Source organism: Dreissena polymorpha, chromosome 7, assembly GCF_020536995.1.
Source record: "Dreissena polymorpha isolate Duluth1 chromosome 7, UMN_Dpol_1.0, whole genome shotgun sequence".
NCBI classification, from domain to species: Eukaryota; Metazoa; Mollusca; class Bivalvia; order Myida; family Dreissenidae; genus Dreissena; species Dreissena polymorpha.
Window position 1 is genome coordinate 81,246,408 of NC_068361.1, and position 288,358 is coordinate 81,534,765.

The 288,358-nt window shown below is 35.2% G+C and overlaps 1 protein-coding gene and 3 long non-coding RNA genes across 5 annotated transcripts; 1 reads left to right on the forward strand and 3 right to left on the reverse strand.

The window, feature by feature from the left end:
* Positions 1-34,849: 34,849 nt before the first annotated feature.
* Positions 34,850-242,027, reverse strand: LOC127836922 (discoidin domain-containing receptor 2-like). The gene is made up of 17 exons (XM_052363567.1): positions 241,486-242,027; positions 163,308-163,343; positions 100,595-100,700; positions 71,448-71,589; positions 69,335-69,424; positions 61,588-61,735; positions 58,554-58,737; positions 56,336-56,679; positions 54,132-54,254; positions 52,510-52,830; positions 48,884-48,988; positions 45,313-45,479; positions 44,639-44,770; positions 43,949-44,076; positions 43,379-43,576; positions 40,237-40,471; positions 34,850-39,571 (listed from the first exon to the last, which is right to left on the reverse strand). The coding sequence occupies exons 1-17, from the start codon at positions 241,601-241,603 to the stop codon at positions 39,239-39,241; spliced, it is 2,910 nt and encodes a 969-aa protein (XP_052219527.1). The 5' UTR covers positions 241,604-242,027; the 3' UTR covers positions 34,850-39,238.
* On the reverse strand, positions 118,820-121,550 carry LOC127836925 (uncharacterized). Its single transcript, XR_008029000.1, has 3 exons — positions 121,164-121,550; positions 120,667-120,847; positions 118,820-120,309 (listed from the first exon to the last, which is right to left on the reverse strand). It is a non-coding gene; the product is annotated as an uncharacterized LOC127836925 (long non-coding RNA).
* LOC127836929 (uncharacterized) lies at positions 142,777-144,966 on the reverse strand. Its single transcript, XR_008029005.1, has 3 exons — positions 144,934-144,966; positions 143,510-143,716; positions 142,777-142,852 (listed from the first exon to the last, which is right to left on the reverse strand). It is a non-coding gene; the product is annotated as an uncharacterized LOC127836929 (long non-coding RNA).
* On the forward strand, positions 217,270-221,975 carry LOC127836926 (uncharacterized). 2 transcript variants are annotated; one of them, XR_008029001.1, is made up of 4 exons: positions 217,270-217,448; positions 217,914-217,995; positions 218,457-218,579; positions 218,962-221,975. It is a non-coding gene; the product is annotated as an uncharacterized LOC127836926 (long non-coding RNA). The 2 variants fall into 2 exon arrangements; XR_008029002.1 differs by lacking the exon at positions 217,270-217,448 and adding an exon at positions 217,480-217,689.
* Positions 242,028-288,358: the final 46,331 nt, after the last annotated feature.

Here is a 288,358-nt window from a genome sequence, read left to right on the forward strand (position 1 = left end):
GGTTTAAACTTCTATCTCTACACCACTTCAGATAACCAATAAAAACAATAAGCTGTCAGTCAATTAATGAACAGTTTTTCATCATTTATTGTTTTATATTTCAGTAATAAAAAATAGCACATGGTTGCAGAATCCAATCAGACAAACGTTTTTTTGGCGCAGAGTCAATTATGAATGCAAGCATAATATTGTGTCACTATTTCATGCACGTTTTTCTGCAGTAATAATCGATATTATGTCAAAATAATAATTTTAGAAACAAAACATTATTTACAAAAGGAATATCTTGCTATGTTATTGCATTGCATGTGCATTTAAGATGTGGAAGAAAAATCACATTTAAAGTCGCCAAAAATATTCTGACTTAAAGGTGAGCTTCATTGAAATTATGCAAGATAAACATACACAATCTGATAATAGACTGATGTATTTGCCGAAATAAAAACAAAGTGATGTGAACAAAACACCTCTTTTCTTATAAAAACAAATTATTTTTATCAGTGAAAAAGCAGGGAATTACTCAGAAACAAGCATTCCCTGCAAAGAAATGCATACACTGTTCGAAACACTTATCACAGAGGAAGAATCAAGCACAGCCATTCTGTGGAGCTTGTTTGATGAACCTCAGATAAATGCAGATACCAGTTTAACAATGTTCCACCTTCATTGAAACAGAATTGATGGAGGGCATATTGAACCAGAAAGATGCAAAAAACATGGAATTTATAACATGTCAGGGTTACAACACTGGCATGATTCATACTAAAACCATTCATTGAAGTCTGGGGGAGTGAAAATAGCTGTAATATTGGCATGTCTGAATTTGGCATCAATGACCCCTTTGTATTGGTTTCATTTGAATGAACTGATTTCACAAGAAAGAAAACATCTGATTAGTCACTATAAGAAACTCTTTGAAACAATGATAGTACGATTCTTTGCCATTAAAGTGTATTTATCTATCGGTAGTTTAGATTCAAATGACATCACCGGTTATTATACCGGACTTTCACATGCTTATTTTCAATTTACCAATACCGGCAAGTTTTATTTGTATTATACCATGGCGTAACGTTGGAACTTTATATATTTCTATCTGACTAAAATGATCAATGATTTAAAAATCATAATTTTCCCTTGCATGTTGGCCTAAAACAAATAAAACAGATCTTCCGAAAATACTGTTAACGCTAACAATCTCCTATTTAAATGCAAATACAACTTAACCCTTTATCATTTAGATATGTATTTTGACGTATTCATAGACCCTTAGAAAGTTAAATCTAATTAAAGACATTTCGTATTAAATTCAAGTTTTAAAGGCTTCATTTCCAACCCATAGATACGGATGAGCAGCTAACTGCATAAAACCTGAACAGACTGCGAGTTACGCAGACTGTTCTGGTTTTATGCTGTTTGCACATAGCCATTTTTACTTTGCTCCTGAGTGGGAACGGTTTAATGTGGATGAGCATTCGATTTTCATATAAAATCTTCATGTCTGACTTTCTTTCTCTTCAACGTGCAACATGTTTGCTTGGTAGAATAGATATCATAAGCAGCAGGGCTTTTTTCCTTCTTTGAGACTTGCCGTGGACGGACATTTTGACATTTTGTCACGGACAATTCACAAGTGTAACACGGCCGCGATTTTTTTACAAAAAAACTGTCAAAAACAAACATTTCACAATTTAAATTAAGTTTCATTACACCGTTTTTCATTTCGATTTCGCAATTTTTGTTTACTTATCGTTTACATGGCGTCGTTGTTTCAATCGATTACAAACGTGAATCGATTAAAATGTTAAAACCGGTGCATATTTGTTACCGCACGGCCGATCAACCTCACCATTATCCAAACAAAATGGCGTCGCGCAACTCGCGGTACTATGCAAAAAAGATAATTAACACACCAAATAATCCAGATTTATTGAAATTCGGGATAGCCATAAAAAGCCGAATACTTCAACAGAAGGGTAAGTGTTTTACAATTTTCTATTAAAACAGACATGGATTAAATTATGAGGAAAGTAATTTGATTTTTGTTATGCAAATGAAAGCATATGATTTATGTATTGATAACTCGGAGTGCGAGACTTGTTATTCTATATCTTATCCGTTTGCAATTATTGTAAATATTGGTTCAAATAAAGTCTAACTGTGATCCTTTCACATGAACATGTTCAACAGTTTCATTATTATAATGTTCTGGGAACAATATAATTAAATCAAGATACCAACTATGTCTTCAATCAAAAGTAGGTCTTTCACGACCCTGCACTATTTGGAATTTTGATCTGACCCCTGGATCAAAAGTTATGGGGGTTGGGGTGGGGCCGGGTCAGAGATTTTCACTCATTTCTTTACGTTATTTTACATTTACTTCTGTATTTCTACACCGATTTACTTCAAATTGATACAGAACCTCTCTTATGACAATACGGTCAATCTCAACTATGCATGGCCCCATTAACAACCCTGGAGAGCCCCGCCAACATAGACCACACCCACCCAAAATAGAATTTTACTATAATTTCTTCATTTCTACACCGGTTCCCTTCAAATTGATACTGAACCTCTTTTATGACAATACGGTAAATCTCAACTATGCATGGCCCCATTTCCAACCCTGGGGCACCCCGCCCACATATACCACACCCACCAAAATTTGCCTTTTACTATAATTTCTTCATGTCTACACCGATTCACTTCAAATTGATACTGAACCTCTCTTATGACAATACGGTCAATCTCAACTATGCATGGCCCTATTACCAACCCTGGGGCGCCCCGCCCACATAGGCCACACTTACCCAAAATTGCCTTTTACTATAATTTCTTCATTTCTACACCGATTAACTTCTAATTGATACTGAACTTCTATTTTGACAATACGGTCAATCTCAACTATGAATGGCCCCATTACCAAACCTGGGGCACCCCGCCCACATAGACCACATCCACCCAAAATTGCCTGTTACTATTACTTCTTCATTTCTCCACCGATTCACTTCTAATTGATACTGATCTTCTCTTGTGACAATACGGTCAATCTCAACTATGCATGGCCCCATTACCAACCCTGGGGCGCCCCTGGGTCAAACATGCGGCGTGGGGATACGCGTCGGCCTCTGCCGCGCCATTTCTAGTTTATAAATAATTCTGAAACATTCATGCAGCATACAGTTACATTATTGTTAACATTATTACATTATGTTGGTAACAGGTTAATCTAGTGGAAAAATTGTTATTTATATAAAAATAAAGCTTATTAAGACTTATGAAGGTACTTATTGTTATTTATGTATTAACATACTTCAAGTAATAAAAATATAGTCAATGCCATTATTTATAAATGTAATAAGGTTCCTTTAATTATTGTTCTTATTAATAAAGTCGGAATAAACGGCGGCTTTCACACCGCGATAAAGTGGTGACAACTTTTTTTGGACCAGTGAAACCCATGAATATAGTATCCATACAAGGAAAATATTATTTTATTTCATTATTTAAGGAAATTTGCATATTATTTAAGTGTTTAACATGCTTTTACTACACTTATGCATCGATTTCTGAATTTCACAATTTGTACAAGTTCGCGAATCGTTTTTCACAATTTTCAGAAGTTCACGTCTTATTTTTTTCACAATTTTGAAAAGTTCGCGACTTATTTTTCACAAAGTGAGGGGGGCCAGGACCGCTTCACAAAATCAGGAAAAAAGCCCTGAGCAGTATATTTTTTTTTTAGAGGTCTATGTCTCTAAAAGTACAGGTATCAGCCAGTGTAAATAAATGAAGAAAGTTTTGATATTATAAATGATGCATGCTTCTGAAGTCAATGAATACGGACAAGAATCAGGGTTCAGCATTCAAAGGGATGCTTTATAACTTTGCAGAATAAATTTGACAAAATATGCATAAATCTTCTTTTCAGATGTCTCTTTTAAACCGTTATCTTACATAAAGTGTAACAAATGCAAGATTAATAAATTCCCTGACATCAAACTTAATCAAAGTTCTTGAAAAAATTTACCAAGAAAATAAACTGTTTTTTATTTATAGACATATATATGTTACGACTCTGGTTGACTTTTGATATGGGGTTTGCTTCAGCGTACAGGTGTGTCAAAACTTATATAAACTGTTCGCTGAAGTTTCTTTAGCTAAGTCTACACAGGCTAATCAGGGACAACACTTTCTGTCTAAATTAGATTTTTCGCTATAAAGAAATTAAAACGGAAAATACCAGTAAAGCATAAAGTGTCGTCCCGTACTAGCCTGTGTGGACTACGCATGCTAATGTGGGAAGACACTTTACGCACATGCATCGAACCTGGTTGCCCCGCCACAGTGAGGCTCTATGTGTTTCTCAATAGCAAAGGAACCGTCACAAGGTTTTTCAAAACCAGGATCCAGGATCCAAGGTTGATTTAACTTTAGCAAATCCATCAAGCCAATTAAAGCCCCTTTCCATTTGTCAGCCAGAATTCATCTATTTGATAAGACAGATATTTTCTTAGATATCAGTCCACCAAACTATGTACGTTTTTTCACATCTTCAGTCAAATTCCTTATACTGACTTGTTACTTTTAATTGCACTTCTGCAGATGTGTTTTATGAAAAATAAAGAAACAATTGAAAATCAGTACCTAAAATGATTGACTTTATCAAAAAATATATGAACTGCATCATGGGGCTTATAATAAACAAGGTTCTTGAAATTGAAATGTTTTGAACTTAATTTTCATAATTCAGCATGCAATATATATATAACCAGGAATTGTATACCATAATTACATACCAAACATTATTCCCAATTTACAGTGTTCAATCTAGGTATAGGTAATTAATTCATAATTTGAATAATTTACACTTCAAGTTCATGAACTTCTTTTAAATGTTGAATTACAAATATGTTAATGAACTGCGGAGTATGCATTTCAATAGATGTACTGTTCTATAAGTATGTGCAGTAACAAACACAGTTGAAGTGACATATTAATTATGGTCATTGACCCAGCCAAATATGTTCCACAGGTAGCACCTAATGCATAGTAATAAGCACCTGTTTGCATAGTTATACCAAGTTAATATGTTCCGCAGCGCAGCTTATAGAAACTGATGGTTTATTTTTACAATATTTAAATGACAAAAGCTTGATTTTCTTCATCACATTTTTTGTGGCAACTATTAGGCCAGAAGAAGTTTACAAATGAGTTTTCATATTACTTCCTTCAGCCATAATTTTTTGGGGGAATATTGCATTATTTTTAAAGAACTATCTATAAGGATTAGGGGCCATATTCAGCCCTGCTAAAAAAACAAATCCCTGCAATAATGCATACCCCGGTATTCAGACTGAATCAATATTACCGTATATATAACAAAAGTGTCTAAATCGTCCTGCTTGTTGTGACGTCTAGGCAATAGTTAAGCCAATAGAATTTAAATATATTTATAAATAATGACAATACTAGATTGATGTAGTTTAAATTATTTGAGTATTACATAAATGATTATTTATCTTACTGGCCTTATTTTCAACAGTTTTTCCAAATAACAATAGGGTACTAAGTTAAATGAGAATTTTTGAAATTGACGCCATGGCAATAATAAATACAATTTGTATTTGACCTTGAAACAATATAATTTCTCTGATCGTAACATACAACATATTAACCGTCATTACAGGTTTAAGTAACCCCTCTAATCAACATAAATATATCGACTGTTTTGGAAAACTCAGATTAATTCAATACTTCCTATAACTTAAGGCTGGGTGAATTTATAATATCATATTAACATGCAGTAAAACTTTTATAAGGCGTAATAAAACAGCAATGAAAAACCAACTAGATTGGACAGAAAGATTAGCCATCTATTAAACATGTTTCTATTATAAATATCTTTACATCCAAATCCCTGATTAACTGTTATGATGAATTGTAAATACAAAATTAATGATATGAACTTATTCAATCATTATAAAGACATAACACATATAGGATCAATTTATTTTATTGCTTTTAGTATTTAAGAGCATTTCGCTCTTCGGAAAGAATATTTAAGTTAGTAAAAAAATGCATAAACACGTAAAAAAGTACACCTGTGGGACATTGGTATGGTTACATTAATAAATTAGAGAGTAATAAAATCCTTTTTTTCAACTTTTGTTTTGTTTAATTACGCTTTATAATACATTTTTATCATTACTGAGTAGGAATTATATTGAGACATTCAGCTCAATATAACTTTCAGACAATATTGAGCACAAAAGTATAGGGTCCAACATTTGTTCCACTAAATGAACCATCAGAGTGCAATTAACCCCAAGAAAAATCAATAGGAAAGTCAGTGGAAGTCAATTAATTGAATTTACACCTGGGGTTTAATAATTTGACATCCCCATATGTGGTCATCACTACCGGTTGGTAAATGAGAGAATAGTATTATTCAGAATGATGAACATTAAGGTCCTCAGATCACCAAATTAAACTTTGTCATTTTACTTGTATCCAACTATATGAACCTTGCTCTGCGAAAACAGTGCTAAATGCATGTGCGTAAAGTGTTCGCCCAGATTAACCTGTGCAATCTGCACAAGCTTATCTGGGACAACGCTTTCCACCTATACTGGATTTTCATTAAGAAAATACTTCCTTTAATGGAAAATAACATAACAGCAGAATGTGCTTTAAGCACATGCATTAAGCTCCATTTTCCCAGAATGAGGCTGCATTGTTTGTTGATTTGTTTATCCTGTCATGCAAAGTAATTGTGAGCTGTTTGATGTATAGGAAAAGAATACTGACAACAAATACAAAGACAATTTCAAACTGTTTTTGGCGAACAATTTGTTTTTATCAACCTGAGTATTACAAACAATTTCATTTGCATTGTTTAACAGCTGCTACACATTTTACTGAGGCTTAAATATAAATATAAGGCTACGCATCATTCATAAGTATAATCTTCATTTCAGGCTGAAGTTTTCTTGATGTCAATTAAAATATTGTCACAATTCACTGCATTCAGCGCCTGCCACCCAAACAATAGTTGACAGCAGAACAGGACATTGATTTTGTAACATTTGTCACAAATGCAAGTGATGCATGATAAATAGGGTGTAAGATATGATCTAAATGCTTTGTTCTTGCAACTTTGATCTGCAAGGTTTGTTGCCAAAGAACGCAAATACAGGATGCTGGTTTCTACACGTGGATCCTGAAGCCATCAAACACTCTCATTTAAATCATATCAAACAACAATATGATACGGGTTATATTTGAACAAAATAGTTATATTGGTTGTCTGGTTATAACAGTAATTAAGATGAAAGGGAAAGACAATTGATCTTGATCGATGGAATAAGAGGCTTCATATTTCAAATAAATGGTCTCACATTTGTATGTTTCGATAACTTTTTAATTACGTTTAATTACTTTATATGCTACTATGATTGTTTGCCGCCTGATATCAGATGACACATTCAAATGTTTGAATTGCTTAGCAAATTCGATAACTTCAGTTTCTACTATCGTTTTGGGAATGCAAAACATGTTTGAATTATAATATTACATGAAAATTCTCAATGATCCATAACATTTTCCAAAAGGTAAAACTTCACAGCAATCACAATTTTGTCATAAGTGATAAATAGTCTTTTCAATTTTTTTCAATATTTTACCTCTATTTTACTTTCACTTTACAACGAAACTAACCCACCCTCTCAAGATCTCTATAAATCCTTCCAAATAAGACAACATTCTGTCTCAAAATGTAATTTTAAAATAAATATACAAGATCTAAACCATATTTGTATCATAAAACCAATAAGCAGTTCTTTACAACAATTAGTTCATTGTCAGAATATTTCATCATCACATAAAGTATTCTATTATACAACAGAAAGTGTCTGTGATATAGTGGAGAAATGCTTCTTTCATCTTTGAAATCCTGAATAAATCAAACAGCTCACAATTCAACTTCGCATGACAAGATAAAAGACACAATGGAAACTAAAAAAGCTACAACAAAACACTGATACTTCAGGGAAAGTCTCTTTATGTTTCTATTGAAAAAGGCTAGAAAATATAATCTCATTTTCTGAAAAGCAGTTAAAAATATATTGATAGGTAGATGTATTTTGTTTCTCTTACTCTCATTGCCTGGTTTAACTTCATTCCCAGAAAGAATCAGCTGAACATTGACCAATTTAATCAGCTGAGAGTGGACTGGTAAACACAAATAAAAATATACAGCAATGAAGAAATCGCAGTAATGAACAACAGTTGTTGATAATATATAAAGTCATTACATCAATAATTCTGTTAAATGTTTGAAAAATGAAGTGAAATTATCATTTCAAAGATGTTTTCAAACAAAAGACACAGTCCACATATTTTTCTTCATGTGACAATTTCAACTGCAATCGTCCATTAAAGAAATAGCATGTACATTTAAATGTAAAAACTAAAACACCATTTTAAACTGTTATTTCAAGCATTGTTTCTACTAACCCAACAGGTTATCTTATATTATTAAAAAAATGTTTGTTAAACAATTAAATCTTTCCACATTTTAATGAAAATTGACAAAATACGAAATGTCATCTTATTGATTATTCTCTGTCTGGTCAGTGGTATATATACATGTAAGAGAACAGTCACAATAAATTGTATCTGGCAGCGAAGGGATGTAGTATTTAAGTGAGAAAATAACTGTCAACATCCACTGAGTCAAGCTTTCATTTGACCAGGGCACACAGTGCATCATAACATGTTGGTATTTAACCTGAGGTATATTTAGTACATTTGTACAACAAACTTAGCTTTCATTTTGGACCATATGCTTACTACGTAAACTTAAATTTATATTATTATGTAACAAAAACTACAGGCAAAAAACACCAGTAACTTATTAACTTAAATGTAAAATAAAGAGAATGAGAATGCTTGCGTTAAAACAAGAGTCAACTGAGGTGTCAATGTTTTTCTGTTGATTTTTAGAAGAAAGTTACTGATTTTGGTTTAGTGTAAAAAAACGCAGCATTTTTCTGTTTTATTTATCAATCGTATTATGGTTATTGCGTTATTAAATGCTTTTTAACCTCTTAAACAATAAAAAGAAAACGACCTTGAATATATGGCTTTACAATTATGAAGCTTATTAAATATTATTTAATATTGATTAATTGACCAATTGTTATGTTTCAGAACCGCTGAATAAACCAATGTATTGATTTGATAGGTATTTGCAGCCATTTCTAATTAACTGACTTGCAGGAAAATAAGTCGCTTAAATAGTAATGTCATCAATTTATTGCTAGTTCAAATGATTTGGGGTAACAGTTTGGTGATTTATGGATATATGGAACATATACAGTTACTGCTTTTATGTTCTAATTAGATTAACCATCAAGAACGAGAAAATGGTACGACATATTTCTTCGGAATAATGCATTTATTAAAATTTATTAATTTAAGTTAATTTATTAAATGTATTCAGTTCCATTAAAAACATACATTGTAACAATATTTAAAATGTGATAAAACATGATAAAGATTTTTTTAGGATTTTTTTATAACGTATATAATCAAAGGACTTTAATGTAAATGTATATATATATATTTACAGTAGGGGACAATTCGTGAGACACACATACTTTTATTACAACATATATTATAATGTCATCATTTGAAATCAATGCATACTATTATAATGTTCTTTTCCAACCATCTGCAAACCCCCATGTTCAAATTAAAACAACTTTGTAACACTAGTATGATAACCACGAGGATACTAACAAAGGTCCAGGGCAGTCATCTGCCATATAAATCCACAGAGTAAAATCCACACACATGCAAAATACGTTGGTTCCATACAGAAGATGTGAATAAATCCCCTCACTTTTCGAAAAACCATCATTAGAATATGTGAATGCACCGACACACAAAACACACATCAATAATGGAACTTACAAAACACATACGTATTATCAGACACAAATGTTAATCGCCTTATCGTTAAGATGTATTTTTCACATTTTTGAACAAACTCATGTATCGAAGAACTTGTAACAGTAGCCCCGGATATGTAATTATCATATTACATATAAAACTCCCAACGTTCCATACAGATGGTTGTGTACTATTGTTCTAATATCACCTAAAAAAACAAACCCATAATTGTCTTAATTAAATGGATTTTCAAGACAAACGCGTCTAATAATCCATTTTATCCTAAGTATCTTTAATAAATCTACATAAAATTTATCGATATATAATTAGTTATAAAACAGTGAAAACCAAACAATATCACTTCCTTAATCGCTTTTCAAAATAACCCCATACTAGTACACTGTAAATATTGTCTTCAAAGTTTGAAGACCTTCTCACTTCAGTAAATTGTGAACGCATTTATTGATGTCGTGTTTGCAAAATACATGTAAAAACAAAAGTATTCCTATCAGCGCACATGGAATGGAATTCAGTACCATATGTACAGTGAGCGTACTACGCTACTGACGGACTAATACACCTCATTGTGGAAGCTACCATTGCTCTCACACTGGGGGTGAGATTATTTGTCAAATCAAATAACACTGTTCACTGCGTATTTGATCTCGCCGACAGATTTTGATAATCCTCGTCGGATAAGCCAACTCACATAGCAACTCGATCAATGGTCTACAACATACGCTCATAAGATCGGGCTTGTGGTTAATACGATGTTTAAAGACATATTTAACAATATCCCGACTGATAATTAAACTGCACGCGAGCCAGATAGGTAGAAAAGACTTAAAGTTAAGTTTAGCCGTTCTAGCCGTTTGTTTGTGTAATATTGACCCAGCTTAGTGCAAGAAATATAGTCTGTTGAAAGTTATTAGTAAATGTTGCATCAAATTGTATGAAAGTTTAAAGACAAATTGAGTGGAGGTGTAAGTAGACTTTGATGACAAAGCTGTGTTGTGCGAACAATGTGAGTTAAAAGGGCCACAGCGCTATGAAAGACAACATAATTTATCATTCGAGGTGAAGGAAAAACATGTAGAGCTGTGCACGATTAAAATAAATTCGCTTTTGGTAGTTTAATATCTCATTTTGAGTGATGAGCAAACAATTAAATGAATTCTAAGTGATTTTTTTTAAAACTTTTTCACCACTAATCTTTGCATGTACTACTGGCCACGGTAAACGGTCAGATATTCCGTGCGAAAGGTCCACTATGAACTCTGCTTCGAAAGCATATTTGGGTTTACCCGCAGTTAGAAAATTGTAATTTTATACTAAATATTTGCCCAAACTAGTTTATAGTCCATGGCCGACATTAAACCCACTGTGACAACATACAATATTAAAACTATAATTGACGGTGGTCAATGATTACAATATTTTGTCATTACCTCTGCTCAGAGATTGAACTTTTTGCGAACTATAAATGTGAGACTTAAAAGCAAGCCACTGTATTTTGTTTTGAGTACATTTAGTCTTTGTTTTTGTTTTTATCGAAATACCTGCAGCATATATAGGTAGGGCAAGAATAATGTAAAATATGAATGCAAAGACTATATACCCGTGCCATACCGTTTGCATGTTTATAGTCTTTGCACTTCTTAGTATTTGCACCAAATATGAGGGATCTATACAAACATATAGGTCCGTGAGTCTACAAAGCACCGGCGGCAAGTAGTTCTTGGGAGGCATTAATCAAATTATATATTAACCGCGTTCTTGGAAAATGTGGCATAATTGGCGGAAAGTGTCGTCCCATATGCATTTGTATATATGTGCAGTCCACACAGGCTAATCTTGGACGACACTCCACTTATAGGGTATTTTTCGGATGTCTCTTCTGGGCAAATTACTGTTTCTAAATACACAAATTTTCTACGCACAATCATTAAGCCCCGTTTCTGTGTCCTATTGCGTTTAGTACTTTCACGCCTAAATAATTAAATTGCATAATTTGAGCACGCAGACATTCGGATCAAACATTCATATTTATTCGTGTTTTTTTAGTGAAATCAGAAATCAGACAAAGGGAGACAACTATTGCAATTTTTAGATCTGATGCATTTTTCAAATATAGTTGCCGTTCAATTTTGTCATCCAACTATCCTCAACCGAGTATGATGTTCTGCTTGTTAAAAATATAGTAAATGATATACGTGGACATAATACTCTATCATGCATCGTTTTTATTACTCTATTAGAGGACATATGTTTAAAAAATCATTATTTATTCTATCGCTTGGCAAAACGAATCAGTAAACAACAACGAAATTAACAAGCACTTGTTAAGACAATTATTTGTTAGCAGTAAGGTAAACTGAAAACTATTTGAGACAGCTTTAATCACAAGTTCGTGGATTTTAATAAAAATAAATATGACTTCATGATGATGATACACTCACCCACGGACTCACTACCTCACTGCATACACCAACCCACAAACTCACCGACACACCCACTCACTAATCCCTTCACTACCTTACTCACCCACTCACACACTCACTACCTCACAGACTCGCTAACTCACTCAATCATCAACTCTATCTCACTCACTCACCAACTAATTCATTTGCTCACTGAGTCACTTACTCACCCATTCATTCACTCACTCACGCAAACACTCACCAACTCACATACTCACGGACACACTCGTTCACGGATCACTCACTCACCCACTAATTACCTCACTTACTCAACACCTCACATACTCGCTAACTCACTCATCAACTCATTACGTCACTCACTAACCAACTCACTAATTCATTCACTAACACAATTACTCACCCGCTCATTCACTCACCCACTCATTCACTCAATCACGCAAACACTCAAAAACTCATGGACTCACTAACTCACAGACTTACTCACTCACGGACTCGCTCATTCACTCACGGACTCACTCACGGACTCATTCACGGACTCATTCACTCACTCAACCATTCAAGCACCCACTTACTCACCCACTCACTACCTTACTCCCCCACTCACTCATTCATGGACTCACTGACTCACGTACTCACACACTTACGAAATCACTCACTCGCTGAATCACTCACTTACTCGTTCACGGACCTCTCACTACCTAACTCACTGAATCACTCATTCATACACCAACCTCACTTATCCACTCACTCACACAACAACCCACGCACTCATCCACTCACTAACTCACTCACGGATATACTTCCTCACTCAATCATACACTAACCAACTTACTCATTCACTTACTACCTCACTCACTACCTCACTTACTCACGGACTTGCTCACTCACTCGTCCACTCACAACCTCACTTACTCACCCATTCACCCACCCACACACTCACTCACTCACCCACTCACTCACTCACTACCTCACTCACCCACTCACCAAAATACTCACTCACTCACCCACACACTCACTCACCTACACACTCACCAACTAACTAACTTACTCACCAACAAACTACCTCACTCACTCACTAACACACTCACTACCTCACTCACCCACTCACGCACCCACTCACTCACTTATGTATTTATTCTCCCATTCATTCACCGACCCACTCACTCATCGACTTACTCAATCACTCACTACCTCACTGACACACTCAATCAATAACTCACTCACTCACTGACTGACTCACTTACGGACTCTCTCACTCACGGACTTATTTACTCACGACTCACTCACTAACGGACTCACCCACTCACGGACGCACTCACGGACAAGTCACTCACGGACCACTCACTTATATTCACTCACCGACACGCTCACTCATGGACTCAATCACGGACGCACTCACCAACGGACTCATTCACGGAGTCACCAACTCACTACCTCCCTCACGGACTCACTCAAATACCACTCACTCACTCTCCCACTCATTCACTAACTCATCACTCACTTCTTCACTCACCAACTCACTGCCTCCATCACAGACTCACTTACTTACGGACTCACTCACTCACGGACTCACTCACTCACGGACTTTCTCATTACCTCACCCACACACCAACCCAGCCACTCACTCTTTCTCCAATTCATACACTCCGTCACTTACTTACTTATCCACTCACTACCTAACTCACAAACTCAATACCTCATTCACTCAATACATCACTCACACACGGACTCACTAACTGACGGACTCACTCAATTATGGGCTCCCTCTGTCATTCTCCTTCCAATTCACTCACTCACTCACTCACTCACTCACTCATGAACTCACTCCCACAAGGACGCACTCACTAACGGGCTCACTTACTAACGGAGTCACCAACTCACTACCTCACTCACTCCATCACTCAATCACCACTCACCCACTCTCCTACTCATTCACTCACTACTTCACTCACCAACTCATTACATCACTCACGGGTTCTCTCACTCACGGACTTACTCACTACCTCAATCGCTTAACTCACTCACTACCATACTCATTCACCTACTCACTCACTACCTAACTCACTAACCTAATCGACTCCTCACTCACTTACTACCTAACTAACTACCTCAGTCATTCACCCACTCACTCATTTACTACCTCACTATCCCACTCACTACCTCACTCACTCACCCACTCACAACCTCTTTCAATACCTCACTCACATAACTCACTCACTACCATACTCATTCACAACTCACTCACTACCTAACCCACAAAACTCAATCACTTCTCACTTACTATCTCACTAGATACCTCAGTCACTCATTCACTCACTCATTTACTGACTAACCCACTCTCTACCTCACTCACTCACCCACTACCTCACTCACCCACTCACTCATCAAGCCACTCACTCACTCTCCCACTCATTCACTCACTCATCCACATACTCATCCTCTCACTGCCTCACTCGACCAATCACTAACTCAATACATTATTCACTCAATACATCACTCACTCACGGACTCACTTACGGTCTCACTCACACACTCACTTATGGACTCACTTACAGACTCACTCACCCACAGACTCACTCGCTCACGGACTCATTCACTCACGGACACACTCACTCGCGGACTCACTCACTCTCGAACTCTCTCACCCAACGACTCACTCACTCACCGACTTACTCACCCACGGACTCACTCACTCACGGACTCATTCACTCACGGACACACTCACTCGCGGACTCACTCACTCTCGAACTCTCTCACCCACCGACTCACTCACTCACCGACTTACTCACCCACGGACTCACTCACTCACTTTCTCACTCACTCACGGACTTAGTCACTCACATCACGCACTCATTACCTCACTCTCAACACAGCCCTCCCCCCACTCACTAACTCATTATATCACTTACTACATCACTAACTCACCAACTGACTCACTAACTCACTCACAACGCTCACTCACTCATTACTCACTCACTTTCCCACACACTACCTCACGCACTCACTCACCTACAAACTACTTCTTTCACTACCTCACTCACTCACCCACTCACGGACTCATTCACCACCTCACTCACTTCCCCACTTCATCACTCACTACCTCACTCACTACATCACGTTTTCACTCCATTACTCACTGACTCACTCACTCACTACTTCAGCCACTCCCTCACCTACTCACTCACGGACTCACTCACTCACAGACATGAATAACAAGTTCCAGAGATTGTCGGTATAGCATGATTGGTTGATTAGACACGAGATTTATTTTGCCGAGGATTCAGGAGCTAGTCGATGTATACATAAGCATATTTGCTAATTCGGGATGCTCGGCGTTTTCCATCGCCAAAAAATTACACATATTCATGACCCGTTGACGTGTTTGAATCGTGGATTAATACCAATTATTATTCAGCGAGCACATCGCATCAAGTAAGTTGTTTCAATTTTAGCATAAATGATACATTTATTATATATTTGTGTTTGTTTAATTCCAGAAATTAGTTTATGTTTATTTAATTTATTTTACCAATTAAATTGCCACCTGGAATCCGGGCGGCACAGTTTCAATGTAAAATATTGATACCAGTTGCCAGCGATATGGAGGGTCAATAGCTGGGATTTGGATAATTCCAACTAGAATACATGGTATCTTTTAGGGGTGGGGAGGGGTCTCTCACAGCGCGGATTGAATCCTTGACCTTCCTCTAGGCGGACTATACCCACTTCGCCACGGCAATCAATTCTATTTATAATGATTTTTTTAGAAAAGATATACCATAGTTCAGAGAGGATGTACTTGCAAAAGGTTGCATTTATGTTCGCTCAAAGTTACTATGTTGACATTGAATAATATATGGAAGCTATATAGTATAAAGTAGACTGAGAAGTTTCTCTCAAAGGAGCATACCTTAATAATTAAGATATGCTTCATTGAGAGAAACTTCTCAGTCTAAAATTGGTCTCACTTTTTGGTTTTGTAAGCTTAAACAAGTATCATCTAGATTTGGTGTTGTTGAAGGAGAAACATAGTAAACCATCCAGTTGATTAATGAGTGTGTAATGAGGCATAATTACTTCAAAAATGTTGCATACTCCAGGGACCTATACAAACTCTTACATATAATAGTTGGAGGATTTTCTAATATTTATCCCGCAAAAACAAACCTTTTAAGACAAAAGTGTTGGTTTTCTTACAGTGAAGAATATTTATCATTTCAAATACATTTACTGCAGTCAGATTCTTCAGCCGCAAATTAGACACAGTCTAGACAAATTGACCAGTCTCCACGCAGAGTTGTCGTTTCCTGCTATCACATACAATCCCTGCAATAGTCTGGATTACCTGCCCCTGACACTTTATATTGGGTCAGGGTTACATGATTTATGTCGGCAGCCAGTGTGTTCTTTAAAATGGACAATTAATTTATTTTCGGAGCAAGGAGTTCACATTGTGATAATCGGTACGTTTTATTATAATTAATATATTGGCGAGATTGATTTTTCTTGCTTTTTACGCCTAACCTCAATAAATAGACACATGATATATGGCTATATTTCAGAGAGAACGGATTTTGGATAAACTTTTATAACGCAATGTTTAAGTTATAACTTACAATCCCTTTGGTTTATTTGGTTTATCTTAGTGACACATGTGTGACAATTATTCCATGAGCCATGAGATATATCCATATTGGGAGTGTAGAATTTTCTACTGTTCGATTAATTTGCATGATGCAAAGTTAACAATACAGAATTTCTTTAAGACCTTAGTTTATGTTAGTACAAAATCTCCAACGTATTGTTAAGCATATAAGTGGACAGAGAAAAGAACAAAATACACATGGAAAGACCACTTAGCCAGCATTTATTGCATCAAAAGTACTGACCTCTTTGTGCAAGCAACTGACTGCTTCCCCACTTGAATTTGTAGCGAAGCACGAAGGACTCTTGGAGCCAAGGATAAAAAATGACAGTTAAAGTTGGCTTGTTTGATGGTTTACCCAACGACACATAGGACTCTAGATCATGGGGCTCGATAAATATTTAAAAACTGACCTTAAACAGTTTTTGCTCTGAAATAATCTAATTTTACATTACATGATTCAAATATACTGAAATGTAGTATCTATACATAATTGATTCTTTAAGTAAATCGCAAAGTCAACATTTTCTATGAATTGTAGACTTTTGTTTCCCTTGGTGTAATTTCATATACTTCAAAGTTGTAAAATAGGATACAACTTATTATTTTTAGAGTCTTTTTTTACATATTAATTGTTTACATGGCTTTGTTTACCTGGAAACGATCAGAAAGAGATATTCTTAAATATTTTTTTTCTTTTTATAGCACGTAATTTAAGAAAAAAGTTTGTACATATTTCCTTGTATATCATAATGAAGCAAAATCTTTAAAGATGCTGGGGATTGTTTCATCAAAGGTCGTACGACAATTCAAATATACAAGTAAAACTGGACAATTGAACATATAAAAGCTGTTAAACAACATCCACTCAAAATTTGGACCATGGGTAAGAACATTATGACATGTATCAATTAACCGAAATTAGCAATACTATGATTTCATGTTTAAAAAAAGGTTTATTTGAAATATGCATCATATTCTAAATCTGTTACATGATGTTTGATGAAACGGCACCCAGGACCGGTAAGTCAAAGTCAATACTTTAGGATAATGATGAAACTATTTAATTCACAATATAAAATGACAGCATCTTTAACAAATAATCATTATTAAGAATTTTTCTGTTTTTTTTATAAAGAAAATATCCTATTGGGCACACTTAAGCGTATCCAGTCAGTAGAGAACTGCAGTATATTGTTCAAACAACTCTTAGATTTCCAAACTGCCATCCCAGTTCCTTCCAGATCAGAATTACAAACGCTGCAACAGACAAGTGGTTTAACCGTTGTGTGGAATCCGAAGAAAGAATTTATTATTACACGTTTGCACATTGAATGGTTTGAACAATATTCTTTCATGTCTTTCCTCATTGCTGTTGACACTAAGTCTCCTTGGTTGAAGTACATGATGGCCTGTGCATCTGTGCCCGTTCTTCCAGCTCGTCCAATTTCTTGGACATGTGCTGAAAAAATAAGACAACTTGTAAAGTCACTAGATAAAGCACATATCATACTTTCAACAATTTATTGTAATGTAATGTAAAACGTACTTTGAAGAAATTGATTAGTTTTCTCTGGTAATTCATTTAACATGCTCAAATCATTTTAAATCACATTTTTGATCAAATATTATGATTTTAATTTAACATAAGATCAGTATTGCTGTTTTTGGGATTAGATCCATTGCAAGGTATGCTGTTATGCATGTTTTGATAACCTGAGATAATCAACATACATGGATTTATTAAAGTATTTACCCTTTCTTGGTAAGATATATATATATATTATTTATTTATATATACATTTTTCATTTGCTATTGTTGACCCATATATACATTACGTACATTGAACAGATATTCTCTTGTGCAAGTGTGTACACATTAACTATCCGAAAGACGCTGTGTCCGAATTGGGTAAACATGACATAATATCATTTTTTAAATAAATCATAAGTGATTCTAAAAAAAACAATAGACGGATCGATACCTATAACTAGACCTTAACAAAAGCTTTAATGATTTTCATTTACTCCAAACTTTAATATTTTTACGATAATTAATACATACGTAGTGCGCTGCCATTGTCCACGGTTGCCTGAAGTACTAAAGTATTAGTACGACGGGAACCAGAATATCCCTGCAATCAAAAGAAAATCAACATCACAAGAGATTTGGTAGGATTTTATGTTTTTGTTTATGTATTATATGATGAAATGTAGAATCATTTATTTTTTAAAATAGTGTTTAAGTTAAGGCTCATGATAAAAAATAAATTACCAAAATCAAAAAAAAGTAAATGAAACAACGGTACAATTATTGTATCGCGTTGCTATCATCACGAGTTTTTTAATGAAGGCACGGATTTGATCAAATCTTTGCACGGAGGTTGCACGTGACGTCAGATGTAACAGACAACAACTCCAACTGATGTGAGTGTTTACTTTTCGCCCTTTTAAGGACTGCCTCGTGACCGCTTAATACATGTGAACAATGTCTTTCGATGCGAAATATACTGGCGGCTTACCCTTATTCTCTAGCGTTGGAAAGACTGATTTTCGTGACTGAAATCAAATTTACGTGAAATCAAGACTGGCCGCAATAGTCAGGGGAACGCGTTACTAAGGTGAGCTATATGTCAGCTTGAACTGTATTTAAATTGGAAAACAACTATATTATGTGTTGTGTTTGATTTGACCTTTTTGTATGAACATTTAGACAAATTAATATTTCGGTAGAACGCACTGATGATTCAAGGGTTCGCTAGCTTCTTAGTGAGGTTTTTCATTACTTACAGATACTTACAGATGTCGTTCTAGCAGGAGATTGGTGTACCCATCCTTTAATGCTAGCTCCTCGTTTTAATCACTGGAATTATCCTGAATACCTCTAGTTAATTTTAGACACTCCGTGTACTAATAGTTTATGGGTTGATCGCTTATGAATTTATCTAATCGTCTTTCAAAAGAGTGTACCGTCTTAGCGGATATTATATGTTCGGGTAATTTGTTCCATATGTCCGCAATCCGGTAACAAAACGAATATTTCCAAACATCCAGTCTTGATCGCCATTTAAAAAGTTTATGCTCATATCCCCTTGTTGATTGACTAGTGTTTTTCTCGAATAAGTTTGAAACGGCTGGGTCGTATTTAATAGTAATTATTGTATATGCTTCAATGAGGTCCCCTCGTAATCTTCTATAAGCAAGAGTAGATAATTTCAGGTCCTTCAATCTCTCCTCATATGACATTTCAAATAAACTAGGTGCTTGTTTCGTTGCACGCCTTTGAACATTTTCTAACATTACAATGTCTTTTTTCAGACATGGATTCCAGACTGGATTCGCATATTCTAAATGAGGTCTTACCAACGATGTGTACAGAGTTTAAAAAACTTTCTTACCTATGTATTCAAACGTTCGCCTAATTACTCCAACGATTGAATTTGCTTCATTAACTTTTTTATTTAAATTTTAATTTGATATCAATAACAACATCTATATCTTTCTCTTCAGTACACTTTGCCATAGGTTTCAAGTTTTTGTCTAAATTGTATTCAATGCCACTAGTTTTATTTTTACCAATTCTCACCACTTTGCATTTGTCTGGGTGAAATTTTAACTTTCATTTATCTGACCATTCTTTCATTTCAAATATATCTGCTTGAAGCAATTCACAATCATTTAAGTTCATTATTTGCTTAAAGATTTTAGTTTCGTCTGCAAATAAAAATATTTTACTTTCATTTGATATACTCGATGGTATGTCATTTATATATAGTACAAAACATTATCCCATTCACTTTCATATGTTTCACCATTTCTTCCCTGACAATAGTCTCCATAACTTTACATATTAAAATACAAGTCAGACTAACAGGCCTATATTTCCCCGCATCTTTGCGATCACCCTTCTTAAACAAAGCAGTTATATTCGCGCATTTCCACTCGATTGGCAATTCACTTTTAGTCCATAAATTATTAAAGATAATTGACAATGGCTTAGCCACAACTGTACGTAAATCATGACATAAACTTGGTGCAATTTATCCGGCCCCGGGGATTTACTAATATTTAATTTTTTCAACCTTTTCTCAACAATTTTAGTAGTAATTGTTAAAAAATCAAAACATGGCACATCTTGAGGAGCACTAATATCTAGTTGTGTAATATCCTCATCTAAAGTTAAAACCGACGTGAAAAAGCCCTGTCTTTTCACTATCGTCTCATGTCGTGTCTATTGTATTCTCATCTTTATATGAGTCTGTAACTGATACTTTAGTTGAAGTTTTCATGCGTGAAAGGGCTACAATATTTATGCTCCCAAACATATTTCGGGGATTAGGGAGCAGAGGGAGTTGGGGCACCTTTCTGTTTCGAACACTTTCTTGCCAAAGCAACTATTGGCTAGATTTGATGACTTTGTTGAAAACTGCATTTCACAGATGAGGTAATACGTAAAAAACATAACAGGCAAGCAACATATCTATGTGGTTCAAATGTTTTTAGTTTTTATTAAAATATATATAAATTAAATTTTGTATCATATACAATGACAAATAGCATACTCATTGTAATCATTCAGACAGAAATACCACATAGAAAAAATGAACTTGTAATAAAATATTGTACTTATTGTATAATTTTTATATTAGTAATTTCTGAACATTACTTGTATCGCGTTTTCTGCATGTATTTGTAATACCAATATACATTAAACAGGTATTACTCACTATCCCATTCATTTTCTCACTACCTAACTCACTACATCACTCATTCATACACCAACCTCACTTATCCACTCACTCACACAACAACCCACGCACTCACTAACTCACTCACGGACATACTTCTTCACTCACTCATACACTAACCAACTCACTCATTCACTCACTACCTCACTCACTCACTGCCTCACTTACTCACGGACTTTCTCACTCACTCATCCACTCACAACCTCACTTAATCACCAATTCACCCACCCACACACTCACTCACTCACCCACTCACTCACTCACTCACTCACTACCTCACTCACCCACTCACCCAAATACTCACTCACTCACCCACACACTCACTCACTCACTTACACACTCACCAACTAACTAACTTGCTCACCAACTAACTACTTCACTCACTCACTAACACACTCACCCACTCACTACCTCACTCACTCACCCACTCACTACCTCACTCACCCCCCCACTCACCCACTCACTCACTCATTTATTTATTCTCCCACTCATTCACTGACCCACTCACTCATCGACTTACTCAATCACTCACTACCTCACTCACACACTCACTCAATAACTCACTCACTCACTGTCTGACTCATTTATGGACTCTCTCACTCACGGACTTACTTACTCACGGACTCACTCACTAACGGACTCACCCACTCTCGGACGCACTCACGGACAAGTCACTCACGGACCACTCACTTATATTCACTCACCGACACGCTCACTCATGGACTCACTCAAGGACGCACTCACCAGCGGACTTCACGGAGTCACCAACTCACTACCACCCTCACGGATTCACTAAAACACCATTCACTCACTATCTCACTCATTCACTCACTCATTCAATCAATTCTTCACTCACCAACTCACTGCCTCCATCACAGACTGACTTACTTACGGACTCACTCACTCAGGGACTCACGCACTCACGGACTTTCTCATTACCTCACCCACTCACTAACCCAGCCACTCACTCTTTCTCCAATTCATACACTCCGTCACTTACTTACTTATCTACTCACTACCTCACTCACAAACTAAATACCTCATTCACTCAATACATCACTCACACACGGACTCACTAACTGACGGACTCACTCAATAATGGGCTCCCTCTGTAATTCTCATTCCAATTCACTCACACCCTCACTCATGAACTCACTCCCTCAAGGACACACTCACTAACGGGCTCACTTACTAACGGAGTCACCAACTCACTCCCTTACTCAATCACCACTCACCCGCTCTCCAACTCATTCACTCACTACTTCACTCACCAACTCATTACATCACTCACGGATTCTCTCACTCATGGACTTACTCACTACCTCAATCGCAAAACTCACACACTACCATATTCATTCACCTACTCACTCACTACCTAACTCACAAACCTAATTCACTCCTCACTCACTTACTACCTAAATAACTACCTCAGTCACTCACCCACTAACTCATTTACTACCTCACTAACCAACTCACTACCTCACTCACTCACCCACTCACTACCTCTTTCACTACCTCACTCACATAACTCACTCTCTATCATACTCATTCACCACTCACTCACTACCTAACTCACAACACTCACTCATCCTCACTCACTCACTATCTCACTAGCTACCTCAGTCACTCATCCACTCACTCATTTACTGACTAACCCACTCTCTACCTCACGCTCTCACTCACTCACCCACTACCTCACTCACCCACTAATTCATCCAGCCACTCACTCACTCTCCCACTCATTCACTCACTCATCCACATACTCATCCTCTCACTGCCTCACTCGACCACTCACTTACTCAATCTATTATTCACTCAATACATAACTCACTCACGGACTCACTTACGGTCTCACTCACACTGTGGCTCACTCACTTATGGACTCACTCACGGACTCACCCACAGACTCACTCGCTCACGGACTCATTCAGTCACAGACACACTAACTCACGGACTCACTCACTCTCGAACTCTCTCACCCACGGACTCACTCACCTACTTACTCACCCACGGACTCACTCATTCACTTTCTCACTCACTCATGGACTCAGTCACTCACTTCACGCACTCATTACCTCACTCTCAACACAGCCCCCCCCCACTCACTAACTCATTATCTCACTTACTACCTCACTCACTCACCAACTGACTCACTAACTCACTCACAGCGCTCACTCACTGACTCACTTCCCCACACACTACCTCACACACTCACTCACCAACAAACTACTTCTTTCGCTATCTCACTCACTCACCCACTCACAGACCCATTCACCACCTCACTCACTTCCCCACTTCATCACTAACTACCTCACTCACTACATCACGTTTTCACTCCATTACTCACTGACTCCCTCACTCACTACTTCAGCCACTCTCTCACCTACTCACTCACGGACTCACTCACTCACATACATGAATACCAATTTCCAGAGATTGTCGGTATAGCATGATTGGTTGATTAGACACGAGATTTATTTTGAAGAGGATTCAGGAGCTAGTCGATGTATACATAACCATATTTTCTAATTCGGGATGCTCGGCGTTTTCCATCGCAAAAAATTACACATATTCGTGACCCGTTGACGTGTTTGAATCGTGGATTAATATCAATCATTATTCAGCGAGCACATCGCATCAAGATAGTTGTTTTAGTTTTAGTATAAATGATACATTTATTATATTTTTGTGTTTGTTTAATTCCAGAAATTAGTTTATGTTATTTAATTAATTTAACCAATTAAATTGCCACCTGGAATCCGGGCGGCACAGTTTCAATGTAAAATATTGGTACCAGTTGCCAGCGATCCGGAGGGTCAATAGCTGGGATTTAGATAATTCCAACTAGAATACACAATATCTTTTAGGGGTGGGGGGTCTCTCACAGCGCGGATTGAATCCTTGACCTTCCTCTAGGCGGACAATACCCACTTCGCCATGGCGATCAATTCTATTTATTATGTTTTTTTTAAGAAAAGATATACCATAGTTCAGACAGGATGTACTTGCAAAAGGTTGCATTTATGTTCGCTTAAAGTTACAATGTTGACATTGAATAATATAAAGAAGCTATATAGTATACAGTAGACTGAGAAGTTTCTCTCAAAGAAGCATACCTTAATGGTTAAGATATGCTTCATTGAGAGAAACTTCTCAGTCTAAAATTGGTCTCACTTTTTGGTTTTGCAAGCTGAAACAAGTATCATCTAGATTTGGTGTTGTTGAAGGAGAAAAACGCTCACATAGTAAACCATCTAGTTGATTAATGATTGTGTAATGAGGCCTAATTACTTCAAAAATGTTACATACTCCAGGGACCAATACAAATTCTTACATATAATAGTTGGAGGATTTTCTAATATTTATCTCGCAAAAACAAACCTTTTAAACACAAAAGTATTGGTTTTCTTACAGTGGAGAATATTTATCATTTCAAAGACATTTACTGCAGTCAGATTCTTCAGCCGCAAATTAGACACAGTCTAGACAAATTGACCAATCTCCACGCAGAGTTGTCGTTTCCTGCTATCACATACAATCCTTGCAATAGTCTGGAGTACCTGCCCCTGACACTTTGTATTGGGTCAGGCATACATGATTCATGTCGGCAGCCAATGTGTTCTTTAAACGGACAATTAATTTATTTTCGGAGCAAGGAGTTCACATTGTGATAATCGGTACGTTTTATTATAATTAATATATTGGCGAGATTGATTTTTCTTGCTTTTTACGCCTAACCTCAACACATAGACATATGATATATGGCTATATTTCGGAGATAACGGATTTCGGATAAAATTTTATAACATACATACACACATACATACATATCCGGTTAGGGCCGCAAGCTGGATCAGCTTCTAATAGCCCCTTCATGTTCGTTAACCCAGGTAGTCTCCGGTATAACTGAGTACATTTTATCTCCCATGTATTTGTCCAATCTGTTTTTAAAGGTATTAAGGGATGGCGCTGTAACTTTACAATAACTTGTTGTTTCCTGTTAGTAAGAAAAGCTTTTACCCAGTTCAAAATTTTGCCATTTATACCATAAGACTCTAATTTCTTCATCAATCGGGTGTGCGGTACTGTATCAAATGCCTTGCTAAAATCATAATAAATACAATCAAAGCTATTAACCTCGTCTATCCATTTAGTCCATTTTTCCATTACGCAATGTTTAAGTTATAACTTACAATCCCTTTGGTTTATCTTAGTGACACATGTGTGACAATTATTCCATGTGCCATGAGATATTTCCATATTGGGAGTATAGAATTTTCTACTCTTCGATTTAGTTTGCATGATGCAAAGTAAACACTACAGAATTTTTTTAAGACCTCAGTTTTTGTAAGTACAAAATCTCCAACGTATTGTTAACCATATAAGTGGACAGAGAAAACAACAAAATACACATGGAAAGACCACTTAGCCAGCATCAAAAGTACTGACCACTTTGTGCAAGCAACTGACTGCTTCCCCACTTGAATTTGTAGCGAAGCACGAAGGACTCTTGGAGCCAAGGATAAAAAATGACAGTTAAAGTTGGCTTGTTTGATGGTTAACCCAACGACACATAGGACTCTAGATCATGGGGCTCGATAAATATTTAAAAACTGACCTTTAACAGTTATTGCTCTGAAATAATATAATTTTACATTACATGATTCACATATACTGAAATGTAGTATCTATACATAATTGATTCTTCAAGTAAATCACAAAGTCAACATTTTCCATGAATTGTAGACTTTTGTTTCCCTTGGTGTAATTTCATGTACGTAAAAGGTGTAAAATAGGATACAACTTATTATTTTTAGAGTCTTTTTTATATATTAATTGCTTACATGGCTATGTTTACCTGGAAACGATCAGAAAGAGATATTGTTAAATCATATTTTTTCTTTTTATAGCACGTAATTTATGAAAAAAGTTCGTACATATTTCCCGTTATATCATAATGAAGCAAACACTTTAAAGATGCTGGGGACTGTTTCATCAAAGGTCGTACGACAATTCAAATATACAATTAAAACTGGACAATTGAACATATAAAAGCTGTTAAACAACATGCACTCAAAATTTGGACCATGGGTAAGAACATTATGGCATGTATCAATTAACCGAAATTAGCAATACTATGATTTCATGTTTAGAAATAATGTTTATATGAAATATGCATCATATTCTAAATCTGTCACATGATGTTTGATGAAACGGCCCCCAGGACCGGTAAGTCAAAGTCAATATTTTAGGATAATGATAAAACTATTTAATTCACAATATAAAATAACAGCATCTTTAACAAATAATCATTATTAAGAATTTTTCTGTTTTTTTTTAAAGAAAATATCCTATTGGGCACACTTAAGCGTATCCAGTCAGTAGAGAACTGCAGTACATTGTTCAAACAACTCTTAGATTTCCAAACTGCCATTCCAGTTCCTTCCAGATCAGAATTACAAACGCTGCAACAGACAAGTGGTTTAATCGTTGTGTGGAATCCGAAGAAAAAATTTATTATTACACGTTTGCACATTGAATTGTTTAAAACAATTGTTTTAAACAATATTCTTTCATGTCTTTCCTCATTGCTGTTGACACCAAGTCTCCTTGGTTGAAGTACAGGATGGCCTGTGCATCTGTGCTCGTTCTTCCAGCTCGTCCAATTTCTTGGACATGTGCTGAAAAAATAAGACAATTTGTAAAGTCACTAGATAAAAACACATATCATACTTTCAACAATTTATTGTAATGTAATGTAAAAAGTACTTTTGAAGAAATTGATTAGTTTTATCTGGTCATTCATTTAACATGCTCAAATCATTTTAAATCATATTTTTGATCAAATATTATGATTTTAATTTAAGATAAGATCAGTATTGCTGTTTTTGTGATTAGATCCATTGCAAGGTATCTGACAGTAATGATAATAATGTATATATATATATATATATATATATATATATATATATATATAATTTATATATACAATTTATATATATAATTTATATATACAATTTGCATTTGCTATTGTTGACCAAAAAAATATCCATCATATACATTACGTAAATTGAACAGATATTCTCTTGTGCAAGTGTGTACACACGAACTATCCGAAAGACGCTGTGTCGAATTGGGTTAACATGACATAATATCATTTTTTAAATAAATCATAAGTGATTCGGAAAAAATAATAGACGGATCGATACCTATAACTAACCTTAACAAAAGCTTTAATGATTTTCACTTACTCCAAACTTTAATATTTTACGATAATTAATACATACGTAGTGCGCTGCCATTTTCCACGGTTGCCTGAAGTATCCTCGAAGGACCAAATTCCGTGGGGGTAAGAATCGATCTTTAAAAAAAGTGAAAGTAAACAAACACAACACAAAATTGTGTACATACCTTGATGGAAAAATCCTTAATTTAGATTTACCAAACCGAATTTGGCAAATATATGCTTAAATAAATACGATTCGGCTTCGTAAAGTAGCCCTGGTCGAAGCTGTCTGCCATTTTTTAGAGAGTACCTAATTACGATGACGTCATTCAAAGGGAAATTACTCAAACCTAATGGTGTATTTAGGCAAAGCAACTGCTATTTGTTAGTTTTTTTTTTAACTTGGAAATATTCTTTTCTTATAACAGTCAAAATATATAAACTTATTTACAATTAGTTTATGCATTTGTATTTTCATTCGTTTTTTCTTCCTTATCACAACACAAACAGAGTAAAGTGTCTCTTTAGAGCTCCAACTTATAAATATTCTTTTAAAATAACTCTTTTAACAGTCAACACATAAATAGGTTAACTTATTTACAATTCATATGTGCCAGCAGTTTATTCTTCATGATCACAACACGGACAGAGAAAACTGTCACCCCTTCTCAGAACTCTTACTGGTGAGCAGATTGCTAAATGGGCCCAGTGGTTGCAAACCTTGTCTCCTATAATTTTATCACATTGGCCCCATTTTACAAATATCATAGACGTGCTCCTGGATACCTCTTCGGGGGTAAACTTTCCACAATGACAGCATAGTTCAGAATCATCGCAGTCACTGTCACTCAGACTTTCAGAGTCAGATCTTAGGTTAACAGGGAATGGACCAGGCTTGGATGATGCACTTTGTGCTGATTTTACTTTTTTTGCTTGTGTTTTCATCATCTTTCCTTTGACCAAAACTTGTTTTGTAGAGCAGGGTTTCTGCTTTTGATTTGTATTATGTTCATTCATTTTACCAATGATTTTAACTGTAATTTCTGTTCCAGCAACAATTTTACTCATAGTCTTTCTTGTTTTTGAAGTGTTTTCACTTTTAATTTTGATTATGTTTTTTTTCCTTTTTTTCAAACATGTTAAGTACCGGTACTGAATCCTCAACAGCCTGAATACTACGAATTTTATCTTTAACAGCCGGCTAATTATCAGGAGATGTGTCACAACAAAAAACTTCAGCTGGAGTTGTTTTTTCACTTGGCACTGCTTTGTAATTCAAGGGATAGATACCTGACCTGCGAAAAGCAGATTGTAGGTTATCTGCAGACAATGCCCTCATATAAACATAACAAGCTATCTGGCAGACATTGTATCTTGTTATGGCTCCTGAAATTTGCCTCATTGGCTTGTGGCATTCAGCATTATACAACCTCTGAAAAGGCCCATAACAGCATACATCCATAGGTTGTAGAATATGACTGCAATGTGGCGGGAGAATGAAAATAATGATCCCATGCTGGAATGCCCACTCGTACAGCCCAACAGAGACATGGGATTTGTGCCCATCCAAAAGCAAAAGAATCTTCTGACAGGTTCGACCAGGCACATATTTTAGAAAATGATTCTCTAGGTACTCCCTGAAAATGAGACCATTTGACCAGCCTGTTTCGCTCACAGTTCCATTTGCACCAGCTGTTGCCCCTTCCATCAGGTCCTGCCTCATACGCTTGCCTGGAAAAACAAAATAAGTTGGAATAGCTTGACCAGCTGTGCTGCCACATCCTAGTATTGTTATAGTTTTGATTTTCCCTGATGTAACTGCAGAGGTACTGTGGCTTGCTGCAACAACAACAAACGGTGCCTTATGCTCTACAGTTATTCCCTTCTCATCCACATTGAAGGTGGGGCTTATCAAGTAAATCGTGATTTGAAAGTGTAAATTTCAAACTCTCAAAGAATTTCTCAACAACAGCTGCAGAATCCATCTTAGCCCTGGCATGTTCTCAATTCTGTGGTATAATAATTTTGAGTTCAGGCCAGCGCTTGATAAACCCACGGAACCATTTGATCGTCAACGGCTTGTCTTTCGATCTTTTCCCTATCTGGATGGCGTAGTCACTGGCAATGTCTACACACTCTTGCCTTGTGTATCCATAGCCGAAGTCTGCCATCTTCTTGAAGTGGTTAACTAATAAAACTTCCTCATCAATCACAAAAAGTTTCTCATACCAGCAGCTACGGTATCAATGTTAACATGTCCTAATGTTCTGTCTCTAAGAGTTGATTCTGGAACATTACAGCAGGCAGCTGCTATTCTAACAGAAAATCCCGCATCATTAACAAGCATGTAGGCATTTATCAGGGCAGTAGGTGAGTAGAGCCTGTTTTTCTGGACCCTCCTCTTCAAATGTTTTGGCTTTGCCTGAATAAGAAATTGTAAAAGCAGAGAAAGTGATAGGGACCATTCAGCAATTAATTGCATATAATTGAAAAATATTAAAAAGTAGTCTAAGGGATATGACCAGCAACCTAATAGAAAAAATAGGTTGGCCTAATTGAAAAAACGAAAACTTCCGGTCTACTTCTACGAGTCAACTCCAGCCGACAATGCAAACGGAATGTCACATGTTTAAAAGTGAGTCTGGGACCAAATAAAGGGTTTTAAAGGGGGCCATGCATTAGGAATAGTAGAAAACATACAAATTAAGGTGTGAGAAACATTATACACGAGTGTTACCTGTTTTGGTCTCATTTCGAGCGTCTTTTCGTAGGTGACAGTTGCGTTGGCATCTGTCAATATTTACCGAACTGCGCGTGCGTGACGTCATCTTAACTCTCGCGATACGAGACAAAAAACAAATGTCACTGGAATTCGGACCCCCACGGAATTGGGGCCTTCGATGATACTAAAGTATAAGTACGACGGGAACAAGAATATCCTTGCAATCAAAAGAAAATCAACATCACAAGAGATTTGTTAGGATTTTATGTTTTTGTTTATGTATTATATGATGAAATGTAAAATCATTTATTTTAAGCTCACCTGATTGCTCAGGTGAGCTTTTGTGACCGTTCTTTGTCCGTCGTCTGTCCGTCCGTCGTCCACATTTGGTTTGTAAACACTCTAGAGGCCACATTTATTGTCCGATCTTCATGAAACTTTGTCAGAAGCTTTGTTCCAATAAAATCTCGGTCGAGTTCGAAACTGGGTCGTGCCGGGTAAAAAACTAGGTCACTAGGTCAAAAAAAAGGAAACACTTGTAAAAACTGTAGAAACTCATGCCCAATCTTCATGTAGCTTTGTCAAAATGTTTGTCTTAATGATATATTGGTTGAGTTCAAAAGTGGTTCCGGTCCGTTGAAAAACATGGCCGCCAGTGGGCGGGGCAGTTTTCCTTATTTGGCTCTAGAGAAATCTTGTAAACACTCTAGAAGTCACACTTTATGCCCAATCATCATGAAAGTTGGTCAAAACATTGGTTTTATTGATATCTCGGACGAGTTCGAAAATGGTCCAGATCGGTGAAAAAACATGGCCGCCAGTGGGCAGGGCGTTGTTCTCTATATGTATATAGTGAAAACATGTGAACACTCTATAAGTCACATTTTTAGCCTAATTTTCATGAAATTTGGTCAACACATTTGTTTCCTTGATATGAGAGTTGAGTTTGAAAATGGTTCCGGGCAGTTGAATAACATGGCTGCCAGGGGGGGGGGGGCAGTTTTCCTTATTTGGCTATAGAGAAACCTTGTAAACACTCTAGAAGTCACAATTTTTGCCCAATCATCATGAAAGTTTATCAAAACATTGGTTTTATTGATATCTCGGACAAGTTCGAAAATGGTCCAGATTGGTGAAAAAACATGGCTGTCAGTGGGCGGGGCATTTTTCTCTATATGTATATAGTGAAAACATGTGAACACTCAAGAAGTCACATTTTTGGCCCAATTTTCATGAAATTTGGTCAAAACATTTGTTTCCTTGATATGAGAGTTGAGTTCGAAAATGGTTCTGGTCAGTTGAATAACATGGCTGTCGGGGGGGGGGGTAATTTTCTTATATTTATATAGTAAAAAAAGCTTGTGAACACTCTAGAAATCCCATTTCTTGCCCAATCATCATGAAACTTGGTACAAAGATTAGTTTTATATATATCACATAATTAATGCCATAATTATTGCCCTTAGATTGTCCAAATTTTCATTATATTATACAAAATCCATGTAAACACTCTAGAGGTCACAATTTTGTTTCAGATTTTATGAATCTTGGTCATAATATTTGTTTTTGTAAGCAAAGTTTGATGTTAGGTAAGGGGGGGGGTCAACTCAAAATATAGGTCACCAGGACAAATCTTACAAAAACAAAAACACTCCATATGCCAGAGTTTTGGTTCAATAATGATAAAACTTGACCAGGATGTTTGTCTGGACAAAATCTAGGTCAAGTTTGACGTTTGGTAAAGATTGAATGAACCGACTCCTCTCAGGTGAGCGAACTAGGGCCATCTTGGCCCTCTTGTTTTAAATAGTGTTGAAGTTAAGGCTCATAATTAAAAAAAAATACCTAAATTAAAAAAGTAAATGAAACAACGGTACAATTATTATATCGCGTTGCTATCATCACGTGTTTTTTAATGAAGGCACGGATTTGATCAAATCTCTGCACGGAGGTTGCGCATGACGTCAGATGTAACAGACAACAACTCCGACTGATGTGTTTACTTTTCGCCCCTTTTAAGGACTGCCACGTGACCGCTTAATACATGTGAACAATGTCTTTCAATGCGAATTATACTGGCGGCTTACCTTTATTCTCTAGCGTTGAAAAGACTGATTTTCGTGACTGAAATCAAATTTACGTGAAATTAAGTCTGGCCGCAATAGTCAGGGGATCGCGTTACTAAAAAAAGCTATACGTCAGCTTGAACTGTATTTAAATTGGGAAACAACTATACTATGTGTTGTATTTAATTTGACCTTTTTGTATGAACATTTAGACAAAGTAATTTTCCGGTAGAATGCACTGATGATTCAAGGGTTCGATGGCTTCTTAGTGAGGTCTTTCATTACTTACAGATACTTACAGATGTCGTTCTAGCAGGCGATTGGTGTACCCATCCTTTACTGCTAGTTCCTCGTTTTCATCACTGGAATTATCCTGAATACCTCTAGTTAATTTTAGACACTCCGAGTACTGATATTTTATGGGTTGATCGCTTATGATTTTATCTAATGGTCTTTCAAAAGAGTGTACCGTCTTAGCGGATATTACATGTTCGGGTAATTTGTTCCATATGTCCGCAGTCCGGTAACAAAACGAATATTTCCAAACATCAAGTCTTGATCGCCATTTAAAAGGTTTATGCTCATATCCCCTAGTTGATTGACTAGTGTTTTCCTCGAATAAGTTTGAAACGGCTTGGTCGTATTTAATAGTTATTATTGTATATGCTTCAATGAGGTCTCCTCGTAATCTTCTATAAGCAAGAGTAGGTAATTTCAGGTCCTTCAATCTCTCCTCATATGACATTTCAGATAAACCAGGTGCTTGTTTCGTTGCACGCCTTTGAACATTTTCTAAGATTTCAATGTCTTTTTTCAGACGTGGATTCCAGACTGGATTCGCATATTCTAAATGAGGTCTTACCAACGATGTGTACAGACTTTTAAAAACTGTCTTACCTATATATTCAAACGTTCGCCTAATTACTCCAACGATTGAATTTGCTTCATTAACTTTTTTATTTAAATTTTAATTTGATATCAATAACAACACCTATATCTTTCTCTTCAGTACACTTTGCCATAGGTTTCAAGTTTTTGTCTAAATTGTATTCAATGCCACTAGTTTTATTTTTACCAATTCTCACCACTTTGCATTTGTCTGGGTGAAATTTTAACTTTCATTTATCTGACCATTCTTTCATTTCAAATATATCTGCTTGACGCAATTCACAATCATTTAAATTCGTTATTTGCTTAAAGATTTTAGGTTCGTCTGCAAATAAAAATATTTTACTTTCATTTGATATACTCGAGGGTATGTCATTTATATATAGTACAAAACATTGTCCCATTCACTTTCATGTGTTTCACCATTTCTTCCCTGACAATAGTCTCCATAACTTTATATATTAAAATACAAGTCAGACTAACAGGCCTATATTTTCCCGCATCTTTGCGATCACACTTCTTAAACAAAGCAGTTATATTCGCACATTTCCACTCGTTTGGCAATTCACCTGTAGTCCATGAATTATTAAAGATAATTGACAATGGCTTAGCCACAACTGTACGTAAATCATGATATAAACTTGGGTGCAATTTATCCGGCCCCGGGGATTTACTTATATTTAATTTTTTCGACCTTTTCTCAACAATTTTAGGAGTAATTGTTAAAAAATCAAAACATGGCACATCTTGAGGAGCACTTATATCTGGCTGTGTAATATCCTCATCTAAAGTTAAAACCGATGTGAAAAAGCCCTGTCTTTTCACTATCGTTTCTTGTCATGTCTATTGTATTCTCATCTTTATATAAGTCTGTAACTGATACTTTAGTTTAAGTTTTCATGCATGAAAGGGCTACGATATTTATGCTCCCAAACATATTTCGGGGATAAGGGAGCAGAGGGAGTTGAGGCACCTTTCTGTTTCGAATACTTTCTTGCCAAAGCAACTATTGGCTAGATTTGATGACTTTGTTGAAAACTTCATTTCACAGATGAGGTAATACCTAAAAAAACATAACAGGCAAGCAACACATCTATGTGGTTCAAATGTTTTTAGTTTTTATTAAAATATATATAAATTAGATTTTGTATCATATACAATGACAAATAGGACAATCATTGCAATCATTCAGACAGAAATACCACATAGAAAAAATGAACTTGTAATAAAATATTGTACTTATTGTATAATTTTTATATAAGTAACCTCTGAACATTATTTGTATCGCGTTTTCTGCATGTATTTGTAATACCAATATACATTAAACAGGTATCATAAAAAAATAAAACAAGTTTATAAAGAATACCCCTATTAAGCAAAATAAATATATATGATTTTTATATGCTTAATTGACCTATGTAAGAATATTTATTCAGATGCTTTTTGCTTTCAATGTGTATTGCATCTACAGTAGAATGAATAGGTATCTGGTACCATAATATATAATACAAAGTTAAATAAGAACAACAACCACGTTTTTATGTTCATAAAACTCACTTGATTATGCACATAATATTTATGTCATTGCAAAATATGCAACTGAGATTGTAAAGACACGTGTAAATAAGTTTGTGTTTGTATTCCTGTTCTAACTCACATATCATTTTCATGTTCACAAAATAACAACAGCATGTACACATAATAATGAGACTATAATAGCAAGTCAGATCATAATTAGAAACAATCTTCATTCAATATGAATGGGTAGATGACAAAAGTGTTCAATTGCTGTAAATCTGCCAAGTGATAACATTAAACTATCACTGGCGTGGAAACAATCAAACACAACAGGGTTAGGCTAGGCGTATATTACACTTTGAACACGAAAATAACTCATACACCTTACATCTGACTAGATATAATTGTTCTATGAACACTTTGCTCCATGTGCCTATGTGCCAAAAGAAACTGTTTACACACCAATTCAGATCTATACAAATTCACACAATCTTGTGAGTTAAACTAAAATGAAAATGCATAAAAATGAATCAAATTAACAACCTAGTAAGTGAACAGTTATTCTCTTTGTGGTTCCATTGTAATGAATGAATAAAAATCTTGCTTCAAACTTTGATAATAACACATGGCTCCACTTGCAAATCTGAAATGCTTTTTTATTTCACATATGTTATATGATTTCTTAGAATATTTCTGATTGGTCTAACAGTAAATCATGAACATACAATGTTTATTCAGACCGATGTCCATATGTGCATACATGCCTTAAACTGCGTATTTTATAGGCTACATATGAAAACCATCAAAGCAATATGGGGGGCAGCATAACTATTGTTCCAGATATTAAATTGCAGGGCGGCTACCACCGTTTGATGATCAACTCTTGACTTGGTACACCAATTATTTGATGGCATTGTTTCAGAGCATAATTGACCATTCAAAACCAACGACAGTTCAACTTGCAAGTTTACTTATTATTATAATTTAAGTAAAGAAAACAACGAGAACAAATTCAGATTATTTGAGTCAATTATTTTACAACTTTACGTATGACGAGTATTAAGCACCAAAATAATAGAAACAAGAGTTCCGCGGTTGGAGACATATGCCCCCCCCCCCAATCAGGGCTTTGAACTAGTGACCCCAATTTCAATAGGGGTTATCTACTGTCAAAGGCCAATGCTCGTGTGAAGTATCAAGACAATCAGTCTATTTGTTGATGAGTTATTTATCGGAAATGATTTCCACACTTGTGACATTGACCTTGACCTTTGATCAAGTGACCCGAATTTCAAAAGAGGCCATCTACTTTCAAGGTCTATGAGCATGGGAAGTATCAAGCCAATCGGTCAATTGATTGAAGAGTTATTAATCAGAAACGATGTTCACACTTATTGCGACAGTGACCTTGACATTTTAACTAGTGACCCAAATTTCAATATGGGTCATCTACTGTCCAAGACCAATGCAAATGTGAAGTATCAAGCCAATCGGTCAATCCGTTGACGAGTTATTCATCAGAAACGATTTTCACACTTATTGAGACAGTGACCTTGTCCTTTAACCTAGTGACCCTTATTTCAATAGGGGTCATCTACTGCCCAAGGCCAATTCACACGTGAAGTACCAAGCCAATTAAACAATTAGTTGACAAGTTATTGATCGGAAACGATTTTCACACTTATTGCAACAGTGACCTTGACTTTTGACCTAGTGACCTCAATTTCAATAGGGGTAATCTACTGACCATGGCAAATCCACATGTGAATTTTCAAGCCAATCGGTCAATCCATTGATGAGTTATTGATCGGAAGCGAACTGGTCTACCGACAGACAGACAGACCAACCGACATCCATTAAACAATATACCCCCTCTTCATCGAAGGGGGGCATAAAAAAGCACATGACTTATTCAAATATATGACTACCAACATATAATATCAGCTGCACTCAGGGCTTAAAGTATTTGCATAAATTCTTGTCTCTGTTTAGTCTGCACAGGCTTATCAGTACCAACAGCTCAGACATAAACAGGAATTTCACTCAAGAGAGATTTCTTCTAAACTAAAATTACCATAAAAGCGGAAAGTGTCTTCCCTGATTATAGCGCATGCTAATCTGGAACATTTTATGCACATGCATTAAGCCCTGATTTTCTCAAGCACAGCTTATATCTATGTACAAAACGTAAATGATATTTACAGCTGACATGTGAAATATGAATGGAATGAAATATTATGCACATGAAATCAGAGATATTTATGGATTAAACGTCTTAGATATCACTGTTATCCTCTAAATGTTTACTGAAGACTATGAAAGTAAAGTACAACACACATTATGTTACAGCACTTTGATAAAAATAAGCTAGCCTACATAAAGCTCCTGACCAGAGTGACCAATAAACAGGCTTTTCTGGCGCACATTAAATAAGACCCATTTTCGCATGACGCAGCTCAAATCATTTTGAGGTCAATATGAAAACATCTAAAGAATAATTATGAACTAAAAAAAAAATAAACAACAACAACAATACAAAAATGGCATTAGAAACCGGTAACGAATAATTACTTGATAGCAATTTGATTAGCATTTTAGACTGGTATAATTGTACACAATTGTTCAATGACAATGTAAAAAAAAAGGAATAATAAAATTAGTGTAATACATGGCTGAACATGAACAATCGTCGTCAGATTTTGAAGTATTCTAAGCATTATGTACCCCGCAAATACTATTCTTACATAAACAGTTGAACATTGCTACTCCAAGACGGTTAATTAATATTTAAAGTCAATTTACATTCCAACTTCACAATTTTACGAACTTCAATAAACACATATAATGTTATATTTAGTCGTGTACGATCGTGTTTTCATAAATTAAGACTTTCAACATCAATGTTAAAGTTTAAACATCAGTTATAAAATCAAGCACAAAAATCTAGCACAGGGTCGTTGTAAACGGAAAGATATTTTGAACTTGCCATTAAATTTTCATTTCTTTATGAATGACATCTACATACATTTAGCTCAAAACATTATTGTGCAGAATGCTATTGATTACTATTCATAAGTGATTTAGCATTGTTAACATGCTTTATATTCGTGAGTGTTATTGCGAGGGTTTCAATACAGCATTCTTTTCTTGAATCTAGGACAGTTGTTCGAGAATTGTTTTTTGGTCAAACTGTCAACAAGTTTCTTAGACTGATTTGATGTAACAAAGTCTGACTGTATACTACAGGGTACACATTGCACTTAAATACGTTTGGAGCAAGAAGGTATACTACTTCCGTTGTGAACAAATTAATTTCAAACTTTTAAAAGAAGAAATCCTTGACACTTTCCTTCTCTTTTAATTATCAACAATGACTTAATTGTAAGACCTGGATGTACTAATGTAGCAAATGCAGCTTTCTAAGATATAAATGTAACAATTCATTATGTATGAAATCGTCATTTTTAAATTGTTTTGCAAATACCGTTATATGTAGACTCTTTTATTATAATTTATTATAACATAAGTATTTGTGGTTTTTATTGCAAACACTGCAGAGTTTTTTAAAACATAGACATGTGAATCTGACGTAAAATAATAAAATGGTAGGCACAAATTCAAAAAGTTACTATTTTCTCAAGTCATGGGCTGTGATGGAGGCTTCAAGCTTTCTTTCAAATAATATATATGCTAAATCACCATACTCTTAATTCTTTCAACTTAATAATTTTTACACTTTATTGCAAACACTGCAGAGTTTTTTTTTAATTTGAAAATTATAAACCGGTCATATATAAATATAACAGAATATAAATATAACAGTTAGCACAAATTAAGAAAGTTATAATATAAGTTATCATTTACTCAAATCGTGGACTGAGACATTTCTTAGTAAATAGCACAATGGGACACTAAAAGAAGTGATGAAGGCTTCAAGCTTTATCTTGCTGACAATTCTTGGCAGAGAACAGAATGAGTCAATAGCTTAGTTGTCCAGTTTAACTTCGATATTTAGTCACTGTAACTAACACACTGGAACTTTTAATTGGTTCATCTTTTCATCTTTTGGATTGTATCCCATGTTCTTTCGTAACAAGAACATGTGAATGTCTTTAAATGTGGGTCGCTCACAGTCGGAGCGGTTCCAACATTCGATCATCATGTCATAAATCTCACGGGGGCAAACAATGGGCTGTGGTAGAAGCATCTGCTGTCCGTCGCTTCTGTAGAAATGCCCCGCATTGGCGATCACTTGATCATCACTTAGATTATGATACGGTTGATCACGGGCAAAAGTCAATATTTCCCATAGCGTCACTCCAAATGACCAGACATCAGACTTTGTCGTAAACTTGCCCTAAACAAATATAGCAAACAAAGTTATACACCTAGTAAATGTTGGTGAATTTTTGCTCAAATACTCTTAATGTTTTGTCCTTTCACTGTCGTTTCCAATGATTGTGATGACGCAAATAAAGTGGGCCTCTATCAGTATTGACTCAAATTTAAATAAAAATAGTTAGTTAAATTTCTACAATCTGGATGAATAAATATAATAATGTTTGTTAAATCCGTAAAACCATTCTACTCCAATATTTAAAAAATAATTTTTTACTAAAAACTAATGTGTTTTAAAGATATTTGTTATGAAAGGATTTGAAATGTCACAGACGAGTCTGCTCCTGCCTTAATCAAATTGTAAAACTAAATCTAAAGCACCGGTATCATTGCCATTTTCTGATTTCAATTTACAAGTTGAATTAACAAAATTTCATTTGCACATAACTTTCTGATTCAATGTTTTCAAACATGTGTTGAGTATTATTCAAGTACCAGTGACATGGAACCTTTTTTTAATTTTTAACAAGGTTCACATTTAAAACTTATGTACCTGCCATAGAAATGGCAAGCACTTACACCAGATTAACCATTTAACGCTGGAAAATATAAATTTATCAATAAGTTCCCCACATGACAGAGGTTAATCATGTGAGTCTCATTCCAGTTTTGACGCCACTTTACCAGTAGTATTGACTCCCATGCCATCCATCGTATCGGAAGCACAGCTCGCCCCTCTATCTTGTAATAGTCAGCACTGTACAAAATCCGACTCATCCCAAAATCAGAAATCTTGATGGTGAAGTTCATGCCAACAAGACAGTTGCGTACAGCGAGGTCACGATGCACCATGTTCAGAGACTCGAGGTACTTCATGCCAGAGGCAATTTGGGACGCCATGTAGATCAGGCACCCGTAGCTAAAATGTGGGATACAAAGTACGTACTCACAATATTTGATACTATACTTTTTGCAACAAAAGCATCTTTTTAATTAACAAGAGGGCCATGATGGCCCTGAAGCGCTCACCTGGAGTCAAAGTACTTCAATTGTTGAAGACTGTCCAGGTGATATAGTTGTAGACCCAATTTGACAAAGATTCCAACATGGCCTTAATATTGTCAAGATAAACATTTAATGCATGATTCATCAAGATTGGGTCTTAAATGTGGTTTCTAAAGTGGTACAATGGGTTTTTAAAGATCAGAGCAGGTGACCTTATTTTCTAAAACACTTGACCCAGATTCAAACTTGGCTTTGATGTTGTAGAAATAAACATTCTGACAAAGTTGCATAGAGATTTATCATAAATGTGGCTACTAGAGTTGTTAGAATTTTTTTAATACAGTCGAAACACGATGGCTCGAACTTGTCGGGACCGGCAACAAAAATTTGAGCCATCCGGAATTCGAGCCATCCAATTTCTAATATACTTGTGTTCACTTCCAGATATAGAGTACACATATTGCTTAAACTCCGTACTACTTTCTTCTTTTCAATTAATAAGACCAAATATATACTTAATACTTTAATCTACCAATATTTTATGTAATATCATCTATTACTCAAATCAATTTCAAATCAATTAACGATTGAGTCAATGTTATGCAACAGGTGTTATATAAATTATTTGCGTGTCTTTAAAGTCAGGTGGTCCTAATCGATTAACAGCTTATGTAACCCGAAGCAAGTTCGAGCCATCCGAACAAAAGAACGTGTGAAAATTATGACCGGGACTGTGAAAACAGTTTGAGCCATCCGATAATTTGAGCCTCGCAAATTCGAGCTATCCAACAAAATTTTATATGAATATATAGCAATAAAAAATTGGTGCTTTGATGAGAGTTTGGGCCAACCGGAAATTCGAGCCATGCGAGTTCCAACCATCGAGTTCAGACTGTATGATTTGACATTGCGACCTATTTTTTGGAGGCATGTGACCCAGATTTTTCAATCATTATAGATATTTCTAAGATAATTATTCTGATTATGTTTAATCAAGATTTAATAAAAGAAATGTAGCCTCTAAAATAATGACTAGCTTAACGTTGCCAACACCATGCGAGACAGACGATGCACAACGCTGGACATAGATTGATTGCAACAGCTCACCATAAGCACCTCATGCTTAGATAAGAAACACATACTCAAAAGTGCATGAGAAGGAGATTTAAGATACTCAGAAGATTTTATGAGGAGTTAATGAGGAATTTTTACAAATTTTCTCATCAGAGTCCAGGGACTCGATAAGCTGCTAATCTATGAGTCCCCGAATGGAAAGAGCGAGTCCAAATATTAAACTACATTATAATTTTTTAGAAATTTTAATGCATTTTTGTGACTCACATAATTAGAAACTTTGCATGCCCAAAGGTTTTTGTGAGTCCAGGACCCGGGACTCCCAGTTAAAATAATCACTGGAGGATAACAAGTGAAATAACTTAAAAAATATGTAATTCAAGACAACACATATTTATAGTAATGCCATGAGTACTGAAGCAGTGGTCAACATTGTGGCACTGTCTAAACCATTCATTTTTCCCTGACTGAGCTGTCGCGACTCCTCACATTAGTTCACAACTCACTAGAGTTTTTGAAGACTGATGGACTGTAGACAGTAATTACTTATACTCTTCACAAGAAACAGAAATGGAGTAAAAGTGCAATAGTAGTGAACAATTCATACTAGTATTTTTTTTTCTGAATGAATCAATCAGACACAGGTCTATTTAAACAAGACCCAAGCAATATATGTCCCCTACCGGCTCCACCATTGTCAGAAATTCCACCATTGTCAGATTTTTTAAATATATATTTGTTGCCATAGCAACCAGAACGTAGGAACACAATGAAATGACGTGCATAATCTCCATAATACCATCTATCCATGTTTCAAGTTTCATTAAAAAATATTAAGAACTTTAAAGTTATCGCAGGATCCAGAAAAGTGTGACAGACTCACAGACAGACGCACAGAGCGCAAACCATAAGTTCCCTCTGGTGAAACCGGTAGGGGACAAAAAGTGGCAAACCGTTTTATTGATAACAGAACAGGATTACTCTTCATCAAAATCTGAACAGTTGAAGATGCAGTGCAGTGCTTTGATTATGAATGGATTATAACTGGATTGCTTGAATTTAAAGTAGATCATAAGCCAATTGCTTTGATTCAAAGTGAATTATAAGTGTATTGCTTTGATTCAAAGTGGATTATAAGTGTATTGTTTGATTCAAAGTGGATTATAAGTGGATTGATATGATGAAAAATGGATTTTAAATGGGTTGCTTAGATTAAAAGTGAATTATAAGGGCATTGCTTTGATTCAAATTGGATTTTAAGTGGATTACTCAGATTAAAAGTGGAATTAAAGTGAATTGCTTAGATTAAAGGTGGATTATAAGTGCATTGCTCAGATTAAAGTGGAATTTAAGTGGGTTACTAAGTTAAATAGTGGCAAAAATAAGTGAATTATAAGTGGATTGCTTTGATTATAAGTGTATTGATTTGTATAGGGTGCATTATAGGGTGCATGTTTATTATACAGAAATTGATTTATTTGAAAGTAGATCGACTTGATATAAATATAAATGTAATCTGTTAAACAATAGCAGTTTGTGAGTCACCTGAGTATTTAGTGTGATATCCTGCACAGAGTGCATCTCAATAACTCACCTGAGTACATGTATTTAGTGTGATATCCTGCACAGAGTTCATCTCAATGACTCACCTGAGTATTAAGTGTGATATCCTGCACAGAGTTCATCTCAATGACTCACCTGAGTATTAAGTGTGATATCCTGCACAGAGTTCATCTCAATGACTCACCTGAGTATTTTAGCGTTGATAGCCTGTGCGGAAGGCGTCTCCAGCACGTGGTCCAGCAGAAACTGGTTGAGGTCTCCATACTTCATGTACTCTACTATCATACACAATGGCTCCTCCCCCGTACACACGCCCAGAACACGCACGATGTTGGGATCCCGTAGCTGGGACATGATCTTAATCTCCTTCAGAAAGTCCTTTCTGGAAGTCATGTAATAAACATTTAAGCCACACACTATAAAAAGAAGGCTAAATGAATTTGCATACTCTATTGTCCCAGATAAGCCACTGTCCCCCCACACTCCAAGACAACTGTGTGTCTACTAACTCCTCTCTCCCCAAGATGACAGTGTGCCTTACAACCTGGCTCTGTCACCTCCCTCCCCAAGAGTACAGCCTGCCTACCAACCTGGCTCTGTTTCCTCCCATCCAAAGACAACTGTTTGTCTACAAACCTTGATATGTCCCCTCCCTCTCCACAATGACTGTATGCCTACCAACCTGGCTTTATCCCCTGCCACCCAAACAGACTGTGTGTCTATCTAATGAACATTTTAAGGTGAGCCTACCAACCTGGCTCTGTCCTCTGCGTTGGTTCTGAGTATTTTGACGGCCACCAGGCACGGTCTGGACAGTGTGCAATTCATTATGAAGTCTTCCTCCACAAAGTGGCTCATGTTCACTGCATCACACAGGTGAACCTACATGAGAATAGATTGATAAGTTATCACACAGGTGAACCTACCAGAGAATGGATGAACAAAGAATAAACAGGAATGTAGGGCAAATTAAAATGTTCATGTTCTCAAGGAAACAACAGTATCCAATTATTGCACATTTTATACATTCACAGAGATTAAAAGAAATGTAATTTAAAATTGATTGCCGGTAACAAGTTTGTTTCTGCTCTTGAACAATATTTTGAGTATACATGTATTTGTTATTTGTTTCTTAAACAATAATATTATGAAATGATTTACTTTGATTGATCTGTTTCAATTAAAATGATAGACCCTTGCATATTAACAAAAAAATTGTCTAACACATTTTCAGAAATTTAAAGGCAGATAACCAAAAATGTATAGGATAGTTTTATACTCCTTAATCCTTGAGTTTAAGTCAGATAACAAAGTAAGAGTGCTCTCCCCTTACAAACACAGTGTGCTCTCTTCTAGCAAACACAGTAAGAGTGCTCTTCCCTTACAAACACAGTAAGAGTGCTCTTCCCTTACAAACACAGTAAGAGTGCTCTCCCCTGCCTACCTCTCCAAACTGCCCCTGTCCCAACACCTCAATGAAGCGTAGGTTCTCGCGTGGGAATTCATTGACAGAAACATCAATGCTGAGAAGCAGCTCTGCATTGGGAACAGCGTACACATTGTTACCACTCACACCCTGTAAAATAATATGAGCCTCGTACTGGAGAAACTGAGCTTTATGAATGTGCGTAAAGTGTTGTCCCTAGTTGGCAAGTGCAATCCTCACAGGCTAATAAGAGATCACACTTTCCGTTTCTAATGAAATTTTTGCTTAAAGTAGGTCTCTTCTAAATGAAAATCCAGTCTAGACAGAAAGAGCCATCCCTAAGTAGTCTGTGTGGAGTTGAATTCACATTGTTGTTTTTTACAAAATGGTTTAATAAACTTCAACCTCAAGCTTTTGTTTAAAAGGTTATACCTATATAGTTTTCTATTTATCACATCATAGTTGATTGGTGTACACATGTATTTTGATGATAAATGAAGAAAAAACACAACCATTTCTTGCCCACAGGGAGGGTTTATACAGGAAATTAAATCATGACCAATAAAAACTCATAATTATTCATGAAAACAAGACAAATTGTGATAACTGCTAATATTTTAAGTCAATGACAAGTTTCAAAGCACGAAACAATCAAAATTATAAGGAACACTATTAATGTCTGCTATACTTGCCTGTAGTGAAGGTATATTGGGGACCTGGGTGCTGACAATGTCGGCTGCAGCGTAGAGGGCGTCATACTGTGGGGGCGGCTTGTCGAGATTGTTCTGCTTGCGCGCCTGTGGAAAGGTCATAAGGGCTGACTTGGTGACATCGGGGACAGCGTAATCCTGGCTTTCTGCTACAGAAGGCAACAGCAATATTGAGATGATTGTAAAACCTGGGCCATTGACTATGATAAAACTTGAGATTAATGTTGGTTTTCATTTTAATTATTGAATCAATTAAAACCAAATCTTAAATGCTTAGACCTAATTACACGCTTTGGCCATTATTTAATTTCAGAGTTTTTTCTGTAGCCACAAAGCTTTTGAACTTAAGTCATAGTGACACTTATAAACTCAATTGTAAATGAATTTTTATGAGTAATTGAAAGTTGCTGGAATATGAAGCATTACTGGGATTTTCAATTTATTTGAAAAACAAAATATACTTCAAATGAAACAGGCTTATAAAGGAATTATATTCTTTATTTTAAGTCCATTGCCTCGGTAAAACTAGATGTATTTTGACAGAGGTCAATCCTACACTCAATGACCTCCCAGCATACAATGCAGACATCAGCCATTCATGACTCAAAATTATTATGATTGATCTGAACTTTATAATTAATAAATAAGAAAACCTTTACATATTTAACTCAATAGTTATCACAGAAATCGTTTTTTAAAGTTCAGTAACAATTTCTCACTTCTAAAAACTATTTATTGAAATGAAACAAACTGTAACAAACATTTAAACCAAACATTGTTGTTAGTAAGGAAAAGAACTATTATATGAAGCAAAACGAAAATGTAAATGCAAACATAAGTTCACATACTTATACCAGTAACTAACAAATCCCCTATTTGAATTAGGGATAGGGGTAAAATTGAAAATCACACATAAGTTATGCATTAGCAGAGGATCGAACCTCCAATCCATGGATTTGTAGTCCAGCACTCTACTAACTCAGCTCTGCGGCCCAGCACACTTTAGTTGAGCAGTGATTTATGTTTGCTTTATATTTTACAGCCTGTGCCATTGGATTGGGAATAATAGCGCTATAAACCATGAAAAAATGGAACATTATTAATATGATTATAACTACCATTATTCCAATTGATTATGAGTGCATGTTTAACTGCATTTTAAAATGTATACAATAAAGTGCTACAAAATTATATGGCTCTGTAATAAACTCCAGAAACCAATTATTGAGTTTATTAGTAAAGGTTGGCTTTTTTGGGGGGAAATTTTGGTCAGCTTTTGGAAAAAAATGTATTCTTTTTGCAATTGGGAAACAGCCTGTAACAGGCTGTAATTTTGACAAAAAATCCCTGTTGAGAAATGAGCCAGTAATGTTATAAATGACTAGATGTGACTGGAGCCAAAGCAGGCTTTCCAAAGTGGGTGGGGTGTTTTAAAGGCTGAAATTAGGTCAAAGGGTTGTTACATAGTGGAGGTAACCTACATAACTTTGTCAACATTATTTTGCATTAGAGCAAAATGAATTTCTAGTAAGCACATTAATTTTTAAAAACAAGAATATCAGTGAAACTGATGGATGCGCCCCGATGATGCACTTTGTCAATCTATGTGTTAATAACCACCTAAAAAAATCTATTATTAGCCTCGGTGACCTTGACCTTGACCCCATTGACCTCAAACCTCATCAAAAGGTATAGGTCCATGCAAGGTACGTACATGCCTTATATGAAAGAGATCGGTTTAAGTATTGAAGGTGCTATTAGAAACTGTCAAAAACGTGTGATGGAAAAATCTATTATTAGCTTCGGTGACCTTGACCTTGACCCCAGTGACCTCAAACCACATCAAAAGGTAGAGGTCCATGCAAGTTACGTACATGCCAAATATGAAAGAGAGCGGTAAAGTATTGAAGGTGCTATGAGAAACTGTCAAAAAAGTGTGAAGGAAAAATCTATTATTAGTCTCCGTGACCTTGGCCTTGAACCAAGTGACCTCAAACCTCATCAAAAGGTAGAGGTCCATGCAAGGTACGTACATGCCAGATATGAAAGAGATCGGTAAAGAAATGAAGGTGCTATGAGAAACTTAAAAAAAGTGTGAAGGAAGGAAGGAAGGAAGGAACTACACACTGGCAACTATATGCTCCATCGAAAATATTTCGGGGAGCATAAAAACTACATATTGTTAACACTTTTCACGACTTTTTTAGAAAGAATTATGGAAGATGTTATGCTCTTTGGACAATAATCAAGCAGGTGTATTGACTTCTTTCTAGCAAAGATGTGAAAGGAAATGAAGCAAGAGGTTGAATAACTGAGCTTGAATAGCTTCCATTGTTATTGCCAGGTCTTTGTGAATATGTCAGGCAAGGAATTAAAAAAAAAGAATGGCAAGGTTCAATTTTAAAGCTGAATGGATTGCCATTTTTGGCTTTTACCAACATTGTTAAACAATTTTATAAAATATTACTTTATACCAAACAATTTTTACATTGATTTTTACACTGTAATACTATAAATTTAATGCGATTAATATTGTGTTATTTTTCAAAAACTTTGAATACATGTTAGATTGGGAAAATAAAATTATGGCTCTTTTTACGTAAATAACCCATTCATGTCTTTTTGAATATAATATTAACATGACAAGCATCTCACTCTAATCCATTAGTTCACATACAAGACTGTGTCCCCTTCACCACCCAAGCACCAAGCAGAATCTGTCTTATACCTCGTGAAGGTAATTCTGGGAGGTCAGTCAGATTAGTATTGAACTCCCATGCACCAAGCAGAACCAGTCTAATACCTGAATAAGGTAATTCTGGGAGGTCAATCAGATTAGTATTGAACCCCCATGCACCAAGCAGAACCAGTCTAATACCTGAATAAGGTAATTCTGGGAGGTCAGTCAGATTAGTATTGAACCCCCATGCACCAAGCAGAACCAGTCTAATACCTGAATAAGGTAATTCTGGGAGGTCAGTCAGATTAGTATTGAACCCCCATGCACCAAGCAGAACCAGTCTAATACCTGGATAAGGTAATTCTGGGGAGGTCAGTCAGATAAGTATTGAACCCCCATGCACCAAGCAGAACCAGTCTAATACCTGGTGAAGGTAATTATGGGAGGTCAGTCAGATTAGTATTAAACTCCCATGCACCAAGCAGAACAAGTCTAATACCTCGTGAAGGTAATTCTGGGGAAGTCAGTCAGATTAGTATTAAACTCCCATGCACCAAGCAGAACCAGTCTAATACCTGGTGAAGGTAATTCTGGGAGGTCAGTCAGATTAGTATTGAACTCCCATGCACCCAGCAGAACCAGTCTTATACCTGGTGAAGGTAATTCTGGGAGGTCAGTCAGATTAGTATTAAACTCCCATGCACCAAGCAGAACCAGTGTTATACCTGGTGAAGTAATTCTGGGAGGTCAGTCAGATTAGTATTGAACTCCCATGCACCAAGCAGAACCAGTCTTATACCTGGTGAAGTAATTCTGTGAGGTCAGTCAGATTAGTATTAAACTCCCATGCACCAAGCAGAACCAGTCTTATACCTGGTGAAGGTAATTCTGGGAGGTCAGTTAAATTAGGGGCCATGCTGCCCCTATTTACGATAACTGAGTCCTTCGTTTCGCGATGACCATTGTGCTTTGGGCGCCCTGTAAATGTGTAAGTCGAAAACATATCTCCATAAGATATTGTTGGATACAACTATTTATACTCACCATAAATTAGTTCTTGTTCTAAACAAGTACTAAGATTGTACTTAGATTAACAAATGTTGGATTCTGAAATAATTAAATGACCTAACTTTAAGTTGAAATAGAAAAAAATGCCATTTTAACAAACGCAAGTCTTAAGATATCGTACAATATTTGCATTAACTGGAAAGCTTTACGCCTGGAACCATGGATTGTACAATGTTTTTTTTCTATGGATATCTGTCTCAATGATTGTATGAGTAAAGTTAAACAATTTGATAGAATGAAGAAACATTGATTTTTAGAAATTCTTTCCATCTTTGCATACAACTCATCAAAGCCTTATAAGGACTCAAGGTAATGTTTAGTTTGGTATAATCATGAGTTACAAAACAGGATAATGTTCAAACATAAATTATTTGTCTTTTTGTGAAACATGATTATTTTTTTATTTAGCAAACTACTACTAGTCAATGTCTACCATGGTCAGTATTCACTAAGCTTCTTGCTTCTACTAGGCAATGTCTACCATGGTCAGTATTCACTAAGCTTCTTGCTACTACTAGGCAATGTCTACCATGGTCAGTATTCATTAAGCTTCTTGCTCCTACTAGTCAATGTCTACCATGGTTGGTATTCACTAAGCTTCTTTGCTCCTACTAGGCAATGTCTACCATGGTCAGTATTCACTAAGCTTCTTGCTACTACTAGTCAATGTCTACCATGGTCAGTATTCACTAAGCTTCATTGCTACTACTAGTCAATGTCTACCATGGTTGGTATTCACAAAGCTTCTTTGCTCCTACTAGGCAATGTCTACCATGGTCAGTATTCACTAAGCTTCTTGCTTCTACTAGGCAATGTCTACCATGGTCAGTATTCACTAAGCTTCTTGCTTCTACTAGGCAATGTCTACCATGGTCAGTATTCACTAAGCTTCATTGCTACTACTAGGCAATGTCTACCATGGTCAGTATTCATTAAGCTTCTTGCTACTACTAGGCAATGTCTACCATGGTCAGTATTCACTAAGCTTCATTGCTACTACTAGGCAATGTCTACCATGGTCAGTATTCATTAAGCTTCTTGCTACTACTAGGCAATGTCTACCATGGTCAGTATTCACTAAGCTTCATTGCTACTACTAGGCAATGTCTACCATGGTCAGTATTCACTAAGCTTCTTGCTCCTACTAGGCAATCAGTATTCACTAAGCTTCATTGCTACTACTAGGCAATGTCTACCATGGTCAGTATTCACTAAGCTTCTTGCTACTACTAGGCAATGTCTACCATGGTCAGTATTCATTAAGCTTCTTGCTTCTACTAGGCAATGTCTACCATGGTCAGTATTCACTAAGCTTCTTGCTACTACTAGGCAATGTCTACCATGGTCAGTATTCACTAAGCTTCATTGCTACTACTAGGCAATGTCTACCATGGTCAGTATTCATTAAGCTTCTTGCTACTACTAGGCAATGTCTACCATGGTCAGTATTCACTAGGCTTCTTGCTTCTACTAGGCAATGTCTACCATGGTCAGTATTCACTAAGCTTCATTGCTACTACTAGGCAATGTCTACCATGGTCAGTATTCATTAAGCTTCTTGCTCCTACTAGGCAATGTCTACCATGGTCAGTATTCACTAAGCTTCTTGCTACTACTAGGCAATGTCTACCATGGTCAGTATTCATTAAGCTTCATTGCTACTACTAGGCAATGTCTACCATGGTCAGTATTCATTAAGCTTCTTGCTACTACTAGGCAATGTCTACCATGGTCAGTATTCACTAAGCTTCATTGCTACTACTAGGCAATGTCTACCATGGTCAGTATTCACTAAGCTTCATTGCTACTACTAGGCAATGTCTACCATGGTCAGTATTCACTAAGCTTCTTGCTACTATAAGCCAATGTCTACCATGGTTGGTATTCACTGAGCTTCTTGCTATTACTAGGCAATTTATCCCATGGTCAGTATTCACTAAGCTTCATTGCTACTACTAGGCAATGTCTACCATGGTCAGTATTCACTAAGCTTCTTGCTACTACTAGGCAATGTCTACCATGGTCAGTATTCACTAAGCTTCATTGCTACTACTAGGCAATGTCTACCATGGTCAGTATTCACTAAGCTTCTTGCTCCTACTAGTCAATGTCTACCATGGTCAGTATTCACTAAGCTTCTTGCTCCTACTAGTCAATGTCTACCATGGTCAGTATTCACTAAGCTTCTTGCTACTACTAGGCAATGTCTACCATGGTCAGTATTCACTAAGCTTCTTGCTCCTACTAGTCAATGTCTACCATGGTCAGTATTCACTAAGCTTCTTGCTACTACTAGGTAATGTCTACCATGGTCAGTATTCATTAAGCTTCTTGCTCCTACTAGTCAATGTCTACCATGGTTGGTATTCACTAAGCTTCTTTGCTCCTACTAGGCAATGTCTACCATGGTTAGTATTCACTAAGCTTCTTGCTACTACTAGTCAATGTCTACCATGGTCAGTATTCACTAAGCTTCTTGCTCCTACTAGGCCATGTCTACCATGGTCAGTATTCACTAAGCTTCTTGCTACTACTAGGCAATGTCTACCATGGTTGATATTCACTGAGCTTCTTGCTACTTTAACTAGGTAATGTCTACCATGGTCAGTATTCACTAAGCTTCTTGCTACTACTAGGCAATGTCTACCATGGTCAGTATTCACTAAGCTTCATTGCTACTACTAGTCAATGTCTACCATGGTCAGTATTCACTAAGCTTCTTGCTACTACTAGGCAATGTCTACCATGGTCAGTATTCATTAAGCTTCTTGCTACTACTAGTCAATGTCTACCATGGTCAGTATTCACTGAGCTTTTTTGCTACAGATAGGCAATGTCTACCATGGTCAGTATTCACTAAGCTTGTTTGCTCCTACTAGGCAATGTCTAACATGGTCAGTATTCACTAATCTTTTTCTGGAATTCTTTACTTAAAATGTAATAAGGGGGACATTTCATATCATATTTTTTGTTATAAGAAAACCATTGTTTTCTAATAACAAAAAAGTTTAACCACTTCAGCAATATTGATTTGTTCTTAGCATATTAATGTAAAAAGAATGAAACATGAACTAGCTGCAGACTTAAGGTATTGTTGAATTTAAAGAATTTCCCAAAGTGTTCCTTAAGAAAATGTGAAACTACTGGCCCAGTGTAGCCAAGATAAGAATCAGGGAAAACTGGGCTTAATGCATGTGCTTTAAAAGTCGTCATAGACTAGCCTGTGTAGTCTGCACAGGCTAATCGAGACAACACTTTCCGCCTAATTTGGATTTCGGTTAACAAGAGGCATCACTTAAAAGAAATTTCATTTAAGCTTAAAGTGTTGTCCCTAATTTATCTGTGGGACTGTACAGACTAAACTGAGATGACACATAATGCACATGCATTAAGCCCTGTTTTCACAGTGCAAGGCTTTGTTTATGTCTTACCGCTGCAGCATTCCCTGTCAGACTCGAGCTCCGTGAGAGGGACCCCGTTGTACATGTGTCCGTTGAGCACCTTGCCGTTGGTGTGTGTCCCCTGCAGGTCAGACATATTTAGGGTGATCTGGTTGTGTGTATCCGCAAGGGCTGTCTTCATGCGCCGGTTGTTATTCTTATTCCGCCGGTGTCGGCACACAATAAAAATCACTATGGCAATGAGAATGGCAATGAGCCCTGCTAGGGAACCGATGATGATACCGATGATGTCACTTCCTGGTGTCTGCTGGTTGGGAGCTTTCTCTGGCTCTACATTGCCTGCATGCGTTCCTATGATGAAGAATGGCAGTAAGTATGAAGTTAATATACTGAGCACTATGTGAACATTTATATCATATTCTCTGGTTCTATTTGCCTGCATGTGTACCTGTTGATGAATAATTACAGTAAGTAGGCATTTTATATACAGAATTTAATATAAGATGTTAATATAGCATTCACATTTGGACACATACAATAAACAAGAGGCACATACTGGCCATGAAGCGCTCACCTGACCAGGTGACCTTTTTTTCCGGACACATGTGACCTAGATTCAAACTTGACCTAGGTATGAACAAGATACATATTCTGACCAAGGCACTTCAAGATTGAGTCATAAATGTGGCCTCTATAATGATAACATGCCATGCCTTTTCTAAGATTTGACCAAGTGACCTAGTTTTTGGAATCATGGGACCCACATTTAAACTTAATTTTTGTAAGATATACATTCTGAGTAAGTTTCATTAAGATTGGAGGAAAAATGAGGTCTTTAGTGTGATAACGACATTTCACACTCAGGTGAGCTCAAACCTCCTTCCTGGAATCCATTACTTACAACACTTAAACGAGTAAAATGGCTGTTTAAAAAGCAAAATAATAAGCTTGCAGAATTGCAAGCGGTATATGAGTTGTAAGTAGATTATACAGAGAGGTTGACTTATAATTATATAATCATCACTTATAACAATTCAAACATGGCAACAGGAAACTGATAGGATCAGACTATCAGCACAAAGCTCTCTTTGAACATCTGTTTAAGTGTTTCTCTGCATAACACATACCAGGAGCTGGACACAATACACATTACCACATCCCTATTGTTTAGTTATCCTTACATCAACACCTCTCAAACTATTGCCTGCATACACTTTAGGAGACAACACTGATTTTGCTTCTTAGAGTAGCCGCTACAACACAGCTTTTCTGTAGACATAAAAAGACTGGACATCACCACTCAAATATGTCCTTGCAATACTTGTTACTGTTCTTTGCCTTATATTAAGCACAGTTTTATATTCCCAAATTTCCATTCAAATAGTTTAAGCGCATTATACATTGATAGAACTGATTGTGCAATATTAAAATGGCGGCAGATTTGACAGTTTTCTTTACTTTAAAACATTTTGCCCCATTGGAGCAAAAAGGTACCATGTGCCTTCAAATTTCAATGTCACATGGTACCGTTTTGCACCAAGGGGGCAGTTCAATTAATTTTTTTCCTCCATTTTGTCATTTGAAAAGTATACGTGTATTATTCATGTTTGTGCGTAATATATGGTTAAGTAAGGTAATGCATCATCACTCACCCTTGCCATCCTTGCCAATGTTCAGCTCATGTTCGTAGTACTTGTCCTCTGGTTTGGGAGGCACCAGCGGGGGTTTCAAGGTTGCGGGGGGAACCTCCTCTGTGAAGTTGCCAGTTGCAGGCTCTGATTGGACAAAAATTGTAGAATATTCTGACTAAATGTATGTACTTTATTCATTTTACATTCATTAGACTCATATTGCAGAATATTCTGACTAAGTGTTATTATATTTACATTCAATAGACTCACATTACAGAATATTCTGACTAAGTGTATGTACTTTATTATATTTACATTTATTAGACTCACATTGCAGAATATTCTGACTAAGTGTATGTACTTTATTCTATTTACATTCAATAGACTCACATTGCAGAATATTCTGACTAAGTGTATGTACTTTATTCTATTTACATTCAATAGACTCACATTGCAGAATATTCTGACTAAGTGTATGTACTTTATTCTATTTACATTAATTTGACTCACATTGCAGAATATTCTGACTAAATGTACATACTTTATTCTATTTACATTCAATAGACTCACATTGCAGAATATTCTGACTAAGTGTATGTACTTTATTCTATTTACATTAATTTGACTCACATTGCAGAATATTCTGACTAACTGTATATACTGTTCTTTTAGCTGTGATCAGTGAAAAGAGGGTTTTATGCATGCTTCTATGTAAAGTGTCATCCCAGATTAAGTCTGCACAGGATATTCTCTGGGACGACAATTTCCGCTTTCACCGTATCTTTTGTTTCAAATAAGTCTCCTCTTAGCACAATTCCAGTTTAGGCAGAAATTGTTGTTCCTGATAAGCATCTGCAGACTGCACAGGCTAATCTGGGATGACATCTGCAGACTGCACAGGCTAATCTGGGATGACATCTGCAGACTGCACAGGCTAATCTGGGATGACATTTTACGCACTTGCATTAAACCCCCTTTCCACCAAGCGAAGCACGAGGCACATGTACATTTACATTATTAATATAAACCTATTTATTTTAGCTCAATTGCATCTAAAGCCTACAGTTTATTGGAACACTCTTAAGTATGTTTCCTGTGTAGAACCAGTACTGTCTTTCTAGCAGATCTAAAGAACACTTCCTCAGTGGGGATTAAATCCATGACCTACTGGTTGCTAGGTTGACACCATATCCATTACACAAAGGTCACCTTATATTACATTTACAGTAGTAAGTATTGATTATTTATTGTTGATGATTTTTCAGTTTGAATATATAATGAAACAATCATCAATAGATTTTAAATTTCTGTTTTATAAATTATTATTTATATCATTTATGTCAAATCAATTTTATTTTTTTGTTTTGCTAAACAGCTGTATTTCAGGTTTAAGAATTTCAAGTTAAGACAAATTTAATAAAAATTATTTGATGAACATGTGTTTTTTTAAATATTGACAGTAAAGAAAAAACATTGGAATAAATTGCTTGTATCAATGGACATGCATTAAAAATTCCACTTCAAAATTCATGAAACATGCACATAACATTTCCAAAGTAAATTCAATTTAATTTGTGGTAAGTATTAAATTACTGATGAGTAAAACAGCTTCAGCAATCAAGAACTCTTTATTGAATAAAAATCCTGAATAGAGGTGAGCACTGGAACCAATGGAAAATGCATGTGCATAAAGCGTAGTCCCAGATTAGCCTGTTGCGTAGTCCCAGATTAGCCTGTTGCGTAGTCCCAGATTAGCCTGTTGCGTAGTCCCAGATTAGCCTGTTGCGTAGTCCCAGATTAGCCTGTTGCATAGTCCCAGATTAGCCTGTTGCGTAGTCCCAGATTAGCCTGTTGCGTAGTCCCAGATTAGCCTGTTGCGTAGTCCCAGATTAGCCTGTTGCGTAGTCCCAGATTAGCCTGTTGCGTAGTCCCAGATTAGCCTGTTGTGTAGTCCCAGATTAGCCACAGGCTAATCTTAGACGACACTTTGCGCCTTGACTGTATTTCTTTTAGAATATACTTCTTTTAATTTAAAATTCCATAAAAGCAAAAAGTGTTGTCCCTGATTAGCCTGTGCAGACAACACAAGCTAATCTCTGACAACACTTTACACACATGCATGTAACCCTGTTTCCCCAGTGCAAGGCTCAAGTATTTCAATAGTTTTGGTTGCTTACCTGATATGAACTGCACCTTATGATATGTCGATATTCCTGGTTGCATACCTGATATGAACTGCACCTCACTGATCATGATCCACTTGGCATCAAAGTACAACTGCAAACGGACGTACTGGCCCACGTTGTTGTTGAGTTTGATCATCACGGGTCTCGAATACTCCACCACGTCGTCCCGAATAAAGTCATACTTCACCGGCGAGTTCTGGTAGAGATTCCCACCCACGCTGAAGTAAACCAGTGCCACCTTGAAAACACGAACTTCCTTGGAGAAAAGGTTGTTGCAGTTGATGAAGACTTTGCTGAAGTTGCGCACTTGGTCAAATTTGAACGTGATGATCAGAGGGCCCTGGAAGTCCTGAGTGTCATTACGCCAGCCCACCCACTCATATCTGCAAGTAGACGGGACATTTTTTCATGTAACAAAATGTTTTCAACAATAAACATTTACCCCTCAGATACACAATTGACACGCTTGTAGTCCCTTAGAAAATCAAATTAATTAAAGACCTTTCTTAATAGATTCTAATTTTTTAAGGGTTCTTTTCAAACCGAAAGTTAATGATAAGCAGCAAACATGCAGTGTAAAACCGGAACAGCCAAATTGTGTGCAGGATGTTCTGGTTTAATGCTGGTTGCATGTTGTCATTTTCACTGTGTTTCTGAGTGGAAAGGATATTAAAATATTTGCTACATAAACTGTGTTAATAGTATGACACTGATTTCATTGTTTGTAATTATAATGTGTAAACATACTGCGGGTATTTTGTGTTGTGAATTTAAAAAAAACACCATGGAAAATTGAGACTATTGGCACAAGGTCAATAACTACTCTATAATTTATTAAACATAACACGTTAAGGTTGTTTCTTTTTCTTTTAAACATCTATCTCACTTCAACAACTGTTTGAAGCATTTGAGCATTTCTCTGTGAAAAGGGGGTTTAATGCATGTACGTAAAGTATCGTCCCAGATTAGCCTGTGTAGTCCCCATATGCTAATCAAGGGCAACACTTTTCGCTGTTATTGTTTGTTTTTTCTTTTAAGGAAGTCTTTCCTCAGCAAAAATCCAGTTTAAGCAAGTGTCATCCCTGAACAGCCTGTGCAGACTGCACAGGCTAATCTGGGGCGACACTTTGTGCACATGCATTTAACCCCCTTTTCACCGAGAGCAGCCCATTTATAAAATGAAAGTTTCAGTGATACCATGACACAATACATGGAACCTGTAGTTACTGTATACTGAAAGCAATTAACAACAACGGATTGATTAATGCAATAAGTTGTGCTATATTAAAGGGCCACATTTATTTTTTAAATGCAAAGGTTTAATAATCCAAGTTAAAAACAAATTTTAATAGATTATTAGAGAACCTTGCGGAGTGATATTTTTTGGTAAATCCCTCCAATTACCAGTTTCAATGGCTATTAATAAAGTTACTTATCTGCCAACATCTCTCTAGCGCATTGAATTTATACAGATATGAATCTCTTAACAGGTATTTTAGTGCAGAACTGCAGTGCAATATATGTTTTCCATAGAATGTGTTGAGAAGGAAATTCGCTTTGTAAATTTGTTTACGTTGCGCTTCTAACATTCAGACAACTTTTAACAAGATGTTGGAATTATGTATGAAAATAAAAGTATCACAGAGATAATGTGCATCTTTGAAGGAATTCTTTTATTCCTGTGCCATTATGAATTCGCTCAGCTCTTTATTACACAAAAGACACTCTCAGTGATGATAAAATTCAGCTGCCAGAACTACAACACATGCATGAATCTGCATTTTTGAATCAGCATTCTTTATTGTTTTGAATTTGGTAGTTGAAAGATGACATGAAAGTTGTAAGCATTATACACACTGCTTCACTTAAAATATTTCTATAAACAATTGAAAATAACATAAATATCTTTTGTCATATATAACATAATTCTTGTGATATGAAATACTCAAGTTGGCTTTTGGCACTAAGAGAGTTTCTACAAAAAAAGAACCTAAGCAGCACTGACATACAGGAGCATTGTTTCAAGTCAATGAAAGATTGCCATGGTGTAGTGGATATGGTGTCCCCCTAGCAACCTAGAGGTCATGGGTTCTATCCCCACTGTGGGATCATTCTTTAGATCTCAACACAAACATTAAGTGCAGGTTTTACCCAGGAGTCAGACTCAAAATAATTTCAATAAGCCTTAGGCTCTTGATGAAAATAAGCGAAAATAAATAGGTTTTAAAAAAGCCTTTGTAAAGCGACAATCTCATACCCTTTTATCCGCAGATCTTCGTTGTCGAGCCTGAAGTTGTAGTCCCCTATCTCCCCATCTGTCAGCTGACCCAGCCCCTCCAACAGGAAGTTCTCCTGGATCATGCCGTCGTACGTGAAGTCCACAAAGTCTAGCTCCGAGCCACGTCGGTCTCCCTGACGTACGCTGTACGACACCACACCATCTGGAATATATAGAACTCATGCTTTATGACACCACACTGTCTGAAATAGAAAACAATGTACATATAAACAAGTTTCCCTGAGGACAGGTAACAATTTGATCCAATGATTTGAAAAAACAAAGTTAAGGACAACAATACCCCAATGCACACCCACCCACCAACAAAATACCTGTTATGCATCCCCCACCCACCAACAAAATACCTGTAATGCATGCACCCACCAACAAAGTACCTGTAATGCACCCTCACCCACCAACAATATACCTGTAATGCACCCCCCCCCACCAACAATATACCTGTAATGCACTCCCCCCACCAACAATATACCTGTAATGCACCCCCCCCCACCAACAATATACCTGTAAAGTACCTGTAATGCATGCCTCACTCACCAACAAAATACTTGTAATGCACACCCCATCCACCAACAAAATACTTGTAATGCACGCCCCATCCACCAACAAAATACCTGTAATGCACGTTCCACCAACCAACAAAATAGCTATAAAGTACCTGAAATGCACGCCTCACTCACCAACAAAATAACTGTAATGCACGTTCCACCCACCAACAAAATACCTGTAAAGTACCTGTAATGCACGCCCCATCCACCAACAACATACCTGTAATGCACGCCCCACTCACCAACAAAATACCTGGAATGCACGCCCCACCCACCAACAAAATACCTGGAAAATCATGCCCCACCCACCAACAAAATACCTGGAAAATCATGCCCCACCCACCAACAAAATGCCAGCAATTTAAACTCCAAACCCACCAACAACAACCTGTGATGATACCCACACCTCATACAAAATACCCACAATGTAAGAGCTGCCCATAAAAGAAGGATTACATTCCTTGAAACATCTCTTTCTGTAAACAAATGCTTTCTTTCATGCATCAATCTGTGTTTACAAATGTGTTTTAAGGCTCGAAACTACTAAGCTAGATGTTATAAAACCATACTCAAAACAGGGCTTTCTTGCAGAAAAACATGATACCAGACACTATTATATAAACAGATCTTGTAAACAATTCTGTAACTTGTACACAATTTGTTCAGTCAGAAAGAATTATTTAGTTTTGAAGAGCATCTTAATCCTATGGCTGCAAGATTTACTACGGCTAATTGTGCAATCTGAAATAAAATTTATTTGGCGTCAGGACCAAGTTCATGATAATAAAGCAGTTACAAGAAATCACATCATTAAAAAGAAAACCTAACAAAGCTGTTCACAGATTGTAATACCATAAATTGTAGATTTCAGGATTATAGTGAAACAGTATATATTGCTAATTTTGTTGCACTTAACATATTTAAGTCAAGAACGTTGTCTGTGCATTGAAATTGTGGATAAGAATTGCGATTAATAAATTATCATAAATCAAAGGTTGTTGAGCAAAGATACACTGCACTTGAGACAAAAAATATTTACTTATTATTGAATTACACTAATTCCATTTCCCATACGTTCTCATTATAAAACTGCCAAATTTCAAAGCATTTTTCTCATGTATTGCCCACGAATCAAATTTTGCAAGACCCGTATCATTGTAACGATATATCTGTCTTCTTTCAATAAATGCAGTCAAAAATATATGCTCTTGCAACTTCTTAGAAAGTAAAATTCGCCACAAAGCTAGCAACCTCGGAAAACAGGGTTTCGGACGTTAAATTATGACAAAAGCGCCGTTCTTCATTAAACGCACCCCAAACATTTATCTTTCAGTTGCAGACACACATAGGATGCAGGAAATAATCACACAATAATTGCTTAATTGCTTTTAAACCCGAAGAGAAAAATAATGAACTCTTTAGAAATAGGAACTACACTTTCCAATGAACCACGGCAGGAAACAAAATGTATGAGTGTAATATAATCTAATGTCTGCAGACGTCTTTAGAATTTGTGTACAAAACTTTTAATAAATAGCTTTTTGAGTGTCTAATTTAAAAAAACAACAGTTATATGGTGCATATGGTGACAGAAATACCGGTAATGCATTATCAGATTTGTTATCAAAAGGCCAATAGCATTGAGAGTAAAAGAAAAAAAACGAAATCAATGGAAATAATCTGCAGGCTTTTTTCAAAAAAGACCACACTTGTTTGAAAAAAATATTTTATATTTTTACATGAGAAAAATAAATACAATCATCATAATACTGACAAGTTTTCATAATATCATATTAGATAAATATGTCCTCATTTATGGCCAAAAATATATACAAAATAGACTGAAGAAAAAAGACCAGCATGCTTCTTACAAAGACATCTCCTATAAACCATGGCATTCCTTCTTTTTCTCAAAACCTATAAATACTTCAGAAAACCTTTTAAGGACATTAAGAAAAATTAGTCTTGCCTTGGGAAAACTGGGCTTTATACATGTGGTAAAGTATCGTCCAAATTAACCCTTTCAGTGCTGGAACCGAATTTTGAAGGCCTGTGCAAACAGTTTGGATCCAGATGAGACGCCACAGAACGTGGCGTCTCATCAGGATCCAAACTGTATGCTATTCTGATAGTATTCTTTGAAAAAAAATCGGAGAAAATGCTAATTTTTGAAATTTAGCAGACAACATTTTAGCAGACGACAAATTTCCCAGCATGCAAAGGGTTAAGCCTGTGCACTCTGAGCTGGATAATCAGGGAAAACACTTTCAGCCTAGACTGTATTTCCATTGAGAAAAGACTTCGAAATAATGAAAAATTCCATACAAGTGAAAAGTATGGTCCCAGATTAGCCCCTGCAGAGTGCGCAGCCTAAATCTGGCTTCATACTTTACGCTCGTGCATTAAGCCTGGTTTTCTCAAAGCATGACACAATATTAAGATTGTACCTTCCCACTTGCAGCCGTATATCTCAACCCGCATGCACACGGTACGGAGAGTCTTGCTATACGGGATGAACCTGACACGGCGGCCTATTATTGGCGGAGTTACCTCCCTCATTTCTGTCAGGTACGTGTTCTCATTGCCCTTGAACAACTGAAACAAACACAGATTATGTGAGGTATTGCTAGTTTATATTAAAATTAATACATTAAAAAATTGGCATTGATATTTATACATCAGTCATAAGCTTTCTCTAGATATCCTGCAGAAACAAAATGGACCACCAACTGACAGACGGACAGTTGCAATGCAAATTACATCACTCCTTCTTCAAAGTATGGCATAATCATTATCAAAACCTACAGAACAACCTTACTGCATTCATACAGTATCACCATTTATAATTGTTATAATCAGCATGTTTCAAATAACTTAAAAAAAGAAAAGACTAATTTCACTTTTCAAAATACAAGTTCCTATAAATCAAATGAATGGAACACTAAATTCTAATTCCTATTTTTTCAAAATAATTTATCATTTTGAAGCATTTTCAAGGGCCACTGTTACCACACAGGTGCATAAAAAATTATTCGATAAGAGAAGATTATTTTTACAAAGTCTGTAAAAATGAGTGGCATTATCTAAAATAAATCTCCTCAAATCTGTGTTGTATAACATCAGATAACTCCAATACAGGGGCCTTTTCCTGAGGAATTTGTCAAGTCTTTACTGATAAGCCCCAGGATTTTCTCAGGTGAATTATCAGCATCTATCATATAAAATAAACAGCTGATTGATGGTATTTAAATTGGGAAAGCGAATTTCTTTATCCTCAGACAGTTTTCAAATATAACATGATGAATTACCAGGACATTTTATATCATCAATTACTATCGGTCCCTCCTCTATAAACATAGACAACATACTAAAAAAATCAACAAAAAAGTGAAGTTTTGTAGTATAATTATGTCATTTATCTGGCCCTGGCCTTTCACACCCCATCACACTTTATAAGGTTATACACCTTTCATGGATGTCTATCAGCAATAAGACACACCTTTTCACAAATTCCTCGTGATTTATATCAGATACATGTGTTGGTTTCCCATGTGATAAGATATTGACATTTAATTCCACTTCTATCCAAATTATTTCAGCTTACATCTAAGACATCTGCATCCAACACACCCTTTGTTTTCTAAGGTATCAGCTTTCAGCAATGATTTAATAATAACAATTGATCTGTCTCTGAGAAAACAGGTTAAATGCATATGGTGATTATTGTTGTCCTAGATTAATCCATGCAGTCTGTTAATCATGGACAACACTTACTGCCTAAACTGGATTTTCGATAAGAAGAAAGTTCCTTAAAAGTGGAAAGTGTTGTCCTTAATAAGAAGAAAGTTCCTTCAAAGTGGAAAGTGTTGTCCCTGATCTTCCTGGGTAGACTGAACAGGTTAAACACTTAACGCACATATTAAAGCCTGTTTACCCAACACAAGGCTTAATTATTATTTTGTATGAAATCTGTTCACCAAGCAATAAATAACAGCGGTTTTACAGCGCAATTGTGGGATACAAGAACCATTAAGTCATTAACTCTGGACAGTTTTTCAGTCACAGATATTTCCCAGAAATAACTTAACAGTATTTTTATTCTCAGTTTTATTTCCCCTGGATGATAAAGGATGCCTAATTATGACAGAGTCTGGTCTCTAAGAATTCCATTCAGGCCAATATCCCTCTACCACTAAACTTTGATGCCTGTGAAGTCCGTAGAAAATCAAATAGAGCCGCGCTCTGGGAAAATGTGGCTTAATGCATGTTCATGCTGGGAAATTTGTCGTCTGCTAAAATGTCTTCTGCTGAATTTCTAAAATTAGCATTTCCTTTGATTTTTTTCAAAGAACACTATCAGAATAGCAAACAGTTTGGATCCTGATGAGACGCCACGTTCTGTGGCGTCTCATCTGGATCCAAACTGTTTGCAAAGGCCTTCAAAATTCGGTTCCAGAACTGAAAGGATTAATGCATGTGCATAAGGTGTTGTCCTAGCAAATTACTGGAAAGCTGCTCAGGTTTTATGCTGATTGCATATGGCCATTCTCACTTTGCTTCTGAGGGGGAAAGGGATAAGGAATATATCCTGGAGCATCCTCAGCAATGCAGGTACAATAACCTGCGCAATTCCGAATGATAAATCTGCTGGTTTTGCTCATTAATAATCACGTTTAGGAATTGGTTGGTATTTATTCTCAAACATACAGCTCCAGATTGAGTCATGACTTACTCGCTTCTTGTTTGTAATACTACAGCAGCATCCATGGCAGAGAAATAATGCTTGAGACTAAGTCGTTATTTACCAGTCCTATCCACCAGTCCACTTGTGCATTTCCATATTATTGCTGCTTTTTTTAAATGAGCATAAAACATGCAAACAATTTAACAGATCATACAAATTAACAAATTAAACCTTCCTTTTTTACATTACAATTTAAATACACATGATTCCGTTGTTGTTTTTCTACCCAATCTTAAATTAAAATATGTAAAAAATAATATACAAACATATTTTAGCTTTTCAACACTTCGCCTGAGTGCTTTTTTCTTAGCAGTACAAACCTCTTATCTCTAAAGTTAATTATTTGCTTTATAAACATGCTTTCACAGATTTCATTCCTATAATAAGATTAATGCATTCCATACATCAATCAAAATACTCTCTTAAAGTGCTGGTTTGTTTATTTGCATTCCAACTAAAACTTTATCAGGGCAAATAGGCCAGAAGTTACTGTTGTTATTTTGTCAATAAGTCTTTATTTGGTTCTTTGTGGATAAGCATTCAAAATAACAGTAATGGGAACTGCACCAGAGATCAGACAATTATTTATAAAAGAAATTCGAAGAGGATTAGAGCATGGTCATTTCTTTATTTAATAGATTATTAATGAAAAAAAGTAACAACCTACATAATAATTATTTATCATTTATCCAATTATCACACCTGCATTAACATTAAATACCAGACCCTCTTTTAAATACGGGTGTATTTCAACATTGTTGAATACAGCAAACATGTTCAGTACCATGACATCATTTTGTTTATTTTAATGTCGTCATTTTGTATTCTTTGTTTATCCATCTTATATTAATGATTTAACAAACAAGATAAATATAGAATAAGCTGTAATACACTTCAACACCGTTATTTCGAAGTCGTCGGGACCGTTAAAAAAACTTTGGATTAACGATAATTCGAAATAAACATTTGACAGAAGACTTCTTTGATTCTGTAAAAATAAAACGTTGTGGAATTCGCATGGTTTTGTTACACGCTTTCTTAAAAGCGCAAACTAGTCAGATAGCAAATAGATTTCCACTTGTAACAAACGGAGGAATAAAACGATTCTTTTTCTTGTTTTTATTTTTGTCTAATTACAGAACATATAAAATATAAAGAATAGCACAAATTATCAGACATACATACATATGAATACATTTTCGGAAATGAAACATGTTTTTTTAACTAATATGCGATGTTTCTGAACAACGGCTTTTGCGCAGACGACAAAGGTGTAATGATCGGCTTTTGACGCGCCACGACAAAGGTGTGAAATTACGCACCGTATTTTGCAGTTTTGACTTCGGATTAAAGATTGATAATTAGGTGCAAATTATTGTGTTGGGACCGACTGAATCACTTCGAATTAACGATTTCTTCGGTTTAACGAAGTTCGGATTAACAATGGAATTTTACATTTAACAAAGGAGAACCAAAATCGGGACCTGAAAAATACTTCGAAATAACGGTGACTTCGGATTATCGGTGTTCGAAATAACGGTGTTGAAGTGTATAATTATTTGAGGTATTTAGAAATATTCGAGGTATTTAGATTCATGTATAATTGTTTTTTTAAACACACATGGTAGGTACTAATATTGGTGGTTTTAAACTCTGCATTTATAACAATCTGAACACATTCAGTGGTAAAACAATTGAAAATAAATATAACTAACAAAACATGTCAATTATTGTAATGATAATGTATAACATATAGACGTTTTACAAACACAAGATTTTACATCTTGGTTGCCGCAATATCAATTACCATCTTGATCAAAGCTGCAACAAAATTTCTGCTTCTATAAAAATGGATAATAGGTGAAAAACACAAAACACAACTTGTTTTTTCCATGTTACATAATATACTTGAAACAAACTGTGCAAGTAAACACATAAAGCGCAGCAATTAATCTGCATTGGTTTGTCAAGACAGACATAGACAGTGGAGGGGGTCAATTGTTTCTCCTCTGCAAACTCTACAAAAACAATTAATCAAATGATTTTACCCTTCCCATGCAGACAGAACGATAACGAAATACATTAGAACCACCCATCTATCTTGCAATGTTTTTGTTAATGTTCTTTGGATGTTCTTATATCAATTTTGATCAGAGCAATAGTCTTTAAACTTGATAATCCTGTCTTGGCATACAAACTGAAAGGAAGGCATTTCTAGTAACAAAAAATTAACAGGCAAAGGGTCCTCCTTCCATTATATAATACCTAGTGGAATTTTATGGAATTTGTTCAATGCATGTCCTACACTTTGGGAAACACAATAAGTTAAACAAAACCTAAGATGCTTACATCGTGACATAAACACAGACTGATTCAAAAATGCTATTGCAGACATTACCTCCTGTCCCTGCTTGTTACATGCTATTGTAGACATTACCTCCTGCCCTTGCTTGTTACAAGCCATTGTAGACATTACTTCCTTCCCTGCTTGTTACATGTTATTGTATACATAACCTCCTTCTCCTGCTTTTTAAAAGGTGTTGTAGCTATTACCTCCTGCCCCTGCTTGTAACATGCTATTGTAGACATTACCTCCTGCCTCTGCTTGTTACACGCTATTGTTAGCATAACTTTCTGGCCAAGCTTGTTACATAATATTGTAGGCATAACTTCCTGGCCCTGCTTGCTACATGCTATTGTAGACATTACCTCCGTGTCCTGCTTGTTACATGCTATTGTAGACATAACCTCCTGCCCCTGCTTGTTACATGCTATTGTAGACATAACTGCCTGTCCCCGTTTGTTACATGCTATTGTAGACATAACCTCCTGCCCCTGCTTGTTACATGCTATTGTAGACATTACTGCCTGTCCCCGTTTGTTACATGCTATTGTAGACATTACCTCCTGCCCCTGCTTGTTACATGCTATTGTAGACATTACTGCCTGTCCCCGTTTGTTACATGCTATTGTAGACATAACCTCCTGCCCCTGCTTGTTACATGCTATTGTAGACATTACTGCCTGTCCCCGTTTGTTACATGCTATTGTAGACATAACCTCCTGCCCCTGCTTGTTACATGCTATTGTAGACATTACTGCCTGTCCCCGTTTGTTACATGCTATTGTAGACATTACCTCTGACCCCCGTTTGTTACATGCTATTGTAGACATTACCTCCTGCCCCTGCTTGTTACATGCTATTGTAGACATTACTGCCTGTCCCCGTTTGTTACATGCTATTGTAGACATTACCTCCTGCCCCTGCTTGTTACATGCTATTGTAGACATTACTGCCTGTCCCCGTTTGTAACATGCTATTGTAGACATAACCTCCTGCCCCTGCTTGTTACATGCTATTGTAGACATTACTGCCTGTCCCCGTTTGTTACATGCTATTGTAGACATTACCTCCTGCCCCTGCTGGTTTCATGCATATTTTATATGTTACCTCCTGCCTTTGCTTGTTACATGCTATTGTAGACATTACCTTTGACCCCTGCTTGTTACATGCTATTGTAGACATTACCTCTGACCCCCGTTTGTTACATGCTATTGTAGACATTACCTCCTGCCTCTGCTTGTTATATGCTATTGTAGACATTACCTCTGACCCCTGCTTGTTACATGCTATTATAGACAAAACCTCCTCCCCTCCCCTACTTGTTTCATGCTATTGTAGATGTTACCTCCTGCCCCTGCTTGTTACACGCTTTTGTAGAAATAACTTCCTGGCCGTGCTTGTTGCATGCTTTTGTAAACATAACTTCCGTCACCTGCATTTTACATGCTATTGTATACATTATCTCCTGCCTGTGCTTGTAACATGCTTCTGTAGACATTATCTCTGTTCCCTGCTTGTAACATGCTATTGCAGACATTACATCCTGCCCCTGCTTGTTACATGTTATTGTAGACACTACCTCCTGCCCCTACTTGTTACATGCTATTGTAGACATTAATTCCTTCCCCTGCTTGATACATGTTATTGTATACATAACCTCCTTCTCCTGCTTTTTACAAGGTATTGTAGATATTACCTCCTGCCCCTGCTTGTAACATGCTATTGTAGACATTACCTCCTGCCTCTGCTTGTTACATGCTATTGTTGGCATAACTTTCTGGCCAAGCTTGTTACATAATATTGTAGGCATAACTTCCTGGCCCTGCTTGCTACATGCTATTGTAGACATTACCTCCGTGTCCTGCTTGTTACATGCTATTGTAGACATAACCTCCTGCCCCTGCTTGTTACATGCTATTGTAGACATAACTGCCTGTCCCCGTTTGTTACATGCTATTGTAGACATAACCTCCTGCCCCTGCTTGTTACATGCTATTGTAGACATTACTGCCTGTCCCCGTTTGTTACATGCTATTGTAGACATTACCTCCTGCCCCTGCTGGTTTCATGCATATTTTATATGTTACCTCCAGCCTTTGCTTGTTACATGCTATTGTAGACATTACCTTTGACCCCTGCTTGTTACATGCTATTGTAGACATTACCTCTGACCCCCGTTTGTTACATGCTATTGTAGACATTACCTCCTGCCTCTGCTTGTTACATGCTATTGTAGACATTACCTCTGACCCCTGCTTGTTACATGCTATTATTGACAAAACCTCCTCCCCTCCCCTACTTGTTTCATGCTATTGTAGATGTTACCTCCTGCCCCTGCTTGTTACACGCTTTTGTAGAAATAACTTCCTGGCCGTGCTTGTTGCGTGCTTTTGTAAACATAACTTCCGTCACCTGCTTTTTACATGCTATTGTATACATTATCTCCTGCCTGTGCTTGTAACATGCTTCTGTAGACATTATCTCTGTTCCCTGCTTGTAACATGCTATTGCAGACATTACATCCTGCCCCTGCTTGTTACATGTTATTGTAGACACTACCTCCTGCCCCTACTTGTTACATGCTATTGTGGAGATTACCCCCTGTCCCTGCTTGTTAAATGATATTGCAGACATAACTTTCATCCCCTGTTTGTTACATGCTATTGTAGACATTACCTCCATTCCCTGCTTGTTACATGCTATAATGGACATTACCTGCTGCCCCTGCTTGTTAAATGCTATAGTAGACATACCTTCCTGCCTCTGCTTGTTACATGCTTTTGTAGACATTACCTCCCTGACCCAGCTTGTTACATGCTATGGAAGACATTACTTCCTTGCCCTGCCTGTTACATGCTATTGTAGACACTACCTCCTGGCCTTGCTTGTTGCATGCTATTGCAGACATAACATCCTCTCCCCCTTGTTGCATGCTATTGTAGACATTACCTCTGTCACCTGCTTGTTACATGCTATTGTAGACATGACCTTCCTTCCCCTGCTTGTTTCATGCTATGGAAGACATTACTTCCTGTCCATGCTTGTTTCATGCTATTGTATACATAGCTTCCTTTACCTGCTTGTTTTATTCTATTGTAGACATTACCTCTGTCCCCTGCTTGTCCCTGAATCTCATCCACTCGCCCATGTCCTCCCTCTGATATTCCAACAGGAACTGCTCTGTGTACTCCTGACCCTGCAAGCACAATGTTGCGTTATTATGAAAACCATTAATTTTTTACATCATTTTCTTTTTCCATATTTGATCTCAAATACATTTTACATTTCAACCAGAAAACATTAGCATAATGTCAATGTTTTACAATCTCCTCCCTAAGAGTATGTGACTGTTTCTTTATTTAATTATTTTTAGCTTGACTTTGACCTCCATCCTCTATGGACACAATGACCTCTGCCTAACCTAGTTATGAAGGTCCCAGGCCTATGAACTCTTTAGAAATCACTCCTACAAGATTTGGTCTTGCCATCGTTCCAAAATATGCAAAACAAAATACCTCTGCCTTGCCTTTTTCCAAGAGATTAAGAATAGAATAATAATTGTGTATTAACATTATTATAAACTTTATATCAATAAAGGTCCCTGATAGTTTAAACTATTTCATGTAATTATGTTTCTCTTTCTAATATTTTTTGGTAAATCTTTTACTTTAACATTTTAAGGTGCCAGAGTATGAGAAATAGTGCTGTTGTAAACAGCTTTTTTTCTGGAATCTATCACCACTAGCTGCTCCCCTCATAAACCAGATAACCAGTTGACAATGAGCTTTAAACCTCAAAGGGGGCGGTTATTATTTTATGGAATCTGGAGCCCTCATGGAAGTCATAAATTACTGGGCTTATCTGGACTATTTGTAAGTAGAGACTCTAATGATAAGTGGAAAATATGTCGCATGATAAGAATGGTGTGAATTATGGGTAGTTTTGTTTATTTCTGTAATTTATCCCAGCAATTGAAATAAAATGATTTTGTTTTTCACAAAAAACATGCATTTCAAAGTTACACATGCTGAAAATGTATTAAAATTATGTTTAAAAATATTGATTTCACAGAAACTAGATATGAATAATAAAATTAAATGTTATTGTTTTATCTTAACTTTCCAATTTATTTGGAGTAATAAAAAAAGCTTGCCCATTCCCAGTATTGTGCCTCTTATCTCTCAGTCTTAGTGCAGGACAGATTTAACTCTTTACCACTTAGATATGTATTTTGACGCATTTGTAGTCCCTTAGAAAGTTCAATTTAATTGAATACCTTTCTTACTAGATTCAAGTTTAAAAGGCTTCATTTCCAACCCTTAGTTACTGATGAGCAGCAAACAGTGTAAAACCTAAACAGACTGCATAAAGTTGCGCACAATTAACAAGTATGGTAATATGAAAACACACAAGAAGTGACTTTCAGGCCAAACCATGAAAGCTGAAAACAATCTTCTTGTTGTGAGCTGAAGACCCAGGAGAATATTTTGGAAGTTCTTCATTATTATTGATTGGTTACAAAGGTGATCAATATATGACAATCTAGTTACAATAAATTATTGCTATCTATGTCTGCATGTTCACAAATACTGTTTCAGACATACACTATTCCCAATGGTCTGGCACTTATTTGATGAGCAGTTATTCAGCAATAACCAAAGAAATTTATCTCATGGAATAATTAGCAACAATAGTTTCTTGATTGTTTTGAAAATGGCTATCACATCCTAGCACATTTGCGTTTTATTGCATTGATAGCATGCAAGATGGTTACAAGGCATTCATACAATAATAAAACCCTAAATAAGATATTGTTCTGCCAAGACCACTGCTGTTTTATCTTGTCTTTTATAACTAATAGCTTGTATCTAGTTATATATCAGCAAACTGGTTATTTTCATACTTGCTGCACCCAATCCTTTTCTGACATTTTTTTTATTATTTATGTTCATAGATTTATCTAAGCATTTTGTTAAACAAGACTGGCAAGCTTTTACTCTAACAGCATGAAATTGAAAACTACTGGAATGTGATTGAACCTCTTACTGAAAAATAAAATGTATCTTTGAATAAAAAATATTTACTATAGTTAAATGCAAATAGACATGGCCACCATGTTTTTTGTTTACACAAATGGTAACTAATTTCATTATTACTAATTGTAATAAACAGTTAGGCACAGACAAATACAAAATTGCCAGCTATGTTACTTGACAAACCTGGCCATTCCCAAAGCGTCCCTGGATCTCCACCATGGTTACCACGGAGAGTTTGCCGAGGTCAATCTGCAGGTACTCATACGAGTTCTGGCTGATCATCGGTTTGGGACACCAGGCTCCTCCCATCGTCTCTGTACGTATCCTAGCAACAAACACACATAGAGGTCAGGGGACAGTATCCTAGCAACAAACACACATAGATGTCAGGGGTCAGTATCATGGCAACAAACAAACATGTAGACGTCAGGGGTCAGTATCCTAGCAACAAACACACATAGAGGTCAGTATCCTAGAAACAAACACACATACAGGTCAGAGATCAGTATCCTTGAAACACACACAGAGGTCAGTCTCCTAGCACCAAACACACAAGTAGAGGTCAGGGGTCAGTATCCTAGGAACTATTAAAGATAAAGGTCAGGTCGGTTTCCTAACCACACCTACAGGTCAAGTTTCAAAGCTAGGTTTAAAATAGCTATGTCTTGGAAAGGATGTTAAGCAAGCAAGCACATCCAAATATGGCTCTACTCATCATGACTATTGTTAACATTAAACAGCCCTGATATAAACTTAGTACCATTTAATAACAGTAACAACAGCCTCAAGTCCTACAGCAAATATCTAATATGTACCCAACTTTATGCCCATTTTATTGACCAACAATAACATTCATCCGACTGTTTATTTCGATAACATCAGTGTTGGCTATTATTTATAATGCTTCAAATATATTGAATATTACCCCAAGCAATCAGCCACACTCAAAAAGCCGTAAAAGCAAAACACAAACATTTGTTGTCGGAATTAATTGCACAACTGAGCTTATATTCGTGTTTCACATATAAAAATCACCATATGTGAGATAGACATCAAAATTCTTTGCTTATGAGCAAAAAATAATTTAACACCCTTTCTATCATAAGAACTGTTTGCAGATATTATGTGCAAAATGAATTTGTTAACATATTAAGAGGTAATTAATCATGTTTCAATTATGTAAGCTATTAAACTCAAGAGCTCTTGAAAGATAAGTTCCAATGTCTTTGAATGTACAGATGTTCACAAATGCAAGCATTAATGAGGATCAAAAACAACATACCGGTAATGCATCACTTTTTAAGCAGTAAAAAATTAAACTTTTTTAACCCTTTCAGTGCGGGAACCGCATTTTGAAGGCCTGTGCAAACAGTTTGGTACCAGATTAGACGCCACAAAACGTGGCGTCTCATCAGGATCCAAACTGTTTGCTATTTTGATAGTATTATTTGAAAAAAATCGAAGAAAATGCTAATTTTAGAAATTTAGCAGACGACATTTTAGCAGATGACAAATTTCCCAGCATGCAAAGGGTTAATTACCTGAGTCTCAATCTGGGAAACAGTGCTTAACGCATGTGTGCTAAGTATCGTCCTAGATTAGCCAACGCAGTCTGCACAGGCTTATCAGGGACAACATTTTCTGCCTGAACTTGATTTCTGTTTAGAAGAGACTTCCTTTATAAACGAACAATTCCATAAAAGTGGCGTCCCTGATTAGCATGTTAAGATTGCAAATGCTTTAAGACCAGTTTTCCCAGAACGCGATTTATTTTAGCAGTATAATATTATATTAAACTGTTAACAGTGTTTAGTATTTTTTCTTCTAACAGCAACAGTTTGAGGCTCATTACAGCTGGCAACAAAAAATGTCCAGAGAAACACTGAAGTGAGATTGATGAAAGCTGCTGTGGGGGTCATTAGCAGTAATCAAAAGGAGGTTTATGTCTGTGATCTCCCAGTGACATAAACACAAATACCAGGGTTAATATTCTGTCAAACTCAGGCACTTCTGTTGTTTTTTGATACTGTAAAATCATTTATATTTGTTAGATTGAAATTTTGTTTAAAAAAAGACTTATGTGGACGCATAAATTTGAAGATTTCTGATTTTGGAAAAAAAGGGGAATTCACAATTCTTCTGATGTGTTTTTGATAATTTTGCGCATTGGATAACCCACCAAATCAAAAAAAATTATTGTCCCACAAATAATAATGATTTTACAGTAATTGAGAATATCTCTGTGAAAAATAGCAAATGTTGCTTTTTGACTTGTAAAAGCCTCCATTTTTCATCAGAATTATGTAATAAACGACTTAGGTCTGACATTATATGCTGAATGTGAAAAAAAAAGTAGATTGTGAACAAAAATATGCCGCCAGAGTTATACCAGACCAGCCTGTGCCTCCCGGTCCAGTAATGAGACCACTCAGTCTTGGGTGATTTTATATTTGAGCAGTGCTCTGTGAAAATGGGGTTTAATGCATGTGCGCAAAGTGTCGTCCCAGATTAGCCAGTGCAGTCTGCACAGGCTAATCAGGGACAACACTTCCGCCTTAACTGGATTTTTTGCTCAGAAGAGACTATCTTTAGACGAAAAATACAATCAAAGTGGAAAGTGTCTTCCCTGATTAGCCTGTGCAAACTGCACAGGCTAATCTGGGACGCCACTTTACACACATGCATTTAATCCCCTTTTCACAGAGCATGGCTCATATATAATTGATTTCCCAATCTGACTTGAATACACAAGTTATTGCAAATTATTTATATTCTACATAATAAATAGTTTTTAATGGAAAAATGAAGCCATTATTATGCCATATCAAATTACATTTGTATTCTTTATTTTACTTTTACAGCTTCAATACATTACCTGCTAAAGGCTGTCAAACAAATTCATTATGACTTAAAATAAATGATGGATAATGTCTATTCAAATGTAAAATACACTTTACAATCGCAAATCACACCCATGAGGTTTGAGATTCTACAAATTCTTCAAAACTGCCATTTGTATAACGTAATCGTAATGACAGTTGACAGAATTCCAATGCAAAGACAAAAGAAAAAGATTATTAATTTATAATGTTGCAATTATCTGCTAAGTAATAGAGAAACATCAGGCTATAACAACATGTGAATAATCAGAATCAGCAATTATGTCCAACCACTGCCAATATTTTGGAGTCCCAGCAGTGTAGTTATATCATAAACACATGAGCCGTGCTCTGTGAAAACCGTGCTTAATGCATGTGCTTAAAGTATCGTTCCAGACTAGCCTGTGAAGTTATCACATGCTAATCAGGGATAACAATTTCTTGCCTTAAATAGATTTTTAATCGAAGAGATTTCTCGTACATAAACAATTCCCCCAATAACAGTGAAAAGTGAGACTACACTGTACACACATGCATTCTGAGACTACACTGTACACACATGCATTCTGAGACTACACTGTACACACATGCATTCTGAGACTACACTGTACACACATGCATTCTGAGACTACACTGTACACACATGCATTCTGAGACTACACTGTACACACATGCATTCTGAGACTACACTGTACACACATGCATTCTGAGACTACACTGTACACACATGCATTCTGAGACTACACTGTACACACATGCATTCTGAGACTACACTGTACACACATGCATTCTGAGACTACACTGTACACACATGCATTCTGAGACTACACTGTACACACATGCATTCTGAGACTACACTGTACACACATGCATTCTGAGACTACACTGTACACACATGCATTCTGAGACTACACTGTACACACATGCATTCTGAGACTACACTGTACACACATGCATTCTGAGACTACACTGTACACACATGCATTCTGAGACTACACTGTACACACATGCATTCTGAGACTACACTGTACACACATGCATTCTGAGACTACACTGTACACACATGCATTCTGAGACTACACTGTACACACATGCATTCTGAGACTACACTGTACACACATGCATTCTGAGACTACACTGTACACACATGCATTCTGAGACTACACTGTACACACATGCATTCTGAGACTACACTGTACACACATGCATTCTGAGACTACACTGTACACACATGCATTCTGAGACTACACTGTACACACATGCATTCTGAGACTACACTGTACACACATGCATTCTGAGACTACACTGTACACACATGCATTCTGAGACTACACTGTACACACATGCATTCTGAGACTACACTGTACACACATGCATTCTGAGACTACACTGTACACACATGCATTCTGAGACTACACTGTACACACATGCATTCTGAGACTACACTGTACACACATGCATTCTGAGACTACACTGTACACACATGCATTTAGCCACGTTTTCCCAGAATGCCACTCACTTTATGACAAAGTGAAAACTGTGTTTAAACAGCTGTTATTTGTCCCCTACCGGTGAAACAGGAGGGGACTTACAGTGTATGGTTGGCGCTCTGTCTGTGACAGTCTGTTAGTCTGTCACACTTTTATGGATCCTGCGATAACTTTAAAAGTTCTTCATATTTTTTCATGAAACTTTAAACATGGAGAGATGGCAATATGGAGATTATGCATGTCATATCATTTTGTTCCTACGTCAAGAATTCTGGTTGCTATGTTTGCAAATAGACTAGAAATATTGCTGAAAATGCTGGAGTTTCACCGGTATACTATGTATAGTAACATTGTCAGCTTAATGTTTCGTTCTTTTGTCTTCAATATTTGAGAAATTGTCTCTAAAAAGTTTCAGTGCACTATATAATTAGCTCCTAAAAATGTACATTGCTGATGAAACATGTCAGTGCAACTTTAACCATGTACATGCAACATGAGTACAACTTTCACCAAATACATGAAAAACTGTGAGTACAACTTTCAATAAATATGTGAAGCATGACTACAACTTTCACGAAATACATGAAACATTAGTACAACTGTCCCCGAGTACTCAGTATAATTGTATATCTGGTTATGACTTGTGCCCGTTGAGGGTTACCAGTGGTAACCCTCAACGGGCACAATAAGTCATAATCAGATATACAATTATAATTAAAGTTTCAACAATTAATTAACCCTTTACCACTTAGATACATATTTTGACACATTTGTGGTCCCTTAGAAAGTTAAATATAATTAAAGATTTTTCTTACTAGATTCAAGTTTTAAAGGCTTCACTTCCAATCCTTAAATACCGATGAGCAGCAAACAGCATAAAACCTGAAGAGACTGCGAGTTACTCGCAGGCTGTTCTTGTTTTATGCTGTTAATGCACATAGCCATTTTCACTCTGCTTCTGATTTGTGGTTGATGGACCCACACACAAATAATCACACGTAATAAAATAACATTTATAAGTTACAGAAATAAAATGTTTCTTTTATTATTGCATAATTGCTATTGTAACCACTGTTTGATTAGATTTCGTTGGAATTTATTGCTAATAAAAGGGCATATGTTAATTTTATGACCTAGCAACCTTTTGAGGTACATATGCCTTTCTGGTATTTTTTCCCATCTGCTATTTAATGCTCACATTGACTAAAATATAGACATACTAAGCTAAACAATTTGATATGGTTTTGTACTAGACAAACATATCTGAATTTACAATAAATTCTTTTTTATATTACTATAAGTAGACTTTTTAATTGCAAAAGAGACAAATATCTTCTTAAAGTGAGACAATTAAGTTAAATACAGATTCAATAAATTGTAATATGAACATAGAACTTGCATAGGGCTGTATAATCCTTGCTCTGTGAAAATGGGGCTTGATGCATTTGCATCCCAGATCAGCCTGTGCAGTCTGCACAGGCATTTCACCCCATTTTCTCAGAGCGCTCAAATTAACAAGAAACCGTCGGAGACAGGTGATGCTCCCCAAACGTTTTTTTGTCATAATATTGCACTATATATTCAGATAAAAGGAAACGTCTTGAGGGAACAGTAGTTAGAGGACAAAAAAAATTGTATAGAAAATTTCAAAGGGCCATAACTCTGTGAAAAATCATCCGACCAAAAACCCCCTGATAATATGCACATCTCCTCTTGGTAGTGAAGCTTCCCATAAAGTTTCATTGAACTCCGGTCATTAGTTGCTGAGAAATAGCCCGGACAAGAATTGCACTATACGTACAGTTAATGGAAAATTTCAAAGGGCCATAACTCTGTGAAAAATCATCCGACCAGAACCCACTGATAATATGCACATCTCCTCTTGGTAGTGAAGCTTCCCATAAAGTTTTATTGACTTCCGGTCTTAAGTTGCCGAGTATTGCCCGGACAAAAATTGTGCACTGACGGACGGACACACAGACGGACAGACGAAGCGGCGACTATATGCTCCCCCAAAACCATAATAAACATAGAACTTGCATGAAATGTGTTGGCTTCCTTATCAGTTTTTGTAAAGCTGGATGAAAAATGCACTGGAACTACAAAAAGCCGAGCAATAACTTCTCTAAACTGCCACATTACTCTACATGCAAGCTTGTAAATCAAGACTTTTATATACTGAGCTTTGAATATTATCTCAGAACATCTCACATTTAACTGTTCCTTGTATGCTGGTCAGGTTTCCAGAGTTTCAAAGAGTTCCTAAGAGCTCTCAAGAATCAAAACTCAAACCTTCAAGTATTATCTTCTTTCACCTGCTGCAACATTTCAGTATGGAGAAAATATTGCTGATTACAGCTCTTGATACTTTTAATAGAAATCATCAAATTATATAAACAATAATTACATAATGGTGCAAAATGTTTGTTTTGGCTGCACATACATCCGCAAAACCCAAATATCCTGTCTTGTATACTTCATTGCTCAATTGTTTATTTGTATTGAAGAGTCGCCAACAATTTCATTGAATTCCTCTAATCTAACATATCTGTTTGTTCACTGCCAACCTACTAATTGTCTTTTGAGCACCCAATTCTGTCTGAAAACCAAACAGTCATCAAAAATACCAAATTGAGTCTTGAAATCTTTTGAAATTCCTGTTAACAAACACTTTACAACAAGCAATTTTAATTGTAATGTGAATGCCTGGAGAAAAGAATCTACTGGTAGAATCTATAATTATGTGTCTTGAAGGGAGTTTGAACATATCTGCCAATTTGTTTATACACCAATACAGACGTTCAAACCCATTGTTGCACAGTTCTTTCTACATTAGCTGCAGCCTACTGAATAAAACAACAACAACAAATATCCATGGCAACACAATCAATTCAATCAAAAAGCTTCTGAAATTCCATTTCAGTTGAAATCCCTTTTAGTCCCTCACCAATATTTCCTCAAACTCATCTGTATCTTTAAAATGATCAGCAATTTACATATTTAACTCCTCAACGTTATCAAAATTGGCGCCCAAGTATAGAAAGCCCTCACTTTACTGTCACCCTAAAATCCTCCCTTAACTGAAAGACCAATTATGTGTGATGAAATATATTTAATATGTCTCGGCTTGCTTTTACACGAGGAATTCATGCAAATTCAGACGATGTAAAGGAAACCTAAAACTCTACTGAAAAATGAGCAAGTGACAATGTGACTATTGTCTTATAAGAATCTACAACAGCGTATATATGACATTAAATTTTTTGACAAATTTTATGATGCTACATTAATGTTATATAATGTGATTATATGAGCTGGTTATAAAATATAATGAAAGTAAGTGAAGTAGGGAACAGGAGTCCAATTTGGCTTTAAGTTTGAATATCAAAAACTTTATTACAATATTGTTTATTTACAGTGGCAGTTTGATACACTTTCCTCAATATAACTATTACTGTTCAACCTTCTACCATAGAACACATTACCGTCTTTTTATTCCCATCCAGGGATCATATTTTCCCGCAACATCAATCGGTCTGGATTTAAATGTGGAAAAAGTGTCCGAAAATTTATATCCGAAATCATGACAAATTACGTTAAAATATATACCATTGATTTTGCCATAAATGAAGGTGGTATAATAAATGTACAAGTTAAATTCCCTTAGGCATTTATTTTAAATGGAACATACGAGTTTTCTCAATTGGTTTTATCATTTGCTATTTCATTGTTGTTTCATGTGCTGTTTTATCTGACTTTTTTTTATCGTTGTCAATTATATTATTAATCTGTGTAAGTCTATACAGATGTTTTAAATTGTTGTCGACTCGATAATAGCTTACAAACATGCACTGAACCAAACAAATGTCTGTGCGTAGGTTGGCTACTGACAATTACAAAACCAAATAGTTAAGAAATAATTCATGTATGTTATAGTTTGTCGTCGAATAACCCACGGCCGATAGTTAAGATTCGTAGGGATTAAATCACAAGTGCGAAGCACGAGTGATTTGAAACCACGCATCTAAACTTCCGGTCGTGGGTTATTCAACAACAAACAATTAAGTACACGAATTATTTTGATTCTAACACGATTTTTACTAAAGATTTATACAATGTATATTATTTTTCTTGAGTACTATTTGATGTGACGTTCCAAACCATAAAAATAACTTTCGGTTGTTCTGTCGATCAGATCCGCGAATTTCATTCATTTATTGCCGGATTATTACGCTGGTGGAAAATGTATCGGCATGCTTTGTTTAGTTTTACCGCGTGCTGTCAGTGTATAAGGTCCGCCCACAATTATTGCAGAATATCCGATTTTCTTCTTTGTTTATATTTTCTGTTTATATGAAAGTTTACTGTTTCATGCATGAAATGCACAATTTCCACGAGGATAACATCAAGGTTTTCATCTCCGAAGTAACTGTCAACGATTTTATCGTGGACGAGCCAGGGGACGAGTACACATTTTGCTAGGTATAAGCCAGGGAAATTATCGATTGATATTGACACGGGGTTATTCACGCATGACTAATACACAGCCGCGCGAATCTTCGCTGCTTGGAGTCATACTCTGATACTAGTCGGCTGACGTGTAATAAACTGGTCCTGACCAGTTTAGAGACTGCAGCGAATGGTTTATCACACCTAATCCAGATAAGAATGTAATTAGGGCGTGTAAGCATGTGCACTGTGTAATCGATTTCATGGGAATTTTAGCAAACAGAATCGGACCGACTGTTTGGGATTTTTAATCGGTCTTTCATGACCCCAATCGGTCTAGGACCGACAAAACCGAAAAAAATATGATCCCTGTTCCCATCATATAACAAAATCTCAATATACCCCACCCACCTACTCTCTCTCAATATAGTCCCTACCCACCCAACCAGTCTCATTATATCTCTCCCACAAATTAACCCAGGTTCAATATAACCCAACCAGTCTCAACATACCCCTCCCACCCAGTTTCAATATTTCTATGATAAGATGTGTTTTTAGTTGGTCGCGTTAGCGGCCGACTAAATTTACAGACCATGTTTTGAAAATCAGTATGTGCTTAGAAGCCTTAGCTACGCTAAGAACCATAACCCACTATGCTAGGAACGATTACTGCTGCCTGTCTGCACTGCAGACGACGAATGCTTAGGAGCGTCTGCTCACTACTCAGTGAGTGTATTTACCAGCTCGTAAGACGCCATTGGCCAGTCTAGTGGTTATCCTTGAAATCCGTACATATTGGCTGCTTTCAGGGAAAATGGGGTTTAATGCATGTCAAATAAGATTAGCCTGCCCCGGCGAAATGTTGTTCATGATTTCATGAACATTTCAAGCCAATCAAGAACTGTTCATGAACGGTTCTGAAAAAGTTCCTGAGCTTGGTTCATGAACTTTTGGACATGAACTGTTCTTAAGACATGTTCATGAACTGTTTATGAATTATTGTTGAACATTTCAAAGTTCATGAACAGTTCTTCATCTAACCATAAATACTTAGTGATGAACATTTCATGCACAAGTATTTCTAAAGACTTTTCTGAGACAGACTTTAAGGATCCATCATGAATAATTCATGAATTCCTTTGTGCTAGATGTTTCATACATATTTTTGAAAGTAATATTGAAATGTCTAGCATACAAATCTTGTAGATTTGTGAAACCTGTGAAGTTAGTATGAAAATGCATAGTACTTTCACCACTGTAAGTTAGAGTTCTTGACCTGTTCTAGAGAATTTTAAGAACATTTGTACAAGAACTGTTCAAGAACTACCTTCAGGAACACTTCAATAACTTTTTAAGGACCTTTCCTGTTCTTGAATTATTCTTAAACTATTCTTGAACACTTTAAGAACTTTTTTGAACAACATGTTTCCTTCTGATGTTCTTAAATAGGTCTACACAATGTTTTTGAACGTATGATGGACTTTTTAAGAATCCAATATGTTCTTAAAAGGATCTGTCATTGTTCTTGGAAGACTTAAAAGACAAGTTTAAGAACGTTTTAAGGACATCTTATTTCAAGAACAGTTTAAGATGATATCAAGAACTCAATGTACATTGCATTGCTGTTTTTACAAAGAAAGAATATTGTGTGCACAGGAAGTTGAAACGGAAGGCACATGGTTTATGTTATATTTGAAAATGTAAGTCTTTAATAAATTACCGGCTGAACTGATCAGCCATTGGTTCCATTTCAAGTTCTTTGGCACTGTAAGTGTAACCATTTCAGGGAAACCATTGATTAGTAAATGATTCTTGAACTGAAAATGAGACTATTCATAATCAATACATGAATTATTCATGAACATATAGTGCAAAGTTGTATTATGAAATTTAAAGAGTATTATCAAACCACTTGTATCTCAGTTATTAGTGTTATATTTAAATTATTGTTATATGTTGCTATCAATATGTTAAGTGCTAATACAAGACTTGTTTCTTCTTACCCTGACCTGTTTGTTGAGCTTTAGTAACACTTATGATAACCTTTGCAAAATTGACAAATTCTTGTTCATGAATAGTTCATGAACACTTCATGCCACCTCAGTTCATGAACTCTTGAAGAACTATGGTTCATGAACTATTCACTTACAGTTCGTGAACAGAAAATGAGCCATTGAAAAATAGAAGGAAAATGTTCATGAACTGTTTGTGAACAGCAAAACCCTGAAGAATTTTTCAAGAATTGTGTTGTTCATGAACTGTTCAAGAACACTTCATGCCATTGATGTTCATGAATAGTTCATGAACATTTCATGCCATAATGGTTCAAGAATAGTTCATGAACACTTCATGCCACACGGGTTCAAGAATAGTTCATGAACACTTCATGCCATAAGGGTTCAAGAATAGTTCATGAACACTTCATGCAATTAGGTTTCAAGAATATTTCATGAACACTTCATGCCATTAGTGTTCATGAACAGTTCATGAACTAAAATTTCAAGAACTTTTCACAGACGTGGCTCATTTTCTGTTCACGAACTATTCGTGAACAGTTCATGAACTCAGTTCATGAACAGTTCATGAACTGTTCACAAATTATTCGTGAACTGCAGAACAACATTTCGCAGGGGTGTGCACAATGATTAGCCTGTGCAATGCGCACAAACTTTAACAAGGACGACAACAGCGAACAACTTCAGTGACTTCAGCACTTTGATTTTTATTTTGTGATTTCTTATCCTTATCCATGGCAGCTAAAATTTATGTGATCTTTTACACCTAAAATTTGTGAACTGTGTGACCAGTTTAAGTCTCATTATACCCAACCCATACAGTATCGATATGTTCTATTGTAAGAAGCTGTTTATTATACTATTTCTTATCTTTATCCATCTCATCTAAAATCTATGTGATCTTTTACATCAAACATTTGTGCACTGTATCACCATCATAGACTTGTCTTGTTGCCTGCCTTTAATAAGCGCAACTCTTGAAATTATAACTGCATGTGCATCCGATATGCCATCACAGATAAACTTGCTGCTCAATTTCCACAAATCAACTCTGCTGTGTCTACTTTCAATTAAAGATGGAAAATATAAAACCCTTTCTAGCTGATAATCAAGTAATGCATACGCATAACTGACACATTTAATTATGGCAGTTGCAGCAAATGTTATGAATATGGAGTGTGAATCAACACAATTTTAGCAAAAAGAATAAACATTGCTTTCCCATATCCTAGTGCAAATATCTTACATAGACTTTGTTTTATTGAAAGTCATAGTATGAACAATTATTGTCTTATATCTACATGGTATAATTATATAAACCATCAATTTTTTTCAACTCCAATTATTTGCTTTTTTCTCAAGCATATTCAAAGAAAAGAGTATACACAGTCAAAAACTCTTTACTACACAATTTTGATTTCAAAGTGTTTTCTAACTATTCTATTGTTTTTAGAATTCTTTTAAAAAAAATGAGGTCTTCTTTGCAAATGATTTTTTTTCCTCAAACATTTCTTATTATTTTCAGTTCACCGTCAAGCTTGTGTTTATTAACTAAAGATCTAAAACAAAATTGACAGCAGCAACTTTCTCTTTCTATGATTGGGGTTTCAAGTACAACAACATAATTTGTAATTACCCCACATATTTTATAGCGCACAAAGAATTCTCATTACGTTTGAAGGAAAATGTTGAATTTCTGTTTACAGCGACTGCCACTGTACTAATTGCTCTTGACAAAGCAAAATATTTTTAATCACTGTGAACCAATTTAACGAAGACCTTGCCCAAATCTTTCTACGCTTTATCTAAATGAGTAGTTTCCCTTGATTATAGTTTTATTTTCAGGTTTATCAATTTCTATGATCATGATCATTAAGATGCTTGTAGAGCCTCCAGATGACACTAGAGCAGAAAACCAATCCATCACAAGCTGTCAACCTGCCGTCAGCTGATAAGCATTTCATGGATTCCAATATGTCATCACTCATATTCTGTGGTTAATTACCTCCCCTAATGGTTTCTACAATTCATCCTTGAAATAAAAGGGAATGGACAACAATCTGCAATTGTTTTTGCCTTGACCATGTGTTTCAATTATCTTTAATTGGTTTCATAGATGAACTTTATTTGAAGAACATATTTTACACACTCAGTGTTCAAAGAAAGGTAAATGGGAAAACAATAGGAGATATAATCAGTTAGGAATCATCAGCTGACATCTATGGCCATACAAAATTATTGTTCAATAATATAAAGTGATGTGAAAACAACAGGAGACAAAAGATCAATCTGAAGTCCAAGTTTACAAAGTGGACATGTTTTTTCTTTACCACAGCATGCCTACATGGCTTATCCTAACATTCTTGTCTTAGTGTTGACTATTGTGTTATGTTATTTGCAACGTGCACAGGCTAATCAGGGACGACATGTTCCGCGGACACTGGATTTTCATTAAGATGAGACCTCCTTTACATGAAACAATCAATAAAAGGGTCTGCACAAGCTAATATGGGATGACACTTTGAGCACATTGCATTAACACTTTCCCGCTTAGATATGTATTTTGACGCATTTGTAGTTCCTTAGAAAGTTAAATTTATTTAAAGACCATTCTAACTAGATTTAAGTTTCTAGGGCTTCATTTTCGACCCTTAGATACTGATGAGCAGCAAACAGCATAAAACCTGAACAGACTGCAGGTTTTATGCTGTTTGCACATAGCCATTTTCACTTTGCTTCTGATTGGGAAAGGGTTACGCCAGAGAACGCCCACATAAATAATCAGACTCAGATTTTGTGGGTATTGGATGGGAGTATGTCTTGTAAGTATGCAAGTCTGGCTATAAGTGATTATATGTGCACATGTCTCCCCCACACTAAGGCCCAGTCAAAGATGGATCCTGATATTCTGGCATAGATCAATCACTGATGGACTGAATCAGGTGAAATATTCATCACATTTGACACCCCAAATCACAAACTACTGTTTTCATTTCACCTTTCAATGCTTGCCATCTATAACATCAAACAATCTGTATCGTAGGCTGCCAAAACAAACTTTCAAACACTTTTCTTGTAGATCGGACAAAAGTGAAAATGATCAATTACCTTTGTTTTTCATTCTTAGCTTAATGACTTTTGCAAATATGGTCATTTTGGTCACTTGAGGTGGAAAAGAATTGTTTAAAAATCTATTTGGAAAGTGATTTACAAATACCATGCATTTTGAGCCATAAATCATCTGCCCGGGATTATCTGTCAGATCTTAATGAGAATGGACACAAATATCTCCCTGTACATACCAAGTGTTGATAGATGGGTCTTCATGAGAGGTTACATGTCACTCAACACCACAGTGATGAGTAGCCGCCAAGGTGGGCTACAATAGATGAGACAGAGACCCCAGATAGGCTACTTCTGATGCAAACTGCAAGAACCAGGTTTCAGTGTTAGAGGGTGCAGAGATTTGGTAGCATCCTTCAACTCCATGTGGGAGGCATAAAGTGATTCTCCTGGTCATGCATCTGCTTTTCATCAAACACCATAACTTCAACATCTTGATACTTAAATAGTTGTTTGCTATTGGCTCTGTCTATTCTTCTTTGTCACTTTATCTTGACCTTCACCTACTCTGGACTGACACACTTAACCCTTTGCATGCTGGGTAATTTGTTGTCTGCTAAAATGTTGTCTGCTGAATTTCTAAAATTAGCATTTTCTTATATTGTTTTTCAAAGAATACTATCAGAATAGCAAACAGTTTGGATCCTGATGAGACCCCACGTTCTGTGGCGTCTCATCTGGATCCAAACTGTTTGCAAAGGCCTTAAAAATTCGGTTCCCGCATTGTAAGGGTTAAATGAGCTTTTTCTTGTTAAGCTAAATATTGAAGTTTCATTTTGTAACTTCAGAGCTTGAAACAACACCTTGATACCTAAACAGTTGTTATTAATATGACCAACTCCAATCCAAACTTATCATCCACCATCAATTTGCTCTAATTTAACATTCAAATAAATAACTATTTGGGCAACCCTGAAAAAAACCCAGTTTAGTTGGAATTACGCATATCACACTTTGTAGCAAGGCAGGTGGTTTGGTAGGTAGGTGATTTTTTTTATAATAGTGTTTTTACATGAATATGATCTATTGATTGATATTTATGAAAATTAAAGGAAATGAATGTGTATTATTTGATTTCATTCATATAACACCTGCCCTCATTATTTCATAAGCAATATATCAATGAGAGTGACCGCTGGTTGAAGAGGTACTTTCTATGAAATATTGTGTTGTGGAAAAGACTGGTCAAGAGTGTGAAGACCAAAATGTCTCCATATGAAATCGGCCAAAACAAATTATTATGTAGACCTAATAAAAAATAGTTACAACTATTTGGTTGGATCTGCATTCTGGTCATATTAAACATACAATTGGTTATGGGTGGCCTTAGTTGTGACAGATTATATTGATATTATTGTTCTGTCTAACAACAAAAATTCTTGTTACAGCCCTGTGATACCATAACCTTTGTTGCAAATGTCTACTCCCTTTAAAGACACATCGTTATTTGGCATGACCTTGTCATAATTATTAAATGGGCAATGCAGTACCAGCAACTTGGGGGTGTTTTTGTCAAACACATATTGTTGTTAGTACTTTAGTTAGGAATACCCACATCAAAAAATGGAGCAATGAACTGCTGCACCTCGCCAAAGAGAAACATACCAAACCACAGGGGTGTAATCCTTCAATGATCATAAAAGATAAAACATAAAAGAGCATAGTGAAATACAGGAATACTTACAAGCAACACTTCTGTTACAATTTATGACTTTATCACTAACAAACAAACGTATGAGGTATACATGTACCACATAAAAGAACACAATAAATGTCTTACAATCCGTTGATTTTTACCTTTGCTCACCTTTTGTACCCACAAACCACCACAATGTTAATGCAAACCATATGCTGACCAAATAAATGCCAATTCAAAAACAAAAATAACACATATTATTTCCAGCACAAATGCCTCAAACATCTTAAAACACAAAAAATCTATAATATAAATGAGTTATTTCAAACAAGTGGTTTAAAGCCATTTTTTTTTTACTTAATACTTACCTTATACCTTAAGGAACCTGCACCATACAGCCTATATACAATATAATATCCGGCCTTTGTGAATAAGTAAATACAGTCGAAACTGACCTAACGGCCACCTGAATTTACCGGTCACCTGCAGACAGCGGTCAGTCTGGAATCCCCCCGACGAAAAACACTCTATATTACACCTGAATTTAACGGCCACCTGTCCATAACGGCCAACGGCCACTATATTCAACTCCGAAATTCATGTTTGAACTGAAATCAACGGTCACGCGTCAATCGTCTCGAGTCGCGAAAATTTAAAACACTGCACATCATTTGTCCGTCTATTTTGCGGTTAAAGCGTTTGATAGCGGTAATTGCCTTTGATATTATAAAAGCGGCCCGCTGCGAGTAAACAAATAATAAGGTGTTGAGAAGGTTTGTTTTGGATAATTGTGGGGGTTTCTTCAACAGAAAATTATGTCAGAGTTTTTGACATGTTTAAAGTAATAATCGCTAATTAAATGACCGCTAATTAGTACATTTTACTTACAATATTGAGTATCGATTTTAAAGTAAAATTTTCGGATCATTCTTTAAAAGAGCTTTCTAGCGTTCACAACAGTTTTAAAAGCAATCGGAATAATAAATCACGGAATAACAATGAGTGGTGAACGTAAGTTCCTCACATTAGAGGAGCGAGTCAAGTGTTTGAAACTGTTTGAATATGGAAAAAGTTCGCGTGTAATAGCAAGTGAGCTCTGTGTTGGACGTACGCAAGTGCAGAGTGTGCTTAAGCATAAGCGAGAAATTATGTAGGAGTATGAATCGAATGCAAATGTGAGTTTGAAGCGTTGTATTTTGTATGAGGTTGTTGAATTAAAATTGCTTTTTGTGTGATGTTGGCGTATGAATAAATTTTAACAAACTGTTTGCGTCTTTTTTTATTAGAACGGTACAATATCACCATGCTATCGATTTATGAATGCGAATTCGCTTTTTAGACTTGTACGGACGTGACGTCAACGGCACGTGACAAGTTTTATTTATTGAATGATCAAGATGCATGAGTAAACAATTATATTAGCGTTGATAAAGTCATTGCTTTAGTTTAATAACAATATGAAATTAAATCAATCTATAATATATTATTCTGTATTTTTCAATGTACGTAAATTCTGTTATTATGCTTAGTTAATGGCAATGAGCATTTGTTTAACACCGTATGCAAACGACTGGGTGGGGTAACGACGTAGCAATACTACCGACTGACAAACCATCTTAAAATTGTGATCCAAATTCAACGGTCACCCGTGGACAACGGTCACTTTGGTCATTTCCCTTGACTGACCACTGAATTCAGGTTTGACTGTACTGTAAAATAATTTATGTTTATCCAAATTTAATCTTGCCGTTTAAAAATAAAAATGACTGTAATGGATATGTTCCTTGATTTCTAATTATGGAAAAAGGGATGATATTTCATAATTTACCGATGTGTTTGTGTAAAAATCGTACATTAGTCACAATATCAATGAAAATTAATGTCCCACCAACAATTATGATTTTTATCATAGGCAAGGAAAACCAGCCGTTATTTTTGTAAGAAATGATGACATTCATTATGTTTGATTACAAACCATGAAATATAGACTGTAAAATGTATCTTCTAAAAGTCATGTTTTCCTTGTATACACCGTAAAAAATTATCATTGAAACGTCACAACTATAGATGCATGTTGTAAAATGTGTGGCCCAATGTTACCCACAATTCTCGCAATATCTACATGAACTAATTCTAAGCAATCAGTTTGATAACTTAAAAGATCTTTTCAAGAGTTCAAACAACCCAAATGTAGACCTCCGATTAACTTAGGACAAATATAATGAATAAAGAAGGGCACAAAGCCTTCCGCCCACCCGTATTGTACCCTAGTTCAAATGGGACAGCAAGATTACCAAGGCAGAATCAATAACATTTGGGACATTATAGTTGGCACACAGGTGCAAATATGCAGATACCATGTCATAGGATTGTTCTTAGCTCTTTTACAAACATCAAAAGCATTGTTTAGGTCAATGAAGAACATTGCAGACATTAAAAGCATTGCTTATGTCACTGAAGGACATGGGTATGTCTATTCGATAAATACAAACATTGATGGCTTTCAATAAAATCAGGATGCCAAATGTTTGTAAACAATGTAAGAATTAAACACAAAACAGAGTATTAAACATATATGAGCCTGTCTCTGGAAAAACCAGGCTTGATGCATGTGTCTATAGTAGCAGAAGCCAGTCTCTGGGAAACCAGGCTTGATGCATGTGCCTTTAGTAGCAGAGGTCAGTCTCTGGGAAAACCAGGCTTCATGCATGTGTCTTTAGTAGCAGAGGTCAGTCTCAGGGAAAACCAGGCTTGATGCATGTGTCTTTAGGAGCAGAGGCAAGTCTCTGGGAAAACCAGGCTTGATGCATGTGCCTTTAGTAGCAGAGGTCAGTCTCTGGGAAAACCAGGCTTGATGCATGTGTCTTTAGTAGCAGAGGTCAGTCTCAGGGAAAACCAGGCTTGATGCATGTGTCTTTAGTAGCAGAGGTCAGTCTCAGGGAAAACCAGGCTTGATGCATGTGTCTTTAGGAGCAGAGGCGAGTCTCTGGGAAAACCAGGCTTGATGCATGTGCCTTTAGGAGCAGAGGTCAGTCTCTGGGAAAACCAGGCTTGATGCATGTGTCTTTAGTAGCAGAGGTCAGTCTCAGGGAAAACCAGGCTTGATGCATGTGTCTTTAGGAGCAGAGGCAAGTCTCTGGGAAAACCAGGCTTGATGCATGTGCCTTTAGGAGCAGAGGTCAGTCTCTGGGAAAACCAGGCTTGATGCATGTGTCTTTAGGAGCAGAGGTCAGTCTCTTGGAAAACGAGGTTTGATTCATGTGTCTTTAGTAGCAGAGGCCGGTCTCTGGGAAAACCAGGCTTGATGCATGTGTCTTTAGTAGCAGAGGTCAGTCTCTGGAAAACCAGGCTTGATGCATGTGCCTTTAGTAGCAGAGGCGAGTCTCTGCAAAAACTAGGCTTGATGCATGTGCCTTTAGAAGAAGAGGCAAGTCTCTGATAAAAACTAGGCTTGATGCATGTGCCTTTAGTAGCAGAGGCCAGTCTCTGGGGAAACCAAGATCATATACATGGGCTTCATACGGTTACTTCTCCCATGAGTCTCATCTACAGACTTCTCAAGTATAATTACTGACCGCATAAATGAGCGGGCAGAGAAAAACACCATCATAGAAGAGTCACAATCCGGGTTTAGATCTGGGTACTCGGTTGTAGATAACCTTTTTTGTCTCCAGAGCATGATTAAAAAATATACGTCTAAACCTGGTGGTCGTTTCTACGTACTATATGTGGACTTCAAAAAGGCATTTGATTCATTGGTTCATTTCAAACTTTTTACCAGTTTATATGCCAAAGGTATGAACGGCAAGATCCTAATTGTCTTGCAATCGATGTACGCAAATTTACGCGCACATGTAAAAGTATCCGGAAGTATCATTACGCAACCGTTCCGCTGTAACATCGGTACCAGGCAGGGTGATTTAAGCTCACCGATAATATTTTCAATATATATAAATAATTTAGTAAGCTATCTAAGGGAACATTGTAGTCATGGAATATTTATAACCAATGACATACCAGATATTTATTGTTTGATGTACGCTGATGACGTAGCTAATTGCGGGGACACAGCATATAACCTTCAGTTACATTTAAACGCTGTTGCAAAATTTTGCGAAGATACTGGTATGCAGATTAACATGAATAAAACCGAAATTATAGTCTTCCGCAATGGTGGTCCTTTACGCAATTATGAAATGTGGTTTCTAAATGGTCAAAAGGTTAAAGTCGTTTCAGTTTATAAATATATGGGTCTGTTATTTACTCCAAAGCTATCGTGGACAGCTGCTAAATCCAAGTTGGTGGCACAAGCACGCAAAGCATTCTTCTCTATCAAACAGTTTCAAGTTCCCTTTGGTTATTTTACCCATAGTGACATTTTTAAACTTTATGACACTATGGTTGTACCCATACTCACATTTGGGGCTGAAATATGGGGTTATGAATACTGTGATAATATAGAAAGATCACAAATAGAATTTTGCAAATATTTCTTAGGCGTCGGTTCGACGGTTAATAACAGCATGGTCTTAGGGGAGTGTGGTAGATTACCACTTTGTTGTGTGTATTATCTGAAATGCATAAAATACTGGTGTCATTTACTTCATATGCCTAATCATAGATATCCAGTTAATTGTTACAAAATGCTGAAGTCATTAGACGATATTGGAAAGAAAAATTGGGCAACATATGTGAAGGAACTCTTATTTAAATATGGTTTTGGTTTTGTTTGGGTTGCCCAGGACGTAGGCGATATGACTATATTTTTACAATATTTTAAACAGCGTATACAAGACTGTAAAACCCAAGACTGGCACAATGAGATAAATGCATCTCCGCGCTGCGACACTTACAAACTTTTAAAATCACTTTTAACTCCGGAGAAATATTTAACTATAGATGTACCCTTTAAGTCACGTCGCGCATATGCTCGTTTTAGGTGTTCCAATCATAAATTGAACATTGAGCTTGGAAGGCATTTTAACGTACAGCGCGAAATCCGAACATGCTTATTTTGTTTAACAAGATTTGACGTACATGTATTGGAGAAAGAATTCCATGCGTTCTTTGAGTGCCCCCCAGTACACAGATATAAGAACAAGTTATTTGTATAATTGGTATAACGGCCAATGAAACGAAACGTCATTTAATATTCTAATGAGCAGCACTGATATCACTGTTATAAAACAATTAACTTTCTATGTTACGAAATTAATGAATGTCATTGGGAATATAAATTTACCTTGATTACAAACTTTTTGTTTTTGTTATATTTTGTGTTGTATAATACTGTGTATATTGTTGAAACACAAGTGTAAAAACACAATGTATACAAGGTGGCATTTATCATTGTATAATGTTATTGTAAATGAATAATGTATTTTGGGCCGGAGGCCTTTATTTACATGTTATCTAATAAATAAATCTTGAAAAATCTTGAAAAAACTCATATAAACATGGGCTTCATTCTGTTACTTCTCCCATTAGTCTCATCCACAGACTCATAAACATGGGCTTCATTCTGTTACTTCTCCCATGAGTCTCATCTAGAGACTCATAAACATGGGCTTCATTCTGTTACTTCTCCCATGTGTCTCATCCACAGACTCATAAACATGTGCTTCATTCTGTTACTTCTCCCATGAGTCTCATCCACAGACTCATATACATGGGCTTCCTTCTGTTACTTCTCCCATGAGTCTCATCCACAGACTCATATACATGGGCTTCATTCTGTTACTTCTCCCATGAGTCTCATCCACAGACTCATATACATGGGCTTCATTCTGTTACTTCTCCCATGAGTCTCATCCACAGACTCATATACATGTGCTTCATTCTGTTACTTCTCCCATGAGTCTCATCCACATAACACATTTAAATGTGACTTTACATTCCAGGAAAAAAAGAACTCAGTTTACACTTGGTACAATTGCATGAACAATGCTTTCATAAACCCTTGTCATAAAACCAACAGTCATGAGGCTTCGATGGTAAACTGAAGTGTGTATCTAAGTAGAATGCACATAAGGATTAGACAAAACAGTTATAAAGCATCTTCAATAATGCAGGCCTATGTCTTATCAATCATCTGCCAATGCATGAAGGTAATAACTGCTATAAAATAAAACCAATTATGTTATAAAAATAACAAAACCAAAGTGAAGTGTATGTTGCAAGCACAACATGTTGACAGATTTAATGATTGTGTATGCTAGAAATGATATGATCCACATCCTGCAAAAATGGGTCTTATGCCATATGTAACAAGAGTAGCTCCAGACCAGCCTGCAGAATTGTGGCAGCACTCTGGTCAGGGGGCTGTCTCCTATGAAGTCACATAAGGTTTTGCACTCTGGTCAGGGGGCTGTCTCCTATGAAGTCACATAAGGTTTTGCACTCTGGTCAGGGGGCTGTCTCCTATGAAGTCACATAAGGTTGTGTACTCTGGTCAAGGGGCTGTCTTCTATGAAGTCACATAAGGTTTTAGGGTCTCATTATTGGACAAGGTAGCTCCTGACCAGACTACGCGGATGCATAAGGCATATGGTATAAGACCCATTTTTGCATGACACGGCCCATAATATTATCTATTATTACTGAAAAAAATAAAGACTAAACGAATTTCCACTCAAAAACATCACACTATTCCACACTTCTGGCATCTTGAGCCTCATTGGAAGTTTATTACCACTGTCAAAGGTGTGAACTGATTTTCAGCAAGAAACAAAACTGAATTGTCTCCAGAGACATGGTGTAGATAATTGTAGATAATGAGAGTCAGTTCTTTCATCTGCCACAGGTTCCAGGTGGCCATATTTCTTTCACCGTTCTGATAAAGGCCACTTGAGCCTTTCTTGAAAACTCCCATTTTTTATTAACTATAAATTAACTGTGACCCATTAGCACATTCCATGCAAAAATGTTTTCATGGGTATTAACAAGCTATTTTGCATGCCCTTGGGTGTTTTGGTGTGGTTAGAGTGACCCTATGGGAATTCAGAAACAAATGGATCAGATTATCTGATGGCAGGGTAATTCTTCAAGTCAGAACTAATGACATCACAGCTCTATAAGCCTCAAAATTTCTGGAAAGGTTCTGTGGACACAGCTGTGGGTACAAATGGTACAAATCAGTTTTATTTCTAACCAGAGAATAAAAATAATGGCTTTGGGCTTAGGTGTGACAAAAAACATTTGTAATTATGATTGATCATTAAGATTAATGAAGTAATTAATAAATCTACCAATCTGTTTGATATTTTAGTACTCCATAAAACAGGCAACAGATGTATTTGTATGCACTTCAGTGTTGCGCAATTAGAAGATAGAAGTTTAAGATTGTATCATTACCAGGTAACAATGTGGCAAAAATTGCAGTATCACTTTAGCTCTTTATCACTATCTTGAATATGATATACATATTATTCTTGAAATAGAATTTTTTTATCAAAATAAATCATCAGTGATCAGTAGAACGTAACCCATTAATCATTTTACTTAGAAGCTGATCCAGCAATCAAGTTATTTGGAAGCTTTAATCACCTTAAAAAAAGCTTCTAAATCACTTTCATTACACAAACCTCTGGAAGATTGCATTGATCTAGGTTATACAGATGGCTGCTCTTTTGAAGTTTGAGATCTCTTAATTATTGATTGTGTCAATCAAGGTGAACACAAAAGGAACAAGGGAATCTTTTCCTGGAAATTCTTAAACTTGATAGACTTTACTTAAAAAATTATTAATTGAGCTTAAACAAGCCTTTTGTGTCCAAAACATGGCAAATGCAATGCTAGGCCAGATTTAGCAGAGGATGTTATAAAATATTATTTGCAAGTGCAAAAGCACCCGAATGTGCATAGTTTTAACAGCATAAAGAGCCTTACAAGTTATCAACATTATTTAAAATTTAAAGAAAGAATAATTGAACATTTGTTTTGTCAATGCTTAGTAAAGTCTTCAAGTGTCACAAGTAATTTATAGTGATCAAGAAAAATTTTATAATGCCAAATTATCTCTCGTCTGAACAATTTTATTCCAAGGCAGCATTAAATTCTCATTAGCTAGCATCTTCATGTCCAGTGACTTCGTGGAAACTATAGCAACAACTTCGGTCTTTAATTATTCATCCATTAGGAACCCCCATGTCTCTGAATAACAAAATGGTTTTTTATTTACTGAAGGAAATTCAAAACAACAATTACAATGACATTCACTTCCTTTATAGAGAATATTTACTGTCTACTAATTTTGTATACATTTTTATTGTTTTATTCCTCGTACATTTTTGTCCTTTCTAACCATGGATGTTTTATTTCTTTCCTCTGTGCAATACTAAAATTTGAACAACCCAATGAGACAATAATGACAATTTCCACAATTGCATTGTGACTCATTTACATATAGTGAAGAAAGTCTGTCACTTTCGGCTGAACCCAATTATGTCTTTCAAAGGCCAAATTGAAGCCCTTTACTCATTCCCAAGTTTTCCTTATTTAGTTTTGTCACTGACAAAAAGCTCTTAATTATCTGCGAAAGAAAAATCTATAGTAACCCCGGCGAAATGTTGTTCATGATTTCATGAACACTTCAAGCCAATCAAGAACTGTTCATGAACGGTTCTGAAAAAGTTCCTGAGCTTGGTTCATGAACTTTTGGACATGAACTGTTCTTAAGACATGTTCATGAACTGTTTATGAATTATTGTTGAACATTTCAAAGTTCATGAACAGTTCTTCATCTAACCATAAATACTTAGTGATGAACATTTCATGCACAAGTATTTCTAATGACTTTTCTGAGACAGACTTTAAGGATCCATCATGAATAATTCTTTGTGCTAGATGTTTCATACATATTTTTGAAAGTAATATTGAAATGTCTAGCATACAAATCTTGTAGATTTGTGAAACCTGTGAAGTTAGTATGACCTGTGAAGTTAGTATGAATATGCATAGTACTTTCACCACTGTAAGTTAGAGTTCTTGACCTGTTCTATAGAATTTTTAGAACATTTGTACAAGAACTGTTCAAGAACTGCCTTCAGGAACACTTCAATAACTTTTTAAGGGCCTTTCCTGTTCTTGAATTATTCTTAAACTATTCTTGAACACTTTAAGAACTTTTTTGAACAACATGTTTCCTTCTGATGTTCTTAAACAGGTCTACACAATGTTTTTGAACGTATGATGGACTTTTTAAGAATCCAATATGTTCTTAAAAGGATCTGTCATTGTTCTTGGAAGACTTAAAAGACAAGTTTAAGAACGTTTAAAGGACATCTTATTTCAAGAACAGTTAAAGATGATATCAAGAACTCAATGTACATTGTATTGCTGTTTTTACAAAGAAAGAATATTATGTGCACAGGAAGTTGAAACGGAAGGCACATGGTTTATGTTATATTTGAAAATGTAAGTCTTTAATAAATTACCGGCTGAACTGATCAGCCATTGGTTCCATTTCAAGTTCTTTGGCACTGTAAGTGTAACCATTTCAGAGAAACCATTGATTAGTAAATGATTATTGAACTGAAAATGAGACTATTCATAATCTTTTCAATACATGAATTATTCATGAACATATAGTGCAAAGTTGTATTATGAAATTTAAAGAGTATTATCAAACCACTTGTATCTCAGTTATTAGTGTTATATTTAAATTATTGTTATATGTTGCTATCAATATGTTAAGTGCTAATACAAGACTTGTTTCTTCTTACCCTGACCTGTTTGTTGAGCTTTAGTAACACTTATGATAACCTTTGCAAAATTGACAAATTCTTGTTCATGAATAGTTCATGAACACTTCATGCCACCTCAGTTCATGAACTCTTGAAGAACTATGGTTCATGAACTATTCACTTACAGTTCATGAACAGAAAATGAGCCATTGAAAAATAGAAGGAAAATGTTCATGAACTGTTCGTGAACAGCAAAACCCTGAATAATTTTTCAAGAATTGTGTTGTTCATGAACTGTTCAAGAACACTTCATGCCATTGATGTTCATGAATAGTTCATGAACATTTCATGCCATAATGGTTCAAGAATAGTTCATGAACACTTCATGCCACACGGGTTCAAGAATAGTTCATGAACACTTCATGCCATAAGGGTTCAAGAATAGTTCATGAACACTTCATGCCATTAGGTTTCAAGAATATTTCATGAACACTTCATGCCATTAGTGTTCATGAACAGTTCATGAACTAAAATTTCAAGAACTTTTCACAGACGTGGCTCATTTTCTGTTCATGAACTATTCGTGAACAGTTCATGAACTCAGTTCACGAACAGTTCATGAACTGTTCACGAATTATTCGTGAACTGCAGAACAACATTTCGCAGGGGAATGCACCCAACATCAAAACAAGGAAAAATAATAAGGGTAAAGAAATCTAGATTGTACTAAAATGCAACTGTCACATAATAATTATTATACTGACATTATTTTGTATAATTATCTGACTCAAATTATTGAATCAAAATTTTGCGTTAGAAAAAAGTTTAATGAATTCGCAAATTGTGGATACTGTGGCTCAAAAATTAGGGAATTCACAGGCTAGTCGGGAGCTACACTGGTGCCATATGGCATAAGACACATTTTTGCAAGATATGGCTAAGTTTTTTTGTTTTTGTAATAATAGCCACCCTTGGCCAGATTGAGCGAAATCGCAGACTGGTATAGAGTTACGCTGGCTGCATATCTCATAAGACTCATTTTTGCAAAACACATCTCAATCTTGGTTGGTTTTGTAATAAAGGCCATCCTTAACGCAATTTATCACCATCATTTGATGGATAAAATTGACAATAACGTAATCAAGATAACATGAGAGCACCTAGCTCGCAATAAAACACAAACAGTCCTTTGAGACTGACACATAACCATCAATTCCAAATGAAAACACATTTTACCGCTGTTTTTATTCCCACCTCCTTCCTACTAAATCATTTTATACCATTTTATTACAAGAATAAAAACTATCCTTAACTTCGAAACACAGACGTGATAGCTCTAAAGCTAGGAGATATATGAAGACGAATTTATTATATTTTATTAAAATAATGAGTACGCCAACTTCCATTTGTATCCTCGTGCATGAAATGTATCAAAGTCGGGTGATAGGGCAATGCTTATCATGACTACCATTAACATCAATGATGCACATTTCAGATGGTTTACAACTTCAGCAGTCATAAATCATTTTACAATCAGATGCCCTAAATCAATCAATCTGCATGGGTCAGCATCCAACTGTCCCTGTCCCGACAGTGAACCATAGATCAAAATCAAACCATCTTATATTATCATGAGTGGCAAAATATAAAATGCCACTTTTCAAAGTTTAATATCCAGCCCACAGAAATAAAATCACTGAATATAGCTCTAGAATTTAAGGGGCTACTCAAATGAAAGACCAAACAACATAAAGGGGGAGAGAGAGCTTTATTTTATATACTACTGCTCCAAGTGGGAAAATTTATAATAAAGAATACAAAGATGCACTCATATGAAACTTTTACAATGGTTAAACAATAAAGGAGCACGCTCAAAAATCATCCAGAAAATAAATATAAAGAATAACTATACCAGTGGAGTAAGCGCAATAGCGATGAACAGAAGAAGCGAGAAAACTGCAAAAATTTAGTCTGTGTAAATGTGTGTGTACTGAAAGTAATACTAATGTATCAACTGACTTCTGTTTACACAACATCTTAACTATAAAACAATTAAATACCAGCAATTTAGTAATTAATATACATTGTTTGAACACTGACATTGCCCCTGGTATTCCAAAAATATTGATCCTTAGGAACAGATCTCAGTTTGAAAAAAACTAAATAACAGGAAGGTAGAAAACTGCATGCTTCTTAAATTAAGCAGTGCCAACAGACTGACAGATAGGGCAGTCAGCAACTACTAACATCTGATCTCCTACAGGAACCATTAGCAGGATAAATAAGCTGTACATGTCATCAAAAAACATAAATAGCAGAATCTTAAATACACAATACCACCATTCATCATTTTTTGACAGAAGGAATTTCATAAAAAATTCACTATCAAAAGAAATTGATAAGTTAAGAAGTGATAAGTGTGTCCTGAAGTGAACACCCTGACTGGACTTGTGTGAACAGTGCTCTGCTTGAATAAAACTGTCATAAATTACTCTTCAAATGTTTTGTACAACAACAGTGTGCTAAAATCTGTTGGTTTTATTACCCAAGTACAGTATTCTACACAATAAATAATGAGCCTGTGTTTATGAAGACTTGTGCTTGAATGTTAAGAAATTCACTCATGGGGATTTCAGAAAATGAATAACCTCTTCTTAAGTTTTATCTGGTTTGTATATCTTGAAGTGAGATTAATGCAATTACTGGGAAACTTTATAACATGTTTAGTTTCAGTAACACCTGATAGGAGACATAGGCAACTTTCATTTTCTTTGCTGTTCATGCTTATATCAAATACAGTCGAAACCTGACGGCTCGAATTCGCTTGGCTCGATTTTGCGGTTGGCTTGAACTCTCCCATACGCAACGATTTTTTATTGCTATATATACATTTAATTTTATGTCCGCTGGATCGAACTCGCGAGGGTCGAATTCTTGGATGGCTCAAACTATTTTCGAAGTCTCGGTCACAGTTTTCACATGTGCTTTTGTTCGTTTGGCTTGAACTCCCTTTGGGTCGCATAAAGCTGTTAATCGATTATGAGCACCTGATTAAAGGTTCGCTATAATTGCAAACATGTCGTCGACTCAATCGTTAATTGATTTGAGTAAAAGATGACATTTTGTACACAATCTGGCGTTTGTGTAGATACTGTATTAGTATGGCTGGAACGGCTGCATCATAAAATGTGCTATGTCAACTTGATGGAATATAAAACTTTGTATCTATACATCATGTAATTCTTAAATAACAAGATGTGTTTGTGAAACACTATGTCCCCCCATATATTTTACCTTTGAACTTTGACCTTGAAGGATGACCTTGACCTTTCACCACTCTAAATGTGCAGCTCCAAGAGATACACATGCATGCCAAATATCAAGTTGCTATCGTCAATATTGCAAAATTTGACCTTTTACTTTGACCTTGAAGGATGACCTTGACCTTTCACCACTCAAATGTGCAGCTCCAAGAGATACACATGCATGCCAAATATCAAGTTGCTATCTCCAATATTGCAAAAGTTATGGCCCAATGTTAAAGTTTGACGCACACAAACCAACAAAGCAACAAACCAAAAGAGAGGGCAAAAACATTATGCCCCCCAGTATTGACTGGGAGACATAAAAAATAAAAGCGAATAAAAAATACATGTTGTGCTGTTTAATATTTCAGCGATGGGCATAATGCTTATGAATGCTTTGTTATTAAATAGCGTTGTTCCATACATGTACCCGTAAATGTGCTACGTTAATAACAAGCTGATATAATATACATTTATAATATAAAATTTGTTTGATTGTATGTGTAACTTTTTTAAAACATTGATACTAAAACATATTAAGAATATATTTTGTTCTTTTTAATTCAAAAGCAGAAAGTCGTATGAAGTTTAGGCAGTATGAATACTCTTCAACTAGAGACGTTAATCTATTTCAGATTCATGTTAGTAAACATAAGTATACATGTATTAGAAAACATTTTGGGAAACAATTGAAAGTTGCTAACTCCATTTGCACGTACAAAATATTCTCACTTAATAGTTAAATCTCACCTTGCAAACTTCGGTCCGACAGTGTCATCATCGAAAGAAGAGCTGGCTGTGATCGCTGAGTCAGGAATGGCGCCGGACTGCATGCCCAGAGAGTCACGACACTGAGCTGAAAATAGATGAGAAACATGTTATATGGTGCCATTTATAACTATACTATTATATACTGTGCTACACTACACTATTACATATATATATCATGTGATGGAAGGGTCAAGAATGGCGCCGGACTGCATGCCCAGAGAGTCATGACATTGAGCTGGAAATAGACCAGAAACATGTAATACAGCGCCATGTATAACTATACTATTATATACTGCGCTACACTTCACTATTACATATATATAGTGTGAAGGTAGGGTCAGGAACAGCGCCGGACTGCTTGCCCAGAGAGTCATGACATTAAGCTGGAAATAGCAACAGACACATCCAAGCATTATACAGCACTTGCATAATATTGAAGACATAATTCAACAGCCAGAACATGAGCCGGCGGTACTCTGAACAAATGCGGTTACTTGCATGTGTGGTAATAGATAACGCTGTAAAGTCAACACAGGCTAATCAGAAAAGACATTTAACTGGACTTTCTTTTTCCTTTAAACGAAAAATACAATAAAAGCCGAAAGAGTTGTCCCTGATTATAGCCTGTGCAGACTTTACTGGATAATCTGGGACGACACTTTACACACATGTATTAGACACCTTTTTCACAGAGCGAGGCTCATTTAAATATTCAAAATTTAATATCCATTGAGTTACCTCCCTGTATCGATCAGATTTTTTTACAGTTTTTAAACAAAGCAGCTTTATCCTGATGTTAAAAAGATATCGTATACTGGAAAATCAACAAAAATTCTTGCATCCTTGAAACTGAACAATGATTCAAAAACAGTTTTTTTAAAGCCCAATATTGTTTGTAAAAAAGGTTAGAGCTTGTTGTGTCAATTTTAAATAATTGGTTTTCAGTGCTGCCAGTCATATGTCTCCTAAATAAACTACAGCAATTCTAAATGATACTTATAAGCAGGCCTCATTCATTTGTTTACCAGTTTCATTAACGCTGTGTGAGCAGGTTCCTCACTCCATCACCCAGGCTGTCATCAGGATGGAGCAAATTACATCTTGCCAGTGACCCAAGCTAACTTATCAACCATAATGTGCATGCATCAGAAGCATGAATGAGATTTAGGGGACCTGCTCACATAGGACCAGTATAGCACACAGCCAGTGAATGCAATATAGGAAATCCTATACCTACAGCATGATGCAAGAGTTGGCAGTTTTGAAGTAGATTGGGTGATGGAATGTGACATGACTTGTTATTACCCTGTCTCAAACATGTTATTACTAAAGACATTTCCCTGACCGATGAATGTGGATTTAACACTGTGTGAATGCTGGGTATAGAGAGCTAGTTGTCTCATTTTGATGACAGTCTTTACTATAAAATGTACACTGAAAAGTCTGCCACATTATAGTCATCTTGTCTAGTTAGTAAATCTCCAGAGAAAGGGTATAATAATGTAAATGAGATTGTAATCATATCCCCCTTGAACACCAACATAATAGAGATGTTTTAAGCATTTATATCCTTGTGTATATTGTCATTGACATGCTATGTAATACTAAAATATAATAATGACATTATTTAATAGTTATACATACAAATAAAATACAAATAACTGACACATGGCAGGTTAAACAAGAGATTGCCAAGCAATATTGTCCCCTACCGGTGAAACTCCACCATTGTCAAAATAGTTTTTTTGTTTTTTTTATTTGTTGCCATAGCAACCAGAATTATTGACGTAGGAACAAAATAAAACAAGGGCTGTTTGTAAAACATGCATGCCCCCCATATAGGCTGTAAGTTGTGGCAGCCATTGTGAGAATACGTTTTTTGTCACTGTGAACTTGACCTTTGACCTAGTGACCTCAATAGGGGTCATCTGCCAGTCATGATCAATGTACCTATGAAGTTTCATGATCCTAGGCTCAATTATTCTTGAGTAATCATCAGGAAACCATTTTACTATTTCCAGTCACTGCAACCTTGACCTTTGACCTAGTGACCTGAAAATTAATAGGGATCATCTGCCAGTCATGATCAATGTATCAATGAAGTTTCATGATCCTAGGCATAAGCATTCTTGAGTTATCATCCGGAAACCATTTTACTATTTCGAGTCATTGTGACCTTGACCTTTGACCTAGTGACCTGAAAATCAATAGGGGTTATCTGCCAGTCATGATCAATGTTCCTATGAAGTTTCATGATCCTAGGCGTAAGCATTCTTGAGTTATCATCCGAAAACCATTTTACTATTTCGAGTCACTGTGACGTTGACCTTTGACCTAGTGACCTGAAAATCGATACGGATCATCTGCCAGTTATGATTAATGTACCTATGAAGATTCATGATCCTAAGTGTAAGCATTCTTGAGTTATCATCCGGAAACCATTTAACTGTTTCAAGTCACTGTGACCTTGACCTTTGACCTAGTGACCTAAAAATCAATAGGGGTCATCTGCCAGTTATGATCAATGTACCTATGAAGATTCATGATCCTAGGTGTAAGCATTCTTGAGTTATCATCCAGAAACCATTTTACTGTTTCGGGTCACTGTGACTTTGACCTTTGACCTAGTGACCTGAAAATCAATAGTGGTCATCTGCCAGTCATGATCAATGTACCTATGAAGTTTCATGATCCTAGGCCTAAGCATTCTTGAGTTATCATCCGGAAACCATTTTACTATTTTGAGTCACTGTGACCTTGACCTTTGACCTAGTGACCTGAAAATCAATAGGGGTCATCTGCCAGTCATGATCAATGTACCTATGAAGTTTCATGATCCTAGGCCTAATTATTCTTGAGTTATCATCAGGAAACCATTTTACTGTTTCGAATCACTGTGACCTTGACCTTTGACCTAGTGACCTGAAAAAGGGGTCATCTGCCGGTCATGATCAATGTACCTATGAAGTTTTCTGATCAAAGGCATAAGCATTCTTGAGTTATCATCCCTAAACCATTTTACTGTTTCGAATCACTGTGACCTTGACCTTTGACCTAGTGAACTGAAAATCAATAGGGGTCATCTGCCAGTCATGATCAATGTACCTATGAAGTTTTATGATCCTAGGCGTAAGCATTCTCAAGTTATCATCCGGAAACCATTTTACTGTTTCGAGTCACTAAGACCTTGACCTTTGACCTAGTGACCTGAAAATCAATAGGGGTCATCTGCTAGTCATGATCAATGTACCTATGAAGTTTCATGATCCTAGGGCTAAGCATTCTTGAGTTATCATCCGGAAACCATTTTACTGTTTCGAGTCACTGTGACCTTGACCTTTGACCTAGTGACCTGAAAATCATTAGGGGTCATCTGCCAGTCATGATCAATGTACCTATAAAGTTTCATGATCCTAGGCGTAAGAATTCTTGAGTTATCATCCGGTAACCATTTTACTATTTCGAGTCATCATGATCAATGTACCTATGAAGTTTCATGATCCTAGGCATAAGCATTCTTGAGTTATCATCCGGAAACCATTTTACTGTTTGACTCGCTGTGACATTGACCTTTGACCTAGTGACCTGAAAATCAATAGGGGTCATCTGCCAGTCATGATCAATGTACCTATGAAGTTTCATGATCCTAGGCCTAAGCGTTCTTGAGTTATCATCCGGAAACCATCTGGTAGACGGACCAACGGACAGACCGACCGACATGTGCAAAACAATATACCCCCTCTTCTTCGAAGGGGGGCATAAATATTAATCTGTTTAAACACTCAAAACAAAGTGTCACAAGTTGGTTTGCATAAAGTCTCCATGGTTACAAACAAAGAGAAGCACCAGCGCTGCAATTTCCAAGTACCCCTTAATGTAAGAAGACTTCTTTCCTCGCTGCACATGTTTGCAAGTCATGCAGCACTTAGTACCCAGTAATGCATAATTAATGATATTACAATATAAAAGATCAGAGCAGCAATAATGCAGCACTATTAATTCCAAGTAAGTACATTATTAATGATATTACAATATTAAAGATGACAGAAGCAATCATTGCATGCTAATGCTAATAATAACAAGGGCTGTTTGTAAAACATGCATGCCCCCCATATGGGCTGTCAGTTGTAAAGGCAGCCATTGTGTCAATACGTTATATGTCACTGTGACCTTGACCTTCGAACTAATGACCTGAAAATCGATAGGGGTCATCTGCCAGTCATGATCAATGTACCTATGAAGTTTCATGATCCTAGGCCTTATAATTCTTGAGTTATCATCAGGAAACCATTTTACTGTTGCGAGTCACTGTGACCTTGACCTTTGACCTAGTGACCTGAAAATTTATATGGGTCATCTGCCAGTCATGATCAATATACCTATGAAGTTTCATGATCCTAGGCGTAAGCATTCTTTAGTCATCATCCGGAAACCATTTTACTGTTTCGAGTCACTGTGACCTTGACCTTTGACCTAGTGACCTGAAAATAGATAGGGGTTATCTGCCATTCATGATCAATGTACCTATGAAGCTTCATGATCCTAAGCGTAAGCACTCTTGAGTTATCATCCGAAAACCATTTTACTATTTGAAGTCACTGTGACCTTGAGTTTTGACCTAGTGACCTGAAAATCAATAGGGGTCATCTGCCAGTCATGATCAATGTTCCTATGAAGTTTCATGATCTTAGGCGTAAGCATTCTTGAGTTATCATCTGGAAACCATTTAACTGTTTTGGGTCACTGCGACCTTGACCTTTGACCTAGTGACCTGAAAATCAATAGGGGTCATATTCCAGTCATGATAAATGTACCTATGAAGTTTCATGATCCTAGGCGTAAGCATTCTTGAGTTATCATCCGGAAACCATTTTACTATTTCGAGTCACTGTGACCTTTACCTTTGACCCAGTGACCTGAAAATCAATAGGGGTCATCTGCCAGTTATGATTAATGTACCTATAAAGTTTCATGATCCTAGGCCTAAGCGTTCTTGAGCGATCATCCAGAAACCATCTGGTGGATGGACCGACCGACATGTGCAAAACAATATAACCTGTCTTCTTTGAAGGAGGGCATAATAATAATAGCAATCATTGCTTATTCAGCTACTTGTGTTAGCTAGGAGCTTGCTGCAAGCAGAATTAGTGCCTAATAACCGACGACTAATGAAAACTAGAGCCTTGTCACAGAAGTGACGTATACCCCCACATGACGCATTGACATAGACTATTTTTCATACTGTATTCACAAAACAAGAGAATCTATGGGGATTTTTAAGAATTATTATGCCATTATCATTTGACCTTTGAACTCTTGAATTCTTTCACATGAAACACCGTCCAATGACTGTGAACAAAATTAATGTACAGAGTCATTTTTAAATCTCACAATGAATGACATAGTTATGGCCCAGACACGATCATTTATTGCCATTTTTGACCTTTGAACTAAAAGTGTGACCTTGACCTTGGAGATATCGACGTAATTTGTTTGCGCGACACACCGTCCAATGATGGCAAACACAAATGCCAAATGATTTTAAAATCTCAAAATAAACTAGATAATTATGGCCCAGACAAGCTCATTTATGGCCATTTTTTACCTTTGAACTCAAAGTTTGACCTTGATCTTGAAGATATCGACGTAATTCTTTGCGCGACACACCGTCCAATGATGGTGAACAAATGTGCCAAATGATTTTAAAATCTCACAATGAACGACATTGTTATGGCCCGGACAAGCTCATTTATGGCCATTTTTGACCTTTGAACTCAAAGTGTGACCTTGACCTTGCAGATATCGACGTAATTCTTTCGCGCGACACACCGTCCAATGATGGTGAACATATGCGCCAAATCATTTTAAAATCTCACAATGAACGACATAGTTATGGCCCGGACAAGCTCATTTAAGGCCATTTTTGACCTTTGAACTCAAAGTGTGACCTTGACTTTGGAGATATTGACGCAATTCTTTCGCGCCACACACTGTCCAATGATATGAACAAATGTGCCAAATGATTTTAAAATCTCGCAATGAACAACATAGTTATGGCCCTGACAAGGTCATTTATGGTCATTTTTGACCTTTGAACTTTAAGTGTGACCTTGACCTTGGAGATATTGACGTAATTCTTTCGCACAACACACCGTCCAATGATGGTGAACAAATATGCCAAATGATTTTAAAATCTTACAATGAATGACATAGTTAGGGTCCGGACAAGCTCATTTATGATTGTTGAACTCTAAGTGTGACCTTGACCTTGGAGATATCGACATAATTCTTTCGCGCGACACACCCTCCTGTGGTGAACAAATTTGCCAACAATAAATGACAAAGTTATGGCCCGGACAAGCATTTGACCTTTGAACTGCAAGTGTGACCTTGCCCTTTGAGATATCGACATAATTTTTCACACGACACACCGTGCCATGAAGATGAACAAATGTACCAAGTCATTTTAAAATCTAACGATAAATGACATAGTTATGGTCCGGACAAACTTTCAGTTAAAAACACACTAAGTAAAATGTCACCAAATGAAAATTAAAGACTTGCAGAAAGTTAACAACAGTTTCCTGGACTCATTCATATGACATATTGACCTCTGGTAAAAGTAACACTTGGCCTTATTCTGGTCCTTGGATGAGTCACTTAATTGCACCTTAAAGCATATGGGATGGGATTATAATAAATTGGTTATTGGTTTGCTGACTTGATGATGGGTGGACATTTAAGTGTGATGGACTTTGGTTGACTGCCACAGTTGCTAAATTGGTGTCTTTAACAAGTGGTTGATTGGTTGGACTTGGCCAATTTTTGTTGCTTTTTTGATGATGGACTGGTTTATTGGTTACAAACTTTGCAAGCTCATTTAACAAAATTATTCCAAGACTTGCCAATGATCCATCTTGACTGACTGTCCTGGTATTTAGAAATGGCTCATTACTATTCCTCCTCCCTCTTTCCATATATTGATTTTCCACAAACTACTCATTGACCCCAGGGCCAGTGTGGGGTCAGGGAATCTGCATATCCCTTCATTTAGTCCCTTGGGACCTGCATTTATATTTTGCCCTAGATGATTTATGAGGGTCACTATCACACTTGCTACTATTCTTAATCACGGTCACTGATTAATGTTAAAGCTCTATTTCTTGCAGATCCTTAATATACAATATAATCCTGACCTAAACTGTGATTAAATCAAATAAATTAAATAGAAATTTCACACAAAAGAACAAATTGTGTTCTTTTGTGTAAAATTTTAAATGATCTCTATTTCTTAGTCTTGGGTTCAAATGTGAACACAAAATATCTTGGTATGGTAAAGAAACCTGAAGAAGTCATTGGAATGGTTTAGAACATAACCAATAATAACATTTTAGAAATACAATACCCTGATGATGGACAGCACCTCAGTATTATCATACAAAAATTGCTGCACAAAATGAAAGTAACACATTATTTGGAATTTGGAATGCATTGTGCACACAGCAATAAAATTCAAGGCTATTTTAAAGGGAAGTTTGACAGCCTCCGTCATGTAATTGGCCATCTTTTGAGTTTTTCCATCATTCATTAGCTGCCCGACCAGATTTGTCCCCCATGTGTCCAGCCACTGTGAACAGCAATAGGCCACAATTAATTGACCGGGCTCTATTGTTGTGACCATTGGTCAAAATTTAACAAAGTGAGGATGGCAGGCGCTTTGGAAGGATTTAAGTCTCCCATATTGTCATTTAAATGCTGTCATAAAACTCAAAGGGCGCCTGCACGTGCTGGGTGTGATGTGAATGCAAATATGGAAGATTTAAAGTGTGACAATGAATAAACCATGAAAAAAAGATGGAAATGGACAGAGGTCAAGTGGCACATTGTGGTCAGGCCCAGGAGCTGTGGACACTTGACCAGTGTTGTTTGGCAGCTGACTATCAGTCTGTAATAACACTAATTGTGTTTGCCAACAGTCAGAAGCCATTCATATGTATTGAAAATGGGCACATTTTTTTTTCTTCCTGATAAGTCTAGAAGATGGATGATTTATTGTAAATGAAAATATATAACTTTCAATGTTTACAAATGAATATTTTTGCCTGCCTGTGAATGGCATAGTAAAGCGTCTCCAAATTGTGTCCTCATAATATTAACTCCTTTCCTTGCAAAATATTAAATGCAAACGCTATGTACACTTCACAGAAATTTAGTACGATTTGAAATACTATTTCATGCATGTATTTTGGTACCTAATTAATCTTCATTACAGCATTCTGCCCCATAAGAATGGAATCAAAACAAGGGCTGTTTGTAAAACATGCATGCCCCCCATATGGGCTGTCAGATGTAGTGGCAGCCATTGTGTGAATACGTTTTTTGTCACTGTGACCTTGACCTTTGACTTAGAGACCTGAAAATCAATAGGGGTCATCTGCCAGTTATGATCAATGTACCTATGAAATTTCATGATCCTAGGCCTAATTATTCTTGAATTTATAATCATCAGGAAACCATTTTACTGTTTCGAGTCACTGTGACCTTGACCTTTGACCTAGTGACCTGAAAATCAATAGGGGTCATTTGCCAGTCATGATCAATGTACCTATGAAGTTTCATGATCCTAGGCGTAAGCATTCTTGAGTACTCATCCTGAAACCATTTTACTATTTCGAATCACTGTGACCTTTTACCAAGTGACCTGAAAATCAATAGGGGTCATCTGCCTGTCATTATCAATGTACCTATGAAGTTTCATGATCCTAGGCGTAAGCATTCTTGAGTTATCATCCGGAAACCATTTTACTATTTCGAGTCACTGTGACCTTGACCTTTGACCTAGTGACCTGAAAATCAATAGGGGTCATCTGCCAGTCATGATCAATGTACCTATGAAGTTTCATGATCCTAGGCGTAAGCATTCTTGAGTTATCATCCGGAAACAATTTAACTGTTTCAAGTCACTGTAACCTTGACCTTTGACCTAGTGACCTGAAAATCAATAGGGGTCATCTGCCAGTCATGATCAATGTTCCTATGAAGTTTCATGATCCTAGGCATAAGCATTCTTGAGTTATCAACCAGAAACCATTTTACTGTTTCAAGTCACTGTGATCTTGACCTTTGACCTAGTGACCTGAAAATCAATAGGGGTCATCTGCCAGTCATGATCAATGTACCTATGAAGTTTCATGATCCTAGGCATAGGCATTCTTGAATTTTCATACGGAAACCATTTTAGTGTTTTGAGTCACTTTGACCTTGACCTTTGACCTAGTGACCTGAAAATCAATAGGGGTCATTTGCCAGTCATGATCAATGCACTTATGAAGTTTCATGATCCTAGGCGTAAGAATTCTTGAGTAATATTCCGGAAACCATTTTACTATTTTGAGTCACTGTGACCTTGACCTTGGACCTAGTGACCTGAAAATCAATAGGGGTCATCTGCCAGTCATGACCAATGTACCTTTGAAGTTTCATGATACTAGGCCTAAGCGTTCTTGAGTTATCATCCGGAAACCATCTGGTGGATAGACCGACCGACGGACCGACCCACCGACATGTGCAAAACAATATACCCCTCTTCTTTGAAGGGGGGCATAAAAAAGAAGAAGAATGGCATATCAGAGGGTCCTCCACAAGGCTTCCCAATACCACATACATCACACGCTTTCAGCCTCTTAATTCCCCTTCCAGCCCCTTCATGACAGCCAACGACTCCCTGCCAATGCCAGTCCACACTCCACTAAATCTTCTATTACAGACCACACTCCACTGAAACCCCTGCCATTGTTAGGTCCCACTCAACTAAATCACACTCTGTCTCCCTCTGCTGTCCTCCCCTCATCCTGACAGTAAGCCCTCTTAAATCTTTGCCATGTTCCAAGTGGCAGCAAGGAGGAGATTAATTGTAAATTACAGACATTGCATGACATCCTTTAATGTTTTTTTAAATCCTAGAATAAACAGCAGAATGTGATTTGTTGCTTAGCTACTGCAAATATGAATGATTAAGAAAAACTGAAGTTATCAACATAGATTTGTTAATGAAATAAAATTATGTGGAAAAAATTTGAATTTATTAGACTGTGATGTGAAAAAAGTATAAATTTCAAATTTGGTTTAAAATTATGCCCTTTCCAAAGCAGACAATTTATGTCCATCTGCAAATGGCAAGTGATGCCACTGTCCATTATTCCATCTGACTTAACTCCAACAACAAATTAGCTGTTTCCATGTTTGGTCCTTGCCAATGGCTGCATTATGTAAAGACCTATTCCATCAAATTTACCCAAAAGTATCATGTTATACCCAAAAGAGTCACAAAATGATGCAAAGAAAATTGATAATTCAAAGAGATTGTTTAGAAATCCTTGGGGATGCCAGGGAATAGTAGAATATTTTCTACAATGATCTTTGGAGGACCTAATCAAGAGTCTGATAATTATAAACATTAAGTATATTCCATGTTTCGTTCTTGTTGAATTTCATAATAATTATTTCGATCTGTAATATCAGTCTCGACATTGTATCAATTTGACTTTAGCAACCACACAAAATGTACCATTAATTGAAGAATACTCAATTTTTGCAAGTATGCTGACATTACAAAATGAAACATGAAATTTGAAAATGCATTCCAAAAAATCTGATAAAAGTAATTTCCTTAAAAGATGTTATAATGCCTTTTTTTTTAAATAACGTATTTATGAAGTGCTGTTGCTAAAATAGACTGCAACACAAATAGTGTGCATGACAAGGAATACATTATCAGACCACAGGTTTGTTTAAATGCAACAAATTAAGCAGATTTGTAGACGTCAGCATGTAAATAATTAATTGCTATATTTGCTTGGTTTCCATCTCGTTTTGTCATCTCCAACAAAAATAGAATGTCACCTGCAATATCTGGAATCGCCCTGACACTGTCAGTGCTTATGTCTGATGACATTCTGAAGATGATTTTAACAATACCCAAGACAAATGTTTCAAAGTACATTTTGTGTTTTGCAAATGAAAGGATTTTAATAAATCTACAGACTTAATAGATCTGTCAGTTTTTTTTGACAGAATGCTAAATGCTTCAAAATAATTACCAGTTAATGTATAATTATGTATCTTGCGTTCTGAGAAAATGTTTATAAATAACATTATTTTGAATGATACATGACACATTTTTCACTTGAAATGCTGTGTCGTTATGTTGTGTGTTTGATCAAATCATGTATTTGTGCATATCAAAATTATGTAATGTGGAATGAAATAAACATATTTTGTCATTGACAATAGTTTAAAATTATTTATGGTTGGTTGTGTACTGTTGTTTTGGTACATTAAACATATCTCCTATTTGTAGTTTGGTTTACTGAGTCAATATCGAGTTGACAGGAGTTGACACAGGTGTGCAGGGTGGTGATTTTACTGTACTTGGCTTTGGTCTAATGTGCTGTTTGGTGACCTTGACACTTAATTGTAAAAACCTAACCACTGCACATTACTCTGCATAGATAAGCAGAATAATCATCAAAATTTGTTTTTTATCTCTCTGATGGCAAGAACATTTTAAATCCTTCACATAATCTGCGTTTACAGTAATATTGAAATCCCAACAGGATCAAGGAGAGCAGAAATGATATCTACTTTTTTTGCTATTAAAGTCACTGGAGGTTAAAAAATTAATGCCTCACATTATGCATTCAACTGTCAGAATATCACTAAAATCATGGCACTTCCTGTGTCTGATCCTGTTCAAACAATCCCATCATACACCAGCTGCAGATTGTGTGTCAGGTCAGGTAGAATGGGTGGCACATATCAGCACTTTCCAACCATGGAAAAACAGATTTGCAGGCAAATGTATGAACCGACATTTAGGTTTTAAAACAAGAACTGAACAATTGAAAAACTATGACCATTTCATCGAAATTAAAACTGTTTTGCCTTTTTTAAGACATGTGTGACAACATGACAATGTTAATGATGGAGCAGCTGGAGTTTCACTTCTTTATATTAATAATGTTACAACTTTCATACAACTCAGTTATTATAATAATTTATTATAATGTAAGCATTGAGTTGAAGAGATACATATATGAGCCACAATCTTAGAAAATTAGAAATTTGAATAAAGTGTTGTCCAAGATTAGCCTGTGAAGTCTGCACAAGCTAATCAGGGACAACACTTTCTGCTTGTATGGACAGACTTCACAGGCAAATCTGAGATGAGACTTTGGGACAATGCATTAAGCCCTGATTTTGCAAAGCAAAACTCAAATACAGGGTGCATAGGTAGCTCCCTCCCCTCCCTACAACTGCCCTTGTTTAGGCAGCTCCCTCCCCATCCCTACATCTGCCCTTGTTTAGGCAGCTCCCTCCCCCTCCCTACATCTGGCTATGTTTAGGCAGCTCCCTCCCCATCCCTACATCAGCCCTTGTTTAGGCAGCTCCCTCCCCCTCCCTACATCTGGCTATGTTTAGGTAGCTCCCTCCCCTCCCTACATCTGCCCTTGTTTAGGTAGCCCCCTCCCCATCCCTACATCTGGCTATGTTAGGTAGCCCCCTCCCCATCCCTACATCTGGCTATGTTAGGCAGCCCCCTCCCCATCCCTACATCTGCCCTTGTTTTGGTAGCTCCCTCCCCCTCCCTACATCTGGCTATGTTTAGGTAGCTCCCTCCCCCTCCCTACATCTGCCCTTGTTTAGGTAGCCCCCTCCCCATCCCTACATCTGGCTATGTTAGGTAGCCCCCTCCCCATCCCTACATCTGGCTATGTTAGGCAGCCCCCTCCCCATCCCTACATCTGCCCTTGTTTAGGTAGCTCCCTCCCCCTCCCTACATCTGCCCTTGTTTAGGTAGCTCCCTCCCCCTCCCTACATCTGCCCTTGTTTAGGTAGCTCCTACCCCCTCCCTACATCTGCCCTTGTTTAGGTAGCTCCCTCCCACTCCCTACATCTGCCCTTGTTTACAGACCACACTCCCAGTTGCAAAGCATTCAGCACAAAGTATGGGTATCAGATCTTGACTCATCCTTAATTGTCACTTTATATTACACACAATCTTGAATTAATTCTTGAAATTTGCAACTCAATGATTTTATGACATGTTTTATTAGCACATAATCCCACAGTATCAAGATTATGGACTATTAAATATCTGACAATTTCAGATATCGGCAATAAACACGTCTATTCTGAGCTGATAATATAAAAATCATGTTTTCATAAAAAAATGTTTCATCTACCGGTATATGATATAGAATATCTATAATATATGGGTAGGGACCACTTATCAAATCAAAAGCTTGTGATCTGATCTGTGAAACTGTTATCAGAAGCTTGCTATCTATATTTATATGTAGTTTAACATGCATTTATTCCAAACAGGCTTCTTTTTCAATGTCACAGTAAGGAACAATTCAAATAGAATTTTGAGAACCTGTCAAAAAATACAGCTTAATGGCATCTTTCAGTTTTCAAGAAACAAATGGTAACTTATAGGGACAAGCGTTCTCTTGGTAATTAGACAAACTAAGAGGACTTTCATGAATCTGTTAACTTTGAATTCTCATGACTATGAATGCTCATGACTATGAATTCTCATGACTCTATAGACACATTCACATGACACAAAACCAAGGCATTCTTTCTTGTAGTCATAAATTATGGATAGGCCATCTTCAATTAGTATATCATCATCTGATAGCCTTTAAAGCTGCCATGATCAATTAATCTGGTTCATAAATCTTTCATGAAGGATTTTCAATAATAATTTCAAGTTTGTCCCTTTGCAAAGCCCTTGGGGACTCTTATATCAAAGAATCTATTGCTAACAAGCCAGCATTACCCCCACCTCAAACACCACCACCACCACAATTACCGCAGAGACCTAGCTGAATTCTATGGACCCTTAACTCTTTCAGTGCTGGAACCAAATTTTGAAGGCCTTTGCAAACCGTTTGGATCCAGATGAGACGCCACAGAACGTGGCCTCTCATCAGGATCCAAACTGTTTGCTATTCTGATAGTATTCTTTGAAAAAAATCGAAGAAAATGATAACTTTACAAATTCAGCAGACGACATTTAAGCAGATGACAAATTTACCAGCATGCAAAGGGTTAATAATAAAAAGGACTTTAAATTGTCCAGTAATTCATCAAAGCATCCAACATCACCCTTACACTCTTTCATTCATTTTTTTTGCATTCAGTGGCGTTTTTTGTTTTCATTCATTACATCTCCCTTTCCATCAGGATACATAATACATGAAATTAATTGCACGTTATGAAACCCAATACATTTGTAATTGCACTCACGATCTGTGACTCACTTTTGAAATTGTCACAAGTGATAATTTTATTGGACACATGTTTCCCATGACAACCTTAATTAGTGATCATTAGCAGCTCTAACAGTATTCAGGGGAGATGGTAATTCCTGGGATATCACAGCCATCTTTGATTTCGATCCCGATCAATAATTTGCAGCAACCACGAATCAATCATTAAAGATTTCATAAAATCTTAAACTACCATCACATAAAGGTTTACATTTCTTTTATAACAAAATGCATTTCTTACACTGCTTCCTCAAAATATAATAACATTTGTATTTTTATGAAGTTTTGCATTATAAAACTTGAACATTTTTTTATCAGTTATTTTGCTAACATCAGCGAAACTTGGATAATATATATTAAGATATTTATTTAGATTTAAGCAATGCTCCAGGTAATAAAACCAAGTGAATATTTATTATTCTATATCAGCTGGAAAAAATATTTTTTAAATGTTCAGAAATTAAATAAATTATGTTGTTGTTATTTTTGCACAATGTCTAAATTACTTGTGAGCGCTTAATGTAACATACAAGTGCCTTGAGAATCTAACAGTTATTGTAAGAGAGGGGTTACAGGAGATCTATGTGGAAATCAACATGAAAACCACAAAACAATTATACTTTCTGCAAAGAAGAACACCAAGACTGTCTGCTTTTGTTCCGTATGACATGACATTTCACACATAAAACAGGAAAATGTGAACAACAATGGCAGATGAATTTGCCGCTGACTTGACATTAAGAAATGGGAAGAAAAATTAGTATTGCTGCAAAAGTGGCAACATAATGAATTGCTGTTTCGAAAGAAAAGTAAGTAATAGTGATGCATTCATGTTTGTGCCAGTTGCATAACATCTGCTTCCACCCAACTGACACCGCTGGGAACCAATTTGGATGATGTTGAATGAATGTTGCACTATATAATTACCCCCACCCCTGTTATATATGACAAGGGCATGTCCCAACAAAGTTTTTGCCAATTTGCAATTATAAATATATGCCAGCTCTGTACAACTGCAAGGGAGCAAGCATTTACGCAAATATTTTGTTTCAAGGTCCTTTCTCGAACAAAAACATAAAAGCGCAAGCAAAATTCTTGGAACAAAACATAAGTATACCAATGCATCCTTACCGTGCAGTTGTGTTAAATGATTAATAAAATGATAACACTTCAATGAGATTGTCATCAACTAATGTACTGTTAAAACTCATTTTTTTAGTAAACAAAAATGCATAACATTGAAAAAGTCATAAATGCATACAAAATCAAGTATTATAAAGGTAATTCTTACAATTAATTCAGTGGCAACCCTCTAGACTGGATCCCTTCTAAATGTCATAATGTCATAGCACGGACTCTAGATGAGACGGATATGAAACGGGACCGTATTGGCAAATAGCTTGTCGATACTTTTACGTAACCAGTAGCTATCGATTAGCGTACATCGAAGCGCAGAGGTTATACATAGCTTGTAGCATCAGTTCAGAGTGTTATGACCGCGAGCTACTTTCGTACGAAGTCATTACTTATTTACTTTCATTTTTAAACCCATTTTTTCTATCATATACAAAATTCTTCAAGATGTAGTTTTAAAAACTGAACTCCTAATATAAACGTTACAAATCTGTTTATAGTACGACCATGTTTACCGTAAATATAGATTCAAAAACTGTATGATATTTGCAAAAGTTAAATTAATAACTCGCCGGGCTGCCCAAATTAGAAGTAAAACTTCATATATATTTATATATCTGAAAACTACGAAATGTAGGCTTTCTAATGATATATAATTTGTCAAAATGGGCCGAGAAATAAAAGTAAGATTACAAAAAAGACATTCGTGGGTACATCAAAATGTATAACCTCGGCGCTTCGATGTATGCTAATCGATAGCTACTGGTTACGTAACAAAGTATCGACAAGGTTAAACGGGCGTGGGTAAAACATAAAATGTGTATTTCTCGTGTTTAACTCGCTATATATCCAACGGAAAAATACTAAAAGTTATACTTTTTTGAAAGAGGTTAAATAAGCAACAAGATAACGTATAAATCAATAAAATCAGATGATTAGTTTTTGCATAATATTTGAATTGACTACAGTAAGGGTCAAATACTTGTTTCAACTCATGTCAATACGTCGCTCCGTGGTCATAGACATAAAAAGTTATGTAAGATTTAACACTAACAATGCTGTGCAGTGAATGTTGGTAATTTTAAAATTTTCCCAACAATTGAATCAATTCCAGCTGAAATGTTACCTCACAAATTCTACCAATTAAGAGTATATCTGACAGGAGTTCCACAATGGTGTGGGTCACAAACTACTATATCTCAGCAATTCCACAATATTGAGGGTTACACACTACACCTGTCTCTATGTCAGTTTGACATATCAGACTAAAGGATTTATATGACAATTGTTAAAAATACACAACCAATCTTGTTTTTGGTAGCTTTTTGTACACTTTACGTCAAAGTTTCTCCCCAGCTTCAACTTAATTGTTTAATAAACTAACAAATATCTTTATGCCAATAAAGATTAACATGCATCTGTAAAATTAGCAATATGCCTTAAAAATAAAATAACTAAATTTGAATGGCCAATTATGATGTAATTATAACTAAAAATTAATTGTTATAGATCTTTTTGTGCATCAAAATGTTTAGAAAGGTATTGCAGAGTTGGGAATTTTCCAATTTATCAAAATTGAGTTGAGAGTATAATTGCTATAATTATGCTTGTTACAGCTGCAAGCAAGTTTAATTACAAAAATGAACATGGTTATTTCTTTCATTTGCATTTTACACGATCATTAAGGGTACATGAATATTGTATATAGCCCAACCTACTTGCACCCCAAGTTGTGAACCATATTTACTATATTACTATAACACCTGTTTAACCAGTTTCACACATCAACACACAATTAAAGCCCCCAATTTACCAAATGGGCTCTGATCTAAAACTGGAGCCAAAGAGGCACAGTCATGTGTTCAACCCAAACCAGTAACCGTTTAGATCAAATGCTTCCTGTATATCTAGAAAGAGCCTACCCTAGTGCAGACAGAGCATTAGCATAATGAAGTTCTCCTACCAGATTTAAGCAATTTATCAGACCCAATGTAACCATGGAGCATTAGAACACAGTTGAGTAAGTGTAATTGGTAATTAATTATGAATAAAACAAGAGGGCCTGAAAAGCCCAAAGTTGCTGCCCTGAGATAACAAGATATTATTACCCTTCTCGAAAAAGTGCACTAAATGCGCATTTAATGCGCATTAAATGCGCTTTTAATGCGCATTAAAGCGCATGTTATTGGCACCGTATTTTTTGCTGAAAAAAATATGGTGCCAATAACATGCGCTTTAAAGCGCATTTAACTAAACAAGTGCATTTTTCTGTTCAAATAATACACTTTTTGAGTGTATAAATGCACTTTTGTGTGTATTTTAAAGTGTACTTTAGTGTTTTTAAGTGAATTAATATGCTTAAGTGTATTTAAGTGTATTAATTCGCTTACCGTTTTTTTTTGTTCCCCAAAAAGTACACTTGAAGCGTATTTTAAGCGTTTTAATTTACTTAGGAAAACATGAAAAAATACACTTAAATACGCTCTTGTGTATTTTTTGAAAAAAATACGCTCTAGTGTATTTTTTGAAAAATTTGGGGGAAAAAATACGCTCAAGTGTATTTTTTTTAAAATACGCTCTAGTGTATTTTTTGAAGAGAAAAAAACGCTCAAGTGTATTTTTAGTGTATAAAGTGCACTTAAGTGTATCTTTAAAAATGTCTATTAAAAAAACATTCATTTGGATATGAAAAGTGGCCGGTTTTAATATGATCTGAGAGAACAACAGCAAATAAACTTTGAAATAAACACATTTATTCACATAAATCATTTTAAAATAAACAAGTAGTTAAGGCCATTCTATGGGTGCTTAAAAGCTTTTCCGCTTTCCTCTGCAACTGCTTCCCCCTGTCCCTATACTTTTTGGTTTACATTGTTCCATACAAAGAATGCATTGAAAAAAAACATGTCAATATACAATTTTTTCAAACAATATCACAATAAATAACAATGGCAAATAAAATATGTTGAAAGACAAAGACATACATGTAGGCTTACCAAATTGTCAAATAGCAAAATAGTTTTTTTTAAATCTTTCTCAATCCTCACATGGTTTTTAATATTGTTAAAGATTTTTTCTTGCCAAACTTGTAATGTGGCGCACAAATTATTTAAGTTTTTCGAGTTTATATGAAAAAACCTAAAATGACATCAAAGATAATTCGTTCTTATTATTAAATATATAAGCACTATGGACATGAAAGCACATTTGAGATCTACATAACTTTCCAAACTTGGAAATATATACAACCATTTACAACTATTTACTCACAAGTTATCTCAGTTTTAACTATAAAGGGGACATATCAACAGCTAGAACAGTATTTTATAGTCTGAAATAGATTTATTTATTAAAAATAACGTTATAAATAATTTCTAAACACAAACACTTTCAGAGGGTAAGAGAGACATTCGGAGGCCGTGGGAAAATCTTAGGAGTGACACAAATTCAAATAAACTTGTAATGTGGCGCAAAAATTATGTAAGTTTCTTGAGTTTATATATCTAAAAAAAATACATTAAAGATAATTCATTCTAATTATTAAATTTATAAGCATATGGACAATGAAACGCACACTCGCTAGGTTTTGGCAAACAATAACCTGCTTAGTAAGTTTTTGTGGGTTTTTGGCAAGGTGGTTTCCTGTGGGTTTAAACACTTTTTTGTATTAAAGTATGTTAAAGTCTTTTACAATTTTGTGCTGATATGTTTCAGTAAAAAACGTAATAGCCCCATGCAGTTTTAAGGGAAAAAAACACAATGTGCAGGAAAATCATCTTTATAACACAAACAAATATGAACATAAGAATTGTACACTTCATTATAAAATGAGGCATTTGTGGAAGATTGTATGGAAAAAACGATTAACCGCAGTGTTCCGCAGTGGGTCAATGTATTTAGATCGCAGCTGCTGCAGAGAACTAGGTCACAGCTGTTGGGGGTACCTGAACCGCAGTGGCCGGAGGAACCTGGACTTCAGCATTTGGAGAGACCTTGACCGAATATGGTGGTGGGACCAGTAGTCCAGTACAGCAGCCATTTGAGAACACGACCGCAACCGCCAGGGGGACCTGGATGGCAGCCAGTGCCTAGACCTGATCTTGGCAGCTGGAGGGACCTGGAAAGCAGCATGCGAGACCGGAAAAGCAGGGGCTGGAGTGACATCTACCACTGATGTTGCTTGTGTCCTTCTCTTCTTAAGGATCTTGAATGCGTATTGATCTGCAAAAGATAAACATGATATCACACACTATCAAAAGGGCGAGGCATTCTTCATACTTGTTAAATTGTAAGGTTTTTGTTTCACTTAACTATGAAATATTGCTGTAATGGTAATCTTGTTGCGATTATAATTAGAAATTTAAATCAATGCAAGTTTGTTTGCTTGTTGTTTTTGTTTGTTTATTTTTGCAATTTTTTAATCCTGTGATCACATGTGACTAAACTCTTATCATCAAAGAAATAGCGTTTTGTAGACAATACAGTTTGAAAATGAACTAAGATGCATGGTCTCATTTGGCTGTCTGGACTCGCTGGAAGTGTGATGCATTTTAAATGCAATAACCTGTATAGTTTTACCTCTCAACAAATCCAGCTTTTCTTAGTCAAGCACAGCCCACTCTCCTGCTTCACTCTAGTTGGCCAACTCTTGAAGGGTAAAAACCTGGTGTTAAAGTCCATACATCAGTCAGTATCCCCCTGTTTCTTCCTTTTTTAGCAGGTGATAATGCACATTCTTTCCTTGGGGCAAGAGTTTTACCTTTAAAATCAAAATATAAAAGTTCTCATTGAAATATGAGGGAAAGAAGTCCATTCAGTAATGACCAGACTTAGCTATAAATAAAGTTTAAGATGACAATAACCATAAAACACAGCCATAATAATTCACTGTACACAACATTAACACTTTTTAATTTGTATATTTATCTATTTTTGTTTCAATTGGTGTTAGTTTTCCTTAAAATTACAATGCATTTACTTATCCTTATACCAGAGACAATACATAAACATGATAATGATCATAATTAATTCAATGAACTTAATTAAAAAAGGGATGCAGAAATAAAAATACAAACCTGTTACAACTGTTCTTCAGTATCCAGCCACTTTGGACCTCCTTTGATTTACTACATTGTAGTAAATACACTTTGTTTTCATCACACAATACTTCATGCTGACAGTATTTCAAGACATTTGACACTACAAGTACAATTTAAAATCTTAATTTGCTAAATCATGTCTAAAAATGTAGCTCATTATCAGTTGCTGACACCTGCTTGTTTAAACAAATTTACTTCCTGTGCCCTAAGCCAATCAAAAGTGGCTTGTTTTCAAAACAAAAACTATCAACCAATCAAAAGTATGCAGATGATATGCACCCCTTTGTTAGGCATTGCTGCATCACTGATAAGAGATTAGTGTTTATGATGCATATTTGATTTAATTGGGGGAGAGCTGATCTTTTATCTGTTGTGTCAGCTTGAGATATATCTACTGATAAAGGCACATTTCAACACCAAAATATTTATGGAATAATACACATCACTGATAACAATTCTTCTCTTTGTGACCTTAAATTGAATATCATTACTGAGAAATGACAATCTGTTTATTGTTTATGAAATCACAAATTACAATACATGCACATAACCCTTAGCATATTATATTTATTTGTGAATATTTCAATTTGACATACTGAAAGGTGTTAGAAAATTATAATTCTATTATAAATATTATTTTAATTGCCTTTAAAAAATGTGTTTAGTAGACAATGTGGTAGATATTAATTTTATTTGGGTTAAATATCAGTATAAGAAATTTGAGAAAATATAATTTAAATATTAAAAATATTGAAAGTGTCAAAAATATTATGTGGGCTTTCAAAAATATTATGTGGGCTTGCCAGAAGCCCACATAATATTTTTGACACATTCAGTATTTTTAATAAGTGACCCACAGCCTGATTTAGTTGAACTTGTGCTTTTTAAAGCTGTTAAGCATTGTTGTTAAAAAATTTATTATGAATAGTATTTTTTTCTTGATGTTTTCAAATAATCAATAAACATTTGATAATGTCATACATAACACTTGTATTTGTGTTGTTTTTGTAAATACTACAAAATTTTTACTACTAATATATAATGTATGAAAAGTATAAAATATGTTCAGACCCAGAAAAGATACACTTATTAATACACTTAAATACGCTTAAATTGAAAAGACACACTGTCTTGGAAAAGATATAGTTAAAAATACACTTCCATTGAAAAGACGCACTCAATCATATAAAAGTACAGAAAAAATACACTTGGCAATTCAAAAGATTATGAAAAAACGCGCTCTAATTTCGAAAAATACACTTTAATGCACTTAAGTGTACTTTTAAAACGAAAGACGCAGAAAAAATACACTTTTTTGGAGAAAGCGCAGAATAAATGCACTTCTTAAAGTGTATTTTGTTAAAAAGCGTATTTTATTTCGAGAAGGGTAGGACAAATCTTCTGACCAAGTTTCACAAAGATCGGAAAATAAATGTGGCCTCTAGAGTATTAACAAGGTTTTACCATAGCCTTATAACGAAAATGGCCCGCCCCCTGGCAGCCATGTTTTTCAACCAACCGGCATCATTTTTGAACTCGTCCAAGATATTATCAGGATGGATCTTCTGACCAAGTTTCATGAAGGTGCCCCTTGGCAGCCATGTTTTTCAAGCAAAGCTTAACATTTTTGAACTCATCCAAGATATCAGTGGGATAAATCTTCTGAGCAAGTTTTATGAAGATCGGAAAATAAATGTGGCCTCTAGAGTGTTAACAAGGTTTTACTATAGCCATATAAGGAAAAATGCCCCGCCCCCTGGCGGCCATGTTTTTCCACCAACCAGAACCATTTTGGAACTCATCCAAGATATCATTGGGGTAAATCATTTGACCAAGTTTCATGATGATCGGACGATAAATGTGGCCCCTAGAGTGTTAACAAGGTTTTACTAAAGCATGATATATAGCCATATTAGGAAAAATGCCCCGTCCCCTGGTGGCCATGTTTTTTAAGCAACCGAAACCATTTTCGAACTCATCCAAGATATCATATGGACAAATCTTCTGACCAAGTTACATGAAGATCTGAAAATAAATGTGGCCTCTAGAGTGTTAACAAGGTTTTACTATAGCCATATAAGGAAAAATGCCCCGCCCCCTGGCAGCCATGTTTTTCAACCAACCAGCTTCATTTTTGAACTCGTCCAAGATATTATTGGGGTGAATCTTCTGACCAAGTTTCATGAAGATCGGACAATAAATGTGGCCTCTTAAGAGTGTTAACAAGATTTTACTATAGCCATAGCCATATTAGGAAAAATGCCCCGCCCCTTGGCAGCCATGTTTTTCAAGCAAACGTAACTATTTTCAAAATCATCCAAGATATCATTGAGACCAATCATCTGACTAAATTTCATGAAGATTGGACAGTAAATGTGGCCTCTAGAGTGTTCACAAGGTTTTAATAAAGCCATGTAAGGAAAAATGCCCCGCCCCTTGGCAGCCATGTTTTTCAAGAAAACGTAAACATTTTCAAACTCATCCAAGATATCATTGAGACCAATCTTCCCACCGAATTTCATGAAGATTGGACAATAAATGTGGCCTCTAGAGTGTTAACAAGGTTTTACTATAGCTATATTAGGAAAACTGCCCCGCCCCCTGGCGGCCATGTTTGTTCACCGATCTGGACCATTTTCAAACTCGTCTGGGATATCAATGAAACCAATGTTTTGACCAAGTTTCATGATGATTGGGCAAAAATTGTGACTTCTAGTGTGTTCACAAGGTTTCTCAGTAACCATATAAGGAATACTGCCCCGCCCCCTGGCGGCCATGTTTTTCAATGGACCGGAACCATTTTTGAAATCAACCAACATATCATTTAGACAAACATTTTGACAAAGTTACATGAAGATTGGGCATCAAATTTTACTTCTACAGTGTTCACAAGGTTTTTCTTTTTTTTTACCTTGTGACCTAGTTTTTGACACAGCATGACCCAGTTTCGAACTCAGTCGAGGTATCAATGGGACAAATGTTCTGACTAAATTTCATGAAGATAAGACAATAAATGTGGCCTCTAGAGTGTTCACAAGGCAAAATGTTGACGACGGACGACGCACGTTGGACGACGGACAAAAAGCGATCACAAAAGCTCACCATGAGCACTTTGTGCTCAGGTGAGCTAAAAATGGGTGGGCCAAATGATGCTTTTTTTTCAATATTGACCAAGCCCCCAAAATGCCCATATATATGCATGTAATTTTGTATTTAATGATTTAAATCCACTTCAAGTACTTTGCTGCACAGTTCTCGATTGGTTTGAGACAAATGGTACAGGAGTCAGCCAATCGTAAAAATTTTGCTGGCTGTGACAGGCAGTTCATTTTGATAGGGTGGCATGTAATACAATGATATCAATTGATTGCATGGCAGACCACCAGGGTACCTATATTGACATGTTTCCAATCATGAGATGGTATCAAAACAGTGCCGCAATCATTATCAATTATACCTGTTACATCAGGCCAAACAATCTCATTAAATAATTGGATTATTTTATTTTTTGCAGTTTTGACAGCCTGTCATAATTAAATCTTCATTAAATTCCACAGGCTGTCATTTAAATGAAATATATAATTTTTTGTTGGTGTCTCTTAACAGTAACAAAGAAAAGCAACTGTTTAAGATATGAAAATTATTGATGGCCCTTTAAGCCTACATAAAATAAAATAAAAAACACATTGTAAAATATTAACTTTTAGATCAACAGTTCACAGTTTTGTTGTTTGCACAGCATTTACATGTATTGCACTTTGTTTTTATACAATTCATACTACAAACATCTTTATAAGTTGACCTTTTTTACTTAACTGAGTGCAATCGCTTCTGAACAAAAAGGCTTCATATCTGTCAACTGTGAACTGATAAACAATCCTAGATGATATTGATTGCCATACATTGTCCAAATATTTGCCACCATGCACGCTGTGGACTAATCTGAGCATGACCATGCAGTATTTAATAAAACAATACACAAGTCCATAATTCATTTCTTAAAATTTGGTAAAGATTGCCACATTCAATTAAAGGTTCATTTTATGCTCAAATTAATTTGCATTATACCACTTATAATGAACAAATCATCTTTCATTTTTCAACTGTCAAGATAGACTCCAGCTTTTTGTGAACACATTTTTAGAGAACATTTTAAAATAAACAAGGGCTGTTTGTAAAACATGCATGCCCCCCCCCCCATATGAGCTGTCAGTTGTAGTTGCAACCATTGTGTGAATATGTTTTTTAGCACTGTGACCTTGAACTTTGACCTAGTGACCTGAAAATCAATAGGGGTCATCTGCCAGTCATAATCAATGTACCTATGAAGTTTCATGATCTTAGGCTTAAGCATTCTTGAGTTATCATCCGGAAACCATTTTACTGTTTCAAGTCACTGTGACCTTGACCTTTGACCTAGTGACCTGAAAATCAATAGTGGTCATCTGCCAGTCATGGTCAATGTACCTATGAAGTTTCATGATCCTAGGCGTAAGCCCTTGTGAGTTATTATCCGGAAACCATTTTACTGTTTCGAGTCACTGTGACCTTGACCTTTGACCTAGTGACCTGAAAATCAATAGGGGTCATTTGCCAGTCATGATCAATGTACCTATGAAGTTTCATGATCCTAGGCATAAGTATTGTTGAGTTATCATCCGGAAACCATTTTACTATTTCGAGTCACTGTGACGTTGACCTTTGACCTAGGCCTAAGCATTCTTGAGTTATCATCTGGAAACCATTTTACTATTTCGAGTCACTGTGACCTTGACCTTTGACCTAGTGATCTGAAAATCAATAGGGGTCATCTGCCAGTCATGATCAATGTACCTATGAAGTTTCATGATCCTAGGCATATGCATTCTTGAGTAATCATCCTGAAACCATTTTACTGTTTCGAGTCACTGTGACCTTGACCTTTGACCTAGTGACCTGAAAATCAATAGGGGTCATCTGTCAGTCATGATCAATGTTCCTATGAAGTTTCATGATCCTAGGCGTAAGCATTCTTGAGTTATCATCCGGACACCATTTTACTGTTTTAAGACACTGTGACCTTGATCTTTGACCTAGTGACTTAATTTAATCAATAGGGGTCATCTGCCAGTCATGATCAATGTACCTATGAAGTTTCATGATCCTAGGCGTAAGTATTCTTGAGTTATCATCCGGAAACCATTTTACTGTTTTGAGTCACTGTGACGTTGACCTTTGACCTAGTGACCAAAAAATCAATAGGGGTCATTTGCCAGTCATGATCAATGTACCTATGAAGTTTCATGATCCTAGGCCTAAGCATTCTTGAGTATCATCCGGAAACCATCTGGTGGACGGACCGACCGACGGACTTCATGTGCAAATCAATATACCCCCTCTTCTTGGAAGGGGGGCATAATAAATAAATCATGCCCAAACCATATAACTTTTCCAATGATAATCCCATTAAATCAATCTATAGAAAAGATAGTGTAGCCCAAAGCAGGAAAAATAAGTGGAGGGGGGAGTTGGTCCTGCAACTGCAAGGAAATAGAAAAGCAAGTGCAATACTAAGTAGTCAAGAACCTAACTGCAACAAAGTCATATACCATATTTTTCACATGAGAAATCTGGATGTCTGTCTTAATAAAAGGAAAACATACACAAATTTTCCAGCAAATGGTTTGTCGTCTGTTTTAATACATGTCATAATTTAAGGGGGATATGCCCCTTTAAAATGCCCCACTCCCTGTATTCAGCATATGTACAACCATGAAAAAGATAAGACATTCACCAAAATACATAAATTTGTACGAATTTTCTTCAACAAACATTTGAAAAAAATATTCACACATCAAAAGTCAAGGACCTGTGATTATGTTATTTATGACTGATTAACCCATTTATGCCTAGTGGACTCTCCCATCCTTAAAAATTGGATCAATTTATTTCCAAAATTTGTGATGTCTAGTATATTTATTTCTATGTTTCGAATATTTCTTACAGAAATTTCTTAAAGCAAACAGCGCAGACCCTAATGAGACGCTGCATCATGCGGCGTCTCATCTGGGTCTACGCTGTTTGCCAAGGCCTTTTTTCTAGACGCTAGGCATAAATGGGTTTAGCCAATGTGAAATTGAAATTACAGCACTGCATAATCAGAAACCTTACACCACCACAAAGGCTTGGAATTATCAAGCTTCTAACAAACAAAGACTTAGGTTACCATGATGTTACCATGACCCCTGGGTGCCATCTCTTGGAGCACATGGAGAGCTCAAACCCAAGCCCAATTGGGTAGCACATCTATATATCAAGGGCTCAACATGGCAAAATTAACATATATCTTCATATGATTGAAAAAGCACACCCAAGAAGGGAACAAAAGATCTGAGGTAAAACATGACTGTGTTAAAACACTGTGATTGCAATTCCAACAGCTTTGCCAAGACAGGAAGAGTGATATCGACATATGCAGGCGCTGATTTAAGGCAGGATTGTTGGGGATTGTTCTGATACAGATTGGTACAAGCTTTGTAGATCTGTAATTACTGTGGAATCTCTGCCTTGTAAATTGTGATATAGCAAGTTTACACAGACAGCAGTATTGTCATGGGTGCACTTTCAAATCCATTAGGGCTTACAGGCACAAAAAGTATGATACATGACAGAGTTATGAAGGGTGTAATGGTTCTATTCCACAACGAAAACATTTAGCCCACGCTTCGCTACGATTTATCACATTTATTGCATCGGGATGACTCGTGACAGTCTACGATTCAGTTACGACACTGGTAAGATTGAGTTACGACAAATCGTGGAGTTTGGTTTAAGACTTGCGAATAGGGTCGCGACTTCACTAGGATGTGTAAGAATCTACTGCGACTGTACTACAAACAATGCAAATCGGTCACGACTAAGCTAGGACCTCACCGAATGCACCCATGAATTAAGCGCCAATATTTATTGATATTGATCTAAATCGCGAAAATCTTAGTGGGCTCACAACTCACTCGTGGTGAACTAGTGAGAGTCTTGACAAAGTCGTAGCTGATTGGTAGACAGATCATGTGATCACCGATTTCCCGATTGAGTCACGAATTACCTACGATTCCATTACGACGCCTAAGAATGCACTACCACGCTGTTACGAGTCAACTGCCATTAAATTCAGTCTTGGAGGTCCTGGCCAAATTTTAAACACGTTTAAAATCTGGCCACAATTTTTTGGGAGCTCATGAGTTGCAGGAATAGTCAGGCAGAGAGTTTACAGCTGCATACACACTGTAGTCAGGCAGAGGGTTTACAGCTGCACAGACATTGTAGTCAGACAGAGGGTTTACAGCTGCATACACACTGTAGTCAGGCAGAGGGTTTACAGCTGCACAGACACTGTAGTCAGGCAGAGGGTTTGAAGAAGCATACACACTGTAGTCAGACAGAGGGTTTGCAGCTGCACAGACACTGTAGTCAGGCAGAGGGTTTACAGCTGCACAGACACTGTAGTCAGACAGGGGGTTTACAACTGCATACACACTGTAGTCAGACAGAGGGTTTACAGCTGCACATACACTGTAGTCAGGCAGAGGATTTACAGCTGCACAGTTTACAGCTGCACAGACACTGTAGTCAGGCAGAGGGTTTACAGCTGCACAGACACTATAGTCAGGCAGAGGGTTTACAGCTGCATACACACTGTAGTAAGGCAGAGGGTTTACAGCTGCACAGACACTGTAGTCAAACAGAGGGTTTACAGCTGCATACACACTGTTGTCAGGCAGAGAGTTTAAAACTGCACATACACTGTAGTCAGGCAGAGGGTTTACAGCTGCATAGACACTGTAGTCAGACAGAGGGTTTACAGCTGCACTGACACTGTAGTCAGGCAGAGGGTTTGAAGAAGCATACACACTGTAGTCAGACATAGGGTTTACAGCTGCACAGACACTGTAGTCAGACAGAGGGTTTACAGCTGCACAGACACTGTAGTCAGGCAGAGGGTTTACAGCTGCATACACATTGTAGTCAGGCAGAGGGTTTACAGCTGCACATACACTGTAGTCAGACAGAGGGTTTACAGCTGCACAGACACTGTAGTCAGGCAGAGGGTTTACAGCTGCATACACACTGTAGTCAGACAGAGGGTATACAGCTGCATAGACACTGTAGTCAGACTGAAGGTTTACAGCTGCACAGACACTGTAGTCAGGCAGAGGGTTTACAGCTGCAAAGACACTGTAGTCAGACAGAGGTTTACAGCTGCATACACACTGTAGTCAGGCAGAGGGTTTACAGCTGCACAGAAACTGTAGTCAGGCAGAGGGTTTGAAGAAGCATACACACTGTAGTCAGACAGAGGGTTTACAGCTGCACAGACACTGTAGTCAGACAGAGGGTTTACAGCTTCACCGACACTGTAGTCAGGCAGAGGGTTTGAAGAAGCATACACACTGTAGTCAGACAGAGGGTTTACAGCTGCACATACACTGTAGTCAGGCAGAGGGTTTACAGCTGCACACTGTAGTCAGGCAGAGGGTTTACAGCTGCATACACACTGTAGTCAGGCAGAGGGTTTACAGCTGCACAGACACTGTAGTCAGGCAGGGGGTTTACAGCTGCACAGACACTGTAGTCAGGCAGAGGGTTTACAGCTGCATACACATTGTAGTAAGACAGAGGGTTTACAGCTGCACAGACACTGTAGTCAGGCAGAGGGTTTGAAGAAGCATACACACTGTAGTCAGACAGAGGGTTTGAAGAAGCATACACACTGTAGTCAGACAGAGGGTTTGAAGAAGCATACACACTGTAGTCAGGCAGAGGGTTTGAAGAAGCATACACACTGTAGTCAGACAGAGGGTTTACAGCTGCACAGACACTGTAGTCAGGCAGAGGGTTTGAAGAAGCATACACACTGTAGTCAGACAGAGGGTTTCAAACTGAATTGAAACTGTAGTCAAATAGATGGTTTTAAGCTGCAGTGACACTGTAGTTAGAGAGAGGGTTTAAATCTGATTAGACACTGTAGTCACAATAGACTTGTGTATAGTTTATAGCTTCATTCACATATAAAGGGCCAACATTTTGTTTTAAGCTTAAAAGCTATTAACACACCATGTACAAAATTGACAGATTTAGACCAAACAATGATTTAAGAATGCATTGACACACTGAGTTTTTTGTGTGAGAATTAAATCTGCTTCAAAATGAATATATGAATAAAGACTTGTAAAGACTGTGATACTACAGATTAGACAGAGCTAAAACCAATCCTTCCCCGGCGAAATGTTGTTCATGATTTCATGAACACTTCAAGCCAATCAAGAACTGTTCATGAACGGTTCTGAAAAAGTTCCTGAGCTTGGTTCATGAACTTTTGGACATGAACTGTTCTTAAGACATGTTCATGAACTGTTTATGAATTATTGTTGAACATTTCAAAGTTCATGAACAGTTCTTCATCTAACCATAAATACTTAGTGATGAACATTTCATGCACAAGTATTTCTAATGACTTTTCTGAGACAGACTTTAAGGATCCATCATGAATAATTCATGAATTCCTTTGTGCTAGATGTTTTATACATATTTTTGAAAGTAATATTGAAATGTCTAGCATACAAATCGTGTAGATTTGTGAAACCTGTGAAGTTAGTAGGAATATGCATAGAACTTTCACCACTGTAAGTTAGAGTTCTTGACCTGTTCTAGAGAATTTTAAGAACATTTGTACAAGAACTGTTCAAGAACTGCCTTCAGGAACACTTCAATAACTTTTTAAGGACCTTTCCTGTTCTTGGATTATTCTTAAACTATTCTTGAACACTTGAAGAACTTTTTTGAACAACATGTTTCCTTCTGATGTTCTTAAACAGGTCTACACAATGTTTTTGAACGTATGATGGACTTTTTAAGAATCCAATATGTTCTTAAAAGGATCTGTCATTGTTCTTGGAAGACTTAAAAGACAAGTTTAAGAACGTTTTAAGGACATCTTATTTCAAGAACAGTTTAAGATGATATCAAGAACTCAATGTACATTGCATTGCTGTTTTTAAAAAGAAAGAATATTGTGTGCACAGGAAGTTGAAACGGAAGGCACATGGTTTATGTTATATTTGAAAATGTAAGTCTTTAATAAATTACCGGCTGAAATGATCAGCCATTGGTTCCATTTCAAGTTCTTTGGCACTGTAAGTGTAACCATTTCAGGGAAACCATTGATTAGTAAATGATTCTTGAACTGAAAATGAAACTATTCATAATCTTTTCAATACATGAATTATTCATGAACATATAGTGCAAAGTTGTATTATGAAATTTAAAGAGTATTATCAAACCACTTGTATCTCAGTTATTAGTGTTATATTTAAATTATTGTTGTATGTTGCTATCAATATGTTAAGTGCTAATACAAGACTTGTTTCTTCTTACCCTGACCTGTTTGTTGAGCTTTAGTAACACTTATGATAACCTTTGCATAAATTGACAAATTCTTGTTCATGAATAGTTCATGAACACTTCATGCCACCTCAGTTCATGAACTCTTGAAGAACTATGGTTCATGAACTATTCACTAACAGTTCGTGAACAGACAATGAGCCATTGAAAAATAGAAGGAAAATGTTCATGAACTGTTCGTGAACAGCAAAACCCTGAAGAATTTTTCAAGAATTGTGTTGTTCATGAACTGTTCAAGAACACTTCATGTAATTGATGTTCATGAATAGTTCATGAACATTTCATGCCATAATGGTTCAAGAATAGTTCTTGAACACTTCATGCCACACGGGTTCAAGAATAGTTCATGAACACTTCATGCCATAAGGGTTCAAGAATAGTTCATGAACACTTCATGCCATTAGTTTCAAGAATATTTCATGAACACTTCATGCCATTAGTGTTCATGAACAGTTCATGAACTAAAATTTCAAGAACTTTTCACAGACGTGGCTCATTTTCTGTTCACGAACTATTCGTGAACAATTCATGAACTCAGTTCACGAACAGTTCATGAACTGTTCACGAATTATTCGTGAACTGCAGAACAACATTTCGCAGGGGTTTAAACCTTTGCCGCTTAGATACCTATTTTGACGCATTTGCAGTCCCTTAAAAATTTACATTTAATTAAAAACCTTTCTTACTAAATTCAAGTTTGAATTGCTTCATTTCCAACCCTAAGTTACTGATGAGCAGCAAACAGCATAAAACCTGAAAAGGTTACTCGCAGGCTGTTCTGGTTTTATGCTGATTGCAAAAGCCCTTTGCACTTTGCTTCTTATTGGGGAAAGGGTTAATCACCTGATTTTACAACACATTTGGTTGCTTAATATTGCCCTCTTTCGAATATAAGTATGCCTAAGTTTCAGGAATCATAGTGATAATACAATTAAACTCAAATGAATAAAGTATTCTGTTAAAGGAAACTTTTAATTAGTATCATTATAATGGCTGTATATATAAAAAATGATGAATTTCCAATTAAAACATCACAAAAAACAACCAATGATGTTATATTTTTCCACGGATTTTTCTGAATGAAAATATTTGCCTCATATAAAAACGTCTTGCAACTTTCTATCATTTGTTAATGCCAAATCACTGCCATAATTTTTTCCTCAGAATTACACAGATTCTATTTGAAGATGACAGTTTGATCAAATTAATTAGAACTAATTGTTGGCATTTCCATGCATAAAAACATCTTTAATAATTATGAATTATCTCTGACAGAGCCAGTTTCAAGACTCCATGAAATCTAAATTTTTTGCAGAAATAATTAGTAACGGTCAGATAGTTAACAAGGGAAAGCAATAAGCCGAAGAAATAAGGAGAGCTTACAATTCCTTAGCTGGATTTACAGTAACATGGCTACTTTTACAGAGAAACTATTTCTCCTTTCAGTCATCAATCTAATTCCCACTCTAACTCTTGCTAACAAAGACAATGTGCCACTGTCTCAATAATCAGTCATAATTTGTTTCAGGGAAAGTCATTTAATTCATATTTATTCAAATCCCCTTTCAGCATGTCATGACTGCATAAAAAATCAAATTATTAAAAATTGACAGGACTAAGTTTTCAAACAATGGGTAAAACCTCTAGTGCCATGGCTGGTTTGGACATTCCATTGTGTCCAAACATCCAGGCAATTGGCATCAGGTAGGTCATCAAATTATAATTCAGACAATAACAAATCACTGTCATCTGCTTTCAATCTGTCTAAATCAAAATGTGCCAGAGGACATAGTGGAGTGTGACCTTTTGGGGACTGTCTAAAACACCAAAGCAAAACGTCCAATGACCACAGGAAAAGTGTCATTTTGCATACTAATATAGTCCTTTTTTTGGAGAGAGGTTTGGGAAATAAGGGCAGTGCTGATTTATGAAGCTCAAAAAACAAATGGGCAACAGATTGAGGATTGGCCCCAAAGGTATGGAGATAGTGTTCATAAAATTTCTGTGATGTGAACTTTTTGTGTTGGACAATATCTAACTAATTTATTACACTCTGACCTTTGGACATAACTGATACAAGGCACCTTGAATTTTGATGGAAAAAAAGACAAATCACAATGACTTGGTTATTGTCCAATAATTTTTAATTATGTTGTCCTTTAAAGAGGTTACATGAAACTATATTTAATGTGGGTATTGTCTAAAACATTTCCCAGTCTATGATTACTATCAGGCGAATTTATTACCCTCTCACCCCAGCTGTCACTGTTGTCTGCCACTGATCTGGCAAAGACAAATGAGGAAAAAGAAACAAATGACAGGTGAAGAAGACACAACCACAAGACTGCAAGTAAGGAATTAAATGGAGGAATGCAACTGGACCTAATGTAACATAAGATTTCCAGGCAAATCTTACACAGAAGTGTACTCAGAAAACTGTTTCACAAAACAAACATTCTATATTAATATGCGCCTCACTTTGGAAAAAATTGTGCTTAGTGCATGTTCGCAAAGTGTGGAAACAGATTGGCCGGTGCAGTCTGCTTTAATATTTTCCCATAATATATTGTTATATTTTGTAAAGATTTTCATTAGAAACAATCAAAGCCATTTTTATTAAGCTGAGCTGCTAATATGAAACAAGCAAAATTAAGAAAACACAGACTTAATAGTGACAACAAAGTACAATAAGCCCTGGTCAGTGAAAAATGAATTGACAAACACAGCATTTTATAGGTGTTTTAAAAAAGAGTTGATAAATAAAACAGTTACATTAAAAATATCCTTGAAACATCCTTGAAATTCTTCAAATACAGTGTAAACAAGAAATATCTTTAAACAAGAGAGCCAAGACGGCCCTAGTTCGCTCACCTGAGAGGAGTCAGTTCATTCAATCTTTACCAAATGTCAAACATGACCTAGATACTGTCCAGACAATCATCCTGGTCAAGTTTCATCATTATTTCATCTGCGAGTCATGATCAATATACCTATGAAGTTTCATGATCCTAGGCGTAAGCATTCTTGAGTTTTCATCCAGAAACCATTTTTCTAAGTTGAGTCACCGTGACCTTGACAGCCATTGTGTGAATACGTTATTTGGCACTGTGACCTTGACCTTTGACCTAGTGACCTGATAATCAATAGAGGTCATCTGCGAGTTACGATCATTGTACCTATGAAGTTTCATGATCCTAGGCATAAGCGTTCTTGAGTTATCATCCAGAAACCATTTTACTATTTCAGGTCACCATGACCTTTACCTTTGACCTAGTGACCTGAAAATCAACAGGGGTCATCTTCGAGTCATGATCAATGTACCTATGAAGTTTCATGATCCTAGGCATAAGCGTTCTTGAGTTATCATCTGGAAACCATTTGACTATTTCCGGTCACCGTTACCTTGACCTTTGACCTAGTGACCTGAAAATCAATAGGTGTCATCTACGAGTCATGATCAATGTACCTATGAAGTTTCATGATCCTAGGCCTAAGCGTTCCTGAGTTATCATCCGGAAACCATTTTACTATTTTGGTTCATCGTGACCTTGACCTTTGACCTAGTGACCTGAAAATCAATAGGGGTCATTTGCGAGTTATGATCAATGTACCTATGAAGTGTCATGATCCTAGGCCTAAGTGTTCTTGAGTTATCATCCGGAAACCATTTTACTATTTCGGATTATTGTGACCTTGACCTTTGACCTAGTGACCTGAAAATCAATAGGGATTATCTGCAAGTCATGATCAATGTAGCTATGAAGTTTCATGATCCTAGGCATAAGCGTTCTTGAGTTATCATCCGGAAACCATTTTACTGCTTTGGGTCACCGTGACCTTGACCTTTGACCTAGTGACCTGACAATCAAAAGGGGTCATCTGCGAGTCATGATCAATGTATCTATGAAGTTTCATGATCCTAGGCATAAGTGTTCTTGAGTTATCATCCAGAAACCATTTTACTATTTCTGGGTCATCGTGACCTTGACCTTTGACCTAGTGACCTAAAAATCAATAGGAGTCATCTGCGTGCGAGTCATGATCAATGTACCTATGAAGTTTCATGATCCTTGGCATAAGCGCTCTTGAGTTATCATCCGGAAACCATCTGGTGGACGGACAGACCGACATGAGCAAAACAATATACCCCCTCTTCTTCGAAAGGGGGGGGGGGGCATAATGAGAAAACTGCCCCCCTCCCAGCAGCCATGTTATTCAACTGACGGGAACCATTTTTGAACTCAACTCTCGTATCAAGGAACCAAATGTTCTGAGCAAATTTCATGAAAATTGGGCCAAAAATGTGACTTCTACTGTGTTCACATGTTTTTACTTTATACATATAGGGAAAAATGCCCTGCCCACTGGCAGCCATGTTTTTTTACCAATCCCGACCATTTTCAAACTTGTCCGAGATATCAATAAAACCAATGTTTTGACCAACTTTCATGATGATTGGGCAAAAATTGTGACTTTTAGAGTGTTTACAAGGTTTCTCTATAGCCAAATAGGGAAAACTGCCACTATATACATATAGAGAAAAATGCCCCGCCCACTGGTGGCCATGTTTTTTCACCGATCTCAACCATTTTCAAACTCGTCCGAGACATCAATTGAACCAATGTTTTGACCAACTTTCATGATGATTGGGCAAAAATTGTGACTTCTAGAGTGTTTACAAGGTTTCTCTATAGCCAAATAAGGAAAACTGCCCCGCCCGCTGGCGGCCATCTTTTTCAATGGATTGGAACAACTTTTGAACTCAACCAAGATATCATTAAGACAAACATTTTGACAAAGTTACATGAAGATTGGGCATGAAATGTGACTTCTACAGTGTTTACAAGGTTTTTCTTTTTTTGACCTAGTGACCTAGTTTTTGACCCGGCACAACCCAGTTTCGAACTCGGTCGAGATTTCAGTGGGACAAAGCTTCTGACCAAGTTTCATGAAGATGGGACAAGAAATGTGGCCTCTAGAGTGTTTACGAGCAAATGTTAACGGACGGACGGACGGACGGACAAAGACCGGTCACAAAAGCTCACCTGAGCAATCAGGTGAGCTAAATAGATATATTGCATTGATAGTTCAATGAATGAGATCAAGGATAGCGAATGTCTTTTTCTGTGCAGTTCTTAGCTGCATCACACGCAGTACGGGATGTTACGCGGAGTTTTCGCGGCTTATTTTACATTATTACCGGTACATATTGCTGGTCATAAACCTATATAGATACAAAACAGAAAACCAAAAGAAGAATGGAAGTGAAATTAAAACATATGAGTCAACCGGCCACACGCGAAGTATCCGTATTTATAGGCGCGTTCTTCGAACAAACCTGATTTAGTGGTTTGTCTGGCATTGCTATCTGATTCGATTATTAACAGAATCCAGAATCATCGCGCTCATGCTTAATACATTAGTCAATATGGTGGAATAATTATTGTTAAATTAATCAAAAATAATATTTATCATTGTATTGTTGGAAACACATTAAGAATCTATTATTGACATACCATAATTATATTGCTGAATATCTTTATTTTCACATTTCTGGTCTAAAGAAAATTCCAGGTCACCTAGTTCACGGATAGCGTCTTTATTATATAACGATTATTTTACTGGCCGCGAACTCCGGTGATGACCTGTATATAAACTCTGACATTCACACACTGGCGGCAAATTGACCCAATACCTCGCGGGTTGAAATGCAATGCATTACTGAGGCCTCGCTTCCACTGCTCTTTATACTTTTACATGTTAACATGTTGACAGGAATATGGAAGTAAGTACTAAATATGAGAACATAGCCTTTAAGTATAAACGCTTTTGCCCTGACAATCCTCTGAAATTAAAAGGTGCACGCACAAACTGTATTGATGTCGAGAATTGAGTGTAAAACTGTTCTATCTATTAAAGGGATCTTTTCACCGTTTGGTAAATTGACAAAATTGAAAAAAGTTGTTTCAGATTCTCAAATTTTCGTTTTAGTTATGATATTTGTGAGGAAACAGTATTACTGAACATTTACCATAGTCCAATATAGCCATTATATGTATCTTTTGACGATTTGAAAACCTAAAAATTATAAAGCGTTGCAACGCGAAACAATTGAATAATTTGGAGAGTTCTGTTGTTGTCGTTTAAATTTACGAAACTATGAAGATTGCTTATATAAGGTATAAAATACTTAAACTGTGTATACCTGGCGGAATAGCCGAGAGGGCTAATGCGTTGTTACTTCAGACTAACTCCAGGACTCCGGGGGTCACTGGTTCGAGCCCTGGTACCGGCTACATTTTTTTCCTTTTGTTAATTTTATTCTTGATTTTTTACTGGAGCTTTTAAGATCCAATGTTTACATTTATCAATATAAAGCATTTAATGACAAACTTCAAAATATGCCAAAATCTGTGAAAAGGCCCCTTTAAGCCTTTTCATTAGAGATAAAATTGTTTCATGCAGTAAAACAGTGTTACAAAGACGCGGATGTTTCCAATGTTCTGGTGGTATACTCAAATCAGCCAATGAAATAAATGAAGTGTATTCATTCGTACCTAGCCGCGGGAAATTTTATTTGAATGTTATTGGACACTTACAAAGGTCAGGTAAGGGGAAAAGCTGGCTTAATACAGCTACGCCGAAAAAATAAGAGCAGAATTTTACCAAATTACATGATGCTAGACCCTTTGGCAACTTTGAATATTTACAATGCAAGTAATGTTTTGCACTTTAAATAGGTGTCAGGCATTCATTTCAGCAAGTGTCAGTCTGTTAAGTTAATGCAAATGTAGATAACAAACTCTTTAAATGGACAGACAGAAGTTGACATTATCAGACTAACATTTGCATACTACAACCAAATCCATTTTAAACTTGTGACAAGAGGATTTTAAAGCAACAGGTAACTGAAGTAGCAAGAAAACATGTCACAATCCTTAAGAATATACAATCGTCTCATGTCTGCCAACAAACCATTGAGGACTCTAGAACAAAAATACCCTGTGTAGGACTGACAATGAAAGTCCAACATAGAAATAATAAATCAACCAGGCACCTGCTCCCCAGCTAAAAACCTGAGATCATCTTCTACAAAATTAACAACTAATCTTTAAGATTTATTAATAGTTTAAATCACACCCATTCTAATAATTATGGTAACCAACAATTTTTCATAAAATTTCTCAAATTTCCATCACCGACCTACCAATCCCTTCCCATGATGCTTTTTACTAAATAACCCAGCTCCTGATTGGTCAAATGACCCCACACTATGTCATGTGACACCCATGATCACAGCTTGAAACCCATTACCCATAATGCACCATGCTGAGCCATTCTGATGCAATGTCCCCTTTTTAGTAGGTTTAAATATCATACACAGCTGTAATATAATATGATGAGAAAGGCGGAAATGTGAAAATATTTTTTACATCACCATTTGTCCTAATGAAAGGCAATTTGCAACATTTGCTGCAGATAATGGCGACTTCAGCGATTGTTGTCACTAAACTAACTCATGTTATCAAACTGTTGACATGGATGCAGCAAGCTGAAACAGGAAACTGAAAAGTTTCAAATTGCATCACTGGGCAGGAATCTTTTTTAACAAGTTTTTTTAATGACAAGTGACAATTTATAGTATTGCTACAAAAATTGTTTTCAAGTAATTTCAAGTGTGAAATTTAAAGACAAAAATAAATCTGAAATTCGTCACATTGTCCTTGCTTACCCAAACACACAGAAAATCATGTACTTTACTTTTATTAGGGTACATTTATCAAATTAAGTAGAAACCCCAGAGAAGTGTCATCATTTTGTGAGTAAATTGTCTTCTTAACAGGCTTATTATTGCCAAGTTGGTATTAAGCACCTATTAATCATGCCCAGGGAGCTGTTTCACAATGAAGGCCACATAATTCCCTGTTAACTCATTCATTTCAATCGCTATTAAGTTTGACTAACAATTTTACCCACTGCTATTTCAGTAGATACTCAAATCAATGTCAGGTATTTTAGGAACTTAAAAAAAACTTAATTAATTATCTGGAAATAAGTTGCATGTCACTATGCAATCCATTAATCAAAATTATGACATGACGATTTGCATTTTAAGTTTTGATAGTGGTGTTTTATATCATGCCCATTTTAAAATTAGCTGATTCCTATTTTTTGACCGACAGCAGAAATACACAAAATTAGCTCTATCAGGGACCAAACTACCGACACAGCAGACAATGTTGGGTTAATTCATAAACAAACAGTGTGCAAAACCACAGGTGGTTAGCGTGTGGCTATGATATTAATTAGTGAAAACATCATTTTGAATGATAAATAATCATATTATAACGAAAAATTAACTTTTCTGAAGAAAAAAAATTTCACTATCAAATATATATATAACAAGGTATGCAACTCAAAATCACCCCAAAACGGGGTGCATCGCTTTGAACAGCCATATCTTCATCAATTGTGCAGCGATTTTCACGATCTCGGTCTTATTCAACGCAGAAATGAATTTCCTTTCTGGAAATGTATATGTCTTGCAATATTTTTACAAATGCTGGGTCAACTTTTAAGAAATAACACGATACACAACACGCATGACCCAGTTGACACAACGGGCGACGGACAAAAAGCTATCACAAAAGCTCACCAACAACTGATTAACTTTTCTTCACATTTTATTTGGCACAGAAATTATTTAAATATCATTGCATTATACAAAAAATAGAATAAAACTAAATCTCTCAAGAAATTACATTTTGGGAATTTTTGTCAAGATAATGTCTAAAAGTCAAGACATCAAAATCAAGTAATTTACACCTAGCATTCTGCCAACTGCATTCCATACTAGATTTCTGGAAACATGTGTGAAAAGCATTGAGCATATTTAAACCAGAAGCACATGAGTTCAATGAATTATGACTTTATTTAAATGTCTATAAACTGGCATATCAAAGACAATTAACTAGAATGTAATAGTCTCTTATCCTTTTTAACTGTATCTGCAAAGGTCACATTAGCCTTAATTGATTTAATTATCATCACAGACATGTTAATTCTAATAGCACATTAAACACAGAACCAAGTGTTTCAAACAGAACAGATAAAGAAAGTGTACACTACAAGAATTTTTTTGTCAAATGATTGTGCTAGATAAAAAACTCAAAAATAATTGGTGTTGTTTAAAGACAAATCATCAATGCACAATTTACATAAAGTGGATTTTATTATTACATGTATTCTTTTTCGACATAAATCCTTTTGGAAACTAACAAAATTACTGTCACATGATTACCGTAAGTCAATAAATGACCGTGATTTTTCTCATAAATTAACTTGTATTTTGTTATCTTTTATTATACCATAACAGCTTGCCTAACAACACAAGTCATTCAGAACATTTGCTTAATCAAAGATAAGAAATTACCAGCAAAAAATATTTTACACTGGCATTGCAATAATCCTTATTTCACCCAGAAAACAATTTCTCATCGGGGAGTATTATCCACATATTATCCATTCCTGATAGCGCAAATGGGAATGGTTACAATTAGATTTGATAAAGTCGCTTTATAAATTACTACAGTACAGCGTATATTAAGCCAATTAGACGCATTTATTATCAAAGTGTTCAGAAATATGTCTTTGGCAGTGCTGGGGATTTCTTGGATGCTTTAATAATTGTAAAACACAGAATTGTTTCAAAGATTGATCTTTTGTTCTAATACCAATTTGATCCCATAATTATATGACTGAAAACGCATCAATCCCACATGCTATCAGGATCGGTCTAAACACATCATCCACAATTTATCATTGTCAACTTGTGAAATATGGTTTGTACAATAATTTTCCTGTAGGAAAGAGACACTAAGTCGGATTAAAATTCTCATGGACAGTTTATTACATTAAAATATTCTCGGCTCTGTAAAGTAATGTTGTATGTTACTATCAGAGTGAAATAAGGCACATAATAACAAATGATTTAAACAATCATTTTGTATGCATCAATATGATTTTTAAGGTACCTACTAAAAAATGATGAAAAAAACACAATTTTACGATGAGTGGTATACATCAATATGATTTTAATTAACTGTACAGTTGATTTAGTATCTTGTTCATTATTACTAATAATGATATCTTACTCTTCTATTATTGTTTTCCCATTTTAAATTAGTCTTCAATTGCACTACTTTTTTGAAGAAAGAACAAACTTTGATAAAAAAGTTTCCCAATCAGTATCTTATAGTGTCAAAGTTGATAATCATTATCTTGTAATAAAAAGAAGTCAAAATTTGCTGGATGACTAATACTGTGGATCAATCATTCCTAATACCATTCAAGCAAGAGAACAACGAAATGTATCTTTTACATGTGGGGCCATGAAATTGTTTGTTTTATACAACGACTGAGAACAATAATTTATGGAAAACTATTAAAAATAACAGATGAAATTGATGCACAGAAATCCTTAGGTAAATCATCAATAACACAATTTCGCACATGTCATGCACGTGTCTGTTATATTAATTAATTAAAAATTAATTGAAATGGTCCTTACACAGAAGTGTCTAAATAGCTATAAATCAGGCCATAACTAGAATCTGTAAATCACTATTCAACAGGACTATTGGAACTTGTGACTCAATGTGAATCAATCCATTATTTATTAATTATTAGCACTGCAATTCCCATAGCAATTTGTAGCCCCATTACGTCATAATATCATACAAAAATGTTTCTGAAGAACCAAGTCTTCTTTGACAAATCACGAGTTTGCAGCGAAGCGGACTTACAAAGAAAACAAGCCTTTTGCCAAGAAAATGAAACTTTGACTGGAATTTTACAAGGCCGCACATATACAGGAGCATTGAAGCCATCAAAATTTCAGAAGTGTAGCACTTACCATTCTACAAATATTATAAAATTAATGTGCTTATTGTATAATATTATTTTTTTATTTCAAATGATAAGTTAATTATCTTTTACTTCATTGTTTTGTTTATATTGACATATTTTCATGTAACATTTCATTGTTTACTACTTTAGACATTTACTAATCATTCTTCTAGACAGTTTTACAATATTTTCTTGCGGAAACATGCATTCCACATAAATATCCCAGTGAAAACACAATTACCTGTAGTTTTTTTTGCTGCAACATATTTCCCAACTGACAAGTCAATTCCCCTCGCAGGAGCACATTTTCTGCTTCACTATTACAGAAAATTATTCATGTTAAAACATACAAATATGTTTCTGCCTGACTTGAGTTACAACACTTTTTGCAAGGATTGCGTTAAATGAGGTGTTAAATCTGCTTGATCAATCTTATCCTCTGATTAAAGTGTACTACAGAACATTTTCAGGAGAGATAGATTTCCTTGGAGTCCTAGATGAATAGATCATATGTTGATTTACTTTTATATTCCTTCTAATTATACTCAATCCCATAAATTTCTTTATATCCTTTTTACAAAATTCTGATTGACAAGGAGATACATAAAGCCAGGAAATGTTTTTGGATGATTACGTTTGGTACAGAATTCTGTTACAGTAGGAGATGGTGCATAAGCAAAATAAAACAAATACTTTCACATGAGGGGAGTACTTTTTGTTTACATAAAATAATCACCAGAGCATGGCTATGAAAATCACAATCATTAAAATGCCATTCTTATGCATTCAAAATTAAATATAGCTTTTAAAGTTGTGATTCAATCTTTTATGCACTTCTTCTTACTCATTATATTTTTCTCAATTAAATTGGCTATCTGAAGCTAATGACCAGTATTAATTGGCATTTTACTTTTATAGCTAGCACAGAGGAATTCATATAAATAAATAAATAAATTATGATAAACACAAGATACCCGGATCACAAGGGGTTGATCTAGCTCCATCTCAAGGGGTTGATCTAATTGGTCCAGTGTCTAAACTTTCTCTGACTATCTCTGGTGACCAGAGAGGCCGGTTCTGGTCGGATGATTTTTCACACAGTTATGGCCCTTTGAAATTTTCCGTTAACTGTACATTTAGTGCAATTCTCGTCCCCCCAACTACTAGACGTTTCCTTTTATCTGAATATATAGTGCAATATTGTGGCAAAAAAAACCTTTGGGGAGCATCACCCGTCTCCGATGGTTTCTTGTTTTTAATGCTTCTCGGTTTAATCTAAAGGGAGCTGTATATTAAGGTATAAAAAATAAGTTTTTAGAAACATAAAACTTTTACCACTCGATAATATTTTATGATAATTATAATTAAATTTCAAAGCAAGCCTGTAAAACAGGTAAAGTACACCAGGTGCAACGCTCAAACCAACCACCATGGGAACAGTCGCATACATAGTGTTGTACACTTTAAGAAAAGTCAATTACTATAATAATGATACACTGCAACGTTGATATATCGCGGTTGGTGGGGTCCAAAGATTGCGAGCCCGATGTATCCGGAGCGCGATATTACTCGGGAAAAGTCTAACTTAATTGTATTGCAGTTAATTTGTCAAATTTCCCCAATGTTTACATTTTATATATGGCTATTTATTTTTATCATAAAATACAAAATGTATATTATATTTTTTATTTTCATTAACGATCGCTCGCAAATCAGCTAAAAATAAGAATTCTTGCTGTTAAAAAAAACGTATAAAATATAATTGTGCATAGATTCGAATTTACCCTTATAAATAGTCCCAATAAAGGAATCGAAACAGTTTAACGGTAACGATATAAAGCATGTTTTAATTATAATTTATTAAGAGGAAATGTCAATGTCACATAATTTGCGAGATGCCGTGGTACTTTAGTTGACATGTACAACGAAACTTTTAATGGAAATTAAATTATCTCAATGTTGTACCCGCTACAAAATTTTTATTTATAAATAAATACACCCACGCAAATTTTCGCGCGCTTTTTATCAGGACAAAGAAATTCATGACCAGTACTGAAATTGAACGATTTATATACTAGTAAACTGCCATTATTACCTTTGCAATGACACTAATTGGTTATTTCTTAAGTGTTAAAAACAACCTCAGCCGTGTGTAAACAACACTGTCACTAATCGACTGTTTTTCACGCTTCACTGCTTTCAATAGAAAGCCGCGAAATATAGGGTGTTAATACTAGCTAGAACCGTTTTTTTGCTGTTAGCAAATTCTCAGATTAAAACCTGTCATTTGTCGGATTTTTGGGTGCCATAGCCAAATGCGATATATTGGACAGCACGATATACCGGTCCGCGATATATCGGCGTTGCAGTGTACTGGTGTAATAACATTGAGTTTAACCAAAACTAAAGTTGGCAGCACTTAAGCAACTCTGGGGTTTCCCAATGTGAACTTCATAATCTTATTAAGGCAAGACAGCGCTAAGTGTCAGTGGCACAACTTTTGGGATCATCTCTAATCTTTTATCAGAATAATGGCTCAATAACAGAGTAATACAAGGTATAATTTCAACAAACAAGATAGTAAAGTGGCAGCCATGATAGCAGAAATGACCACTAAGATAATGAAATTACCCCAAAGATAAAATGGTCCCACTTGTAGAGCAAGAATTAGTTTACAAACTACACAAACTACAAGCAATTATTATTGTGTACAAACATTGAATCCGTGGAGAAGGATGCAGCGTTTTGCACTTCCCAGGTGGTTTTGATAAGGAGCCCCTTGTGGTTCAGTTCAAGTTGTAAGTAAAGGGTCAGGTCATCCTGTTGGTCATTTGAGTCTATGTATCAAAAATAATTGTCATCTTAGATGGTAACATTTATGTCACGTCAATCGGACAATTAAAGGACAAATCAGGAATGGTCACTAGCAACTTGCTATCAAGTGCACACTTAAAGGGCCAGTCAAATGATGTATGGTCACTTCTATGATGTCAAGAGGTAATTTAAAGGCCAAGTGATAGTCATGTATAGTAGAGACCGTATTGTGGGCAGTGGTCAAGAGTACCTTGGTTTAATCCATTTATGCCTAGCGTCTAGAAAAAAGGCCTTGGCAAACAGCGTAGACCCAGATGAGGCGCCACATGGTGTGGCGTCTCATCAGGGTCTGCGTTGTTTGCTTTAGCAATTTCTGTAAGAAATCTTCTAAATATAGAAATAAATATACTAGGCATCCCTCATTTTGGAAATAAATTGATCCAATTAAGAAGCATGGGAGAGTCCACTAGGCAAAAATGGGTTAACTGCTGGTTGATTTCAGTTAAAGGCAAGTAAATTGTTAGTGGTTGGTTTTCACTGAAATCTATGTTTATCTTTTTTTAAGGTCAACATCATGTTTATTTTTTCAGTTGGTTAGTTTTGTCAATTGGTCAGTGTGTGATGTCACTTTTGTCTAAGCAGTTTATTTTCTCAGTCTCTTATGCATGAATTGAATCATTTAACAAGCATAAATAGAGATAGATAATTATATTTTTCATTTTTAACAATCTGACACATCATTCTAGCAAAATATGCTGCTTCTACAAAAACAGCTGGATGGTAAATCTATTTTATAAAAACTTATAAAAATAAAGAAGTTGTGAAAACATATCAAAACCAGGGCCCTCTCTTGCCGCCAGGGGAAACCACCCACATCCCTCATGAGGGGGAATTTCGCGTCGTTTTGGGCGAAAGGGGAATTTTAGAAGATCTTTTCACCAACCATTCAACACCTAAAATTGCTATATTTTAATGTGATTTACATAAATATACATTTAATCTAAGGTTAGTAGCATTATACCAGCTGGCAACATAGGTATAAAATTAAAATTTTTAGCAGAAAAAGGGGAAAAAAGGTATACTTTTTTCATGGGGGAAGCCGCCGATATTCGGTAAAAAGTGCAAAACAAGGGCCCTGAAAACAACTATATCTACATGTATAACCATAAAGCCATACAGTCAGTTTATCCATTCAACACCTCTACATACAACCATAGTCATAGGGTCAGTTATACCATTCAACACCTCTAAATACAACCATATAGCCATAGGGTCAGTTTAACCATTCAACACCTCTATTAACACTATTACATAAAACTATAAAGCCATATGGTTACTTTAACCATTCAACACCTCTGTATACAACCATCATAGAGCCATAGCGGAAGTTTAACCATTCAACACCCCTATTAACAATATAACATACGACCATAAACCGATAAGAGTCACTTTAACCATTTTACACCTCTACATACAACCATATATCCATAGGGTCAGTTTAACCATTCAACAATTCTACATACAACCATAGAGCCATAGGGTCACTTTAACCATTCAACACCTCTACACACAACCATAGAGTCATGGGGTCATTTTAACCATTCAACACCTCTGCATACAACCATAGAGTCATGGGGTCATTTTAACCATTCAACACCTCTACACACAACCATAGAGTCATGGGGTCATTTTAACAATTCAACACCTCTACACACAACCATAGAGTCATGGGGTCATTTTAACCATTCAACACCTCTGCATACAACCATACAGCCAAAGGGTCAGTTTACTCATTCAACACCTCTACATATAACCAAAGAGCCAAATAGTCAGTTTAACCATTAAACACCCCTGTTAACACCACTACATACAACCATAAAGCCACAGAGTCACTTAAGCCATTCAACACCTCTTAACATACAATCATAGAGCTATAGGGTCAATTTAACCATTCAACACCTCTACATACAACCATAGAGCCATAAAATCAGTTTAACCATTCAACACCTCTGCATACAACCATACAGCAATAGGGTCCGTTTAATCATTCAACACCACTTAATATAACCAAAGAGCCAAAAAGTCAGTTTAACCATTCAACACCCCTATTAACACCTCTACATACAACCATAAAGCCAAAGAGTCACTTTAACCATTCAACACCTCTTAACATACAACCATAGAGCCATACTGTCACTTTAACCATTCAACACCTCTACATACAACCATAGAGCCATCAAATCAGTTTAACCATTCAACACCCCTATTAACACTATAACATACAACCATCATAGAGCCATAGGATCAGTTTAACCATTCAACACCTCTACATACAAACATAGAGCCATAAGGTCACTTTAACCATTCAACACCTCTACATACAACCATAGAGCCATAAAATCAGTTTAACCATTCAACACCTCTGCATACAACCATACAGCCATAGGGTCCGTTTAATCATTCAACACCTCTACATAAAACCAAAGAGCTAGATAGTCAGTTTAACCATTCAACACCCCTATTAACACCTCTACATATAACCATAAAGCCATAGAGTCACTTTAACCATTCAACACCTCTACATACAACCATAGAGCTATCAAATCAGTTTAACCATTCAACACCCCTATTAACAGTATAACATACAACCATCATAGAGCCATAGGATCAGTTTAACCATTCAACACCTCTATTAACACCATTACATACAACCATAAAGCCATAGGGTCACTTAACCATTCAACACCTCTACATACAACCATAGAGCCATAGGGTCAGTTTAACCATTCAAAACCTCTATTAACACCCTTACATACAACCAATAGAGCCATAGGGTCAGTTTAACCACTGAACACCTCTACATACAAGCATAGAGCCATAGGATCAGTTTAACCATGCAACACCTCTACATGTAACCATAGAGCCATAGGATCAGTTAAGCCATTTAACACCTCTACATACAACCATAGAGTCATAGGGTCAGTTTAACCATTCAACAACTCTACATACAACCATAGAGCCATAGGACAGTTTAACCATTTAACACCTCTACATAAACCCATAGAGCCCATGGGGGTCAACATTCCACACCTCTACATACAACCATAGAGCCATAGTGTCACATTAACCATTTAACACCTCTACATACAACCAACAAGCCATAGGGTCAGTTTAACCATTTAACACCTCTACATACAACCATAGAGTCATAGGGTCACTTTAACTATTTAACACCTCTACATACAACCATAAAGCCATATGTTCAGTTAAACCATTCAACACCTCTACATACAACTATAGAGTCATAGGGTCAGTTTAACCATTCATTACCTCTATTATCTACATTGCATACAGCCATAAAGCCATAGGGTCATTTTAACCATTGAATACCTTTACATGCAACCATTAAAAGCCAATTAGTCAGTTTAACCATTCAAGACCTCTATCAACACCATTACATACAACCATAAAGCCATAGGGTCAGTGTAACCATTCAACACCTCTATTGACACTTTTACATAGACCATAAAGCCAAAGAGTCAGTTTAAGGATTTAACGCCTCAATCATTTTACAATTCTACATACAACAAAATAAATTATAGCAGCTTCAGCAGCAGACTTAGCCATTTGTCAAAAATATAAATTGCCTGCAAATCATACATCAACTGGTCAGTTCACTGGCCCACTAAATCAAATGACCATCTCTCACTGGTCACTACAACAAGGGCTTTCGTGGTGAAGGCATCAGTTCAGACACCCTTGTCACTCCCCTACCAGCCTCCACACACATTGCAAGGTCAATAAATTACAGTCCTACACCAAGACTGGACAGCAGCCATTAGCTTCAAATTTCTGACTGATTGCAAGAAGTTTATTGGCCCTTGTGTACAGCTACAGGAGCATGCACCTAAATGGATGAGAAGTATTTGTGTACATCATTTTGGCACAATATGGCTCATAAAAAGAGCAATAGTAAAAATGTCATCTTGACATTACAAAACTTGAAATTTATGTACAGTTTTATCATAAATACTACTTCCACGATTTCACTGAGCACAGATATAGCTAATACTTATAATTCATTCATCGTTTTAGAATGAATTGTCTCAATAAAAAAGTATTATATACAAAAGCATCTCATTGAACTTATTGAAATTGGCAAAATTAACAAGTGGCAACTGCTCCCTAGCCAGCAAAACCCTGTTTATACTTACCCTGTCTTGATGCTATAAAAAAGAGCAATAATAAATGTAACAATCCCTCTTCCTCTATTCAAAGTGTTTTAATAAACTCTCATATCTGTATCATAATACAAACTGTCAAAAAACTAATAAATGTCGCTATATGTGTGTAAATTCTGCTGGAATATCTAGCTTTAAGAGGCCCATTAGCAGAACCAATATAGAGTCAAAAGGTATGTAAATAAAACCATAAAGATATGATGTTAAAGCATGTCACACTGGCAACCATTAGTCCATTAGACTTCTGAAAGAATTTCATGCAAAACTGCGTCATCTATATGGAAGCCATTCAACAACATAGGTCAATGTTATGTTTCTGCTTGATGCTTTCTAAATACTTCCAGAAATTTAGGGATAAGTAACCAAAACCTTGCAGTCTGTATGTTTTATGTGCATCATAATAATTTTTAATGTGGCAGCTAATTTGTGAAAGCAGCAGAAACCACACGTCTAGGTATTATTTGTCTGTAAACAGAATTTTTAAATGTAATGAAACATGGTCGTATTATTGCCAGAAAATATATACAAACAAGAAACTGTCGGAGACGGGTGATGCTCCCCAAAGGTTTTTTTTGTCACAATATTGCACTATATATTCAGATAAAAGGAAACGTCTTGAGGGCACAGTAGTTGGGGGGACAAGAATTTTTTTATAGAAAATTTCAAAGGGCCAAAACTCTGTGAAAAAATCATCCGACCAGAACCCGCTGATAATATGCACATCTCCTCTTGGTAGTGAAGCTTCCCATAAAGTTTCATTGAATTCAGGTCATTACTTGCTGAGAAATAGCACGGACAAGAATTGCACTATATGTACAGTTAATGGAAAATTTCAAAGGGCCATACCTCTGTGAAAAATCATCCAACCAGAACGGGCTGATAATATGCACATCTCCTCTTGGTAGTGAAGCTTCCCATAAAGTTTCATTGAATTCCGGTCATTAGTTGCTGAGAAATAGCCAGGACAAAAATTGTGCACGGACAGACGCACAGACGGACGTACAGACGAAGCGGTGACTATATTCTCCCAACAAAATAAATTTTGGGGGAGCATAAAAATCAAATTACACAAGCGATGTGTTTGTGAAACACTATGTCCCCATATATTTGACCTTTGACTGTGAAGGATGACCTTGACCTTGACCTTTCACCACTAAAAATGTGCAGCTCCATGAGATACACATGCATGACAAATATCAAGTTGCTATCTTCAATATTGGAAAAGTGTACATTAAATGAGCGATTTTGACCCGTATATTTGACCTTTGACCTTGAAGGATGACCTTGACCTTTCACCACTCAAAATGTGCAGCTCCATGAGATACACATGCATGCCAAATAAAGTTGCTATCTTCAATATTGCAAAAGTTATTGCAAATGTTAAAGTTTGCACAAACAAACATACAAACCAACCAACAAACCAACCAACAGACAGGGCAAAAACAATATGTCCCCCACTATAGTGGTGGGGGACATAAAAACAGTTCTTTGTTTTACTTCAAACTGATCCTAGAAATTTAGGCCAGTGTGAAATTTTGTGTGAAATATATCCCTCTATGAAAGAAAGACAGGCCGGCAGCAAAGTTTCAGTTTAATTATTTTAAAATAGTTACAAACCATGGCAATCAATATCATGTAATGCCAAAAATCTGTACCGTTAATTAGGAAAGGGAGCCATTTTTCACAGTTTTCATCAGCAGTAAATCCTGCCTCACTACATTCAGCAAATCATAAAATATTTCACAAAGTTAATAATTTACTGTTGTCTTACCCATTACTAAAGCAACCTTTCAAGATGAACTTCTCTCTAACCATGAATACAAATCAACCACCTCATGTCCAAAATGGGTGGAATGTAACCTACCACTGCTATGGCAGCCTGGAACATGCTGGGAATCAGAAGGTTCCTAAACTGACCAATGGGTCACTCAGTCTGGACATTAATAACCCCTTTGTTTGTTGTGGGTCAGTTTTGACATCCTATTAAATTTTGTGCTGTTTTCTGTAGGAGGAAATGGATTCTGTCAGGAGGCCTGTTTGTTTGATATATTCTTTTTGACAGGGTCTGCAGACTTAACCAGGCAAGAGATTAATTTATGAACTGGACTGCTGTCTTCTAACAGTTCTTCAAGAGCCTGCACATTTGTATGTTTTACTAAGAGTACCTTCTAATTCTTCCAACCCAAATCCACTATTGAATCAGACAGCAGAATGACAATAGAAGATAGAAACTGTAAGTTTGCACCTGATGGTTATAATGGAGTTTCTTTATTTATCTATCTATGCCAAAGAATTCACAATTAGGCAAAGGCTAGCATGGACACATGATGTCTTTAAATAAATACCTTTTCTCAATCAATTCAGTCATTGTTACATTATGATTTGCTGGTTTTTGACTTCAATGCAGATATTTGAGCAAAATGAACCACTGATGACCCATGGAACATCATCATAATCAAAGCACAAGTTTGTTGTTCTCTTTATGGACTACTAACAAGCAAGTATAAGACATGGGCAGCATTATATACAAATGGCTGTATATCATGCCACATACATGGTGTAACATCTTCACGAAAATCAAGTGTCCAGCTAATGTGACTGCCATGATTACTTCCAATAAAAGCAGGACATCTACAATATCCACCAAGCTGATAATTCCATGGGAATGGATGTCTAATATCCCAGCATGCAATCTTTACTGTCTGTTTGCTATTGGGATTCTCTCTGATGTGTTGGGAAATAATGTTTTCCAATGGTAAATAAGAGAATATTTGTTTGACAGATCTCTCTGTTAATTGGTTGTGCTGCTCATCAAATGACTCCAGTCAAGACAATCTATCTTGTACATCTTGTGGTATATCAGTTAAGTTCATTTATAATAATTGAAGTTCATGCATGTAACACGATTCTAAACAAATACCCCCTGCAGTGCCAGCTGAAGTTTTTCATTTCAGGACATTTTAACTATGTAATGGCCAATTAAAGACAACCATATCATTAATCAATTAAAAGTTATTTAAAAGTAAAACATGGTTATTATCTTTATAAACTGACAGTTTCAACTTCCTCCTAGTACCCTTTATTTACCCACAACAATAACTTGTAAATCATTCACAACACCTCTAAGCACATTACGATTGTCACCAATTGAAATTCGGCACTTAATGCGTGACACTTACAAAATGTGGCTAAATAAGAAACTCAATATGGGTGTAATACAACACACGCTGTCGGTCAAACGACCACAGAATATTCATCTTCAGTTCCAATCATTCATCATCATCCCCATATAGGTTTCACTACAAACAAATTTAATACCGCTATTTAACCCCCAAGCCTCATGTACAAGATACATAGTGCAGTGTCACATTTCATTTTTTAATAAAATCTCAGCATGCAGTTTTTACTGCTACACTTCGAGGTTGAAACTCCGTTCAAATTAAGCTCCTATCACTTACAAACCCTTTCCTTTAATTGGACTGTAAAGACCTTTAACAAGAAACATCTACTACATTAGACTTGCAAATACCTCAAATAAATATTAACACTCAATGTTACATACTGTTTAACAATCATTCAAGAGACTTTGATCACATTTTCCATCTGAAAAGGTTTCAAACAGGCAGATGCTATGAATCACTTTCTTTTCATACAAATCATTCAACTACTGAGCTGAAATCTTGAGTTCACTTTATATATAAATAGCCATCAAAAATAAAATCTTTGCTTGCTCTGAATTACACATTAAAATTCACAAACTGTTCCCTGAATGGCTAGATTGACTTCATGTACAGCGCTCATATAAGGACATTTTTTGACCCTCGGTAACACATATGAACTCAAAGTAAAAGTAAATTTCAGATTGTACTTTTCCTAGGGTTCAGTAATTTATAAATTGTACTTTTGCTCAGACTTTAATAGTTTATCAATCTGAAGTCTAATATTTTGACAATATATGATACAGGAAGAAACTAATGTAAATCTAAATTCAATGTGTTGGTCAATTTAATGATAACTAATAATACATTTGAATAAATATGGACTAACAACTTAAATTCTTCAATAATGACAATTAAGTTTGTCAATGGGCTCACTATACAAAAGATGGCTTTAAAATTTAATTATGCCCACCTTCATCATTTCTAAAAACAAAACCATATCAGTTGATAATTGTGTTTCCAATTCAATTAAAGAATGGTCTTGCCAATTTGCATACCCAGATTGTTTTACTTAGTCATTGGTCAAGGTTAAATGTTATTAAAAAGACAGTACCATTTGCACTGGTAACTTAATAGTAATTAAAATTAATCCATTTAGACATTTTAATTGCGGTTGGTGCAATGATATATGTGAGCTGTGATCCCATATTAGCCTGTAATCATGCAGGTACGACACTTTCCGCTTTTATGATATTTTTCGTTTCCAAAAAGTCACTTCTTAGCAAAAATCCAGTTTAGGCGGAATGTGTCGTCGCTGATTAGCCTGTGCGGACTGCACAGGCTAATCTGGGACGACACTTTACGCATATGTATTAAACCCCCTTTTCACAGAGCATGTCTCATTTATATAGAAAGTGGAAAACTTTGTTTCATCCACCCTTTTTCCTCCAAGATTTTGTTTACCTCTAATATGATCTTGATATCTGCTCATCTCTGCTCATGGAACATTGCTTAACTTTATATAACAATGGCTAGGGTAGTGGCCTGTCATTAGTCACCCTATAAATGCAACATATGGCATAAGACCCATTTTTGCATAAGGCGACTCAAATGCGATATGATAAGCAGATCACACTGTTGATTAGCGTGTAGAATGTCTGGGATGTCTGTATCAGTAAAATAAAGACGTAGACCTTTGAATATATATTATATTTTTTAGGAAATTAGATTAACACATTCTGTAATAAAACAGTGGACATTCAGAGAGCAAGTTAAAATTACAAGAAGCATGTGATAATGGAATCCATTTGATCTTTGTAGATTGGTTCCTCAAGGTCCCAACAAATCTTCCAGGGCAGAGATGAGCAAGGTAGGTCTAATTAAAAAGTAACAATAAACCAGTCAAACTGAAATCTTCAAAACCAGGAAAATTCCCAAACCAGTCTGGGAGGCAATAACCCATACCCTAGAGTATATATGGATGGGTAACACACACATTGGACTTTGCAGACAATACAGGTGTAATATAACTTGAATATTGTTCACCTTGCAAAACAAATTGCTGGAAGCAACCTCTGGGAATTCTGTTTTAAATCACACAGTCAATTTTATATCAAAACCATTCTGTGCATGATAATGTAAGTTTATAAAATGTATTATATACTATAAATCATAATAACTTTAGCGTAATACTTAATGTGCCTTAAATCTGGAGGTTCAAAGAGATGAGTGACTTTTAAAATTTTCTTTAATAATATGAAGACAATTTTCATATGTTAATGAATAATAAATAAGCACTTAGCATCACTCCTGTTATATTCACACATATATGTGAGAGTAAATCAAGTATGATTGACAACATGGTCACTACTAATTACAAAATATTTTGAATACTTTTAAATAACAGACCTTGGAATGTTAAGTATCATGTGAGACATTTCATAAACTGCATCCACCAATTAAAATCTCTCCCATAGCTCAGTGGTATGATGGAAATGAATGCAAAGAATGTAAACAAAGAAGTACAATTTGAAGAGGTAAATGTAAAATTAAGAGGTTCCTCAACAGATTTATAGTGCTGCAGTCAATTAAGCCTGGAAATGGGCTGGCATAATACTGACTGATTTATGTCAGCCAGTGTAATAAATGGGCTTTGAGGAACATTTGTCCATGAGTTCTCCTTAGAATGTGTAAATAATTTCAGGAGCATTTGTTCCACTGGTTTTCCACTGGAAGTGAATCAAATGCCAATCCGTTCTTTGCAACTGAAGATTCTTCAATTGTATGTATTTTAAAATATATTACAGGGTTTTAAAGAAGGAAATGTTTTCTATCTCCTTTCATTTCAATCATTTTACTGATCAATTATAAAACATTGGTCTATATTTGTTGCCCAGATAAATCACAGATGATAAGCACATATGAGCCCATCCACAGAGGCTTATCAGCTTCCTTCCTGCACAGACAATCTCAATACATTGAACAGGCAAGGTGTTGTGAGCATACACTGGGACCAATCCATAGGATCTCCTCTTTAAGTTGGATCCAATGAAAGATTTGATGATTATAAATTTGTGTTTAAAATAAACATTCAGAGTTCAAACAGCACACCCGTTCAAGTCATATTTTATAGAATTTTAAGCACCCAGCAGAATCAAGGTTGGGAAGTTTTTGGGGTGCAAGCTACACCTACAATTTTCATTCAAATTTACTCAAATACATAAATCAGGTGGTTGTTTGCACTAGTTTTCAAAATGAATTTTTTTTTAGTGCATGTCTGCTCAAGTAATTATGAAATCGTATTTCCCATTGCAAATTCATCAGCTTAAACTTTTTAACCAATGTCTTATTGATAGTTTCTTAAATGTTAATGATGTAATTATTTTATTATCAAATACTATCTATGAATATACGTACAGAAATACTGAAAATGAACCCAAATCTACATTCATGGATAATCACAAAGCAAAGAACATAACTGACCAGGCTGAATGCTTTTACAAATCAAGTCAAATTAGGACAAACCACTCAGATCAGATATTCCATGACCTAACAATCAATTTATTAGCTATTCACACCAAGCCCCTGACTCAAGGGGTCATCCCAAAAGGCAAGCAGAAACAGCCTTTCAGGGTCCCTTTGTGTTCTGGTACACCACTCTGGCATGTCATGGATGTTTTCTATTCCAATTGTGACCAAATAATCAGTCCCATTGTAGGAAAGCTGAATAAACAGTCAGTCGAAATTTGACTCTGGTTGCTATTATTTCTGTATTTGCCCTTAATTAAGAAAGCATGGCTTTATTATTTGGAAATACAAATAATGGGAACAATTGCTCAAACCCAGTGCTATGCACTTTGAATAGCATTCTGTCAATGAAGCCCTGAGGCAAAGCCAAAGATGGTTATTGTAAGCACCCTGTATAGTCATAATTACTAAATTCAATAAAATTAATCATCAATTAAAAAATATATATGTATATATATATATATATATATATAAAACTTATAACTTCTCTTACTTGTTGCACTCACTGCCCCGGCGAAATGTTGTTCATGATTTCATGAACACTTCAAGCCAATCAAGAACTGTTCATGAACGGTTCTGAAAAAGTTTCTGAGCTTGGTTCATGAACTTTTGGACATGAACTGTTCTTAAGACATGTTCATGAACTGTTTATGAATTATTGTTGAACATTTCAAAGTTCATGAACAGTTCTTCATCTAACCATAAATACTTAGTGATGAACATTTCATGCACAAGTATTTCTAATGACTTTTCTGAGACAGACTTTAAGGATCCATCATGAATAATTCATGAACTCCTTTGTGCTAGATGTTTTATACATATTTTTGAAAGTAATATTGAAATGTCTAGCATACAAATCTTGTAGATTTGTGAAACCTGTGAAGTTAGTATGAATATGCATAGTACTTTCACCACTGTAAGTTAGAGTTCTTGACCTGTTCTAGAGAATTTTAAGAACATTTGTACAAGAACTGTTCAAGAACTGCCTTCAGGAACACTTCAATAACTTTTTAAGGACCTTTCCTGTTCTTGAATTATTCTTAAACTATTCTTGAACACTTTAAGAACTTTTTTGAACAACATGTTTCCTTCTGATGTTCTTAAACAGGTCTACACAATGTTTTTGAACGTATGATGGACTTTTTAAGAATCCAATATGTTCTTAAAAGGATCTGTCATTGTTCTTGGAAGACTTAAAAGACAAGTTTAAGAACGTTTTAAGGACATCTTATTTCAAGAACAGTTTAAGATGATATCAAGAACTCAATGTACATTGCATTGTTGTTTTTACAAAGAAAGAATATTGTGTGCACAGGAAGTTGAAACGGAAGGCACATGGTTTATGTTATATTTGAAAATGTAAGTCTTTAATAAATTACCGGCTGAACTGATCAGCCATTGGTTCCATTTCAAGTTCTTTGGCACTGTTAGTGTAACCATTTCAGGGAAACCATTGATTAGTAAATGATTCTTGAACTGAAAATGAGACTATTCATAATCTTTTCAATACATGAATTATTCATGAACATATAGTGCAAAGTTGTATTATGAAATTTAAAGAGTATTATCAAACCACTTGTATCTCAGTTATAAGTGTTATATTTAAATTATTGTTATATGTTGCTATCAATATGTTAAGTGCTAATACAATACTTGTTTCTTCTTACCCTGACCTGTTTGTTGAGCTTTAGTAACACTTATGATAACCTTTGCATAAATTGACAAATTCTTGTTCATGAATAGTTCATGAACACTTCATGCCACCTCAGTTCATGAACTCTTGAAGAACTATGGTTCATGAACTATTCACTTACAGTTCGTGAACAGAAAATGAGCCATTGAAAAATAGAAGGAAAATGTTCATGAACTGTTCATGAACAGCAAAACCCTGAAGAATTTTTCAAGAATTGTGTTGTTCATGAACTGTTCAAGAACACTTCATGCCATTGATGTTCATGAATAGTTCATGAACATTTCATGCCATAATGGTTCAAGAATAGTTCATGAACATCTCATGCCACACAGGTTCAAGAATAGTTCATGCACAATTCATGCCATAAGGGTTCAAGAATAGTTCATGAACACTTCATGCCATTAGGTTTCAAGAATATTTCATGAACTCTTCATGCCATTAGTGTTCATGAACAGTTCATGAACTAAAATTTCAAGAACTTTTCAAAGACGTGGCTCATTTTCTGTTCACGAACTATTCGTGAACAGTTCATGAACTCAGTTCACGAACAGTTCATGAACTGTTCACGAATTATTCATGAACTGCAGAACAACATTTCGCAGGGGAGTGTTCCCACCCATCTATTATGTTTTTGGGTAGTTGTCATACCCAGATTTACACTGTTATTGACCTTTATCAATAGCCAATAAAATGCTGTAGAAATTTACCACCAGTAGGCCCAAATGAATTTCACATTTGTTTAAAGTACCTAAAATTAACAAAATCGAAAATGTTATGCCTTGACTTCACAAAGTGTTATTTTATAATATAAAAGACTGGTTGACTATAATTGTTGTGCAGTATAGTGTATTTTAAGGATGTGAGCAATGTGGGGAAACGCGCTTTTTATTTCATACAACACAAATAATAAATAAACAATGACTCCTACATCTAAAAAAATAACATAATGTTAACACATTGTTATAGCCTCTTAAAGCCACACACCTTGAAATGAAATACACGTTAATTAATACATATGGATGCAATTTGAAAGTGTGCAAAATTGTCGTTTTATCTATAGCCTAGTTAGCAAGTAATTTATTATTTTTCAAACGGCTTTTAAAACCGAAAGTAGGATTTCCATACGTATACATGTGTGCGTCAATTTCGAAAAACGTGATTATTTTTAAGTTTTAAAGCTAAAAAAAGACAGATTTCTTCCTTGTAACCACCAGATATATTATAATTGGCTTAGATAAAATTAAATCTATAGCCTAGTTAGCAAATAATTTATTATTTTTCAAAGGGTACCGCTTTTAAAACCGAAAGTAGGATTTTCGGACGTATACGTCCGTTTCGACAAACGCGATTATTTTTAAGTTGTTAATCGCAAAAATAACGGATTACTACCTTGTAACCACCAGATATATTCTAATTGGCATATATAAATTATTTTTCTTATTTATTCTTAAATTAACTATGCCAAATAAGGTGTGTGGCTTTAAAGTTAACACAAAAGCCGTATTATTTAAAAATCATGACAAATTGGACAAAAACAGAGAACGCATGCCACTGAAATACTAAATCATAAAAAAATCAAGGCCGCCTTATCCAGAAACATTCAATATATGTTAGTTTGGCCTTACAAGGGCTTCATTTCTTCACCATTTTTTCATCAGATAATGTTAGGAGCATCAGCTGAACAAATATTCTGGTGTCTTGAAATTAAGCACCATATTTGGCAAGTGAAAATTGTAAAATACATACCTGTAGATTGATTGTCAAGACTCCTCACTTCAAGATCAGTATTTTATTTAGTTAGAATTACAATGGTCCAAGCAGTTAAAGTTAAAGAAAAAAAACTTTTAAAAAAACAACTCAAATATAGTAAATATACTTAAAATGCATTCAAAATTCTTCCTTTATACAATTTAATTTGAACATATATGGTTAAATAAATGTCCCTATTTTTTAACTGTTCCAAGCAATGGGTGTCCGACAGCTTAATTTGTTTTCTCATTAATCATAGTGAGAAGTATAGGCATGTTACAGAATTTGAAAAATTTAACCAATTATTAGCTCATTTATCTTACTTCAATTAGTGTAAAGAAGTATTCATTCCACAAAAAGGCTCCATGTAGGGTGAAGCATTTCAACAATTATCGTCATCATGTCAAAATTACACAACTCATTACCCGTCAAAGTGATAAATGAACCCACAATAGTGCTCAGTGTACTTTTGGTCACAAAACTACTGCAAAGATTTCAGATCTGAATAAATTTAAATGAGTTGATGTCTATAAAGGCAGCAGATTAATCGGCCCAATTTTAGCAATCAAAGAAACATGATTAAAAGATTGTTATCACAAAAAATCAATTAAAACAGTGATTACGTATGCCCTTGTACTTATATTCACAAACACTAACACTTGTATACCACTTGGTCTGACTTATAACTAAGTTATTTATTCATTAAATAAAAAAACTGAGTCAGAAGGTGTATTTTCACTGATGTTGTCTATACAACAACATTTCAACGACAACAAATAACAGAGAGCCCGTAATGCAACTGTTGTTAGCCACCTCGTTCTTGTAACTTTCTATCCCTTCCATTAGTGCAAGATTTAACCCATTTATGCCTAGCGTCTAGAAAAAGGCCTTGGCAAACAGCGTAGACCCAGATGAAACCGCATGATGTGGCGTCTCATCTGGGTCTGCGCTAATGTTTGTTTAAAAGACTTTCTGTAAGAAATATTCTAAATTTAAAAATAAATATACTGGACATCCCTAATTTAGGAAATAAATTGATCCAATTTAGAAGGATGGGAGAGTCTACTAGGCATAAATGGGTTAAAGGATCACAAAAGGGTGCTCCTAAACAGGTGAGGGTGGAAAGCCGACCCAGTCTGGTGACATTTTCTAATAATTTTATTACCAAGAAAGCCCTCAACTTAATTAACACTCTGACAACATGTTCTCACTGAGTACCCTTATCTTCTCAAGCAACAGTTCCTTCAAGCAACTCACTTGCCAGTATACTAAGGGATTGATAGCCAATATAAATATAAAATCAAACAATGTTAGTAATACATATAAAAAGTCAGGACATCATCAAAACATTGTTTGGATTTTCACTTTGATTTCAATCAATAGTGAGTAATATGCTTCCATTTTATATATCTGGTGATATCTAATGTGGATCTTTCTTATTTTTTGAATTGTTAATGAGTTTTCTAACCAAGTATTATAACAACATGGTGTAACATATTTTGCATTTCATCAATGTATTTACCCAATTTATATTCCATGGAGGTATTTTAATGTTAATGTTCAAAAGTATTGAAATTTGCAATATTTTATTTTGCTGTTATATCTGGAGCAAACAACTGCATGCACGTTATTGTGCCACTGCAGGCTGTGTTGTCATGGAAATAGTATGTCCATTAAATTTGGAAACTGACACTGATGACTACAACACCTTAATTCCAACACATATGTTTATGAATTTCAAATTAAATTGAAAACAAACTGAATGATGCTGTGTTGTCATGGAAATAGTCTGTCCATTCAATTTGGAAACTGACACTGATGATTACAAAATTTACAACACCTTAATTCCAACACATATGTTTATGAATTTCAAATTAAATTGAAAACAAACAGAATGATGTTAATTTTAAAATATTGGAATGTGTTTGTTTGCTATGAGTAGTCAGCTAAGTGTGTAATAGAGTTCATAAAGTCATAATTATGTTCTCATTTAAGAAGAAGTAAAATATTATGCTTACTAGGTTCATCTTTAAAACAAGATGTGTTTGTGAAACACAATGTCCCACTATATGACGTTTGACCTTGTAGGATGACCTTGACCTTGACCCTTCACCACTCAAAATGTGCAGCTCCATGAGATACACATGCATTTCAAATATAAAATTGCTAGCTTCAATATTGCAGAAGTGACATTACATGAGCAATTTTGACCCATATATTTGACCTTGAAGGATGACCTTGACCTTAACCTTTCACCACTAAAAATGTGCAGCTCCATGAGATACACATGCATGCCAAATATCAAGTTGCTATCTTCAATATTGCAAAAGTATTCATAAAATTAGCGATTTGGGCCACATATATTGACCTCTGACCTTTGAGGATGACCTTGACCTTGACCTTTCACCACTCAAAATGTGCAGCTCCATGAGATACACATGCATGCCAAATATCAAGTTGCTATCTTCAATATTGCAAAAGAACTCAAAAAATGAGAGATTTTGGCCACATATATTTGACATCTGACCTTGAAGGATGACCTTGACCTTTCACCACTCAAATTGTGCAGCTCCATGAGATACACATGCATGTCAAATATCAAGTTGCTATCTTGAATATTGAAATACTGCAAAAGTGTACATTAAATGAGCAATTTTTACCCATATATTTGACCTTTGACCTTGAAGGATGACCTTGACCTTGACCTTTCACCACTCAAAATGTGCAGCTCCGTGAGATACATATGCATGCCAAATATCAAGTTCCTATCTTCAATATTGCAAAAGTTATTGCAAATGTTAAAGTTGGCGCAAACCAACCAACCAACCAACAGTCCAACCAACAGTCCAACCAACCAACAGACCAACAGACAGGGCAAAAACAATAAGTCCCCCACTACTATAGTGGGGGACATAAAAAACTTGTTTAGATACATGCATTGGAACTATCTGACATAATTTCATTTGAAAACTAGCAATAATTAATTTAACTATAAGTACATACATTCTTATAAATGAGCAAAACACTAAATGAGCCTTGTTCTGGGAAAACTGGAATTAATTAATAAGTGTAAAGTGTTGTCCAAGATTAGCCTGTGAAATCTGCACAGGCTAATCAGGCACAAAACATTTCACTTTCATGTCAAAATTTGTTTAATCCTTTCCCACTTAGAACCAAATTAAAAATGGCTATGTGCAAACAGTATAAAACCACAACAGCCTGCGAGTAACTCGCAGTTTGTTCGGGTTTTATGCTGTTTGCTGCTCATCAGAATTTAAGGGTTGGAAATGAAGCATTTAAAACTTAAATCTAGTAAGAAAGGTCTTTGATTAAATATATAACTTTCTAAGGGACTACAAATGTGTGAAAATAAATATCTAAGTGGTAAAGGGTTAAAGGAGGTTGACTCTTCTAAATGAAAATCCAGTCTAGGCGGAAAGTAAGTCACTTATTAGCCTGTGCGAACTCCACAGGCTAATCTGGGACCACACTTCAGGCACATGCATTTAGCCCAGTTTTTTCTCAAACAAGGCTCATTTATCAAATGGCAAACATGCAAACACAACAATGTGCAAGGATCAATACATACTTCGTTTTTTGAAGTTGTGCAGGCCGGCATCAGAGGCTAAAAATAAAGCAAAACAAAATGGTTGAAGCAGACAGACGGACAGAAGTGTTGCATGAACACACTTAGGACATAGGCAGTCACAATAACATGTATACCACCAACATGCTTACCATGGTTACAAAATGGTGACAATAGTCATACAAAAACTTAACACTTATACAAAAATGAAGGTACATTATAAGGTTCCTCTAGCCCCACAATAATATGTACCCCCACCAATAATAATAATCCATATTATGAGTTCACTCTAGGAAAATGGGGCTTAATGAAAGTGCTTAAAGTGTTGTCCCATGTAAGTCTGTGCTGACTGAACAGACTAATCTGAGGGACAACACTTTCTGCTTTTATGGAATTCTTTGTTAAATCAAAGTGACTTCTAAACACAATGCCAGTCTAGGAGGAAAGTGTATTCCCTGATTTACTTTGCATATTAATTTATTATTATGCACAGGATTAATCAGGGACAACACTTAACCAACATGGCTTTGGCCCCATCTTTACAGAGACAGCTGGGACAACACGTTACCCACATGGCTTTGGCCCCATCTTCACAGAGACAGGACAACACTTAACCCACATGGCTTTGGCCCCATCTTCACAGAGACAGGACAACACTTAACCCACATGGCTTTGGCCCCATCTTCACAGAGACAGGGTCAAATGTTTTAAGTTGTTTAGATTTATGATGTTTATTTAATACTAGGGTGATGAGAATTTGTCACCAGTGGTACGATTTTAATTAACAACATTAAGTATTCTATATTCGATTAAAACTAATAAAATAATTGATAATAATTACATTCATTTATAGTTGTGCTGAGGTTAAATGAAAATAATATTTCAGAACCAGGGATACAAAACATCTAAATACATGTGTATGAAAAAATATGGGATAACACACAAATAAATACCATATTAAAATAGAGAATATGGCATCAATACCATGTGCTTTACAAAATATAACAAAATCATTTAATCTTAACTAAGTATTTTTCATTAACATTTTGTGTGTGTGTGAAATTAAGATTTTAATAGTCAGGTCATCGCTGAGTCCTCACGACTACATTATCTGCTTACCTTAATCAATATGAAGAAGATATTGAATAATACCAATAATTTATAGTATACAATTTTTAATAATATAATGGATGAACATATATCTCTTATAATTCAGTGACATTTAATATGATTGGTCATCTTAAAAGTTACTCATTTACAATTAACCATGAGCCATAACTATGTGATAAGGGAGGTAATTCCATTAATCAACAAAGTAAGTACCATGAGCCGTAACTATGTGAAAAGTAAAATTCCATAACTATGTGATTTGTATAAGGGAGGTAATTCCATTAATCAACAAAGTAAGTACCATGAGCCATAACTATGTGATAAGGGAGGTAATTCCATTAATCAAAAAGTAAGTACCAACTATGTGATAAGGGAGGTAATTCCATTAATCAACAAAGTAAGTACCATGAGCCATAACTATGTGATAAGGGAGGTAATTCCATTAATCAACAAAGTAAGTACCATGAGTCATAACTATGTGATAAGGGAGGTAATTCCATTAATTAACAAAGTAAGTACCATGAGCCATAACTATGTGATAAGGGAGGTAATTCCATTAATTAAGAAAGTAAGTACCATGAGCCATAACTATGTGATAAGGGAGGTAATTGAATTAATTAACAAAGTAAGTACCACGAGCCATACCTATGTGATAAGGGAGGTAGTTCCATTAATTAACAAAGTAAGTACCATGAGTCATAACTATGTGATAAGGGAGGTAATTCCATTAATCAACAAAATAGGTACCATGAGCCATAACTATGTGATAAGCGAGGTAATTCCATTAATCAACTAGTGACCTGAGAATTAATAGGGGTCACCTGCCAGTCATGATCAATGTACCTATGAAGTTTGATGATCCTTGGCGTAAGCTTTCTTGAGTAATTATCCGGAAACCATTTTAATGTGTCGAGTCACCGTGACCTTGACCTTTGACCTAGTGACCTGGATATCAATAGGGGTCATTTGCCAGTCATGATCAATGTACCTATGAAGTTTCATGATCCTAGGTGTAAGCGTTCTTGAGTTATCATCCGGAAACCATTTTTCTGTTTCGAGTCACTGTGACCTTGTCCTTTGACCTAGTGACCTTAAAATCAAAAGGGGTCATCTGCGAGTCATGATCAATGTGAAGTTTCATGATCCTAGGCGTAAGCATCTCAACTTCTGGAGTTATCATCCGGAAACCATTTTTCTGTTTCGAGTCACTGTGACCTTGACCTTTGACCTAGTGACCTGAAAATCAATAGGGGTCATCTGCGAGTCATGATCAATGTACCTATGAAGTTTCATGATCCTAGGCATAAGCGTTCTTGAGTTATCATCCGGAAACCGTTTTACAATTTGAGTCACTGTGACTTTGACCTTTGACCTAATGACCTCAAAATCAATAGGGGCCATCTGCCAGTCATAAGCAATGTACCTATGAAGTTTCATGATCCTAGGCCTAAGCGTTCTTGAGTAATCATTATGATAAGAAAGGTTACTAATTCCATTATTCAACAAAGTAAGTACCATGAGTCATAACTATGTGATAAGGGAGGTAATTCCATTAATTAACAAAGTAAGTACTATGAGCCATAACTATGTGATAAGGGAGGTAATTCCATTAATCAACAAAGTAAGTACCATGAGCCATAACTATGTGATAAGGGAGGCAGTTCTATTAATCAACAAAGTACCATGAGCAATAACTATGTGATAAGGGAGGCAATTCTATTAATCAACAAAGTACCATGAGCCATAACAATGTGATACGGGAGGTAATTCCATTAATCAACAAAGTAAGTGCAATGAGCCATAACTATGTGATAAGGGAGGTAATTCCATTAATCAACAAAGTAAGTACCATGTCCATAACTATGTGATAAGGGAGGCAATTCTATTAATCAACAAAGTAAGTTCAGAGTACTGAGTAAAATGTGTTTAAGCACCAGTGGCTGTCTATATAAGATAAAGTGAGTACAAGGACACTACAGTGAATAATATGTAGAAAGAGTTGACTAGGAAATGTGTATGGTTAGTTATGCCTGAGAAGAGATTATCAAGGGAATTAATTCTGAGTCAGGGGTGAATCAAGGGAGACCAATCTATATGGTGAAATGCAACCCAGAACCCTCCATACATACATGTAGCATTTGGAAGGTCTGCTATTGTTCTATTCTGTGTTTTTGTTGTTGTTGCTGCAGAATACAGAAGAGGACTTATTCACTTTGTGTTATCGGGGTAATTGTCTTAACTTGTCCAAAATCAGTTATTTATTTTGTCTGCTTATTTTTTCTGCACATATGTCTTAGATGGGTTTTGACCTAGATTGATTGAGATAATTATGCAGCCGAATAATTCAATGGCAAAAAGAATTGAAAACATTTTTTCAATTATATGGAATGCAATCTTACAAAAATTATTTATGTCAAAGAATTACTATTGCATACATGTGGGGTTTAAAATGTACATAATTATAGACATAGGTTGTTGAAATACACTTGTGTATACATCTTCGACAAAAACACAAGTACATGTAATGAAGATATAAGTCATTGTGTGTCATGAACAGACTTCTTTATTCGTTTGCATATTGAAATAACTATTTTATTAAGCCTACAACTACCCTCTCTATAGATAGCAATTATTAAACTTCAATTCACTGAGCCCCAATTGTCCATCAAAACATACAAATAATGTTTGCGCTTGCATCCTGTGGCTTCCTTTTGATGGTGTTCTATAAATTGTGAAATTATATTTATAAATTATCTGTGTATGTTAATTTATATTTGAATTGTGGTTGCATTTTTATTACTAATTATGTCTAAGTGTGCCTATTATTACCTACTTCAGTATACCTTGTCCAATCTATTATAATTTGAAAATCTTTCCATGCAATCATATCAACTTGGTAAATAAAGTTTCGTAATTCAACTCGATATTATCAATATAACTTTAGTTTCATCTGCATAGCAAAAATGTCACCATTTGCATAACTACTCATATTAGTATATCATTTTAAACAAATATGTACGAATGTTTTTTGTTGTTTTTTTTTCCTCACATATTCACTTACAAGTTAAATGTTTACATGTTTATTTGTTAACTAATATTAAGGTTTATTATGGCAAAACCATGGGTTACTATATTGTCATTTTTTCCCTGGTATAGATAGTATCAGTCTGAGATTATGTCACATTTAGTTTGGGTCAAATAAGAATCGTAAGGGTATTCAAAGGTTCTATGGTCAGAGATGTTTTCTTAATGGCAACTGAACAAGCAAACTGTTCATTCAGTAGCCATCATTATACTTCATTTAAGAGCAAAAATGAAATCTCAATATTTATTTCAATACTTGTCTTAAAAAAAAGAAGATATTTCTTATTACTATTAATTTAATATTATTTTTAATTGCATAGTTACTTATGGACTGTTAACCATAATTACTCTAAGTTTTCAAAGAAGCAGTTGGCCTTCTTTGAAATGGAAGGTCATGTCAATCAAATATCACAGGCTAATTGGTATCTGAATCTGTTTTAGACAATTTAAATGGAATTTAAATCAAGTGTAGCAAGGAGATGAGTCTCACTGTAGGAGACTGGTTTCTTGTATTACTCATATTTACAACATTGGACAGCTTGGACAAAGAAATTATTGAACCCAGTCAAACCTGTTATCCTGACAACCAATCAGATCAGCTGCTACATCTTGTCATTGGGTTCAATTAGTTCTGGCATATGACAACATACATCTTCTTAAAATTGGTCATCTGAATTTCTTTTATGAAATAAACACTTAAATTACCTGTACAAGTAATGTTTACCAAGTACAACCCACTTCCCATTTTAGGGATGTTGTTGTTTCAGTTGGTATATAAATATATCGTACTTTTACTCTTGTTTTTCAAACTATAAAAGCTGCATTTCTTAAAACGACCTCAATGTGACAAAGCAGTTTAAACAGATTATTTTAATACAAGAGCATTTGAATTAATAAATTCTGAAGGTGACACTGCATTAGTAGATAAGAAGCAAAAATTTGCATTTTATGTAATGGAAAAATATTCTTGTTTCATGCATGTCTTAACTTTTATCATCACAATCCGGGTATTGTTCGAAGACTACCAGTTTTCAGGAGGTGTTTAATGCAAGACGTAATAGGATAGCGTAGATATGCGCAGTCGAGATTTAAACAAATTATGGGACGCTATTCAAATGTCAATCATATCACAGTACCCTGGTGATCACCGTGTCCATCTTAACAATTGGAAAGCCTTAGTTTTTTACCCTTTAGAATTCTTCGCCATGATTTGCAAAAATAAATGTTTAAATCTGCAAAATCCTAACAATGAATTGTGGGCCTTGAGATCACGATTTCACATGGTCAATTCTGCAGTAACTTTGTTTTCAAAATATTGTCAAAATATCAATGATTGGCAAGTGGGGTCAAAGGGCTACAAAGAAGTTAAAAGAGCCCAAAGGTGATTTATTTAGCTCAAATTACTTTAATGACAGTAAAATTGTTCTTTATGTCCCTTAAGCAAATTATCTTTCATTAAATCACATGCTTCAAGAGAGATTTAAAAACATATTTTTCTTCAACAAATTTCACCATCTACTACAATTTTATTTCAGAAGATAATTGTTGCTGATTTAAGAAGATTTCTCTTTTAGTGACTCGAGTTATTTGAACAATATTTTAAAAAGAAATCTTCAAAGTTAATGTACAGTCAAAACTGCCACCTAAATTTACCGGTCACCTGCAGACAACATTCAGTCTGGAATCCCCCCCGACGAAAAACACTCTTTATTACACCTGAATTTAACAGCAACCTGTCCATAACGGCCAACGGCCACTATATTCAACTCTGAAATTCATATTTAAACTGAATTCAACGGTCAACGGTTAATCGTCTCGAGTCGCGAAAATTAAAAACACTGCACATCATTTGTCCGTCTATTTTGCGGTTAAAGAGTTTGATAGCGGTAATTGCCTTTGATATTATAAAAGCGGCCCGCTGCGAGTAAACAAATAATAAGGTGTTGAGAAGGTGTTGAGAAGGTTTGTTTTCCCGGGATAATTGTGGGGGTTTCTTCACCAGAAAATATTTCAGAGTTTTTGACACGTTTAAAGTAATTATCGCTAATTAAATGACCGCTAATTAGTACATTGTACTTACAATATCGAGTATCGATTTTAAAATAAAATTTTCGGATCATTCTTTAAAAGAGCTTTCTAGCGTTCACAACACTTTTAAAAAGCAATCAGAATAATAAATCACGGAATAACAATGAGTGGTGAACGTAAATTCCTCACATTAGAGGAGCGAGTCAAGTGTTTGAAACTGTTTGAATCTGGAAAAAGTTTGCGTGTAATAGCAAGTGAGATCTGTGTTGGACGTACGCAAGTGCAGAGTGTGCTTAAGCATAAGCGAGAAATTATGGAGGAGTATGAATTGACTGCAAATGTGAGTTTGAAGCGTTGTATTTTGTATAAGGTTGTTTAATTAAAATGCTTTTTGTGTGATGTTTGCGTACGAATAAATTTTAACAAACTTTTTGCATCTATTTCTTATTAGAACGGTACAATATCACTGTACTATCGGTTTATGAAAGCGAATCCGCTTTTTAGACTTGTACGGACATGACGTCAACGGCACGTGACAAGTTTTATTTATTGAATGATCAAGATGCATGAGTAAACAATTATACTAGCGTAGATAAAGTCATTGCTTTAGTTTAATAACAATATGAAATTAAATCAATCTATAAGATATTATTCTGTATTTTTCAATGTACATAAATTCTGTTATTATGCTTAGTTAACGGCAATGAGCATTTGTTTAACACAGTATGCAAACGACTGGGTGGGGTATTGACGTAGCAATACTACCAACTGACAAACCATCTAAAAATTGTAATCCGAATTCAACGGTCACCTGTGGACAGCGGTCACTTTGGTCATTTCCCTTGACTGACTGGTGAATTCAGGTTTGACTGTATTAAATTTTGTAAATGACATGATTCAGCCCCTGCGAAATGTTGTTCTGCAGTTCACGAATAATTTGTGAACAGTTCATGAACTGTTCGTGAACTGAGTTCATGAACTGTTCACGAACAGTTTGTGAACAGAAAATGAGCCAGGTCTGTGAAAAGTTCTTGAAATTTTAGTTCATGAACTGTTCATGAACACTAATGGCATGAAGTGTTCGTGAAATATTCTTGAAACCTAATGGCATGAAGTGTTCATGAACTATTCTTGAACCCTTATGTCATGAAGTGGTCATGAACTATTCTTGAACCGTGTGGCATAAAGTGTTCATGAACTATTCTTGAACCATTATGGCATGAAATGTTCATGAACTATTCATGAACATCAATGGCATGAAGTGTTCTTGAACAGTTCATGAACAACACAATTCTTGAAAAATTCTTCAGGGTTTTGCTGTTCACAAACAGTTCATGAACATTTTCCTTCTATTTTTCAATGGCTCATTTTCTGTTCACAAACTGTAAGTGAATAGTTCATGAACCATAGTTCTTCAAGAGTTCATGAACTGAGGTGGCATGAAGTGTTCATGAACTATTCATGAACAAGAATTTGTCAATTTATGCAAAGGTTATCATAAGTGTTACTAAAGCTCAACAAACAGGTCAGGGTAAGAAGAAACAAGTCTTGTATTAGCACTTAACATATTGATAGCAACATATAACAATAATTTAAATATAACACTAATAACTGAGATACAAGTGGTTTGATAATACTCTTTAAATTTCATAATACAACTTTGCACTATATGTTCATGAATAATTCATGTATTGAAAAGATTATGAATAGTCTCATTTTCAGTTCAAGAATCATTTACTAATCAATGGTTTCCCTGAAATGGTTACACTTACAGTGCCAAAGAACTTGAAATGGAACCAATGGCTGATCAGTTCAGCCGGTAATTTATTAAAGACTTACATTTTCAAATATAACATAAACCATGTGCCTTCCGTTTCAAATTCCTGTGCACACAATATTCTTTCTTTGTAAAAACAGCAATGCAATGTACATTGAGTTCTTGATATCATCTTAAACTGTTCTTGAAATAAGATGTCCTTAAAACGTTCTTAAACTTGTCTTTTAAGTCTTCCAAGAACAATGACAGATCCTTTTAAGAACATTTTGGATTCTTAAAAAGTCCATCATACGTTCAAAAACATTGTGTAGACCTGTTTAAGAACATCAGAAGGAAACATGTTGTTCAAAAAAGTTCTTAAAGTGTTCAAAAATAGTTTAAGAATAATTCAAGAACAGGAAAGGTCCTTAAAAAGTTATTGAAGTGTTCCTGAAGGCAGTTCTTGAACAGTTCTTGTACAAATGTTCTTAAAATTCTCTAGAACAGGTCAAGAACTCTAACTTACAGTGGTGAAAGTACTATGCATATTCATACTAACTTCACAGGTTTCACAAATCTACAAGATTTGTATGCTAGACATTTCAATATTACTTTCAAAAATATGTATGAAACATCTAGCACAAAGGAATTCATTTATTATTCATGATGGATCCTTAAAGTCTGTCTCAGAAAAGTCATTAGAAATACTTGTGCATGAAATGTTCATCACTAAGTATTTATGGTTAGATGAAGAACTGTTCATGAACTTTGAAATGTTCAACAATAATTCATAAACAGTTCATGAACATGTCTTAAGAACAGTTCATGTCCAAAAGTTCATGAACCAAGCTCAGGAACTTTTTCAGAACCGTTCATGAACAGTTCTTGATTGGCTTGAAGTGTTCATTAAATCATGAACAACATTTCGCCGGGGAGTGGCTTGATAATGTTAGTAAATTAAACCTAAGCTAAAACCTGCTTCAAAGTTTGCTTTGTTTTATAATTAATGTAATTTATTTAGCATTTGATTTTAAGCTGTCCTTAATTGTCGAATTGAAGTCCTTTAATATACTGGATGCACATGCATATAATTGTAACTAAAATATAATTTTTCTACATCAATTTGTGTCAATCTTTCTTTTTTGTTATTATTTTGAAGCTTTTATAATGGAATATTGTGGGTGAAACTTAGACTGTATGGAAATGAGGGTGTAAGGCAATGAGGATTAAACTTAGACTGTACCACAATGAGGGTAACTTAGACAGTATCACAATGAGGGTCAAACTTAGATTGTATGACAGTAAGGGTGAAACTGAGACTGTATCCTAATGACAGTGAAAGTGAATACTAGACTTCATTTTATGCTTTCCGGTGGTTTATAGAGAAATATCAGTGAATTAAAACTGATAATTTCACTGTTTCAAACAATGAAAATTATCAGTGAAAATTATCGATAATTTTCACTGTTTGTGTTAAATGACGTCATTTTTTTGACGAAATGACGTCATGTTCCCAACGAAATTCTTTAGTTAAACTCTTTAACAATGTATACAAACTGTGAAATTAAGCATAAAATAAAAAGAAAATTTGTTGGATTCGGTGGATTATCGATTTTAATTCACTCGTGATCATATAAAATATATATTTTCACTCGTGGCTGCGCCACTCGTGAAAATATTATTTTCTATGATCACTCGTGAATTAAAATCGATAATCCACCGAATCCAACAAATATCCTCTATGTATCGCATTGTAGATGAAACTAAATTAGACTGTAACACAATTAGGGTAAAACTTAGACTGTATCACAATGAGGGTAAAACTTAGATTGTATCACAATGAGGGTGAAACTAGACTGTATGACAATAAGGGTGAAAATCAGACTGTATGGAATTGTAGATGAAACTTAGACTGTATCACAATAAGGGTCAATCTTAAACTGTATCACAATTAGGGTGAAAATATACTGTATCACAATGAGGGTGAAACTTTGACAGTATCACAATGAGGGTCAAACTTGAATAGGGTACTCAGATAGGACAGTTTCCCACTCAACCCTCATCATGTGACCTAAAACTATTATGAAGTCAAATGTTGAATGGTTGAGTTTGACATGTTTTTTTGGCAAGAAGTCAGTGATTCTTGTTGAATTCCACACCAGATAAATGCCCCTTGCTCATCTGTGCTAATTACATTATCATTTTTTCCACATTGACAAGAGCTAAATTACTTCTAAAGTTTCCAACATTTATGAGCTTTCAAGATTAAAGCCAATGTTTGCCAAAAGGGGCCCTAATTAGTCTGCTACAATACTGGGGACAATCTCCTGAAGGGATCTCAGCTGCAAGGAAAGCGGGCTGGAACTGGAGCCCTAACTGGTCCTTTAAAAACAAAATACATTAATTGATGATTCCTATAATTCTTTTTCTCCTTTTTAATTGGATTAAATAGATACATGAGATACGATACATGTCTTGTTCATCGCTTTTTTCAGTGCTCAAAGATAACAAAACAAATAAAATAAAATGTAATCGAAATCCAGGATATCGATTGAAGGGGAAAAACTTCATGATTTAAGTATAATTTATCTCGGATTATGATATAACTTTATTCAATCCCCGATATATAGAAGGTTAAAAAGACTTGGTAGTAATATTGTAATCTCACATACCATAATGTATGAATGTGTATAGGTAATTGGTTAGGTGTTAATTAGCATCACAGGATTTGCCTCCTTGAGTATGTGTCTAGTTGCCATGGAAATTGCTCAATGTAAAGGGACCAATTAAAGACAATTGATCCTCGGAGGATGAAAGGGCTGCCACAGATTCCAAATACTGTCAGACATACATATCATAAACATTAAATTATGCTTTTATGATTTTCATTTCATACTCAATTGATCATAAATTAATTAAGTTAGGTCAATGAGTGCATTCTTATAATGTTTTGATTTGTTGGTGTACATGTCAAATTCAATTTACAAAACATACAAATGCAAAGTCATCCCATGAATTTGATTGTATCTAATTAGGTGGAAAAATACTGAATAGGAAAAGAAACTTGACAAAATAATATGCAAATGTGTATGCAAAGAGACGAGAGAATTTGCATAAACTTAGCTGAAAGTTGTACATCACAAAGATTCAAATGATTAGGAGATCAATGGTGAAGTGAGAAGAGTTTAAATAAAATTGCAGCTCCTATAACTTCTTATGCGATTTAAGTTTGGAAAAAAAGGGAACAAAACATCATTTTCAAAATATGCATTGAATTCAAAAACATTAAATAATTATAATGTGGTTAAAATTGTATCCATTATTTAAAGAAGTTGACAGTTTTAAATGTATCTTTGTATGACTGAAAATTAACATCTTTCTGAGCTTTTAAATTCTGCAAATCTGAGCATCTTTATCACAAAAAATAAGTGGAATATCTGTTATCTACACTGAATGATAAAGCGAAATTAAAACATCATCGGGTGCAAAGCACTTAAAGAGATACAATTTTATTAAAAAATGCAGATTGCACACAGAAAAACATTTACAGATTGTCATTTAGTCTTAGGCATTATTGCCTTAATTGCAACTTACTGTACGCTGGACAATACATCGATACAGTCTCCAGTGGAACATTAAGGCATTTTAGGCTAGAATAGAAGAATTTACAATTACTTTTTTGGATCATTGATTATATGTTGGGTTTAGACAGTGATTGATTAATTAGCTTTAGTTATTGGAATGTGAACTTGGCCATCATGCATGTTCTTACAACAAACTGCTAATAAGTGTTTTGCGCCAGTGCAGATGTATCTCCTTACAAACAGCTGTTACTCACAGTTAGAGGTGACATTGACACTGCATGCAGTGTCCATTCTGGACCGCGTGATTGTGCAATTTAGGCCATTTTTCCAAAGATCGCGCACATTTTCAGCATGTGTGCGAGAAAATGCGTGTACTCGATATTCAGGAATAAGATCAAAGCGCTACGGACTTCGCCGAAAATTGTGAGAGCCGACTGACTATTGTCTCTTAACGACATGCATCTCTTTACTCAACTAAAGACAGTCTAAAGGCGGAGAATCGTTGTGTTGGAAAATCGATATTGGCCAATGAGAGCAGACGCTTTGAATGAGCGACAGCACCTGTAGGCAGTCACTACCTGCAGTGAGCGACAGCAGACGTAGGCAGTCAATACCTGCAGTGAGCGACAGCACCTGTAGGCAGTCACTACCTGCAGTGAGGGACAGCACCTGTAGGCAGTCACTACCTGCAGTTAAACCATCCAGACAATGCGTGACATAATTTTCATAAGTGCGTGGCTTTGTTGGCTTAATAAGCATACTAATTGGGCCCTACGGCATACACCTCCGTGATAATATCGTGGCCAGTTGCTTAGAAAACTGATGATGGCAACCGGTGTGTAATCCACGTGGACATTGTGCATTTTGTGCATAATATCGTGAAAACATTTATTCAACCCATCAAGCGTTTTAACAAATAATTTTTGAATTCATTACACAAAACTGTAAATGTCTTGTTGAATTCTCAAATGAGCACAATTAAAATTTTAATCCGAAACATTCTTACCAATTTAAATGTTAAAGTTACGTTCACGTCATCCGCATGAAAAGCGTGGGTGAATAGATTGTTGTATAAAAAACTTGTAGCGCCGAACCCTGGATATCATGACAGACGTGCAAATAAGCAAATGATCGGAGTATTATTTCACCAACCGGAACCTGACGGTATTTAATAATGTTTAAGGTAAAAAAAAATAAAATTAAAACTTAAACACATAAAAATGGTATTTGATAATTGCCCCCCTGTTTCTGAAAAAATTTCCCCTTTTTTTCTAAGTGAGGGGGGAATTTTCCCCCTACTTTTGGATTTCTACAATAGACACTGACAATGCAATTACTTATACCTGTGAGAGGTGACATTAACACTGCATGTCTAGTGACAGTGCAATTATTTGTTACCTGGGAGACACTTAAAAATGTGGAGAATTATTGTGATAAATACTGAACATTTGTCACCAGGGATTTGTAAAACATTTATGGTCAGTGTTAAAAATGACACTAAAAACTTGATAATTACCATTTTTTGTCTCTCTATGCTTTAATAAAATGATATGCTAAGTGTCAGCCTTACTTGAAACATGGGGGACAAATTAGAACACCACATCTTTTACTAATAATGTGTTACAAAAACACTTAATATTTATCTTGAAATCCTGAATAAGTTTGCCTTTTAAAAGGCGTGAGTTTTAAATGCCCATTTCGTGGATAGCCTCCACGCATTATAAAGAGCAAACACTTTCCATTTGAGCAAGGTAAATGGGGCTTTATGCATGTGCGTAAAGTGTCGTCCCAGATTAGATTGTGCAGTCTGCACAGGCTAATAAGGTACAACACTCTGCCTAAACTGGATTTACGCTCAGAAGAGGCTTCCTTCAAACAGAAAATACTATAAACCACAAAAGTGTCATTCCTGATTAGCCTGTGTGGACTGCACAGGCTATTCTGGGACAACACTTAATGCACATATTTAAGCCCCATTCTCTCACAGTGGGGCTCATTTATGTTTATCATATATAAAAGACTAAGAGAATTGTATTGTAATCTCATCTTTTAATTTTATTGTGACAACAATTAATAATCAAGTGTTAACGTGTAAAACTATCATATCTGCTAAAGACTTTTATATGCAGATAGACCAGTTTCACACTGTGCCCTTGACATGTCGGCGCCTGAAGTCAGATGAGGTAAGACTTCCACCTCTATCTCTCAACTATGTAGGAAATGTGCACCCTTGGAGAATGAATGTGTTGACTTTAAATACCTTCATAGTGAAAATATTGGAGCCTTGTTCTGTGGAAAGGGAGTTCATGCATGCAGACCCCCTTTTCAAAGAGTGCGAGTCATTTACATGTCAAACATATTTGGGTTCACACCACAAAGTTACTTTGCATAACCAAACGAAATCATGTTTTCAAGAGCGAGACGTAATTACAACCCTTCAGTTCATGAGGTGGTCACAGTCTATCATTCGAACAATGTTTATTTAATTTTCATTACGTTTTTCAACTTTTCCTACAGCAAAACATACAATTATTGCATCGTAACCACAAATTTATGGCATCTAACTGTGTAGACAAAATGACTTTAAAAAGGCTTGATAATAATTTAAGACTGGGGATATTTTTCTTAAATCTTTCTCACAGCAAGCGTGTCGCCATTAAAAGGTTTGGTTAAAATGTAAAAAAAAAGCAAAAACTTTGGAGTTGTGCCTTAAGAGAAAGTATCAACTTGGGCTAATGAGAGACAGATTTTGTTGCCATTAATTATGAACGTTGTCAACAAACATTAGGAAAACATGTTAGCTTCTGCTCGTGAAATGACTCCTCTTTGGGCTCTGCTTTGTCTTCTGCTGATGCACTAATATGGCTGCTGATTTTGCAATATTCTACTTTTGCAAATGATTTTCTAAGTTTCCGCCTAACATTCTGATTTTTCTAATAGGGCTGCTTTTGTTGCTGAATTTACAGTATGGCTGCTTTTGCTGCTGAGGTTACAATATGACTGCTTTTGCTGCTGATTTTAAAATATGGCTGCTTTTTCTGCTGATTTCAAAATAAGGCTGCCTTTGCTGATGATTTCACAATATGGGTGCTTTTAATGCTGATTTTTCAATATGGCTGCCTTTGCTGCTGATTTTACAATATAGCTGCCTTTAATGATGATTTCAGAATATGGCTGCCTTTGCATATAATTTTAGAATATGGCTGCCTTTGCATATAATTTTAGAATATGGCTGCCTTTGCATATAATTTAAGAATATGGCTGCCTTTGCATATAATTTTAGAATATGGCTGCCTTTGCATATAATTTTAGAATATGGCTGCCTTTGCTGCTGATTTCAGAATATGGCTGCCTTTGCTGCTGATTTCAGAATATGGCTGCCTTTGTTGATGATTTTGCATCATCTTCTGCTTGACGATATCACAATACTCTGATTAATCAATATTTGTAATATGTAGCCAAGCTATTTATTTTGAAACACATTTTTTTATTACAAAAATATATTTCCTGGTTTAAGATTTTAATGCTTGTTTATCGACAGTATAATGGCTTGATTGGAATTGTTATCTGAATAAATAAAACACATGCCTGCTATTAGATAAACTTTGATTGCATTGACAGTTATGTTCATGCTTTTCAAAACAAAAATGGTAACAAAGTTTTAGTTTTCACAGAGGACAGATGTGTTTCACTCCATGTAAATAACTGCTCTCTTCTGTTTTTAGTTGGTCTCGTCAGCGGCCGACTAAATTTACAGAGCATATTTGGCAAATCAGTATGTGCTTAGAAGCATTAGCTACTGTAAGAACCGCAACTCACTATGCTAGGAGCGATAACCGCTGCCTGTCTGCACTGCAGACGACAAGTTGCTTCTGTTCTACTTCTGCAGTGAGTGTATATACCAGCTTGTAAGATGGCATTGGCCAGTTTAGTGTTTATCATTGAAATCTGTACATATTGACTGCTTTCAGGGAAAACAGGGCTTAATGCATGTCAAATAAGATTAGCCTGTGCATACTGATTAGCCTGTGCAATGCGCACAAGCTAATCAAGGACGACAACAGCGAACAACTTCAGTGCCTTCAGCGCTTTGATTATAACCTTTTTATATCACTGCAAATGAGCAAGTTAGGGCTATGTTTATATGGTGAAACGAGAGCGCCGATGGCGTTAAAAGCATAGGTGCAAGATACAGGGAAGAATGGCGTCACGTGGTATAATGTAGTTCGATATCGCCATCCGCGAATTTCTCAAATCAATAATTTCAAACAATTACCGACTATTTAAATAAATAATCTTTCCATTTACATCAGTGTTTGAAACGCTTATGAAAAATAATTACCCAAGCCTTTCAAAATTTAAGCACGGACAGATCTGTATCGATTCTTTTCTCTATTCTTTTCACAAATGAAAATAGACGCTACCCTATTCGTCTGCGTCAAGAATTTGTCGTAAAACTTGTGGTAAGCGTTAGATGCAGACGTGCACAACAGATTGAGTTCTGAATACAGATTTCTGAATGCAGATTTTTATAGAAACTCCTCACAGCAGTTACTTCCCTTGCTTCGCCCGGTCAGTAACTTCTAGTATAAGGGAGGCCACTGCGTAGGAGATTGAGATTTATAGTGCAGATAGAATTGTTTTACGAACGAAATTTGTTTTAGGTTATAAGAAGATTTTTTGACATAAAACGGTCTTAGAAAAATTCACTAAAAACTGTGTCAGCAATATTCTTGGAAGAAAACGTTAGAAAAACGTTTAAAAAAAAAAATTGTAAGAATGACCATATACTAAATCAAATAGATATTTCGTCTGATTTTTGATCAGGTAAGGCTTCATAAAGGGCAACCGATGGATGTGGATTTTCGAAATGTGGTATATACCATAAGCATAGGTGCGTAAACGCACCTATGCTAAAAACTAAAACTAATTAATAAAACAAGGATGACATGTTGAAAGTTTTTTGTGTGAAATAATGAGGCATTTGGAATAATCAGATATTTTGAAGGAAATTTTGGAATCTTTCTCATCATGTTCGTCATAATCATCATTATCATGAGCAGCAGCAGCAGCTGAGCAGCAGCATCACTGCTGTCAATACATCAGTTATTTCTGCACCTTAAGAGAACCTTTTAATTGTATTGTTGCACATTAAAAGTTTATAGTGTAATACATAACTTTTTTAATTACAATCATAAAATGGTTTCAAGGCCAAGATCATAACAAAACTAAATATTAAAAATCTCTACCCATATAAGCATCATTCTAGGAAAAACGGGCTTAATACATGAGGGTAAAGAGTTGTCCAATCAAGGACCACACTTCCTGCCGTTATGGTATTTTATATGTTTGAAGGAAGTCTCCTCTTAGTGAAAATCCACTTTAAGGGGAAAATGTTGTTGCTGAAAAGCCAGTGCAAACTGCATAGGCTGATCTAGGACAACACTTTATGCACATGTATTAAGCCCCATTTTCTCAGATCATGGCACATATTGTTTCGCTTGGTGTGTAACAGTAGGGTATAAACAAGCCACAAAACTGACAAATCATTGTCTATCATTCAAGGACCATACATTTGTACTGAGATAAAACCACCCATGAATACAATTGTGAAATTTTCATTGAAATCACAAACTCGACGAGACACTGCGGAGGCTTGGGAGGACAACGTGTTGCCAGTTTACATACTTTTGTAGCTAATTATGCGTCCCTTTAACTTTCATCTACCAGAAATGTATTCAAAGTTGCGCCTCACCAGTCTTGCATAATATCAGGCACATTGACAGTATGATCATTTTTGGCACATTACTGCTTTTATATCACCACTAAATCTCGATGGAAAGCATCAATCGTAAAACCGTAAGACTTCACATTCACAAAATACTAATTTGTTTATTAAATTACGACAAGTTAAGTGATAGAAGTACTAAAGTTTGTACTGCATTTTTCTAAAAGACATTTATTTCAAAATAAGTCGGATGTAAATCATAAATCCAGACCCTTTTTGTAATTCTATCGGAAGGGGGTGGTACAAAAGCTTGTATTATTTAGCAACAAGGACAAATGAAAGCACTAGACCTCGGTGTAATGAACACATCATTGAATGAAATTCAATGATTTATCTTTGATTTGATCTCCTATACAGTCTATAAATGGCAACTTGAAAACAGCGGGATAGATGACTTCTTGATTTTAATTTGATATATTGAAAACTGATAGTTTAAAACATGTGAATAAAAATATAAGGCCCCCTAATCTGTGCATTTACAATTTGCAAATGACAGGGTTAAGCTTTCATAATAGAGCAGTGGGATGATATATAAATGTTTAACGACCAGTAAATGAGATTTTAAATACCTGTGCAGCTACTAAAGGTCACTTGTTAAGGAAGAATTTAAAGGTTTATTACTGAGATTAAGCTGCTATTATAGGAAATGATTGAAAGGTATTTCAATTAACATATTGCTGAGCTGCATTATGCGAAAATGGGTCTTATGACATATGCTGCATTTGGGAAGCCTAGTCAGGAGTTGTCCACTTTAAAGTCACGTTAGGGACAGGGCAGCTCTTGACCAGACTGCGTGAATGAGCATAGGACCCATTTTTACATGACAAAGCTATTATAGTACATGTAATATACAAATATTTTCTCCTTCTATGTGTCTTGAAGTGTCTCCTATGTTTTTATTTCAGACAATGTATGAACAACTGTCAATATTTTAAAGCACAGGTGCTCATTTCTCAATATCTCTCAGTAGAATATAAACATATTTTGTTTTGATATTAAATAAAGATGAATTAACCCATTTATGCCTAGCGTCTAGAAAAGAGGCCTTGGCAAACAGCGTAGACCCAGATAAGATGCCACATAATGCGGCGTCTCATCTGGGTCTGTGCTGTTTGCGTAAACGAATTTCTGTAAGAAAGATTCTAAATTTATAAATAAATATACTAGACCTCCCTAATTTTGGAAATAAATTCATCCAATTTAGAAGGAAATGGGAGAGTCCACTAGGCATAAATGGGTTAATCATCAACCAGGATTTTATTCACTAAGCATTTAGGTAATAATACACTATATAAAATTAAAATTTTAACATTATTATTATGCTCAGAAATGCAGTTTCATTCCTAGGTTTTATAACAGGGGCCTTGAGGTTTGTAACATGATGTTCATGTATTCACAGCTTCTCAGTAAATGAAATGATTTAATAAATTCAACTGGTTTTCATTAAGAATGTTCACATAAATAAAATGCAAAAAATGTGAAACTTATTAAAAAAAAGATGCAGAACAAATACAGGGATTTACCAGCAAACTAGGAGCTTAACTTTTCTGTGATTACAATAGCATTATTACCTGATATAGTTGCTGATAATTAAAATGATCCAGGTGGAAAGAGTTTAAGCTTTTATTTTATTGTGTAACAACAAACTGATATGAATTTATTGTAATAGCACATTTGTGAACTTTAATTTGCGTTTGATGTTTGTTATTATTTGTTATTATACACACCTGCAAGATGGCCCGGCGATGCTGTTAACTGATAAAAAATGCTCATCTATAAACAGTTCTTACTGAAGAAGGATTTCAATACTAGATAACATATTCAAATGTGAAAGTTTGATTTATTTCCCCTTTTGGTTTAATAGGGGAATTGATGATATTCAGTTGAAGAGAATGTCACAATTAAGTTGAAGCGAATGTCACAATTCAGTTGAATAGAATGTCACAATTCAGTTGAATAGAATGTCACAATTCAGTTGAATAGAATGTCACAATTCAGTTAAAGATAATGTCACAATTCAGTTGAAGGGAATGTCACAATTAAGTTGAAGCGAATGTCACAATTCAGTTGAATAGAATGTCACAATTCAGTTGAATAGAATGTCACAGTTCAGTTAAAGATAATGTCACAATTCAGTTGAAGATAATGTCACAATTCAGTTTAAGATAATGTTACAATTAAGTTGAAGCGAATGTCACAATTCAGTTAAATAGAATGTCACAATTCAGTTAAAGATAATGTCACAATTCAGTTGAAGGGAATGCTACAATTTAGTTGAAGAGAATGTCACAATTCCGTTGAAGTCAATGCCACACTTCAGTTGAAGAAAGTACCTGACATTGGAGTCTGCAAGAATGTCCTTCCTTAGATCAAGAGAATTTAACATACTGTGCCTTTCAATGAATGTCAGCAATGGATGTCACACTAAATTTAAGAGCTACACCAACTGTTTGGGACTGCACATGACTAATACAATGCAATCTTTCCTAGGCTGTATGATGGTATGCAACCTGAGGGATCAGGTATCATATTACAACACCAATGATATTCAATTTAGCCACAGGAGGGTCTCATTTACCTAATTCACTCAATAATACCTGTAAAGGCCAATTTAGCTAAACAGCCATACCTAAGACAAGTTTAATTCATTGTTCATGTTTTATACCAAGAAATGATATATTTGCTGTTGTCTCCATAACAAATCTTGAGAACAAGAGATCAACTTCCTCAACTTCATAACCCAGACATTTATTGTACTTTATGTATACCTGCTTCTGATGAACCTATGAAAGTCACAATAACTAACCATTTTGACACTTTCATATTTGTTTTTTATTGTGGAAATCTGCAACAGACCTTGGCTATGAGGTTTTTTTATGAACACTTGAAAATAAGAATGCAAAAGACTGAAAGATAGAACATCATAATCCAGTGGTTTTTTGGTGGTGTGGAATTCGGCCTCATTCTCAATCTCAAAAGATATGTATTTTTCTCAAATGACTGCCTGAAATTTCTAATTGAAAGTTTCCGACCAAAATAAATATACTAATAACAAATAAATAAATAAATTGCAACATTAACTTAATTTCCCTACTCAGCTATATGTCGTTGAACCTGAATAAATATCACATTTGAAACACTTGTATTATCAATTTGAAAGTTTTTGTTAACAAAAGGAGCACAACATGAATTTTCAACTGACTGCACTGGCTTAAATCACGAACAATACTTTACATCAGACATGTATATGCATTAAGCCCAATTTTCCCATAAATAGACTCATATATATGACTGTCACTTGTGACTTCACAAAATGCTTATTAAATACAGTGTAGACAGTCTTAACAAGAAATATCTTTAAAAAAGATATACGGCGTTGATTGTGGTCGATGTTTATGAACGATCAAAAGTTATCTCTATGAGATAAAAAGTAGCGGATGCTTTTTTTCTGCGAAGTTCTTAGCTACATCATAAGCAAATCAATTACGGGGTGTTGCGCCAGATTTCGTGGCTTATTTTGCTTTATGTGATATTATTACTCAGATATCTATATTTACAGAATAGAAAAACACAAGAAACATGAAAATAAACGAGTGCATATAGGTCAGCCGGCAATACTCGAATCTTATTTAATTGCATAATTATAGCATAGTGAATTATTGTGCTCATGCTTAATAAACTGGTCCAAGTGGATAAATATTTCTAATTAATTTTATCAAAATTGGTCCTTAAAAATCGATGATTGACATACCACAATAATATCGCCGAATATCTTTATTTAGTATCTCTCTGATCAAAACAGACTTCAAGTGCACAAAGTTTACGAGACGGCGTTTATATAAAGATTTCTGCAACTGACTGCAAACTGACCTTGATACCTTGCGGATTGGAATGCAATGCATTACAGTCACTACGTTATTGTCAGTAAGACCGGTGTAACACAATGATCGCAACCCCTTCTGCGAACTCCGGTGATGAACTGTATTTAAACTCTGACTTTCACAAATGGCCGCGTAATGACCCGAAACCTCGCGGGTTTAAATGCAATGCAAGTAAGTACTAAATATGACAACATAGCCTTTAGTATAAACGCTTTTGCGCTGGTAATTCTCTGAAAATAAAAGGTGAACGCACAAACTGTATTTATGTCGAAAATTGATTGTAAAACTGTTCTATCTATTGAGCCTTTTCATTAGAGATAAAATTGTTTCATGCAGTAAAACAGTGTTACAAAGACGCGGATATGTTTCCAATGTTCTGGTGTTATACTCAAATCAGCCAATGGAATAAATGAAGTGTATTCATTCGTACCTAGCCGCGGGAAATTTTATTTGAGTATTATTGGACACTTACAAAGGTCAAGTCAGGGTGAAAAGCTGGCTTAATACAGCTTACGCCGAAAAACTTTTATTGAACAATTAATTTCTGTCACAACAAAGCTGTTTTCAAAACTTTGCAGCTGTCTCATAACCAATATTTGGAAATCTTTGATTCATAATCAATTATATGCGCTCACTAAATGTAAAGAAAGTGTGGCCCAATATAACCTAAATTGTACAAATGAATTATCGCACACACCAATTTCACTAAGGCTTTGATCCCTTCACTTAAATGTGAACAAACTACCGTATTTTCCCTTGTATAGCGTGCGGTTTTTTACCTCCAAATTTCAAATAAAAAAGTGTGTGCGCGTTATACATTGATACAATGCAGGCTGCTTAATTGCAAAACATTAATGTCATAATTGTAAATATTCATAATAGCCGCCATTTTTTTATTCCAGAAAACTACACCCTATAATCTTACAGACTGAAGGGGCCGTTGTTTGAAACAACAAAAAGTCGGTAACGGCAGATATGAATGGGGTAGCGTTAGTTATTTACAAAAAATAAAATGTTTGAATAAAGTATGGGAGCATATATTTGTCTGTGTTTATGCACTTCTACGGCCATTTTCGGTCCGATTAGGCAGCTTATGTTAGACTGGTAAAGGTATTTGGTCTTTTTTGCAGGTAACCGTAGGTGTGAGCAGAGACTTCTTAAGTGTTTTCCAGTTTGGTTCAGGTTTTTGGCGCCTTCATTGTTCATCACATTCACGCCTTTGTAGTGCGACAAACAATAACCCAACTTGTCCAACATAATAGACTGCCAGTTTTTTGTCAATACTGACATATCTCAACAACTGTTGCCCTGTCTCCAATGCGCCACGAAAATTTTATTCAGCATTCAAATTTAAAGCCCATGCTTTCCCCGAGGAAAAATGATACACTGTTCATGAATTCTTATTTTCTCACGTTTTACATGAAACGCACGTGGACTGTTAATCTGTTGCTAGAAAATTACAAAATTGACAGAAAAGTATAGTGCTATACGACCCATGCTCCTAATCATAATGACGCTTCCTATGTTGAGTGCTTAAATAAGCTTTCCAATGCCCGGGATTATTGGATTGAGCAATAGTAAAATGGCAGCCATTTTTGGTCCGATTTGGTGGTTTTATTGTCTGTAAATATTTTTTTCTGCATTTTTGCATTAATAAAACAGCCTGCAGGCTATACATGGTTGGCGCTATACAAAGTAAAATTCGGTAAGTTAGTATGTCTACAGGTTGTGATTAAAGTGCCTTCTATTATTAACATTCTGTTCGCAACTACAACACTTAGTCTGAACAATGTGAAATATAACAACAAACAGATCTACATATATTTCATCAAATGTGTCCATTGCTTTAAGTTGTTTATGGCCTTCTTCCCCTTTGTTGTTCTTCTTTTTAGGTAGGGGTGTATATTTACTTTGCATAGAAAATGACTGATGGGCAAAAAAAGCATTATTGTGCCATATTCTGTTTTATTGAATTAATTTTATTTATACCGTTTTGTTGGAAAAGGTTAGACTGAATCAGACAATATTCCACGCAGACTTCTGTCTCCAATCACAATTCTATCAAATTCTTATCAACATCAGACATTACTTTTGTTCCAGGCGGCATTGTTTTTCAATCCTCAATCATTTAATTCCGCATTATAATGGATTTGTCAATCACACCAGATTTCCCTGCCATCAGAGTCAGGCTGTGAATTCAATGTGTGTCCTTATGCTACCAGCACATCGTTTTAGACACAACAAGAACGGTTTTATACAGAACAAAAATATTGTGTCAGATGCATACTGCGTTTGTAATATACATTCTAGAAATGTGTCACAGACACTGATGACAACACAACACACATGTAGACATCCATTTCAAATCCATTATATGTTATTCTATGGTTGACAAAAAGACCAAGAGCCATAATTCGGCCGAAACTGATTGCTGTCTTGAAGTTCCTTTTTCTACGATTATATAAAGATTGGGGTCATTAACCCATTTTTCACTTAGATAAATATTTATACACATTTGAAGTCCCTTAAAAAGTTATTAATTAAAGACTTTTCTTACTAGATTGAAGTATTAAAGGCTTTAATTAAATAGTTCCAACCCTTAGATATTGATGAGCAGCAAACAGCATAAAACCTGAACAGACTGCGAGTTACTCACAGGCTGTTCTGGTTTTATTCTGGTTGTAAAATCCATTTTCACTTTGCTTCTAATTGGGGAAAGAGTTAAACTGTAAATTTTGAGCTGCACTCATTCAGTAATTAAAGTTAACTTAAACAAGAGGGCCAAGATGGCCCTAGTTCGCTCACCTGAGAGGAGTCGGTTCATTCAATCTTTACCTAACGTCAATCTTGACCTAGATATTGTCCAGACAAACATCCTGGTCAAGTATCATCATTATTGAACCAAAACTCTGGCGTATGGAGTGTTTTTGTTTTTGTAAGATTTGACCTGGTGACCTATATTTTGAGTTGACCCCCCTTACCAAACATCAAAATTTGCTAACAAAAATAAATATTTTGACCAAGATTCATTAAATCTGAAACAAAATTGTGACCTCTAGAGTGTTTACAAGGATTTTGTATAACATAATGAAAATTTGGACAATCTAAGCGCAATAATTATGGCATTAATTATGTGAATTTGCTCATTATCAAACTTGACTGAGATCTTTCAGCAACTTTCATTAAGAATGTTTGAGAAGTGTGAATGCTAGAGTGTTTACAAACAAATGTGGACAGAGGGACAGCGGACAAAAATCAATCCTAAAACCTCACCTGAGCAATCAGGTGAGCAAAAGTGTGTTTCACCGATCTGAGCCATCTTCCAACTTGTCAGAGAAACATAATAATCAACAGACTGGCTTAAATATTGCATAATACTGTACAGACTGGCTTAAATATTGCATAATACCGTACAGCGAGACTGGCTTAAATATTGCATTATATTGTACAGCTAGCTTAAATATTGCATAATACTGTACTGACTGGTTTAAATATTGCATAACACTGCACAGACTGGCTTAAATATATCATAATACTGTACAGACTGGCTTAAATATTGCATAATACTGTACAGACTGGCTTAAATATTGCATTATTTATACTGTACAGACTGGCTTAAATATTGCATAATACTGTACAGACTGGCTTAAATATTGCATACTACTGTACAGACTGGCTTAAATATTGCATAATACTGTACAGACTGGCTTAAATATTGCCTAATACTTTACAGAGTAGCTTAAATATTGCATAATACTGTACATACCAGCTTAAATATTGCATAATAATGTAAAGACTGGCTTAAATATTGCATAATAATGTAAAGACTGGCTTTAATATTGCATAATACTGTACAGACTGGCTTAAATATTGCATAATACTGTACAGACTAGCTTAAATATTGCATAATACTGTACAGAATGGCTTAAATATTGCATAATAATGTACAGACTGGCTTAAATATTGCATAATAATGTAAAGACTGGCTTAAATATTGCATAATGTACATACTTGCTTTAAATATTGCATGATTCTGTACAGACTGGCTTAAATATTGCATAATACTCTACAGACTGGCTTAAATATTGCATACTACTGTACAGACTGGCTTAAATATTGTGTAATTCTGTGTCACAAGACTGACTTTAATATTGAGAAATTCATGTATTGCTCAGACTCGGGCTTTAACATTGCATAATACTGTACAGACTGGCTTAAAATACAGTAATACCAGCTCAATATATTTTTGTTTTCATTTTTTAGGATAAAATTCAGAACAGAAGTAACAAAACATGACACTGTTGAATAACGTCCTAAGAAAAGACATTATATACTCGTAAAACTAATTTTATTTCATCATTATATTTATCAGAAAGGGCTTGCATCAAATGATAATCACATCATCTGCATTTCTTACAAAAAGGCTTCAATTTTGAACAGCTTGGTAAATATTGACTCTCGGAAATGACAAAGTTGCTACATTTGCACAGCGATTACAGCAGAGGCATCTGACCTTCAAACCGTTTGATTTGGCTTCTTGACGGGGCTTAGATTAAATTTTGTTTCATTAAATCTTTTTGATGCGTTTTTTGTTTGTTTAAATAGCCATTCCTTTCCCTCTAAACATCCATTGCAATCGACGAAATTACAGTACTCTTATGTTGTTTAAATTGACTCATATTTCAAACTTATGTTTAAACTTTCTACCAAAATCACTTGTGATTGTACTCTGTGAATTAAAATAATGCCCTTCATAATTTGAGTTTAAGAAATCTTTTGCCACATCATCTGCCAGTGACAAGACAAAACAAGATGTGTTTGTGAAACACAATGTCCCCCTATATGATGTTTGACATTGTAGGATGACCTTGACCTTGTGAAGGATGACCTTGACCTTGACCTTTCACCACTCAAAATGTGCAGCTCTATGAGATACACATGCATGCCAAATATCAAGTTGCTATCTTCAATATTGCAAAAGTATTCATAAAATGAGCGATTTTGGCCACATATAATTGACCTCTGACCTTGAAGGATGACCTTGACCTTGACCTTTCACCACTCAAAATGTGCAGCTCCATGAGATACACATGCATGCCAAATATCAAGTTGCTATCTTCAATATTGCAAAAGTATTCATAAAATGAGCGATTTTGGCCACATATATTTGACCTCTGACCTTGAAGGATGACCTTGACCTTGACCTTTCACCACTCAAAATGTGCAGCTTCATGAGATACACATGCATGCCAAATATGAAGTTGCTATCTTCAATATAGCAAAAGTTATTGCAAAATGTTAAAGTTGGCGCAAACAGACAGACAAACCAACAGACCAACAGACAGACAGGGCAAAAACAATATTTCTGATCCCAATAACATTTCTTTGAAGCAGTTACTCCTGGTATTGATCACCAGGTCTTTTGTAATGTTTCTTAGACCTTTGCAGCTCCGTCTATTCAATTCTCCCATCCATATCAGGCTAGATAGCAACACCCAATTTTTTCACTTTGGTTTTACAGCATGTTTCATACATGCTTACTTCTGAACTGCAATCATTAACTATTGATTTCTATATAGGGTGATACTGTATGCCTTTTTGACAATCCATTCCAGCGAATTCCTGTTACATCAAAATGCATTTATAGCAAGAATCCCTGAGAATTTTTTGTGATTAATCGAGATGAATGGAAACAATCATTTACCAATTTTTCTGAGAGAGCTGCGTGAAGCTGTCATTGAAACATCAACAGTTAAAGTTTTGAAACATTTTTTGCTGTATATGTTGCAGGGGTTTGCGATGATTTTCAAGGCACGTAAATTTAAAGCATTAAGAAATAACATTTATGTTGTTGTTTTACCAGTCTTATGTGATAGAAAGATTTTTTTGGGCTAAATGTAACAGTATAGTATAGTCTTCCAAAGTTACTTTTGTGATAAAAAAAACATGAACAAGCCTGGAAAAAAATATTTCAGGATATTCTCAAATTATCAAGAAGATTTCTAAGAATTTCAAAAACAGAAAAGACATTGCTTTGATTATGTTGCGCAATCATCTTGGCAATGCCCACTTATTACCAGAGTGACAAACTAACAAATACATTCTGACAATACAAAGAAGGGAAGTTCTGGCTGAAATTCGTGCATTAAATAGAAGCTTCTGATGAGAATGTCAAAACAAATTTTCCTCTCTTTAGAAGATGTTTAAGATAACAATATGCTCACACAAACAAATTTGTCCCTTGGCCCTCCTTCAAACACTTAAATGAGGCTTGCCAGACAAGGTCTTTGAACTAAATGCTTGGGCAACATTGGTCAGACTTTTTCTTTACATCAGATGTGAAAGTTCAACAGATTCTGGTAATACTGAAATATTGGTACTTTTGTTGATTTTTTCTCCTTTTTTTCTGTTTTCATGATAGAATGAGTGCACAATTAATTATTTTGAATGAAAAGTCCACATTACACATTATTTGGAAATTATTAAAGATATTCAAAATGTTTGGTTTATGATTCAATCAAACCAAAATTATTGCAAAAAAAGTCAAATATTAACTGAAAGCTGGAGTCAGTCAACATTTGGTTGGCAAATATCAGTCTGTTGGTGCCAGTAGGAACAAGAAAAACCTTTTGAGAATAAACTCATATTTATTTTTCATTTATTATATCTTTTTTCTCTTCATGAAATTATCAACATCATTTATTACCATCTAGTGAAATCAGTAAATAAGTGGAATGAAGTATGAACGTGTCTGACTTGCTGTCAGTATAAAGTGTGGGCATATCGGCACGGCTTATCAGCATGATACATCTTCTCAAAGCATTCATTGATTATGTTAAGTCTTCAGAATAAATCATGTTGCTATATATATATTTCTACAGCACCTCTGAGACAGGCACTGGCATCTAATTTTTCTGGGCGATACTAAAATGTCAAGGGGAGTAAATATTATTATCAATATTAAAGGTTATTTTAAAATCGTCAATAACCCATAATCGGAGGACTAAAACTTAAATGCAGAATTATTATGATTCGTGGCACATTAGTTTTTGTTGATCTTGTGGATTGACTACAATGTTAATGCAAACAAATCGGAAAATGACGGACACTTATTTTTTTCCAAAATAAAAAATCCTTGATTGTACGTGTCAAACAAAGAGTCCTTTAATTTTTAAATACAAAATGTTGTGCCGACAAATATGAATGATTTTACACCATTATCTTTTGAATTAGCTTGTGCCATTTCACATTTTTTGAGTAAGAAACAGAATATCTGGTGTCTTTATGAAGTTTTCACATGTATTTTTGCATCCCAGGAGAATTAAGTAAAAAGGAAATTATCAAATAAGAAACAAATCAAGCATATATTTGTTTGCTATCCTACAATTCAATCAGGCAGGGGGGGGATCTACTTGATTAGCAGATGTTGATTTAGGATACAAACCACTCAATCCATTTGCCATGAAATATCCATTCCTCAGAGAAAGAAAGCCTGACGTACATTAATCCTTTTCATATTGGGAAAATTATTATTTCTGAAATGTAAATAAATGATGAACAGGTAAAAGCAGTTGGATTAAAGTACTGCTAAATCAGCTGCACAATGAAAAATATATTACATTAATTTATTATAATATTATATTAAATATTTATATAGATTGAAACCCCACAGGTATAACTTAAAAAAAATAAAAGCAATCTTAACATGAAACACATTCATTTTAATATGTAACAGCAATAATTAAACAAACAAGATGTGTTTGAGAAACACAATGTCCCCCCATATGATGTTTGACCTTGTAGGATGACCTTGACCTTGACCATTCACCACTCAAAATGTGCAGCTCCTTGAGATACACACGCATTTCAAATATAAAATTGCTAGCTTCAATATTGCAGAGGTGACATTACATGCGCAATTTTGACCCATATACTTGACCTTGAAGGATGACCTTGACCTTTCACCACTCAAAATGTGCAGCTCCATGAGATACACATGCATGCCAAATATCAAGTTGCTATCTTCAATATTGCAAAAGTATTCACAAAATAAGCTATTTGGGCCACATATATTTGACCTCTGACCTTGAAGGATGACCTTGACCTTGACCTTTCACCACTCAAAATTTGCAGCTCCATGAGATACACGTGCATGCCAAATATCAAGTTGCTATCTTCAATATTGCAAAAGTATTCATAAAATGAGCGATTTTGGCCACCTATATTTGACCTCTGACCTTGAAGGATGACCTTGACCTTGACCTTTCACCACTCAAAATGTGCAGCTTCATGAGATACACATGCATGCCAAATATAAAGTTGCTATCTTTAATATAGCAAAAGTTATTGCAAAATGTTAAAGTTGGCGCAAACAGACAGACAGACCAACCAACCAACCAACCAACAGACAGGGCAAAAACAATATGTCCCCCACAACTATAGTGGGGGACATAAAAAGAAACAACATTCAGCAGTATAATATATCTTAACTCATACATGTTGATTAAGATAACAAGGCAACATTTTTTTATAAAGGCCAGGTGGAACAAAATATTCTAACCTTAGAACACATTAAAGGTCATGATTTTAATAACTGCTAAACCTCAGAATCTTAAAGGTTACTTTTTCCATTCATGTTGTATCAAAGTTCAATTGTGCAAATCTGCATGCAAGAATGCATCCATGAGCTAGTACCCCAGAGGTTGGTCACAAGGATGATGGTTGATTAACCACCATACATTTAACAAATGACAATCTCAATTATGGAATGGAATTTTGTCGTAAAACTCAGGAAACACATTGCCCACCATCAAAAGCAATTAAAAACATGAATATGATTGCCATATGCCACCATGGATGTTCACAGCCCATATGTCCCTCAAGGGTATCATGGCCGAGTTAGATAGCTGTAACATTAATGTTTCATTAGATGACAAACAAATGACCTGTCACCTCATGTAGTCATAATAAAATACTTTGCTGTTGATTTATTTGTTGTCTGTTTTATTCATTTTAACAATCTTATTGAAACAATGTTTAAAACACATGATAATTCAATACTTTTTCCTTCATAAACTAGTGAATAAAATGTTATTTGGTACTATAAAAAGGTTATTGCAGAGACAGGTACAGTTTCTATGACAATATGAACAAGGGCTGTTTGTAAAACATGCATGCCCCCCATATGGGCTGTCCATTGTAGTGGCAGCCATTGTGTGAGCACGATTTTTGTCACTGTGACCTTGACCTTTGACCTAGTGACCTGAAAATCAATAGGGGTCATCTGCGAGTCACGATCAATGTACCTATGAAGTGTCATGATCCTAGGCAAAAGCGTTCTTGAGTTATCATCCGAATCATTTTACTATTTCAGGTCACTGTGACCTTGACCTTTGACCTAGTGACCTCAAAAACAATAGGGGTCATCTGCAAGTCATGATCAATCTACCTATGAAGTTTCATGACCCTAGGCGTATGCGTTCTTGAGTTATCATCCGGAAACCATTTTACTATTTCGGGTCACCGTGACCTTGACCTTTGACCTAGTGACCTCAAAATTGATAGGGGTCATCTGCGAGTCTTGATCAATCTACCCATGAAGTTTCATGATCCTAGGCATATGCGTTCTTGAGTTATCATCCGGAAACCATTTTACTATTTCGGGTCACCGTGACCTTGACCTTTGACCTAGTGACCTCAAAATTAATAGGGGTCATCTGCGAGTCATGATCAATCTACCCATGAAGTTTCATGATCCTAGGCGTATGCGTTCTTGAGTTATCATCCGGAAACCATTTTACTATTTTGGGTCACCGTGACCTTGACCTTTGACCTAGTGACCTCAAAATCAATAGGGGTCATCTGCGAGTCATGATCAATCTAACTATGAAGTTTCATGATCCTAAGCGTATGCGTTCTTGAGTTATCATCCGAAAACCATTTTACTATTTCGGGTCACCGTGACCTTGACCTTTGACCTAGTGACCTCAAAATCAATAGGGGTTATCTGCGAGTCATGATCAATCTACCTATGAAGTTTCATGATCCTAGGCGTATGCGTTCTTGAGTTATCATACAACAACCACCTGGTGGACGGACCGACCGACCGACCGACCTACCGACCGACCGACATGAGCAAAGCAATATACCCCTCTTCTTCGAAGGGGGGCATAAAAATCATAAATTCTTTTTGTACAAACATTTGAAGTTGTTATTTTACATTTAATATAACACAAATAGTCTACACCATCTAGACCATGTATGATGTTGCTTTTAACAGGAGACAGGACAAACCTTTTCATTAAAATTAGAATACTGTTGAGTATGGAAAAAAAAAGCAAACAAACAATGAAGATCACGTCACATAACTTTGCGTAATTTTTCGCTAATTAAAAGCCACAAGGGCTTATAAGCTGACATGGAATTTAATACTTGTGGCAGCTTCCATTAAATATAATTATTAAATATACACAACCAAGATCATCTTGTATTCTTGTAACATAAACATAAACATTTTCCTCATTGTAAATGCGCTTGTACATCAAATTATGCAGAACAAGGCAAAATCCTTCTAAGAAAAAGTAATGATACAGTAATCTCTGAAACTGATGCAAGAGAGGAATTAAATTTATTGTGCGCTGACTTGCAGAATATAAAATGCCAACCAATGTCATTAAAAGTTAATGTAGTATTAAGGCAGTCCATTATTCTTGTAGATCTTAAAAGCGTTGAATAGCATCAATTGCACACGATGTTGCAGGTTTAGGCTTAGCTGTACTAATACATTCATGAAATGCCATTCTTATAGTTTCCTTTTATGGATTTGTTATTATTATTTATGGTGTTGAAAGTTCAATGATCTACAAGAAGGGCTCAGCCTGAGGGCAATGTGGGAGATAACTTATCCCTGGACATATTAACTTCTTCCTCTAATTACATGAAGCAGAGGTCAGAATTCTACTCCTTTTTATGATTTAATTTGAGCAAGAAATGTACTGATCATTTATTAATTGAATGAAGTTAATTACAATAATAACACAAAATTAACACTTAAGTGTGTTTGTTATACTTGTTAATGTTTTCTCCGAAAGTGCCAAATCTTTGTTTCTGATAAATCATAGTTTACATGTTCACAAAAAGTAATGTTTTGAAAAACCGGGAAATTACATGCCAACAAATATAAAAGATTGTGCAGTTTTATAGCATGAAGGAACAGCTTCACATTAAAAAAGAGAGCCTGAAAGGCCCAAAGTCGCTCACCTCAGATAACAAGATATTATTGGGACAAATCTTCTGACCAAGTTTCACAAAGATCAGAAAATAAATGTGGCCTCTAGAGTGTTAACAAGGTTTTACTATAGCCATATAAGGAAAATGCCCTGCCCCCTGGCAGCCATGTTTTTCAACCAACCGGCATCATCTTCTGACCAAGTTTCATGAAGATCGGACTGTAAATGTGGCCTCTAGAGTGTTAACAAGATTTTACTATAGCCATATAAGGAAACCCCCCCTTGGAAGCCATTTTTTTCAAGCAAACATAATTATTTTCAAACTCATCCAAGATATCATTGAGACCAATCTTTCTACCATATTTCATGTTGATTGGATAATAAATGTGGCCTCTAGAGTGTTAACAAGGTTTTACTATAGCCATATAAAGCCATATTAGGAAAAATGTCCCACCCCCCCTGGTGGCCATGTTTTTAAAGCAACCAAAACCATTTTCAAACTCATCCAAGATATCATTTGGACAAATCTTCTGACCAAGTTTCATGATGATCAGAAAATAAATGTGACCTCTAGATGGTTAACAAGGTTTTACAATAGCCATATAAGGAAAATAGCCCCGCCCCAGTGGTGGCCATGTTTTTTGTAACCAATCGGCATCATTTTTGAACTCGTCCAAAATATTATTGGTATGAATCTTCTGACCAAGTTTCATGAAGATCAGACTATAAATGTGGCCTCTAGAGTGCTTACAAGATTTTACTATAGCCTTATAAAGCCATATAAGGAAAAATGCCCCGCCCCTTGGTGGCCATGTTTTTCAAGCAAACATAACCGTTTTCGAACTCATCCAAGATATCATTAAGACAAATCTTCTGACCATATTTCATCAAGATTGGACAATAAATGTGGCCTCTAGAGTGTTAAGGTTTTACTATAGCCATATAAGGAAAAATGACCCGCCCCCTGGCGGCCATGTTTTTCAACCAACCAGCATCATTTTCAAACACTTCCAAGATATTATTGGGATGAATCTTCTGACCAAGTTTCATGAAGATAGGACAATAAATGTGACCTCTAGAGTGTTAAACAGATTTTAATATAGCCATTTATAGCCATATAAGGAAAAACGCCCCGCCCCTTGGCAGCCATGTTTTTCAAGTAAAGGTTACCATTTTTGAACTCATCCAGATATCAGTGGGACAAATCTTCTGAGCAAGTTTCATGAAGATCGGAAAATAAATGTGGCCTCTAGAGTGTTAACAAGGTTTAACTATAGCCATATTAGGAAAAAAAACCGCCCCCTGGCGGCCATGTTTTTCAACCAACCTGCATCATTTTCAAACTCATCCAAGATATTATTAGGATGAATCTTCTGACCAAGTTTCATGAAGAAAGGACAAAAAATGTGGCCTCTAGAGTGTTAACAAGGTTTTACTATAGCCATATAAGGAAAAATGCCCCGCCCCCTGGCTGCCATGTTTTTCAACAAACCGGCATCATTTTCGAACTCGTCCAAGATATTATTGGGATGAATCTTCTGACCAAGTTTCATGAAGATAGGACAATAAATGTGGCCTCTAGAGTGTTAACAAGATTTTACTATAGCCATATATATATAGCCATATAAGGAAAAATGCCCCGCCCCTTGGCAGCCATGTTTTTCAAACAAAGGTTACCATTTTAGAACTCATCCAAGATATCAGTGGCATAAATCTTCTGAGCATATTTCAGGAAGATTGGACAATAAATGTGGCCTCTACAGAGTTAACAAGGCAAATGTTGACGCTGCACAACGGACAACGGACAAAAAGTGATCACAAAAGCTCACCATGAGCATGTTGTGCTCAGGTGAGCTAAAAAGTAAAGAACAAAAGTGGGCCAACAATAACAGTGATATGTTTTATAGCAAAATTCATGACAGATCATGCAGACAAGCTAGCTGTACAAAGTGCCTCCATTCTGGAAGCCATATGTCAGAATTCACCTCCTCCGTTTCTAGTTATTTATTATGATAATAAATCCCTTGGAAACCTACCCCTGGCCTGACCTTGCCTACACCCCACTCCAGGTTTACACAGTAATATAGAAGCATCAGGTTCTCTTATGTAGAAGGCTAGATGGCTTATCAGTCTTCGCTGGGTGACCATGGGGTACCAAACTGTATATTGTTCATGGAGGCAGACACTGAAGGTTCCTGTGACATTGGCATTTTTATTTATTTATTTGTGTTTCCTGGGGCAGGGTTGATCAAAAAAACTACAGCATATATAAATACCGTCTGTTTCTTGCCTTTTGATGGCATTTAAGATATGAACATATTTTTTACATACCTTTTAATGATACACGACTAATATATAAAGACTAATGCAACAAACATTTGAGCCATGCTATGGAATAACGAGCTTCAATGCATGTGAGTAAAGTGTCGTCCAACATTTGCCAGCGCAAGCAATACACTGGCTAACCTGACGGCTAACAGTTTCGGCTTTTATGGCATCATGTTCGTTTAAAGAAAGTCTCTTCTAAAACAGACTGTACAAGTGCACAAACTATCCTGGAAATACTTTTGACACATGCATTAAACCCAGTTTTCACAGGCCACGACTCATTTATAAGTTACATATTTAAGCATGATGTACCTTATACAACATTTAGGTTGTTTATTTTTCATAATTAATAACACCTGAAATTTATCACATTGCATATAATTATTATGCAAGTAAGATGTCTATCTGTTATGTTAATTAAGTTGCTAAATTATGCAAATGAATCTGTCTCCGGCTATTAGATAAAACAATCTAAACATATTATGCTTCATTTCTCAAGCAATCAACACCTTTTACTCCAAATAGGGTATACTAAATTAATTTTATGATGTGTTTAATCTTGCGCGAAGGATTGCAATACTTTTAAGTGAGGTCACATTTCCACTGCTGGAAAGGGAACAACAATTATAGATTCCAAAACATACTTGAGCACAGAATGCAATACAGAAGTAATTACTTACAAGGGCTGTTTGTAAAACATGCATGCCCCCCAAATGGACTGTCAGTTGTTACAAAGTGGCAGCCATTGTGTGAATACGTTAGAGTATGACTGGCAATTTAAAGAAGAATTGCTCGCGTGACTCCTGGAGTTGCTAATGTCCCCATGAACTTTCCTGATCCTAACCCTAAGCATTATGAGTTATCATCTGGAAACCATTTTACTGTTTCAAGTCACTGTGACCTTGACCTTTGACCTAGAGTACTGAAAATCGATAGGGGTCATCTGTCAGTCATGACCAATGTCCCAATGAACTTTCCTGATCCCAGGCTAAAGCGTTCTTGAGATTTCATCTGGAAACCATTTTATGCTTCAGGTCACTGTGACCTTGAACTTTGACCTAGAATCCTGAAAATCGAAAGGGGTCATCTGTAGGTCTTGACAAATGTCCTCATGAATTTTCCTGATCCTAACCCTAAGCATTCGTGAGTTATCATCAGAAAACCATTTTACTGTTTCAAGTCACAGTGACCTTGACCTCTGCCCTCGTGTACTGAAAATCAATAGTGGTCATCTGTCTGAGTTATGACCAATGTCCCTATGAACTTTCCTGATCCCAGGCTTAAGCGTTCTTAAGTTATCATCAAGAAACCATTTTATTGTTTCGAGACACTGTGACCTTGGACTTTGACCTAGTGACCTAAAAGTCAATAGGGGTCATCTGCCTGTCATGACCAATGTCCCTATGAAATTTCCTGATCCCAGGCTTAAGCGTTCTTGAGTTATCATCAGGAAACCATTTTACTGCTTCAAGTCACTGTGACCTTGAACTTTGACCTAGTGACCTGAAAATCAATAGGGGTCATCTGTCAGTCATGACCAATGTCCCGATGACCTTTCCTGATCCCAGACTTAAGGTTTCTTGAGTTATCATCCGGAAACCATTTTAATGCTTTGAGTCACTGTGACCTAGAACTTTGACCTAGTGACCTGAAAATCAATAGGGGTCATCTGCCAGTCATGACCAATGTCCCTTTGAACTTTTCTGAATCTGGGCCTAAGCGTTCTTGATTTATCATCCGGAAACCATTTTACTGCTTCAGGTCACTGTGACCTTGAACTTTGACCTAGAGTCCTGAAAATCAATAGAAGTCGTCTGTCGGTCATGACCAATGTCCCCATGAACTTTCCTGATCCTAGACCTAAGTATTCTTGAGTTATCATCCATAAAACATTTTACTGTTTTAAGTCACTGTGACCTTGACCTTTGACCTTGAGTCCTGAAAATCAATAGGGGTCATCTGTCAGTCATAAACAATGTCCCTATGAACTTTCTTGATTTAAGGCTTATGCGTTCTTGAGTTATCATCCCCAAACCATTTTACTGTTTCGAGTTACTGTGACCAAGATCTTTGGCTGAAAATCAATAGGGGTCATCTGCCAGTCATGATCTATGTACCTATGAACTTTCCTGATCCCAGGCCTAAGCGTTGAGTTATCATCTGCAGACCATTTGGTGGACGGACCGACCCACGGACCGACAAACAAACCGACAGACCGACCGACATGTGCAAAACAATATACCCCCTCTTCTTCGAGGGGGGGGCATAAATATGAGAGCATAACCTTTAAGTACAAACGCTCTGGTGCTGACAATCTTCTAAATATAAAGGGGCACACACAAACTGTTTTGATGTCAAGAATGGAGTTTGAAACTGTTCTATCACTCAAGCCTTTTCATTAGAGATAAAATTTATCATGCTGAACACGCAGTTAATATCATTGCAAACCGCACTGTAGTATCCCTTTTCATACCCTATTCGTCACCAAAATAGAAGGTCAATTGAAATAACTATTAAAGTATTATGTAATAATTGTTTGTACATTGCACGTTTTCTATTTTGCAAAGTTTCTGGTCAACCATCGGGGCGGTGGGGGGGGGGGGAGGATGTAATTGGATGCTTACAAAGGTCAGCTAAGGTGAAAAGCTGAATTGTATAGCATGGACATGGTCAGCAGAACTTCGCCTTGCCATGAGTCAAGTGTCAAATGTACTACATAAAACAAGTCTGAGGCGCAGACCCAGAAGCCTTTTCTCTTGTAAGTGATCATGTTGTATACACGTTCAACTACATATCTGTGGCCATTCTGTAAACAGGGCTGAGTGGGTTTAGGCAGACTTGAAAGTGTTGGGTCCAGCAAGCTATGCAATGATTATCAGATTATCATCTTGAACAAACATACAAACCCTCCTATGTAATTCGATAGTGGGTAAACAGGGCTGAGTGGGGGTTGGCAGTCTTGAAAGTGTTAGGTCTGGCAAGCTGGGTAATGATTAACATCATCATCATCATCATCAACAAACATACAAACCCAGGTTACAGTCATTGGAAAGTGGGTTAACAGGGCTGTGGGAAAATAAGGAGTCAGGATAAACAGGTAAGTCCTTCAGCTGACAAATAAATTTAGGCCAATTTCTTTCCAACATACATTCATTTGTATTATTTATTTTAATTTTAATTTGGGGGGGGGGGGGATTAGTTGTAAAATGCAGACTTTTTTATCAATGCCTGCTCTTTGTAATTGTCAGATAATCTTGGACATTTTATATCTGATCTACATATTCTATAATATTATGTTTGACCAGACATTATTACAACCTGAGCCATTTAATGTTTGCTTTACTTGTAAATGCAGGTTGCTTTTTCTCTGATACATTTCAGAGATCTGTTAGCATCTTTATTTATGAAACTTCCTATTAAGACGTCCTCTTCTGTTTTAGACAACGAATGATAAACTTGACCAGAAATAAATCTAAAAACATTTACCCATTTATGCCTTGTGGACTCTCCCATCCTTTTAAATTGGATCAATTTATTTCCAAAATTCGGGATGTGTAGTATATTTATTTCTATATTTAGACTTTTTCTAACAGAAATTCATTTAAGCAAACAGCACTTACCCTGATGAGACGCCGCATCATGCGGCGTCTCATCTGGGTCTACGCTGTTTGCCAAGGCCTTTTTTCTAGACGGTAGGCATACCTGGCTTAAGGAAAGGATTAGTTTGTTTACAACCAAAGTTTATTAAAATGTTTGAATGGCTTTGTTCAGTTCCGAAAATATCCTTATTGTTGGTTAAATAATTTATGTTATTTTAATACTATGAAACATCTAATGTATTAGTTTTATTTAGGGTTATTTATTATTTCATGTCAATCAAATAAAATGAACACTATTATAAATAATTGTTTCACCCAGTGGAGAGCCGTTGTTACTCATGGAAGCTAAAAGCTGCAACCACCATAGTATGTTAAAATGAATACTCATAAGCCCATTCTGGCTTTTACACAACCCTTGATTTTCATGTCCCCAGTCTTTTAAGATATTGATGGGTGGGACCTGGATTCAGATTCCAGATTTTAAATATTAGTGTGTATCATCAAGTCTGCATGCTCCTGAGGACACTCCTATGGGTTGGTGCCATATGCCCCTGTTATTAGTCTCTGGGTGGAATTTGAAGATAAAACTTGTACATAAATACAAGGAAATCACTTGGAACAGGCCTCCAATTTCACATTGGCATAACACATAACTGTGTAGATTACAGGCCAAAAGTAGGGTTTGCACCTCTAGAAAGACAAGTTAATGAATTTTTATGAAACAATATGTATCCCAAAGTCGTACAATATGTCTTCTGGTAAAGGATGGAGTGGAGCAGAATACTATGATGATAGTGTTATTGCATACCTTACCATGTACTGGGGTTACCAAATCTGATTAAAGACAACATTGTTAGATCATAAGGCCAATTTTTTCATTTTTTCGGTGCAGCTGTTTAACACAACTTTACACATGAAATAACCTTTAAATAACATCCAAGAAGACCCAAATGAATACATTTGAATGTTCATTGGCGGCTGATTGGAGAGACATCCTCCAGAACTTTGGCCACATCACTTCCTCAGTGTACAGAGTATTATTTGATGACTTCCCTGTCAAGAAATCATCAGGTCTCCTCCTTTGGTCATGCTCAAGTGAGGCCTGTTTCGCTGTTTAATTTGCCAGAACCTCAGGAATCCATGTTCCAACCATCAGTAGCTGGTATACAAGCATACTGACCCAGGTATGAAAGGCATGGCAGACATCTAACCCATTTTCTGGACATATTGTTTCTTTTGAAAGCTTTAACATTTTAAGTAAAAAAAATTTAAGAATGTAATTTTAAAGTTCTCTAAAAATCTTCAAGAGGCTGTGACATTTTTAACATTCCTGATTTGTGGAAGACTTTAAAACTGTAGTGAAATTTATCTTGTCTTGGAGAAGACTGTAAAATCATTTATATTTGTTGGTATAAATTTTTGTGGTTTTGCAAGTAATGACTTTTTTGTGGACAGGTTAATTTGTTGATTCCTGATTTTGAAAAAAAAATTAGGAATTTGCGTCGGTCATTTTCCAATTTGTTTGCGTTTAAAATCATGATGTCAACCCACAAAGTTAATGTCTCACAACTAATATAGTATGTTTTATGTGACAACCTGAAGTTTATATAGGACAAAACACATTCATTAAAAACACCGTGACCTACAGTAATTCAACAATATATATATAGCTCAAATTTGTGTGACATTAACGTTTGATATTTACATACGCAGAAGTTTCAATGTCACAAACACCAAATACTGTTAGCCATGTTAATAACTTCATTTTACAACTCTGTAACATCCGGCAATTAATTCAATACTTGTTACCAAGGCATAATGAACTTGTAATTAAAACAGGTGTCATGGTAAGAGTTTTCCTAATGTTTTCTGAGGAATGCTTTTAGCAGAAACCCTGTCAAAGACCAATAACATGCCAACATAGATCAAATACATGCACATGGCATGTGGGAGTTCCATTGACCATAACTCTGGTAACAAAGTCTTAATCATTTAAGTACAAGAAGTTAACTACTTAAATATAGCTTGACAATATTTAAACCAGGCATTGACGTGAATGGCATAATTGGCATAAATTATGCACTTGGATTGTTTCCTTTATTTGCATTCGGTTTTGTTCATGCACATTTTTGCGCAAATTGAACTATGCAATAACAGTATGTGTAATGAGGTAGGCTTTAAATCGCTTTCATCACAAAAACTATATTTTCAGTTTGACAATATTTTTAAATTTATTCAGGGCTCAACATTAATGGTTGTCCGATTGCCCCTGGCAAGTAAAAGTTGGGTCCGGGCAAGTTATTTTATAATCTAGTTGTCCGCCCGGGCAAGTGCAAAAAACCACAAAGAAAAACATGTGTTTCTGTGATTAAATAGTACAAATAATAACGAACGATTTTCCTAATGCACAAATTTACCTCAGCAAATGTTGTTTGCGGAAGTCAGAACTAAATACACATGGTGCGCATGCATTTCCAAACTTATTTTAAGAAATGCCGTAAATGGCTTGGGATTCCAAACATCTGCTTTCAAATGCTATTGTGTTTATCTTTTTTATTAGGTTCTATTCAGTTACAAAAAACATCTTTGTCACGAAGAAAACTACTTAAATTATATAACTATATAAAAACAACAACAAATAGCTTCGGTATATATATTTCATTTTTTGCGATATACATTTTCAACAATCTTTTGCTTAACGTCAATTGACATTTTGTTATGGTTCACATGTTGTTTACAGTACTGTTAGCAGACGAGAAATTTCTAGTTAATATTTTAATTTATAGCTTCGGCTTTACAAGTAACTGTAAGTCTCTGCACAATCCAATGAAAAATGCACAGAAAAATCATCTGAAAGTGCCAAAAAAAAGTATTAATTGAAGCGAAAACGCAACTTTTTACCAAAATGGATAAGTGAGACTTAAAGACGTGGAGGAGAATGACTAATTATTTCATTAATAATCAAACATTGGCACATTTAGACTATAATTAGACTTTAATTGCTGTAATCATTTTGTTAAATATGCATGAGGTTTACTGAGTTAATGAGATATTTCATGTTTGGGCAAGTGGCTTTACGTTCAGGGCAAGTAGATTTTCTAAGTACTTGCCCGGCAAGTTGGTTTTTAGGTTAATGTCGAGCCTTGATATTTTAGCCGCATCATGTGAAAATTGGTCTTATGCCATATACAGCGTAGCGTATGAAACCTGCATCAAAAGGGCATTGAAGTGGCCATGAGATAGTCATAGAGATAATAAGTTGCACATTGAGATAAATGGCGTTACCCTTCTGGCCTGATATATACGTTGCGTTACCCTTCTGGCCTGATATATACGTTGTGTTACCCTTCTGGCCTGATATATACGTTGTGTTACCCTTCTGGCCTGATATATACGTTGTGTTACCCTTCTGGCCTGATATATACGTTGTGTTACCCTTCTGGCGTGATATATACGTTGTGTTACCATTCTGGCCTGATATATACGTTGTGTTACCCTTCTGACCTGATATATACGTTGTGTTACCCTTCTGGCCTGATATATACGTTGTGTTACCCTTCTGGCCTGATATATACCTTGTGTTACCCTTCTGGCCTGATATATACGTTACCCTTCTTGCCTGATATATACGTTGTGTAAAGTCTTGACCTGGGTCTATCAGCTTACAAGAAATATCAAAAATATCTCCAATCTAAAAATATATTGTTCATCTCCAACATTATTGTCTTTAATTTCCTAGGTAGCATTGTCATTGATGTTTACATGAAATTATTCATTTGGCAGATAATTAAGCCAATATTATCTTCTGGTTTAGAAATTAATGTGTAGACCAAACTTTATTTTAATAATTATATAATATCTTTTAATTTCAATCAATAAACATCAACAATTTTAATATAAAATGTTGTATATTTTATCTTGAAATGCAACATGACCTTGATCGGTCACCGGAGTATATCGAACACCTGGCATAAGTTGTCGCTATAGTTCTTCAAAACAAAGAACAATCCGTTTCGAGTATAACGGTCACCTGCCATTAGGCCAGCAGCCAGTATATTTCACACTGAAAGCCATTTTTTACCCGTGTGTTGAGCAGTCGCAAGGAAGTCATTGCAAGATGCCATGACTCCAATAGATCTGGATGTTTGTCAATGTGCTGGAGCATTTTCCCAATTAAAATCTTGTTTCACATACTTTGTTTTTATTTGTAAGCATTAGCTCAAAAATAATGCAGACCGAATTTTGCAAATCAGTATGCCTTAGCTAGGCTAGGAACTGTAACCTGTGACTGCCTGTGTGGATAACTCCAGTAAAATTTAGCAGACGACAGAATGCTAAAAGTGTCTGCTTTAACCACCGCATCTGCCTGTTCTCACTGGTACAGTACATAGTGTGTATTTAACAGCTTGTAAGACAACGTTGGCCAGTTTAGTGTTTATCATTGAAATCTGTACATATTGGCTGCTTTCAGGGAAAACAGAGCTTAATGCATGTCAAATAAGATTAGCCTGTGCACACTGATTAGCTGTATTAATGATTTGAAAAAAACAACACATCTCGACCTGTGTTTAAAGACACACTCTTTATAAATTTGAATGGGTTGTGGTCATTTCAAACTTGCAATATAAATAGCTATAACATAATTTTGAAAACTGAGTTGCGTCTATGATTATACAACAGCGAACAAATTCAGGGCCTTCAGCGCTTTGATTATATTTGCCAAAGATTTGAACTGCTTTTGCTTAATAAGCTCGAAACAGCTCTCGCATGCCGCTGGATAAAGACATTTACACATTTTTCGCACCTCCTCAGTTACATGGAATCTAATTATCGCATCTTAATCACTTGTGGAATGCATGGGATCTTTACAAATATCACAAATCATTTTCCACTACCCAACTGTATCTGATAATAACACTACTGTAGGGTATAGGTTTTTAATGAGACTGGATCACCAATATTGCAAAACAAACAGCATGAGATCAACTTAACAGTTTAACCAGACTCACTTATTTATTACCCAAATGCTTTGCAATTTAACTAGTTTCTGGGGTTTTGTAAATATTAATTATGTCTTATCAATATGCAGAGAATGGTTAAAGCAGAACACTAAGACAAACAGAACATGAATGTGAAAGAAGCATGATACAAGTTGTTATATGTTAACAATTTGTATAAAAAATAATTCAGGACATTGCAAACACATAGATAAGATGTCGCCCCTGCGAAGATTTGTTCTAGAAATTGGAACGGTTCTGGAACTGTTCTAGAACATCAAGAACAGTTCTAGAATGTTCCATATTCGTGTTCTAGAACTTATGTTCTGGAATTGTTCCAGAACTGTTTTCTAGAATAATTCCAGACATTTGTGGAACAAGGCTTAGTTCTGAAACTGTTCCAATAATATACAAGAACATTTTTAGAACATTTCTAGAACAAAATAAGTTCAAGAAATTTCTAAAAATGTTCTAAACTGTAGTTCTAGAACACATTTAGAACTCTTTAAGAACCAGTAAGTTCTACAAACATTCTAGTGGGGAATAAGAACACATATAGAACAGGTCTAGAACCAAAGTCTACAATTGTCCTACAATTGTTCTACATATTTAAAATAAACTAGTTCAGACAATGATAATTTGACTTCTTTCAAATTATATTTCAAAACAATTTTCACATTGAAACTTTGCTTGCTGTGGTGTCTGCAAGATAATGCTGTCATATCATGAGATATATATATATATATCATACACAAACAGAGGACTAATGTTAAGGAGGAGTGTTTGTTGATAGGTCTGGGATACTTTGTATTATTTCTAATCTTAAAACATTATGTGGGTACTCACTAGAAACAACGTTACGAGGCACTCCTAATGAGTATCCAAACATAAACTTTTATGGAGAACTGGAGAAAATTATCCCTGAAATACCAAAAAGTACTTCTCCTTTAAGTCCTTACAAAATCTTCTGCTACACACATACATATACATGTCGAGGGTTTGGCGCAAAACTATTGTAACTCACATTTTTAGAATTTTACAGGAGATCAAAAAAACATCCTTGTTTCCCTAATTTTCACTTCCTGATAAAAACCAGGCTAAAACTTGTAGTAAATAACTGTATTTAAACATAACAGTTAACAATTTGTTTAAATATTGATTCATTTAAATGTATTTGATTAATATCAAGATACAATACTGTTGCGTTAAAATTTATTCCTTTTTAGCCAATATAATTTGGTGCAAAACTATTGTATCTAAAGATACATTACTTTTGCACTAAGTTTTTATCTAAAATTGATGGTTTTGACATATCCAAGAAATATTGTAACTATAAAGGAAGATTTTTAATGGACATGTCCTTTTGTTTATAACCTTAATTTTATAATGTAATTATAAAGAAGGGAAGAAATCTTTTAATGACATTAAATTAAGTATACTTCGATGGACGGTTGGTTTCATTTCAACTGTTACAGTAGAAAATGCACACCATGACTGGCCAGGTACTTACAACTGACAAGACTGGTATCTTACAAAATAACATTCCATCAAAATAAACAAATTTAAATGAGTGTACTATGATAATAATATCAATAATCATTGATACAATGCCACATAACAGTTGCAAGTGAAAATAAACACTTAAGTCTTGATATGATAGGTATCTTTAATATTTACAAAAGTAGATTTACCTTAAGTACCTTTAATATAAAATTGAAATATGTTATTTCCTTAATCTTATTTTTTTTTATTTAGCAAAGATTTGTTTAATTCCCATTGTATGCCATTATACTAAAATGCCATAGTTATAATCAAATAATGTATAAAGACAGTCATTTAATTGCAGAACTTGTGAAATAATTGGCAATTGATATGTGAATTAAAAGTCTGCATTATGCAATTAAAACATGTATTGTTATAATTACACACTATTCCTATATTTCTAATGTTTAGGTCCATAACTTCATTATAAACAAACAAAACAAAAAATCCAAAACATTAAAATGATACTTAATGCTAACATATAAACATTACTTCATCAGTAACTTTCATACAAAATTTTCATAAAGGAGGAGAAAGAAGAATGTATGTTGGACACCAATGGAATGGCATGAGCTTTGCAAAGCATTAAATGTGCCTTTTTCACGTTTTGGTAAATTGAAAAAATAAAAAAAAGTTGTTTCAGATTTGCAAATTTTCGTTATAGTTATGATATTTGGTGAGGAAACAGTAAAATTCGGAACAATTACGATGCTCTAAATTATCCATTATGCATCTTTTGACAATTTAAAAACCTGAAATTATAAAGCGTTGCAACAGGAAACAAATGAATAATTTGGAGAGTTCTGTTGTTGTTTTTATATTTTGTTAATCTACGAGGATTGCTTACGGTATATAAAATATCAAATACATCAATCATTGTATAAGCACAGATGGCCGAGTGGTCTTAGCGGTAGACGTTTACTCCAGGACTCCAGGGGTCAGTGATTCCAGCTCAGCTGAGGGTTACTGTTTTTTTTCTTCTTTTTTTATTTCATTCTTGTTTTACTGGAGCTTTGTTGATCCAATGTTTACAATTATCAATATAAAGCATTTAATGACAATCTTCAATACATGCCAAAATCTGTGAAAAGGCCCCTTATGAGGTCTCTGTCTTTTTCCCATTTCAATTTGATTCAACAGAATCCTCCTTTGAATTTCTTGGTCGTTGCATCAGATTTAACTCATGAAACCATATCGGTACTGATAAAACACCAATACCCGTGTACATTTAACTTAATTGTACTAAATGTTATTTATCATAGTCAGCAATACCATACGTTGACTGATGTACCCGACCGTGTAAACTCAAACATCCTTTATGTTATTCATCATAGTCAGAAATATCATACCTTGACTAATGTACCCTTGTAAATTCAATCATCAAAATGTTATTTATCATAGTCAAATATGCCATACCTTGAATAATGTATCCGTTTAAATTCAAACATCCTGAGTGTTATTTTTCATAGTCAGATATACCACACCTTGACTTAATATGTACCTGTGTAAATTCAAACATCCTTAATGTTATTTACCATAGTCTGAAATATCATACCTTGACTGATGTACCCGTGTAAATTCAAACATCCTAAATGCTATTTATCATAGTCAGGAATACCATACCTTGACTAATGTACCCATGTGATTAAAATATCCTAAATATTAGTTACCATACTCAGAAATACCGTAACTTGACTAATGTACCAGTGTAAATTCAAACATCCGAAATGTTTTTATTTATAGTCAGATATTCCATACCTTGACTCAGATGTACCCGTGTAAACTCAAACATCCCAAATGTTATTTATCATAGTCAGATATACCATACCTTGACAAATAAACCCGTGTTAATTGAAACATTCTAAATGTTATCTACCACTGTAAGGAATGCCATGATACCTTTACTAATGTACCCGTGTAAATTCTTACATTCTAAATGTTATTTATCATAGTCAGATATACCATACCTTGACTAATGTACCCGTTTAAATTCAAACATCCTTAATGTTATTTATCAAAGTCAGGAATACCATACCTTGACTAATTTACAAGTGTAAATTCAAACATCCTAAATGTTATGTACCATAATCAGAAATACCATACCTTGACTTATGTACCGGTGTAAATGTTAACATCCTAAATGTTATTTATCATAGTCAGATATACCATGCCTTGCTTTATAAACCTGTGTAAATGTAAACATCCTAAATGCTATTTACCACAGCCAGAAATACCATACCTTAAATAATGTACCATACCTTGACTGATGTTCCTGTGTAAAATTATCCTAAATGCTATTTATCATTGTCAGGAGTACCACACCTTGACTAATGTACCTGTGTAAGTTCAAACATCCTTAATGTTATTTACTATTATAGTCTGGAATACCACACCTTGACTGATGTACCCGTGTAAATTCAAACATCCTAAATGCTATTTATCATAGTCAGGAGTACCATACCTTAACAAATGTACCGGTGTTAAAATTCAAGCATCCTTAATGTAATTTATCATAGTCAGGAAAACCATACTTTGACAAATGTACCGGTGTAAATTCAAACATCCTAAATGTTATTTATCATAGTCAGCAATACCATACGTTGACTAATGTACCCGTGTAAATTCAAAAATCCTAAATGTAATTTATCATAGCCAGCAATACTATACATTTACTCATGTACCCATGTAAATTTAAACATCTTAAATGTTACTTATCATAGTCAGAAATACCATACATTGACCAATGTACCCTTGTAAATTCAAACATCCTGTATGTTATTTATAATAGTCAGATATACCATACCTTGGCTAATATGTCCTGTGTAAATTCAAATATCCTTAATGTTATATCATAGTCAGATATACTATACCTTGACGAATGTACCCGTTTACATTCAAACATCCTAAATGTTATTTATCATAGTCAGGAATACCATACCTTGACTAATATACCCGTGTAAATTCAAACATCCTTAATGTTATTTATAGGGATGCAAGAAGTAAACCGGCTAACCGGTTAACCTTCTGAAACGACCAGTTAATCGTTTACATTTTCGGAAAAGGTTAACCTAGAAAAAAATATTTGATTATGTTGCTTTTTTCATGGAATAATTCGTACTTGTTTACTTTTTTCGTGTGGCATACTGCCAACTTGCGCTGGCGACTTGTAAGAACAACAGGCCGCACCATTGCCGGTAATAAATAACATGTCAACAAAGTAATAAAGCAATTAATCAATACCTTTGTGATAACAAATAGGGGGTACGTTTTGATAACTGATACTATTAGTCTTTTGACTCGCTAAAATTTAACTAGCGAACTGCGGTGAGTGGGATCTACCGGTATTAGCGAAGACGTAATTGCCACGTTTATTGAACTCGCAATAAAAAACAGTTGAGACTTTGGACGGCTTATTTTGATGTTTTGTTAACCAATATCCAACACTGATTGCTCGCGAAAATACCGTGTTTATAAGTAACAATTTTATGAAGAATTGCATTCGTAGTTACAATCTTTACGAGTTAAAAATTAATATCATTGTGATAATGTGCGTCCAACAATACGACCATTACTGTCCGATGCAAGTTTTATTTAAGAAAGCAAATTATGAACTAATTAAATTATTAAACATCAAATAGAAATATTTTTAAAATAAACCCATTAAATTATGTATTCGTGTAATTGCGTAAAATTTGTGCGCTATGGTACGTTTACTAACATACGTAACTATCAGTATTCAAGATCATTATACTTAGTTACATCGCTATTTAATAAATGTACTGATTATATTAAATATTCAACATACATTTCGTTCAAAATTAATTTAATTTGCTTTTGTGTCCTTTATTTTATGCACATTTTTTATTGTAAAATGAAAATCAAACGATACAGCTTCGTCTACAAACGCTAAAATGCAAACAACAAAATACATTGTATGCAATTATCGAATAAGAAGAGGTGCGGATTCGTTGAACACACATAGCCCACTTTACGTCGCATTGAAAGGAAAAAAACATTTCTATATTAAGGCAATTTGAGTTTTAAATATTATAACAGAACGAACAAAGGAATACGCCATTTTTGTGAACGAAACGACGTAAACGTAATATAAGCGGCCCAACCAAAAATAAGTTAATAAAACATAAAAATGAACATTGTGTAGTTCTTTAATTTTTTACTCCTATGCATTTACACAGGAAAAATAAAAAAATATATAGCATACATTTACAAAATTATGAAAATAATTTGTATAGTACATTTTATTATCAAACTGGCATGTTATCAACACAAGCGATTTCAAATTTGAAATAACTTTTGTTTCTACGGAGTGGTTCGAGCTGTATGACATTTTTTACGTACTAAAAATTATTTAAACTACATAAGGCGTTTCGGTAACCGGTTAATGACCGGTTACTGAAAAAGATTAACCAGTTAATTATATTTGTAACCTCTCGTATCCCTAGTTATTTATACCATAATCAGAAATTCCATACCTTGACTAATGTACCGGTGTAAATTCAAACATCTTAAATGTTATTTATCATACTCAGATGTACCCGTGTAAATTCAAACATCCTTAATGCTATTTACTACAGTCAGAAATACTCTACCTTCAATAATGTTCCTGTGTAATTTCAAACATCCTAAATATTATTTACCATAGTCCGGAATACCATACCTTGACTAATGTACACGTGCAAATTCAAACATCCTAAATGTTATTTATCATTGTCAGAAATACTATACCTTGACTAATGTACCTGTGTCAATTCAAACATCCTAAATGTTATTAATCATATGGTCAGAAATACCATACCTTGACTAAAGTACCCGTGTAAATTCAAACATCCTAAATGCTATTTATCATAGTCAGGAGTACCATACCGTGACTTATGTAAATTCAAACATCCTTAATGTTATTTATCATAGTAAGAAATACCATACCTTGACTTATGTACCTGTGTAAATTTAAACATTCTTAATGTTATTTACCACAGTCAGATTTACCATACCTTGAATAATGTACTCGTGTAAATTCAAACATTCTTAATGTTTTCTACCACAGTCAGGAATACCATTCCTCGACTAATGTACCCGTGTAAATTCAAACATCCTAATAATGTAATTTATTATAGTCAGAAATACCATACCTAGCCTTATGTACCTGTATACATTAAAACATCAAAATGTTATTTATCATAGTCAGAAATGCCATACTTAAACTTATGTACCTGTGTAAATTCAAACATCGGTAATGTTATTTACACTGAAAATATATTGGAAATGCAGTAAAACTTGGTTCATTACTATTGTAACTCAAGTTACAATAGTTTTGCACAAAATATATTTATATGAAAATACATGCAAATTAATTTGCAAAACTATTGTATCTTGAGTAACAATAGTGTTGCAATAAAAAGGAAAATATATAACTACTGAGTATATATGTGCAACACTATTGTATCTATAGATACCATAGTATTGCAATATGACTTTTTGTTTGGATTCAAATATGTTATTGCAACACTAATGTATCTTGAAATACAATAGTGTTGCAATACATTCTTTACATATTTTAGATACAACATTTTTGCAGGATCACTATAAAATTGTACATGTTAATTATATAACTGTGATATTTTTTTTATGGATGCAGGGTATGAAAATATGTACAATTTTAGTGGAAAGTGGTTTTGAGAAAAAATCATAGTTACAATAGTTTTGCGCCAAACCCTCGATGTATATAACTGACTATAATTTGTCACCAAATTACACATTATTAAAAAAAATTTTTACTGTATCTGTTCGGAATTCTGCATACTTAGTGTCTTCTGAATTTGCATGTAATCTTGCGTCAATTAAAACACTAGGACTTCACAGAGTTCCTCAACATTCACCATCACAAGAATCTCAGAGAACTAAACTGGAATTAGGTGACTAACTACAGGAGCTTCTGGTAACTGTAATGGGTGGATTTCATCCATCTTTTTCATAACATTATTCAGATATTTGTGTAGTTTTCTACATTAAATCTGTCTCCAATAGTGTGTAGAACGTGGCACTGGAAGTGTTTCATCATCAAAATACAGTTTCTTCACACGCTTCAGTGGACCTGGAAAAAAGACATATGAATGTATATTTTGAAACAAATATAAACTCTTTAACTCATTAACAGGTTTATAATTACAGAAACTTAATTCACAAGCAAATGATTGTGGTTTACAAAAATCAACATGTTCAAACAAAATTAAATTCTGTACAGTATCAGGTTGTTTTGCTCCCAAGTAGTTTCCTTTCCCCTAGTTGTTTTGCCTCCCAAGTAGTTACCACGGCCATTCTACCTCATGTGTGAGCCACACTACCAAGTGTGTAACTACTTCTGGAAGGCAACATAATTCGGACAAAATAACACTTGTTTTTTTCGTTTTATGTAAACCAAGTGTTTTCTTCTGTAATGATGTTTTAAAAATATGCTTTTCTTAAGTTAAAATTTCAGTAATTAATCTTATTCAGTCAGGCATTCCAGAATACATGGGTGTAAAGGTGACCAATGTCATTTTACTCCTGCATGTTATTAATGTTAATTTCACAAATTTTTAGATTATTTAATGTTTTGCCAAGTCTCGTCTTCTTGTAGTCATCGATAGATTAAAGTCTCATAATAAACTATTCCCGGGCCTCAAGAAGTTATTTTAGTGAGCATCACAGGTCTATAATCCCAGCCTTAAGTTGCGTGCAATGAGACTTTCAATGTAAACATTGAGCATTGTTAAATACTGAAATCACTTGCCTAACTTGCAGTGTAATCTTCAAAAAAATAAGCATTGGTGTTTATGTGGTTTAAAAAAATGATAACCAGTTATAAAACAGAAAAAAAAATGCGTCCATTTGCCTTATACTCGCCCTTCAGCAAATGGACCATTTATGAATTGTAATAACAGCTGTATTAAGAATAGTGTTCGACCCACAATACACGTTGACTTACTTAACCCGTGTTTCGAAGTGTACAGTTAAGTCCGGTAATCTTGCGCGTCCGGTAATCTTGCGCACTTCGCATTTGCGAATCTCGCAGACGACGAATGGTTTTCATTAGTGATGAAAGATGGAATTTCACATTTTAAAGAATTAACGGATTTAAAAGTTACGTATTCCATGCAAAATTAAATTCGATCATTACATTTAAACACCGGTTGCGTCATCCCTATACATGGTAAACACTGGCCTTCTTACGAAAACTTCAAAATGAATCACAAATTCCCTGCAGTCTTTAGCGTTTTCATACTTTAAATTAAGAATTCATAAATCCAATGTGTAATTAAGCATTCCATTGCACAATATCCGATCAGTTATGGTATTTTTTGCCATGAAAATATATCGCATCAGACGACATAGTCATCATTTCCCGCCATTCTGTCAAACCAATTTGGTATGATCTCCGCATGCGCAATGGCCTAGTTTTGATATTTTCTGTACACTATGGAAGCATGATCGTGGTATCAACATGTTATGGGTTTTTTTTTCACGCAACCCGGTACTTTTTAATTACATTGTTGTAATTGTCCACTATTATTAGTAGCGACTTCAATGATTTTTATTTTTTTTAGATAACCAATTGATGTTATACATAATTTTGAAGGGAATTACATCACAAGTACAAAACTGAAAAAAAAAGAAAATCGGTTGAACGTAAGTGGAGTTATCCCCCTTTGAAAATTTCGGTTTATAAACAGATCGACCTTGACTTTGTAAAAGCAAAACAAATAAAATGCGCAGACGACAACTAGGTCAGTGTTTCTTGTTTCGAAATGAAAACAGATTCGTCTTCAATAAAATAAAATAAAATCGATGACAACGAAATTACAAAAAGGAAAAATATGCATTTAAAGTTCACCTGAGCCCTTTTTTTGTAAAATTTTTAAAGAAAATATTGTTTAATCTTCAATTTTGCAAGTTGTTTATGTGCGCACGTCTGTTTACAACAGAAATGATGTAATGTCTACCCACAATTCCCAAAATCCAATCATTCAGGAAGCGGAAAATACGACACCTATGAAAACAAAAATGGCGGATTTTGAACGTTGAAATTCAAAACTATGATGGAAACTTTCGTTATAATCGTCATTAATTTATTATTAAAATAATTTATAACTATTCTTAAACACAAGAAGAATATCTTACCTTGCTAAAAATGTAATTTCCTGCTGAAAATTAAATGTGTTTTATACATGTTATGACAATTTACAAACATGCTGTTCACCACACAATCAGAAGGGGAGCTATTTTTAGACGCAAACGTTGAAGTCGCTACTATTAGTGATTATATATTTTTTTATTTGTAGTGAACAAAAACTGCACTAGAAATCCACATTTAATTTCAATGGTTTTGCAAACTGATTTTTAAAATATTTTTCTGGAATGTTTTTTGTCAATAATTGGACACCATATGTGTACAATTTTGCCTAAACGAGGTCATTATACAAAGTGCGCAAGATTACCGGACACTGTGATAGTTTGAAAATGAGGTGAGTCATGTTTGTTTTGAAATCAAATCGGACAATTCTTCACTGAATTAATCAGATATTTTTGTGTTAATAAGCACATGAACTTATAATTTTCATAATAAATTTAGATATTATGTAGCCAATTTATAAAAGAACATGTTTTTAAAACAATTGACCCTTAACTGCGCAAGATTACCGGCCAGCATCGTAAGAACTCTCTGTCTGGTTGATTATTCTTTATCACATATCAAGCACTGGTACTTACCATTTTCCGATACATGAAGATGGTTTTCTTTTCGATGTGTCGTTAACATGAAGATATGAATTTAGTAAGGAGGGATTAATTTTAAGTTGGACAATTAAATTCCACAGCTTATTTCAGCACCGCATCATACGGGTCTCTGAAAATCTACCCAGCCTAACCCCAAATGTAAGAGATAATTTCATTGGCCAAAATTCACAAAACAGAGCTGACTGGTTTTTATTTTATTTACGTAGGCTGTCAGCGGAGCAGCATTAACGAAAAACAGTCGGGTGCATATAAGCGCGCTTTTTTTAAATGGCAGACGTTATTTTCTTGTTCAATCGCGTGTTAGCTTTATCGAACCACAAAATGTAGTCGCACCCAAAATAGATGTTGCTCACTACCAGGAGGGAGATCTCATCAAAGCCACTTACCAAAAACAAACATACGATGCGGTGATCAGTGAAATCCATCGTAAGTAAATTCGTTTGATAGCCAAACTTTTGGTACCAATCTAAAAGGTTCTTGAATGGGGCGAACACTTTTTTATGACTGAAAGCGTTAAGCCCGCCTCGTCACTAATGTTAATAAATTCCTGTCGGAGAATACCGCAAAATGATATTTCAGTTCGCTCAACGCGGACCTATTTGACGAGGCGGTGTCTCGGTTAACAATGTCCCCTAAAAATGTTCATATTTCAATCGCCGTAGAGCAAGTATATTTCACTTACTGTTTATAACACTGTGTATTGATAAAAAACACAAAGTATTGAAATAAATCAATATTAAAGTTAAGGGGTCTTCCTGATCATTGTTAAACAATTTGTTGTAAATAGTACAGGTTCGGGCAATCATATTTTCGGATAACGAAAAATAATCTTGTAAATAAATATATTGTCATAATAATAATATTAAAATTTGTATATACTGTTGATTACAGATGACGAGGTTTCTCTTGAAGCAAGCAAAGCGACCGCCTAAGCATGCTTTCGAGGCAACTTAAGATAGGAAAAAAACTCAAGGTAGGTATTATTTTCAAGGCATGTTCACAGTTCAGTGACAGGCAGGCAGTCCAAAATTACAGGCTTTAATATTTATGAATGTGAGTTGGACACTTAAATGAGACTCAAGAAATTCAATTTGCCTCCATTGAATAAGTGTTATTATAAGTATTTTTTTTATCAGTTGGTCAACACTGCCTATAGATATATGATTTTTTCCCTGTTATAAATGAAACATGAACACATTGTTCACAGTTATCCAATTTCACACTCACTCACTAGCCAGGGGTGAGTGAATTTATTTGAAAAAAAAAATCTGATTAACAAACGTTCGATAACATTAGCTAATTGTTTGTATGAGTAACTACTCAGTCTAGCCAGAATTTCCAAATGTGAAATTTGATGGTCTAAAACAAAGTATTCATGATCGCATGACACAATGCTCAAGTTTGGTTTTCAACACATTTCATGAATGATTTTAGAGTTCAGTGATCAAACACCAACAGAGCCTCGTGATAAGTTGCCTGTAAAGAGGAGCATGAACCCATCAGATGCCTCCGAAGATATTGACCTGACGAACAATGCTGCAAAGCAAAATCTCAGTAGTATGTTGGTTGTCTAATACTTTTTATTTTAATCCCTTAGAAATATATAAAATCCAGTATTTAATGCGTTCAAATCATAAAAACCTGCAACAGTGTCTTGAATATATTGCGTTCGTATTTAAGTTGGTGCTGAATGTCAAATTGTGTTATCCATCACCAGTTTACTTACAAGGTTTGCTGTATTGAAGCATTCTCAATTTGAAAATACTAATGTTGTGATCAAATGTGTAATTATTTGTTTGAATACTTTGATAATAAGTACACTCAATATTGACTAAATAAAAAGACGTTATGTCTATATTTGTAATACTGTCCAGCTGGATCATTTAGACTTCTTGTTTAGTTTAAGATGTGACTACATTTGTTATCTAAATGATTTCAGAGCAAAGTGCTCAAACACCTACAGAGCCTCGTGACAAGTTTCTGTACACAGAAGAGCCTGATCCCATCAGATGCCTCCGAAGAGATTGAAAAGAACTGTTTACGGACATTTTCAGAACTGTTTAAGAACTTTGTTCCAGACTTATTTGAAGCAACCCTTCGAAACTGTTCTAAACATTTCTAGAATTGTACTGGAACACACCGGCTAGAACTGTTCTGTAATCATACTGAAAATGTTCTAGAATTATTCTGGAACAGTTGTTGAACGTTAAATGAGAAAAAAATTCTAGAACAATTCTATAACAGTTCTGGAAATTTATTCAAGAAAAATTGTGGAATAGTTCTAGAACGATAGTTCAAGAATTGTTCTAGATCAGTTGTTGAACGTTAAATGAGAAAAATTTCTAGAACAATTCTATAACAGTTCTGGAAATTTATTCAAGAAAAATTCTGGAATAGTTCTAGAACGCTAGTTCAAGAATTGTTCTAGAACAAACCTTCAGAACTGTTTCAGAACAAATTGTTCTAGAAATTATTCTCATTTAACGTTCAACAACTGTTCTAAATCGTTCTAGAGCATTTTAAGGATGATTCCAGAACACTTCTAGTCATTAGTTCCAGTACAATTCTAGAAATGTTATAGAACAGTTCTAACAATCTTCGCAGGGGCGAGTGTGACCATAAAAAATGTTCAGTTTTATAGAAGGGGTTCCACTGTAACATAAAATTGAATCGAAGCATGTCTACTCCACTATCATCCCCAACAATTACAATAACCTGCACAGGCATGTCTTACAAGTGATAGTATTCCTAAATCACTCAGGTTAAAGTTGTAATATAAAAAAAATAAAATTGTAAATACAGTGACAAAAACAAATTTGCATCCATGTATTTACTAGACATATGAATTTCATAAGAAGAATGCTTCTTCATGACAGTGCTTTAAGTTTTAGAATTCCAGGTAATTGATTGTATATTATATATTCTTACTTTAATGGCAGAAATTCTTAAAGCCTATTCATTGAATATCATATTTATTAACATGTTCAAAAGCAATTGACTCATTCTTCATTCTGTATGAGATCAAGAGTTCAATGTTCAGTAACAAATGTTCTGTGTTAAAGATAGGTGTAGGAAATCACATTTCCTATGGGGAGAACTGTAGCAACCTAAACCAATTAGGTCTGAAATGGAGCACTTGGCTCATGGCTCATTGTGGCTCTACAAAGTATTTCACTCCCTTGGTGCAAAAAGGTACCATGTGACATTGAAATTAGAGGGCACATGGTACCTTTTTGCACCAATGGGGCGAAATTTTGATACTGCTTTTAAGCCCAGCTCTGGGAAAACATGGATTAATGCTCTGTCCACCTAGACTGGATTGAAACCAATTTTAAACGTAATATTCCATACAAGCCTGTGTGTACTGCACAGGCTAATCTGGGACAAAACTTTCTGCTTTATTTTTATTAAAGGAAGTCTCCTTTTAAGAAAAATCCATTCTACCAGTAGGCGGAAAGTTTTGTCCATGAACTTGTCCTCTTCTATGAACACTTAAATACATATTTTTTTCACTGACCTATTAATAACTGATGGCAATCAACAATGTTTACTGTTTTGAAAAATTTCATAATTATAATCATAAACCAGTCTAGTCAGTTGGTTACAGACTGACCAGGTAAGAACACAACTGAAGTTGGGGGACCATACTCATTTTTCAGACAGACTGACTGGTTCCATTCTCTTGCATAACATGGCTCCAGGAAATCTGTGTTTACCAGTCCACTATCAACTGATTAAATTGGTCAATTTTCTGCTGATACTTTCTTGGGAAGAAGTTAAACAAGGCATTGAGAGTGAGAGAAAGAACCTGCATCTGCCAAACTCATGATATTTTAACAGTTTTACAGGAAATCAAGATAATATTTTCTAACTGGTTATAACCTTTTTAAAAGCCTTGCAGACTTATTAAAGTATTTCAATTATGTCTCTTAACCTTTTCCCCCATAAGAATTGAAAATGGCCTTTGAAAGCAGCATAAAACCAGAACAGCCTGTGAGCAACTCCAGTCTGTTGTATGCTGTTTGCTGCTCATCAGTAACTAAGGGTTGAAAATAAACCCTTAAAACTTGAATTTAGAAGGAAAGGAATCGAAGTGGTTAAAGGTTAACTCAGTTGAGCTACCCATTAGCATGTTTGACTAAGGTTGGAAATTGTACTGTGATTTGTTGGAATGATAGAAGAATTTGAGCTGTGTCATGTAACAAACATGTATTTCCCCTGAGCCTGTTTCACTTTTTTTTCAATAATAAAATGAAAATGTAGATAGATCCAAATCTTCAGAGTATCATTGTGACCTCTCCAATTTCAATTAATGGATTAATTAGATCTGTAACATCTACCTGAGATAATCTGAGAGGAATTAATCATATCAGAATAACAAAGGTATCTGTCTGTTATTTCCAGTCTCAATGATCTCTATGAATCAAGTAGCTAATACAAATTGAGCTAATTGGCAGTGATTACATCCAAATATCAGCCAGTGAACCCGGTTTAACCAACTAAACATTGTTCCAGGCATTCAAGTACACTGGTAACCTACCTAGCTTGATTATTCTTCAGAATGAAATTTATAGAACCAAATAAATGTGATTTCCTTTCAGTAGTAATGAATCTGGTCAAAATTAATTGATTTATAGTGACAAATATGGGTAAGAGGCTTACATAACAGTCTGGTAAGCATCCTCAGACAGTTATTGCCCTTGTTTATGAGGCTGCCATTTCAAGCTAAAAATGAAATTGACAGAATACATACTGTAGCTGTATATTTAACAAACTATTTATTTATATGTCTCATTAAATTATATTTTAGAATTGTTTTCTATATTTTTTTTATCATTTAATATGTTTCTATAAGTCTTTCATACAATTATGCCAAGCTTGCATTTTCTCAACAAGTTTAAAGATTAACATCTCATATAAAATGAATTTGTAATTAATTAAAAATAAAATTGACTTTGTTATTTGTTCTTTAATGCCTTCAAAAGTTGCAACTTGTGGTACAATTTTTCCATTTAACATAATTGGCACTTATTGACAGATGATTATAATGGATGTACTATGCACAATCAGTAAAACCATAGTCTATTTTAAATTCATATTTCCCATATAACGCTTATGAAACGGTAAACTGGTTTTATGTCTAAGCATCATAATCTTGATGTAAAAGCAAATGTTCAGTGTGAAGACATATTAACGCAAGCAGGTTGAAATTATGATAAAGTACATTAGTAATATAAAATGCCTGAAAATTTAGAGTCATTTATTATGGTTGAAAATCTTAATGTCCAAAATAGTAGTCATCAAAACGAATTTTTTGCTTAATATGTTGATGAACGAAAATTTAGTGTAACTTTTTAAGAGTGTCTGAAAACTTAAGTAAATATGGTAACAGTATACCAAATGCATTTTCCTGTAGTTTTGACACATAATCTTTTCCTAACAAGCGAGACAGATGCACATAAAAAGTTATGTTTTAATGTGAAATAAAACCAAATTGCCTTCTGATCAATTCACCATAAACAAGGATTTGATTATTTTCAAAACATGGGAAAATGCCACAAAATTGCCAGTAAATCTTAATGACACAGAAGGCCCATCAAATTGGTGCATAATTGACACATTACAACACACTATCTGCAGAATCTTTATTGGAAGACCATAATTTAGGCAGCTCTATTCTGCAATCAAAGTGCTGACAGACACAAAACCAATTATACCTGATAGAAAAAAAAGAAAAACATATGAGCCTCGCTTTGAGAAAACTGGGTTGAATGCACGTGTACAAAGTGTCGACCCAGATGAGGCTGTGCAGTCTGCACTATGCACGTGTACAAAGTGTCGACCCAGATGAGGCTGTGCAGTCTGCACTATGCATGTGTACAAAGTGTCGTCCCAGATGAGGCTGTGCAGTCTGCACTATGCATGTGTACAAAGTGTCGTCCCAGATGAGGCTGTGCAGTCTGCACTATGCATGTGTACAAAGTGTCGTCCCAGATGAGGCTGTGCAGTCTGCACTATGCACGTGTACAAAGTGTCGTCCCAGATGAGGCTGTGCAGTCTGCACTATGCACGTGTACAAAGTGTCGTCCCAGATGAGGCTGTGCAGTCTGCACTATGCATGTGTACAAAGTGTCGTCCCAGATGAGGCTGTGCAGTCTGCACTATGCATGTGTACAAAGTGTCGACCCAGATGAGGCTGTGCAGTCTGCACTATGCACGTGTACAAAGTGTCGTCCCAGATGAGGCTGTGCAGTCTGCACTATGCACGTGTACAAAGTGTCGTCCCAGATGAGGCTGTGCAGTCTGCACTATGCACGTGTACAAAGTGTCGTCCCAGATGAGGCTGTGCAGTCTGCACTATGCATGTGTACAAAGTGTCGTCCCAGATGAGGCTGTGCAGTCTGCACTATGCACGTGTACAAAGTGTCGTCCCAGATGAGGCTGTGCAGTCTGCACTGTAGCTAATCAGGTACGACATTTTACCTTTGTAGTTTTTTTTTTGTTTAAGTGAATTCTATTTTTTTTTTTTAATCCAGCCAAGACAGAAAATGTCCCTGATTTAAGTAGAATGTGCGGACTGCACAGGCTAATCTAGGACGACACTTTACACACTGATTTAAGCCCCATTTTTCTAGAACGCTGCTTATCTATTTTTAAGTGATTAAGGCCTTTAAAGATGGAGCTTTACACTTCTCTAGACCACTTATAAAGTTGACCAATACAAGTAATATATTGCCAATCACTGATTGAATTGTTCATCATTTATTGTTTTATATTTCCGAGTGATAAAAAATAGGACATGGTTGCATAATCAAATCAGACAGTTGGAAAGAGAAATTAAACTGTTATAGGTGAATGGTAAACTATGAATGCAAGCTTATTTTGTTGTCACTATATTAGCTGCACTTTTTCTGTAGCAATTAAATCATATTCTGTCAAACTCATTTTAAAACATTTCCACAAATAATATCTGGGTCTGTCATTGCATTTCATGACACAGATGTAGAAGAAAAAGAATGATAAAACCCACCAATTAATATTCTGAGGTGAGGCTTCATTGCAACTATGCAACATAAAAAAACACAATCTGATAATAGACTGATGTATTTGCCCAAATAAAATCTAAATGATATAAACCAAATCGCTTCTTTTATTATAAAAACAAATTATTTTTATCAGAGAAAGAGCAGGGATTCAATCAGATACAAACACTCCCAGAGATTTCCCTGCAAAGAAATGCATGCAGTATTTGAAAAAAAAACGTATCACAGAGGAAGAATCAAGCACATTCATTCTGTGGGGCTTGTTTGATCAACCTTAGATAAATGCAGATACTGGTTTAACAATGTTCCACGCTCATTGAAACAGAATTGATGGAGGGCATATGGAACCAGAAACATGCAAAAAACATGAAACTTTTCAACATGTCAGGGTAGCACTGGCTTGATTCATACAAAACCCATTCATAGTAGTCTGAGTGAGTGAAAATAACTGGAAAATTGGCCTGTCTGAATTTGGCATCAATGGCCACTTTGTGTGAGTTCCATTTGAATGAACTCAGATTTTACAAGAAAGAGAACATCTGATTGAATAGTCACTAGAAAATTTTTCGGAATAAATTAAAGTAAGAATTTTGCAAATAAAGGTTTATTTATTCTAGAATTATCTCATTTCAAGTTTTTATGACTTTAGTGACTAAATTCACATGTAAACTTTCCATACATAAATTTGATTATATAAATTGAATAATTTTAATATAACCATGGCTTTGGAACGTAACATATTCTAATTGATAAGACTAAATTTTTTAAATACTGTCATTGACAGGGCCGAGAATTATATTAGGCCTACCAATTAGTTAAAACAATTAAAGCCCCTTTCCATGTGCCAGCCAGAATTCATTTATTTGATAAGACAGATATCACCCCACTTGTCTCTTTATATTACATTTTCCAACAGCTTAAGTCAAATTTCTTTCTCATTTGTTTCTTTTAATTAAACCCTACAGATGTATTTTAGACTAAATATTGGCACAGTGAAAAGTTTTACCAATAGATACCATATATAAATAATGACAATACCACTAATTATTTCTGTATTACATAATGAAAAAGTTTTTGTACGTGGCCTTATTTCAACATTTTTTTTTAATTTTCAGATCATTAAAGTAACAATACCATTTTATTTGATTATAATTGAAAATATCATCACAGCAAGATTTTTTTTCATGCAACAATTTTACTTTTATGTGGCCTAAATTGCTTTTGAAACATGATCCTAACATGTATTTAACCTTCATTGCAGGTTTACATTATCTTCTCTAATAATTCACATCAATATCTGTGCTATTTTGTAAAACTCTCAGATTAATTCAGTATTCCCTTTAACTTAAGGCTGGGTGAATTTATAACATCATATTAACATGTAGTAAAACTTTTATAAGGCGTCATAAAACAGCAATGAAGAACCCTGGCACTAGCTTGGACAGAGAGATTATCCTTTTTTAATCTATTAAACCTTTTTTCGGCGTTAGCAGTGTATACGCCAGCTTTTCACCTTAGCCTGACCTTTGTTAGCGTCCAATAAAATTCAAATAAAACTTCCCGCGGCCAAGTACAGATGAATATACTTCATTGACTGCATTGGCTGATTTGAGAATACGACCAGAACATTGGAAACATGTCCGCGTCTTTGTAACACTGTTTTACTGCGTGTTCAGCATGAAACAATTTTATATCTAATGAAAAGGCTTAATAGATAGAACAGTTTTATACTCAATCTCGACATCAATACAGTTTGTGCGTCCACCTTTTATTTTCAGAAGATTTTCAGCGCGAGAACTTTTTCACTTAAAGGCTATGTCCTCATATTTAGTACTAACTTCCATATTCCTGTCAACATGTTAACATGTTAAAGTATAGAGAGCAGTGGAAGCGAAGACTCACTTTAATGCATTGCATTTCAACTCGCGAGGTATATCGGGTCAATTTGCGGCCACTGTGTGAATGTCAGAGTTTACATACAGGTCTTGCTGCGTCTCTACCCTATGTACTGATCGGAGTTCGCGGCCAGGAAAATAATCGTTACATAATAAAGACGCTAAAGCGTGAACTAGGTGAACTGGAATTTTCTTTAGACCAGACAGATGTTAAATGAAGATATCCAGCGATATCATATGGTATGTCAATAATAGATTCTTAATGTGTTTTACAACAATACCATAATAAATATTATTTTTAATTAATTTAATAAGAATTATGCCATCATATTGACTAATGAATTAAGCATGAGCGCAATGATTCTCGATACTGTTAATAATCGAATCAAATAGCAACGCCAGACAAACCACTAAAACAGGTTTGTTCGAAGAACGCGTGTATAAATATTTAAAATATGTACGGATACTTCGCGTGTGGCCGATTGACTCATATGTTTTAATTTCACTTCCATTCTTCTTTTGGTTTTCTGTTTTGTATACGTTTATGACCAGCAATATGTAATAATGTAAAATAAGCCGCGAAAACTCCGCGTATCATCCGTACTGCGTTTGCTGCAGCTAAGAACTGCACAGAAAAAGACATTCGCTATCTTTGATCTCATTCATTGAAGTTTTTACCTTTCATTAACTGCAACCACAATCAACGCCGTATATCTTTGTTAAAGATATTTCTTGTTTAATTTAAAACTGTTTAATTTCATACCAAATCCCATACCTGATTAACTGTTATGATGAACTGTAAATACCAAATTAATGTTTGGAACTTATATTAACATAATAAACTCATGAAAAATATGGGATCCATTTGTTTTATTGCTATTTAAATGATCTTATGTATGATGTTACAAGAATAAATGAAAGGATAATAAAATCCTTGATTTTGTTCGTGTGTTTTGTTTAATTATGGTAAATAATTAAATTTATATTATTAATGAAAAGGAATCAAATAATTTATCTGCACAAAATATTAACTTCTTCAAAATAGGGTTGTGAAAACAAGTTGTAGGTTCAACATTAATTCCCAAGCGTGATACATCGGCTATCTCGGATTCCTCCGTAAGATAGGCCTCGTGGCTAACGGTCGCCATATTGCCTTGTATTACTACTTTACTACCCAAAAGGTTGTCAGTCTATTGTTATGAGGCTGTATACGATGCGCGTTGAACTAGCGCCAAACTTTTTACCGAAACTTTGATATTAAGAGCACTATTAACGTTCATTTGTGTTGCATTTTGACCTATTATCCAAGTGATTTACTTTTCCATTATTATTTAATCACCCTATCATCCAATTTTTAAGATGAAATTACGGTGTTTACAAAACCAACCAAACCGAAAGTGAAACTGGATGCATTACGTTTCGCGATGTAAACATTAAATATTTGTTCAGTTTGAGGAAGCGAATCGATAATAGACGTTGGAATATGTATGCAATACAGACTATCATTGCCGATTGTAGTACTGGCTAAAAAATACCTTTTATGACAGGTCCACTGGGGGCTGACGAGGTCAAAGCGTAGTCCGTTTCGCTACGACGTCGGGTATATGTTTTACTACGAAAACATGGTGTAAATACACTACTTAATCAGGCGAGTTTCATTTTTTTCTGGTGTTTATGGATTAGAGAACGGAACATCCAGTAATGGTAGGTACTTATTTTCAATAACAAACTAATAACAAATGCGCGTAGTTGCAACCTTTAAGTTTATTTTGAGCTAAAATCGAATTATTTTGATTTGAAGCAAAGCATTAGGTGGTTATTCTGTTAAAATAGCCAATTACGGTAACTTAAATTAAATAAAACTACATTTTACTTTGATTCAGTGTACATTACACATTTTAAAGTACAAAACAGGTTACGAACATATATTTTAATTATTCAAATGCTTTGTTTCGAAGGAAATTACAAGTCGCTTTATGTAAAGGTTTCGCACAGAGTATGTATTGGTTGCGCAACGAAGTACAAATATAATGTATAGGTTGCTCAACGAAGTTTCTGTATCCATTGACTGCCATTTCCCAGTGCAAAAGATGCCGTGCTTCACTGTGCGCATGAACATCCAAACGAAAAGGTTGAACCCGGTGAAAGCCTGCAGAGTCCCGGCAGAGCCCCGGTAAACCGTCACTACGCCGGCACTCACCGGGGTTATACCGGCATCAGACCCCGGCAGAGCTGCGGCAACGCCCCGGTTTAACCGGGGACAACCGGGGCTCCACCGGGAAAGTATTCAAATGTTTAATACCTCCGGGATGAACCGGGAGTTACCGGGAAGGACCGGCAATAACCAGCTTGGCATTGGAAACAACCGGGACTGCACCGGGAACAACCGGGACGGTACCGTCAGAGCACCGGTTTACTTATGTAACGTAGCTATAAAGGGACTCTGCCGGCATTCACCGGGGCGTTGCCGTAGCTCTGCCGGGGTGTGTTTGGGCCCCGGTGGAGCTAAGGTGCCGTCCCGGTTGTTCCCGGTACAGTCCCGGTTGTTCCAGGTGCCACGCAGGTCGTTGCCGGTCCTACCTTGTGACTCCCGGTTCATCCCGGAGGTATTAAATATTTTAATACTTTCCTTGTGGAGCCCCGGTCGTCCACGGTTCATCCCGGTGGAGCACCGGCTCATCCCGGTAGGGCCCCGGTTCATCCCGGTATATGCCTGATCACGCACTGGGGCTCCGCCGGCATCATAGTGAGACTGGGCCTTAACCGCATTGTAACACGAGGTAAATTTACCGGCCGTCATGTACGCAGTTAACAATAACCTGTGACAGAAACCCACTGCCACACCTTTACAACAATATATTGATTATGCAATTGCGAATTTGTGCCGTTGGGGTCCTACTTTCCACACCTCACGGCTGTTACAGGTGTGGATTTTACAGGTACAATCATGTATACGAACATGAAATTCACCTCACAATTAGTTGACGATAACCGATTTTCAAGAAAATCGCTTTGATATATACAATGTAAAAATCAAAATCCGTATGAGATAAATAATGATCGAAGTTGGGACATGGGATTTACTTTGACATAAGCAGAGATAAGCGAGTTGGGGATAACGAGAATCGAATGTCATTTGATAAAGAGTACCGTATGATGAAAACCTATCGTCGGTCTCTATCAAAATGAACGTATAAGGGATTGTCAAAAGGTGAAGATGCGTCATTTTTATTGAGACCAACGACATTAGGTTCTCGACTCTCAACTGTCATCTTATATATGGATTTTCGATTTTAATCGTTTCCTTTGGCCTAGTCGTGAATGTAATTAGATCATAATAATGTGCATTACCATGTCGACAGTGCGCTTCGGATCATGTTGTGCCGTTGTTACTACCTCTGTCTCAAAGGAAATATCCAGCCACTCCATGACTCTGTATTAAAAACTTTTTTTCTTTATTTTGCCTTTGAGAGATAACCAATACGTCTTCTGTGAGAAACGCATGCACGCTAAAGCGTTGTCGTAGAGAGGCATATACGTATACTGTCAGAGACATGATCATGCCTTATAATAATAATTAGCCTTTATTTCTGATAACTGGGTCATCCTACACATTTCTAAACACACCAGTGGCTTAACAATACATAGATCAATATGGAAATTGTAAAATTGTGTCAATTAAACACAGTTGTAAACCTTAATTGCATTTTTTAAAGTGAAACTTGACTTCGGTTTGATAAATCAGCGGTATATTTCATGTTAAACCGCATAAACCAGACACATCTTGGATTATAATTTGATGTAACAGACCTATGAAATGACATTGTGCTTAAACTCAGAGTTTTGTTATTACAAAATCATAATCTTACATGTTTTAAACACAATGTTCGACTAATCCGTTCTCGATGTCATGTGTATTAAAACAATGTTTTCGTAGTAAAACATATACTCGACGTCGTAGCGAAACGGACTACGCTTTGACCTCGTCAGCCCCCAGTGAGGTCATGTATAGAACGTTAATCAAATGAAATAGTGACCATAAATCACTACAAATGTCTGGGTTGTTCATTAACCCATTTATGCCCAGTGGACTCACCCATCCTTCTAAATTGGATCAATTTATTTCCAAAAGTAGGGGTGTCTGGTATATTTATTTCTATATTTAGAATATTTCTTACAGAAATTTCTTTAAGCAAACAGTGCAGACCCAGATGAGACGCAGATTATGCGGCGTCTCATCTGGGTCTACGCTGTTTGCAATGTCCTTTTTTCAGGACGCTAGGCATGAATGGGTTAATATAATTAATGCACGTTTCTGATCTAATTGCCTGTATCTAGTTGTAATTACCATGATATTGATAAAATTAAAACGTTTTTTTTTCATAAATTAACATTACATGTTTTATTTTTATCATTTAGGGAATATATAATTGTATCATTATCATCATTAAATATTCTGAAAATGATCTAAATTATCATGATTACTTTAAAGTAGAATTTTTAAATTTTACTCATTATTTTTAGTGAATTTCCACATTTGCTTGATTCAAAATAAAATGTAATAATAAGGGTTTCAGTTGTTAGTTTTAACCCTTTTTTAGTTCGATTAAATTTAAAGTACTAACTACGTACATGTATGTGAAATGCTCTTGAGTTCGTTTCCTGGGCCTAGAACCAGTACTTGGGTGTCTCTTGGAGATTTCTTAAGAATGCTCCCACACTGGGGATCAAACCAGTGACCTCCAGATCATTAGGTGGACACCACATCCATTACACATCAGCGACCTTTAATTAGTAAATTACTTTAGTATTGCAGCATTATATAATGTAATGTTGCTACATATTATTGGAAAATGATTAATGTGCAGTACTAAATAAATCTAAATGCATACAATTTTAATTGTGTATATTGTGTGATTATTAGTTACAAATTCCCTTTTTACAGGTATACTGGATTATGAAAGACTGATAAACATTGACAACTCATCTCCCCAACAATACTTTGTGTGGCTCATTCTCAGAACAAACCCATAGTCAGTGAGAAAACTACAGTGTAAAAAGACCACTTGATTGTGACAATTATGGCTGACCAAGCAAATGTTATCATTTAAAATAAAGAGAACTTCCAGTTCAATATACATTTTATACCAATTATGACATTGACCAACACAGAAAATAATTATAAGGTTGATTTTCCCAAAATTGACTGTTACAATTGGATACTGTTTTAAGCTTCACTGTACTTTGTCTGAAAATAAAAGTCCTTTATGATGTAATAGAAACATAAATATTTAATTTTTAGTTTTACAAGGATATATATATACATACATATATTATAATATCTTTTATCGATGGTCAATCAATTTAAGTTTAACTAATATATACATACACATTTTATACATGTGTATGCTTTGATTTTTTTCTATTGAAGCCAAATTAATATCCCATTAGATAGATAGATAATATCACAGCAGTATTCCTATTTTGTCTGCAAGTACTGCAGAAATCATGGATTATTATTTTACTGAGTCAGCCTTAATCTTTATATTATAATTGTTAAAACAGATTAAGATGTGCATTATACAATTGAGGATGCATCAAGATTAAACAAGAGCACCGCCTTGCGGGTGCAGACCGCTCATCTATTTTCTTTTCAAAGGTGAAGGGACTCTCATTTTCAATCACAAAGAAGGGAGGGGTGGAGTGATGAGGGGTTTATAGTGTGGGGTTGTGGACATTTATTACATTATCTTCCAAAAAAGCGAAAAAAAAAAAAAAAAGAACTATAACATGTCACTACATACCAAATTTGGTAGCCCTATGCCTTATGGTTAAGGACAAGAAGAGTTTTAAAATTTTCACAAAATAGGCACTATATAAGCATATAATTGATTTTGTGGCCCCCAGGGCAGGGTCAAATTTGACCCCTGGGGCATAATTTGAACAAACTAAGTAGAGGACTATACAATGTCACTACATACCAAATTGTGTAGCCCTAGGCCTAATGGTTATGGACAAGATTTTTTTTTAAATTATCACAAAATAGGCATTATATAAGCATATGTTCCATTTTGTGACCCCCGGGGCAGGGTCAAATTTGACCCTAGGGATTAAATTTGAACAAATTTGGTAGAGGACTATTAGATGTCACTATATACCAAATTTGATAGCCCTAGGCCGGATTGTTATTGACAAGAAATTTTTTGAAGTTTTCACAAAATAGGCCTTATATAAGCATATGTTCAATTTTGTGACCCTCGGGGAAGGGTCAAACTTGACCCCAGGGGCATAATTTGAACAAATTTGGTAGAGGACTATAAGATGCCACTACATACCAAATTTGGTAGCCCTAGGCCCAATGGTTATGGACGAGAAGATTTGTAAAGTTTTCACAAAATATACCCTATATAAGCATATGTTCAATTTTGTGACTCCCTGGGCAGGGTCAAATTTGACCCCAGTGGTATAATTTGAACAAATTTGGTAGAGGACTATAAGATGTCTCTACATACCAAATTTGATAGCCCTAGGCCCAATGGTTATGGACGGGAGATTTTGAAAGTTTTCACAAAATAGGCCTTATTTAAGCAAATTTTCAATTTTGTAACCCCCAAGGCAGAGTCAAATTTGACCCCAGGGGCATAATTTGAACAAATTTGAAAGAGGTACACCCCAGGAACATTCCTAAGAAATTTCATCAGAATTGGACCAGTAGTTTAGGAGAAGATGTTTAAAGGAAAAGTTTATGCATGGATGCACGATGGGCACAGGACCTTTGGCCAGTGGAGCTAAAAATCAAATTAAACATTTAGTTTTGATTTAAAATCAGTTTTTATATGCAAGTGTCTATTTCACTTATAAATTAAAACAGCATATTATTTATTATTGAAAAGATTATTCCAAGCTTGATGTCATATTTCAACTTTGCATAGTGTAGTTAATTGAACATTGAATTGAACTGTATGGGCAGCTATATTTTTTAATTTATGTATGTTGTATTATACAAAATACATTATTTCTACCACAAGTAGACCATATAAGGCCTACTGCTACTAAATAGGCACTGGTATGAATTTGACACTGTTTTTGATGCTCATACAAAACTTTAATTATTACTACACTTTAGTATATTAAATATTTTCAAGTTTTTGTTCAACATTTTTTGCAAAAGAAAAGAGTGTCTTAATGCATTTGAAAATATACTTAAAACAAACTAAAAATGCATTTTAACATACCTTTTTCCTGGTAAAGTGTATTTGGGATGATAAAAATACACTTGAAGAGTATTAATGCTGGAAAAATGCAGAAAAAAATACATTTGTTTCTGTTAGAAGTGTGTCTTGTCTGCATTTTTAAGTGTATTAAATGCACATCAAATGCAGATAAATACAATGCCAATACTGTTACATGTATTGTAATGGACATAAAATGCACTTGTTCTTGTAATTAAATGCTTTAGTGTATTGAAATAACCTTTTATAACGTTTTAACAATTAATAATACCTTTTTATATAAATTTTCTTTTGAAATGTGACACTTAAATGATTTTTGCACCACTAGTAAGAGATATAATTTGTGCTCATAATTCTTTATCATTACACTACATAATATCATTTGTTGTATGAAAATTACCCGTAAAATTCATGTGAAAGCTCAAGAAATCAATAGCAGCGTGCTAAACCCTGCTCCTTTTTACATGACTTGATGGTATTTAATCCCCAATTCTACATGGCTAAGGGAAAATTAATGTGCAGATTTGACAAATAAGTCTTAACTGGGATCCAATAGGCAGACTTTCATATTACTTGTATTTAATTTAAATCATGATTTGAATTGCTCTTTGGCAAATCTTTGTTGGTCACAGTATTCAACTGAATTTTGTTCACTTTGTAGTGATAATATTTTCTATATTTATCAGACAACATCTTTCTTCAAAAGTTTAACATGATTGCTTGGTTAATTTAGAAACAAGATCAATGCATCATAACATAAAATGAAAAAATGTGTAATAGTAAAAATGGCAGCAAAAAAGCACTAGATTATCTGCCTTAAATCTGAGACGATATGTTGATGTATTGGAATTTCTCATAAATAATGTGCTCCATAGTTGTATAATTGTATAGTCGCATGCATGAGTGGTGTCAATGTCACAATACCAATTAAAGCCTATAATTTACTAAAACAATTTGAAGTTTGGATGTGAGTTTTTTTCAAGATCTGTTATATATAATTATATATATATATGTATATATATATTGTTGAAAAGTTAACATGCAATAAGTTTACTGTAATTAAGTGACAAATAGTTTTACTGATTTGGTTGGAGGCATATATGCAGATATATCATGGTTTGTGCAGAGGACAGTAGCAAAAACAATAGCTGTCTCCGTAGGATGACATACGCCCCCGATAAACGCTTTAATAGAAGTTATGAGCATTTTTCAAAACCTAAAAGCCGACCCTAAGTTCAAGGTCAAAGGGGTCAAAATTTGTGTGTGTATGGGAAGGCCTTGTCCATATACACATGCATACCAAATATGAATGTTACATCTGAAGCGACATAGAAGTTATGAGCATTTTTTCGAAACCTAAATGCAAAGACTGTGATGGATAGACAGACGGACAGTGCGATCACTATATGCCTTCCTTTGGAGGCATAAAAATGTGTTTCACATTGTTTTGGTAAATGAGTAATGTAGTTAAAAGAACAGAATCATCAATTATAAAGTTATTGATTATAAAGTGTTGCTGGCATATTTGATGCATTCATCTAGCTATAAGAAGGTCCCTGTTTTATCCCCACTGGCACCGAGTGAGGGTTCTCAAAATCTTTAAACAATATGAATAACTACATATAGGGTCGAGAGCCTTGTTGATATGGGGGCTAAACACCTGAAATCAAAGCGACCCAGGTTAACCCTTAAAGCGCTGGAGCTGAATTTTAAAGGCCTTTGCAAACAGTTTGGATCCAAACTGTTTGCTATTCTGATAGTATTCTTTGAAAAAAATTCGAAGAAAATGCTAATTTTAGAAATTCAACAGACGACATTTTAGCAGACGACAAATTTCCCAGCATGTAAAGGGTTAAAGGCCGAGGCCAAATAAATAAACCAGAGGCCGCATGATCCTGCTATACTCTGAACAAGTATTGTTTCTTCTCAGAAAACTGGCTTAAAGGGGCCTTTTCACAGATTTTGGCATTTTTTAACTTATTCATTAAATGCTTTATATCGATAAATGTAAACATTGGATCGTAAAAGCTCCAGTAAAAAATCAAGAATAAAATTAAAAAAAGGAAAAGAACATTGCCCGGAACAGGATTCGAACCAGTGACCCCTGGAGTCCTGCCAGAGTCCTGAAGTAAAAACGCTTTAGCCTACTGAGCTATTCCGCCGAGTACACATGCTTGATGTATTTTATACCTTATATAAGCAATCTTCGTAGTTTCACAAAATTTAACGACAAAAACAGAACTCTCCAAATTATTCAATCGTTTCGCGTTGCAACGCTTTATAATTTTTAGGTTTTAAAATCGTCAAAAGATGCATATAATGGCTATATTAGACCATGGTAAATGTTCAGTAATACTGTTTCCTCACAATTATCATTACTAAAACGAAAATTTGCGAATCTGAAACAACTTTTTTCAATTTTGTCAATTTACCAAAGCGTGAAAAGATCCCTTTAAGTGTCTTACTAAGCTTTAGACTTTGAGTTTCAGTGCAATCAATCTAAAATAAATTGGTCAAATTAAATAATAATTTGTAAAAATTGACATTCTGCACAAATTCAATTATTTACTTTACCTGTGTGCATGAATCATTTCAGTCTTGATGGTTAGTGAACTATGTCAAAAGCACCATAGCTATGAAACACTTGTTTTTTTGAATTGTGCAATGTTCCACAGAAATGATGCTGATGATTATTCTACACGATGATGAATTCAATTATTAGATATATTTCTAAATTCCATTTCCACCAACAATTCGGTTATTCCACTACCAGTTCACATGCTTCATACACAGTTGAAAATAACACTATTTCACTCAACAACCGTGACACATGTACTCAATTTTTCAACTTTTCGCAATTAAAATTGTCTTCTACTGTTATTGTTGTTGTTGTACTTTTGAAAGTAGTTCGAAAGATGGCGACCATTAACCCAGAGATTGATTTATGAAATAAATCGTCTGCTGATCCAGAGTGATTAATTCCACTAAATGAACCCTAAAAGTTCAACTGACCCCCAAGAAAAATCAATAGGAAAGTGGTGGAAGTCAATAAATTGAATTTCCACCTGGGGTTTAATAAATGGATACTTTCCTGAATATGTGGTCATCAAAATTGGATTTTTTTCAGAATGATGAACACCTACATGTTTGTAGGTCCCCATCAAATCAATCTGTGCCATTTTACTCAGGTATCAACTCAATTTACCGCTCTCTGGGAAAACGGGGCTTATTAACCCTTTGCATGCTGGGAAATTTGTTGTCTGCTAAAATGTTGTCTGCTAAATTTCTGAAATTAGCATTTTCTTCAACTTTTTTCAAAGAATACTATCAGAATAGCAAACAGTTTGAATCCTGATGAGACGCCACGTTCTGTGGCGTCTCATCTGGATCCAAACTGTTTGCAAAGGCCTTCAAAATTCGGTTCCCGCACGGAGAGAGTTAAATGCATATGCGTAAAATATTGACCCAGATAAGTCTGTGCAGTCCGCACAGGGACAACACTTTCCACTTCGACTTGATTTTGGTTAAGATGAAAATTCCTTTAAACGGAAAAATAAATACAGGTGGAATTTAGTGTCGTCCCTGATTATAAGTCTATGCAGACTCATCTGTGACGCCACACTTGAAGCACATGCATTAAGCCCCGTTTTTCCAGAACAAGGCTTAAATGTTTGTTGATTCCATCATTTGACAACAAATACAAAGACAATTTCAAATAGGTTTTAGGCAAACAGTTTGTTATTAAATATTATTAACACTTAATTGTAATTGTTTCAACAGTTGCTTCACATTTAGCTAAGACATAAACTAGAAATATAAGGCAACACATCATTCAAAGCTATTGGTTTATAATTTTCATTTTAGGCTCAAGTTTCCTTGATGTCAATTAAAATATGTCACAATTCACTGCATTCAGTGCCTGCCACCCAAACAACAGTTGACAGCAGAACAGGACATTGATTTTGTATCATTGTGTTCACAAGTGCATTGGTGATGAACAATAAACAGGGTGTATGATATGATCTCAATGCCCTGTTCTTTGAACTTTGATCTGCAAGGTTTGTTGCCAATCAACTCAAATACAGGAATCGCTGCTTTCTACGTGTAAATCCTGAAGCCATCAAACTCTCTGATTAAAATACTATAAAACAAACAATATGATACCCGTTATATTTGAACAAAATAGTATAGCGGTTGACTGTTTATAGCAGTAATTACGATGAAAGGGAACAACACAGGTGATCTTGATCGATGGAACAAGAGGCTTCATATTTCAAATAAATGGTCTCACTTTTCTATTTTGTCATTACTGTTTATGTTTAATTACTCTTTAAGCTACTTTGATTGTTTGCCGCCAGTTATCACATGACAATTGCAAATGATTTTTGAAGGTCAAAGGAACCCTTAACAAAGGTACAGTTTGAATTTTTAAGCAAAATCATATACTTCAGTTTTTACACACATTTTGGGAATCCAAATCATGTTTGCTATATATATTTAAATTATCACAGACTAATTGTCTATGAACATTTTCCCAAAGTTATTATTGACCATAATGCTTCAGCGAAGCAGCTCGTCTAAGTTATCATACCATGGAAAAATTCTTCTCAATGGCGACCTATGAAAAAGACTGAGCCAGTCCGATTGAGTTAGCTAAATTTTCTCAATCGGCATACCTCGCTGATTATCATTGATAAAGGCAGCTTGGATCCCGTCCTCTTTCAAATTTATCGAGAGATTCGGGACAGACACTGGGACCTGACACGAAACTGCCAGGTGGCACTTCAAACGCTGTGACGCTGGAAAACCCCCAAATGTAGTTATTTTTAGATTTGATCGAGAATGTAATCAGCCTCCCAGTTTCGCTGAATGGGTCCACAGGTACTACTTTCCCATACCCCCAAATTTGTTTTCGTACCCAAAATTTTTCGTACCGAATTTTGTTTTGTACCCATTTTTTTTTCGTTCCCAAATTTTTGTTCGTACCCAAATTTTTGTTTTACCCGATTTTTTTTTCGTATCCATTTTTTTCATACCCATGTTCATACCCACGTGCACAATTGTGGTGATGTAGATAAACTTAAATTGATGCTTTTATATCCATCCTCTTCAAAAGCAAGAATTCACACCAGTTACTGTCAGTACTTTGATTTTAAATAAGTCAACATTTTGTCAAGTAATAAATTGTCTTTTCAAAATTTTCTCAATATTTTACCTTTCTTTTACTTTCACTTTACAATTAAACATGCCCAGTACTCATCCCCAGGCTCATCTTTCAATATGAACAGACTGTTAGAAAAGAAACAAAATTCTCAGTCAATATCTCTATAAAAATCTTACAAATAAAACAACATTCTATCTCAAAATGTCATTGTAAAATAAATATACAAGATCTAAATAATATTTTCATCATATAAAACATGATGTTAAACCTTAAAACAAATGAACAATTCGCAGCAAGAATGATCTCATTTTCAGAATAAATCATCATCACAAACGGCAGTCCATTATCCAACAGTTAAAGTGTCTGTGATATAGTGTTTAAAACGTTCTTTCATCTTTGAAATCCTGAATAAATCAAACAGTTCTAAATTACTATGGATGACAAGATAAAATGCACAAGGGAAAGTAAAAAAGCTACAACAAAAAATGATATTTCAGGTAAAATCTCTTTATGTTTCTATTGAAAAGGGCTACTTATACAATTCTAATAGTATACATTTTTGGGTGTAATGTTGTTTAAAGTGTCATTCATCATTTGGTCCCTTATACCTATTGTTACTTCTACACTCATATTACGAAAGTTCTATAATAATAGAAAACCAACATGACATTTTTTGCTGTGTATGACTTTTTGAATTAATGGAGAAAATCTGATCAATTCAAGTTTATGATCTTTATACCATATGTAACAAAATTTCACCTAAATTTATACTTTGTTCTGCATATTCAAATGCTGTCAGTAACTTCGAATACTGTCTGAAACTGACATTTTGGTATCAGAACACAAATAAATAAGACTTTATGATAAATATTTATGAGCTGTGTTCTGAGAAAACTGGGCATAAAGCATGTGCGTAAAGTGTCGTCCCAGATTAGCCTGTGCAGTCCACACAGGCTAATCTGGGACAACACTTTCTGCTTAAATGACATTTTTCGTTTAAATGAAGTCTCTTCTTAAGAAAAATCCAATTTAGGTGGAAAGTGTCGTCCCTGATTAGCCTGCGCGGACTGCACAGGCTAATCTGGGACGACATCTTACTCACAAGCATTAAACCCAGTTTTCTCAGAACATGGCTCATATAATACTGGAGTTATTGAATTATGCAGGATTTGTGCATTATAAACTGAAACTCAACATTATAGCTTTCTAACAGACTTCCCTAAATGTAACTTTCACTATCTAACAGAAGTTGTTGTTTCATATTTCAAAATAAAATATGTGATTACAATGAACGTTCCCCATGTCATTTATTCATAACATTACAATTTTATTGTACAAATGTTACACAGCAATGAAGAGATCACAATATAAATGAACAACAGTTGTTGATAATAATTGATAAAATCATTATTTACATCAAAAATTCTTTTCAATGTTTGAAAAATGAAGTGAAATTATCATTTCAAAGATGTTTTCAAACAAAAAAGACTATTCAATATAGTTTTCTATTGGTGAAAAGTTTTAAACAATTTTCCATTAAAGAAATAGAATGTATAACTATACGTACATCTAAATGTAAAAAGGTGTAGAAAAAAAGGTTGTTTTAAACTTTGTTTCCACTAACTGGATCGGTTATATTCAACTAAAATTATGTTTGTTACACATTTATTCCCTATTTTAATAAAAATTGACACTCAAATACCAAATGTCACTGATATAAGTCATACTTTATAGTAAAAATCGTGAAAAAAGCTTTGATCGATTGATTGAATTGATTGAATGATTGATTACTTTAATAACTGTGGGACAGATTGGTTGGGTTGGACGATTGGTCGGTTGTACAGACAGATGGAATAGATACATGAATCGAAAACAGTAATCCAATCTTATTGGTTATTCTGTGTCAGGTCAGTAATGCATATATATATATTATATGAGAGAATATTAGTCACAGTTCATAATCATTGTTCCTGTGGCAGTAAACTGGGATGCAATGAGAAAATAACTGTCAACATCAACTGGGTCAATCTTTCATTTGACCAGGGCACACAGTGTATCATAACATCTTGGTAGTTTACTGGTATATTTAGGTACAACAAACTTAGCTTTCATTTAGGACCCTAATATGATATGCTTACTATGTAAACTTAAGTTTATATTTGTAGGTAACAAAACATACAGGGGTAAAGCAGCAATAACTAATTAACTTATGTAAAATATAGAGAATGAAAATGATTGTATATTGTAAACAAGAGTCAACTCTGAGCTGTCAATGTATTTCAGTTGATTTTTAGAAGAAAGTTACTGATTTGCGGTTTAGTTAAAATAATGCAGCATTGTTCTGTTTTATTTATGAGTGGTTTTACAGTTCATTAACTTTATTGAATGCTTTTAGATTATAATATACACGTTCCTCTCATAAACAATAATAAGAAAATGGCCTTTAATATATGGCTTTAAAGTTTTCAATTATAAAGCTTATTAAGTATTATTTAATATTAATTAATTGACCAATTGTTATGTTTCAAAAACTGCTGAAATTTATTGATTTTATTTTTGTTTGCAGCCATTTTAAATTATCTGGCTTACAGGCAAATTAGCATCTAAAATATCAATGTCACCAATTTATTGCTAGTTCAAAGGATTTTGGTAAACTGTTTGGTGATTTAAAAAAATTATATTGAACTTACAATGTTACTGATTTTATGTCCTCATTTGATTAACTATTTGCTATCAAGATTTTAAAACGGTACGACATATTTCTTCAAAATAATGTATTTATTACAATTTATTAATTTAAATTAATTTATTAAATTAATTAAGTTCCATTAAAAACTTACATAGCTCAAATATTTAAGATGTGGTAAAATATGAAAACGATTTTTAAAAAGAATTTTTCATATATATATATTACGTATATAATCAAAGTACACTTTCTAATAATGTACATATATTCACAGTAGGGGACAATTCGTGGGACACACATACTTTTATTACAACATATATTTTAATATCATCATTTGAAATCAAAGCATACTATTATTATGTTATTTTCCAACCATCTGAAAACCCCATGTACAAATTAAAAACAACTGTGTATTACTAGTATGCTAATAACTAGATACTTACAAAGGTCCAGGGCGGCCAGCTGGCATATAAATCCATGGAGTAAAATCCACACATATGCAAAATACTTTGGTTCCATAATGAAGATGTGAATAAATCCACTCACTGTGCGCAACTCCATCAAAAGAATCGGTGAATGCACCGACACGAAAAACACATCAATAGTGGTACTTATACAGCACTTATGTATTATCAGACAAAAATGTTAATCGTAAATATGTAATTTTCACATTTTGAACAAATTCATATATTGTATAACACGTTATAGCTGCGCGGATAAGTAATTATATTATTACATATTTTTCTTATAATATTATCTAAAAAGTCCATTATTGTCTCAAATCCATTTTCACAGACTTGCACGTTAAATTATCCATTTAATCCATAGTATCTTTGATACATCAACATCAAAAGTATCGATTCAATACTGTACAATTTCGTTTAAAAAGAACAATATCACTTCCTTAATCACTTTTCAAAATAATTCCATAATATTACACTGTACATTTTTTTCCAAGTTTTAGACCTTTTTATTTTTTGGTAAATTATTAACACATTAACTAATGTCGTATTTGCAAGATAGAATCAAAAATTTCATTAAACTCCAATGAAATTCAGTACCATACAGAGAGCATTCTACGCTACTGACGACCAATACACCTCATTGAGGAAGCTACCATTGCTCTCACACTAGGGGTGTGATTATTTGTCCAATCAAATAACACTGTTCACTGCGCAATCGATCTCGCCGACATATTTTGATAATCCTCATTGGATAATCCGACTTACTACGCAACTCGATCAAATAGTCTACAATAAATCATTGGATAATCCGACTTACTTCGCAACTCGATCAAATAGTCTACAACAAAAGTTCATTAGATCGGGCTCGTGGTTAATATGACGTTTATAGACATATTTAACAATATCCCGACTGCGAATTTAACGGCGCGCGAGCCAGATGTAGAAAAATCAGTTAAGTTCAGCGGTTCTAGCCGTTTGTTTGTTTTATATTGACCCAGCTTAGTGCAAGAAAATAAAGTCTGTCGAAACTTATTGGTAAATTGTGCATCAAATTGTATGAAAGTTTAAAGAGAAATTGATTGGAGGTGTAAGTAAACTTTGATGACAAAGCTGCGTAGTGCGAAAAATGTGAGTTAAAAGGGCTACAGCGCTATGAAAGACAACATAATTTATCATTCGCGGCGAAGGAAAAAACATGTAGAGCTGTGCACTTTTAAAATTCGCTTTTGGTAGTTTTATATCTCATTCTGAGTGATGAGAAAACAAATGAATTCTAAGTGAAATTGTTTTCACTTTTTCACCACCAATCTTTGCATATACTACTGTAAACGGTCAGATATTCCGTGCGAATGGTCCACTGTCAACTCTGCTTCGAAAGCATATTTGGGTTTACCCGCACTTTGAAAACTGTAATTGTATACTAAATATTTGCCAAAACTAGTTAATATTCCATGGCCGACAATAAACCCACTTTGACAACATACAGTAATACAACTACAATTGACGGAGTTCAATGATTAAAATATTTTATCATTGCCTCAGCTCAGAGATTGAACTTTTTGGCGAACTATAAATGTGCGACTTAAAAGCAACCCACTATATTTTGTTTTCAGTTCATTTATTCTTTGGTTTCGTTTTTATCAAAATACCTGCAGCATATATACGTAGGGCTAGAATAATATAAAATATGAATGCATAGACTATATACCCGTGTCATACCGTCTACATGTTTACCGTCTTTGCACTTCTTAGTATTTGCACCGAGTCCACCAGGGATTTATACAAACATTTAGGTCCCTGAGTCTACAAAGCACCGGCGGCACGTAGTCCTTGTGAGGTATTCATCCGTTTATGTATGAGCCGCGCTCTTGAAAAAAGGGGCCTAATGCATGTACGGAAAGTGTCGTCCCATATGCATGTGTATATGCAGTCCACACAGGCTAATCTTGGACGACACTCCGCATTATGGTATTTTTCGTTTATAGGATGTCTCTACTTGGCAAAAACTGTTAAAGACAAAAAGTGTCTACGCACAAGCATTAAGCCCCGTTTTCACACAACGTGGTTCAAATCGAAACGTCACATTCTGTGTCCTATTGCGTTTAGTACTTTCGCCCCATAATATTTCAATTTAATGATCTTAGCACACAGATATTCGGATCAAACACATTGATGGACAATCAGATTTATTCGTGTTTTGTTTAAAGCGAAATCAGACAAAGGGCGACAATTATTGATTTTTTTTAGATCGATTCCATTTTTCAAAATAGAGTTACTGTTCATTTTTGGAATCCTACTATCCTCAAGCGAGTATGATGTTCTGCTTGTTAAAAAGATATTAAATGATATACGAGGACATATTTACTCTGTAATACAAATTGTTTATGACTCTATTAGAGAACATATGTTTTATCAAATCATTATTTATTCTATCACTTGGCACTTGTTAAGACAATTATTTGTTAGCAGTACGGTAAAATGAAAACTATTTGAGACAGCTTTAATCACAAGTTCGTGGATTTTAATAAATATGACTTCATGATATGATAGTAGATTACACACATTTTCATTCATAATTAACATCTTCGTTGTGTAAGGGTATTTAAAATAGTGTTTTTACAATCTAAACCATTTTAAGTATCGTTAGAATCAAATGTAGTATACGTCGAACTAAAGAATAATTGTTTGAACCGAACCATGCGATTTGAAACTGTCTGCATACCGTTGTTACACATGGCATAATTATCATGTTATAATATCCGCCTGCCTCCCTCAATCCATGCCTTCTTCCCTCTTTCTTCTTCTCCCCCGCCTCTATGCCTCACTCACTCACTCACTCACTCACTCACTCACTCACTCACTCACTCACTCACTTACTCACTCTCCAAATCATTCACTCACACACTCACGCACGCACTCACTCACCAACTAACTCACCAACTCACTATCACACTCACTCACTCACTACCCCACTCATTCACTCACTACCTCACTCACTCATCCACTCACTCACTTTCTCATCATTCACTCAATCACTCACGCACTCACTCACCAACTCACTTACGCACTCACTCACACACCAACTCCCTATCTCACTCACTCACTACCCCACACATTCACTTACTACTATATTCACTCTTCCTCTCACTCACTAAATCACTCACCCACTCACTCACTCACTACCCCACTCATACACTCTCTGAATAATTCACTCATCCACTCACTCACTCACTACCACACACACGGACTCACTACCTCACTCATGCATAAACCAACCCACTAACTCACCTACTCACTCATCCACTTACTACCTAACTCACCCACTCACTCACTCGCTCATCAACTCTCTACCTCACTCGCTCACCAACTCACTCATTCAATCACTGACCAACTTACTCACCAACTAATTCACTCACTCACGCAAACACTCACCAACTCACTCACTGACCCACTTACTCACCCACTCATCACTCACTCACGCAAACACTCACCAACTCACTAAGTCACGGACTCACTCACTCACGGACTCACTCGTTCACGGACTCTTTCACTGTTTCACTAATTCACTAATTAATCAACTCACTCGACCACTCAATCACACACTTACTCACCCACTCACTACCTCACTCACTCACTGAATGATTCACTCACTTGTTCACAGACTCACTCACTCACGGACTCATTCACTCACCAATTCACTACCTCACTCACTACCCCATTCATTTGCTCACTACCTAACTCACTACATCACTCAGTCATACATCAACCTCACTTATCCACTCACTCACACATCAACCCACTCACGATGACACTCACTACCTATATCACGGACTTACTGCCTCACTCAACTCACTCATCCACTCAATACCTCACTCAGTCACTGACTACCTCACTTACTCACGGACTTGCTCAGTCACTCATCCACTCACAACATCACTTACTCACCCACTCACCCACCCACTTACTCACCAACTCACTACCTCACTCACCATCCCACTCACTACCTCTCTCACTCACCTACTCACCGACCCACTCACTCACCCACTTACCCACTCACTCACCCACTCACCCACCCACTCACTCACTCACTCACTCACCCACTCACTTACCCACTCACTCACTCACCCACTCACTCACTCACTCACCGGTTTGTAATGATATTAACTGTGTGTTCAGCATGAAACAATTGTGTCTCTAATGAAAAGGCATGAGGGAGTAGAGCAGTTTCACACTCAATTTTCGCCACCAGTACAGTTTGTGAGGGCCCCTTTATATTTAGAAGTTTGTCAGAGCCAGAGCGTTTATACGTTAAGGTTGTTTTCTCATATTTAGTAATTACTATCAGAGGCGTATTTAGGTGGGGGGCTAGGGGGCTAAAGCCCCCCCCCCCCCAGCTGGCTGGCTAGATACGATTAAAAAAATGAGCCCCTTACAGTTTCAATCCACTTGTGTATTTCCTGTCATATGCCCCTAATTAAGCCATAAACAGCTGTCGATTTGTGTGATTAGCCCCCAGGCATGTGTACAGACGATCTAACGCTCGCCAGCTAAACTTCACGCTTCATTGACTGTTAGTGATAAACTGCGCTATTTCATTGGCTGACGGAGATACATTCAACTAATGAAATTCATCGATACATTTAGCTATAGTTAAATGTTTACAAATGGCTGCCCCATGGGACTTTGAAAAACAATATTTCAATTTGTAGCAATTAAAGAGTTTAAACAAACGCAACGGACATTCATAATTAATTTTTCGGTAAGTTTCTTTGATGAATTTAAATAGGTAAATGTTTATAAATGGCTTCCGCATGGGACTTGTGAAAAACAATATTTCAATTTGTAGAAATTAAAGAGTAAAGACGAATGCAATTGACAATCATCATTAATTTTTCGGTTAGTTTCTTTGATGAATTTAATTCATCATTTGCTCCTGAGAGTGATGATCCTTTTGAGTAACAAGTTATTGCCATTGAAATTCAACAGCACACTTAATGAATGGCAATTAATTTGTTTTGTTTTTTACACATTGGGCTAACTGCTTTGATGTTCATCCAGTTTTTATGCCCCCGGTAGGGTGGCATATAGCAGTTGAACTGTCAGTCCATCTGTCGGTCAGTCTGTGCTTCCGTCCGAAAACATTAACATTAGCCATACCTTTTGTAATATTGAAGATTGCAACTTGATATTTGGCATGCATGTGCATCTCATGGAGCTGCACATTTTGAGTGGTGGAAGGTCAATGTCATCCTTCAAGGTCATAGGTTAAAAAAACAAAATCCAAGGGAAGTAACAAACCTTAAAGGGAGATAATTTCTATTTTATATCATTTGGCAGGTACAGATCATTTACACAAGGGAAGTAATATTTTTTAAAGGGATATAAAAAATTTTATTCAAAGCGGTGCAGTAGGGGGCATTGTGTGTTTCTAACAAACACATCTCTTGTTGAAATTAAAAAGGACTCAAAAATAAAGAATTACTTGGCTAGTATGAAACTAAATCATTTTCAAAATGAAACGCCAACAGGCAACAACTGAATCCATTAGGAACAAGAAACAAAAAACTAATGAACCAACTGAAAATGAGTCTGTTGCTGCTATCAGGTACTTTCTAAAAAATTTGATTGTGTTCGAATTTTGTTTAACACTGTCTGTCTGTCTGTGTGTGTGTCACACTTGATGTCTGAACTCAAGTTCTTTTTTGTTTTACATTCACTTTTATCATGCAAAATGCTGATTAGATAGCAGGAAATTGCATCATTTCAAGGTGCCATTTCCCAAAAAAAAATGTTGACGGCACCCTCCCCATGCAGTTGAGCCCCCCCTCTGAAAAATTCTGGATACGCCTCTGACTATTGTATTGCATTCTGTGCACTAGTATATTTTAGATAATAAGTTTTGTTGTTCCTTATCCTGATATTCGTTTTGACCAGAATGTTTTAATTGTTTTCGAAATTGACATTAAAGCCACACACCTTGAAATGAAATACATGTTAATCAATACATATAGATGCAATTTGAAAATGTGCAAAATTGTCATTAAATCTACAGCCTAGTTAGCAAGTAATTATTTTTTTTAATTTTAAAACCGAAAGTAGGATTTCTATACGTATACGTCCATTTCGACAAACGCGATTATTTTTAAGTTGTAAAGCGTAAAAAAGACGGATTTCTACCTTGTAACCACCAGATATATTCTAAATGGCATAGATAAAATTTAATCTATAGCATTGTTAGCAAGTAATATATTATTTTTCAAACGGTACCGCTTTTAAAACCGAAAGAAGGATTTCTAGACGCATACGTCCATTTCAACAAACGCGATTATTTTTAAGTTTTAAAGCGCAAAAAAGACGGATTTCAACCTTGTAACCACCAGATATATTCTATTTGGCAAAGATAAAATATGTATCTTATTTATACTTAAAAAATTAATTTACTTTCATTTTAAGGTGTGTGGCTTTAAAGCTTTAATCAAGCAGTCATTCCAGCAGTGGAACCTTGACCTCACTATCATGCATAGCATTGCATCGCACATGATATCAAGGTCAGATCGGGGTCAATAAAAGAATCATTTTAAACGCTATCGCGAGAACTAGGTGAACTTGAATTTTATTTAGACCAGAAATAGCTTAAATGAATATTATTCAGCGATATTATTATGGCATTAATACTCGTATAAACATATGTGTGCGGATGATTATAGTGTGGCCGGTTGAGTAATATGTTTTCTTTCAGTTGCATTCTTTCTTGTGTATTTATATTCTGTGTCTATAGATATATTACCAATAATTTCTAATAAGCCAATAAAGCTAATAAGCTAATAAGCCACAAAATCCAGCGCAAAACCCAGTAATTTATTTGCATGACATGTAGAAAAGTACTGCACAGAAAAAAGACAATCGCTATCTTTGATCTAATTCCGAAATTGTTATGAAAATTCGAATGAAAATGTACAAGATATTAATAATTTTTAAACATTTATTGCTGATAATTTTGCATAAAGTTGCCAGTATTTGCTACAGTATATCCTGGTTAAAACAGTTAAACACATCTTACAATTAAATTAATAGACGGTATTTGATATAAAATGGTGTTGATTGCTGGAGAAATAAGCATGCATGATGTTTAAATTGTTTTATCCTTATTAAAGACAGATTCATTTGCATAATTTAGCAACTGAATAAACATAACAGTAAACACCTTACTTACATTATAAAAATATTAAATGTGATAGGTTAATGTCAGGTGTTATTATTATTAAGAATGAGCCCTCTCAAATGTGTTATAAGGTACATAATGCTCAAATATGTCAGTTATACAATAAACCCAGTTGTCTGTGGGTTTAAATGCATGTGTATTGTCGAGGATAGCGCGTGCCGTTGTGCAGTCGGCATAGGTTTATCCGGGATTGCATTTTCGACCTTGACTGGATTTTTGTTTTAGAAGAGACTTCCTTAAAACAAACAATGCCATAACAGCGGAAACTGTTGTGCCCAATTATCCGTTACAAATTGTGCAGGCTAATGGGACGACACTTTACTCACATGCATTAAAGCTCAAATGTTTGTTGCATTAGTCTTAATATATTAGTCGTGTATCATTAAAAAGTATGCAAAAATATGTTCATATATTAAATGCCATCAAAAGGCCAGAAACAGATGGTATTTATATATGCTGTAGTTTTCTGATCAACCCTGCCCCAAGAAACTCAAATCAACAAATAAAAATGCCAATGTCACAGGAACCTTCAGTGATTCTGCCTAGATAAATAATATTCAGTTTGGTACCCCATGGTCATCCAGCAGAGACTGATAAGCCATCTAGCCTTCTAAATAAGAAAACCTGATGCTTCTATATTACTGGGTAAACTTGGGGTAGGATGTAGGCAAGGTCAGGCAAGGGGTAGGTTTCCAAGGGATTTATTATCATAATAAATAACTAGGAATGGAGGAGATGAATTATGACGTATGGCCTCCAGAATGGAGGCACTTTGTACAGCTAGCTTGTCTGCATGATCTGTCAGGAATTCTGCTATAAAACATATCACTGTTATTGTTGGCCCAATTAACTTCTTAATTGTTTGTATGTGAAGTTGTTCCTTCATGGTATAAGACTAATAGAAAATCAATTGCTCTGTGAAAAGGTGGTATAATGCATGTGCGAAAAGTGTATTCCCAGATTAGCCTGTGCAATTTGCACAGGCTAATCAGGGACGTACGAAATTTTCCGCTTGTAAGTTTTTTTTGTTACAGAAAGTCTCTTCTGCTCAAAAATCCAGTTCAGACAGAAAGTGTCGTCCCTGATTAGCCTGTGCTGACTGCACAGGCTAATCTGGGACGACACTTTACGCACACACATTTTAACCACTCTTCACAGAGCACAGCTAATTTATATTTCTTGGCATGTAATTTCATGGTTTTGAAAATATTACTTTGTGTGGACATGTAAACTATGATATATCAGAAACAACTCAGATTTGGCAGGTTGGGGCAAAACATTAACAAGTATAACACACACACTTAAGTGTTCATTTTGTGTTATTATTGTAATTAACTTAATTTTATTAATACATTATCTGTTAATTTCTGGCTCAAAGAAAAATTATAAAAAGGAGTAGAGGTCACTTCTGCTTCAATTAATTAGAGGGAAAAGTTAGTATGTCCGGGAAAAAGTTATCTCCCACATTGCCCTCACGGCTGAGCCCTTCTTGTAGATCATTGAACTTTTAACACCATAAATAATTATAACAAATCCATAAAAGGAAACAATAAGATTTGTATTTCATGAATGTATTAGTACAGCTAGGCCTAATTACCTGCAATGTCGTGTGCTATTGATGCTATTCAACGCTATTAAGATCTACAAGAATAATGGAATGCCTTAATACTACATTAACTTTTAATGACCTTGGTTGGCAATATTCTGCAAGTCAGCGCACAATAAATTTAATTCCTCTCTTGCATCAGTTTCAGAGATTACTGTATCATATAACTTCATTTGATTAACAAATGATCAGTACATTTCTTGCTCAAATTAAATCATAAAAAGGAGTAGAAGTCTGACTTCTGCTTCATGTAATTAGAAGGTGAAGTTAATATATCCAGGGATAAGTTATCTCGCACATTTCCCTCACGGCTGAGCCCTTTTTGTAGATCATTGAACTTTCAACAACAAACAATTATAACAAATCAAGGTTTGAGGTGACAGTGTCATTTGTTTGTCATCCAATGAAACGAATGTTTCTGCTCATGTTTTTAATTGGTTTTGATGGTGGGCAATATGTTTCCTGAGTTTCATGACAAACTTCCATTCCATAATTGAGATTGTCATTTGTTAAACATATGGTGGTTAATCAACCATCATCCTTGTGACCAACTTCTGGGATGTAGCTCGTGGATGCATTCTTGCATGCAGAATTAATGGAAAATGAAACCTTTAAGTGTATGAGGTTTAGCAGTTATTAAAATAATGAGCTTTTATGTTAATATATATTAGAATATTTTGTTCCACATGGCCTTTGTTGCCTTGGTTATGTTATACAAATGTAATTGTATGAGTTTAGAATATATTATACTGCTGAATGTTGTTCCTTTTTTGTTTAATTATTACTGTTACATATATGAATGTGTTTCATGTAAAGATTGCCTTTAATGTGTTTTTTTTTATACCACTGGGGTTTCAATCAATATAAATATCTAATTTAAAAATTAATTGATATACATGTAATATATTTTTCATTGTGCAGCTGATTTAGCAGTACTTTAATCCATATATTTTTACCTGTTTATCATTTATTTACATTTCAGAAATAATAATTTATTAAATATCAAAAGGATTAATAAACATGCTTTCTTCCTCAGGTAGGAATATTACATGACAAATGGATTGAGTGGTTTGTATCCTGAATCAACTTCTGCTAACCAAGTGGACCCCCCTCCCCCCCGCCCCGATGGATTGAAGGATAGCAAAACGATATGCTTGATTTGTTTCTTATTTGATAATTTTAACCCATCATCAGGCTGAGTATGTTTTGGTCTTGTATTGAAATTGTCTAGAAAGGGCTTTTGTTTAAATTTGTACTGAATTCTACTGGGAAGATAAAATGAATTTGAAACTTAATGAAGACACCAGAGAATTATTCTGGTTTTTCTCAAAAATTTGAAAATGGCACAAGCTTATTCAAAAGATAATAGTGTAAAATCAGTAAAATATTATATTTGTCGTCACAACATTTAGTATTTATTAATAAAACGACTCATTTTTGGACACGTACAATCAAGTACTTTTGATTTTGGAAAAAAATAAGTGTCCGTCATTTTCCGATTTGTTTGCATTAACAACAACAGCTAATGTGCCACGAAGTATAATAATTTTGCAATTAAGTTTTAGTCCTCCGAATATGGACAGTGATTAAAATAAAGTATAAATCATTAATGTATCAAGTTATTTACGTTTTCAAAATAACCCAAATGCCATAAATTTAAACCTCCAAAATTAAGAATTATTTACTCCCCTTGACTATTTTTGTATCGCCCAGAATAATTCGATGCCTTAGTCCCTGTTTCAGAGAACCTGTAGAAATATATATTTAGCAACATGATTAATTGCGAAGACTTATAATAATCAATGAATGCTTTGAGAAGATGTATTATGCTGATAAGCCATGCTGATATTCCCACACTTTGTACTGACAGCAAGTCAGACACGTTCATACTTCATTCCACTTATTTACTGATTTCACTAGAATGGTAATAAATGATGTTGATTATTACATGAAGAAAAAATAGATGAAATAAATGACAAATAAATACGAGTTTATTCCCAAAAGGTTGTCTTGTTCCTACTGGCACCATCTGACTGATATTAGCCAACCAAATGTTAACTGACTCCAGCTGTCAGTTAATATTGGACTTTTTTGCAATAATTGTGGTTAAATTGAAGCCGAAACCAAACATTTTGATAATCCTCAATAATTTCCAAACAATATGTAATGCGGACTTTTCATTCAAAATAATGTTGCACTCATTCTATCATGAAGGCAGCAAAAAGGGAGAAAAAATCAACAAAAGTACCAATATTTCAGTATCTCCAGAATCTGTTGAACTTTCACACCTGATGATAAGTTCTGACCAATGTTGCTCAAGCATTAAGTTCAAAGACATTGTCTGGCAAGCCTCACTTAAGTGTTTGAAGGAGGGTCAAGGGACACATTTGTTTGTGTGAGCATATTGTTAGCTTAAACATCTTCTAAAGAAATGAAGATATGTTTTGACATTCTCATCAGAAGCTTCTATTTAATGCGTGAATTTCAGCCAGAACTTCCCTTCTTTGTATTGTCAGAATGTATTTGTTAGTTTGTTTCTCTGGCATTCAAGTGGACATTGCCAAGATGATTGCGTAACATAATCAAAGCAATTTCCTTTCTGTTTTTGAAATTCTTAGAAATCTTATTGATAATTTGAGAATATCCTGAAATATTCTTTTATTTTCCAGACTTTGTTCATGTTTTGTAATCACAAAAGTATGTTTAGAAGACAACTATATTCTAGCAACCCTTCTAAGCCATAACAATAATGTTTCTATCAAATTAGACTGGTACAACAACAGCATTAATATGATTTCTTAATGCATTAAATTAAAGTGCTTTTAAAATCATATAAAAACCACTGCAACATATACAGCAAAAATGTTCAAAACTTCAACAATAACTGTTGATGTTTCAATAACTGCTTCATGCATCTCTCATTGAAAAATCGGTAAATAATTGTTTTTATTCTTCTTGATTAATCACAATATTCTCAGGGAATCTTGTTAACGCATTTTGATGAAATAGGAATTCGCTGGAATGGATTCTCAAAAAGGCATACAGTATCTTCCTATAGAGAAATCAATAGTTAATGATTGCAGTTCAGAAGTACGCATGTATGAAACATGCTGTAAAACCATAGTGAACAACTGGGTGTTGCTATTTTAGCCTTATATGGATGGGAGAATTGAATAGAGGGAGATGCAAGGGCCTAAGAAACATTACAAAAGACCTGGTGATCAATAACTGCTTCAAAGGAATGTTTTTGTGATCAGAAAGGGTCTGCAACACCTCCTCGTAATTTTATACTTTTTTCATCTTGTCACAGGCAGATGATGTGGCTAAAGATTTCCTAGACTCAAATTATGAATGACATTATTTTAATGCTGATTACCATCGCAAGTGATTTTGGTAGAACGTTTAAACATTAGTTTGAAATATGAGTCAATTTAAACAACATATGAGTAATGTAATTTCGTCAATTGCAATTGATGTTGAGAGGGAAAGGCATGGCTGTTTAAACAAAACGTATCAAAAAGATTTAATGAAATTTAGTTTAGTCTTAGCCCCGTCAAGGAGCCAAATTAAAGGGTTTGAAGGTCAGATGCCACCGTTGTAATCACTGTGCAAATGTAGCAACTTTGTCATTTTCAAGAGTCAATATTTACCAAGCTGTTCGAAATTGAATGTTTTTTGTATATTAAATGCAGATGATGTGATTATCATTTGATGCAAGTCCTTCATGGTAAAGATAATGATGAAATAAAAGTATTTTTAAGAGCATCTAATATCTTTTCTTATGACATTATTCAACAGTGTCGTGTTTTATACTTCTGTTCTAAATTTAATCTTAAAAGATAAAAACAAAAATAGGTTGAATAGGAATGAATGTATTTTAAGCCAGTCTGTACAGTATTCTGCAATATTTAAGCCAGTATGTACAGTATTACACAATATTTTAGCCAGTCTGTACATTATTCTGCAATATTTAAGCCAGTCTGTACAGTATTATTCAATATTTAAGCCAGTCTGTACAGTATTATTAAATATTTAAGCCAGTCTGTACATTATTATGCAATATTTAAGCCAGTCTGTACAGTATTAATAAATATTTAAGCCAGTCTGTACAGTATTAATTAATATTTAAGCCAGTCTGTACAGTATTACACAATATCTAAGCCAGTTTGTACAGTATTATGCAATATTTAAGCCAGTCTGTACAGTATTATGCATTATTTAAGCTCGTCTGTACAGCATTATGCAATATTTAAGCCAGTCTGTACAGTATTATGCAATATTTAAGCCAGTCTGTACAGTATTATGCAATATTTCAGCCAGTCTGTACAGTATTATGCAATATTTAAGCCAGTCTGTACAATATTATTCAATATTTAAGCCAGTCTGTACAGTATTATTAAATATTTAAGCCAGTCTGTACATTATTATGCAATATTTGAGCCAGTCTGTACAGTATTAATAAATATTTAAGCCAGTCTGTACAGTATTAATAAATATTTAAGCCAGTCTGTACAGTATTACACAATATCTAAGCCAGTACAGTATTATGCACTATTTAAGCCAGTCTGTACAGTATTATGCATTATTTAAGCTCGTCTGTACAGCATTATGCAATATTTTAGCCAGTCTGTACAGTATTAGAAAATATTTATGTCAGTCTGTACAGTATTAGACAATATTTATGTCAGTCTGTACAGTATTATGCAATATCTAAGCCAGTCTGTACAGTATTATGCAATATCTAAGCCAGTATGTACAGTAATTAGGCAATATTTAAGCCAGTCTGTACAGTATTCTCAAATAGTTTAGCCAGTCTGTAGAGTATTATGCATTATTTAAGCCAGTCTGTACAGTTTTATTAAATATTTAAGCCAGTCTGTACAGTATTATGCAATATTTAAGCCAGTCTGTACAGTATTATGCAATATTTAAGCCAGTCTGTACAGTAGTATGCATTATTTAAGCCAGTCTGTACAGTATTATGCAATATTTAAGCCAGTATGTACTGTTATGGACAATGTTTTAGCCAGTCTGAACAGTATTATGCAATATGTAAGCCAGTCTGTACAGTATTATTAAATATTTAAGCCAGTATGTACAGTATTATGCATTATCTAAGCCATTCTGAACAGTATTATGCAATATGAAAGCCAGTCTGTACAGTATTATTAAATATTTAAGCCAGTCTGTACAGTATTATGCAATATTAAAGCCAGTCTGTACAGTATTATGCAATATTTAAGCCAGTTTGTACAGTATTATGCATTATTTAAGCCAGTCTGTACAGTATTATGCAATGTTTAAGCCAGTATGTACAGTATTATGCAATATTTAAGCCAGTATGTACAGTATTGGACAATGTTTAAGCCAGTCTGAACAGTATTATGCAATATGTAAGCCAGTCTGTACAGTATTATTAAATATCTAAGCCAGTCTGTACAGTATTATGCAATATTTAAGCCAGTCTGTACAGTATTATGCAATGTTTAAGCCAGTCTGTACAGTATTATGCATTATTTAAGCCAGTCTGTAAAGTATTATGCAATATTTAAGCCAGTCTGTACAGTATTAAACAATGTTTTAGCCGGTCTGTACAGTATTTTGCAATATTTAAGCCAGTCTGTACAGTAATATGCATTATTTAAGCCAGTCTGTACAGTATTAGACAATGTTTAAGCCAGTGTGTACAGCATTAGTCAATGTTTAAGCCAGTCTGTACAGTATGATGCAATTTATTAGCCATTCTGTACAGTATTATGCAATATTTAAACAAGTTTGTAGAGTATTATGCAATATTTAAGCCAGTCTGTACAGTATTACGTAATATTTAAGCTAGTCTGTACTGTATTACGTAATATTTAAGCCAGTCTGTACAGTATTACGTAATATTTAAACCAGTCTGTACATTATAACGTAATATTTAAGCCAGTCTGTATTGTATTATGTGTAGATAAAGAAATCAACAAGAGAAATTGCTGCCAACAGTTCTGGGCACAAGTATTATCAAATGTATTTGCATCTAAAATGATGAACTGTCATTGCAGGGAAATCATCGGAAGTCGTGTTTTATGGACAATAAATCATACTAACTGTCTTGTTATGTTGCAAGATTATTAATAAAGATGCTGCATGGATTGAAGTGCAAAACCAAGAGAAAGTGTCTCTAGATTCTGTCAATTTATTACCAAGTTAGTGGGCTTTCATAGAATGTATATGATGTGAAAAATTGCCTGATTTCTATTGATTGGCTATTCAGATGAATATATGTGTTTTATTGGAGGGTATGATTTATGGAATTGTAGGCTTGGACATCTAATCAGTTTTCTTTTGTGGTGTAATTTAAACCTACAAGTGATACTCAAGTCTCATGTAAAAAAGAACAAAAGCTATGGCAAATATAGATATTTATCTATGTTATGTTTGGAAACATAATTATAACAATTTTAAAGACAAAAACAGATTAAAACAAAATATTATTGAGTAATATGTAAACATCCTGTTAATTTAAGTGTTTTATGTAAAAGATCTTACAAAACATCATCTATAATTTAAATTGTATATGAAGGTGTATGAAAAAAAACACCATTACTTTTTTACTCGTCTTTGCTTCCAGGTGGCAAAATGATTTATTATGTGAATAGTAAAAACCTTAAAGCTTTAATTTTGTCACTTGAAAAATAGTTGACATAAAACACTTAGCAGTTGTACATAATTTTACATAATAATGAAACAGGTGTACTTTCTGTAGCATTTGTATACTTCATTTTATTAATTACATGTACACGTTAACATGCGTTAGCGAGACACGTTCATTTTTGTTAAAGATGATACTCACGGACTCACTCACTCACATAAATGAATACCAAGTTCCAGAGATTGTCGGTGAAGCACGATTGGTTGATTAGACACGAGATTTATCTTGCCGAGGATGCAGGAGATAGTCGATGTATACATAAGCATATTTTCTAATTCGGAATGCTCGGCGTTTTCCATTGCAAAAACGTACACATATTCGTGAACCGTTGACGTGTTTGAAACGTGGATTTATATCATTCATTATTCAGCGAACACACCGCATCAAGTTAGTTGTTTCAATTTTAGCATAAAAGATCAATTTATTATCTTTTTGTGTTTATTTTATTTTTTAATTCCAGAAATTAGTTAATGTTCTCATTTTACAAATTAAAGTGCCACCTGGAATCCCGGCGGCAGAGTTTCCATGTAAAATATAGCTGGGATTTGGATAATTCCAACTAGAATACTTGGTATCGTTTAGGGGGGGGGGGGGTCTCATTGCGCGGTTTGAATCCGTGACGTCCCGCTAGTCGGACTATACCCACTACGCCACGGCGATCAAATAAATTTAAAATGTTTTTTTTAGAAAAGGTATACTATAGTTCAGGCAGGATGTATTTGCGAAAGGTTGCATTTATATTCGCTTAAAGTTGTCATGTTGGCATTGAATAATATATGGACGCTATCTAGTATAATGCGACCTTTCGGATGTGTCTAATATTATTGCGTCTAAAAAATCACCGTTGGGAATGTGAAACTCGTCCATTGAGACACGCATAATAACTCACATTGATATGTCACTTCCGTCATTTGCCAAGCAAGTCATATTTTATTTAGCCCGTTGAACATCTCAAACAAGAGCGGCCTCACATATGCAGTGAAATGAAATTCATTCACCTATGCTATAGCACGGTGTAGATGCATATCGGTGGCCTTTCTGTCAAAATGCTTCCCGTGCCAGAAAAGTGAGCCGATCGAGAGGCTTTCCGTGCCACAACGAAAGCGAAAGTAGGCATTTTGTAAGTAAACATGATGAAAAATACTATATAGCGCATTGAACGTAAAGATTTGATCATAAAGATGATATCAATGACACTAGATATTTGATATACTACGGAAAAGCTATGTTAAAAAGTAATTAAAGTGGCATGAATGCACGATTGTTCCACCACCATCGTCATCATTCCATCTTCGATATAGTTGTGATAAGTGTTTGGACCTGCGGAATAATGTGAACCTGTAGCAAGATATATGCTTCAACTCATTAACCACCTCTTTTTATGCACAAATGTGTTATCGGGTTTAAATTTAAGTTTTTTTTCCTGTTAAGTGAATAACGATCATCCAATTTTCTTGTTTATGACAGAGAGGCAACGAAGAATGAACAGAGAGGCAGCATTTTGACAGAAAGGCCACCGGTATGCATCTACACCGTGTATAGAGCATGCACAAAATAAACGTCACCAGATGAACAATGTGGCGCAATAATTTATATGCCCTGAGGTTAATAACCTTACAATTAAATACGAACGAAAGTATACCCATTTTGTAATCTGAAATGAAGGTGTGTGTGTGATTCATTTGCAATTCCGGCCATGAATAAAGTATTTTACGAATCTATACCTAGCAGTTTATCAGCCAAATACCAATTAGCGCTTCCAGATGAAAATAACGAGGACTTTGAGGGCACAATTGGCCATTAAACACATGGCTTAATCATAGTGTTGCACATACTAAAGAACACCAAACTGCTTATCACTTTGCGCAATAAATAATTGAAACCTGTCAAAGTATTCATATAATTATTTTACAAAATAATTCTCTGACCCGAGTTTCCCTTAGCTTTATGTAACTGATCTCTTAATATTACATTTTTAAGCAGCCAAATGTCCTTTTATTGCATTACTTGTAAGAGTTTTCAATGGATTGTATTGCATATTAATAAAACGTACAAATATACATATTAGTGCAAAATATTGATTAATTATCTTCAAGGCTGGATTTTTTATTTGCATCTAAACTTATTTTCTCAAGACATAAAATAGTGTGGCCAAAAAGCTTCAATTATCAGTCATTCTCCTGAATATCAGGAAGGTTATCATGTTCAAAATGGTATTATAACAAATTGCCATATTACGAATTCTCCGACAGCAACATTTTAATGGATTATCTGAAATCAAGTGATAAACATATTAAAAACAGAATGAAATTAGTATGTAAAACATCTGAGCGATGCACGATAAATATTATTTATATCAAATATATTTGTATGTTCATGCATATATATTATTTAATGTTTGTTTCCAAACTGAGTGAATGACTGGTTAAGGTCTTCTTTGTTCAGCGTTGCTATGACATCGCATAGTGCCTGTTCAGAACTAAACTGCCACACGACAGCTTCCATCAACTGTTAAGACTAGAAACTGAACATCGTCCGTCAGCGGACCGAGGATCAACCACACACGATACTACATATTGTGCAATCTCCACATGAGGAGAGGCCTACCGAACATCTGATCACATCCTCAATGCAGGGACCAGCATGTACTGTGGACAAACTTGTGTTAGCCGGAACTTGCGAGCCTGCAAGAGAAGATGTGCGGTCAGGTGACCAACCGTTCCATCATCGACTTGGGCCCCTTGATAAGCGGCGATCGAGAAGAAGGAGAAAACCTCAACATCATTTATATTGCATGCATATTCGTAATCGGAGTTTGATCGTTGTCATAATATGAGTATGATCGTAGTCGTAATTAATGTATGCTCATAGTCGTAATAAGAATATGATCGTAGTCGTAATATGAGTATGGTCGTAGGGGTAATAGAAAAAGTATCGTAGTCGCATTAGGCGTATGATTGTAATCGTAATAGGAGTTTGATTGTAGTTGGAATAGTAGTATGATTGTAGTTATAATAGAAGTTGATTGTGGTATTCATAAGAGTATGCTCGTTGTTTCACTTATGACGCCGTAGTATCTGTGAAACAACCGACGTTTGCATTCTTCGTGTTACTATGCTATTTCTAACGTTGCAACTGAGTGCAATTTTGTGTTAAAATGTCCGAAAACTATAAAAACATCTCTGGTACGTAATTTCCATCACCATAAAAGCAATCCTTTCCTTATCCGCTCAATTTAATTCTACATGTAATCAAGGTTTTTTCTTTCAATCTCTGCAATATTTTCACAAAACATTTGTCATCCTTTCTATTGACAAAAATTAATGAACGACGATTCAATTTCATCATCCTGCGCAGGGTTATAAGACGTGAAATTTTGGTGAAAACAAAAAAGCAATCACAACAATAACGAATGCATCGTCGAATTGATTTTATGTGCGCACAGTATGCAATAACCACGCATGAGCAGCAATAAAATTTAATAATTAATAATTCATACGGTGAAAACATATGCAAATTAGAAAAAAACGCATTCATTCAATATTCATGTAATGATGCATTGATCATGAAGTCTTAGATAATTGAGCACATTTTATTGCCTTTGTTTGTACAAATTTAGCTCAACTACGACACCAAGTATTTGGAAGCACGGACGTGTTTTCAAATATTAGATGGTGCGTGTTTTCAAATATCAAAGGAGACGTATTGTATATATCATGGTGGACCTTATTTCCAAATATGAGGGATAACTTTTTTGCAAATGTGAGAGGGCATTTGTCTCCAAATTTGAAATTAAACTTGTTTCCAAATATGACAGGGCACTTGTTTCCAAATTTGAGGGGAAACTTGTTTCCAAATATGACAGGGCACTTGTTTCCAAATTCTAGAGGGAACTTGTTTCCAAATATGAGGGAGAACTTGTTTCCAAATATAAGAGGGCACTTGTTTCCAAATATGTGAGGGAACTCGTTTCCAAATGTAAGACAGAGATTATTTCCAAATATGAGAGGGAACGTATTTCCAAATATATGATGGAACTTGTTTCCTCATCATATGAGAGTGAACTTGTTTTCAAATATGAGGGAGAACTTGTTTCCAAATATGAGAATTAACTTGTTCCCAAATATGAGGGAGAACTTATTACCAAATATTAGAGGGAACTTGTTACCAAATACAAGAGGGAACTTGTTACCAAATATTAGAGGGAACTTGTTACCAAATATTAGAGGGAACTTGTTACCAAATATTAGAGGGAACTTGTTACCAAATATTAGAGGGAACTTGTTACCAAATATTAGAGGGAACTTGTTACCAAATATAAGAGGGAACTTGTTACCAAATATTAGAGGGAACTTGTTACCAAATATTTGATGGAACTTGTTTCCTAATATGAGATGGAACTTGTTTCCTAATATGAGATGGAACTTGTTTCCAAATCTGAGGGAGAACATGTTACCAAATATTAGAGGAAACTTGTTTCCAAATATCAGGGGGACTCATTTTTTAATATCAGAAGGCACTTTTTTTTCAACTTATTGAACGCATGTCAACATGATAAGTCGCTGTAAAGAATTACAACTCATATGGGTACACAGGCCACTTCAAACACGCTCACTGGCAACCGACAATGCCATACTGCGGACAAATAGACCCCTATATCGGTTGTTGAGAATATATCCGAATAAATATTTCCTTTGTTAAGGTACTACATGCGATTATATTTAGTGTACATATCTCTTTAAGGAGCCAAATAGACTGTAATAAAACAAAACATTCAATACGAACAAAATAAAAGCGGAAGATAAACATTGATAAGGCAAGTGATGTCGTAAAGTTGGTGCCGTATTGTCAAGAGCGGTATATCATTTAGCGAAATTCCGTTCATATTTAATCTGCAAAATGCCACATTATTGCAACAGAAAGTTACCAGGGAATGATTCTCCCATTTTATCCGTTTAAGGACCCCGTAGAGGATATTTATTAAATTGTTTTGAGGGCAATTTGTATTTCTATTATTTTGGCTTAATATTTATTTGGACGTGCTTCATACATTGTAAACAATTTAATAAACGACTATTGGATGATGCAACTGTAGCATACCGCGGAACGAAATTTGCTTTTATGTCTCATAAACGTCACGAAGTTACCCAATAAAGTATGTAAATGTAAATGCAGCATAATAGCCAGTCATATTTTGCAAATTGCCTTTCAGAATACTGATTAATGCACTTTGACAACAAGACATGATTTACGATGCAACTATGTAAATTCATTGCTAATTAAGTATGGGATGTTTATAAAGAGCAAATATACAGAAGTACTATGGAAATGCTGTTCATGTATATGTGTTTAAAACATATGGATATCTTATTATAAAGTTGGGCCACATTCATAAGCATTTCATTTACATGCATGTTATAATTACATAAATTGTATAGTTTACGTTATATATATATATATATATATATATATATATATATATATATATATATATATATATATATATATATATATATATATATATATATGTATATATATAAACACGTTATACATATATAGATCTAGTACTACGATTAAGGCTTTAACCATAATTATAAGAGAATTATAAGGGAAATCAACGTCGCATTTGGCGTTCAGGATTCAGCGACTTGATTAGCTCCCATGTTTTATCATTTACTTAAGTATTTTATTTACAAGACATGGTATATATAATCTAAAACACGTTTTTTTGTGAGGAAAAAAATCTCAAAACTGCAGTATTGAATAAACAGTGGTGGCATTTATATATTCGTGGTATGGATTTCAACGTACTTCCGTAATTACATATACCAAAAAATATTAAACATTCATCGGAAGTTATAAGATGTCCCCTTCTACAATAGAACAATTGAAATAAAAGATTACGCAGATATTTGAATGTAATTGCATTTAACTTAGCAAATTAAATAGACTTCAAAGATATGTCCGACTAACGTTATCTGCGCCATAAGAACTTAACACACATGTTATCGCTGAACACAAGCAAATAACTCTAATAGTATGATACTCAATGTGCTCGAACTATTTATGGAATGATATTTAGGTAAAATTACATCATTCATGGTGAATATTTACATTTTGACTGATGTTTATTCTAATATGCGTCATGACAATTCCATCATGCTTGTTGCCTATTCGTGTGCACTTGATATAAATTCCTATTAGGTTATGTCTAAAAATGCTCACGCAATCTGAAGCATTCGTGGCAATTATGGTCATACGATGAAGCAAGTAGCGAGATAGTGAGAGATATGTGAGCCATACAAAGTGATAATTAGATGTGAATATAGTTGCTAAGCTATGTTTTCATGTTTGAAAACATGCCGGAACATCTGTGCCAAAAAGTAAGCATGACTATTGAATTTCAGAGTAAACACTTGCTTATAACATTCATATTTGATAAAATGTATATGTGTATTTTATGTTACGTCAAACGTAACTTTCCTGAACTAGACAAGATAAAACGCAAAGAACGTTTGAATCAAGCAATATTTTGCTATGGAAACATCGAACAACCAGTAGTCGTAGTTAAGATTTAACATGTAACTGTGTGTTTATCTTGTTCGAAATGTTATATTATGACGTCTTTATTAACGTCTTTATTGACATTGCATCATGCAAACAGAAGAAGCGTTTATGCAGTTATTTATAGACAATAGTGGTGCAATATTTTTCAAACTTACTTCAACAAATTACATTGTGTAAAGTGCAATAATTAAAATTTTCCACAATGTCCAATGGGAAGGTTTAATAAACCGATGACAACCGGTGATCGTTTGGTTCTAATCAGTCGGTATACAACACAATTATAATAATGCTTCAAACTTTTATTGCACGCAATCAAAATCCCGTTTCTTTGGACTTGGCTGGGAGGATCTTAAACGACGTCTAACAACTGCCCAGATGAGCCTTGGTCGCACGGCTGAAATGCGAAAGTTAACATAATGTTTCATTAATTAATAACAGTGGTATAACTGAAACAACGCATATGTTTGTAACGTATATGGAAGAGCAAAAGATGATTTTGTTGAATAGACATATCACCAAGTCAGTTTTTTCGCATATAGTTAAATGCAGGTTAAATGATATGGTAATTCGATGTAGTGCATTTCAATGTTTCATACAATGGTTAAAATGAGTATAATCAATAACATGAAGGTCATGCTTACTTGCAGGTCATCAAACATGCATTGCCATAGGTCAGCCCATAGTTGCCGCTCACAGGAGACAAGATCCTTGGACACAGACACGCTGTATTACGGCACTCGCCGTCATATGCGTTTTCGTTGCTGAAAAAAGACATTGTTGTCAACTTCCATTTTGCATTAGCTTCTTTATCTAAATCAATATTAGGAAGAACCAAACTGCCGTTTTAAAGAACTATATTACATGTAAAGCTTATGCCAGTTTGCAATTCGAATAGATCTTGTTCGCAAATGCTGGCTTGTAACACAAGTTCAAACATATTCCATAATTGTATAATTCATTTTTAAATAAAAGTTGGTGTAAGTGATCATCACGTATTTCTAGTTTCTGAAAAGGTATGTTTTTAGTATTTTCATGTCACCAATGTTCAGTAGGTAAGTGCTGTTCGTGATAATCAGCGTACTTGCAGGTCAGCGCACACTGGTTGCCATATGTTTAAACATCGGCACCGCAAACTGGCGCGTTAGTTGTAATAAAGGTTATACAAACTAGGTCTCAAATGTAAAGAACATGAATAATTTTGGATTTGGTTATGTTTTTGAAAATCCTAACGTTGTACAAGTTAATAGTTTTATTAGCGAGTTCAAATGTAGACTTGTTGACAATTTTTAACAAGAGTGGTACGGTAAAATTAATAATAGTACTAAAATGTTTGAAAGGTGTATGGAATATGAAACATATTTAGATTGACTTCCTAGACGTCTGCGATTATTTTTTGTAAGATAAAGAGTCTCTACACATCCTTTGAGAATCCAAACTGGAAGATACGCCCAAAATAACATACCACGAAATGAACGTTATTGTTTATGTTGTAATGCCTTGGATTTAGAAGATGAATACCATTTTATTAGTTCTTCGCTTGCGAAGGACTAAGGTTATGAGTGTGTATTTCAAGTCAGTCTGCTTTTAGCTACGCTAAAAACGATAACCACCTTAGCTACGCTAGGAACGATAATCTGCCTGTTTATACTATACCACTGGTAAACTGCAGACAGCAGAGTGTGTATGTAATTAATATGTGTTTAACAGCTTGTGGGACGACATTGGCCAGTTTGTCATTGAAATCTATACATGTACATATTGGCTGCTTTCAGGGAAAACAGGGCTTAATGCATGTAAAATAAGTGGTGTCCCAGATTAGCCTTTGCACACTGATTAGCCTGTGCCATGCACACAAGCAAACCAAGGAGGACACTTTCTGATTTAATGGTGTTTTTCGTTTAAAGAGAGTCTCTGGTACTGGGATGACAATTTATACATATGCATTAAGCCCCTTTTTTCCAAAATGAAGCTTAAATTATCTTCTCTATTAATGATTTGAAAAAAGGATAAAAGCGATAATAACTTCAAAGTAACCTCGCTGGCAAGGCAAATCACTTTTAAATCATGTTAGTGCCGCCGCAACGATATTGTGGTAGTTTGTAAGTTGCTACTGTTGTTTTGTAGCATTTGATACCTTGGCGCCGGGAACCAGACTGTATAAGGTTCTTGTGGTTAGTTAATATTCCTGCAGCCCCGATGCGCTCTTGTTATCTGTCCTTTCCCTGCATGCTCGTTTTTGGCGCCGTTCATTTGCCAGGCATCGCAGTAGTTTATTAGCCCCGTAGAGCCCCAAACGAGGTATATATTCGTTGTATTATAAGTAATTACCTTTGCTCTTTAAAGCGTCGTATTGTTAATGTCTAATTTTCTGTTCGTAAGTCGTTCAACTTTAAAGTTGTTTTATGTTATCAGTTTTCGCGACTGAAATCTACCATGGCTTCCCCAAATTAACGGCATTGGAATTACCTATTATTCTTTATATATGTATTTTCCAGAATTAATCACTATTTAAATGTGTCATTAAATGTATGTATCTTTTCCTTTAATTTGTAGTTTGACGTAGACGATTGTCAGTGACATTGTTTAATAAATTCGAAGCTAAACGTGACAAACGACATTGTCTTAAGTCAACTCACGGGCTAAACTTTACAAATCAAATAAACAACCAATGAGTTCTAAATTTTTACCATGTGGCATTTTTTAGTAAACATCTAAAACTGACCTTTTCACAGTTTTTCATTAAATGCTTAATATTGATAATTGTAAACATTGGATCTTAAAAGCTTCATTTAAAAAAAAACAAGAATAATATTAAAGAAACAAAAAAAGTAACCCTCAACTGGGCTCGAACCAGTGACCCCTGGAATAAAAGTCTATCGTTTAGACCACTCGGCTATCCGTGCTCATACAATGAGAGATGTATTTTATACTTTATATAAGCAATCCTCTTAGTATGTAAAAATATAACGACAACAACAGAACTCTCCAAATTATTAAATCGCTATTTTTTTGTCAATTTACCAAAACATAGAAAGGTCCCTTTAATGTCTTCAGACTTGCAAATTGAATTAGTTCAATACACTGTCAGAATTTACACATCATGAATAACTTACAGGTTTAGTGGTTGCCTGATAGCCTGGGGCAAATATATTTAAGCCCAGGGAACGAAATTTCAAAAGTTGGTTACAGTTGGGCTTAAAAGCAGGGCAACTTTTTAAAGCTTGAACAACTCAAACAAATTAAACATAGAATACAAATTGGTGACTGTGGATCAATTAGGCCTAGGAAATGATTCAATTCCGGCTCACAACAAGACATGATGCATTAAAAGTATATCACGTCGGCAAAATTGTTGCTCAATAATTTAAAGAAAATAAATAAAGTATTAGATACCCATTACAAAACATGAACATGATTCTAGGCTTGTTATTCTTTAGCAAGGCAACCACAATTCTAAAGATGGTTGCCAGTGCAGCAACCAATTGCGAAAAATAGAGACATATTGTTCTTATTTTGTCTAAGTTATCTCTATAACATAAATATGAGGATGAACAGTGCACTCATATCTCGACCTGTGCTTTAAGATACACTCGTTATAAATATGAATGGGTTGTGTTCATTTCAAACTTGCGATATAAAAAGCTATAACCTAATTTTGAAAACTGAGTTGCGTCTAAGATTATGCAATAGCGAAGAACTTCAGTGCCTTCAGCGCTTTGATATGTACATGCCGATGTTACACTGATTTAAGGAAAAAAATATAAGCCGTAAATTGTATATAAACCCATCTGTATATACATTCCACAAGTTATTAGTTTCATGTGACAAATCAGTTATTTGAAATGTGTGTAAATATATCAAAGAAGCTCTTGTTAAAAAAATGCCATTCTAAATAATACTGTTCAGTAATTTCATTGCCGCTTTGATAGTTTATAAGTATGTGTATTCTTAAGTGTCTGTTTTAAGTAATGTAGTGTTATTTCGCTATACCTAGTTACGTGACAGAAAATAATCTGCATAATATAGTATGAAGACGCACGGGTATTGCCCGGCGATCGCCCGACATCGGATGCATTGAACGTGTATCGGCAAAAGTAAATGTATTTCCCAGAGGTATATACATCGGCCGGCGACCGTCTGATCGCCGGAGGGCCTCCGCACGATGCCCGACGGACGCCGGACGATGCGCGTTATTATACACGTACAATTAATCCGATGTCGGGCGCACCGTTCGTTGATCGTCCGATCTTTTTTCGATCTCAACTCGATTCCTTCCATTGCCCGATGTCGGGTAAAACAAACTGTGATATAAACAATTAATCCGGACGCCGCCCGATGCTACAAAATGACCCGATGTGCATGCGATCATCGGCCGGCGCAAGCCTGATGAGCGGAAAAAAAAGTCGGCCGCTGATCGGACGGTGATCGGTGTCTATTTGTGACTGAGGTTTTAAACTTTGTCATTCATAGGACGGCGGACGGCTCCGACGTGTCTAGTCTTCCCGATGCCTGGAGATCGAACACATCGGCCGGCGACCGCATTATTTGTGACTTAGGCATAAATCACAACGATTTAGGTATAAACACCGAGGTCTTCTTACCTACTGTCACCACATCACCATACAGACTACGGCAAAATAGATCACTGAAGTGTTAATTAATATTTTATATAAGGGCTTTCATCGGATATACAGTTATCCGAATACTAGATTAAAATCCGGAAACAAAATAAGTTACGTTTAAATAACGAAATTGCGATAATTCTCTATTTATTATAATGTCAAGGAATGCCGTTTTATGGTTTTAGAATTTAAGAAGCGAGCATAAATATACCCATGTATTAGTGGGTTGTAATCATCAGCTAGCATCTTGTTGAATTCTCACTACCCTAAGATTGATGTTTCTCATATTTCATCAGAACGAAAAAACTTTATAACCAGTTACAAAATAATATATATAAATAATATATATAATGTTTTTGCTTACAAAGGAAATTAAAAATAGTTTTTGTTTACACCATTGCTAAACTATTTATTTTTTGTCGATTGACGGTTATTTTTACGTAAACATTTTGAGTGATACAATTTATTTAAAATTCATTTGCATATCGACTAAGTTTTATGTGGGTAGAGAGATTATTTCACTAAGTACACAAATTTGCCCCTGTACAAAATATACTTGTCACTGGCTAACGTGTTTCTGGTGGCTAAAACAAAAATGAATTTCCGACAAAAATATTTTGTATATGCAAAGCCGCATTATCGTGTATAAGTCTTGAGAAGACTTGACCTACGTTTTGACCACAGTTGGGTACGTTTTCATAATGTACGTTTCAGTTGTGGCATGTTTTTACCAGATCACTCCCATGTTTATATATTTATCGATATAGATGTGTATCACGACCAGGCCCGATTATCAGGTGATATCTTTGAAATTAAAAATATATAAATACATAAATAAATAAAGAAATAAAAATATAAATATAAAATATATAAATAAATGATGAAAAAGTTAAAAAGTAATCCTTAAAAATGTTACCTGGATCCTCACACAGATCTTAAAACGTCACATGGTATTGGCACCGTGGTCTTAAGTTGATGCTTTTAATTTCAAAGATGTTGTTTTACATAATTATGCAAGTAATATATGAAAAAATTGCAGATGCGTTATACGTCAACATTTTAGTTGTGTCATATTAATTTATTTGCGTAGCATAAACACACTATTTATTTTAATAAAATTACCTGGATGTTATAAAATTATGGACTGCCGTGTGGATTAAGTTTAAATGAACAAACACCATAACGTGATTATATAGCATGGTGTACTGGTCGGCGAATGTTTGTTGGACTGCAGTATTTAATGACATTCTATTTATTACGTGTTTTGTAATACAAATGTGCAACGTCACAAACTTACATGCGCTTGTTTTCTTGAGGTTGACATTAGCAATTTGTAAAAAGGCAAGTATTTAAGTTTAAAAAAATGCAATCTTAATACATTTTGGCTCAGTAACATGTGACGTCCGCGAGAGGATTTAGCACGTGCATGCGCAAACGACGTAACTATATGGAGGCTGATCTGTGTCTTTGAGATTTTTGTTGATCTGCTATAATAAAGAAGATCATTTTTTGTATAGCAACCTCAAAATTAATCACAAACAGATGTAGTCACCACGCACACATGGGTTTAATAAAAGATTTTTTTCATGTAATACTCGACACATTTTGGCGTATACATGTATCTGATTTGCCAGTTAACATTTGAATAAAAAGGAAACACATATAACTAATACCATAATACATTCACTGTTTGGATTTGCTCCCTTGAATAGTTATTAATGGCTATGTTTTCACTACAGAATTACAAAGTATCTCCTGTTTATTAATGCGATCATCGTCATCAATTTTAAGAAGACATTGAACAGGGATATTTAAGTATATATTGCTATTGGAAACACACTGTAGCTTTATTTTTACACGCAAAGGCAAACATATTGCACATATTAAAACATTCTCGTATTTATAACGGTTCAGATAAGAAAACTAATAAAAGAAAAAAAATAAGAAAAGAAGATAAAAAAAAAGATAAGAAAAAAAATCATTTTAACTCTTTTTTGTTGTTGCTCAAATTAAATAAATGTCCGGAAAATACTCATGTACAGTGCAAATCGCATCCCTTTACTGACCCGAAATACGGGCATCATGCAAATGCACGCGCACATGAAACAAATGTTATAACTGTAATTACATTTGTAGAAAACGAACCCAGGATATATCAGTAAATGTTTCATGACACATTTCTAATTCTCAACGATGAAATCCAAGAAAAAAATATTTCGTCCGATAAATACTCTCTAACCAGTTATATATAATTATAAGTAGGGATGGCAACGGTTAATCGGTTAACCGGTTATCCGTTTCTTTAGGAGGTTAACCGATTACAAAATTAATATTCGGTTACTCTTGCAGAAAACGCATTTTTTGTTGAACGCAATAAATTCTCAAATCGTTAGCACCTTTTCCTTTTCATCAGCACACACCAGTGATAGTTTTCATCTGTATGAGAAACATAAATAGACTACAATAGAATTAATGTAGTGATTGACTTAAAGGTGATAGTAATCTTGAATAGTTATTTTCGGATATGTTCGTCCCACCATTTGTTTATGTTTATGTGAGCACTGGAACTCTTGATAGAAACTATTGAAGTTCATCAGTAACTATTTAAACGTTTTGGTATATTGCTATGTCTGGTTATATAATTTTGTATATGTAGTAAGGATATCATATTAAACACGGCGTTGCTAAGAAAATTAACTTGACGCAGCTAACCAAAACCCCGTACAACAAAATAATGACATCCTTCAATGCGCTCGATGGAGTCTAAATCATAACCCACATATTAATCAAAGTACTGACAGTACTGGTGTGACGATGCTTTTGAAGAGGATTGATATAAAAGCATCTATTTAATTTTATCTACATCACCACAATTGTATATGAAGGTACGAACTTTTTGGGTAGGAAAAAAATGGTTACGAACATTTTGGGTACACAAATTATGCAAAAAAAATGGGTTGAAAAAAGATTTGGTTACGAAAAAAAAATGGGTAGGACAAAAAAAAGGGGGAACGACAAAAATTGGGTACGAGCAAAAATTAGGTACGAAAAAAATTGGGTACGAAAAATGTAGGGTACGCAAAAAAAAAATGGGGGTACAGGGAAGTAGTATCCGTGGGGAACTTGATCCATTCAGCGAAACTGGGAGGCGGGTTACATTCTCGATCAAATATAACAAGAAATATCTTTAAGATATTCGACGTGTATTTTCTGTACCACTTATCTTAAAAAAACGTTATGTTACAGTAAAATGTTTGTAGGTTATAACATAACGTTTCAGTATATAAATTCAAAACTTGACATGCTCTTTAATTTCACCATGCTCTTTAATTTCACATGTTTATCATACCAAACTTTATATTTCGTTGTTTCCTTTCCTAAGTTAATGATGCTGTACGGACGTTATTTCACATGCCCATGTGCATGAACATATAATTTTTATCTTTTGATTACTATTTTTTCTTTAATTCAATAAGCTTAGGCATGTTTGTTCGTTAAGTACAGCAATAATTTCATGATGATTCCGGAAAGTAGGTATGAGCACATAGTCGTAAGAGCACTTGAATACGTGAGTTCGCCTATGAACACATGGTAAGGTTAACTAAATCTCCGCGATATGACCTAATATGTGTTTAAAACAGCAAACAATATCCAACAAACGAATGAATAATTAAACATAGTATGTGTACTGATGTGGCTCTGTAATTTCTGTTTGAAAAGTTTATTAAATATGCAAAATGAGAAAGCACGCATAAGAGCGAGTTTCTCAGATGTCACACGGCTATTATGCTGTTTATATACCATAGTCGCTACAACGTTTACAATTGGCAGGTTCGAAATAATTCGTTTTCTTTACGTTTTTCTTTTCGTTGAAAGTTAATTATACACGTTTTATTTCGCAATTTATTTACTGAATCACGACAAATGTCAAATACAATACAGAAAATGCATAGTTGTTTCATTGATCTACAAACATATAATGAATTGAATATAACTGATTAAAAATTAACGTTTTCAAACTATTATAAAATCTTTTTCCCAGAATATGCTGTCCTATTTATAGCTGAGCTTCCTATACCTTTATCAATGATAATAAGCGAGGTATGCCGATTAGAAAAATCGAGCTATCTCAATCGGACTGGCTCGGTCTTTTACATAGGTCGCCATTGTGAAGATTTTTTTTCATGGTATGATACCTTAATGAGCTGCTTCGCAGCATCGTCAAAAATGATTTCAGTAAAGTCTATCATTCATATGCATCAATTTTGTAAATATCAATATAAGTATACTACATGAAAACATTTTTGAAACAAGGGCTGTTTGTAAAACATGCATGCACCCCATATGGGCTGTCAGTTGTTGTGACAGCCATTGTGTGAATACGTTTTTTGGAACTGAGACCTTGACCTTTGACCTAGTGACCTGAAAATCAATAGGGGTCATTTGCGAGTCATGATCAATGTACCTATGAAGTTTCATGATCCTAGGCGTAAGCTTTCTTGTGTTATCATGCGGAAAACATTTTACTCTGTCAAGTCACCGTGACCATGACCTTTGACATAGTGACCTGCAAGTCAATAGGGGTCATCTGCAAGTCATGATCAATGTACCTAAGAAGTTTCATTATCATAGGCGTAAGCATTCTTGAGTTATCATCCGGCAACCATTTTTCAAAGTTGAGTCACTGTGACCATGACCTTTGACCTAGTGACCTGAAAATTATTAGAGGTCATCTGCGAGTCATGATCAATGTACCTATGACGTTTCATGATCCTAGGCATAAACGTTGTTGAGTTATCATCCGGAAACCATTTACTCTTTCGGGTCACAGTGACCTTGACCTTTGACCTAGTGACCTGAAATTCAATAGGGATCATCTGCGAGTCATGATCACTGTATCTATGAAGTTTCATGATCCTAGGCATAATTGTTCTTGAGTTATCATCCGGAAACCATTTTACTGTTTCGGGTCACCGTGACCTTTGACCTAGTGACCTCAAAATGGGGTCATCTGCGAGTCATGATCAATGTATCAATGAAGTTTCATGATCCTAGGCATAAGCGTTCTTGAGTTATCATCCGGAAACCATTTTACTATTTCGGGTCACCGTGACATTGACCTCTGACCCAGTGTCCTGAAAATCTATAGGGTTCATCTGCGAGTCATGATCAATGTACCTTTGAAGTTTCATGATCCTAGGCATAAGCGTTCTTGAGTTATCATCCGGAAACCGTTTTACTATTTCAGGTCACGTGGCCTTGACCTTTGACCTAGTGACCTCAAAATCAATAGTGTTCATCTGCGAGTAATGATCAATGTACACATGAAGTTTCATGATCCTAGGCATAAGCGTTCCTAAGTTATCATCAGGAAACCGTTTTACTATTTCGGGTCACCGTGACCTTGCTCTTTGACCTAGTGACCTCAAAATCAATATGGGTCATCTGCGAGTCATGATCAATGTACCTATGAAGTTTCATGATCCTAGGCCTAAGCGTTCTTGAGTTATCATCCGGAAACCATCTGGTGGACGGACCAACTGACGGACTGAGCGACATGTGCTAAACAATATACCCCGAACAAGTCACATAAGAAATGCAGCATAACACATTCTAAAAGTAAAAGACATCTGTGCAATGATATCTTTTCTTCAAATGGTAAGATGAACAAACAAGAGGGCCTGAAAGGCCCAAAGTCGTTCACCTGAGATAACAAGATATTATGTGGACAAATATTGTGACCAAAATTCTTGAAAATCGGAAAATAAATGTGACCTCTCGGGTGTTAACAATGTTTTACTATAGCAATATAAGGAAAAATGTCCCACCTCCTGGCAGCCATGTTTTTCAACCAATTGTAACCATTTTCGAACTGATCCAAGATATCATTGAGACTTATATTCTGGCCAAATTTTATGAAGATTGGAATATAAACGTGGCATCCAGCATTCTTGAGTTATCATCCGGAAACCATCTGGTGGACGGATATACGGACCGGCATGTGCAAAACAATATACCCTCTCTTCTTCGAAGGGTGGCATAATAATACAGTAGAATGAACCAACAAGAGAGGCAACTTTTTATGTTACAATTCGGCAGTGTATAAAAAGTGGTACTTAATTATCTCGCTAAACATGGGTCTAAATTACGTTTAAAAGCTATTTTCTGATTGGAAAAGTTCGAAATCATCCAATAAATAAAGTCGAGATATTTATCTTGCGGAACATGCAATGCCATGCCGCATGCAAGCTATTTATAAAGTAAATATCGTAAATCAAAAAGTTTGTTATGTGTTTTTTTCGCGGTCATAGACAGTGTTCCTGGCTGAAAACGATGCAATATTACTTGTAAATCATTCATGCATTAGTTTTGAGCAAGAAAGAGGTAGACTATTAGTGTAAAACATATTTTTTTAAATTTAAACTTGTGTCTGCTTCAATTTAACGAGTGGTTACGGAAATTACCGATTGTACAGATGTATCGACAGACATATGCAAAACGAAAGAATAGCTTGCATATTTCAAGTTTATCAGCCTTGAAATTACCTATTAAATGAGAATCGAAATTATTAAAATATAAACCAGTAATGTTCATTAACACCAAAATCTTTGGGCACAACCATCATATTTTTGGAAACCGTGACGTATTGTTTCTCAGAAACCGACGATCGGTAATTTCCATAACCATATGGAAAATTTCATCACTGACAAGTTTCGTTTCTAATGTTTTTCTCAAATATTCTACCACAAAATTATAGTATACCATTACACAAATGAATGACAAGTAATAAAGCCTTGATTTTGGGGAGGGACACTGTCCATAAATTCTAAAAAAAGCATAAAGGCTAAACTTAAGTGCATACAATATTGAAAAATAAATCATAATTCAAGTGTAGACAAGTGTTCGTTTTATCCGATATATTCATTCATCCACATTGCTCAGACACTCAATTATAATGGAAATTATTACGAATATCTGACAAAAACTTGCATTATTTATTTTTATCTTTAAACTTCCATTTCATAAATGTTTTTTTGATAAACGTCGTCAATTATTAATTGTATATAGATTTCTCTATAGTTTGAAAAACATTTAGGCAAATATTTCTCATGTAAGATAAAATGCAAATAATTAATAAAATATTCCCTTTTAATCAGTATGTTGGTTTATCGGTCAATAACAATATCACTTTGAACATTGAATTATTTAAAAGTTATAACAAACATTAAATGTTCTCCGAACAAATGATTCATAACACATATAACAGATTGATAGGAAGATATGAACAAATCAAGGTTGCTAGGTTGCCCGCCTAGAATGGTCCTGTTAGTATGGAAGTACTTGATATATAAATTTATTAGCCTGTCGGTGTTGTAAAGACATAAAAAAATTTTATGAATGTCTCAAGGCGTAGAATTATTTTGCATTTAGTAAAAGAAAGGCAACATATAACCCTTAAGTGGCTGACAAGAACTTGTGGATTAATACGACTAAAAAGAGGCATTATGAATCTTGAAAATAAAAGTAAACATCATTATATATGAATTTTCTTATCAAAAGTGTTATTTTTTGTGAATAGGGGAAATACATTTTCAAGAATAAACAATATAATTATAAATGTTTTGGCGAAGTGCATTATAGTATTATCATAGTACGAGTTTTGGTCTAAAAATCCAGTAACATTTTTTTAAATTTCATAACCCCTTGTTGCAAAAAAAAATCATGAAAAATAGAATTTTAAGAGTAACCTATTAAAATAAAATAAAAAATGCTTTATAAAACCATAGATATTATTTTTGCAATCATTTTTTATCAATTACAAATGTTTAAAAAAAATGGTTTCATGCTACTCATGGTACCAGTTTTTTGTCGAAAAATAATTACATTTTTTAAAAACGCGTTACCCCTTGTTGCCAAAAAATTCATAAAAAATATAATTTTCAAAGATATCCTTTAAAACAAAAAGAAAATGCCTTCTTAAACCTTAAATATTATTCCTTCAAGCATTTTACATCAATAATTATTTATGTTTGAAAAAATTATTGGTTCATGCTAAATACTGTTTGATATACTGTAAATAATGTAACTACACATCCAAGTAGTGAGTCCATCAAACTATTGCAACCGAAACACCTGGTGTGCCAAGGCACCAGCCGAAGTCAAATGCCTTCTGACTTAGTGCATTTTACTATTTATATTTGTATGCATTTGTATATGTTTGAAAAAATGTATAATCTTAAATGACATCTTCTGACCATGCATGTCCTAGATTTCAAAATCCAGGCCCTGGTCTGACACATTGGTAACATTAACGTTAAACTGTTACCAGGCTTCTGAATTTAATTAGCCAGGTCACAGGAAAAGGGCAGTCTAATCAGTATCCAATTAAACTACTTGTCATTGTCAGAAAACCGCTCTTAAGCAAACAGCTTTTTAGCAACTGCAGGCTGAACTGGATCTAAACTGGCCACAATCGCCTTAATGTCTCTTTTACTGGGATACAGTTCATTTAACTTTAAAGAGATCTTTTCACATTTTGGTAAATTGACAATAATTGAAAAAAGTTGTATCGGATTCGCAAATTTTTGTTTCAGTTATGTTAGTTTTAGGAAACAGTATTACTGAACATTTACCATGGTCTAATATAGCGATTATATGCATCTTTAAACGATTTAAAAATTATAAAGCGTTGCAACGCGAAACGATTGAATAATTTGGAGAGTTATGTTGTTTTTGTTTAATTGTGTGAAACTACGAAGATTGCTTATATTAGGTATACAATACGTCAACCATTTACACTTGGCAGAAAAGTCGAGCAGGCTAATGCGTTTTTACTCCAGGACAAAGGGGGTCACTGGTTCAAGCCCTGTTGCGGACTACTTTTTTTAAAAGAATTTTATTCTGGATTTTTAACTGGAGCTTTTAAGATCCAATGTTTACATTTATCAATATAAAGCATTTAATGACTAACTTCAAAACATGTTAAAATCTGTGAAAAGGCCCCTTTAACATAATATCTACTCCTATAAATATGAGGTCGATATACATGGACTAAACGGTAAATTACGTTTAATTATTTGGACTATGATATCAACTACTTAAATAGAAAGAAGAAAGAATTCATACAAACCAGTAATTTGAGTTAAGAGTTTGTAATCAATGTTGTATTTCAGGACAGCTTGGTGATATGCAAATTCCATATGAGCTGTTGATATCGGGTATCATAGCCATTCAATAAGTCGCAAAATGCTCGAACAAAATTTATAAAGCAAAATGTGACTTAAATTGATAACTAAAAATACCAGTATCATCAGTATGCCAGTTTTGCCTTGTCAATCTGTCGAGATCCAGAAAGTGCTTCATTTCACATTGAATATATCCTTCGAATTCCATTTATTGTTGCATTACTAAATAGCGAAACAAGCCAATTTAAGCTGTAAGAAAGTTTTGACACGAGTGTTATAAAGTCTCTCATGGGCGAAGTCATTGTTGTAGAAAGTGATCCATTCACATCGAAACGAATTCAGCGGACCAACGAAATCCACGAAAATTCGTACCACACGAAATTTAATGGTTTTACAGTATATCCTTCGAATTCCATCCATTGTTGTCATAAGCGGAGATGTAGTGAATAAATAATTCATATATCATAAATGACAGCTTCTAAATAGCGAAACAAGCCAATTTATGCAGTAAGAAAGTTTTGAATCGAGACTTTCATGGGGGCGGCCATTGTTGAATGTTGAAACACGAACGACAACTCTGCTAGGAGAATCAACGAGCAATCTCCTACGCAGTGGCGTCTGCCCAAGGGAAGTAACTGAAAAACTGATCGAGTTATCTCAATCGGACTGGTTCGGTCTTTTACATAGGTCGCCATTGTGAATTTTTTTTTTGATGGTTATCATACCTTAGACGACGCTGTTTTAGCATCGTCAAAAACTCAGTCAAGCAGAGCCATTTCAATAACTCGCGCAAGTAAACAAGTTCACTTAGTATCCCATTAACATTACCACGCTTTGTTTTATTATTCCCGAAGCGTAAAAACGCTTCATTTATTATTACATGAACACAGATTTTGAGAGAGCGAAAGTAATAAAATAAAGTTGTTTTTAAACAATATAAAGAAGTGAAACTCCAGCTGCTGGAGCAGTATTGAATTTTCATTAAAAACAATTAGTTGGTCCTTTATTTAAGGCAAGTGACCGATTGCCCAAACAGTACAAAACAGCACAATACAGCACAATACAAACCAACATAAACACAAAATATGAATAAAGCTGGGGTCACCGCCTTGGAACGGTCAATGCAAAGCATTGGGGGTTTAAACCTGGTTATAGAGCGCTCAACCTCACACTTGGCCCAGCAATATTCATAATACATTTAAGTGTAAATAAAATTTAACGTCATAGCATTGTAACTAAAATTAAACAATAATAAAAGGGAATTAAAACGCATTCAATTTAATTACTATTTAATTACTCAATTGCATTGAAGATACAAGAGTAACAGAATTACAACTTTTTGACGAACGATCAAATAAAACTATTAACAATTGTCAACTACATTCCTTCTTTATAGAAAAGATTTGAGAATATAGAATCATATAGTTAATATCTCAGATAATCATCGCGCAAGTACAGGAAGAAGCAGCAATAATGGGTGTAAAAATTCCATATTACATAGCTTGGTTGTTTATGTGACTGCTAAACAAATTAAAAATAATTAAATCAAACAAGAAACGCCTATCAGAGAGAAAATATAAATAAAATGGAACTTTATAAACCCAATGACCTATGCATGTAGATTACAACTGGGAAAGTCGGTCGTATGACGTCACAAAAATCCATAATGACATAATGACGTGAACAAATTCCAAGGGCAGTACTAAATAAAAATATTAATGGGGCTGTGCTACTAATAAAACAAGTTTAGGTGATTTAATATTAAGAAGCAAATGAATAAAAATGGTAATTCCATTAAAGCGACATTATTGGAATCAAACAGTATATAGGTGTTTTGACAACTGAAGACAGAAATGATTTGATGTACGATTTGAGTCCAAATGTAGTTTACATGCAGATTTGTTCATACGACACAATGACACAATTTTATTCAACAGTGAAAAATGCCTATAATGTAGTATTCAAAGCATCATATATTATCCCATTAAGATAAACACGCTTCATTTATCATTTATTATCCCTTGATCAAAATCACGTTTCATGTAGTATGCCATTAGCAAACGGACTTACGCTGAATTTCAAATACAACGCCTTTAAGAATGTTTACGCGTTTCCAAAACACGAAACCCTGTTGGGAAAACTTAAATGTTCGGGCCAGTGATTTTATAATAAATAATGCGTATATTTAATGTAATGTGACTTGTCCTAACGTGACTCATTCTCTGTTCATGTAAGGCAATACGTGCATTCAAAAGTAATCGTTCCCCTAACAATCCTAATTGAACGGCGTCATATGAAAATGGGCCCTATGCTATATGCGGCCAGCGTTGCTTCAGAGCAGCCTGCGCAGTCACGCAAGGTCTCGTGGTCTCATTGGCGTTAATTGGTCTGGGGCTACATATGTCGAATAAGACTCATTTTCGCATGACGCGGATCAAGTAAAACTCAGTATGTTTGTGTACTCGAATATAGCCAATGCCATAGTTAAGTATAGCACTGCACTTTGGTGTTATCGCAACTTCGAAAGTCAACTATTATAAATATAAATAAATTGCATTTATATATCATCATGATAGTTATCTTTTTCCTTTTCCTACTTATCATCAATTTCAGCAGTGTCATGATTATCACCATCATCATCATTAGCAGCAGTACCCACATCAACAGCAGTACCAGCATCAGTGGCATGTCATTGCATTTCAGTATTATTATAACCACAATTGCATCATACCCCTGTGATCAATATCATACTATTATGTAACTTAAAAAGGGACCTGTTCGCAGATGTTCACATTATTTGAAGTGTGTCATTCAAAGCCTTTAAAAGCTAGATTTGAACATCGGTGCTACAGAGCTCCGGTATAAAAACAAAGACACAATTTATAAACGAAAATCAAAGAAAAGTATCTGCTTAACGAAAATCCAGTGTATGTTGAAATTACGTCCCTGATTAGCCTTTACGGACTGCACAAGCTAATCTTGGACGACACTGTACGAACATGCCTGGATTTCGCACAACGCACAAGTAATTAGGCTGCAAGACAATCAACAAGTCAGAGTTTATTTGCATATACATGTAATTGTTAATAAACGTCAAAGACCTATAAAATACATATTTTATAGGTCTTTGTAAACGTATACGTTTTTCGGATGTTTTTTTAATGTTTTACAAAGACAGTCGGTTAACCGGTTAACCGCTCCAATATCGAAACAGGTTAACCGGTGACGGATTTGATTTGGTTTGCCATCCCTAATTATAAGAAAATCGCTTCAATGACTTACGCCGTATTACAAATGATCTGTGTGTTGATGTATTGAGCTATGCATTTGTCTAAAGGTATAAACGTGTTTGTTTGTTGATGTTTAACAATAGATAAGACATATAATCTAACACATCAACCAGATGTTAAATCAATTCGTATTTAGGTCTGTTTAATAATCATATCTAATTTCTTAGGGTCACACTGGAAACACACTGTAGCTCTATTTATACACGCAGAAGAAGACATATTGCACCGTAAAATAAATACATTTACATCATTATAAAGTTTCAGATAAGAAAAGTATCATTTTAACTCTATATTTGTTTACATTTTACTCAAACTAAATTATTGTCCGGAAAAAAACTCATATACAGTGCAAATCGCATCCTTTACAGACCCGAAATACGGGCATCATGCAAACGCACGCGCACATAAAACAACTGTAATAACTGTATACTAAATTTGTAGAAAACGAACCAAGGATATAGCAGTAAATGTTTCATGACACATTTCTAATTCTTTACGATATAATCAAGAAAAAAATATTTCGTCCGATAAATTCTCGCTAACCAGTAATATATAATTATAAGATAATCTCTAAAATTTGTTATGTCGTATTTTACAATTGATCTTTCTTTTGATGCATTGATCTATGGTTGTGTTTAAAGGTATACACGTGTTTGTTTGTTGATGTTTAACAATAGATTAGACATATAATTTAACACATCAACCAGATCTTAAATCAATTCGTAGTTAGGTCAGTTTAATAACCAATAATAATTTCTGAGGAAAAACAAAACAGAAATATTTGCTGTTGGGACAAAGACGCCACAGTATGAATACACAAGGTCGTGATACAAGGGCGTCATTATGCAGACAGAGAACACATCAGTAGAGGTCATGAATACTGTTTGTGTAATTTGTTTACAAGTCATGTTGTAGTTTAAATTACAGATGCCTTTGGTGGATTGTCCAATGTGAACACGGCACGCTGTCATATAACCTAAGAGGAAAATCAATTATAGTGTAACATGTAACAAGTATGGACAGAGTTAACAAATATGAAGCCGCGCCAAACACAAACAATTTGGCCGATACATTTACCACAAGTGTAAAAATCCCATGTTTTTATCAATGAAAGTCAAGCGCTGCAATAGGATGTAAACAAATGCAGTGATCGTCTTCTCATATACGATTAATTCAATCGCAATAAAAATCAACATCCCATTATAAATCCAAAATATAAACACAAAATTACAATACGCGATGTGGTGTGGTCAATACCATTCTGTATTTCTACAATTGATCTCATGACAAACTTGAAAAACATATGCTCGTTTTCTTTGTTGGTCTTATGTTATTGATACAATAATAACAGTGTTTTTTTATATTTCAGCTCACAACGAATAGTATTTGCATTACATATATGTATGCTTAGCCTGTTTTTGATGCACAATCATGATCGGCTAGGTTATGTATGGACGTATAATGAAAAATGAATTTGTCCAATAATCGACGGAACTGCCATAGCTTACGATTGTGGGTGGAGCTACGTAGCAAATAGTAAGTAGCTTTTCACAGGCATAGAAATAGTCAAGTAAGACCGTATTCGAATGGAAATAATACTTGTTGGTCATAGCGCGTGGTCGACAATCCCACGGAAGTTAAGAGGCGTATGGTTTAAATCACGAGTGCGGATTTATTTCTTAAACAGAGCTACATTACAGCAACATATTTTGTTTCAGTTTAGCATTTGGTTTCCAATAGTTGACATAGACAAATCACAACCACAGGCGTGCTGCAACTTTCATGATTCTGGTTAAACAGGAGCTCTGATATCTATTATTGTTTGGACGAACCTTCTAACTAAAATGAATTTCTCAAAAAATGAAATACTTTTAACATAACTGTAACCTTCTGGTGTATGTCACACGCCGTCAATGCCGCGAGGACATTCATGTTTGTTGGACCTACACTGCCCCAGCTACTGTACGAAAAGGACCAGTCCTCTGTAATAGAAGAAGTCTATACCAACAACCGCATGATGTGTGCAATGAAATGCATTGAAAATGCTTACTGTAAAACATACCTAATTAAATATACAGGTAAGAATTTTGGTAGAACACTTGTTTTACTTTATTCATGAAACATGCTTTATCAATGGGCATATCTATGGTCTATGGTTTGAGGTGTGTTCCAAAATTATTTAACACAAACTCAACTCGCACAATGAACATAACAGTTCGGGAAACGCTAAGAATTCAAATAAATATGTGTATTATATAACGTAGAAATAAATACGATCTGATCGGTTTAGACAGAGGCAGGCTAATGACATATTATTTTCTACGAAAAAGTTTATTTTTCCCGTGCTATAAAATTGGTTTGACATCCTGGCATTATTTAGGTCTAAAATAGGTGGTGTTTCTAGATCTCTAGAAAAAAAAACAGTTGTGCAAAATCAGTCGGGACACAATGGTATCAATTTCAATATCAATTTCTCAAGGTTTTTCGCGCATTTTTATAATTTAACAAAATACGTGTGTGTCACGTCAGTAAGATTATTTTTGCATAGGAATGAACAATAAAATATGTTCTGACATCACTGATTTGCTAGCAGAAAAACAACAACATGCTGACCTCGGCTGCGCCTCAGCAAATACGCATTCTGTCAGCATATACTAGATCATAACAAATGACGTATTGTCAATTAATATATATAAACGATTGTTTCAAGATATATTGCGTTGCGATCAAACTTATAAATGAACTTAAATATAATTCGCTCGTTCAACAGAAAAACCGGACAAACGTTGCTACACCTCTTCGAACTTTAGTCACTACAATGAAACCTGGTCACGTTCGAAGTCCAAAATTACGTGTCAGAGATGGGATAGCCAAAGCCCGCATAGCAACAACATACGGAAGTTCGAATCAAATTTCCCAGAATCAAGCTTGACCAAGGCCGAGAATTACTATCGAAATCCGGACGACGAAATATGTCCATGGTGTTATACGACTGATCTGACTTTGTCTGGGAGTGCTGTAACCTCTATCGATGTTTCAACGCCGATGGTTAGTCCTATATTTAACATGTTGGAGCTTGAACCTCAACTAGAATTTGAAAATGAAGGCTATTGACCTTGTCACAGATGCTTTTTATTGACATTATACAATAATAATGATTGATGCAGCCTTTAGAATTAAACATTAAACATAAACTATCTCATAGGAAACGTGTCAAAGTCGATTGGATCTTTTAACAGGATGTTGAATTGTCCACAAATGTGCCACGAACAACAGTTTTGGCTTGTTTAGGCGTATTGTTGTTTCCTCGTCAATGTTATGTATTGACATAATTTCTACCTAGTATATTAAGATATTATATTTTGAATCGAACTTGTTCTTATTTATTCTTTTTCTCGTTTGTGAACTATTCGTTGACTTCGGACAATTACGTAATAAATAACATTGCTTAAACGTTTGCCCCATATATAACTTAATTGAATTTACATTAATTATAAATATTTCATTATACGGCGGTTAATGTCGATTTCTTGTATACATTAACGTTCAATTACACGTAATGTTTAATTGTTTTGTTTCAGCCAACTGCAGGCTGTATGAGACGACTGAAACCAGGACTGAAGATCCATTTGAAGATGTTGATGGCTACAGCTTCATTAGAAAGACATAGTAAACTGTGTGGTGATCGATTGCATATGAGACGAATGTTTTCGTCGAGTATCTCATTCAAAGACAAACTTATTGTTTCGTTCATTTATCTCAATTCGTAATATCTGAATATGACATGACATTGACCGAATATCTAGAATTAGCGCCGTGTTTTTACGAATCAGGTTGAATATTCTGTTTAATACTAATCATAGGCATTGGAACATGAGGCATTTAGCTTAAAAATATAAATCACCAGATATTTTGCATGATTGTTTCCCCTTTAACTAAATTATTTTTTGACGTGTTATAATGTATTGTATGAACTGATATGTATGTGTTTGTATATATTGACTTTAACGTTTTTCATTGTAATTGTATTGTCTACTTTTTTATAAATATCAGAACACAACTATGTTGGATCTCAGAAATGAACGCTGGTTTTCATAGGTATTTATTAGCTGTTACATATATAAATAAATAAATAAATATAAATATATATATATATATATATATATATATATATATATATATATATATATATATATATATATATATCAGATTCAAAGAACGGGAAACGATGCTTATATACTCTGAAGCACTAGCTGTCCTTAGAAAAAAATTGGAACATTATTTCTTTTTTACACTGAATTAACATGATTGTAAAGGAAATGATAAAAAAGGTTTGTGTTACATATAGAAAGTATTCGATAGGTTCAAAATAGGTCAAGACAAGCTGAATTTGTTGTGTAACGATTGAAATCAAATCACCCGACCGTCGTTTTGTCCACAACATTGTAGTTTTATTAGTAATAACATTAAATATCATTAAAAAAACTAGAACATGTGAACATGATCCTTTTAAAGAACAATTTTCACAGTTTTGAAAAAATAAAATTTCTACAAAAATGTCGCAGAGTAAAAGCAGAATGTATGCATTGCATTCAAATAAGCAAAATAACATGCTGGTTTAAGAAAAATTTCAAACTACATGTGTGTTTATTGATCAGCATCAATCAAAATCGGAAAAATATCAAAGGATTTGTAACGTTTTTGCTCGATAATATAGCAATAATATGTGTATTACCGGCATAGCGGCATAGCGTTTACCGGTAAACTACCATTCGAGAACAAAACCGGAGCGAAGTATAGGTTGTCCATCAGATTTGGCTTCAAGAGGTCTCAGGTTGATCCACAAATATGCACATTATTTTATAGTATCGTTTTTTCTGTTATTATTATTATTATTATTTGAAACTATTCTAAATGTTACAGTTTTGTAACTGTTTTGTTAGCAAAGGCATTACATGAAATTATTTATACGAAAAAGTAAATTCGAAAATCTGCGACCTAGTCCTTTAAGACTTATAATCTTCAGCAAGTGATTAGGAATTCAATCAATGGTAGTTTTAAATATTGTAGAGTATAAGTTGTCTTTATAATTAGGTCACAGTCACGAATTAAGATGTATAAACATGTGTTTAAATAAGGGGTAGATACGTTTATATGGTAAACAATATAGTTATATTCAACGATTTTGAGGACAAATGTAATTATTTCAACGTTTGGAGAAGGTTTCGAAACGGCTAAATTATTGATAGGAATTTCCTAAACAACTTTTTCATGACCGTTTGATGCGTGCCAGGGGACAGTAACACCTTAAAACAGTATTTTTTGAGTTCATTAATGAGGCGTATAAGTGTCAATGATTACTATCTATATTTTTAAGTTCCGTTGACCAAACAGAAGATCAAGGGATTTACAAGTTCGCAAGAAGAATACTCCGCTTCAATTACTTTCATTGATCATTCAATCGTGAGTCAGGTCATTTGAGTAAAACGTCTATTTCTTATAAATACGAAAATCTGCGACCTAGTCCTTGGAGATGTGTATTATTCAGCAAGTGGTTTAGGAGTTCAATCAATGGTGGTTTAATATATTGTAGAGTATAAGAGGTCTTAATAATTAAGTCTCAGTCACGAATTAAGATGTATAAACATGTGTTTAAATAAGGGGTATACGTTTATATGGTAAACATTACATTTAAATTTAACGACTGTGTGGATACATGTAATTACTTCAACGTTTGGAGAAGGATTTGCACGCTTTGTAAATGTTGTGATAGCGTTGGTAGCATAAACATGTATTGTTTATCTGTCACGTTGGCAACAAACTGTGGTATATGAATGATAAAAGCAGCAACTGTATTTAAACGAGTATATAGAATACCACATCCCTTCCAAGAAGCGAGTGTATGTTGCTTTGCTTGTGTACGTCGGTCGCTGTGTAACTATTTTGGCAGATAGTTCTGTACGTGGACGTTCCTTTTTCTCAAGGTAAGAAGAAACGATTTGAACCACAATTATGAACAGTTGAAATGATAATTACTTTAGAGGAGAGGAAGACATCAGAACTAAAGGCTCAATTACAGTTTACAATACATTTAAGAATCGAATTAGAACTCTAAATTGGTGTGTATATTGAAAATAAACAAAAGACGAATAACACGAACAATAAGCACATACTTGCTGCTGATAAATTACCAATACATAATAAAATAAAAAGTAGCTATCATTTAGGAACTTTATCATAAAAGTCGTACTAACGGCTAAATTATTTACAGGAATTTCCTTAACAACTTTTCCATGAAAGTTTTATGAGTGCCAGGGGACAGTACCACCTTAAATCAGAATTTTTAGTGTACATTACTGAGGCGTATAAGTGTCAATGATTACTATCTATATTTTTAGTTCCGTTGACCAACAGAAGCCCAAGGGATTTTAAAGTTCGCAAGAAGAATACTCGGCCTCAATTATTTTTATTAATCATTCAAACGTGTGCTACGTCATTTGAGTAAAACGTCCATTAATGTATAATAATCATCAGCTAGATTCCTCTATTTATACGTATGAGCTTCGACGTGCAAAAATGGGTCTTATGTACTATTAACAAGCGTAGCTTCCGTTTACGCTGCGCATATTGTGTGAAAGCATAGACCCAATGCTGACCTTTATGCCAACATCCTAGCCTTGAACTTAATGCGCTTTTTATATAATATTTTTTTCACCAAATTGCGTACATTTTATACATGTTAAATAGGTCCCTTCTTAATGACAATATCTATATGAATAAGTTGTTGTCAGCTGTCAATTATTTCATTTTTAGCCAGATTCTCAAACGACCAATCTCTGTTTATGGATTATCGAAAACCGTGCGGATCGGCTGTTGGTCGCATGGTCTGGCGGGCGTTAAGCCGTCGTTAATAATTAATTTGTTTTTAAAAAGTAATTGTTGTTTTTGAAAATGGTGGCGTATTGTGTGCTTATAATAATATATAATTTAATATCATATTTTCATATTCAAATAATATTTGAACAACTCTTTATGGACTAGACAAATAAGACGTGCGTTGTTTAAGTTTCGAATGGAGTTTAACAAATATGGATGTTACATGTTTCTTCGTCATTTAATAAATGTCACATTAAATATGTTGAAGTTACAATAGCTCGCAAAAATTTACATAAATTGTCAGCAGTTATATCAAATATATTCACAGACCCAAACGTATGTGCTTTTATTGCCACTAAACTCATTAACCGTAACATGATATACCGTTCTTTGAAACAACATGGTGCATATTCCGTATGTTTTGTTGATGGTTTCGTTATAAGAATGTCAAATAGCGTTTTGCTTATGCCGTTGGATGGTCATTTTTAAATCAAGGAGTCTAATGTAGTGCATCTGATCTTGTTTGAACAAAATCGAGATAAATGCATCATTTACCCGTACGCTTTTGTGTTTGAATCAATTATTTAAGTTTTGTTCAAAGTTAACTTGTTTTAATCGTAACATTTGCTTTATGATGGCAAATTATATATTATTTGCCCATTATGTGTCATGTTGTCCATTAGTAAATAGACCTAAAGGTAGCCAAGCGTGTAAAGATATGTATGAATGTATGGACCGTTCGATATCAGCGATATCAGTGAAAGCTTATAGTGTATTTGCTTACGTTTGA

Bases quoted from the DNA above. Each gene is read 5' to 3' on its own strand.
- LOC127836922 (XM_052363567.1), bottom strand. From the start codon at position 241,603: ATGGAGTTGCGCACAGTGAGTGGATTTATTCACATCTTCATTATGGAA. The intron at 61,736-69,334 runs GTAATGTCTACA...TGTTTGTTTCAG, and splicing joins GGGACAAGCAGGGGACAGAG to TTGTTCAAGGGCAATGAGAA. The intron at 40,472-43,378 runs GTGAGTCATTGA...CCCACATTTTAG, and splicing joins ATCAACGCTAAAATACTCAG to CTACGGGTGCCTGATCTACA.